We start from the raw sequence: 210000 nt of genomic DNA, 5'->3' as shown, positions 1-210000 counted from the left end.
ATACCAGTAAAATCGTGTGATTTTTATACTTTAAAAATAACAACTTTATTAGTATAAACAAAACCATAGAAAAAAAAATTTAAAAACAAGCCCATATCCTTAATAAACATTTACAAGGCGTCACAAACACATCTATGCAGAGCCTGGTGGATCAACGCGTTTCACATAGGCAAAATGCTTAATCGGGAGCCACTTGCCCCTATTTTAGGGGGATATGATATATGGTACAACATAAACAACAATACAATACAACAACTGTATACAATATGATGTACCATATCCTCCTGAAATAGGGGCAAGAAGATCCTGATGAAGCTCATTACCTATGTGAAACGCGTTGATACACCAGTACTGTGGTCTTTATTATACTAATAAAGTTGTATTTTGTTTCAAATTTGTACATGCTTTGATTCGGGTGGCACAAACAACCCCCCCATTCCAATCTCCTTATGGAAGATTTGGAGGTTTCTCTTAGTTTCTAATGTATATATTTGGAGGATAGAGTCCATTCTACAGTCCTTCCACCCATTTATACACACAGGCAGTTCCTGAATCATGTTTAGAATTGTATAAAGCCTGAAGAAGGGTTCTAACTTTTTAGAAATTATTAAACACTTTATGCATTAAAAAGCACAGTACAATCTTATTACATTATATAGTGATTAAATTGTAGCAATATCCCACGCCTATATAAAAATTATTTAACATCAAAATCTGGGCAAAGCTTCACATTTCTCACAAACATGTAAAAATATGCATTTTTTTGGGCTAGAAAACGGCTAAGAAACACCCAAACCTTATATATATATATATAAGGTTTGGGTGTTTCTTAGCCATTTTCTATATATATTTTAATGCAAAAGCCCCGGAGAATAAAATAGTGGATGTTGCAATTTTTTTTATGTCATAAAATTTTTCACGCCAGTTTATTAACTGAAAATGTTCAGCAAAAATATAGAGATTAATAATTTTTACAAACATACAATACCAATTTTTTTTTTAAATAAAATATAAAAAATTGCTACACTGAGCACATAGCTACATAATATCCTTTAAAATTGCAAAAGCCCGTAGAAAGGTGGAAACTGTGGTACATTTTTCATAGGGGGCGCTAAAAAAACCTGTTAGCAGCTTAGAATTAAATCTTATGTTGTAATAATTTTTTATTATTATAGAGGATTTGTATAGTGCAGTTTGTGCACCGCTTTGGAAAGTACAGGCAGATGGTATATTTACAGTTCAATACAGAAGGAACCAGAGAGCCCGACTCATTAGAGATTACAATTTGAAAGATTCATTATACAGTATGTATTTAGATTTTTTTTTTTTTTGTATTTTGTCTTTTTTTTTTTAAGAAAACCTCCTGAGGAATCCCTTCCTCTTGTGAGATCATTATCAGTGATGTGTGTATCAGAATCCTCTCTCTACTCCTATTGGCTGGATCGGTGATCACATTTTACAAGAGTAGAGCATAGTATCTCAGTACTCCGCTATGGCAATGAGTAAGGCTAAATGTCGAAACGCGTCGGAACCTGTATTATTTTGTACTGCACCTGGATTGGTCTGCTGACTCCTTCGTCTTCTATCTGCTTGAGTCACTTCTGACACATTTTCCTGACACCAAGAGAAAAATGGTGACAGGGGAGGGACCTCCAGCTGATTGACAGTCTCAGCTCTGTTCCTGTGTGCTGTGTGAAGCGGTATGTGTCTCTTCCCTCCAATCAGCTATCAGAGTGTAACTTCAACTCCCTGCCCCAATGTTTTCTGAAGGCTCAGATGAGCTGTGTAAATTCTAGACCAGCTTTTCTCAACCTCTGAGGAGCCAATCAGATCCATGCAAATTGGATTCGCTGGATGGTTCCAGAGTAGAAAGAGGATTCTGTCCAACTCGCTTCAACCTCTCGCTCCCTACAAACCTTTGATAGAAAGCTTCAGTGCTACAGACTTTATTGTCTCCTTTAGTCACATAGGAAATGAAACATACTTTACATACACAAGTCCCATCACATTAAGAACATCACTCAACACAAATGGATCCATCACTGAGGAAGAACAAAGAATGGGAGGGCCACACCAAGAGCTTGGAGTGGGAAAATCCCAGCTGTTGAGCATGCTGCAAACTCTGCAACACACTCTCCGCACCCTAATGCGTCCACCTGTTGTGTCTCCACACAAGTGGTAATCAGCTCGGTCGTCCACCAACCCAAAAATTCAGAGCCCCATTACCCCCCATTACTTGGTAAATGCTCAGAAGACCCATATCTGTGTCCTCACTTTGTACACTACTCAAGGACTTCCAGCTCTTTTATAAAGTCACAGGGGAGGTGGCTTCGGGTCGGTTACACACCTTTAGACTTAGTAGCACATAAAAGGCCTCACTCTGTTCATGCTGAAAACAACTTTATTGCTCAAATTCCAGTATGTACACTAACCAGTGCCGGGACAAGGTCATCCAGCGCCCAGGGCAAGGATGCCGAACTGCACCCCCCCTTCCCTTAGGGTTAGGGTCAAGACGCCCCCCCATCCCTGCAATAAACCACTGCCCCCAGCAGGGAAGGACTGGGCCAGGGGGGCAATTGCCCCCTGGGCTGCTCTGATGCCCCGTAAAAAGGCTGCACCAGTTTTGCCAGACATGCCTAATGTTTTCTGGTAAAGAGAAGTAAAAAGTCCCTGCTACTGACCTACTGAGTGGGAGTTTGAGGACAAGGACAGAGCGCAGGCCTCCTTCCCCTCCCCCACTCCAGCATGGGTGGTGTAAACTGTGTCTGAACAGAGGCTGGTTCCATGCCTCACTAGAGACTCTCCTCCAGCCCTAACCGAGCTGTCCCAGCTCCCTCAAACTGCCCCCTGCTGGCCAGGTCGGGAACCCGGATTCAGCCAATGAGTAGAGAGTACCTGGAGCGGAGCTTCAGCCTGGAATGGAGGTCAGGAGGAGGCTGGGAAGAGGGAGAGTGGGGGGGGGGATCGCTGCACCATGGGCCTGAGGTTGCCAGTCTGCCCTTGGCGCCCAGGGTAACCGCCCCTCATACCCATCCCTTGTCCCAGCCCTGACACTAACACTCCAACCCACTCCTTCCACTGATGCATTTTGCACCTAGTGGAGCTTGTTTTTCTATCCTCCTCTTGTCTACAGTTAAGCTCCACTGCAGAGCTTAATACATCAGAGGATGGAGTGGGTTGGAATGTCAGTGTACATACTTGAACCTAAACAGTAAAGTTGTTTTTAATCTGAAGGAGAACAGAGCGTGCTCTTGTATGAGCTATTGAGTCTACCCCTGCCCTATGATGAAGCTGGCGCCATTTTGTATGTGTCTCAACTTTTACTTTTCCTACCTCCTCTACCCTCAATGGACATCATCCACACATCCTGAGTATGCACGGACCAAAACAGCCAGGCCCCACTCTAACTTTAAGGTTCTCATGCTGCATGATTTCCTCCACGGAGCACATGCAACAATGGGTTCCCAACCCCTGCTGGTCAGACATGGTTTGCATAGCCCATGCCAGACACAGAAGAGGACGTCATCACAGCAAGGCACTTTGAACATCTTGGCTCGTCCAGGATGTAGTGAATGTGAGAGCAAATGGGCTTTTGCAAACGAGGTCACCAGGAATAACCACACCTCTGGGGTTGATTTACTTAAGGCTAATAGACTGTGCACTTTGCAAAATACACTTTCACTCTACAAGTGCAGTTGCTTCAAAGCTTAGTAAATGAGGTAAAGCTTCACTTTGCAAAGAATACCCAATCATGTGCAAGGAAACTAAAAAAAAAAAAAAACCCATAGTTTTTGCTTCGAAATGATTGGACGATAGAAGTCAGCAGAGCTTCTGCTCATTTACTAAGGTCTGAAGACACCGCACTATTTGCCTTTAGTTAATCAACCCCTATAACTCATAAATAGAGCGGCTTTTGAGGATTTTGGTGCCTTCAACAAGTAGTATGTATAATCAGATAGCAGATGAGTGCAACTTGTAATGTTGACTCTATTTGTACTTTATGCCCCGATAAAGGAACTGTCACGCACCGGCAAGACTGGTAGTGGATCCTCTGGACCAGAGAGGCGATGACGCGGGTTGTACTAGAGGACCGGTTCTCAGCAGTTACTGGTCTTCACCAGAGCTCGCCGCAAGGCGGGATGGATTTGCTGCGGCGGTAACTACCAGGTCGTGTCCCCTAGTAACAACTCAACCTCTCTGGCAGCTGATATGGCGTGGTACACAGGGAGTAGGCAAGAGCGTAGTCGGGCGTAGCAGAGGTCAGGGCAGGCGGCAAAGGTTCAAAGGCGAGTAGTCGGTAGCAACGGGTTCGGGAACAGGCAAAGCAAACAAACACAGAAGGGAACGCTTTCTCAGAGGCACAAGGCACAAAGATCCGGCAGGAAGCTGTGGGAGGAGAAGGTATTTATGGGTAGTGCACAGGTGAAGCCTAATTAAGTCAGCACTGCCTCTCACAAACCTTAACCCTTAATAACCACTTTGGGCCAGGCACCAATCACTGGTGCACTGGCCCTTTGAATCTAAGAGTCCCGTCGCGCGTGCGCCCTAGAGAGCGGGGACGCACATGCCGAGACGCTGGAGCGCTGCCTGGGGGCATAGGCTGTGAGCGCTCCGAGGCCAGCAGGGGGCCTGGAGCGCTCAGCGTAACAGGAACATTCCTGGACTTCCGAAACGCATCAGGTTCTGCTTAAACTATCAGAATAAAAATGTAAACATCCCCTGTAATAGAAATAGGCAGGACAGGTCCTCTTTAATGTGAGATCTGGGGTCAAAAGACCTCACATCTCACATCTAGACTAAAAAGCAAGAAAAAAACATTTTTTTCCTCATGAAAAAAAATGGGCCCTTCTATGGCTGTTGGGAGGAAGTGACGTATGACCTCGCTCCAGTCCTCCAAGGCCATAGAGTGGAGTGGGGTCCAGCTGCCCTCACTTGACTTCCTGTCTAGGACTCCATCAGACTTCCTGCCTAGGAGGGGAAATGACCGGATCATGTTCTCTGCTACCGACAGGTCCGGTAAGCAGGGAAAATGACCGGGAAGTGGAGGGGGGGGGGGCACCTCTATGGTGCCCCAAAAGTGATGCCGTGGGGAATCCGTCACTGGGACCACTTTTATGAGAACGAGGACCGCCTGTCCAGTAAAAAAATAATGGGGTTATGGCAGCTATCTGCTATCTGCTGCCATTACCCCGGTATTTGACGTCAAAGTAGCGACGTAAAACTGCGGAGGATGGTCCGGAAGTGGTTAAGGAACGAATCATTCTGACTGTAGCAGGAAAAATAAACTATTCACAGAATAGAATCAAACTTAGGATGACTCCACAAGTGTTACAGAAAGTATATTATTGCTATCCTAACAATACGGTGTACAGATTACTACCTCGTAAAAATAAAAGATGTAAAAGGTTATAAAGTGCAACAGAGAAATGTGCGATCCAGCAATGTGCACAGGAACAGCTCCTAATTGGCTGAGAGACATTGGCTCCTGCTGCTCCCACTCACAGTCAGTGGTACGCAGAGAGGCGGCTCGGGAGCAAGCACATACAAGTGCCCCATAGCAAATGGCTTGCTCTGGAGGCACTCAGCAGGAGGGAGGAGCCAGGAGCGCTGGCGGGGGACCCTAGAAGAAGAGGATCAGGGCTGCTCTGTGCAATACAGTTTCATCAGCAGGTCAGTATGACGTGTTTGTTATTTAAAAACAATAAAAAGTAATCCTTTATAATCACTAGGGGGTCATAGACATTAGCCGGGCTGCTGATAAGGCAATACAGCCAGCCCTCCTGCACTGGGCCCGGGACCCCTCTGTTCAAAATGGGGACCCAGGCACCTGCTGAGTAAGAGGGCCGGCTGTACTGTCTTATTGCAGACCAAATCTCTTCTGCTACCCCCTGCAGTGCTGCCAGATTCTCCTCCTCTGTCTCCCCATCGGTTGCACTAGCCAGGGCCGCTGTTAGAAATCATGGGGCCCCCTACAGCCTATCTGATGGGGCCCCTTAACCCCGCCCCCACCACTGACCACGCCCCCTGTCCCTACCCACTGCCTCGTATGCATTCAGTGACCCAGGCACACCCACATTACATAATGGGACACAGCAGGGGCGGACTGAGGACTCATGGGGCCCCTGGGCAATAGGAAATCATGGGACCCCCAAGTTTAAAGAGATGGCTGCCACACTTTATGATGCAACATTAATGCATTAGGCCTAAGTGGAAGGACATGAAGCTCATGAACATGCAGACAGGCAGAAGACTTAAAGCTGGCGACCCAATAAAGAAACAAGGAGCCTCTCATGGTCAGTGCCACCTTACTAGCATCATGGGCCCTTGGGCACAGTATTGCACTGGGACCCTTAGCAGGGCGACCGGCGGTGTGCACAGTGCTTTGCGGCACACAGTGGGTGTGGATAAATTATGCCACATATTGGGCGTGGCATTTTAGTGTGATTTATTATTTTTTTTTTTTACTTTTTATTATTTTTTTTCATTTTAATTTATTGATTTTTGGTGGGAGCTTTGGTGAGATAAACAGACCCCTGAAGTCTCACATTTGATACAGAGAAAGGGACTAAGAACACATGCTAAGGAGGGTATGCTGGTGGGTATTGTGTGCAGGAGATTAGTGTGGAATGTAGGACTGTGTTCAGAAGAGAAGTGCAGAAGATATGATGGCAAATCGTATGTGCAGGGGAGAAGTGCAGATAGCATGAAGACAGGTGTAGGGGGGGATGTCTTTTAGTTGGGGAGATATTTCTTTTAGAGGCAGTGTCTGAAGGGTGACCAGGGAGAGATATTTGAAAGGAAGCATTGGGATTGTTTTGGCTCTCACCAATAATTGTGCTGGAAACGTGAAGGGTGCACACTCTTTACATTTAGGACGCATATATCTGGCCTCTCGGTGTTAAGCTTACCCGCCAAGAGGTCACTTATATGTGTACGGCCAGCGGAAAGTGGTAAAACTGAGAAGTGGGGACGGGTACCTGTCAAAAACAGGTACCCGTTAACCCCTCCCCCCTGAAAGGTGCCAAATGTGGGGGAGGAAGCAGATAAGTGGAGCTTCCACTTTTGGGTGGAACTCCACTTTAAGGACTGTTATTTTTTATTATGACCCTTTCAAAAGGACTTTCTGATCAGGTCTGCCTCTTAGTTTTTCAGGCAGACCTGATTGGATGCTCCATGTACCTCTATGGAGCAGTGAGTGGATGTCAGCGGTGACATGTCCACTGACACCCGCTGCCATCCACATCCGATCCTGTCCATGAAATCCTATTTTTCATCCATAGAGGATCAGATTGGATGGGGACAGACGGTCTGTTTTCATTAGATCTCCCATAGAGGAGAACGGGGATCTGACAGCTCCGTCTCTGCACAGTGAGCAGGGATGGACCTGTCATCCACCTGCTTGGCGGGATCAGCAGATTGATCCCCACTGAGCAAAACGGAGTCCGCGAAACGCCTGTGTGGCAGAAGCTGTGGAGTGTCGTTTTTTGTTTTTTTTTGAAGGGGGTTTGGTGCCTCAGGCCAAAGGTAATTGGGACTTTATGGGCTAATAACAAGACTTTTTAAATAAGGAATATATAACAATTTATTAAATAAAGACAAAATAGAAATATTACACACAATGGTGGTGTATTGGGTTATAGACCCATTAGTGAGGGTGAGTAAGTTTAGAAATTGGTGACAGAGTGATATGGTGACTTTGGAATTCAGGATATTCCTTCTCTCCATACTCCAAGCTGGCTAACAAGCATGGAACAGCAGAGAGCAATATTCCAAAGTCACCATATCACTCTGTCACCAATTTCTAAACTTACTCACCCTCACTAATGGGTCTATAACCCAATACACCACCATTGTGTGTAATATTTCTATTTTGTCTTTATTTAATAAATTGTTATATATTCCTTATTTAAAAAGTCTTGTTATTAGCCCGTAAAGTCCCAATTACCTTTGGCCTGAGGCACCAAACCCCCTTCAAAAATATTCATATATATGGGATGTTGGCAAATCCAACTATCTAGGTTTTTGACAATCGTATCTTTTATTGTACAGAGTTTGGTTGACACAGGGTTAAATAAGAAGGTCATAAATGAAATGCCCATTAACTGGACAGAGCGATTGGAGTTTGTTTGTATAGATAGGGCTGTGTGTCAGTTTGGGAAATGTCGGTCAGCTCTGCTGGGGGGGGGGGGCTGCTGTCTTAGACACACACAGTCTTCTCCTTGTCACTTAGGACCCTTCACTGCAGAAACTTTGCAGCTTACCTCCAGACAGGGGCGTAACTACAGGGGTTGCAGGGGTTGCAATCGCTACCGGGCCCCATGCTCCAGGGGGCCCGGTAGCAAACCAGTGGGTGAACTTCTAGGATCTCAAAGGTCACACTTGCGACCGGGCCCTGGCATTTCACCAATGTGGGGAGGCCCCAAGATTGCAGGAAGGGGGCCCACTGCAGAACTTGTGAAAGGATCCTGATGCGGGACCATAATAAAAGGCCATGCAATGAGATTAAAGAGCCCCAGGATTAGTGGGAAGAGCCCCGGGCTTGAAGGGAAGGGCCCCGGCCAGGGGTCTGGGGGGCCCTTCATGGTTTCTTGCATCGGGGCCCTGAAGGTTCTAGTTACGCCTCTGCCTCCAGACTTCCCCCAGAACAACTCAGCTCACCTCTCCCCCTTCCTGCAGTGTGCTCTGCCTCCAGATTTTCTCATTGCACAGCACTGATCGGAGGAGGGCGGGGATCTGAAGCTCAGAGATCACACAGCAAGTGCAGGACACTACGGGGGAAGGGGGAGACAGAAACCAGGATCGGAACTTCTAACTACATACATCATCTGCCAGTCTATGTAGTTAGAACTTGAAGTGATGAATGGTGCTGTCCCCACAGTGGCAAGTAAGCTTGTGGGGCCCCCTACTGACCTCGGGAAGTGCCTGATCATAGGCACACAGTGGGGAGCCTAGGGACTGTACCTTCCTTCCACAGCGGTCAGTGTCTGTGTGGGCTGCTGTGTGCTGGAAGCTGTGCACTGCCACCCGCCCTTGGATTAGGCATGCTGTGCCCTCACATCAGTCTCCCCTCAGGCCGCAGGACTTACTGAGGGAGCCGTGTGCAACAGAATCCCTCCGCGAGGGAAGGCAGAAGCAGAGACTACCACAGCCGGAACTATGACAGGCGCATTACAATATGCAGCGTGGGCTTGTATCCCTGCCCCCCGAAAAAGGGAAAAAAGTCCCTTCTCTGCTGTCTCCTCCTGGGCCCCTTTGTTGATCTAATGGGGCCCAAGAAATATTAATTATCCCCTGATAAGCAAGGAATTGGAATGTGATTTAGGTTTAGCAAAATCCTTTGCATTTATTTAGACAGAATTTTTTGCCCGGGCCCCCTTTTAAGCTGATGGAACCCAGGCCCGGTACAACAGGACCGGTTGTACTGCCCTATCAGCGGCCCTGGCACTAGCACATGCTCCCCCTTTCCATCTGCTGTCTGGGGCCCACCTGTGTGCCCCTGGAGCACTGCCGGCTTCCCCTCTCTCCCATCGGCAGCTGCTTCCAGGTTCTAATGCCAACATTTGGAAGCTGATTGCCTATGGTGCAGAGCTGGACCAGATTCTGGAAGCATCAGTTTTAGTAAATCTCCCTCAATGTGTCACTTAAAGTAAGTAGAGGGGATAAACCTCCATTGCTTGCAGGGAATGTTAAGCTTTTTACCCGTAAAAGTGTTAAAACAATATGCAAAGGAGATTGGTGCAGATGTCCTCAAACTATGGCCTGCCAGCTGTTGCGGAACTACACACAGTGCCATCTTAAGAGCATTAAAGGGCCCCGGGCAACGCAAATTATCGATAAGGTGATATGTATTGGTACAGCAGTGCTAGGCCAATGACAGTTTCCAAATTCGGCGGTCGAGTCAGACTCGACTGTCTTGTGTGTGCCTGTTCCCGTGGAGGCCGACAGGCATTCCTGCAGTTGTGGGCTCCCCCTCCATGGGCCAAGTGGCCTGACAGCAGCGCAGGGCTGACAGGCGCTTGCCACCTGCTAATGCGGGATGCACGCCGGAATCTGGAATAATTCTTGGCTGGGGGTGGGTCGCTGGGCAGGTGGGGCCCCCTGGGCAAGTGGGGCCCCTGGGCAACTGCCCAGCCTGCCCATTCGGTAAGATGGCCCTGACTACACATCCCATGAGGCAATGTAATACTCACAGACATGGCTAGGCATGATGGGAATTGTAGTTCCTGAACAACTGGAGGGTCATAGTTTGAAGACCCCCTGGGCCAGGAGGTTGAGAGAAATAATATGAAGCAGGCATGGAACCTCAATGTAGACAAGTGAAAATCAATTCCTTGTGAAAGCCTCGTGGTACGATATTAAAAAGGAACTGAAGTCCCCTTATTGGTGTGCTAAGGGGTGCTGCAGCACCTCCTCAACTGTGCTATCTTAGGGTGCATGTGCATATGCAAAATAGGTCTGTTCCAGGTTCTAAGGGCTGGGGAAGAGCCCATCAATGCAACGTAATTTGTGTCTAGCCAAAAGTAAAAAAAAAAGCACCTAAAATATGTATAGACTCAATTATCGGAGAAGAAGAAGGCTGAAGCCAGGTGCAAGCAGATACTTTTTTGGGCTGAAGGTCCAGTTTTGAAAAATTTTTGCTTTTTTTTTCCTAATTCCTCCAAGCACATGGAAGCTCCGAGAGGATTTAGATAGACTCATCTTCCTTTAGAAATTCAGAAAAGTTTTTTTAAGAATAAATTCCACAAGGTGTAAAACTTCCAGAAGCTACTACTATCTCCCATGAGAAGAGAATGGAGGTCACATGGCTGAAGGATGGACAAGACTTGAGTTGGCTACCATGGCACAGATCACAGAGGAGGCGGAGGGCTTACCAGGAGGTTTGGTTTTCTGTTTATGTGGCTGTTTCTTATTCTGGAAGTTTATTTTCAGGGACAGTGACTGTTTTCCCATCTGTAAAACAAAACCGTGTGATAAATATCTCATCTTCATCCAAACATTCTCCATAACTGATCATTACCTCAATCCCGGGCCAATTCTGACACTTCCCATATACCGTACCTATAAAAATCTACCTACTTTGGTTTACTAGAAAATTACTTAGAACCCCCAAACATTATATATTTTTTGTAAGCAGAAACCCTAGAGAATAAAATGGCGGTCATTGCAATATTTTTTGTCATGCGGTATGTGAGGTCTTTCAAATGTAGTTTTTTTGGGGGGAAAAATACAATTTAATGACTAAATATAAAAAAAAAAACAAAAAACAGTAAAGTTATCCCATTTTTTTTGTATAATGTGAAAGATGTTAAGCCGAGTAAATGGATACCGAACATGTTACGCTTTAAAATTGCGTGCGCTTGTGGAATGGCAACAAACTACTACTTTAACGACTTGCCGCCCGCCCACCATCAAATGACAGCGGAGCAGTATGGCTCTCGTTCTGGGACGACGTAATATGACGGCGCCCAAGAACGGCTGCTCTTGTGGGCCCGCGGGGGCATGCAGCGCGGCGATCGCGGCCATGCCGTGTTCCTAGGAGACGGCGCGACCATGATCTTGGTAAAGAACCAATGACGTGGCTCTTTACCCATGTGATCGGCTGTGTCCAATCACAGCTGGTCACATGTAAATGAGGAAGTGCCGTTTATCAGCTCTCCCCGCCTCACACTGTCAGAGTGTGTGGTGAGAAAAGCCGATCAGCGGCTCCTCAAAGGGAAGTCCAGGAAAGGTAATCAGGGCACTGATCATCAGTGCCTTGATTACAGTAAAGTACGACATAGCGCCTAAACAATGCCCAAACAGTGCTCAATCAATGCCCAAACAATGTCCATCAGTAACCTCAATCAGTGCCCACAGTGACCTCAATCAGTGCCCCTTGGTGATGCCAGTCAGTCAGTGCCCATCAGTGCCTATCCCTGTCGTCCGTCAGTGCCCTTGAGTGTCATCTGTCAGTGCCCATCAGTGCCGTCTGTCAGTGCCCATCAGTGCCGTCTGTCAGTCCCCATCAGTGCCACCCATCAGTGCTGCCTATCAGTGCCCATCAGTGCCACCTATCAGTGCTCATCAGTGCCTCGTATCAGTGCAGCATATTAGTGCCTCCTCAACAGTGCTACCTCATCAGTGCCCATAAGTGCCACCTCATCAGTGCAGCCTATCAGTGCCGCCTCATCATCGCACATCAGTGAAAGAGAAAAATTACGTATTTACAAAATTTAGAGACAGAAATGAAGAAAAAAATATTTTTTTAGTAAAAAATAAAAAACCCAGTGGTAATTAAATACCACCAAAAGAAAGCTCTATGTGTGTGAAAAAATGATAACATTTTCATTTGGGTACTGCGCTGCATGACCACGCAATTGTCATTCAAAGTGTCACAATCCTGAAAGCTGAAAATTGGTCAGGGCAGGAAGGGGGGTGAAAGGGCCCGGTATTAAAGTGGTTAAATTATCCATAGGACAAACAAGACAAGTTCCCCACTGGGTGGGACTATATCGACCTACAAATGGAAGTCAAAAAATATTGTAAAGGGGTATTAAAAATACACTTTTATTAAATAAATCGTTAAAATGTCAAAAGAGTTGCCATGTGGTGACGGAATAACACAGAAAAGTAACATCTGCAAAATCACATCACGGCAAAATCGTGATTCAGATATATGATACATACATAACCCATGTATACAATACAATGGCTCACAGGTGGTAAAATGCAGTACAAGGCGAAAAAACAAAACCCAGCGCGTTTCGGAATGATATTCCTTCTTCAGGGATAGCAAACGTCTTGTAGTGACACCATGAAAGCCATTGGAAAATATATCTAACAACCAGAATTTAAAATCAAGGACCGGATAGTTGGCAGCAACGAGTATCCCACCATTGCATCCCATACTCATTGCAGGACACTGTTCTGTGAGTGTGGTGTGGCGTGAAGTGTGGCAGCAGGCATATACCATCAATACTCTATTTCCTCTGGATACCATCTGAATCTCTGGCAGATTTTCAAATTCCGTCTTTGCCCATTCCCACATACTGTTCCTGTTCTGGGGGCCTTCGGATCTTGTTGGAGGAACTGCTATTTGGGGGGAACCCTGGGATAACTATTCCCTGTTTATCTACCTTTCGCTGCTGCCAACTATCCGGTCCTTGATTTTAAATTCTGGTTCTTAGATATATTTTCCATTGGCTTTCATGATGTCACTACAAGACGTTTGCTATACCTGAAGAAGGAATATCATGCCGAAACGCATTGGGTTTCCTTTTTTCGCCTTGTACTGTATTTATCCACCTGTGATCCATTGTATTGTATACATGGGTTATGTACAGTCAGGCCCATAAATATTGGGACATCGACACAATTCTAATCTTTTTGGCTCTATACACCACCACAATGGATTTGAAATGAAACAAACAAGATGTGCTTTAACTGCCAACTGTCAGCTTTAATTTTAGGGTGTTTACATCCAAATCAGGAGAAAGGTGTAGGAATTACAATAGTTTGTATATGTGCCTCCCACTTTTTAAGGGACCAAAAGTAATGGGACAATTGGCTGCTCAGCTGTTACATGGCCAGGTGTGTGTTATTCCCTCATTATCCCATTTACAAGGAGCAGATAAAAGGTCCAGAGTTCATTTCAAGTGTGCTATTTGCATTTGGAATCTGTTGCTGTCAACTCTCAATATGAGATCCAAAGAGCTGTCACTATCAGTGAAGCAAGCAATCATTAGGCTGAAAAAAACAAAACAAACCCACCAGAGAGATAGCAAAAACATTAGGTGTGGCCAAATCAACTGTTTGGAACATCCTTAAAAAGAAAGAACGCACCGGTGAGCTCAGCAACACCAAAAGATCCGGAAGACCAAGGAAAACAACTGTGGTGGATGACAGAAGAATTCTTTCCCTGGTGAAGAAAACACCCTTCACCCTTCAACAGTTGGCCAGATCAAGAACACTCTCCAGGAGGTAGGTGTATGTGTGTCACCTTCACAACAGTTTGCCAGATCAAGATCACTCTCCAGGAGGTAGGTGTATGTGTGTCAGATCAAGAACACTCTCCAGGAGGTAGGTGTATGTGTGTCAGATCAAGAACACTCTCCAGGAGGTAGGTGTATGTGTGTCACCTTCACAACAGTTTGCCAGATCAAGAACCCTCTCCAGGAGGTAGGTGTATGTGTGTCAGATCAAGAACAATCTCCAGGAGGTAGGTGTATGTGTGTCAAAGTCAACAATCAAGAGAAGACTTCACCAGAGTGAATACAGAGGGTTCACCACAAGATGTAAACCATTGGTGAGCCTCAAAAACAGGAAGGCCAGATTAGAGTTTGCCAAACAAGATCTAAAAAAGCCTTCACAGTTCTGGAACAACATCCTATGGACAGATAAGACCAAGATCAACTTGTACCAGGAGGGCGTGGCTTCCGGCGCTGAAGATGGCCGCTTAATTCTTCAGCTCCGCTCGGCCACCCGGGACATCCTCCGACTACAGCCTCCACAGCGGGCGCCAAACGCCGCAACTTTTCCCTATCGACTCCGGGAACGATGAGGAACAAGAAGGGATCGTCTCAGTCGCGCAAGCTGGACGGATTTCTTATATCCAGCTCGGCTGGACTCCGGCAAGATGGCGCCGGCCGGCCCCTGCAGCAAGCACCCAGCCGAGGAGGGAGTCAGGGCGGCGGAGCACAGCCATACAGGCAAGTGGCCAACCCGGACAGTGGCAACTCATCCGGAGCATCCTCTCCCCCTTCTCCCTCCTCAAGGAGTCCGGCCAAGCAGCGTCCCCGCTGGGGCTCTCCCCCCCCCGATCCCGCTCAGCCATGCGGGATAGATCAATCTGCACCTTCCTCTGGGGAGCCTGGGGGATCGAGCACAATGTCTGCGGATCCTTTTGCCGCCTTCCCAGTGGGTGATCACCCGATTTCTGGCACTCTGCTTAAAGGAATGCTACATTCCCTCTGGTCATCTCTTCATACGGATTTAATGCAAGGCCTTAACCGAACAAGACATGATGTGCAGCAGCTGGAGGTGAGGATGGATGCTGCTGAGGCCTCCATGTCTAAATGCTCTTTGTCTCTCAATACCCTCATTTCAGCTCATAATGACCACACGGAGGATATAGATTGGATAAAAGACAAGCTTGCAGACCTGGAGGACAGGTCTCGGAGGAACAATTTAAAGTTAAGGGGGATCCCCGAATCTGTGCAGCCCCAACATCTGCGTAAAATGGCTACTGATCTCTTTTCTGCACTGGTTCCTACTCTAACCGCGGCAGAATTGGAGATAGATAGAATCCACAGGATTCCTAAGCCTCACTTCATTGCACAAGACCTGCCTCGGGATGTGCTCCTCCGTGTGCATTTTTTTCAGACAAAGGACAAAATCCTTCTGGCCTCTAGACAACTTCAGGCTCTTCCTGGGGATTTCCCGCAGGCCCAGATACTGCCAGACTTATCCAGGCACACGCTCCAGAAGCGAAGGAACCTCGCCACCATAACAAGATCAACTTGTACCAGAGTGATTGGAAGAGAAGAGTATGGAGAAGGAAAGGAACTGCTCATGATCCAAAGCATACCACCTCATCAGTGAAGCATGGTGGTGGTAGTGTCATGGCATGGGCATGTATGGCTGCCAGTGGAACTGGTTCTCTTGTATTTATTGATGATGTGACTGCTGACAAAAGCAGCAGGATGAATTCTGAAGTGTTTCGGGCAATATTATCTGTTCATATTCAGCCAAATGCTTCAGAACTCATTGGATGGCGCTTCACAGTGCAGATGGACAATGACCCGAAACATACTGTGAAAGCAACCAAAAAGTTTTTTTAAAGGAAAGAAATGGAATGTTATGCAATGGCCAAGTCAATCACCTGACCTGAATCCGATTGAGCATGCATTTCACTTGCTGAAGACAAAACTGAAGGGAAAATGCCCCAAGAACAAGCAGGAACTGAAGACAGTTGCAGTAGAGGCCTGGCAGAGCATCACCAGGGATGAAACCCAGCGTCTGATGATGTCTATGCGTTCCAGACTTCAGGCTATAACTGACTGCAAAGGATTTGCAACTAGGGATGATCGAACTTTTGAAAAGTTTGGTTCGGCCAGAACACCCGAACTTCCCGAAAGTTCGGGTCCGGATTTCAGAACCCTATTGAAATCAATGGGACCCGAACTTCCGTAATCAAAAAACACCATTTTGAAGCCCTAAAACCCAATAAATGCCCCTAAAAAGTGCCTAGGGTTCTGGGTCATGCCCCAGGGACTATGAATCAGGCAAAAAAAGTTCTTAAAAATTGTCGTTTTTGATCGAGAGCCAATTATTGAAAAAAAATGAGATTTCTTTGGATTTAGTGTCTGGGGGGTCTAAAAAGTGTACCTGTGAAGTTTCAGCTCTGTAGCATGTCCAGAACCAGAAAAAAAAGATAATTTTTCTTAGAATTTTTAGTAGCGCAGGGATGGGGTTCCGCTCCTTTCACACCTGGGCGTTTTTGTTTCAGGCGTTTATTGGGCATTTTTTGGGCATCTTTGGAGGCAGGCATGACATCTGAACTTCTGTATAGGGGCATATATACACACACACACATATATATATATATATACACATATACACATACACACATATAGGTGTGAAAGGAGCGGAACTCCATCCCTGCGCTACTGAAATTATGTCAGTAGCGCAGGGATGGGGTTCCGCTCCTTTCACACCTATATGTGTGTATGTGTATATATATATATGTATGTATATATACCCCTATACAGAAGTTCAGATGTCATGCCTGCCTCCAAAGATGTCCACAAAAAAAGCCCAATAAACGCCTGAAACAAAAACGCCCAGGTGTGAAAGGAGCGGAACCCCATCCCTGCTCTACTAAAAATTCTAAGAAAAATTATCTTTTTTCTCTGGCGGTCACCCTGACATGGATGAATTCGGTCACCCTAGCATAGCAGTCATAGTCAGTTCACCCTAAACTACACTACGGACACCCTGACACTTAACCCTTTCCCTACAGAAACTAGATTATTGAATCTGACTATAGTGGGATATAGCACCCTAACTACACTAGATATCCCTTTCCTCACACTAATAATTGCTAAATGACACTGGAGCAGCAGGAGTAACAGAAATGCTTCCACTCTCTTCCACAGCCTCTCTATTACAGTGCTAGAGATTTGGCGGAGCTATGTTATATACTGGGGGGCGTTTTCACTACTGATTGGCCTCTGGACCCCCTAGTCACTCCAATCACATTCCTAGCAGACTCCTGCCCCCTCAATTGGCTTTTACTGAGGTTTCTGGTCCAATCACAGGCTTTTAAAGCCCAGTTTCTGTCCCATTGCATTTTGGGCGGTTCTGGTTGCCGAATTCCGAACTTTTACCGCAAAAACTTCGGAATTCGGCCGAATTTCGAACAGCTAATGTTCGGGTCAAACCGATGGTCGACCCGAACCGTTCGATCATCCCTTTTTGCAACCAAGTATTAAAAAGTGAAAGTTTGATTCATGATTGTTAATCTGTCCCATTAATTTTGGTCCCTTAAAAAATGGGAGGCACATATACAAACTGTTGTAATTCCTACTCCGTTCACCTGATTTGGATGTAAATACCCTCAAATTAAAGCTGAAAGTCTGCAGTTAAAGCACATCTTGTTTGTTTTATTTCAAATCCATTGTGGTGGTGTATAGAGCCAAAAAGATTAGAATTGTGTCGATGTCCCAATATTTATGGACCTGACTGTATGTATCATATGTGTGTATCATGATTTTGCTGTGCTAACAATCCGATGTTACTTTTCTGTGTTATTCCGTCACCACATTGCAACTCTTTTGACATTTTACCGATTTATTTAATAAAAAGTGTATTTTTTAATACCCCTTTTACAATATTTTTTGACTTCCATCTGTAGGTCGATATAGTCCCACCCAGTGGGGAACTTGTCTTGTTTGTTCTTGTATATTAGGGATTATATCTACTTTATAATCCAAACCTATATCCCCCCTATTTTCCTCTTTTTTGTAAATTATCCATAGGTAACACTTTGAAAGCCTTCACAGGTTACAAGTTTAAAGTTACAGAGGGGGTCCAGTGCGAGAATTATTGCTCTCGCTCTGACGATTGCGGCGATACCTCACGTACCTGTACGTCATTTCGTGCAATAGCCTCTAGGTGGCGCCTGCCGCCGGAAACCTGATCGCGCCCTGATTGGAGAGAGACGGAGCCAATCAGCAGGTCCAGCAGACCCGCGATCGTTCCCGAGGGAGGCAGAACTGTGGTCTTCCTATGTAAACAAGGGGGGACAAGATGGAACACTGATCCCTGTCTTCATCCAGTCAGAGCACCTCCCCCACAGTTAGAAAGCACTTCCTAGGGACACATTTAATCCTTTGATTGCCCCCGACGTTAACCCCTTCCCTGCCAGTGTCATTAGTACAGTGATAGTGAATATTATTTGGCACTGATCACTGTATTGGTGTCACTGGTCCCCAAAAAGTGTCACTTAGTGTCCGATTTGTCCGCCGCAATGTCGCAGTTACGCTATAAGTCGCTAATCACCACTATTACTAGTAAGAAAAAATAAATAAATAAAAAGTCCATAAAATATCCCATAGTTTGTAGACGCTATAACTTTTGCGCAAACCAATCAATATACGCTTATTGTTTTTTTTTTTTTTTTGTTTTACCAAAAATATATAGCAGAATACATATTGGCTTAAATTGATGAAGAAATTTGATTTTTTCCATTTTTTTATTGGATGTTTTATAGCAGTAAGTACAATAATTTATATATATATATATATATTTATTTTTTTTTTTTTTCAGAATTGTCTTTTTTTTTTTTTCTTGTTTATAGCGCAAATAAAATAAATCGCAGAGGTGATCAAATACCACCAAAAGAAAGCTCTATTTGTGGGGGAAAAAAGACAGCATCGCACGTCTGCGCAATTGTCAGTTAAAATAATGCAGTGCTGTATCGCAAAAAAAAAATGGCTTAGTTATTAGGGGGGTAAAACCTTCTGGAGCATTTTTTTAATTATTTTTATAATTTATTTTATTAATTAAAAAAAAAAAAATATTTTGATCACTTTTATTGCTGTCAAAAGGAATGTAAACATCCCTTTTGACGGCAATAGCAATGACAGGTACTCTTTATAGAGGGATGGTGGGGGGGGGGGGGTCTATTAGACCCCCCATTTCTCCTTTGAGCTCCAATGCAGCCAATCAGAGACAGAGCCAAAACTGGAAGTGACGACATAGTCAACCCTCGCCGGTTCTGACGTCACACAGTGGGAGGAACCGCTTCAGTTCCTGTCACTGTGAGACGGGACACGAATGCTGCCGGTCACATCGCTCCCGGGCTTCCTGACTGCTCCGGAGAGCCCGGTAGTGGCGGCGGTGGAAAGATGGGGGGGTGGGACCCCCTTCCACTACCTGTAAAAAACTTCCTGCGGCTGCCCAGGAAATACTTTTACATGAATAAGAATTGCCAGCTCTAAAAAATGACCCCAGAATCATGATTGTAGCCTCAACCATGACCCCCCGATAACCACATCCCTACCAGGACGTATATATACAGTGGCTGGTAGGAAGGTGGATAATAAAACACAAATTTATTTTGTAAGCCCTCCAAATCCAATCCATTATGCGGGACCAGATGATGTCCCTTTCTATTTACTACCATGAACATGAAACTTGTACATAGAGCTCTGGTGACCTCACTCTCTGACCTCCAGGCAGAATGTTGAGGAACATCTTATATGAACTTTGTGCCATCTGCCTGTAGGTGGAGTGCAGTGTGGTGCGGCTGTAATAACACACACAGTCCAAGTGCGATGAAAGAACTTGTATGTGAATGTAGCACGGTCCCCGCAGGGCCTGCTAAATTTTGCCTGATAATTTTATGTGCCTGTAAAGTCCCAACAAGGGGAACCCCATTTTTTGCATATTACTATTAGGGATGTGGCACACTTAAAGCGCTAGGCTTAAGCATCTTTCTTGCTGAATAATGACTTGACGGGCTCCCCTGATTACCAGCACACGGTTATCTTGAGATATCATTCATGAATCCCTTCCTTGCTCCTGGTGGGGCTCATCACACAAATAATGGCGGCGGTTCCCCATCCGGGGAGGACATCTATGACGGAATATAGCTCAACAGGTGTCTGCCACTTACAAGGCAGGTCTAATTATCCTTATCTAAACAAAGTATTCCGCAGGACCGATACAAACATACAGGAGTGTTTGTATTTACACTCCGTGTGAATATCGGCTCCCCCATTTATGAGCTCAGTGACCGTCTCTTAGTCCTCCTCGTTACAGTACCAAAAGAGTTCAGAATATACAATGTACAGACAAAGCAATTATTAAGCTCCAGATGAAGCTTTCATCAAGAAGGCGAAACATGTTGAGCAAACTGTCATGAGTAATGTATACTATGTGTTTACTGTAAACTTCAGCCGACCCTGCTGCCTGGCACCTTGAGCATCGAGGTGTCCGCCGGCAGGCTCTGTCTGCTTTGAAGTATATCACATTGGATGTATGCACAATACAACTTGTTCTGTACACAATTGTTCTCATACTATATGAAGGTCTAGTACCTCATGTAATATTATATCTCATACTGTCGACCGTTTTTGGTCTTATGTTCAATGTAGATTTTTTCATCTGCTTGTATTACTAGACGTTTTTAAAGTGTTTGTTTAATAAAAAGCAATTTTATGAAAATTTGGACCCTGTAGAGGTTGCACAGGCAGTCCAACTCCTCCAGGATGTCACATCAATACCTCTCATTGCCAGAAGGTTTGCTGTGTCTCCCAGCACAGTCTCAAGAGCATGGAGGAGATTCCAGGAGACAGGCAGTTACTCTAGGAGAGCTGGACAGGGCCGTGGACCGGTATCTGCTTCTTCGTGCAATGAGGAACACGATGAGCACTGCACTACAAAATGACCTCCAGCAGGCCACTGGTGTGAATGTCTCTGACCAAACAATCAAAAACAGACTTAATGAGGGTGGCCTGAGGGCCCGACATCCTCCAGTAGGCCCTGTGCTCACTGTCCAGCACCATGGAGCTCAATTAGCATTTGCCATTGAACACCAGAATTGGCACCCTGTGCTTTTCACAGATGAGAGCAGGGTCACCCTGAGCACATGTGACAGACGTGAAAGGGTCTGGAGAAGCCGTGGAGAACGTTATGCTGCCTGTAACATCATTCAGCATGACCGGTTGTGTGGTGGGTCAGTGATGGCCTATGAAGGCATATCCATGGAGGGACGCACAGACCTCTCAAGGCTAGACAATGGCACCCTGACTGCCATTAGGCATTGGGATGAAATATTTGGACCCATTGTCAGACCCTACGCTGGTGCAGTTGGTCCTGAGTTTCTTCTAGTGCACAACAATGCCCGGCCTCATGTGGTGAGAGTATGAAGCCAGTTCCTGGAGGATGAAGGAATTGATACCATTGAATAGCCCCCCACACTCGCCTGACCTAAATCTAAAAGAACACCTCTGGGACATTATGTTTCGGTCCATCTGATACTGCCAAGTTGCACCTCACTCTGTTAAGGATGTTAAGGATACCCTGGTCCAGATCTGGGAGGAAATACCCCAGGACACAATCCGCCTTCTCATTAGGAGCATGCCCCCGATGTTGTCAGGCATGCATACAAGCACGTGGGGGCCATACAAACTACTGAGGACCATTCTGAGTTGCTGCAATGAAATGTCAGCAAAATGGAATAGCCTGCTGTATCATTTTTTTTCACTTTGATTTTCGGGGATGTCGGAATTCAGCCCTCTGTAGGGTGATAGCTTTAATTTCCATCAAACGATGTGGCATCCTTTCCTTCCTAACACATTACCCAGTCCATACCAGTATAGATCCTAACACATTACCCAGTCCATACCAGTATAGATCCTAACACATTACCCAGTCCATACCAGTATAGAGCCTAACAAATTACCCAGTCCGTACCAGTATAGATCCCAACACATTACCCAGTCCATACCAGTATAGAGCCTAACAAATTACCCAGTCCATACCAGTATAGAGCCTAACAAATTACCCAGTCCATACCAGTATAGATCCTAACACATTACCCAGTCCACACCAGTATAGATCCCAACACATTACCCAGTCTACACCAGTATAGATCCCAACACATTACCCAATCCATACCAGTATAGATCCTACCACACTACCCAGTCCATACCAGTATACAGTATCTCACAAAAGTAAGTACACCCCTCACATTTTTGTAAATATTTTATTCTATCTTTTCATGTGACAACACTGAAGAAATGAGACTTTGCTACAATGTAAAGTAGTGAGTGTACAGCTTGTATAACAGTGTAAATTTGCTGTCCCCTCAAAATAACTCAACACACAGCCATTAATGTCTAAAACCGCTGGCAACAAAAGTGAGTACACCCCTAAGTGACAATGTCCAAATTTAGGCCCAAAGAGACAATATTTTGTGGGGCCACCATTATTTTCTGTTTCAATGTTTTTATTAAAGTATTTCACAATAACAAAGAAAATACAACGATATAGCAAAGAGTACATGTCTTCCACAAGTGTCCAACATATATCAAAGGACTGAAAATCCACCAGTTTATGTAAAGAAGTCTTCTTCGTCTCTTCCTTTTTTCCTTTAGCTGTATTTCCTCCCTATTTTCTGCTGTTAAGATAATTAAAATCTTCTCAAGCTATATGGATCATTCCAACTTTGTGGGCTATCTCTCAAACTGTGTAGAATCTTATTTTCCTAAAAAATAAGGCCCATCAAAATCACGTTACATAACAAGAAAACAAACTGATATCAACTCGTGTTGTGACACCAGCCCTAAGGACGATCATCACTTCCATGTTTTGTCAGGACAATCAGGAAGACCCAAAAAAGATGATGTGACAGTATTCACCGTCACTGGAGGTGAGGAGCAGATACTTAATGGTTTGAATTGGTTCAGATGGGACAACAATATTTGTCAGCAATATCTTCATGTGGATGCCGGTGCAGATGATAAAAAAGGGTCCATAAACGTTGCTGTATCCACCACCAATGAATGAAATGCACACTCACCAGAGCCATGTGCTGTCTATATTATAGGACAGCATTAGGGTATGGTTCAACAGGCCTCATATTCTTTGGACATCAAGATATTCAGCAACTTCCAGCCTCAGGAACGAACTCCAAAAAGTTTATCAACTCAACACGTCACATGAGATTTGAATAGAAAAAGAGGCTCATGGTGCAGTATGAAAGAGTGTTTAAAATTTAATAAGTAAAATTTAAGTAACACTAACATGAAAAACAGTGTACCTAAAAAATAAAAATGTCATTCAAACAGTAAAAGGACTCACTTCAAAAGACACCCCACTACAAGATGGAGTGATGGCTGGACCTTAGGCATTTGAGATAATAGCTCTACGGCCGTTTTGCGTCCCACGCGTCATCAGGAGCCGTTTCGTGGGACACGTTCAGGTAATACACTGGCTGCAGGGCAGGCCAGCACCTCCAAGGCGTAAAGGGCCAGCTCAGGCCATGTGCCCAATTTGGAGACCCAGACGTGTGTAGTACCTATGGAATGGTAAGGAACTGTATATGGTATATGGTAAGGAACGGTGATGGCGGCGGTAGGGGGCTTTTTTCCCCCTTCTGGGTTGAGTGTGGCCTGGTTGTGGGCCGGACTCTCCCAAAGCTGTCTAAGTTCTGAGGCCTTCTGGTAGGGACGGGGCTTCACTGGTCTTGCCAGGGACTGGGATTCTGAAAAGCCTGTGGTGTATGTGCCCCTTGAGTGGCAGTCCAGGGGTGCCATAATTCACGGTGGATGGCAACACTATGAGTATGGCACCAAGGACACTGCACTTCCTACAAACGTTTTTCACACCTGCCTCTAGGGCCGGGCCTTTTGGTCAGGAGTCAGGGCCAGAGGAATTTTTTATTCCTGGCCGAAGGGCCTGCCATAGTATTGCAACGTGGCACTAACCTTGCACTTCTCCACTATCCCTTTCCCCACTATTATGTGTTGTGTGTCTCACGTTTTGTGTTTTTTACTGTGGCGGTACACTTTATTTTGCACAGCGTGATTAGTAGGGTGTAGGTCCTTGGGCCTGTCCCTGAAAGTCTTGGGAGGGGGTGGATATTGCCTCCTGGCTTGGTTTGCCCTCTCTCATGGGGCCTCTCTTCGGGAGAGCCCCACCTAGTAGTTGGGGTGGTCTGTTTCAGCAGACCTCCTAAAGAACGGGGCTGCCTGGTTTCAGCCAGGTTAGCCAGTGTAAGTACCCCAGTCCCTGTCAGGAGCCTTGCGCCCCGGGGGATCAGGGTCAGGGACCAAGTGTACACCCTGTGCACTTTTTGTGTTTCACTTTTTTGGTGTGAACTTTTTTATGCACCCACCTGGTGATAGTCTGTAGATGATCCTGGTGGGATACAGGTTAGGTTCCTCCTTTCTCAATCCTCAGGATATGGGGTTAAAGGAAAGGCTCCAGATAGTGAATTATCGTTTTAAAAGTTTATTCATCAAATATTCATAAAAATCGGAGCGAAGAAAGACTCAAACTCCAAGTTTGCAGGCAAAGAAACCGCTTACAAACACCTCCTAGCAGAGTGGGGAGCGGAGTGTTCCGGCTTGCGTTCCACTTGGTGCGTAGCGTGCTGTCGTGCGTTCCACAATCTTGACGCGTTTCATTACTTCCTGTGATGTTTTCAAAAGGTAGCTTTTGAAAACGTCACAACTTGGAGTTTGAGTCTTTCTTCACTCCGATTTTTATGAATATTTGATGAATAAACTTTTAAAACGATAATACACAATCTGGAGCCTTTCTTTTAACCCCATATCCTGAGGATCGAGATCGGGTAAGGAGGAACCTAACCTGTATCCCACCAGGATCATCTACAAAGGGGATCCCCAATCCGGCCTGAACGGCCTCCAAGCGCTGTAGGTCCTAGTGCTATACAGCACATAGGACCCAACAATTCTGGTAAGTCATTTATTTCTACCACAAGCCACAGGAAAAGAGGAATCCACGTCACGAAAGTCACAAACTTTTATTTATTGAGCACAAAGCACTTTGCACCTGATCACCTCTTGAAAAGACTTTATTTATTGAATTTTACATTTATTTTATTCACATATATTGATCACCACTGGAAAAGACTTATTTATCTATTTATCAATTTCTTGGAACTTTTTATTAATTTTCATATGTTCAATTGATTTGTATTTTCACTTATACTGTAAAGATAAGTTTTCAACATTGTTCACAAGTGTGTCTTGCCTGCAGTCAAACTTATTTTGTTCAGATGGTGTCAAGCGTGTGTGGCGGCAACCAGGTGAGGAGTACAAAGACAAATGTGTTTTGCCTACAGTCAAGTATGGTGGTGGGAGTGTCATGGTCTGGGGCTGCATGAGTGCTGCCGGCACTGGGGAGCTACAGTTCATTGAGGGAACCATGAATGCCAATATGTACTGTGACATACTGAAGCAGAGCATGATCCCCTCCCTTCAGAGACTGGGCCGCAGGGCAGTATTCCAACATGATAACGACCCCAAACACACCTCCAAGATGAGCACTGCCTTGCTAAAGAAGCTGAGGGTAAAGGTGATGGACAGGCCAAGCATGTCTCCAGACCTAAACCCTATTGAGCATCTGTGACGATACTCAGCATCACTGGGAGTGAAAGACAGATACTTAATGGTTTGGATTGCTTAAAGTGGGACAGTAATATTTGTCAGCAATATCTCTCAAGAAGTTTGAAGATTTAATCCCACTTTAGACTGTGACACCTAAATAATCATAGAAATACGTAGATGTGTATTCCATGTACTTCAATGTAGTAGATGGACAGACTGTCATTGGCAGTCTTGTCCTATTGTCTATCTATCGAGCTGGGATGTGGATTGTGTTAAGTCTGGCTGACTGGCTGTCCCATTGTTAAATGTTAATGACCCCACATTGTTCTGTCCAGATGGCTAGATAATTAGGTCAGGTTATTCTGTTTCTGTATACAAGTTCATCTGAATATGATCATGTAATCAGGCAGAGGGGAGGGATTGTGTACACTGTATGGGAGTGACTGAGTGTAAAACTCCGTTTTTATTGGATTGTGAATTTCATGTCCTGTTTCCCGCAAGGTCCACCTGGGCGGTATCCTTGTGGGGGAAAATGGTATAAAAGAGCAGCTGTACCATTAAACCTAGAGTTCTACTTCACCCTCAATCTAGAGTCCTGTCTCTTATTGGGGGAATCTGCTACAAGGCATTGCTATGCTCTTCATACTCCCTTGAATAATCACTAATCTGTTGTAAGAGCTTGTTCCTATTACAACTTCACTCTTTTGGGAAAGAGAGGTTCCCCCACCTGGAGCCTTGTCGTAGGTCCAGAGTGGGTAGAAGACAGTGAGACCCCAACCAAGCTGCAGAGGTTCGTGGGGTCTGAGGTGGTTATGGTGTCTGGTGGAGTGCTTGGAGCCCTCTGGAAGCACTAGGAGCATCCGTTAACGGAGGTACCCAACCGTGGTGCCAGGTGATCCGTTACAGCATCTGTGAGGCATCCTCAAATGGAAGGTGGAGGAGTGCAAGGTCTCTAACATCCACCAGCTCTGTGATGTCATCGTGGGGGAGTGGAAGAGGATGTCAGTGGCAACATTAGAAGCTCTGGTGAACTACATGCCCAAGAGGGTTAAGACGGTGCTGGAAAATAATGGTGGTAACACAAAATATTGACTCTTTGGCCCAATTTGGACATTTCCACTTAGGGGTGTACTCACTTTTGTTGCCAGCGGTTTAGACATTAATGGCTGTGTGTTGAGTTATTTTGAGGGGACAGCAAATTTACACTGTTATACAAGCTGTACACTTACTACTTTACATTGTAGCAAAGTGTCATTTCTTCAGTGTTGTCACATGAAAAGATAGATTAAAATATTTACAAAAATTTGAGGGGTGTACTTACTTTGTGAGATACTCTAGATATTAGATATTGTAGCCACAATATACAAGACTAGCTGAGAATAGCTATAAGATAGCATAAGATCTGGATCTTTTATTGAACAAACTCACACAGAATATATATCCCACCAGGTCAGGTGCCTGATTACATTTGTATGTAGATGAAATTGTATACATAAATATAATTAACATATCTAAGGAACAACCAACACAAACAGTGTTCTACTTTCCAACTTTCAACTAATAGCTGAATGCGATTTCATTAACTTGAGCTAATTAACTAGCAGACTTGCCAGCATTGAGCTCATGAAGTACAATAAACATTATAAGTGTAAATACATCCCGACAGTAGACAATATACGAGTTAATTAGCACAATAAACTAATGTGTGGAAGACAGGTGGTTGAGCTGATGATATTAGCATGCTATGAGTCTGACTGTGTGGAGCAGTCCTTTATTGGTAATAGGCAGCTAGGTCTTTAACATGGATCCCGGGCCTAGAGTCCCAGAGTCTGTGTGTCTTGAGGAAACATGGACTTGAAACCAAAGTATACTTTACTCTAAGGGTACCCCCAGCATACACCTCACAAAGACTAGTGTTCCCTTAAAAGTCAGCGCCCATAGTCAGTAGGCAAGAGGCTAGCCTGCAGCCCCCTCCAAAAGCCTCTGTCCTGAGTAAGTTTGTCCCAGGGGGCCCAGGCATCTGCTGAGCAGGAGGGCCAGCTGTACTGTCTAATTGCAGACCCTCATTCTCTTCTGTCTCCTATTGCAGCACTGCCAGCTTTTCCCTCCCTCCAGCTGCAGTGCAAGGGGATTGGTTCTAGCAAAGGCGCCCCTTCAGCTCCTCTGTATTCCCCTTTCCCCCCACGGTGTTGCCAGCTTCCCTCTTCTCCCGCTAGTAGCTGCTGCGGGCACACAGGGGGATGTCATTTCCTGACCTCCTCCTTTCCTAAATGAACACAGTGAGAGATCAGTACTAATCACTCCTGTGTCCATTCATCACTGAAGCATAGTAAACTGTGTATACCATGTTTCATTTTGTGAATGCCCAGGAACCCTCAGAGCGCTTCCTATTCATCCATCTGTGCAGCTGAGACTGTAGAGAAAGGGACTGATACATCTATGTCTTCAGTCACTTTCAGCGGGGGGGGGGGGGGGCCCTGTCAGGTAGGTTGTATGGGGCCCCGTGATTTCTAACAGCAGCCCTGTACAGCCTCCTTTACTCTGATACCCCTAACTAAAATCTAAAGTAACCATTTGCCTTCAGAAGTCACCTAAATAGTAAATAGAGTCCACCTGTGTGTAATTTAATCTCAGTATAAATACAGCTTTGAACATCTATCCTGATCTCAGTGCATAAAATATATGATAATCATTTCTATTCAACAGTGCAATAAACCCACATACACTCATCGGTCACTTTATTAGGTACACCTGTTCAATTGCTTGGTAACACAAATTGCTAATCAGCCAATCACATGGCAGCAACTCAATGCATTTAGACATCTAGACGTGGTGAAGACGACTTGCTGAAGTTGAAACCGAGCATCAGAATGGGGAATAAAGGGGATTTAAGTGACTTTGAACGTGGCATGGTTGTTGGTGGCAGACGGGCTGGTCTGAGTATTTATGGGATAATCACATTTTGTTGCTTTGCAGCATGAAAGGAAGACAGACCCAGTTTTTGTTTTACCCAGTTTGTGCTTACTCACTTATAACATCTAACTTATAACATCCAAGTGAAAAATATAACACCAACATGTCAGAAAAAATTTAAAAAATTCAAAAACGGAATCACTGAGTTGGAAAAAGGATCCCCCCTCCTAAAAAGTACTTGTAAACTCAATCAGGTGTAGCTAATCACCTTCTCAGTAGCACCCAAAGCCATTTGACTCTCCCCTGTGATCAGCTGGGGTCATTTTGCCTAGCTCAGCATGAAAAGAGCTTTCCTGGAGCATTTCAGTCCCTGGAAGTGCAACTGAAGCAAACAGTCAACTATGGATGGCAAGGCGCTGTCACTAGAATCTCCGGTATAAAGATGTGGACAGGAACAAGTCAGCAGATGGATACAAAGACTTTATCAATGCCTAGAAGCAGAGTGACATCTATAGAAGTGGGAGGTATTTGGTAGAACACAGACCCTCCCTGGATCAGGACGTCCCTCCAAACTGGGGGAAAGGTTCAGGAGGAAACTGGTCAGAGAGGCGACCAAGAAGCCTACAGAAAATCTGACAAAGTGTGATCATTTTGTGCATGTGACACCAATATCACAAATTCTCACAAATGTGGCTTGTATGGGGGGAGGGGTGCAAGAAAAAAGCCCCTCTTCAAGAAAGGCTACATACAGTCACCATTGAGTTTTGCCAAAATGCACCTTGAAGATTCTGAGACCTCATGGTAAAAGGTGTTCTGGTCAGATGAGACTCAAATTGAATGAACTGGCTTCAACACCAAACCATATGTCTGGGGGAATGTCCACCAATGAGCACACAGTGGTTGGAGGAGAAGGCAGGGAATGTCCACCAATGAGCGCGCAGTGGTTGGAGGAGAAGGTGGGGAATGTCTGCCAATGAGCACACAGTGGTTCAAGAAGAAGGTGGGGAATGTCCGCCAATGAGTACACAGTGGTTGGAAGAGAAAGTGGGGAATGTGCACCAATGAGCACACAGTGGTTAGAGGAGAAGGCGAGGAATGTCCACCAATAAGTACACAGGGGTTGGATGAGAAGGCGGGGAATGTCCACCAATGAGCGCACAGTGGTTGGAGGAGAAGGTGGAGAATGTCTGCCAATGAGCACACAGTGGTTGGAAGAGAAGGTGGGGAATGTCCACCAATGAGTATACAGTGGTGGGAGGAGAAGGCAGGGAATGTCCACCAATGAGCACACAGTGGTTGGAGGAGAAGGTGGAGAATGTCTGCCAATGAGCACACAGTGGTTGGAAGAGAAGTTGGGGAATGTCCACCAATGAGTATACAGTGGTGGGAGGAGAAGGCAGGGAATTTCCACCAATGAGCACACGGTGGTTGGAGGAGAAGGTGGAGAATGTCTGCCAATGAGCACACAGTGGTTGAAGTAGAAGGTGGGGACTGTCCGCCAATGAGCACACAGTGGTTGAAGTAGAAGGTGGGGACTGTCCGCCAATGAGTACACAGTGGTTGGAGGAGAAGGCGGGGAATGTCCACCAATGAGCACACAGTGGTTGGAGGAGAAGGCGGGGAATGTCCTTGCATGGCCTAGCCAGAGCCCAGACTTAAACCCCATTGAAAATCTGTGGAATGATTGAAGACTGCAATCCACAAATGGTCACAATCAAATGTAACTGAACCTGAGCAGTTCTGCAAAGAAGAGAGGGCAAATATTGTAAAGTCTTCATGTGCAAAGTTAGTGGAGACAAATCCCAACAGACTAAAGGCTGGGTTTAAAGCAAAAGGTGGTTCAACAAAATACTCACACAAGAGGGGGGAATCCTTTTTCCAACTCAGTGATTTTGTGTTTATGTTATTTTTTTTCTGACATGTTGGTGATATGTCTTTCACTTTGATGTTATAAGTTGCACTTATCTCCTGACTTGTGCCTGTCCACAACTTATCCCGAAGATCCCGGTGACAGTGCCTTGCCACCCATAGTTCCAGTAAAACTCTTTTCATGCTGAGCTAATCAAAATGACCCCAGGAGATCACAGAGGAGAGGCAAATGGTTTTGTGTGCCTTTGAGAAGGTGATTAGCTACACCTGATTGAGTTTATGAGTCATTTTTAGGAGGGGGTGGGGGGTGATCCTTTTTCCAACTCAGTGATTCTTTTGAGTTTTTTATTTATTCTTTCCTGATGTGGTGTTATATCTTTCACTTGGATGCTATAAGTTGCAATGAGAAAACACAGCTGGATAAAACAAAAAACTGTGTCTGTCTTCATTTCAGGCTGCAAAGCAACAAGTTGTTATTATTTTAAAGTGGGATGATAATTTTCTATACCCCCTGCAGATCTAATGACAGGTCTCCTTTTACGCACCTTGTTGACAGAAAAAATAGGGGAAGTGTTTTTATTTTGCAAGTTCTTTGTCGTAAAGTGTCACTTCTTGTTTTTTTAGCAGATCACGTATATGACATATGAAGGGAGTGGAGCTGAGATTCCGCCAGATGACAACAAAGAAATTGTAAAAGAACAAAAACAAACAGTGTTTCTTATGCTGGACGCACAGCATCTAATTTTAACCACAAAGTTGACATTCTGTTGACCTGCAGTATTGTTTATATGCTGTACTTTGTTATTTCAGTATTTTATGTGGCAAGGTACCTGAAGAAGGAGTCTTGTTCTCTGAAAACATGTTATTTTTAAATATTTATAGTTATCCTCTACAACAGGGGTGTCAAACTCAATTTCATCACGGACCTCAATCTTGTTGGGGGTGGTAATATCCTGGTATGGGGGGTGGTAATATCCTGTTAAGGGGGTGGTAATATTCTGTTATGGGGGTGGTAATATCCTGTTATGGGAGGTGGTAATATCCTGTTATGGGGGGTGGTAATATCCTGTTATGGGGGGGGTGGTAATATCCTGTTATGGGGGTGTTTCTCTGCAGCAGGGACTGGAGCACTTGTCAGGATAGAAGGAAAAATGGATGGGGCACAACATTGTCAAATTCTTGAGGAAAATCCGCTGCCCTCTGCTGGCAGGAAGTTGTCAATGGGACGAAGGATTACCTTTAACATGATAATGACCCAAAGCACACAGCAACAATGAGCACACAGTGGTTGGAGAAGAAGGCGGGGGAATGTCCACCAATGAGCACACAGCGGTTAGAGGAGAAGGCGAGGAATGTCCACCAATGAGCACACAGTGGTTGGAGGAGAAGGCGGGGAATGTCCACCAATGAGCACACAGTGGTTAGAGGAGAAGGCGGGAAATGTGCACCAATGAGCGCACAGTGGTTGGAGGAGAAGGGGGTAATGTGCACCAATGAGTGCACAGTGGTTTGAGGAGAAGGCGGGGAATGTCCATCAAAGAGCACACAGTGGTTGGAGGAGAAGGCAGGGAATGTCCACCAATGAACACACAGTGGTTGGAGGAAAAGGCGGGGAACGTGCACCAATGAGCACACAGTGGTTAGAGGAGAAGGTGGAAAATGTCCACCAATGAGCACACAGTGGTTGGAGGAGAAGGTGGAGAATGTCCACCAATGAGCACACAGTGGTTTGAGGAGAAGGTGGAGAATGTCCACCAATGAGCACACAGTGGTTGGAGGAGAAGGTGGAAAATGTCCACCAATGAGCACACAGTGGTTTGAGGAGAAGGTGGAGAATGTCCACGAATGAGCACACAGTGGTTGGATGAGAAGGTGGAGAATGTCCACCAATGAGCACACAGTGGTTGGAGGAGAAGGTGGAGAATGTCCACCAATGAGCACACAGTGGTTGGAGAAGGTGGAGAATGTCCACCAATGAGCACACAGTGGTTGGAGGAGAAGGTGGAGAATGTCCACCAATGAGCACACAGTGGTTGGAGGAGAAGGTGGAGAATGTCCACCATTGAACAATTACCAGATTCAGAGTCATGCTGCCTCACACACAGCTCCTGATACAAAACAGGATCTCCTGTGCTCTCTGAGACTCTGCGTCATTAACAGACTCAGAGTCATGCTGCCTCACACACACCACCTGATACAAAACAGAATTGTGTAGGCTCTCTGAGACTCTGAGTCATTCACAGACTCCGAACCATGCTGCGGCCTGCCTCACACACACACAGCTCATGTTACAAAATATAATCTTTTGTGCTGAGAATCTGAGTCATTTATAGACTCAGCCATGCTGGCTCACACACAGCTCATGATACAAAACAGGATCTTGTGTGCTCTCTGACACTCTGAATCATTAACAGACTTCAAGCCATGCTGCGGCCTGCCTCACACACAGCTAATATTACAAAATAGAATCTTGTGTGCTGAGAATCTGAGTCATTTACAAACTCAGCCATGCTGCCTCTCACACAGCTCATGATACAAAACAGAATTTTATGTGCTCTCTGAGACTCTGAGTCATTACCAGACTCAGAGTCATGCTTGCTCACACACAGCACCATAATACAAAACTGAATCTTGTGTGCGCTCTGAGTCATTAACAGACTCAGAATCATGTTGGCTCACACACAGCTCATGATATAAAACAAAATCTTGTGTGTTAAACATGCTGGCTCACACCCAGCTCATGATACAAAACAGAATCGTGTGTGCTCTCTGAGACTCTGAGTCATTCACAGACTCAGAGTCATGCTGCGGCCTGCCTCACACATGGTTCATGTTACCAAACAGAATCTTGTGTCCTCAGACTCTAAGTTATTCACAGGTTCAGTCATGCTGGCCAACACATAGCTCATGATACAAAACAAAATCGTGTGTGCTCTCAGACTCTGAGTCATTCTCAGAGAGGGTCATGCTGGCTAACACACAGCTCATGTTACAAAACAGAATCTTGTGTGCTGAGACTCTGAGTCATTCATAGACTCAGAGTCATGTTGGCGCACACACAGCTCATGATACAAAACAGAATCTTGAGTGCTCTGTGATTTATTCAGAGACGTGGAGTCTTGCTGGCTCACACAGGTAATCATATTACAGCTCATTTTACAAATCATGAGCTGAGGTTGCTGTTTTTTTAAATCATGCTGAAAGGGGAGGATTTTTCACTTTTATGATGTGAATCACTAAAACTCTGCAGTGAGTTGATTCACTGATTCAAATCAGTGACTCAGTAGCCAAGCCTAGTCTAGTGGCACTGAGACTGGTGTGGGGACAATCAGAGACACCGTTGCTGGCTTACACTTGAGTGGTAACACTGTGACTGGTGTGGAGGCAATAGGGACCACTGTTGTTGGCATGCACTGGTCTGGTGGCACTGGGACAGGTGTGATTAGAGACATTGTAATGGGTGTGGCAGTAATCAGGGATACTGTAACAGATGTGCCTGCAATCAGGGACATTGAGTGGTGCCGCAATAATTAGGAACACTGTGAATGGATAGCATTGATTAGGGTTTTTTTTACACTATGATTGCTTATTACAGTGGTGAAAACTGTATTGGCATCCATTTATGATGCTATATTTTGATTGCCGTGATTGGCAACAACTATCACATGGTACAGGGCTGATGTGATTGACCATGTACCATGTGATCACTGTGACCGATCAGGCGATCACAATAGTAAGGAATTGCTTCATGAATAACAGCCATGTTTATTACTGGACATGTGATCGCAGTGATTGGCAACAGCAACCGCATGGCACCAGCATCAATTGCAATGTATGTAACTCATTCATATGTGGGGAATATTTTTCACATTTACAAAAGGGATACCAATACCACATATGGGACTACTTGAACCAAGCATTGCACTTACGTCCTGAAATGCACATGCACATTTTTATATGTAGGCAAGACGATTGACCCATTCAAACCATGTTTCAAATGAAACAAGAGGGATGTCAGAACGGCTTTAGACAAAGTTGCTTAGGGTGACCAGATTGACTTGAGCAAACCAACGGCAGTTCAATTTGTTACACACAAACGTCAAATGCCCATGCTCAGGGGCATGGAATATGAACATATCACTTAACCACCATAAGGTGGTGATGGGGATTGCCTCCTCCTATGCTGAGACGCTGTCTGGATTTATACACTTGTCACCATACAACCAGGTGGTCTGAATACTATTTTTTTTATTAAATTCTTTATTTATGTAGCAAGGTTTCCAGGCCTGTGGCCTGATGTGGGTCTGCCATTAGTACCGGAATCCTCTCCAGCCCATGTGAGCTGAGTCCCCAGGTGTGACAACTGAAGCAGCGACAACTCCGGCATCTTTGTTTGTGGTTTTTATTGGAATTAGGGGATGGGAGAAGGGAATGAGTGGGATACTCCTTGCGGCTCAAACTAATTACAATTGGGACTTTTACTCCTGAAATGCCCGTTTGCACTTCTGTGATGCCAGCCGGCGCCAGCCAATGCTCACTGACACTGAGAACACTCTGTAGAACAAAAGAAGTGCTGAATCCTCGACTTATACTTCAGAAGATCCAGGACTGAGAACTGTAGAACTCCTGACACTGTTGTACTATGAAAGTCATTGAATACTTTCCCCCACCTGGCACAGTTTGAGGTAGTATACAAGCTGGGATGTGTCCCCTGATCGAGCTTCCCACACTGCCCCATGAGAATTCTCTCACAGAAGCCAATGGGGATACTTCTCCCCTCAGCAGACACATCTGGAAGCCCTGACACCTTAGGTAAATAAATCACAGCCCTGCTGTTAGGCAGACAAGGCCCACTATACATTTACCTAGCACCTACCTGTAGGGTGATACACCCACCCCACACCAAAATGAGTCAAGTCCCTCTGACTCTGAGGCAGCCACCTCCTACCAAAAACTCTGACAAAAATCAGGAGTATCCCACAAACCTGGAAAGGGGGAAAAGGGAAAAACGAATTTACAGAATAAATTAGCTTAAACAAAATATATCTTTACAACCTGCTGTACATGTATATACAAATTTTAAGGTGCATGAAAACTGATGCACCCCCCACCAAATAAACTTACTTGGTGGGGAACAATGAAGAAACAGGCATTATAACATCCTGACTGTCTGACTCTAAGGTGGTCCCACCTGTGTAGAGAAAAGGAAGCAAAAGTTAGTCACTCTCATCACATCACATAGAAATCACATCACATTTCTAACTTACTGAACAGTTGAATGGAAAGACCCTCCTCCAAATTTCAAGGATGACCTTTCCACTCCCTCCCTGACTGCCTCTGCCAACCAGTGTCTTGACAAGCCGGGGTCCTCCTTTAGCTTGAAAGAACTTGTCCCCTAACACTAGCTGTCTAGACAGAGTCCTCTTTGTTGAAGTGAAACACAGCGCCCTCTGCTGTCCCTTTGAACACTTCAATGAGGAACAGGGCAGGTCACAGTCTCATGACCCACAGTCCTGTTGAGTCAGGGAAACATCACAGGGGTCCAGCAGGGCACCCCACACCAAAGTTCTTGACCGCTCACGAACTTTGCAGCAATTTTCTTCTTCTGTACAGACTGTGGGTGAAGTCTCACACAGCCACTTGTAATCCACAACAGATCCTGGCCCGATGGTCCAAAGGATCTAGCACAAAAAAATGTAGCTTTCAAAGACCCGGACCCTGATGGTCCCAAAAGGTCTAGCAATACAGCACTTGACTTTTCCAGAGACCCTGGCCCGATGGCCCAAGGGGTATGTTTCCCTTTAACAGAAGCAACTTGAATTCAGCACTATATTATTTCATGAACAAAAGATTTCCTTGGTCAGTTGTGGTAGCCAGCCGGCCACACAAATTGTCTTGTTAAGTCTCTCCCTGCTCCTCTTGCCACTGGTGAATACTGACAAATTTGTTTTCTTTCAGATATAGTACTCTGGAATGGATGAGGTACTTGAACAAATTCCCCATTTTCATTTTTGACCTGGATGGGCCAAGCTTGTCTGGAGCCATCTGGGCAGCAGACCTCCACCCTGTCTATGTAGATGGAGCGCCCATAATACCACTGAACTTTTTGCATTTCTCTTGCAATCCTTCCTCTGGAGAATCTCGGTACGGCTTGGGGACAAAAAGATAGTCCCAGATAAGTTCATCGCACCACCAGTCCCTGAACTTCTCCACTAATAGCATGACCTCCCTTGGAGCATAGGGGTAGTCATAGCCATACTCCAAGGCAACCTTTTTCTGCATCCACCGCTGCATTCTTGACAGTCTGGGGAGGGTTCTCCGGTTACCTCTCCCTGGTGGAGAAAAAGGGGTTTGTATCCTTTGGATCATTTCCTCATTGGCAGTGTTCTGATCCCTGGCCCTAGCAATATTTACCGGTGGGATGAGGTCTGGGACCCTTGTGACATAGGCCTCACAGAACCCCAATTGCTGAGCTAGTTTCCCTCTTTCAATAGCCTCCTTGGCTTCCTGGTCTAGGGGTGTAACAACTTTGGGACCTGGGGAGCTATTTCCAGTCTCTGATCCCCATTCCCATTCAGTCTCCTCAATGGATCCCCAGTCATCCATACCTTCTTCCACAGAGCCATGCTTCAGATAGAAGGATGGGGAGTCCACTCAAATGGGGCAATTTTCAGAAAAATAAAAAATATTCATCTTGAATGATGTAGGAGGAGGACGAGGCCCATATGGAGTAGGAGGTTGAGTTGGCGGGGGATATGGCTGTGGATATGGCGGTGTAAGTGGAAGTGGCGATGGCAGTGGAAGAAGAGGACTAGGTAGCCAACACTGGTTTTGGTTTTTAATAAAAAAAAAAATTAAATTCGGGTACACCCCAAAAGATCAAATCCAGCAATGGCTGGGTAAGGCCAGTATACATGTCTATTCTGCACAAGGTACAGACAAGTCCTGCGGGATCCATGCCTGGTTCATGTTAATGAACGTGAGCTTGTCCACATTGTCTCTGGACAGCCGGCTGCGCTTGTCTGTGATAACGCCCCGAGCCGTGCTAAATACCCGTTCAGATAATACACTGGCTGCAGGGCAGGCCAGCACCTCCAATGCGTAAAGGGCAAGCTCAGGCCATGTGCCCAACTTGGAGACCCAGAAGTTGAAGGGGGCAGACCAGTCATTCAGTACGTCTAGGCGTGTGCACACATACTGCTCCACCATGTTACTGAAATGCTGCCTCCTGCTAAGACATTTCATATCAGCTGCTGGTGCTGCTGCTTGTTGTGGCGAGCTGACAAAGCTTTTCCACATTTCGGCCATGCTAACCCTACCTTCTGAGGTGCTGGCGGTGCCCTGGCAGCATTGACGACCTCTTCCTCCTCCTCCCTTGCCTTGGCCTTGTGCTTCCACTGTGACCCCCGCTGTCAGGTGGGAATGCCACCAGCAGCGCGTCTACCAGCGTGCGCTTGTACTCGCGCATCTTCCAATCATGCTCCAGTGAGGGTATTAAGGACAGTACGTGTCCTGGTAACGGGGATCCAGCAGGGTTGCCACCCAGTAATCCGCACAAGTTACTATGTGGGAAACTCGGCGGTCGTTGCGGAGACACTGCAGCATGTAATCGCTCATGTGTGCCAGGCTGCCCAGAGGTAACGAAAAGCTGTCCTCTGTGGGAGGTGTATCCTCTGTGTCCTCTGTACCCCCCCAGTCACGCACCAGTGATAGCCATGAGCTGGCCTGGGTTCCACCCTGCTGTGAACATGGTTCCATATTCTCCTCCATCTCCTCCTCCTCATCCTCGTCATCCTCCAAAACTGTGCTTCTGCTGGACAATTGTGTCCCTGGCGTTTGTGGGTGCAGGAACCCACCCTCAGAGCCACTTAGGAATGACTGCCCTGAAAGCCTTGGAGATGTTACCTCTTCATCCTCCTCATCCTCATCCTGTGCCACATCCTCTTCCATCATCGCGCAAAGTGTTTTTTCAAGAAGGCATAGAAGTGGGACAGTTAAGCTGAGAACAGCGTCATCGGCACTGGCCATGTTGGTGGAGTACTCGAAACAGCGTAACAGGGCACACAGGTCTCGCATGGTGGCCCAGTTATTGGTGGTGAAGTGGTGCTGTTCCGCAGAGCGACTCACGCGTGCGTGCTGCAGCCGAAACTCCCCTATGGCCTGCTGGTGCTCGCACAGTCTGGCCAGCATGTGCAAGGTGGAGTTCCACCTTGTGGGCACGTCACATATGAGGAAGTGAGCGGGAATCCGAAGTTACGCTGCAGCGCTGACAGGCGAGCAGCAGCAGGGTGAGAACGCCGAAAGTGCGCACAGACGGCCCGCACTTTCTGCAGCAGCTCTGCCATATCGGGGTAATTTCTAAGCAACCTCTGCACCACCTAATTCAGCACATGCGCCAGGCAAGTGATGTGTGTCAAATGGCTAGACCCAGAGCTGCTACAAGATTTCACCCGTTATTGCACACCACCAGGCCGGGCTTGAGGCTCACTGGCAGCAACCACTCATCGGTCTGCAGTTCAATGCCCCTCCACAACTCCTGCGCGGTGTGTGGTTTTTCACCCAAACAGGCAAGCTTTAAAACTTCCTGCTGTCGTTTACCCCTGGCTGTGCTGAAGTTGGTGGTGAAGGTGTTATGCTGACCGGAAGAGGAGGCGGTAGAGGATGAGGAATCGGAGTAGGAGGAGTTAAGAACAGGAGGCAAAGTGAAGCGCCCTGCAATCCTCGGTGGTGGAAGGACATGCGCCAAACTGCTCTCCGCCTCAGGCCCAGCCGCCACTGCATTTACCCAGTGTGCTGTTGGGGAAATATAACATCCCTGACAGTGCTTACTGACTAACTACGTATACGTGGACTTTGCCACAAATGGCGTTGCGCAGGGCACACCTGATTTTTTCACCCACTTGGTTGTGCAGGGAAGGGATGGCTTGCCTGGAAAAGTAGTGGCGGCTGGGCATGACGTACTGTGGGACAGCCACCGCCAAAAGGCTTTTAAAACTCTGCGTCTCCACCAGCCATAATGACAGCATTTCAAAGGCCAGGAACTTTGAAATGCTGGCATTCAGGGGCAGGGATCACGGGTGGGTAGGGGGGGTACTTTCTCTTCCGCTCCAGTGTTTGGGAGATAGAAAGCTGAACGCTAAAAAAAAAAAAAAAAAAGAAAGCTGAACGCTTCCACGGGACATTGTGGAGATGGTTTTTGGTGACCCAGGTGGTGGTGTTGCTGGTGGATCCTCTGTTTGCGGGGTGGCAGGTGCCACTGTCACTACAGAGGTGGATGAAGAGGCCGAGACTGCAGCAGAAGAGGAAGCAGGAGGAGCCAGAGACCTTTCTTGGTTTTTGAGGTGTGCACTCCACTGCAGCTCGTGCTTTGCACTTAGATGCCTGGTGATGCAGGTTGTGCTCAGGTTGAGAAGGTTTATGCCTCGCTTCAGGCTCTGATTGCACAGCGTCCAAACCACTTGTGTCTTGTCATCAGCACATTGTCTGAAGAACTGCCACGCTAGGGAACTCCTGTGAGCTGACTTTGGTGTGCTTGGTTCCTTGCTGCGTTGGGCAGTAGCATGCGTAGTGTCTAGGGCACGGCCGCTCCGCTCCGCTTTTGCACCCTGCTCCCTCTTCTGCTGTGCTGGTGGCTCTGTGCGACCACCGCCTCTTCCTCCAAACTGCTCAGGTCACCTGCATGACGTTCATTCCATGTGGGGTCGAGGACCTCATCGTCCTCCACATCGTCTTCACCCCTGCCCTCCTTGTCGGTCTCCACAATTTGGAATTCTGCAGCAGTTGGCACCTGTGTTTCGTCATCATCGAGACGTGCTGCGATGGTCCTCCCATGTACTTGTCTGGAGACATAAGTGGTTTGGCATCGGTGCACTCAATCTCTTCCACTTCTGAGGCAGGGCTAGGGGGATGGCCCTGGGAAACCATGCTAACAGAGTCATCAAAAAAGAAGAAGAAATTGCTGCATGACTTGGGGCTCAGACTGTTTGGCTGATTTGCAAGGGAGTGAGGGGAAAGATTGATGGACATCGGCTGCAGGTGCCAACTCTGACCTTTCAGCAGAAGACTGGGTGGGAGACAATGTGAAGGAAGTGGAGGCACTGTCAGCAACCCAATCTACTATTGCCTGTACTTGTTCTGGCCTCAACATTTGTAGAGGCACATTAGGTCCTGCCAAATACTGCTGCAGGTTCTGTTGCCTACTCGCAGCTGAGAAAGGTGTTTCACCTGTGCGTGTAGCTGGCACAGATTGACCACGTCCTCTCCTTGCAACAGGAGCTCCACCAGCGACACCACGACCGGGGCCACATCCCTTATTTGACCTTCTCCTCATATTTATAGAATTTTGGATCTTCCCCGAAATGGGTTTTTATTGCAATGCGCAATACAACAGTATGCAATGGGTGTATGTCACTGTAACATATGCGGACAGGGCTGCAATCAACTTTTTTTGCCCCTAAATGTTTTTTTTACTGCAAAGTACAATACAACAGTATGCAATGGGTGTATCTCACTGTAACATATGCGGACAGGGCCGCAATCAACTTTTTTTGCCCCTAAATGGGTTTTTTTTATTGCAATGCACAATACAACAGTATGCAATGGGTGTATGTCACTGTAACATATGCAGACGGGGCCGCAATCAACTGTTTTTGCCCCTAAATGTTTTTTTTTTTTTTGCAATGCGCAAGACAACAGTATGCAATGGGTGTATCTCACTGTAACATATGCAGACATGGCCGCAAACAACTTTTTTTGCCCCTAAATGTTTTTTTTTTTTATTCCAATGCACAATACAACAGTATGCAATGGGTGTATCTCACTGTAACATATGCGGACAGGGCCACAAACAACTTTTTTTGCCCCTAAATTGTTTTTTTTTTTACTGCAAAGCGCAATACAACAGTATGCAATGGGTGTATCTCACTGTAACATATGCGGACAGGGCCGCAATCAACTTTTTTTGCCCCTAAATGTTTTTTTTTTTTGCAATGCGCAAGACAACAGTATGCAATGGGTGTATCTCACTGTAACATATGCAGACATGGCCGCAAACAACTTTTTTTGCCCCTAAATTGTTTTTTTTTTTTTTACTGCAAAGCGCAATACAACAGTATGCAATGGGTGTATCTCACTGTAACATATGCAGACATGGCCACAAACAACTTTTTTTGCCCCTAAATGTTTTTTTTTTTTATTGCAATGCACAATACAACAGTATGCAATGGGTGTATCTCACTGTAGCATATGCGGACAGGGCCACAAACAACTTTTTTTGCCCCTAAATGGGTTTTTTTTATTGCAAAGCGCAATACAATAGTATGAAATGGGTGTATCTCACTGTAACATATGCGGACAGGGCCGCAATCAACTTTTTTTGCCCCTAAATGGGTTTTTTTTATTGCAATGTGCAATACAACAGTATGCAATGGGTGTATGTCACTGTAACATATGCGGACAGCGCCGCAAACAACTTTTTTTTGCCCCTAAATGGGTTTTTTTTTACTGCAAAGCGCAATACAACAGTATGCAATGGGTGTATCTCACTGTAACATATGCGGACAGGGCCGCAATCAACTTTTTTTGCCCCTAAATGGGTTTTTTTATTGCAATACGCAATAGAACAGTATGCAATGGGTGTATGTCACTGTAACATATGCGGACAGGGCCGCAATCAACTTTTTTTGCCCCTAAATGGTTTTTTTTTATTGCAATGCGCAATACAACAGTATGCAATGGGTGTATCTCACTGTAACATATGCGGACAGGGCCGCAATCAACTTTTTTTGCCCCTAAATGGGTTTTTTATTGCAATGCGCAATAGAACAGTATGCAATGGGTGTATCTCACTGTAACATATGTGGACAGCGCCGCAAACAACTTTTTTTTGCCCCTAAATGGGTTTTTTTTTTACTGCAAAGCACAATACAACAGTATGCAATGGGTGTATGTCACTGTAATGTATGAATGAAAAGCTGATAAATAATTGTCCCCTTAATTGGTGCTTGTTGAATAGCAGATTTGAAATGCAGTGTCTGTCTAAATGCTGTAAGTCACAGTAAAATATGAAGGAAAAAAGTTTTTTTCTTTTTAAATGCAGATTTAGCAGACACATATGCACTCAGCTTGCATGAAATGGCTGCTACACACCGCACGCCTAACAGGTTGGATACTGTTGTTGTTCTATTCCCCTATTAAATAAAAAAAAAAAAACCCATTTAAATGAAAAACTGAAAAATATTTTTTTTTCCCTAAATACTGAAAAATAATTATTTTCCCCTTACATTGGTGTTTTTTGAAGAGCAGGTTAGAAAAGCCTTGTCTGTCTAAACACCGTATGTCAAAGTTAAATATGAAGAAATTTTTTTTCTTTTTTAAATGCAGATTAAGCAGACACATATGCACTGAGCTTGCATGAAATGTGCAGCACCGCACGCCGCCCACCTAACAGACTGATAAAAGTTTTTTTTTTCTCCTTTCTCCTCCTCACTTGGCTCAGGTCAGGGCATAAAGATCGTGCACTGCACCCCAACACAATACAATCAATGTAGATCACTGTCTATGCTTTCCCTCAAAACAATCTCCAGCCTGACCCTACAGTAATCTCCTATCTCTCCCTCCGGACAAAAAGATTGTGCACTGCACCCCACACAATACAATCAATGTAGATCGCTGTATGATTAAAGCAGATTGTTCCTATGCTTTCCCCAAAAGCAATCTCCAGCCTGACCCTACAATAATCTCCTATCTCTCCCTCAGCAGCAGTCAGGAACCTCTCCCTAGTATAGTTACAGCAGAGTGACAGGCGGCGCTGTGTGACTTCAGCTTATTGTTGCCATATGGAGTTTAGGCGTAATCTACCTTACCGTGTTGTGAGGATGAGGGGTTTATGTATAAAACTCCATCAGTAATTGTAAATATATATATATTATATATATTAATGAAAGTAAATGTACCCATTTTTGATTGCAAACTCATACTTGGGAATTTATTGTAGATAGATTTGCGTGAGCCAGACGGACGGGTTTTAGTAATCAATGAATCCAGGGTAACACATTCCTTTGAAAGGCCAGCTGGCTATTTACATATAAATACCTACGGATAGTATCAACCCGTGTTTACATCCTGGAAGTGAGACTTTCTGGAGCCAGGACACATCTTGCATATCTTAAGTAGCCATTTCAGAGCTACTCCACAGTGAGGAGTAAACGCACCCCCCCCCCCCCCCCACACACAGAAAAGGAGTGGTTAGAAAGAGGCGTAACTATGGGAGGGGGAAATGGTCCTATCCTGAAGGAGATACGCCCACAGGAAGTGACAAAGCAAGATAGCTGAACCAATGAGAATGGCCCTATACAAGGCTATGGGATATGGGTCTATATTAGGTTCGGTGAGACAGGGTGACTTCCTGTTTGGCATGGGAGAGCTAGAGCCATCACTAGAGGTAATTATGGATTAAGGAGTAAGGGTACATTGTATATTTTATTTGTGTCGGTCATAGTGTGTGTATATGAGTCTATACTCTATGCATTGTATTCAATCTCAATGAACCCAGGAATATTTTACATTTTGTAGTATGTACAATAGTTATTATTGATGTAAATTATGTAGAATTGGCAAACCTTATACAAATAAATAATTGTTGTGTTAAAGTTTTCACACAGTCATAGAACTCTCATTATTAACCCAAATATTGTCTGAGATAAATTAACTCTCATAGATTTTTGGTAACATAATTGGCGACCATGAAGCATTGATCAGTCTGAAAATTTTTGATACAGCAAATACCAAGATTTGTATAAGGTTATAGAGCTGGGTTTAAACTGAGGCAGTTTCCCAGTCTGAAGGCCACAGCAATTAATCTAGGAAAAACAATGAAAAAATTGTTTTAGTGGTTATTAGAAAAGGATACACCACAGAGTTTTTTTTAAAAAAAAAAATTCCCATAATTGTGTTTATATATATCAGATGAACTTTTTGCATACCGGTCACTGCAATTGGGAGGATATATCTTTAACGGGAAAATTTTGTTTGAAAACCACCATAGGGTGTCGTTTTTTATTGTTGAGTTTTGAAAAATCTCACAATTTCCAGTTTTTGTTTTTAAAGACACAAAGGTAGCTTGTTGCAGGCTTCCTCTGGTGTTCTTTTGTTGAAAAAAGGTTCAACAAATCGGTTGTTTTTAAAAGTTTTTTCTGCAATTTTTAATATTTTGGTTTTAGTTTTTAAAGACACAAAGGTAGCTTGATTCTGGCTTCCTCTGGTGTGCTTTTGTTGAGGAAAAAGTTCAACAAATTGGTGTTCTTGGTTTTAATAGTTTTTATTCAATTTTTTTAAAATATTTTGGTGTTTTGTTATTTGTCTTTTAACTATTTTGGTTTTTGTTTTCAAGACACAAAGGACTAGCTTGATCCAGGCGTTCTCTTGTGTTCTTTGTTGACAAGTTTCAACAAGTCTTAGTCGGTTTTAATTTTTTTTATTATTTTATTTTTGTTTTTAATCTTTGTATCATTTTTTTTATTGTTTGTGTTTTTAATAACAAACAAACTTGATAAGCTGGTCTTTTCTTGTGTTTGGGTAAGTTGATGAAAAAGTTCAACAAGTTTTGGTAGGCTTTGTTCATCATGGTGGTCAGATTACAAACTATCTGGCAGAATCATGGTACAGTAAGTCTGATCGGGTTTAAACCACGTTAAACTACCAAACTGGGGAAAGGTGGTTATTGAAGCTAATATCAGGATAAAAAGTTTTTTTAAAAAGTCTAAAATAGGTTGCATTCAGCATAATCTTTAGATGTAAGTCTGTTTACCTTTTGCAAACTGAATTGGGAGGTAACCCATTGGTATAAACACCACATTGTTTACCATTCTATTGTCTACCTAGAGGCTTGTTTCTGGGTGTAGCTGGCTACGTGCTCTATTGTATGTGACCTATTGTGTTCCGGGTGGAGACCCAAACAAGGAAGGTGATAGATTATTGTGATAATTATCTGTATGTCTCCAAGAATATAGAGTCACATTTTAAGTTTTCAAACTTGTTTCGTTTCTTTGTTTGGGGTTTCTATCTATTTATTGGTATTTTTCTCTTTTCTTTCTAATATTTTTTTTTTCCTCCTTCTCTCTTTCTTTTCTTCTTTTTTCTCCTACTTGCCTTTACTCTAAGTGACTGTATAGTACAGGGGAAAGGTGACTTTATTTTTAGCCTACCAATTGTGCATACTTTCTAGGGGTGATGGTGGCCATGCCCAGTTTAGAAAGTTTTGTAGCAACTTATACTCTTAAACATAAGAGTAATGATTTTGTCGGTGATGCTAAAATTAAAGAATCTCCTTGGGCCTATGTCCAGGAGTTGTGAAGAACAAGTAAACACCACCAAAAAGAATAAAAAGCCCAAAAGTCTAGCCATAGCAGGCATGTATGCTGCTTGCATGGCTATGAATGCTAAAATATCTCAATCATTAGACAGAAACTTGTGCTATGCTGAGCAACTCAGGGGTGTATAGAGATGTGGATATATATATATATATATATATATATATATATATATATATATATATATATATATATATATATATATATATATATATATATATATATATATATATATATATATATATGCACCTAAAAACACACACATCTAACAAAGGTAATGTATTCTAGGCTAGGTACTAGGAGTTCATGGTATTATTCTTTTTTTTATGTTTCTCTTTATTTCAGAACATGTAAGTTTTTTTTCTATGTCTTATTTCCGAATGTATGGTTCTTTTCTCTACTCCCTACCCATAACGTATTGCATTCAATCTCAATGAATGGGTGTGTCTGTGTGATGTAATGGATATGTAGGAACTGTCTATGAGTAAACTAACATTTTTTTTTTCCAGGGGTCTGAACAGACCATGGGTCAATGACCATCAATAAGAATTGTGATCACAATAACGCGCATGCTTTCGCTTTTAATTTCTTTTGTAATGAGCTCAGTACTGGTACCAAAGAGTTTCTAAAATTTTCAAAAAAAAAAAAAAAAAAAAAAAAAACTGTGCACAGATAGGCGATCTCAATCATTAGAACATGCAGAAACTGTAGGAATTTTTTTTTTGTTGGTATTTCTCTTTTGTCTTTTCCGGGGGGATTGGAGTGAAATTTCAGTCACTCTGATACTCAGAAACTACATAACACATTATTTTGTACCTTATGGCATCTTATATTTTGTGTTTTGTAGAGTATATGTGGGGGTGTCTATACATGTTTTTTTTTTTATGTACTGTCATTAAGAACCTCTCATAGAGGTTGAGTAAGGTGTTATTAATCATCTCTTAGTCTTGTATTTTAGGAACAATACACAAACCAACATCGGTGGACAAGGCAGATATGTCCCAGACATGACAATATTGTTTAGGAATAAAAATAACAGAGGACCGTATAGCATGTTTTTTTTTATGCGTGCTTTAAGGAGAAGCCTCTGAATTGGAGTAATTACCTTCAGGCCTAACTACATTCAAAATTACATATATATATATATATATATATATATATTTTTTTTTTTTTTTTGGTGTCTTTTTCATAACCCAGAGTTTCTCTCTGTATGTTTTTTTTTTTTTTGGTTTTCAAAGCCTGAATTACACAGGGGTTGTTTTGTTTTTTTCAAAGTCTGACTTACAACAGTCATGTTAAAAGAATGCTAATTGATATGGTAATTCCCTACAATACAGGGAGTGTCTTTTTCAATAACTGCAAAGGTTACAAGCATTTTGATTTTTTTTTGTTTTAAACAAACATACCACTTCATTTCTCTGTAAAAAGAGAACGGTGTAGGGCAAAGGTAATGTTGAGCCAGCACCAAATCTGTACGTTTTTAATTTTAATTTTTTTTTATCTTTATTTTTTTTTAATATTTTTTTTATTTTTATTTTTAATTTTTATATATTTGTTTATTATTGATTTTATTTTTAATTTTTTTTATTCTAATTTTTTTGGTAACTATTTCTCTTTCTTTCCTTTATCACCTTAATTTGTAGGGTGATTCCATATTTTTGGTTTTTGCTAAAAAAAAAAATAAAAAAAAAAAAAAAAAGATTGGAGTATGGGGAACATTATAGTGAGAACAGTAAAATATTGGTATAGCATATTAAAGCTTCCATAGAGCATTGTGTTTATGGGCCAGTTCACAACAGTTTTGTATCCCTTCCACCATGGAATAATTGTGTTGTATACATTTATTGAAGCTCCCTCTTGTCATTTAGCTATTACCAACTATGGCAATAGGAACAATAACACCAGTTTTTGGGCAACAGTCACTCAACAATTGTTTTTTTTGGACATGGTACACAAAGTCCGCTCTACAGCTCAAATAGGTGGCAGTCATCACATGTAGTCAGTTTTTTTCTTTCTCTCCAAATTAAAATCATTTGTCAATTTTTTTTTGGGTGCCATGATGAAGTTCAAAGAGCATCGCTTGCATATCATATAGATATACTGGGACTTATGAGACTCATAGTGATTGGCAAATAGCTGACCTGGTATAGTACAATTGTACTTAAAAGTAATGTAATTTAGTGTAGTGATTCCCGAAGCCACGAGTAACTGGTGACATCACACTTATCTGCATTCTGACATTACGTCATTTTGTCTGCTTGGTAGACACTGCCTACTCTGTTCGGAGCATGCTAAAGGAATGACCTCTGTCTCACAGCCTGCCAAAAGGCATGACTCCTACTGTAGCTACATAAGCTAGCAAAGGACGAAACTACGGGCACAATTGTGTGGCACCAGCGAAGAGCCCATCGGGGTTTGGATAACTGAACACAGTTTCAGAAAACAGAGTCAGTGGTGAGTTGCCGGTAGCAACAGAACCCCCCTGGAGACTTGAAGGGTCACACACCACACAGTGGTAACCAGCAGAAGGCAGGGCAGAGTTATCTGCAGGCATATGACAATGGATGAATAAAGGGGGTGATGAAAATCTAGAAGCACCTGGCTGAAGGGGGTAACCATTCAAATTGATAAACATTTCAATGAAAAAGGGTCTCACTATTAGGTCACAGTAAATCTATAGCAAGGCTAAACAAAGGTTCTTACTATTCATAATTACCAGATAAGCAGTCAGTTGAATGCATATGTCTGAAAAGTACACGTGTTTCTCTCCCTACCTGTGTCCACAATAATAAAGTATAATCACAGAAAGCCAGGAAAGCTGGTCCATAGCCTTATACGGAATACGCTTTCTCCATTTGGAATCTCCATGGAAGGCCGTCCCAGAAGCAAGAGCAACAGGACCAGATTTGCATTATGGACTTTCATACTATTATTATTGGACTATTGAGAACTCTTATCCTCATTTTGTTTTTTTGTGTGATTTGGACTCTTAGTATTTTTTTTTTTATTTTTTTTTTCCTTCCATCATTATGGAGGTATTACATCCAGAACAAGTAATGAACTGATGACACTGAGATCCAGGAATGTGGGTCTGTAGAGACGGAGAGTTTATAGAGTTTTTTTTCCAACTAGTTTTATTTCAGATAGAGTGACAAACGCTCAAAAGGAGATTACACCTAAACTATTATGTTATGTGGCATATGTGAAACCAGAGCGCTAAAACCTCCAACACAGGGGATGGGTATGATGAGTCAATTAAAAAAGCAAGGAGAAGGGGGAGGGAGGGGGGGAGGGGGAGGGAAAGGGACAAAAGCAAAACACTAAATAAAGCTGATGGAATAAATTTACTGTATTGTATGGGATCGACGTGTAGTCAGAAAGGAGTAGTCCATAAACACTGAGCCGCTCTTCCACAGACCAAGAGGAGATTCTGTTAGAGCAAAAAAACAAAAAGGAGAAGCGCTCTAAGTGTAGACAGTTTAATAATACATAAGAAGCAATGTGTGTAGTAACTCACAAGACATAAGTGAAAGTCAGGCTGTGTAACATCATCAGATCTTTAAAGCATCCTCTGGGGGGAGGGAGGTGGTGATGTCCAATCCAAAGCGCCGTCCGTGGCTGAGTAGATGTTTAATGGGAGGAAAAAAAGCCGGCAGCCTCCCGCCTCAGTGTACGATGAGCGGTCAGATGGAAGTGACCGACGGCTGCAAGGTTCCGTGGATGGATGGACGCTCTCCCGTCACCAGGGGTGGTGAGTTCAAACAGCAAAGGAACGGCAGGCACGACGCGTTTCTGAGCATGCGCGGGGTCGATGTACCCGGCACGCTCTTTCCTCAGGTGCTGGAGAGCTGTGGACTCTACAAGGTTTATATCTAGCTCAGTTAATTAGTGATTCACCGCAGCTGGAACAAAAGGGGAATGCCTCGGGATAAAAAGGATTTGGAACCAGAGCTGAAAGCAACCAGTTCATGGAAGGACAACAACTTTAAAATCAATTATACTTGAATGTACAGCATTAAAAACATAAACAATTAAAAGCATATGTTAAAGGTGGATTGTACTCGATACTTTTTGTGTATTGTGCTGCTTGATGCATGTTCCATCATGTCATAATAATTTATTATGTTACATGATGTCTTCTTGGACTATTAGTCATAAATACATTAATATCACAATTTTTTTGTCCCCCTTTTCCCCTTCCACATACCTAGTGTCCATAGGTTTAGAGTGTATTTCACCTCTAAAACATTCATAATTTCATTAAAGTCATGATTTTTCATGTACATATATATTTGTAATTTTATCTTTTTATCTTTTTTTTTATCTTTTTAATCATGTTTAGGAGTCATGATCAGTTCATGCTCATTTGTCTAACTTTGAATATTATCACTGATTATCTCCTATCATCCATTTTTGGTATATATCTGATTCTTATGAGAAATTATTGTTTCAGCCCCATACATGTGAATTTGTGGCCAGCCAATCGAGTACAATCCACCTTTAACATATGCTTTTAATTGTTTATGTTTTTAATGCTGTACATTCAAGTATAATTGATTTTAAAGTTGTTGTCCTTCCATGAACTGGTTGCTTTCAGCTCTGGTTCCAAATCCTTTTTATCCCGAGGCATTCCCCTTTTGTTCCAGCTGCGGTGAATCACTAATTAACTGAGCTAGATATAAACCTTGTAGAGTCCACAGCTCTCCAGCACCTGAGGAAAGAGCGCGCCGGGTACATCGACCCCGCGCATGCTCAGAAACGCGTCGTGCCTGCCGTTCCTTTGCTGTTTGAACTCACCACCCCTGGTGACGGGAGAGCGTCCATCCCTCCACGGAACCTTGCAGCCGTCGGTCACTTCCATCTGACCGCTCATCGTACACTGAGGCGGGAGGCTGCCGGCTTTTTTTCCTCCCATTAAACATCTACTCAGCCACGGACGGCGCTTTGGATTGGACATCGCCACCTCCCTCCCCCCAGAGGATGCTTTAAAGATCTGATGATGTTACACAGCCTGACTTTCACTTATGTCTTGTGAGTTACTACACACATTGCTTCTTATGTATTATTAAACTGTCTACACTTAGAGCGCTTCTCCTTTTTGTTTTTTTTATTATGTTATGTGGGGCCTTTGCTTTCTGCAGGCCCGAAGCGGGCATCTGTTGCCATATGGAGTTTAGGCGTAATCTACCTTACCGTGTTGTGAGGATGAGGGGTTTATGTATAAAACTCCATCAGTAATTGTAAATATATATATTAATTAAAGTAAATGTACCCATTTTTGATTGCAAACTCATACTTGGGAATTTATTGTAGATAGATTTGCGTGAGCCAGACGGACGGGTTTTAGTAATCAATGAATCCAGGGTAACACATTCCTTTGAAAGGCCAGCTGGCTATTTACATATAAATACCTACGGATAGTATCAACCCGTGTTTACATCCTGGAAGTGAGACTTTCTGGAGCCAGGACACATCCTGCATATCTTAAGTAGCCATTTCAGAGCTACTCCACAGTGAGGAGTAAACGCACCCCCCCCCACACAGAAAAGGAGTGGTTAGAAAGAGGCGTAACTATGGGAGGGGGTAATGGTCCTATCCTGAAGGAGATACGCCCACAGGAAGTGACAAAGCAAGATAGCTGATACCAATGAGAATGGCCCTATACAAGGCTATGGGTTATGGGTCTATATTAGGTTCGGTGAGACAGGGTGACTTCCTGTTTGGCATGGGAGAGCTAGAGCCATCACTAGAGGTAATTATGGATTAAGGAGTAAGGGTACATTGTATATTTTATTTGTGTCGGTCATAGTGTGTGTATATGAGTCTATACTCTATGCATTGTATTCAATCTCAATGAACCCAGGAATATTTTACATTTTGTAGTATGTACAATAGTTATTATTGATGTAAATTATGTAGAATTGGCAAACCTTATACAAATAAATAATTGTTGTGTTAAAGTTTTCACACAGTCATAGAACTCTCATTATTAACCCAAATATTGTCTGAGATAAATTAACTCTCATAGATTTTTGGTAACATAATATAGAGTCTGGGTCACATGCTGCACTGGCCAATCACAGCCATGCCATTAGTTGGCATGGCTGTGATGGCTTCTAGGGCACACTAGTTAAACGCTTGCTGATTGGCTGCCTTGCACCTGTTGAAAGCGTTCCCTTAAAACCGCGCCAAAACATCAAATAACGTTACCGAACAACGGACAGTACCCGAACATACAGTGAAATGTTCTGGTTCGGGTCCGGGTACTGAATACCCAAAAGTCCGGTACGAACCCTAACTATACAGTCCGGGTTCGCTCAACCCTACTTATAGGGGCAGGTTCCGTGATGGCCCTGACCGACGGTGCTTCTGGCCAGGTTCCTACTGTTTGGGTGGACACGGATCCTCTCCCCAGGGAGCTCTGCGACCAAACCCCCTTCCCGCAGACTGTAAGCCCACCAACGGCAGGTAGGGCCTCTATCTGCATCATCAGCCTGAAGATGTCTCTTCCTGCTCTGCGGAGGAACTTTGATTCGCTCCCCGTCGTCTCCTGAGTGAGGTCTGTCTCCCACATAACTGCAAGCTTCTTTGGACGGCCCTCGCTCTTCTCTGAACTGAGCAGCAAATCACTGCATTGCCCACATTGAACCCACGCCTGCACCCTCAGTGTATTAGTGGCACATTGGGGACATACCACTCCCAGGAACTCCCAACCTCCTCCGGTGCACAATGTGAGTCAGCCGTCCGACACCATCCGGATACCTGTATCCCAAACCAGCGGGGGATCGAGCGGGTAGATCTGCTCTCGGCTCTCTGCAGGGTTTTCGGCCTTGGTGGTAGCCATAGCGGGAACTCTCTTCGCTCCTCTGGTGAACGACATGCCTCCTTCTCCTACACTTGTCTCCCGCATGGCAGCGCCCGGAGGAGGGGATATTAATAGAGTCCCCTGGGTTGCTCCTGATTGGCCAGAAGTTCCCGCTACCTCCACCCATTCACCATTTTGGGCGGTGGCTCCTCCCTTTGGCAGTTCTGCTTGTGGCACGCTTTCCTTTGTGGTACTGTAACTCTTCTCCTGCCATGCTGCTGCGCTGCAAACACTTGGGAAGTAGCTGCAAAGCGGTGTATGTCACTTTACAGACATACATCCGCCCACCTTAATTGCACTAGGGCCTCAGCTGCGCTTTTCCTGCCTAAAGCCAGCTGCCCTCTCTTGCTCGGCAAGAGCAGCATCCTGCCACCGACTGCATGGTCGATACTCCTCTTCCTTGCCACACACGTGCAATTAACATCTTCCATACTGGCTCTGGGACTAGCTCCACGGCCCTCCCCGGCTTGGCCGACTACAATCCCCACAGTATGTGTGCACCAGCTATAAAGAATAAATGTCCAGCTGTCAGATGCACGGTCAACATTCTTCCACATATCTTGCACCACCACCCGGCCCCTGGCACCTCTCTTCCCGTGCCCCTGGCCTCCATTTTCACCATCCACACTAGGACCTCCGGCGTCCACTTCTCTGTCCTTCCCTGGACCCTTGATGCCATTTTCACTGTTCACACTAGGACTCCTTGCTATCAGGCAGTTGCTGCATTCACGCATCCTGACATACTTGTCTCCTGCTTTCCACTTCCTGACAGCAGAATACATGTCATAATCCATATAAAGAGTCTTGGTCACTTTACAGTCTTTCTTGGAGCATTTGTGTGGCCACAAACATCCCTCTCTGTAGGCCTCTAGCCTCAATCCACTCTCCCTGCCTCCCGCAGTTGCAGTCTCACACCTGGCCTGATGCTGATGTAGCAGTTCCGGACACAAAAATTTATTTTTTTGGACTTTTTCTTGTGCCATTGCCAAGGGAAACTGGCCCAGTAGCTAATGGAATCCCGGATGAGCCCCCAAATGTAGCGAGGTTTCCAGGCCTATGGCCTGATGTGGGTCTGCCATTAGTACCGCAATCCTCTCCAGCCCATGTGAGCTGAGTCCCCAGGTGTGACAACTGAAGCAGCGACAACTCCGGCATCTTTATTTGTGTTTTTTATTTGAATTAGGGGATGGGAGAAGGGAATGAGTGGGATACTCCTTGCGGCTCAAACTAATTACAATTGGGACTTTTACTCCTGAAATGCCTGTTGCCGCTTCTGTGACGCCAGCCAGCGCCAGCTAACGCTCACTGACACTGAGAACACTTTGTAGAACAGAAGAAATGCTGAATCCTCAACTTATAGTCTAGAAGATCCAAGACTGAGAACTGTAGAACTCTTGACACTGTTGTACTATGAAAGTCACTGCATACTTTCCCCCGCCTGGCACAGCTTGAGGTAGTATATTGTAGAACTCTATATAGCTGTCACTTTAACTGGCAGGCTCTGTGCAATTCAGGGCCCAGACTGCAGGTGCCCCCTTTAACCATGAACTCTTCAGGGTCCACTGACTATGTACCCCCTCTGTAGCTTCAGGGTCCTCAACCTAGGTACCCCCTCTGTAGCTTCAGGGTCCTCGACCTAGGTACCCCCTTTACAGCTGACAGTGGATCCCAGAACCTCTTCCGGAGTGGTCCCCTCTGACTCTTGGCAGACCCCCAGGGGCAATCCTCAGTACTCACGACCTGTGTAGGCTTTCCTAGGACTGGACCCCTCTCTCTCTCTCCGCAGGCTCTAGGCACACCGGATCCCCTCAGCTCAACTCAGCACGCTCTGGACACTAAGGCGACACCCTGAGACATCCACCTTCCTCAGACAGGAGGAGAGACAGCCGCACTCTCCTTCCTGGGACTCTGCTCCCGCCAAAGACCCCGTGCCACGCACTTCCTCCCAAACTTATACCCACTCCCAGAATCCTTTGCAGCATGATCTGCCTTCTGGGGTAGTTACAAGCTGGGATGTGTCCCCTGATTGGGCTTCCCACACTGCCCTATGAGAAGCCTCTCACAGGAGCCAATGGGGATACTTCTCCCCTCAGCAGGCACACCTGGAAGCCCTGACACCCTAGCTAAATAAATCACAGCCCTGCTGTTAAGCAGACAAGGCCAACTATACATTTACCTAGCACCTACCTGTAGGGTGCTACACCCACCCCACACCAAAATGAGTCAGGTCCCTCTGACTCTGAGGCAGCCGCCTCCTATGTAGGGTGCTACATTTATAAATTCCAGCTCTTTCATACAAAATACAAAAGAAAGAGGTCGCAGCATCCATTATAAATCAGTGACTGACATCCATCATAAAAGGATAAAACAAAGTAGTATGCCTTATAAGATATCAGTGATTCATTCCTTCGAAATCACCAGTGAGTTAGAAATAGGGACTAGAAATAGGGAATGTAGGCCTTAGAAACATACTCAGAAATGACAGGGATGAAGGAGTAAGTCTCAGAATAGTTTTGCATGCAAGATGTTGAGCATAATTTTATGTATAATGAGAAGAAGGGAAGGAGAGTATTAAAGTTGAATACCATAGAAGGTAGAGAGAAGTTTAGCTCAGAAAAAAAAAAGAATCAGGGAATCTGGAAGGCAAGAAAAACATTATAAAGAAGGGGAAGAAACTCCACTATTTTTATTTCCATCTCATATTTTTTTTATTTCATTTTCATTATTTTTTTATCATTTTTTTCTTTTTTTCTTTGTTGCTTTTTTCCTTCAGTTTTTTTTTCATTGTTTACTTTTTTTACTTTCGGTTTTTTTTTTTTTTTCATATTTTTTTCCTTTTTTTTTTTTTTTTTTCGCTTTTCTTCAGTCTTTTTTTCTATGCAAATTGTTTTATAAATAGACCCCAAAGGGTATGAACCTTTATTTCAATGGGACTAGCAGCTCATACATGACCAATAATATAATAAGTAGTCTAAGTAGTCATATGATATTCAAAGTTCTTACAAAATATAACTTAATAAAGACCTATGTAGATATAAGCAAAATAGAACTATATCCATTTTTTTTTTTTTTTTTACTTTCTTTTCTTTTGATTCTTTTTGAACTTTTCCATTTTTTTAATTCCATTCTTATTTTTTTTTAACTTCATTTTCATTATTTTTTTTATCATTTTGTTTTTTTTTTTTCTTCAGTTTTTTCAGTTTACTTTTTTTACTTTCAGTTTTACCATTTTTTTTCTTTTTTTTTTCTTCCTCTTTTTTTATTTTTTTTTTATTTTCCTTTTTTCTTTTTTTTTCTTCTGTCTTTTTTTCTATGCAAATTGTTTTATAAAAAGTGTATGGACCTTTATTTCAATGGAACAGCTTATACATTACCAGTAATATAATAAGTAGTCTAAGTAGTCATATGATATTCAAAGTTCTTACAAAATATAACCTAATATAGACCTATGTAGATATAAACAAAATAGAACTCTTTCCAATTTAGTTTTTTTTTTTTTTTTTTAAGGTGAAAAAGGGTTGGAATCATTGTCAGGATTTTATTGATGTTTGCATTCTGCTGAGATTTCTTTATTTCTTATGGTGTCTCCAAGACAAGAAATGCTGGAAAATCCCCCTGCAGGCACGCAGCAACAATAAAACCATTCTCCACCCTATTTTGAACAATATATATACAGTATATATTTGAATCATCAATTTGCTCCCCAAATTGTAACAATTTTTTTTTTTTTAATGTATCATATTATTAGGGGCATAATGTGATTGGTGGATTGTGTTCTCCTTAAGGCTCTGTTCACACCTAGCCGTTCTGGATCTAGGCATCTCCACAATTTTGTGTGTGGGATTTGGTTGCGATTTGTCGGGCGACAATCATGGCCAAGTCACGCCGTGATTGGGGTGCTATTGAAAGTAATGGGATCGCCAGATTTGGGAATCGCTGGCAGAACCACGGTGATTCAGCCCATGATTCAGAAAGCCTAGGTGTGAATGGAGTATAAAACATCATATCATATGTGAATGTGTAGATGGTGAAAACAAAAACTTTGCTCCCAAGCATGATGGGAAAGGGGGGTTGAGTAACTGTTCCAGGTTGAATTAACCTACCTAAATACCTACCTAGGAGACACAAGCTGCTCCTCTCATCCCATGCTGCCAGGTCACAATAGTCAGGTCAGGCACTGGAACTCTAAAATAACTATTGAGTGGATATCAATCTACCTGCTGGCTGAAACCTATAAGGGGTCTACTGGTGTGAATGCAGGTGCAGTCTACTTTGTCCATTGCAATTTTGAAAGTAAGTCAAGAGGAACATGGATCCTCTATGGTTTCCTGGGTCACTGGGGAAGATTGGGCACGAGCTGGCTGGGGACCCACCTAAAAGGCACTATCAGCTCTGCTGTGAAACCTGCTCTCTACACACTGCTGGACCTGTGGGTGTTCCCAGTTGGGTTGCCTTCCCACCAGGTTTATTGTGAACTGTCTTTGTATTATTCTAATAAAAGTTCTTTTGTTGCATTTGGACTGTGTGTTGTATTGCTGCCACACCACACTGAACCCCACCTACACTTGGCGACAGTCCTCAGGATGTGTCCCTTGCAGCGGGTGCGGAAGGAGGACTGGGCTCCAGCATTGCTCCACTAGGATCGGCCTGAGACCTAATTCCAAAGTAACATCTCCTTAGAAGAGTGAGAGGAGAGACTGAAGAGTGTCACGCACCTGAACCAGGTCCTGGCCCGGTTGGTGGAAGAGCTGGCTATTAACGCCTTAGAGGATGATGCCCACCTTAGAGGATGATGGCGCTGCCAGAGGACAAGTGAGCTACTCTAAAACAGATGGTGTCACACTTGGAGGGCCTGTTTAGGGGGTTTTTCTTAAAGCGGAGTTTCAGCCACAGAATCGTTTTTTGTTTATAAATACTTCCCAAATAGTGATCCACCGCCCTTCATACATCCGCTAATCCGGTATTAGACAGTTTAATAATTGATTGGCAATCATAAAATCTTACTTTATAAAAAGTTTGCTGAGCGCCGCCATCTTTGTCCTGGTAACCCCAAGCCGCAGTATGCAAATGTATGCCCTGCTTCCTGGTCCTAGCTCATTGTGCAAGCTGTAAGGGGAGCCCGGCCGCCTACATCACTGCCCATTGTCTCCTGGGAGTGATGAGTAAGAGGCTCCCAGGATGCATTGCAGGACAGGAAGTGATTGCGCGGGCCTCGGCCACAGAGGGAGGAAGTGGAAGGAAAGGTGAGTATATTTTCTTCTGAAACAAGGTAAGTAAAAAAAAAAAAAAAATTTGGGAATATCCAATTCATTTTCAGGTGACAATAAGGAAGCGGATGTCACTAAATCAAATGTAACGATTTTACGGCCGGAACTCCGCTTTAAGGAAACAGCAGGAGGACGAGAACCTCACCCATTATGCGGTAGCCATGCAGAACCTTTGTAGGCACCTGGAGAAGAGGATGAGCATCAGCGCTGAAATCATTGACTAAGACCATATACTAAGGAATCAGTTCATAGCTGGCCTGAAGGCTGGAGTAGTCTGGAGAGCCTTGAAAGAGAACGTTAAGGCGTAGAATGTAAATAGAGAAAGTGCGCTGGATATAAAATAGTGAAGCTGCGACCTTAGATCCAAAATAAGGAACAATGTGATGAAGTGATAAAGCAGGTGCACTAAACTAATATAACTCTTGGTCAAACAAATGACAAAATAAAGAGCAAAGCAGAAGAGGTACTGGTTTCTTCACCGTTTCATATCAGAAGCCAACTGATAAGAACAACTTCATTTCTATTGACGGCTGTCATCACCCGTCGTGGTTACGGTCAATACCTAAAGGAAAATATAGGAGGATCAGAAGGAATTGTTCTGAGGTTGTTGACTATAAAGCACAAGTACATACTTTGCAAAAACAGTTTTCAGAAAAAAGATATGATCCCAACTCTCGGGAGATAGAACAACACAAACAAGAGGAACTCGTCAACCCCATTAACAATGAGGAACAGAAAAAAGTGAAGAGAAGTTTTGACTTCGCTTTTGTTACTCAATTCTCCAGCCATTACAGGTGGATGAATTATGTGTTCCGGAAACATTGGGGTATATTACAGGAAGACAGGGTTTTGGGACCATCTCTTCCTAGTAGGCCTCAAATGATCTATAGGAAGGCTAGAAACCTTAAGGAATTTATAGCTCGTACTCCTATTGATCAACCATCTATTCCGATTTTATTTCCCAATTTAAAGGGCTATTTTCCTTGTAGGAATTGCAATTTATGCCAGAGTTCTAAAACCTTAAAGTCCAATTGTTTCAAATCTACTGTGAAGGGGGTTGAATATCCGATTAAAGATTTTATTGCCTGCCATACTAAAAGTGTTATCTACCTACTGACATGCAGCTGCAAACAACAATATGTAGGCAGAACCATAAGGACGGCCAACATTAGAATAGGCGAACATCTAGCCAATATTCTCAAAGGTTTCCCAGGGCATAGCCTGTCCCAACACTTCTCAGCACATCATCACAAAAACCATACCAATTTGGAAGTAATTGTGATTGAAAAATATACCCCTCACTGGCGTGGTAGCAATATGAAGAGGTCCATATCCAGGAGGGAGACTTATTGGATTTACGAACTCAGGTGCTCCCGCCCCTTAGGACATAATGTAGAATGGGACATTAACTCATTTATCAACAATGGTTGAATTACCTGATGATAGACAGGTCCCATTTACAGTTACTATATCTCTCTCTTCCATATACTATCCATTACCTGATATTTAATAACTTTTTATCCTGCACCTCCTCTCAATTTTGGGAATCTGAGAGGAATAAGGATTCATGTTCTCTCTTTTTTCAGATAGATTTAAAAAAAAAAAATCACTTTTTTATCAAAATATTCACCCCATATTGGTGATGGGGTTTCTCACTTTGTTTATTACTAGTGAGTTTTAACCTCAATTGGCAGTACCCGTCACCCCATGGGTAACCTTATATTTCCCAAGCGGGGTGTTATGGGATAGTTTCCCTAGGTACACCTTATATTTTAATTTGTTTTTACAAATATATATTTTGTGTTATAGTCATTTTATACATCATGCAATTTGTGTTTTATATTTCATTTGTTTTTGGAACATCTGAGACATCTATTTGAAAAGAACTTCCGGTGCATTTAGTACTAATGGCAGGAAGTATATTCCGGGGTTTTGTATAATGACATCATTTTGGCTCTATACACAAAAAGTACAAGAAAATCATTCACCCCATGTTTGGTATTTACCAAATTTAGTTGATTGCTGATTTTTTATAGATTTTAAACCGATTTGGAGTAGCGGTACATCCGTTGCTGACACCGGAAGTTCTGTCACGATCTCAGACTTAAGGGCAGAAGTGACGATGCGAGACATCTCCTGTCTCGGTTGACGTCCGCATTAGGAGGAAACGCGTCAGAGAGGAGTGCCGCATCGTCACCAGTAATCGCCGCGGTCTGCGCTGCAGGCAACCGTGGTCTTTCTACCTCTTGGATGTTTATTTATGCCTCTGATGGGACCATGTTTGTAAGTCTATTTTTTTATACATATTAAAGTGGTCTGAGGATATTACACTATAGTTGATCCTTCTTTTACATGGTATACCGTGAGGATCTGTGTCCATAACAAAACATACTAGAGGTGACCGATCCAACCATGTGCCAGGAGGAGAGGAGGATATCTGTTTCCAGCTGAGCCATTTCACCAGCTTTTCTAAGATACAGATCTGGTAAGAGGCTTATTCACCTTTTCCTGTTGAGGAGAGGAGTTGCTGATATTCCCCTTCCCCTCACCTTAGCATGAGAATTTCCACCTGTGGATCAGGTCATCTTCACGCCCTTTTTTTCCACACACTCTGGTAAGGGAGCCAGCACATTATCGGTGGTGGGATCAACTTCACATTCAGTTGCTGTGGACCTTTTTTTCACTTGGAGTCACACTGAGTGTGTTTTATCTTACCACGGACTTTAATTTGGATTATGCACCTTTGCACAGTTGAAGGAATTTGTTTATTTGCACATATTCATGTTATTGGCTGCTTATTGACCAGGTTTCCTTCTGTTGGTACACACTGGTTCAATTGGTAGTCATACATTGTGTTTTGCACATACGTTCATTTGTTTGCACCAATTTATGTTATTGGCTGTACTTTTACCAGTGTTCCTTTGGTGCTTATACTGGTCCAATTGGTCAGTGATATTTTGTGTTTTGCACACATTGATTTTGTTATTTATGGCAAAGTTAAGACGTAACCCGCCACCCCCTTCTATAATTCGGTGGTAGATGTGGTTGCACAGGAACAGGAAGAGACGGATGCAACAGTGGCAGTGACCAAGAAATTTGGACCTGCACACTTCAACGAGGAGGCCATGGCACCTTCACCCCTTTCATCTATGGAAACCAGCTGCCAAAGCTAGTTCAGGATCCGAGTGCCGTGAAACAGGAGGTAGAATCCTCTAAGAAGGACTCACCCCAACCCCATCGAGGCAGAACCCACTGCGAGCAACCCCAAAGACCGAAAATGCTGGAGGTGCAGCCACTATGGACATAGAACTGTAGGCCGTCTGGATTCAGAAACCCTTCCAGGTTGTCTTTAAAGTACTGACTCCCAGGGTAGACAGACAACCCCAGGACCAAGAAAACAAAATTCAAGAAAGTAAGAGGATATGGTCACTCCGAGCCTAGTGGTAGCTGCCTTAGTTACCATGCAAGAAGTTCCATGCCTGATTGACATCAGGTCAGAGGTCACGCTCATGAAGTAAGTTTTCTATGTGCAGAAGTTTGGAGCACCAGAACAGTTAGAGTCTTGCTGGCTGTCCCTTAGATTGGAAAATAATCTATCCATCCTGGTCAGGGGCATCACCTGGGTGAGGATTAAAATTGAAGACAGGTGGTGGAGAGGGTAGAGGTAGTGGTGACCCGAGACCCAGCAGCGCCTGTTGTGATGGCCAATAAGGTCTTGAAAGACCTGGACTTACCTCGCTTGTTGCCTAAATATGAACATTTGGGCTGGTGGGCACTTGGCTTTGGCTTGTGAACTGTGTGGCTCTGAGTGCTCCAGGCTTATGAGGCCTAGCGCAGGACAACTAAGAAGCAACCTGAGAAAGCAAGAGTTGTCCTTACCCCCCCCCCCCCAAGCAAAAGTTATTCTTGGCACCTGTGCAAGAGGTGGTTTGGTAACTCCCAGTTGGGGCCCACCAGAAATGACAGGGGGCCACGGTTACGGTAGACTCCCACAAGGATCCCATGACATCAGGAGAGTGGTTGGTGGGCAGTACCCTATCCAAGGTCCATCGGGGGAAGAGTCTTGGTGCAACTCGTCAACCTGGAAACTACGGCAATATTGCTGCCCAGACACCCCATCTTGGCTGATCTCCATGCAGTGCTTTGTCACTATATCTCTGAGGCCCAACCCAGGGTGGAAACGATCTGTGTCCCTCTACAGGCAGCTACAGTATGGCCTCCTAGAATTAAAACTAATACAGGTCTCTGCTAAAGGAGCTGGATTCCGACGTTAAAGACTTTTCTCTATACCAAAAAAGACTGTTTCACCAGCTGCTGAAAAAACACCTGCTGGTGTTTGCCACCAATCCAAAGGACTATGGGTTCAACAAAGCCATCAACCACCCCATACACATGGAGGATGCACTGCCCATCCGGGAGCAGTAGCTTCACATTCCTCCAGCATTGTACCAAGAGGTTAAGGAGTTTCTCTGCAACATGCTTCACAGTGGAGTGATTAGGGGAAAGCAGCAGTCCATCAGCCACTCCTGTCAACCTGATGCGAAAAAACTATTTCAGTCTAGGTCAAGGTCGAGGAATCCTTAATGGTCTTTGGACAGGCCAAGTTCTTCTCCACCTTGGATCTGTGGGTACTGGCAAGTCCTAGTGCAGGACCAGGACCGAGAGGAGACCACCTTCATCAGGCCTTTGGGACTATTTGAATTTAATTTCATACCCTTCCGCCTCAGTAACACCCCCAGCACCTTCCAAAACCGAATCAGTTTTGAGACTGTGTTAGTTTACCTCAATGATATCATCTTCTTTTCCAAGACACTTGAAGAAAAGGTTAAACATCTGACCGGGTGTTGGTAAAGAATACCAAGCACATCCAAGGAAGCAAGCTGGAGCCCAAGTGACAGTGCAAGTGGGGCAGCCTTTCCCACCTACCCCTGTCTATTATTTGATCTCAGAGGTGCCTGACTTGGAAAAAAAATGACATGGAAATACGCTGAGACCTTGTGTGCTGGGTGGGAACTGCTTCAGGAAACCTGCCGATGACCTGGAGGCATTTAACGCTGCGGAACTTCTCCCGTGTGTGAGGCCCCAACTGACTGGTTCTTGCTGCCTCTCGTGCTCAAATGCCTGGCCTACTGAGCCTGTGATGTTGGAATTGGGAGTCCAAAAGTCCCATCCTCCCTGTTCAGTACCACGGACTGTACTGACTTATCAGAAGATTCAACCATAGGCTGAGGTGAAGAGAAACAATAAGACACGTCTGGTCCCCTGCCACGTGAGGGTCTCAAGTCACTGTCTGCAGTTAAAAGCTGAGAGCCAGCACCCTTTGTGGTCTAACTGCAGACAGCTCCCTGCAAGATATTGTGACTATGTTGTTTGAAATGGCTTATTGTTCTGCCTTAACCATACTCCGATAGTGCTTTTATCCCCATTATTATTGTGGTTTCCATGTTGTTGTGATGCCGAGGACAGCATCTTTTAAAGAGGGGGGAGTGTAGGCAGGTGCAGTCTACTTTCCCCACTGCAGGTGGCACTCTTCCGCAGTGGCATTGCCCCATGTGACTCTGGTGGCCATCTTGAGTCAGGCAGAGCTTACATAGAACCCTGTTTCCCAGGCTTGGTGAACATTTTGCTAGTGGATAGATTACAGATAGGTACCCCCCTGGTAGGGACAGAACTAGCGGCAGGGAAATTGTAGGGCTTCTAACTTCGATGGACATCTTCCTGCTTGGGCATTAGATGGCCAGGCCACATTCTGCCCCTCCTAACAGGTGCTGTCAGATTGGCTAAAACCTGCTCTGTACATGCTGCTGGATCTGTGAGTGATGCTGGTTGGGTTGTCTTCTCACTGGGTTTATTGTTAACTTTCTTTGCAATATTCCAATAGTTCTTTCATTGCACTTGGACTGTGTTATTGCCTGAACCCCACCTATAGGTACCACCACTGAGCAGATCTAAGTCAGCTGTAAAGGTGGCCAGCAGCAGAACCCCTAGGGACCTCTTGCAAAAATCGGACAATGGCATTTAGGGGTTGATTTACTAAAACTGGAGAGTTCAAAATCTGGTGCAGATGTGCATGGTAGCCAATCAGCTTCTAACTTCAGCTTGTTCAATTAAGCTTTGACAAAAAAAAAAAAAAATGAAAGTGGATTGGTTTCCATGCAGAGCTTCTCCAGATTTTGCACTCCAGTTGTAGTAAATTTCCACATATTTTATTACCGATATTGTGAAATTAGTAATCCCTTTGTTTATCATCATTAAAGTGTATGTATACTGTAGATGCCTTTTTGTCATTTTGCCTAGAGTAAGTGACGGTTTAAACCCCTGCCAACTTATTTTCTTCTTACTTTCTGTATTACTTTACTGAAATACAACAGAAAGTTAGAACAAAGTTAGTGATGGGAATTCATCTCTTAGACAGTTGTCCCTGTTACAAGTGCCCCCACTGGAAGAATTCCCCTCTCCTCTTGTTCTGGGGACAACTCTAACATTTTGGATTTACCCTCACTTTCTTTTTAGTTGACAATGGTCACCACTGCCAGTACAAAGAAAGAGGTGAAGCTTCCCAATTGAAACACAGATATGAAGAAAAACCTGACAGAGGGCTTAACCCTTGGCCCTCTATCCAAAACTAAAACAAAAAATGTTTCCTAGAGATACACTTTCATATCTGTGCTGGTTGTGTCTGGGTCTTCTTGTTGCACCTCTGGTCTTTCTCTCTGTTTCCATGCTGCTGTATTCCCCCCATTACATTAGACTTTGTTAGGTCATAATACCTGATATCACAGCTCGGGCGGTCCTCTTCAGTCTCCCTTCTTTCACCAGACAGAAGTACGGTTTATTTATTTCCACATCCAAGTTCAGCACCGACTCCACCATCTTCCGGCCATTACCGATGTCAGTTATTGTATGATTTCCATGTTCGGACAGATCCGTGCACTGCTCATCATACCACCTGACCCAGGGATTCTTGAACACACCAATATCGATACACTTCAGACGCTTCTTCCCATCAACGCGAATGACTGTAAATGTTGACTCAGCTGCATTTAAATCTAAAAATAAAAGAAACGTAACGTTACAATAGAACTCCATATTTAAGAATTAAACATGCTTGGTGCAGTATCCAACGTGTCTCCAGCACTGTCCCTTTCAGAAAAGTCCTCCTCACTGCCAGCCCTCCTTTATTTTGTCATACCATGCAGTAAAATAAAGCCCCAGGGGGAGGGTACTCCAGGGGGGAATTTTTTTCTTGCAATGAAGAAGTTACTCAGACTAAAATTAGATGACATTTATTAATTGCATGGAGTCAATATTTGTAGAACCAGCTTTGGTTACAATTTAAGCTCATTTGGGGTCCATTTTCTTTAGGGTTTCAGCTTTGCATAGGTAACACCCTCCTAAATAGGTGTTAGGAAAAGCATAGTTTTTGCTCTGCCTGCGTGTGTCCATGTGTGATTCACTTGGTCTGAGGAAATGTCCCCACTGTATCCAATAGGTGAGCATGTTGGACAGTGGAGGAAACCCAGCCAATGACACACAGGCTTTTGTGGCTGTCCCAGTGGTGCATCCTGGGATAGGTCATAAAAGCCAAGGGCACATGTGACAGGGCGTCTTTGGGTGGGAAGCCAGGTCCCAGGAGGAGGGTGACGGCTGTCTCGCCTCCTGTGAGTCTGGAAAGTGGTTACAGGCAGTCAGCCTAGTGGACCAGAAATGTGGTGCTGAGCCAGGAGGTCCTGAGGATACTGACTGTGGAGCAAGTGGCAGAGCAACCTGAGGAAAAACAGTGTCCGCGAGTACCAGGGAGCTTGCCAGGGGTCTGCCGAGGAATGGGACCACTCCGGTGAGAGTAAGTGGACAAGGGCTAGCACACACAGCAAGTGAGAAAGGGGGTGCCAAGTTGAGACCCTGAAGAGTAATTTTAAACAGGAGCCTATTCATCTTCCCTTCTGTGGCAAGATGAAGCAGCGGCATTGCCGCATACACTGCAGCTAGTTGTCCTCAGAATTGTGCATAGTTCATAGTTGGAGAATTGTGCATAGTTCATAGTTGGAGAATCTCACTCATCCCTTCTCCTATCCCAATTCTAAATAAAACACAAAAAATCAAATCCCCTGGACTGTTCATTGTCTGAGCCAAGAGTTAAAGTGATACGTTTTAAGGGACTGTTGCTATGGGTAACCCAGGGGAGTCCAGTCTCAGCAGCTTCCTAGGGGGCAGTGCTACACTCATTTAGAACCTGATTTATTATTATTATTTTTTTTTTTATTTTTTTATCCAGTTCTCCATATCCAAATTGGTAAACCTTCTTTTGGGTTGGATGGAGACGTTAGCAGAATTGCAACTTTCAAGACTTGCCTCAGATTCTCAGATGGACTCAGGTCTTTGACTGGCTCTTCATTGGCTGTGAGTTTAGGGTCCTTGTCCCACTTGAACTTGATTCGCTGCCCCAATCTCAGGAATCTTACAGATTGAAACAGGTTTTCCTCTACAATTGCCATGTATTGGCTGCTTCCAGCTTACCCTCCATTGACAGTTTCTCTCGTCTCAGCTGTGGAACCCCACAGCTACTTCAGAGTTACAAATAATCTCTTGGTTGCATATCAGATTAATGTCCTGTTTATCCAGTTATGTATTTTGTGTAGCCATCCTTCATTATTCACAGTTGTGCTGTTTTCTTTCCAGATTTTTGATTATGGATTCATTGTACTATCTACCCTGATTAGTCCTTCACTATCCTGGGTATTTGCAATGTGGTTTATTTATCCATGTCTAAAACTCTGGGGCCTTTCAGCAGGTGTATTCATGATGTGTTCACTTGTTCCTCTTGAAAAAAAGTCACATGATTAAACATGCCGAGAAAGTGACATCAGACACACAGGCAGGAACCAGAGTTTGGGGATCCGCCATCTTTGTTTTTACTATTACATGCAGTTTTGTCTTCTGGATTCATCTAAATTGCATCTTTTATTAAATAAATAGTGGCTTGAATCATACTACACTGTGAGTTGTGTTTTTCCTTACTGTTTTGAGGAATCTGACTGAGCTTGGAGCACAAAAAGTGAGCAAGATGTGGCTCTATATACTGAGCCTGTTTTGACACTATAGGGGCAGTACTGTATCTTGGCCTAGGCCAACAAGGCCCAGGGCCTAGGGCAGCACTTTAGTAAACCAACCCCTATGAGAACCATGGGTCACATATTCTCGTGAAAATCCATCTGCATTGGTTTCCAAAATGGTGGTGGTTGTAGAGTAGATTTTCAAAAGCACATACAGCACTCTTTTTGGATTTTTTTTTTTTTATAAGTCATGTAAGCATAATTTTAACGAAGTGGCCCGTTCGCAGTATTTTACTCAGGTTAATAGAATATTCTACATTCTAAATGCGGTATTTTTGGTTTTTGCATGAATCGTTGTGAGTGCCTCAAGGACAGTGAAATATCTAGAGAATATCTGGAAGAAGGAGGGAGACATCTGGAAGCGAGAAAGATTTGCATCAAGCCTGATTTCCTCCATGGATATATAAAGCTCAAGCCTCGTACACACGCAACGATTATCGGCCAACCGATCGACCGTCTTTTGTCCAGTGTTGTTGTGTTGGTTGAAATGTGCTCTAGACTGCACACAAATTTTCTCGGCCAACAAAAACCAACTTCAGAAGTGATGTCATGTGATGGTTAACTTTCCGTGTGCTTTTTCTTCTCTGAGCATGCCCAGTCTTGCTCATCTGATTTTTGTCTGCCGAAATCTGTACTGACTGACGGAAAATCGGCCGTTCTGTTGACAGCCAACAAAAATTTTATAGCATGCACACCACATTTTGTTCGGCCGAAAAGTCGGAGTCAGTTGTCGGAAGCATCATACTAACAAGCCGAAAATCGGCCGATCGGACGTTGGCCGAAAATTCATGGCCAACAATCGTTGCGTGTGTACGAGGCATCAGACTAATCAAATAAACAAATCTGTCACCTATTGATCTATAGATATGAAAGACAGACCATTACCTGCTGTCCCACTGAATAAGTTAATTTCTGTTTCTATCTGTATGCTGCACAGGACTAAGAGCTGTGGTCGAGTTGCGTCTCACCTGATAATTAATGCAATCTGCTGTGCATCCAGGCTTCTCCCAACCTGGCAAGCTGTTTGAGGAGAGCTCAAATGGAGAAATTACCCTGAGTGAATTATGAGTTTTAAGTTACTCTGAGAGTGTTCCGAGATATCCAGAGAGTGTTACAAGTTATTCTGAGAGTATTCCAAGTTACCCCAAGAGTGTTTTGGAGTTACCCGAGAAAATTCCAAGTTAATCTGAGAGTGTTCCGAAATTACCCCAAAAGTGTTCCGAGTTGTCATTAGAGTGTTCCAAGCTCCCTCAAGAGTGTTCCAATTTTGAGTTCCAAGTTACTCTGAGAGTTTTCCAAGGTCACTTAAGAGTATTCCAAGATATTTTGAGAGTATTCTGAGTTACGCCAAGAGAATTCCAGGTTACTAAGTATTCAATGTTATCTGAGAGGGTTCCAAGTTACCCAGTTTTCTGCGTAACTCCATTGTGTACTTCAAGTGTCTCCAGCATTCCAGTCTCCTTGCATCTTCTGTAACATCTGTATCTTCCAAGCCCGACTTCATATGGGTTCAGTGACCCCCAGAGTTCTGTGACCCCCCCCCCCCCCACGGTATAAGTGAGCCCTCGCATTTTTGCTACCACATGTGTTCCAACTTCCTAACATCTGAGAGGCTTGTACACTCCCAGAGAGCTCCCTGCATTCCAGCACTGTGTGTTGTGTATACTCCCTGTGAGCTTCTAGCATTCCTGAACCTATGTGCCTTTAAATTTCTAGTGAGCTTTCTGTGTTCCTGGCATCCCACTGCTGCATGAGACTCTGATTCCTACCTTCGCAGAGCTCCCAGAGATCCTTGCACCCCTGCCTTTCTGCTATGTTTAGCATCCTAGTTTTCTAAGTACTGCTATTCCATAGTGCACTCCTGTGTGTTAAGTACCTCAGTACCCCAAGATTCCTACTTACTTTGTGATAACTGTTTTTTTGTAGCATGCATGGGTGCATTTGAGGGCCATAACCTGGGAGCTGTTCCACCCATTACATTAGGGTGCTCTGGTGAATACCTAGTGCTCATTAGACTCTGCGCCTTAAACTCACCACTATCATACGTGCAGGCTGCTTGGTGGGCCCACAATCCCCAGCCATATGTGACTGTATAGAGTTGATGAAATGGGAAGCTAGAAAAGCTGTGTATTTTAGGCCATAGACTGCACAGAGCAGAACTTACTTCCTATGGTTAATTCAACCTTCTTGTCCCCATGGCCTTTTCCATTGGCTGCTCTGCAGAAATAAGTTCCTTCGTCATTGAAGGTGACCTCTCGTAGTATCAGGTCCACCGTTCCCTTGGAGAAATCTTCAGACAATTCTGTGCGTCCTGTGTAGTCTAAATTTTGATCTTTGAGATTATCCTGGCCATTTGTGAACTTGTGTACGATCCATCTTCTTACATCCTGATCATTCTTCTCCCAGACCACTGACAGACCTTCTGACCCACGTATGAAGGGAAACGAGCACCGGAGGATGACGGTGTCATAGAGGGAAGCAACCACTTTATTATCTGTGGAGGAGAGCAGAAATATTCACTAAAAAACCTTCATACAATCAGCCTCATTCAGAATTTCTTTCACATGATCTCTGTTACATTGTGTAATGGTTAGTATTTTTTCATTTATATTAATAAGAAATGTATCCATATATATGATCATTTTCAATTTTGTATCCAACCTTAGCTGAACCAACAAACCAATTATAAAGCATGTATAAAACACAACCAGACAAAAAGATGGAAGGATTTGCATTCTGCCTGGCCAAACCTTGAAATCAGTGGAGGTTGTTCTGTGGCCAGGAAGGATATTAACCGGTGGCCAGAAGTATATTGTCTTGTGGCCAGGAAGAATATTGTCCATTGGCCAGGAAGAAAAAACAGTATGTCTTTTGGCCAGGAAGGATTTTTTTTTTCTGGTGGCCAGGAAGGATACAGTATTGAGGCCAGGATAAATATTGCCTTATGGCCATGAGGGATATTGTCTTGTGGCCAAGAAGGATATTGTTCTGTGGTGAGGAAGGAAATTATCCAGTGGCCAGGAAGGATATTATGCAGAGGCCAGGAAGGATATTGTCTGGTGGCCAGGAAGGATATTATGCAGAGGCCAGAAAGGATGCTGCAGTCTTTAGCCAGAAGGATATTGTCCAGTGTCCAAGAAGAATATTATCCAGTGGCCAGGAATGACATTGTCTGGTGGCCATGAAGGACATTGTCTGGTGGCCAGGAAGGATGGTGTTGGGTGGGCAGAAAGAGAGTATGGTGGCCAGGAAGGGTGTATGGTGGCCAGGAAGGGTGTATGGTGGCCAGGAAGGACATTGTCCTGTGGCTAGGAAGGACATTACCCGTTGCTCAGGAAGGAGATTGTGTTGTGGCCAGGAAGAATAATATTCAGTGGCCAGGAAGGATGTTGTCTTGTTGCCAGGAAGGATATTTCCAGTGTCCAAGAAGAATATTATCCAGTGGCCATGAAGGACATTGTCTGGTGGCCAGGAAGGATGGTGTTGGGTGGGCAGAAAGAGAGTATGGTGGCCAGGAAGGGTGTATGGTGGCCAGGAAGGACATTGTCCTGTGGCCACAAAGGACATTACCCGTTGCTCAGGAAGGAGATTATGTTGTGGCTAGGAAGAATAATATTCAGTGGCCAAGAAGGATGTTGTCTTGCTGCCAGGAAAGATATTGTCCAGTGTCCAAGAAGAATATTATCCAGTGGCCATGAAGGACATTGTCTGGTGGCCATGAAGGACATTGTCTGGTGGCCAGGAAGGATGGTGTTGGGTGGGCAGAAAGAGAGTATGGTGGCCAGGAAGGGTGTATGGTGGCCAGGAAGGGTGTATGGTGTCAATGAAGGACATTGTCTGGTGGCCATGAAGGACATTGTCTGGTGGCCAGGAAGGATGGTGTTGGGTGGGCAGAAAGAGAGTATGGTGGCCAGGAAGGGTGTATGGTGGCCAGGAAGGGTGTATGGTGGCCAGGAAGGACATTGTCCTGTGGCCACAAAGGACATTACCCGTTGCTCAGGAAGGAGATTATGTTGTGGCTAGGAAGAATAATATTCAGTGGCCAAGAAGGATGTTGTCTTGCTGCCAGGAAAGATATTGTCCAGTGTCCAAGAAGAATATTATCCAGTGGCCATGAAGGACATTGTCTGGTGGCCATGAAGGACATTGTCTGGTGGCCAGGAAGGATGGTGTTGGGTGGGCAGAAAGAGAGTATGGTGGCCAGGAAGGGTGTATGGTGGCCAGGAAGGGTGTATGGTGTCAATGAAGGACATTGTCTGGTGGCCATGAAGGACATTGTCTGGTGGCCAGGAAGGATGGTGTTGGGTGGGCAGAAAGAGAGTATGGTGGCCAGGAAGGGTGTATGGTGGCCAGGAAGGGTGTATGGTGGCCAGGAAGGACATTGTCCTGTGGCCACAAAGGACATTACCCGTTGCTCAGGAAGGAGATTATGTTGTGGCTAGGAAGAATAATATTCAGTGGCCAAGAAGGATGTTGTCTTGCTGCCAGGAAAGATATTGTCCAGTGTCCAAGAAGAATATTATCCAGTGGCCATGAAGGACATTGTCTGGTGGCCATGAAGGACATTGTCTGGTGGCCAGGAAGGATGGTGTTGGGTGGGCAGAAAGAGAGTATGGTGGCCAGGAAGGGTGTATGGTGGCCAGGAAGGACATTGTCCTGTGGCCACAAAGGACATTACCCGTTGCTCAGGAAGGAGATTATGTTGTGGCTAGGAAGAATAATATTCAGTGGCCAAGAAGGATGTTGTCTTGCTGCCAGGAAAGATATTGTCCAGTGTCCAAGAAGAATATTATCCAGTGGCCATGAAGGTCATTGTCTGGTGGCCATGAAGGACATTGTCTGGTGGCCAGGAAGGATGGTGTTGGGTGGGCAGAAAGAGAGTATGGTGGCCAGGAAGGGTGTATGGTGGCCAGGAAGGGTGTATGGTGGCCAGGAAGGGTGTATGGTGTCAATGAAGGACATTGTCTGGTGGCCATGAAGGACATTGTCTGGTGGCCAGGAAGGATGGTGTTGGGTGGGCAGAAAGAGAGTATGGTGGCCAGGAAGGGTGTATGGTGGCCAGGAAGGGTGTATGGTGGCCAGGAAGGACATTGTCCTGTGGCCACAAAGGACATTACCCGTTGCTCAGGAAGGAGATTATGTTGTGGCTAGGAAGAATAATATTCAGTGGCCAAGAAGGATGTTGTCTTGCTGCCAGGAAAGATATTGTCCAGTGTCCAAGAAGAATATTATCCAGTGGCCATGAAGGACATTGTCTGGTGGCCAGGAAGGATGGTGTTGGGTGGGCAGAAAGAGAGTATGGTGGCCAGGAAGGGTGTATGGTGGAAAGGAAGGGTGTATGGTGGCCAGGAAGGGTGTATGGTGTCAATGAAGGACATTGTCTGGTGGCCATGAAGGACATTGTCTGGTGGCCAGGAAGGATGGTGTTGGGTGGGCAGAAAGAGAGTATGGTGGCCAGGAAGGGTGTATGGTGGCCAGGAAGGGTGTATGGTGTCAATGAAGGACATTGTCTGGTGGCCATGAAGGACATTGTCTGGTGGCCAGGAAGGATGGTGACGGGTGGGCAGAAAGAGAGTATGGTGGCCAGGAAGGACATTGTCTGGTGGCCAGGTAGGACATTGTTTGGAGGTCAGAAAGGACATTGTCTGGTGGCCAGGAAGGATGGTGTTGGGTGGGCGGAAAGAGAGTATGATGGCCAGGAAGGGTGTATGGTGGCCAGGAAGGGTGTATGGTAGCCAGGAAGGACATTGCCTGGTGGCCAGGAAAGACATTGTCTGGTGGCCAGGAAAGACATTGTTTGGTGGTCAGAAAGGACATTGTCTGGTGGCCAGAAAGGTTATTAATCTATGGCCAGGAAAGATATTGTCTGGTGGTCGGGAAGGATACTGTCCTGTTGCCAGGAATTTCCCTCAAGATGTGTAATTTCTTAGAAGTGACATTACAGTGACATCACATCCTCCTCCATAATGTAGGATAGGAGTGGTTTCTGTCTATATTGTAGGTTGGAATCACAAGTGGAAACTAACAGTAATATCTTCCTGATTCCCCAGAGATAAAATAAGTCAGCCAGTAACTTCCTTTACCAGCATCTACCTATGGTAAGTTCCATTTAGGGTGGACTGACATTCTTACAAAACATGTCATTAGGTTTTTTATTATAATTATATTCATTATCATTTTAGAAAAAGTCCCTCGTTGACTCACATTCGGGAAATACATGATAATGTCTCCAGTGCAGTGATAAATACAACAATAAAACAGAAAAGAACACTAAATTTGCTCATATCCTAGTCAAGCTATAGGTTACATTTTGTACATTTAGGTGTTTATATGTGTTATACTTACAACTGTGCAATGGTTTTACACAGGACATCCCTTATCCTCCTCTTCTGGGGTCCCTTACCGACACTCCTGGCTTCTCCTCCTCAGTGAGTGCCCCTATAGAAAGCAGTTGTCTATGGGCATTCGTGTGGGCTCACTCTGGAGCCACCCTGTCCACGTCTATTGACAAACACAGGGCAGCTCGCCCCCGACTCACTAATACGTAGACATGATGGCTCCAGGGGTTTTTCACCTTTATCTGGTGAAATGTCCTAGGGTGACAACACCCACTCACCTTACTGTATTGGGACAACAGAAACAGGGCAAGACTACAGAACACCCCCTCTTCTCAATAACATAGAGGAAGGAGTCCCGTAGAGATACCAGGAAACAATATAGCTAACAGGAGTGCAGCACATAAAGAGAGCACAGGAATTTATCAGCTCACCGGATTTCTGGCAGGACCAATGTGTATTTTTTGGCCCTATTGAGCATAATAAAACATTTTTGATGGTATTTTTTACAGACCAAAAGGGAGCAAATGAGAGAAGACCATTGCTAGGATTTGCATTCTCTTTATTAATGCTTTTCATGCCATAAAGGTGTATCAGTGCTGGGCATGCGGGCAGGGCCAGTGCTACTGCTAAGTGAACTAGGGAGCCCCTTATGGCGCAGCAATGGCCACTGGTTTCCCTACTCTATAAATGTGAAGAAAAAGGGGATAAAGAGAAGTGCCTCCAAGTGTAGACTGTAATATAGTTTAATAAGCATATAATTGTAGCAACTCACATGATGTAATACACAGGAAGGCTCATCAATGATAAAACCCCATGGAATGGTCGCCACTGCACCACAGGGGATGCTATAGGAGTCTGGATATATGGCACTGCCAGGGACGTGGAGCCGGTCGAGACCATCTGTCATCAGGGTCGAGGGCTGGAACGATCCATGGACTGGACCGTCAGCGTGGTGACGTCACTGAGGAGGAGATGTAACGTGTTTCCAGTGCCTGGAACGGCAATCGTGCGCCTTTCTCAAGCTGGAGAGGACTATTGGAGCCTTATAAGTGGATCCTGGAGGCGGGCTCTGAATATCGTGGCACTACAGTGCCCAGCATGCTCAGTTCAAATACATTCAAAATTCATATATTTATAAAAGATGATTTACAAATAAATATATGAATTTTTGTTTTTATGAACATGTATTGGAACATGCTCGGAAATGCGTTGCATCTCCTCCCCAGTGACGTTGCCATGCTGATGTCGCCATGCTGATGTCACCATGCTGACACCACGCTGATGGTGCAGTCCCTTATGATAGATGCTCTCAGCTGGCTCCATGTCCCTGACAGTGCTGTACATCCAGACTCCTACAGCGCCCCCTGCCATGCAGAGTGTGTTGCTACAATTATGAGCTTATTAACCACTTTAAGACCGGAAGATTTTCCCCCTTAATGACCAGGCCATATTTTGTGATTCAGCACTACATTATTTTAATGGACAATTGCACGGTCATGCGACGCTGTACCCAAATAAAATTGATGTCCTTTTTTTCCCACAAATAGAGCTTTCTTTTGGTGGTATTTGATCACCTGTGCGATTTTTATTTTTTGCGCTATAAACAAAAAACGAGCGACAATTTTGAAAAGAAAACAATATTTTTCACATTCTGCTATATAACATTCCCAAAAAAAAAATTGAAATCAAAAATTTTTAACATTTTAGGCCAATTTGTTTTCTGCTACATATTTTTGGTAAAAAAAAAAAAAAAAAAAAAATCGCAATAAGAAAGATTTATGTAATTTTTATTGTTTTTTTTACTAGTAATGGCGGTGATCAGCGATTTTTTAGAGGGACTGCGACATTGCGGTGGACAGATCGGACCCCTAACTGACATTTTTGACACTTTTGGGGGGACCAGTGACATTACTACAGTAATCAGTGCTAAAAATTTGCACTGTCACTGTACTAATGACACTGGCAGGGAAGGGGTTAACAGTATAGGTGATCAATGGGTTAAATGTGACCTTAGGGGAGTGATTCTACCTGTATGGGGGTTGGGCTTTTGAGATGACCATAGAGACCTGTGATCCTATATAGAAGGATCACATGAGCTCTGTGATCATCCCAGGGAGAAGGACGGTTGGCGGTGTTTACAACAGCTGACCTTTCCTTCTCTCTCCGCGGGGAATGATCGAGAGTGTCAGGTGGCAATTACAGCCACCTGACACACGCATCGGCTTCCCCGCTGTCGCTGGTGGCGTGAGCTCGCCCCCTAGCTGCAGGCGCGCAACCGACGTAGAGCTAAGTTGGTTTCGCGCAGGAGGGCCACCTTGCCGCAGTAAATCTGCGGTGGGCGGTCGTCTAGTGGTTAACTGCTTGCCGACCGCCGCAAGTAGATTTACTGCGGCGGTCAGCCCCTGCCAGGCAGAGTGATGTTAATTAACGTCACTAGCCTGGGAGGGTCTGGGGAGCGAGCGCGCGCCCGCGGAGGCGCGCTCCCGCGCGGTCACGCACCCCCCCGCGCGTGTGACCAGCGGACCCGATGTCCGCCGGCCACTCGGCGATCGTCGGGGGAAGAGGGAGAATGTCAGGCAGCTTGTGTAAACAAGCTGCCTGTCATTATCATCGCTGTAAAGACACTGATTACACGGATCTAGTATGTAGATCCGTTGATCAGTGTCCTTACAGCTAGAGCCACAGCCAATCACAGTAAGAATCACACCCCTAGGGACACACACAGCCCCTCCCTCCCAAATAAAGTTAACCCCTTCACTGCCAGTGTATTTTTACAGTAACAGTGCATATGTTTAGCACTGATTACTGTAGTAATGTCACTGGTAACCCCAAAAGTGTCAAAAATGTCAGTCAAGGGTCCAATCTGTCCGCCGCAATGTCGCAGTACCGCAAAAAAAAAAAATCGCAGATCGCCGCCATTACGCGTTAAAAAAAAAAACAACAAAAATTACAAAAATCTTTCCCTTTGTTAGTAAACGCGATAACTTTTGCGCAAACCAATCAAAATACGCTTTTTGCGATTTTTTTTACCAAACATAGGTAGGATAAAACAAATTGGCCAAAAATGTTAAAAAATTTTGATTTTTACATTTTTTTTGGGGGGAATTTCATATAAAAAAATGTGAAAAATATTGCTATTTTTGCAAAATTGTCGCTCTTTTTTTGTTTATAGCGCGTGATCAAAAAATCGCACAGGTGATCAAATACCACCAAAAGAAAGCTCTGTTTGTGGGAAAAAAGGACGTCAAATTTGTTTAGGTACAGCGTCGCACGACCGCGCAATTGTCCGTTAAAGTCACGCAGTGCCGAATCGCAAAATACCCCCTGGTCTTTTAGCAGGAAAATCCTCCGGGGCTTAAGTGGTTAACCACTTGCCGTCTGCTCACATTGCTGCTACTGCAGCAATGTGGCTCGTTATCGTCTAGTACTACGTCACTAGACTCCTCCCCCTGTAGGCGTGCTCCTGCTGTTTTCATTCACAGCGGGAGTCGGGCCAGGGGAGGAGCGGCGGCGATCACCGCTGCTCTTCCCTGATCGTCGGGGAATCTAGTTTGGAGATCCACCCACCTGTGTAAACAAAGCGGGCGGATCTCCTAAGTGACAGGCAGGGACAGATAGCATGGTTCAGCATAGCTGAACATGCGATCTGTCCCTGACTCACTCAGTCACCTCCCCCCACACACGTCAGTAAGCACCAGGCATACATTAACCCCTCCCTCTCCAATAAAATTAACCCCTTCCCTGTCAGTGTAATTTTTACAGTAACAGTGCATATTTATAGCACTGATTACTGTAGTAATATCACTGGTACCCCCAAAAGTGTCAAAAATGTCAGTCAAGGGTCTGATCTGTCCACCGCAATGTCGCAGTCCCGCAGAAAAAAAAAAAAAAAAAAAAAAAAAAAAAAAAAATCGCAGATCGCCGCCATTACGCGTTAAAAAAAAAAAACACCAAAAATGACAAAAATCTTTCCCTTAGTTAGTAAACGCAATAACTTTTGCGCAAACCAATCAAAATACGCTTATTGTGAATTTTTTTACCAAACATAGGTTGCAGAAAACAAATTGGCCAAAAATGTTAAAAAATTTTGATTTTTACATTTTTTGTGGGGGGGGGGGAAATTTCATATAAAAAAAATGTTAAAAATATTGTTATTTTTTCAAAATAAACGCTCTTTTTTTGTTTATAGCGCAAAAAGTAAAAATTGCACAGGTGATCAAATACCACCAAAAGAAAGCTCTGTTTGTGGGAAAAAAAGGACGTAAATTTTGTTGGGGTAAAGCGTCGCACGACCGCGCAATTGTCAGTTAAAGTCGTACAGCGCCGAAACGCAAAAAGTGGCCCAGGTGTAAGACAGCAAAATCCTCCGGTGGTAAAGTGGCTAAACTATATTACAGTGTACACTCAGAGGTGTTTCTCTTTGTCCCCTTTTGTCTTCACATTTATAGGGTCAGCTTCAGAGCTTCTGCTCTTGACTCAAATTTGAAGTTTCAAATTTTAAAGTTTTATTTTTATTTTTTTTGAGGGGAGGGATGGGGTGCACTCAGCCGGTCTTGCCTAGGGAGCAAAATAGTCTAGCACTGGCCCTGCATGTGGGGGATAAGAAATAACAGCCAAAGGCTTGAAAATATCAGCTTAGGAACACCATCCTAATATCATCATAAGTATTAGCAGACATACTTGCTTGGTCATCCTGTACTTGGGATATCCAGTAGTAGTAAACCAGCACTCTAGGCACATTGGTTGACTATGTTATTCCAGCTTTTCTGCTTCTCCGCTCTGTCTGGAGCTCTTGCTGCACCTTGTTTTCACACATCCTCTACGTTGTTTGCCGTCATTCTCCTTATATATAGTGTTGGTTGCCATGGTCTTCAGGTGGTGTGAGGTTCTTATAACCTCCAATTTGTGTTCCAGTTGTTGGTGGCAATCAAACAGATGTTGTTCCATTACACAATCCAAAAAGGCCAGACTGTTGTTGTAACGGATCTTAGTACCCCAGGTGGGCCCATCTGCCGGACCTGTGTCTCCTGTCCTCCAAACGCACCCACAGCCTGCGGAGAAGCCATACCCAGCCCTTAACTCCTCAATCACGAGACAATCCACACAGGTGTTGAGGGTTAACCATGCAGAGCTTAAACTGTTTATTAAATTCCAAGACATACAGTTTTACACACAGTTATGAGACGCTCCCCTTAGCCTTGCCAAAGGGGGGGGGGGACAAGGAACAAGCCAATGGGAACTGAACATTTGTACATTGAAACAGGCAGTCTATTAATACACACCCCCTGCTTAGAGAAGGCTCCAGTCCAGACCATTGTCTGTGTCATGAATCCACACAATTAGACACAGAAACAGGAGGGGGGGGGGGGGCGGTGGGACTGGGAAGGGCACTTTACTCTAATTGTGCCCCTGGCTAAGGCTATGTAAAAGACATTTCAAGCAAAGAACATAGTAAAGAAATGTGTGCTTACACACCAATAATTACAACTGGTACCTTTAGTATATCTGCGTATAAGAATAATCCTTAGCTGCTAATCGAAAACACAAAATAGAACTTTTATTTTAAGCACCTGTGAGAAACCCCGTGTACTTAATACAAAGCAGTTCATTTTCTCTAGTGTACAAGAGATTGTAATTCTTCAAGGAAATAGTTTCTTCCTAATTGCTTCCTTAATTCTGCAAGATTTTCAAATGTCCCTAGGTCTCCAGTATCTTCTGGCCCATAGTCTGTCGGTAGGAGGCTTGCGCACAGTCCCCTCCAAAACACACAGTGACAGTGGGTTCTGTCACAGTTGTCTTGAAAACCTTGGTGCTTTTGTCCACTGACCTCATGTGTTCAGTAAAGGTTTGTGGGTCACTTTTTTTAACCTTGACCTAATCTACATCCTCGGAAAAATGATCACTTCTTCTATCTCAGGCTTGGTTACGACGGAAGACACCAGTGAACACAGACCACGGTTGGATTTCTATCTATAGAAACAATTATTGTGCTTCCTGTAGGTATTGGACAGACAATTCCAGCACACAACATACTTAGCCTAGGCAAAGTCTTGTTCAGCTGCCCAGGGATTTATTCCATTACATCAAGTTACAACCAAAACTATTTTTGTAATGGGTATGCTTGAGAATAGGTATGAGATCAACTCTATACTATTATAGTTAATGTTTCTCTACTTTTACCCCATGATCCTTGATAAACTTCTTCAGTTGTGAATGGTGTTGCATTGCCATGTTGGTTTTGTTAGAATAGTGGGCTATCAGGTCTCTGGCCAGAAATTTTCCTAAACCTCTTTAATAACCATTACCAGACTCATGGCTAGATAATTCACATGGCAACCCAGGCAGGAGGGCTTATTTGCAATGTTCATGCTCCTGTAGTAAACCAAGAGGAGACCACAACTGGGTAAAGTCGTATACCTGCCTGTCACTTTATAGTGGAGGATGTGCTTGGAGGCAGTTGGTGTCTGGTGGGGCCATAATGGACATAGCTATCTGTGCCTACTACAATCCTTATCAATGTCAAATGAAGGGTCGGGGTGGGGACAATGTTGCTACCTATCCTGCCTTAATCCATTTCTAATCTGGCAAACTAACAAAGTCTTTTTTTTTTTTTAAAGAGCTTTGTTTTTATATGTAGGGCCCTCCTAGTTTAGAGTAGGCTGCTAGGAAAATTTAGCTAGCTCCACTGTAATCAGAGGAGCAGCAATGGATAGCTAAGGGCTGCTCAGTGTTTCACAGGCTGCTGCTGTTCCTTCCTCCTATCTTCTAGAGCAGTGGTCCTCAACCCTGGTCCTCAGGGCCCACTAACAGGCCAGGTTTGCAAGATAACTGAAATACATCCCAGGTGATATCATTTGATGCTCAGTGATTGCAGTACTCTAGTCTGCATCTCCCCAAGGTAATACTTAAAATCTGGCCTGTTAGTGGGCCCTGAGGACCGGAGTTGAGGACCACTGTTCTAGAGGATTCTAGAACATGGAGGAAGAACAGAATCTACCAGTCTGAATATGTATTGAACTCCAGAAAATCCCTGGGAGGTGTGTCCAGAAGGTGGTGAGAGAGCCCATAAATGGTCTGAGGCCTGAGCAGCAAAAGGCAGTGTTTCTAGGTCCAGTTCTGCAGGAGGAGACCACTGAACAGGGCCTCTGCCCTTTGCCTCTGGGGCAGAAGTCTAGAAGGAAGCCAGCCAGGAGACACTGAGGTCACAGTTAGGCTTAGCTGTGGGGCCTATTTGTAAGTCCAGGAACAAGGACAATGTTGAGTCAGGAGAAACTCATGGAAGAGAGAACCAGGAGAAAGTTGTAGGAGAGAGCCCAAGCTGGTGGTGTGAGTCTACATCTCCCTCACTAGAAAGAGCCTGGTGGATGTCAGCAGAAGGCAACCGATGAGTGAGTACATGACACAGTGCTGAAGAGTTGTGACAGTGGGGTTGATTTACTAAAGCTGGAGAGTGCGACATCTGAAGCAGTTCTGCATAGAAACCAATCATCTTCTACTTTTTTTTTTTTTCAAAGCCTTATTGAACTGAAGTTAGAAGCTGACTGCCATGCACAGTTGCAACAGAGTTTGCACTCTCCAGTTTGAGTCAATCAACCCCAGCGTGTAGTTATGAAACTCCGGAAGGAGTACAGGTCACAGTCAGCATAGAGGTGGGACATTTCTTTGGTGCAAGTGCAGCCAGAAATGGATCAGTCCTCAAGTTGTACAGTTTTACAGTTTCAGGGTATCCCATGTTCCCTATCCAGGTTCATCCTTCCTAAAAAACAAAAAACAATAAGGAAATACCTAGACTGTTCTTTGAAGCCAGAGAAAGAGTGAAGAAGATGTTGTGTGGGTCGGGCTGTGTGTGCTCTAACTGGAGGAAATAGGACTCAATTCAAAAGCGGCTCTTTAGAGGGTGAGCTACATAACAGCATTGATGTAAAAAAGTCATATCAAGAAGAAAATGCAGCCAGGGTTGGCGCTACCAGTAAGGAGACCTAGGCAGCCACTTAGGACGCAACTTAGCAGGTGGCGCCGGCGGAGCCTGACCCGAGGTAAGTGACTTACTGTAAGTCATTGAAGGGGTTTTAACCAGTGACAGCTGGCCCGTCCATTAGGGACGCAGTGGCGTCGCCCCACTATCCATGCGCCCGGCCCCCTAATCTACATGCAGGGCGCCAGGTGCATGGATTCCAATGAGGGTTTTTTTTTTTAAGCACGTGATTAGAGCCAGGGGCTTTAATAGGCTTCAAAAAAGGGTGGGCTTGGGGCACAGAACACTGCTCCCACCCATTTGTGTGACAATAGTGAATGAATGTTTGCATTGCCACACTGATTATCCTCCCGGCCATTCAGAAAGCGGGTGATGAGACCTGTTTCCCAATTGGCCAAAGGAGAAGGCATCCTATTGGCGGAGGAAGAGGGAGGAGACATGGAGGAGACTGAGGGGTAAGCCACCGTCGCCGCCTGTCAGTCCGGAGGAACAAGGTAAGTGAACTGGCACCCGGGGGGGGGGGGGGGGGAGATATTGTGTGGACTGGACTCTGGAGTGACGGGGGGGCCAGGTCCATCTGACGTCCACCCCCCGACCGATGGAGCACCAGCTGCCACTGTTTTTACCCCTTCAGAAACTTGTGATGGGGGGTGGAAGAGCATATGGGGGGGGCAACAATTTTTATTTTGCCTAGGGCGGCAAAACTTCTTGCAATGGCCATGGTTGCAGCTTATGTTCATGCTCCTTTTTTCTGTCTGCCTACAAGAGTAGACCAACCTCTGGGTCTAAGTAGGGGCCAGAAAAAATGAAGCCCTATATTTTGGAACAGCTAGTGCCTTTACTGTCAGATCGGATGACATTGGGGCTATTTGGGTTACCCCTCAGTCCTCAAAATTGTGTTCTCCTCAGGATGTGTTAGACCTAGGACCCTACAATGGGTTGCTTCACTAGTTTTGAATGCTTAAAATTTTGCATGGACTGGCAATAAGACCATCACCCTAAGGTTATCACCATGCAAGACATGATAGCACTGCTATAGTGTACCACTTCTGACCAGTGACCTTCGTATTGTTTCCCAGCCATATGTCTAAGTCCTGGTTCCCATATATGCGATGACGGACTGCTGTGCAAATCACATGCGATGTCCGTGCGATGTGAATTTAGCCATACAGATTGAATGGCTGAATTTGCATGGGATTTGGACACAACTCGCACAGGACCCTGCGATATGCAAACTGATCTGGGGGTGTCGTTATCTTTGTATTGACACCCCCAGTGATTTGCATATGGCAGTGTGAACTGCCTGTAATTTGAATGTGATGCGGGAACCCACAGTGGATTCGCAAGGTTCTCACATGGCATATGTGTGAACCGCCACTAAAGATGGTAAAAGGGCTTCAGTTCACAGCTTCTAACGTATCTACTGAAGAGTAGGGATGATCAAACTTTTGAAAAGTTCGGTTCGATCCAGAACACCCGAATTTCCCAAAAGTTTGGTTCGGATTCCAGAACCCCATTGAAATCAATGGGACCCGAACTTCTGGAATCAAAAAACACAATTTTGAAGCCCTAAAACCCAATAAATGCCCCTAAAAAGTGCCTAGGGTTCTTAAAAATTGTAGTTTTTGATATATATATATATATATATATATATATATATATATATATATATACCCCTAACCCAGAATCTGCATAGTGGGGTCACCCTGAAAGGCAGAGTCAGTTCACCCTAAACTACACTACGGTCACCCTGACATGGCAGAGCCAGTTCACCCTAAACTACACTACGGTCACCCTGACATGGCAGAGTTCATTCACCCTAAACTACACTACGGTCACCCTGACACTTAAAGCTATCCCTACAAAAACTATATTATTGAATCTAACTATAGTGGTATATAGTACCCTAACTGCACTGCACTGCATATCCCTTTCCTCACACTAATAATTGCAAAATGACACTGGAGCAACAGGAGTAACAGAACTGCTTCCACTTTATTCCACAGCCTCTCTATTACAGTGCTAGACTTTTGGCGGGGCTATGTTATATACTGGGGGGCATATGGGGGGCGTATTCACTCCTGATTGGCCTTTGGACTCTGTAGTCACTCCAATCACATTTTACTGATGTTTCTGGGCCAATCATGGGCTTTTAAAGCCCAGTTCCTGTCCCATTGCATTTTGGGCGGTTCTGGTGGCCGAATTCCGAACTTTTACCGCAAAAAGTTCGGAATTCGGCTGAATTTCAAACACCCAGTGTTCGGGTCGAACCGATGGTTGACCAGAACCGTTCGATCATCCCTACTGAAGAGCTTACTTTCAAAAATGCGTATGTATTGTAGTTTACCTCTTACACCCATCTGGCCTGTCCTCTTCAAGGCCTATTCACATTGGACCTTTTTCAAGCTACTGTTAGGGGCGTCAGGCATTTTATTTACTGCCTCTAAACTCACCTCCATGTTATTCTATGTGTTCATGCACAGATGGGCTTTTAGCAGCCTTTTGTGGCAGAAAAAAACACTACCAGGGCGTCCCGGAGCAGTGGCAGATTGGCTGAAAAAACCCTTGCCACTCTTAAACGCATGTAAATGTGCCTAAACGCTAGGCGGGTTTAGCGCTTGAGCGTTAATTTATTTCAGTGACCACATAAATTATTTATTCTGGGCAATGAAATCAATAACGCCCAAATGCTTGACGTGGGCAAACGCGGTACACGCTTTTACAAGCGTTAGGTGTTTTTTTGGTCAAAACGCTGCTGGCTTCTAGGCAGTGGCGGCCCGTCCATTGGGGTGCAGGGGCACTGCCCCCCCCATCCATGCATCCGGCCCCCTAATCTACATGCAGGGCGCTGGACGCATGGATTCCAATGTTTTTTTTTTTTTGAAGCATGTGATTAGAGCCAGAGGCTCTAATAGGCTTCAAAAAAGGTGGGCTCAGGGTGCAGAGAATTGTGCCCCGAGCCCACCCAGTTGTATGACAATAGCGAATGAATAGTCGCTATGGCCACACTGATTCTCCTCCCAGCCAATCAGGAAGCGGGTTGTGAGAGCCCCTTTCCCGATTAGCTGAAAAGAGAAGCGATTTTACTGGCCACTACCCAGGAAGAGGGAGGGGAAGCACGGCCGGAGGAGAATCACAGCCACTCAGTAAGGAGGAGGTAAGAATGCTGGCTGTTCCGGCTGGCCATCTGTTACATGGGAGGGGGGGTGGATTTGCCTGCCGGCTGACTGGCTGGCCGGTCCGGGGGGTGGGGGGGCTGTATTTGCCTGCCGGCTGTGCGTTTTAACCCCTCCCCCCAAATTATAATGCACCAGCCGCCACTGCTTTTAGGGGAGTTAAAATTAAACGTCAGTGTGCATGAGGCCTCCATATTATCCAAGTATAACTCTACCTTTCGATCCCACACTGCAAACTCCCCTCCATGTTATTCTATGTGCACACATAAGCTTTTAGTAGTGTTTTGTGGCCAAAAAATAAAAAAATAAAAACAATTCTATTTCCTGTGTATCTTAGGGAGTGCACACAGAGAGGGTTCACCCACTGACAAAAGGTATTACCGCTCCAGGTATCAGCACTCCAAAAACACATACCATACAGCATAAAGGCATAGGAGACACTGTTTTAGCCAACAGCTAACGCGTTTCACACCCTCCACTGGTGCTTAATCATAGCTGACATAAACCACAAATGAATGGGCAAATATATATATATATATATATATATATATACACACACTTTAAAAAGGCTGCAAACCAATTAGCTTATTAGCCAAATCCACTTCCAAATCTCCGCCCATAATCACGTGTGGTTAATGAACTCAAATGGATGATGTATTGGCAAAAGAAAGACCAAACCAAAACGTCCAAACTGGGTCATGATCCTATCTCCTCGCCAAAACACCAGTCATACAAGTATAAAAAAAAATATAAAAATACAGTAAAATTCATAAATAAACAAATAAACAAATAAATGCTGTAGGATCCAAGAGATACATATTAATACATGCTGTAGAATCACCCACAGTGAGGTGGATATAAGACTCAGTCAATGCTCTATAATCTTTATCTTGTGACTACTCTCTTCATATATATATAGATAGATATATATATATATATATATATATATATATACTATATTACCAAAAGTATTGGGACGCACATGAACTTTAATGGCATCCCAGTCTTAGTCCGTAGGGTTCAATATTGAGTTGGCCCACCCTTTGCAGCCTATAACAGCTTCAACTCTTCTGGGAAGGCTGTCCACAAGGTTTAGGAGTGTCTATGGGAATGTTTGACCATTCTTCCAGAAGAGCATTTGTGAGGTCAGGCACTGATGTTTGATTAGAAGGCCTCTAATTTATCCCAAAGGAGTTCCATGGGGTTGAGGCAGTGGTGTATTTAGGTTTTGTGCTGCCCTAGGCCTGACTAAACGTGTGCACCCACTAATTAAAATATGATCCACCCCCTCCTGTAAATCAGGGCACCATATCAGTGCAGCCCCATAAGTGAAGCTTATCAGTGCCGCCTCGTGCTCATCAGTGCAGCCTCATCAGTGCAGTTTATCAGTACCCACCATTGGCAACTCAAAAGTGGCCACTAGAGCAGCATATTAGTGCCCAACAGTGCAGCCTATTAGCGCCCATCAGTATAGCATATCAGTGCCCATCAGTGCAGCCCCATCAGTTCTTTTAAGATATTTGGACTTGTGTTTGCTGCCACAGATTGTAATCATAGGATCATTTCACTTATTTGCATAATAAATAGGAAGTCCAGAGTCATTATAAAAATTTGTGAAATAATCAGTGGCAGCAAACATAAGTCCAAATATCTTATAAGATTGGAGAAATCTTACTAATTCAGTGACATATTGGGATAGCACATATGGAGATGATCAGGTCCAAAATATTTTTACCATCATATACAATTAAAAGTAATTGTATATGATGCAATTCAATGTTCTTGCATAAGGACAAGGATGTTTAAAGAATTGAAATGATATTATTGACATGATGGCTGCCATACCTGGGGGTGGAGGAGGGTAGGCGGAGAATTAGGCTGCAGTGCCACACTTATTAGCATTGGCAGTCATTGGGCCAGTTGTATTAAGTGTGGTTGGCGGCCTGCGGTCTGTCTGCATGTCCTCACCGGTCGGTATTCTCATACTGGCAGGTAGCAGTGTGACCGCTTTATGGAGATGCCAGACTGATGTGCCTCCTGGACCCTGCCCCTCCGGCCCAATTCGCCACATAGTACTGGCACTATACTAAAAGTGTAGTGCAAGCCGGCCAGGACCCTTTTTGTTTGGGAGCCAGAAGAAGGCTGTTATTTTTTTGTGTGGGGTGCAGCTCAGTGGTGTATTTAGTCTTTGTGCTGCCCTAGGCCTGACTAAACTTGTGCGCCCCCTAATTTACATATGACCCACCCCTTCCTGTAAAGGCCATGCCCCTTACTTTTTATGACCCCCCCGCTGTCATCTGTGAACCACAGACCAAAAGTCTATCAGTGCCCATCAGCGAAGCCTCATCAGTTCCCATACGTTCAGCCTCATCAGTGCCCATCTGTGCAGCCTTTTCAGTGCCGCCTCATTACTGCTCATCAGTACAGCCTCATCACTGACCACCTGGACTCTTCCCTCTGGCCCAATTAACCCCATAAGACTGGCACTATACTAAAAGTGTAGCGCAAGCCGGCAGGGACCCTTTTCGTGCAGGACCCAGGAGGAGGCTGTTTTTTTTTCGTGCAGGGTGCAGCTTTTTTGCTGCCCCCCTGCAAAGTGCCGCCCTAGGCCTGGGCCTTGTTGGCCTAGGCCAAGATGCAGCTCTGGTGCAGCTATTTTGCTGCCCCCTCTGCAAAGTGCTGCCATAGGCCTGGGCCTTGTTGGCCTAGGCCAAGATACTGTACTGGGTTGAGGTCAGGACTCTGTGCAGGCCAGTCAAGTTCCTCCACCCCAAATACACTCATCCATGTCTTTATGGACCTTGCTTTGCTTTGTGCACTGGTGCGCAGTCATTTTGGAACAAAACTGTTCCCACAAAGTTAAGAGCATGAAATTAGGGATGCACCGAAATTTCGGCCACCGAAATTTTCGGCCGAAAATGGGCCTATCCCATTTCGGCCGAAAATGGGTTAAAATGCCGAAATTAATGGCCGCAGCGCAGGTTTGAAAAGTCCCTGATTCTCCCGTCCGTAGGATAGGAGAATCAGTCTGTTCAATTAGGTGCCGTGGCTGCAGCAGAGCGCAGCGTCTGTGACACCTCGTCTATCACACAGCAGCGAGCAGTACTCACCCCTCCCAGACACGGACAGGAGAGGAGATGGGCACACACACAGCTCATCCTCCTCCCCCTCCCACCCCAGTTTTTCTGTCTGCCCGGGGCCGCCCACTCTCCTATCTCGGCGTATGTGCAGGACAGAGAGGGAGATGTGGGCGGGAAATATGCAGAACAGCAAGCAGCTACGTACACATTCCAAGCCTCATGAATGAAATCTGAGCCATCCTTTTTTTTTTTTTCTCTAGCAAAGCGTCCAATGACAACCAGTGAAACTAAGTTGTTAAAACTCTTGGGCTATCTTGACCAGTATCTGCCAAAAGCTCCCTGCCTTTGAACTGAAAAGAAGCAGTGAAGAAATGGCAGTAACAAACACCAAATTATTCCAAACACAGTTCAATTACTTTGCTGTTTGTAATTAAGTTTATTCTAATGTTTGAAATAATGTCAGTTTTTAAGACATGTACTTTATTTGAAGGTTAATTACCCTGAAGCAGCAAATTTACTTTTTTACTTTGTATGTATACATAATGTTTCATTTAAGTTTATGCAATTCTGTGTTCTATAGGAACATAAAAATAAATCTTGCATAAAAAAAAAAAAAAATTAACCCCTTTTGTACTGCATTAGTGTAACCAGTATCAGTGCAGCCAGTGTTAATTAACACTGATACTGGTTGCACTAATGCAGCACAAAGGGGTTAATTAACTGCCACTGGTCGGTCACTAATGCATCAGTGACCATAAGTGGCAATACATTAACCCCCTCATGCTGCATAATACAAATACCTTTGGTAATTAAATTAACCTCTTGCCAACCCATCACAGTACATATACTGTGACAGGGTGGCAGCGACAGGTGTACGTCGCTGCCTGTTTTTGGTGTATGCCCTGTTCTATCTAATTTAAAATTATTTGGGGGAAAAAGTCATTTTCGGTTTCGGTTTTCGGCCAAGGGCATCCTGCATTTTCGGTTTCGGTTTCGGCCCAGAATTTTCATTTCGGTGCATCCCTACATGAAATTGTCCAAAATATCTTGGTATGCTGACGCCTTAAGTGTTCCCTTCACTGGAACTAGGGGGCCAAGTCCAACCCCTGAAAAACAACCCTACACCATAATCCCCTCTCCACCAAATGATTTGGACCAGTGCACAAAGCAAGATCCATAAAGACATGGATGAGCGAGCTTGGGGTGGAGGAACTTGACTGGCCTGCACAGAGTCCTGACCTCAACCCAGTGCTGTATCTTGGCCTGACCTCAACCTGATAGAACACCTTTGGGATGAATTATAGCGAAGACTGCGTACCAGGCCTTCTCTCCAACATCAGTACCTGACCTCACAAATATGAATGGTCAAACCTTCCCAGAAGAGTTGACGCTGTTATAGCTGCACAGGGGGCCAACTCAATATTGAACCCTACAGACTAAGACTGGGAAGCCATTAAAGTTCATGTGCGTGTAAAGGCAGGTGTCCCAATACTTTTGGTAATTTAGTGTGATTTATATACACCAGTGTAACCGAGAATGAAACATTTTTGAGCAAAATTCTTTTTATGTATGGCCAGCTGTGAAACAAGTATTTTATGAACTGTAAAATCTCCTGTAATGTACTGAAATGAAAAATCATTTATTTATTTATTTTCATTTTTGATTTATTCATAAAGGTTCACCATTACTAGAAACAGCCAAAACGTTACATAGTTACAGTCAGGATGAAATAAGACACAAGTCCATCTGGCTCAATCAATAAAAAACAGTAATGAAAACCCAACCATACAATCCCATATACACAATCCTATACCCACAGTTGATCCAGAAAAAGACGACCCCCCAGCAAAGCATAATCCAACAGCGCGGGAAAAAATTCCTTCCTGATCCTTTGAGAGGCAATCGGATATTCCCTGGATCAACTTTACCTATAAATATTATTACCCACTTATATTATGTACACCCAGGAAAGAATCCAGGACTTTTTTTTTAAATAATCTACTGAGCTGGCCAGAACCACCTCTGGAGGGAGTCTATTCCACATTTTCACAGCTCTTACTGTGAAGAAACCTTTCCGTATTTGGAGATGAAATCTGTTTTCCTCTAGATGTAAAGAGTGCCCCTTGTCCTCTGTGATGACCTTAAAGTGAACAACTCAACACCAAGTTCACTATATGGACCCCTCATGTATTTATACATGGAGATCATATCCCCCCCTTATGTATTTATACATGGAGATCATATCCCCCCCTTATGTATTTATACATGGAGATCATATCCCCCCCTTATGTATTTATACATGGTGATCATATCCCCCCCTTATGTATTTATACATGGTGATCATATCCCCCCTTATGTATTTATACATGGTGATCATATCCCCCCTTATGTATTTATACATGGTGATCATATCCCCCCTTATGTATTTATACATGGAGATCATATCCCCCCTTATGTATTTATACATGGAGATCATATCCCCCCTTATGTATTTATACATGGTGATCATACCCCCCTTATGTATTTATACATGGTGATCATATCCCCCCTTATGTATTTATACATGGTGATCATATCCCCCCTTATGTATTTATACATGGAGATCATATCCCCCCTTATGTATTTATACATGGTGATCATATCCCCCCTTATGTATTTATACATGGTGATCATATCCCCCCTTATGTATTTATACATGGAGATCATATCCCCCTTATGTATTTATACATGGTGATCATATCCCCCCCCTTATGTATTTATACATGGTGATCATATCCCCCCTTATGTATTTATACATGGAGATCATATCCCCCCCCCTTATGTATTTATACATGGAGATCATATCCCCCCTTATGTATTTATACATGGTGATCATATCCCCCCCTTATGTATTTATACATGGAGATCATATCCCCCCTTATGTATTTATACATGGAGATCATATCCCCCCTTATGTATTTATACATGGTGATCATATCCCCCCTTATGTATTTATACATGGAGATCATATCCCCCCCCCTATTGTATTTATACATGGTGATCATACCCCCCCCCCCTTATGTATTTATACATGGTGATCATTTCCCCCCCCCCCATTGTATTTATACATGGAGATCATATCCCCCCCTTATGTATTTGTTCATGGAGATCATTTCCCCCCCTTATGTATTTATATATACATGGAGATCATATCCCCCCCTTATGTATTTATACATGATTATCATATCCCCCTTATGTATTTATACATCGAGATTATATCCCCTCTTTTGTATTTATACATGAGATCATATCCCCCTTATGTATTTATACCTGGTGATCATATCCCCCCTCATGTATTTATATATGGTGATCATATCCCCCCTCATGTATTTATATATGGTGATCATATCCCCCCCTTATGTATTTATACATGGTGATCATATCCCCACTTATGTGTTTATACATGGTGATCATATCCCCCCCTTATGTATTTATACCTGGTGATTATATCCCCTCTTATGTATTTATACATGGAGATCATATGCCACTTATGTATTTATATATGGTGATCATATCCCCCCCCCCTTATGTATTTATACATGAAGATCATATCCCCCCTTATGTATTTATATATGGTGATCATATCCCCCCCTTATGTATTTATACATGGAGATCATATCCCCCCCTTATGTATTTATACCTGGTGATCATATCCCCCCCTTATATATTTTTACATGTTAATCTCCTTTTCTCAAGAGAGAATAAATTCAGTTCCTCTAATCTTTCCTCATAGCTGAGCTCCTCCATGCCTCTTATCAGTTTGGTTGCCCTTCTCTGCACTTTCTCCAGTTCCCGATATCCTTTTTGAGAACCGGTGCCCAAATCTGAACTGCATATTCCAGATTAGGTCTTACTAATGATTTGTACAGGGGCAAAATGATATCTCTCTCTCTGGAGTCCATGCCTGTTAATGCAAGAAAGGTCTTTACTTGCTTTGGAAACCGCAGCTTGGCATTGCATGCTACTTCTCCGCTATGGATTCCCCCAGATCCTTCTCCACCATTGATTCCCCCAGATCCTTCTCCACCATTGATTCCCCCAGATCCTTCTCCACCATTGATTCCCCCAGATCCTTCACCATTGGTTCCCCCAGATCCTTCTCCGCTATGGATTCCCCCAGATCCTTCTCCGCTATGGATTCCCCCAGATCCTTCTCCGCTATGGATTCCCCCAGATCCTTCTCCGCTATGGATTCCCCCAGATCCTTCTCCGCTATGGATTCCCCCAGATCCTTCTCCGCTATGGATTCCCCCAGATCCTTCTCCGCTATGGATTCCCCCAGATCCTTCTCCGCTATGGATTCCCCCAGATCCTTCTCCTCTATGGATTCCCCCAGATCCTTCTCCACTATGGATTCCCCCAGATCCTTCTCCACTATGGATTCCCCCAGATCCTTCACCACTATGGATTCCCCCAGATCCTTCTCCGCTATGGATTCCCCCAGATCCTTCTCCACTATGGATTCCCCCAGTTCTACTCCCTCTAGTATGTATGATTCATGCATATTCTTAGCCCCCAAGTGCATAACTTTACATTTATCAACATTAAACCTCATTTAGAATATAAATAAATCCGCGCTAAGGATGTCAGAGGATAAATTAAATACGTGCACAAGTAAGCTGCAGCCTCACTTAAAATATAGCCAAAAAAGGCTATATAAATATGTATGTAAATATGAAGTGGTGGCGCTGCTTATAAAGTGCAAACAGGTATATATAAATATATAAAATGAAACAAATATAATGTAGAAACACAGATGTGATTGAGGAATAAAAATATAAATATAAATGGTGGATATGTAAATAATACCACAATATAGTGAAATTCCAACATAAAATGGTATTGGGAATGAGTTAATATGAAATATATGAAAAAATATAAAAATATAATAATAAAATGAAGTAAAATATAAATAACCACCAGAGTGCGTAGTATAAAGAGCAAAGTACTAAAATATATATATCTCTTAGTATATACCTAAAATAATAATATCAGCATGTTGCAATAAAAATACATAGGCAATGGTATAATATAAAAAGTGTGCAAAAAGTGCAACAATTAAATTGGGTGTGCGGGAAACTTTTCCAGAAAAAATGAATAAAGTGCGGGAAACTATTTTTACAAAGTGCAACAAGAAGTGATGTGATCTAAATTCATGTGATAAATAGTCCGTATAATAATAAAGGTGCAAACAATATTATGGGCAAGCTCAATGTGCAAAGAAATATGAACTCCAAGGTAGAAATAAGAAATGGTATTAGATCAGATCAGCTATTAAGATAAGTCCATATATAGATGGTTGTGCCCCGAGGAGTGGTGAATGGATAAGTATCCAGCGGTGACCCCCAAGGTGGGTGACTGGCGAGTGGCGAGGAAACCTCTAGTAGAAAAACCTACTCACCAGATGTACCCACCCCACACAGGGGTATAGGGCAGGTACTGTAGTAATATCCTGTTGGTCCTGGCTCTGGGTAGTGGTTCCCTTCCTGGGGGAGATGTAGTATAGGGTCCGCAGGGGTATCCTAAAGTGAGATCCTATCCGATAGTAGGATATCCAACGATCCGTGGGGTGAACTGATATGGCCACTCAAAGGTATGTGGATGGAGGGATCATATAAATGGAAAAGAACTCGATAGTGTAATACCGTTTTTAAAGTTTATTCCTTCCAGCAGTAACATAAAAATGGGTACTCACATAGATCAAATCAGTAAACAGCGAGGTAGTGGCGTCCCGGAACGCAATGCGTTCCAACTGGAGACCGGAACCGGAAGTGACGTGACGGCGCTGTACGCGTTTCGTCATGTGACGTCTTCTGCAGCCTGCACCCAGCCTTCGTCACATGACGAAACGCGTACAGCGCCGTCACGTCACTTCCGGTTCCGGTCTCCAGTTGGAACGCATTGCGTTCCGGGACGCCACTACCTCGCTGTTTACTGATTTGATCTATGTGAGTACCCATTTTTATGTTACTGCTGGAAGGAATAAACTTTAAAAACGGTATTACACTATCGAGTTCTTTTCCATTTATATGATCCCTCCATCCACATACCTTTGAGTGGCCATATCAGTTCACCCCACGGATCGTTGGATATCCTACTATCGGATAGGATCTCACTTTAGGATACCCCTGCGGACCCTATACTACATCTCCCCCAGGAAGGGAACCACTACCCAGAGCCAGGACCAACAGGATATTACTACAGTACCTGCCCTATACCCCTGTGTGGGGTGGGTACATCTGGTGAGTAGGTTTTTCTACTAGAGGTTTCCTCGCCACTCGCCAGTCACCCACCTTGGGGGTCACCGCTGGATACTTATCCATTCACCACTCCTCGGGGCACAACCATCTATATATGGACTTATCTTAATAGCCGATCTGATCTAATACCATTTCTTATTTCTACCTTGGAGTTCATATTTCTTTGCACATTGAGCTTGCCCATAATATTGTTTGCACCTTTATTATTATACGGACTATTTATCACATGAATTTAGATCACATCACTTCTTGTTGCACTTTGTAAAAATAGTTTCCCGCACTTTATTCATTTTTTCTGGAAAAGTTTCCCGCACACCCAATTTAATTGTTGCACTTTTTGCACACTTTTTATATTATACCATTGCCTATGTATTTTTATTGCAACATGCTGATATTATTATTTTAGGTATATACTAAGAGATATATATATTTTAGTACTTTGCTCTTTATACTACGCACTCTGGTGGTTATTTATATTTTACTTCATTTTATTATTATATTTTTATATTTTTTCATATATTTCATATTAACTCATTCCCAATACCATTTTATGTTGGAATTTCACTATATTGTGGTATTATTTACATATCCACCATTTATATTTATATTTTTAAACCTCATTTGCCACATAGTTGCCCAATGAAACAGTGCATTGAGGTCAGATTGTAAGTTGGAGACATTCTGTACAGTAAAGAAGTTAATAAGTTAAAAAGGATACAAAACAAAAAGTCACAAGTAGGGTTGAGCGGACACCTAGATGTCCGTGTTCGACGGGTTCGGCCGAACTTTAAAAAAAAGTCCGGGTCCGTGTCCCGGACTTTTACCGAACTTTTCCCGGACACCGAACCCCATTGAAGTCAATGGGGACCCGAACTTTAAGGCACTAAAATGGCTCTAAAACACCAAAGGAAAGGGCTAGAGTGCTGCAAATGGCAGCAAAACGTAATTAAGAGCATGGCAAGTGCTCTGCAAACAAATGTGGATAGGGAAATAACTTAAAACAACAAAAAAAAACAGAAAAATAAAACAATGTTCTTCTTCATCTCTGAAGGACGAGGCCCATATGGAGTAGGAGGGAGGTTGAGGTGGTGGTGGATGTGGCGGTGACATAGGCGTGCGCACAGGGTGTGCTGGGTGTGCCTGGGCACACCCTATTTACCTAGGGCACATAGCATTGCCAGTGAGGAGATGGGAAAGATCTCCCTGGGACCTGCTCTGCTCTATTTCTCCTTGCCTACAGGTACATGGCCCCGATACATTACTCTCCCTGCTGGCAAACACATGCATGTGTATTTCAACTTTGGGGTGCACACCTTAATGCAATAGGCTGCGCACACCTATGGGCGGTGTAGGTGGAAGCGGCGGTGGAGGAGGACCAGGGCCGGATTAACAGCATCATGGGCTTGGTGCTGAGGATTTTGAAGGGCCTTAAGGGCCGTGCCTTGCCATGCACCCAGAGGAGGAAGGGTGCAGCCATGCATGCCTAATTCAACATGGGATGCTGTCTCTGAAGCCCATAAACACATCCATGCATCGCCAACTGTCCCTCCTTGTCCGGCCTTCACGCTGTGTGGGGAGGTTCTGAGGGTGCTGCCTGGGGAAGCGAGCATAGAAGCCAGACTTCTGTGTTTACAAGTGACAGAAGAGCGGTAACAGTGAATATGGCCAACCCGGGGCCTATATAAAAGGTAGGGGCCTGGAGCTGCAGCTCCAATAGCCCCTACATTAATCTGGCCCTGAGGAGGAGGACGAGGTAGCCAACACTGCTTCTTTTCACAAATTTTAAATGAGGGTACACCCCAAAAGAGTGAGAAAGAGCAAAAATGGAACAATGGGTGGGTAAGGTCGGTATCCATTGCTATTCTGCATAAGGTACGGAAAAGTCCCGTGGGATCCATGCCTGGTTCATTTTAATGAACGTGAGCTTGTCCACATTGTCTCTGGACAGGCGGCTGCGCTTGTCTGTTATAACGCCCCCAGCCGTGCTAAATACCCGTTCAGATAATACACTGGCTGCAGGGCACGCCAGCACCTCCAAGGCGTAAAGGGCAAGCTCAGGCCATGTGCCCAATTTGGAGACCCAGAAGTTGAAGGGGGCAGACCCGTCATTCACTACATGTAGGCGTGTGCACACATACTGCTCCACCATGTTGGTAAAATGCTGCCTCCTGCTAAGACGTTCCATCTGAGCTGCTGGTGCTGCTGTTTGTTGTGGCGTGCTGACAAAGCTTTTCCACATTTCGGCCATGCTAACCCTGCCTTCTGAGGTGCTGGCGGTGCCCTGGTTGCGTTGGCGACCTCCTCCTCCTCCTCCTCTGCCTTGTGCTTCCACTGTGGCCCCGCTGTCAGATGGGAATGCCAGCAGCATGGCGTCTACCAGCGTGCGCTTGTACTCGCGCATCTTGCGATCGCGCTCCAGTGAGTGAATTAAGGACGGTACGTTGTCCTTGTAACGGGGATCCAGCAGCGTGGCCACCCAGTAATCAGCACAAGTTAGAATGTGGGCAACTCGGCGGTCGTTGTGGAGACACTGCAGCATGTAATCGCTCATGTGTGCCAGGCTGCCCAGAGGCAACGAAAGGCTGTCCTCTGTGGGAGGTGTATCGTCCGTGTCCTCTGTATCCCCCCAGCCACGCACCAGTGATGGCCATGAGCTGGCCTGGGTGCCACCCTGCTGTGAACATGGTTCCATCTCCTCCTCCAGCTCCTCCTCCTCCTCATCCTCCTCATCCTCCAGAACTGTGCCCCTGCTGGACAATTGCGTCCCTGGCGTTTGCGTGTGCAGGAACCCACCCTCGGAGCCCCTTGCGAATGACTGCCCTGAAAGCCTTGGAAATGTTACCTCTTCATCCTCCTCCTCCTCCTCATCCTGTGCCACATCCTCTTCCATCATCGCCCGAATTGTTTTTTCAAGGAGGCATAGAAGTGGGATAGTTAAGCTGAGAACGGCGTCATTGCCACTGGCCATGTTGGTGGAGTACTCAAAACAGCGCAACAAGGCACACAGGTCTCGCATGGAGGCCCAGTTAAATTAAATAGCGGAATAGAAAATATGATCCAAAAAAAGTGTATGTATATCACACGTACACAACCACACTGGGCCCCAATTACTATTGTTTGTACCCCTAAAAGGCTAGATGAGGAGTAGGGGGGGTATGGAACAGGCAGCACCCTCAAACCTTCAGAAGTATGAGATGAACCCCAACAACTTGGAAAGGTGGATCTCTCTCACACGTACCAACACAGACTATCCCCCAATTTAACTGATCCCCAAAGGTTTTTGATTAAATAGCGGAATAGAAAATATGATCCAAAAAAAGTGTATGTATATCACACGTACACAACCACACTAGGCCCCAATTACTATTGTTTGTACCCCTAAAAGGCTAGATGAGGAGTAGGGGGAGTATGGAACAGGCAGCACCCTCAAATCTTCAGAAGTATGAGATTGTGTTCACTGTACCCCACAAAGATTGAGTTCACTGCACCCCACAATGATTGTGTTCACTGCACCCCACAAAGATTGTGTTCACTGCACCTCACAAAGATTGTGTTCACTGTACCCCCCAAAGATTGTGTTCACTGCACCCCACAAAGATTCTGTTCACTGTACCCCACAAAGATTGTGTTCACTGCACCCTAAAAGGATGTTGTTCACTGCACCCCACAAAGATTGTGTTCACTGCACCCTAAAAGGATGTTGTTCACTGCACCCCAAAAAGATTGTGTTCACTGTACCCCCCCAAAGATTGTGTTCACTGCACCCCACAAAGATTGTGTTCACTGCACCCCAAAAAGATTGTGTTCACTGTACCCCCCAAAGATTGTGTTCACTGCACCCCAAAAAGATTGTGTTCACTGTACCCCCCAAAGATTGTGTTCACTGCACCCCACAAAGATTCTGTTCACTGTACCCCACAAAGATTGTGTTCACTGCACCCCAAAAAGATTGTGTTCACTGTACCCCCCCAAAGATTGTGTTCACTGCACCCCACAAAGATTCTGTTCACTGCACCCCACAAAGGATTTTGTTCACTGCACCCCAAAAAGATTGTGTTCACTGCACCCCAAAAAGGATTTTGATCACTGCACCCCAAAAAGGATGTTGTTCACTGCACCCCAAAAATGATTTTGTTCACTCCACCCCAAAAAGATTGTGTTCACTGCACCCCACAAAGATTGTGTTCACTGCACCCCAAAAAGATTGTGTTCACTGTACCCCCCAAAGATTGTGTTCACTGCACCCCACAAAGATTCTGTTCACTGTACCCCACAAAGATTGTGTTCACTGCACCCCAAAAAGATTGTGTTCACTGCACCCCAAAAAGGATGTTGTTCACTGCACCCCAAAAAGGATGTTGTTCACTGCACCCCAAAAAGATTGTGTTCACTGCACCCCACAAAGATTGTGTTCACTGCACCCCAAAAAGATTGTGTTCACTGCACCCCAAAAATGATTTTGTTCACTGCACCCCAAAAAGGATTTTGTTCACTGCACCCCAAAAAGGATGTTGTTCACTCCACCCCAAAAAGATTGTGTTCACTGCACCCCAAAAAGATTGTGTTCACTGCACCCCACAAAGGATTTTGTTCACTGCACCCCAAAAAGATTGTGTTCACTGCACCCCAAAAAGGATGTTGTTCACTGCACCCCAAAAAGGATTGTGTTCACTGCACCCCAAAAAGATTGTGTTCACTGCACCCCACAAAGGATTTTGTTCACTGCACCCCACAAAGATTGTGTTCACTGCACACCAAAAAGGATTGTGTTCACTGCACCCCAAAAAGATTTTGTTCACTGCACCCCAAAAAGATTGTGTTCACTGCACCCCAAAAAGATTGTGTTCACTGCAGCCCAAAAAGATTGTGTTCACTGCAGCCCAAAAAGATTGTGTTCACTGCAGCTCACACACAGAAAAATGGATGTGGATCACTGACACCTGCCTATCTCCAATCCCACACCACACAGCAATATCGATTGTAGTTTGTAGAACACAGTTTCCCTAAAATTCAGCAGACTCTGTCCCTAACAGGATTGAGAAGAGATCGTAGATCAGGATTGAGTGCAGATTCACCCCACCCCCCACACAGCAATATCGATTGTAGTTTGTAGAAGACACTGACCCTATAATTCAGCAGACTCTATCCCTAAAATGCCTACAACTCGCCCTGCCTAAACACTCCGACCTGTCCCTCAATTCTATCCGGACACAAATGGTTTTTTCCTGCCTATCTTTCCCTAATCAGCAGCCAGCACGTTGATGTGTGCTCTGTCCCTGATCTAAGCAGCAGAATGAAGACGCTGCGGCTGCCTGGAACTTATAAAGACTTGGTCACATGCTTCAGACGGCCAATCACAGCTACTAAGACATTTGCAGGCATGGCTGGGATGGCTTAAGGCACACCAGTTAAACGATTGTTGATTGGCTGTTGAAAGCCCGCCATGAAAAGAGCGCCAAAGCATGCAAAACCCGGAAATAAAACGACCGAACACGGATTTTTACCCGAACATACAGTAAAGTGTCCGTGTCCGTGTTCGGGTAAAAAAAATCCAATTATTCGGTACGAACACGAATAATACAGTCCGTGTTCGCTCAACACTAGTCACAAGCTGTCACAGTGCAAGTTAAATATCATACAGTAAGAATTCAGGCTTATATCCTATGTATCAATTGCTGTATTTATATTACTATGCCACCATGGACAGAATGTTACGTATTTTATTAGATTGAAGTCAATGTTTTTGAAGAACAAAAATTAAAATGTTGACGTTTTAACTTTAATGTACATTGTATGCATGTTAGAGCTCCTGTAAAAGTCCTGTATATTTTTGGTTTTCTATTTTCTACCAAACATTTGGAAATTCAAAATGGAAGGATTGGGAAGACAAGGATTTCGGGCACACCATGTCTATAAAATCAATTTTTTATTTTAAATTCAATTAAAATCAAAGAAATCATACATACATACATACATACATACATACATACATACATACATACATACATGTGTTGGATAAGAAAAGGGACCTATAAAGGGTCCATATGATAATGCATAGACGGTTCAAAATAGATGAAATCACAAATCTCATACAGAGTAATACATAGAATATGTTGACAGTTCAATCAATCAGAACATTATACTTCACATCAGGAGATTCCTGCTGACGGAAACCCAAAAGCACAAGGTGCCGGCCAACCGGGTCAACTGATGTCGTGTTCAGATGCTCACTATAATAAGTTTAGTATTTTGCTCAACATGTTTTGCTTTGCTTCAGAAAGCTTCCTCTGGAGCTATTACTAGACTTTCCTGTATATTATATGATGAGACAAGGTCTCAGCATTCTTGGTACGTGACGAGGAGGATTGTTGTGAGTTTACAGGAGACTCGTTTAATAGTGGATAGTTTTTTTGCAAACCGATAGGCGTGATCTGATTTTAATCAGTATCAGTAGCCATAGAGCTGAGTACCTGCTGTGTTTGTAATCACAGCCAATAAGACCCAGCAGTTTGTATTCCCACGTTGAGCTCCTGTTCACAAACAAGTGTTTCCTCCCCAGATGGGGAACCGCCACCATGTTGGGTCTTATTGGCTGTGATTACAAACACAGCAGGTACTCCGCTCTATGGCTACTGAAACTGATTAAAATCAGATCACCCCTATCGGTTTGCAAAATAACTATCCACTATTAACCACTTAACGACCAGCCACGTAGACCTACGTTGGCTGACTTTGCGGGGTTATACCTCTAGCTAGAGGCATCATCCCGGCACCGTTGTTTAGAGCCGACGGTTGGCTTTCCGTCGGTAACGACCGATGCGGCTACCAGGGATCCCTGGAAGAAGCTGTGTGGGCACGCAGCGTAACGCGTAGGACGCCAAACCGGAAGTGACGTAGCGGCAATAAGAGTGTTATGCATTTGGAAAGACAGAGTATAATGTGAGTCTGTTATTTAAGTCTTTTTTTTAATAAATTACCAAACGGTATTTCACTATTGTGGCCCATTTATTTTGGAGATACAACGGCTCCATATATGCCCCTTGGAATATCGATTTATAGAGGAGAATTTGGGGTATTAATAACCGGACCTTCACGCCATAGAGAAGGAGGAAATACCACACATGAGCAAAATATCACAAGGCTTTTTGTAAAGGCAATTGAGGTGAGCGCTTAGGACACCTAGTGGCCACTGCATGGAAGAGCACCTGCATGAGATTTTGGGAAAGAAGAATCATTTGAACATACACAGCTTTATTTATTTATCTATTTATTTATTGAACTTAATTTAAGGGCACTTTACCACCTTTTGAATGATATATTTATTGATGGTTTAAAAGCACATAAATTTATCACTGGCACTTTATTTAGAATAACTTTATATTTATTTTTTTGGATTGTATGAAGCACTAAATTTTACATCACTTATAAGAAATATTTATATATTGGAGAGATATTAATTTATTTATACACTGGAGAAATTTATATATTAGACAGGAAAAAAATTTTGTTTAAGCACATAGGAATTTATATTATTAATATCTGAATAGCACTGAAAGCAAATGTATTTATATGAATAATATGCACTAAGCACTAGGCACTAAGCACCTTTAAAGCGCGGTACTCCCCCCCTGCTATAGATATCTGTATTGTGTAGGTTACCAATAACAGTACCTGCAGCATTAAAGGAGATAAGGATTTATATAGAGTGACAGCGCGAGAATTTCACCAACCCATTATACAAAAAAAAATTGGCTAACTTTACTGTTTAGTATTTTTTAAATGCAGTGAAATGTGATTTTTCAAATTTTTTCCAAAAAAAAATGGCGTTTTAAAGACCGCTGCGCAAATACCGCGTGACAAAAAAATTTTGCAATGACCGACATTTTATTCTCCAGAGTCTTTGCTAAAAAAATATGTATAATGTTTGGGGGTTCTAAGTAGTTTTCTAGGAAAAAATACTGATTTTAACTTGTAAACAAAAAGTGTCCGAAATAGGGCTGGGGGTAAAGTGGTTAACCTCCCTGGCGGTATGATTCTGTCAGGAATTCTGTACCAAAAGCGGTACAATTCTTTTCATGGAAATTTGGCATTATGTATTATAGGCCTATAATTCTTAGTAATTACTGACTTTAACCTGACCAAAACAAGACTCTAGTAGACATCCCAGATGTGATAAATTTGAAACACAAACGCATGAATTATAATCGAATCAATAATATTATTTTATTATTTAATATATAATATATATAATAAAATTATATTATTGATTAGATTATAATTCATGCATTATATATTATATATAGATATATATATATATATATAAAATATATAACACATGAATTATAATTGAATCAATAATATAATTTTATATATATACACACACACACACACATATATATTATATATATATATATACACATATATATATATATATACATATATATATATATATACATATATATATATATATATACATATATATATATATATATATATACATATACATATACATATATACATATACATATACATATATACATATACATATATACACATATATATATATATATATATATATATATATATATATATATATATATATATATATATATATATATATATATATATATATATATATATATATATATATATATATGTGTGTGTGTGTTTTGTGCAACGTTTTTTTTTTTGAATTTCCCTCCCTAGTTCCGCTCCCATGCAGCATTGCTGCTGCAGGGAAAGGAACTAGGAAGTGATCACACCGACGGAGGAGCGGCGGGACTCTCAGCTGGCGGTCACAGCAATGAGAGGTCATAGCTGGATCGCCAGGAGAAGGTAAGAGAACACCGATGCGCTCTCTGCAATCCACCCCGAGCGTGACTCGGGGTTACCGCTCCTGATATAAAAAAATCAACCCCAAGTCACGCTCGGGATTACCGCCAAGGAGGTTAAACGAGTCTCCTGTAAACTCACAACAATCCTCCTCGTCACGTACCAAGAATGCTGAGACCTTGTCTCATCATATAATATACAGGAAAGTCTAGTAATAGCTCCAGACGAAGCTTTCTGAAGCAAAGCAAAACATGTTGAGCAAAATACTAAACTTATTATAGTGAGCATCTGAACACGACATCAGTTGACCCGGTTGGCCGTCACCTTGTGCTTTCGGGTTTCCGTCAGCAGGAATCTCCTGATGTGAAGTATAATGTTCTGATTGATTGAACTGTCAACATATTCTATGTATTACTCTGTATGAGATTTGTGATTTCATCTATTTTGAACCGTCTATGCATTATCATATGGACCCTTTATAGGTCCCTTTTCTTATCCAACACATGTATGTATGTATGTATGTATGTATGTATGTATGTATGATTTCTTTGATTTTAATTGAATTTAAAATAAAAAATTGATTTTATAGACATGGTGTGCCCGAAATCCTTGTCTTCCCAATCCTTCCATTTTGAATTTCCAAATGTTTGGTAGAAAATAGAAAACCAAAAATATACAGGACTTTTACAGGAGCTCTAACATGCATACAATGTACATTAAAGTTAAAACGTCAACATTTTAATTTTTGTTCTTCAAAAACATTGATCCTTCGATCTAATAAAATACGTAACATTCTGTCCATGGTGGCATAGTAATATAAATACAGCAATTGATACATAGGATATAAGCCTAAATTCTTACTGTATGATATTTAACTTGCACTGTGACAGCTTGTGACTTTTTGTTTTGTATCCTTTTTAACTTATTAACTTCTTTACTGTACAGAATGTCTCCAACTTACAATCTGACCTCAATGCACTGTTTCATTGGGCAACTATGTGGCAAATGAGGTTTAATGTTGATAAATGTAAAGTTATGCACTTGGGGGCTAAGAATATGCATGAATCATACATACTAGGGGGAGTAGAACTGGGGGAATCCATAATGGTGAAGGATCTGGGGGAATCCATAGCGGAGAAGGATCTGGGGGAATCCATAGTGGAGAAGGATCTGGGGGAATCCATAGTGGAGAAGGATCTGGGGGAATCCATAGTGGAGAAGGATCTATGGGAATGTATGTATGTATGTATGTATGTATGTATGTATGTATGTATGTATGATTTCTTTGATTTTAATTGAATTTAAAATAAAAAATTGATTTTATAGACATAGTGTGCCCGAAGTCCTTGTCTTCCCAATCCTTCCATTTTGAATAACTAATTAAGGATAGGGGCACCACCCAGAACAGAAAATATGTGCCCAGATAGCTGCTGTCTGAAGGCATATTCTTCAATAAACATTTGGAAATGCAATTTAACAAGTTAAAAGTTCTACTTACCAGAGGACTTCACAGACAGGACATTTATGAACATTACCAATGAAATCTGCAACATATAAATGTTACCATAGTCAGTACGTTGATACTAAATATTTAATAAAGATTATCTAAAAAAAACAAAAAAAAAAAAAAAGTATCTTCTTGTTCTATTTTTACACAGTACAGGGTGTCATGGGGATAAACCAGAATAAGGACTTGAGTGTTACATAGTTACATAGTTACATAGGTACATAGTTAGTCAGGTTGAAAAAAGACACAAGTCCACCTGGCTAAACCAATAAAAAACAAAAAACAGTATTGAAAACCCAACAATACAATCCCATATACACAATCCTTTACCCGCCCCAACCATACAATCCCATATACACAATCCTTTACCCGCCCCAACCATACAATCCCATATACACAATCCTTTACCCGCCCCAACTATACAATCCCATATACACAATCCTATACCCACCCTAACCATACAATCCCATATACACAATCCTATACCCGCCCCAACCATACAATCCCATATACACAATCCTATACCCGCCCCAACCATACAATCCCATATACACAATCCTATACCCACCCCAACTATACAATCCCATATACACAATCCTATACCCGCCCCAACCATACAATCCCATATACACAATCCTATACCCGCCCCAACTATACAATCCCATATACACAATCCTATACCCACCCCAACTATACAATCCCATATACACAATCCTATACCCGCCCCAACCATACAATCCCATATACACAATCCTATACCCGCCCCAACCATACAATCCCATATACACAATCCTGTACCCACCCCAACCATACAATCCCATATACACAATCCTGTACCTGCCCCAAACATACAATCCCATATACACAATCCTATACCTGCCCCAACCATACAATCCCATATACACAATCCTATACCCGCCCCAACCATACAATCCCATATACACAATCCTATACCCGCCCCAACCATACAATCCCATATACAAAATCCTATACCCGCCCCAACCATACAATCCCCTATACACAATCCTATACCCGCCCCAACCATACAATCCCCTATACACAATCCTATACCCGCCCCAACCATACAATCCCATATACACAATCCTATACCTGCCCCAACCATACAATCCCATATACACAATCCTATACCCACCCCAACCATACAATCCCATATACACAATCCTATACCCGCCCCAACCATACAATCCCCTATACACAATCCTATACCCGCCCCAACCATACAATCCCATATACACAATCCTATACCCGCCCCAACCATACAATCCCATATACACAATCCTATACCCGCCCCAACCATACAATCCCATATACACAATCCTATACCTGCCCCAACCATACAATCCCATATACACAATCCTATACCCGCCCCAACCATACAATCCCCTATACACAATCCTATACCCGCCCCAACCATACAATCCCATATACACAATCCTATACCCACCCCAACCATACAATCCCCTATACACAATCCTATACCCGCCCCAACCATACAATCCCATACACACAATCCTATACCCGCAGGTGATCCAGAGGAAGGCAAAAAACCCCAGCAAAACATGATACAATTTACTACAGCAGGGGAAAAATTCCTTCCTGAGAGGCAATCGGATATTCCCTGAATATCCCTTGCACAATGATAATTGTTGGATCAGGAACTCATTTGCAGAGAAAGACAGAACAAGTCCATGCAGACCCGGGGCAGATAACATTTTCTGTGTGTGTGTGTGTGTGTGTATGGCCACCAGGGCCATTCATTTCAGGCAGCTTTCTTCAGCCACTAAAGCCCCGTACACATGATAAGAAAATCTGTAGGGAAATTTCGTCCGATGGCCGATCTGTCGATTTTCGGATTGTTAGTATGGTGCTTTCAACAGCCGACTCCGACTTTTCGGCTGACAAAATCCTGATGTGCAGGCTATAAAATTTTTGTCGTCCGTAATACAACGTCCAATTTTCGTCTCATTAGTACAGATTTAGACGGAAAAAAATCTTAAGAGCAAGACTAAGCATGCTCAGAGATGAAAGAACACATACAAAGCAAGCCAACACATGACATCACTTCTGAAGTAGAATTCTGTCATACGGGAAAATTCGTATGAAAATAACCTCTTCACTTTCCACATCAGACTAGCATGCCACAAAAAACGGACGACAGATCGTTCGATATTCTGATCGTGTGTACAGGGCTTAACCACTTGCCGACCGCCGCACGACTATCTACGTCGGCGGTCAGCCCCTCACAGGCAAACTAACGTAGGTCTATGTCGCTTGCTTGTGAGGGTCTAGGGAGCGAGCGCTCGCCGCCGGAGGCGCGCTCCCGCTCCCGCGTGGTCACGGACCCCCCCGCACGTGTGACCAAGGGACCCGATGTCCGCCGGTCACTCGGCGATCGGCGGGGGAGAGGGAGAATGTCAGGCAGCTTGTGTAAACAAGCCACCTGTCATTCTCCTCGCTGTAAAGACACTGATCACATGGATCTACTATGTAGATCCGTTGATCAGTGTCCTTACAGCTCAAGCCACGGCCAATCACAGTAGAAAGCACGCCCCTAGGGACACACACAGCCCCTCCCTCCCAAATAAAGTTAACCCCTTCACTACCAGTGTATTTTTACAGTAACAGTGCATATATATAGCACTGATTACTGTAGAAATGTCACTGGGACCCCCAAAAGTGTCACAAATGTCAGTCAGGGGTCCGATCTGTCCGCCCCAATGTCGCAGTACCGCAAAAAAAAAAAAAATTGCAGATCGCCACCATTACGCGTTAAAAAAAAAACAACAAAAATGACAAAAATCTAAACGCGATAACTTTTGCGCAAACCAATCAAAATACGCTTTTTGCGATTTTTTTTACCAAACATAGGTAGCATAAAACAAATTGGCCAAAAATGTTAGAAAATTTCGATTTTTACATTTTTTTGGGGGGGAATTTCATATAAAAAAATGTGAAAAATATTGTTATTTTTGCAAAATTGACTATTTTTTGTTTATAGCGCATGATCAAAAAAATCGCACAGGTGATCAAATACCACCAAAAGAAAGCTCTGTTTGTGGGAAAAAAAGGACGCCAAATTCGTTTAGGTACAGCGTCGCACGACCGCGCAATTGTCTGTTAAAGTCACGCAGTGCCGAATCGCAAAATACCCCCTGGTCAGGAAGGGGGTAAAATCTTCCGGGGCTTAAGTGGTTAAGAATGAGGAATGAGCTGAGAATATCTGTGAATTTAAATTTACTCATTTGCATTTTTTTTTTTTTTATGCAAGAAGGGGAAAAAAAAAAGGCATAAAAATAGCCATCTGAAAAATTTTAAACAGAGAGTATCCAAAAATGTAACACATTGTCTATGTATAAAAAAAAAAAAAATGCAAAAATAGCAACCTAAAAACAGTGCACAAAACAGTTACTATTTTTTCTACTTTTTATTTATTCGGTTTTTTTTTGTTTTTTTTTGCTTTTTTATACATAGACAACCTCCAAAAAGCAAAAAAACAAATAAATAAAAATTTGAAAAAATTGAAAAATTGTAACTGTTTTGTGCACTGTTTTTAGGTTGCTATTTTTGTGGGGGGTTTTTTGTTTTTTTTTTTGTTGCTGTCATTGTCACCCCTCTGAAAAGGTCTGCATCTGACAGGTGGCTGGGAGGAGTTATGTTGCCTCCTTACTGCGTGTGTTAACCTGTAAAAGCCTTCTGGGACTGCAGCGCAACCGCTTCCATTACCTGCAGGTGCAGGGTGAATGCAGCATGACTCCATTCACTTAAATGAATCATGTTTGGTGGCAGTACTGTCTGCTGAACATGACCTGTGTTAAATATTTAGCGGCAACATGGAGCATCGAAAGATTAACTACTTCAATACCGGGCACTTTTACCCCCTTCCTGCCCAGGCCAACTTTTAGCTTTCAGCGCTGTCACATTTTGAATGACAATTGCGTGGTCATGCTACACTGTACCCATATGCAATTTTTATCATTTTTTTCACATAAATAGAGCTTTCTTTTGGTGGTATTTAATTACCACTGGCTTTTTAATTTCTTACAAAAAAAGAAATAAGACAGAAAAAAAAAAAAAAAGTTTCTTATTTTCTGTGAGTAAATTTTGAAAATAAGTAATTTTTCTTCTTCACTGATGTGCACTGATAAGGCGGCACTGATGGGCACTGATAGGCTGCACTGATGGGCACTGATGAGGTGGCACTTATGGACACTGATAAGGTAGCACTGATGAGGAGGTACTAATATGCCGCACGGATGGGCACTGATAGGTGGCACTGATAGGCGGCACTGATGGGCACTGAAAGGCAGCACTAATTGACACTGAGAGGTGGCACTGATGGGCACTGACAGGCAGCACTGATGGGCACTGACATTCGGCACTGATAGGCGGCACTGATGGGCAGCACAGATGAGCAGCCACTGATTGTGGGCACTATGGGCATTGATTGTGGGCACTGATTGTGGGCACTGTTTTTGAGCTTTTTTGTAATCAGAGCACTGATGATCAGTGCCCTGATTACCTTTTCTAGGTTCCCCTTTGAGGAGGAGCCGCTGATTGCCTCTCCTCGCCACACACTCTGACAGTGTGAGGCGAGGAGAGCCGATAAATGGCACTTTCTCATTTACATGTGACCAGCTGTGATTGGACACAGCCGATCACATGGGTAAAGAGCCAAGTCATTGGCTCTTTACCAATATCGGGACACAATTGTCGCTCTGCGTGCCCCCGTGTGCGCACGAGAGAGGCTGTTCTGGTGCGCCGTCATATGATGGTGTCCCAGAACAATAGCCGCACCGCTTCGCTCCGCTGTCATTTGACGGAGGGTGGGTGGGAAGTGGTTAAAAAAAAACGATTAGATGGGCACCTTAATGACCACAGCATACAGGGAATCGTGGAGGTGGGAGGTGTGGGACTTTAAATGGAGCACAAGGTGGGACATACCATGCGCCTCCATCCCTATTCAATAGAAAATAAAAAAAAAAAGAGTTGGGACTTTGAAAGAGACATGAGAGGGCTGGTAGGAATATAAATTACACATTTATTGATACATACAAATATGAAAACATGACATGTTACAAAATATTGGATGACCAGGGTAGTAAAGGAGCTGGTAAATGGTCCCCAAATCCAAATTGATAAAAAAACAATATAGCAAAATTCCATGGAGTAGTAGAGTAATAGAGACACTTAATGTATTCACTGCATCAACAAACTCAACGCGTTTCAGGGATGGAGTTCATCACTTCATCAGAATTAGATGTATGAAAGATATCTACACATATATATATATATATATATATATATATATATATATATATATATATATATATATATATATGGAAATTGCAAACGGGAAAGGGAAGGGAAGGGGAGACAAAGCACCCAAATTCCCAAAACTTACATTACAGCTCAAGTTGTGTGTGGCATTGGAGGTGGGACACGACCCTAGGTATCCCTCCCGGGAGCTGAGGGCGCACAAAGTGGACGGGCAAGACAGAGCACGCCACACACAGGGCGAGTGGGCTTGAAATGATAAGGTGGAAAATGTTGCGTGTAGCAGCGCAAAAGTATATCTATCAAAAATATATAGAAAATATAATAAATATAAGTGTATGCTTGGTTAAAATCCGTAGTGCTACTTGTATAATGAAATGATATGTAGAGACAGGGAATCCAAATATAAGTGTGAAAAAAGAATGAAGTGAATAAAAATATGAAGGTGACACAAGGCCAGGCACCAGAGAAAGTATATCGAAGGTATCATGATCGATCAGACACAAAAGGATATACCGAGTAGTGAAAACAAGGGGAAAACCTGAGAAAGAGATGAAAGAAAATGGGAAAAAAGAACCGAAGCCAGAATCCTCAAGGTGGTAAGAAAAAAAAAGAAAAAGATAGAGAGCAACAGAGAAGATGTCACGAAAGAAAAGATACCAAAGACAAACCCCAGACTCCAATCGTGTGCCTCAAACCCACCAAGGAACCGCCAAGCAATGTGATCCCAGCATCACGCTAGTGTGTGGAAAGGATCTCCGCGGGGACAGTGGACGCAAGTGGCAGAACCGCCCCATGGGATGCCTGAAACACACTGATGGTGGAACAAAGCCATCGGCGTGGTGGCGCCACTTTTCCAATTTTTTTTTTCCGTTTCTAGATAATGGTAGTTCGCTGGTGTCCAAAAGCCTTACAAAATGGCTTTGTAACCCTATCCAGACTGATACATATCACATACCTTGTTTCTCATCTGTTCTTGAATATATTTAGATGGTGGTATGATGTGTTGCTTTTTGAGATAATTTAACATGCTTTCTCAGGAAGCTTCTATTTAGGTGATTTCTTGATTCAACAAGTCTGGCAGTAATCAGGCCTGGGTGTGGCAAGTGAAATTTAACTCAGCTTTCCAAAAAATGTGGTTGCAGTCCATTTATGATTTAGCAAGGTTAGGGGGGGGGGGGGGGATTACTTTTTCACATAGGGCCAGGCAGGTTTAGACAGCATTTTCCCTTAATAAATTAAATCATTGTTTAAAAACTGCATTTTATATTTACTTGGGTCATCTTTGTGTAATATTAAAATTTGTTTGATAGTCTAAATTATTTAAGTGTGAGAAAAATGCAATAAAAAAAAAATCAGGAAGGGGAGGAAATACTTTTTCACAGCACTGTATACCTAAATGCTGGAACCTCATATGCCATATGCCCAGAAAAAGGTTTCTAGTGTTCCTGAGCCCTGGTGTATCCTGCACCTTGTTCCCTGTTCCTGTGTCCGGTACCTTGCTCCCTCTTCCTGTGTCCGGTACCTTGCTCCCTGTTCCTGTGTCCGGTACCTTGTTCCCCGTTCCTGTGTCCGGTACCTTGTTCCCTGTTCCTGTGTCCGGTACCTTGTTCCCCGTTCCTGTGTCCGGTACCTTGCTCCCTCTTCCTGTGTCCGGTACCTTGCTCCCTGTTTCTGTGTCCGCTACCTTGCTCCCTGTTTCTGTGTCCGCTACCTTGCTCCCTGTTTCTGTGTCCGGTACCTTGCTCCCTGTTCCTGTGTCCGGTAACCTGTTCCCTGTTCCTGTGTCTGGTACCTTGTTCCCTCTTCCTGTGTCCGCTACTTTGCTCCCTGTTTCTGTGTCCACTACCTTGCTCCCTCTTCCTGTGTCCGGTACCTTGCTCCCTGTTCCTGTGTCTGGTACCTTGCTCCCCGTTCCTGTGTCTGGTACCTTGCTCCCCGTTCCTGTGTCTGGTACCTTGCTCCCCGTTCCTGTGTCTGGTACCTTGCTCCCTCTTCCTGTGTCCGGTACCTTGCTCCCTCTTCCTGTGTCTGGTACTTTGCTCCCTGTTCCTGTGTCCGGTACCTTGTTCCCTGTTCCTGTGTCCGGTACCTTGTTCCCTGTTCCTGTGTCCTGTACCTTGTTCCCTGTTCCTGTGTCCGGTACCTTGTTCCCTGTTCCTGTGTCCGGTACCTTGTTCCTGTGTCCGGTACCTTGTTCCCCGTTCCTGTGTCCGGTACCTTGTTCCCCGTTCCTGTGTCCGGTACCTTGTTCCCTGTTCCTGTGTCTGATACCTTGCTCCCCGTTCCTGTGTCTGGTACCTTGCTCCCTATTACTGTGTCCGGTACTTTGCTCCCTGTTCCTGTGTCCGGTACTTTGCTCCCTGTTCCTGTGTCTGGTACCTTGCTCCCCATTCCTGTGTCTGGTACTTTTCTCCCTGTTCCTGTGTCCGGTACTTTGCTCCCTGTTCCTGTGTCCGGTACCTTTCTCGTGGGACCCTAGCTCCAGTTTCCTGCCGCTCCGCTGTGATTTTTTTGGTTACAACCTTACCTGTTCAGGTTTACCAGCAACACCTGCCTGCTATCCAACTCAATCTCTGGCCTTACCCCAACCCTGTATCTATTTGATGGTATAGTAAATTGCCCTCATTTTGTCTTTGATGTCAACCACCTGTAGGAGGGTGAGTTGGACGTTTTCTCCGTTGGGGTAGCTGCTGCAATAGTCCAACTCCCCATGGGACATTCCGTAATTCCTTTGGCTCTCTTGTCCTTAGACAAGCCTGCACCATCATTGGGAGATAAAGAAGGTCCACCCACTATGGTCAGGCTGTAGTTGCCCTTCCCTTTCCTCAGCTGTCCATGGTGCCCTACGAGCTGCGTTGAGGTAGGTCAGTTCTAGTTTTCCCCTTTCCCTCCTCCATAGGATCAGACATACATGTTCCCCTTGTGTAAATGTACGTCTGTAAAATGGAAGATCATTGGGTGAACAGATTGTCCATGATGGCCAAACCCCATCCAATGTGTATAGGGAATGTTAGACTTTGCTCCTCAGGGGATGAAAACTCCTCCAGTAAATAAACTCCAATCCTCCCAAAATCTGTCCAACCTTTCCTAGAGTACCTCTACGTCTTCACATTCCCTCCTTGTTTATGTGGTTTCATCACATTCAGTATTCGGAAAGGAAATGGACGATAAGCATCAGTTGAAAAACAAAAATCCAATAAACCTTTAGAATCTCACCTGTATTATCAACATCATAGTAGATTGTGGTGAGCCTTCTCCTCCTGGATGAAATATAAAGAATCAGTTATATACGGAAGAACGTCTATAATTCTACGTTAGAGATGAGTCAAGACTTACTGAGAAACACAGATTGTATCACATTTCCTTTAATTTAACCAGTTAAGGACCAGAGGAAATGTTCATCTTTCAGCTGGGGACCCAACCAATAATTTGGCCATAACTTTGTCAGAGGTGACATTTTTATATATGTATATTTTTTGTAAGAGTTATTGACATTGGTTGGGTCTATTTAGAGATATGAAGGATTCAATCAGGGAAACAATAAAAAAAAAAAAATGTTTTTTGGTAGATTGTAATTATGGTAGCTGCAGTGACTCTTCTACACAGGCAACCTACACCGAGTCCCATCTGAGGGCGTGCAACCAGCTGGAAGGACTGTAGAACATCCATGGCACATTCTAGATCACAGGTGTTAAACACAAGGCCCGCGGGCGGAATGCAGCCCCCCAGGCCATTTCATGTGGCCCTCGCACATCTCCTGCAGCTGCTGCACCCCCCTTGTCTCTGCCTGCACCTTGTCTCTGTAGTCAGCAGCAGAGAGGACAGAACTCATTTTACAGATCCTGCACTCCTCTGTGCAGCTGCAGAAATGCTCATCTTTGCCCATCCCCCTCCCAGCAGTCCGCAGCAGAGAGGAGGGCAGAAGTTCTCCTACAGATCCTGCGCCTCTCTGTGCAGCCACAACACCACCTTGCTTCTCCCTTTCCTGGTCTCAGCATTCAGCAGACTCTGGAAGCTGACTTCAGCCCTCCTCTGGTTCTCCTCCAGACCCTGCACTTCTTCCCCGATCCACCCACATCTTTTTCCTGGCAGCAGCACAAGGTAAGGGGGTGCATTGTGATGTAAGGAAGGGTGGGTGACTCTTGACATCTCATGTAAGGGTGCGTGGGATGCTATGGACATCTAATTCTACAGATATAACCGGCCCTTTAAAGGCAACCATGATGCTGATGCGGCCCGCGATTAAATTGAGTTTGACACCTCGGTTCTAGATGATTAACTGGTTAAAATTATGTTATGCTTTTATCATTTTTGTTCCCTTTTTGTACAAAGCATGCAGCCAGTGAAGGATGTAAAGTCTGATCTACTATCTTGCATGCTTATTCAAGGTCACTGACTTACTAGCACACGAGTCCAGGATCAGGATTACAGTCCCATATTAACATATTTTGCCTTTATTTTAAATAAATAAAGCTCCCCAGACTATCCTGCTTGTCCTGTCCCGAGGTTGCAATGAGGTGCACTGTGCATGGCTGGCAGTGGGAAGCAGTTTGAGGCCATAAGAATAAAGTGAAGTTCGGGAAGGTGAACAGAAGAAGAGGACATGAGTAAACGGTGTGAACAATAAGTGGGCTTCTTCATGTGATTACTCAAGAGCAGGGGTCTTCAAACTATGGCCCTCCAGTTGTTCAGGAACTACAATTCCCACCATGCCTAGTCATGACTGTGAATGTCAGAGTTTTACAATGCCTCATGGGATGTGTAGTTCCACAACAGCTAGAGGGCTGTAGTTAGAGGATCCCTGATCAAGAGGGTACAATATTTACCAGCTGTACTAATGGAGATATAACTGTCTGGGGATCAATTCACCCCCTGGGCTCCCATCCATAACTGATCAATTCATCCCCTGGGCTCCCACCCATAACTGATCAATTCACCCCCTGGGCTCCCACCTGTAACTGATCAATTCATCCCCTGGGCTCCCACCCATAACTGATCAATTCATTCCCTGGGCTCCCACCCATAACTGATCAATTCACCCCCTGGGCTCCCACCTGTAACTGATCAATTCACCCCCTGGGCTCCCACCCGTAACTGATCAATTCACCCCCTGGGCTCCCACCTGTAACTGATCAATTCATTCCCTGGGCTCCCACCCATAACTGATCAATTTACCCCCTGGGCTCCCACCCATAACTGATCAATTCACCCCTGGGCTCCCACCCGTAACTGATCAATTCACCCCCTGGGCTCCCACCCATAACCGATCGATTTACCCCTGGGCTATCACCAGAAACTGATCAATTTACCCCCTGGGCTCCCACCCCTAACTGATCAATTCACCCCCTGGGCTCCCACCCAAAACTGATCAATTCACCCCCTGGGCTCTCATCTGTAACTGATCAATTCACCCTTGTGGCTCCCACCCGTAACTGATCAATTTACCCCCTGGGCTCTAACCCGTAACTGATCAATTCACCCTCTGGGCTCTCACCCGTAACTGATCAATTCACCCCCTGGGCTCCCACCTGTAACTGATCAATTCACCCCCTGGGCTCCCACCCATAACTGATCGATTCACCCCTGGGCTATCACCAGAAACTGATCAATTTACCCCCTGGGCTCCCACCCCTAACTGATCAATTCACCCCTGGTCTCCCACTCAAAACTGATTAATTCACCCCCTGGGCTCCCACCCAAAACTGATCAATTTACCCCCTGCGCTCGAACCCGTAACTGATCAAATCACCCTCTGGGCTCTCACCCGTAACTGATCAATTCACCCCCTGGTCTCCCACCCGTAACTGATCAATTCACCCCCTGGGCTATCACCAGAAACTGATCAATTCACCCCCTGGGCTATCACCAGAAACTGATCAATTTACCCCCTTGCCTCCCACCCATAACTGATCAATTCACCCCCTGGGCTCCCACCCGTAACCGATCAATTCACCCCCTGGGCTCCAACCCGTAACTGATCAATTCACCCCCTGGGCTCCAACCCGTAACTGATCAATTCACCCCCTGGGCTCCCACCCGTAACTGATCAATTCACCCCCTGGGCTCCCACCCGTAACTGATCAATTCACCCCCTTGGCTCCCACCCATAACTGATCAATTTACTAAAGGATGAATTTTACCTTGCAAGAGAATTTTCCCTTACCTTAGGCAGTACAGGGGTACGGACTTCCGTCATTCAATCTCATATGAGAAAAAATATATTTTATCCCGTGCATGTGATTGGGTGTTCTTTACAAAGTAAAATAACTTTGTTTCACCCCATTTACTAAGATAAATACAAATACATTTTGAAAGTAGACACGATCTACTCCTTTAGTCCATCCAAAGTATTGTAGGAGGAATGTTCTTTTATTATGGGCAGCAGTAAAATACTGCATTATGACCACTAGATGGAGCTGAGGAGCATAGAAAATTGATACTTATTTATAACAAGAGATACAATCTTACAATTCTAGAGAAATATAGAGGAAATTAGCAAATAAGGCCTCATGCACACGGGACGGTATAAAAATCGTCAGTAGCTTGGTAGTGAGTTTTATAGTGTTTGTTTTTTTTTTGTTTTTTTGGCGTTAGCAATTTTTGGCGTTTTTAGCTAAAAATCACCTCTCTGCTATTTTAGTAACTGAATTTCCCATAAAGCAATGCTTGCCAGAATTGCATTGCATGGATGTTCACACCCATGCGATAAGATTTAGGTGCGGGGAAAAAAGGGTCCTACAACATTTTGTAGCAAATGTGGACCCTTTTTTCTCCGCATCAAAATTGCATCGCATGAGTGTGAACATCCATGCAATGCAATTCTGGCAAGCTCACTGCATTATGCAATCTGTTTCGGGGTGTCGTTCATGGAACATTAAGCCCCCATTCACATCGGAAAGATTTGACATGTCAAATCGCATGCCCAATCAGAGCCTATTGCTGGCAACGTCACTGTCTGAATTGGTGCGACCCTGACTTTGCGGCGCCGCAACGATTCCTGAATGTAGTTTCTGCATTATTTTTGGCGACTTCAGGGCTATTTCAATAGACATCTGTGCTTGAACCCGTACAAATGTCTGTCAAGTCGCACTGACATGCAAGTTTGAAATCGTGCGCATTCAGCTGAATGGATTGAAACCCGCCCTCAGTGTGAACCGGTGCCATTGCTGGCAATAGGCTCCGATTTGACATGCAATTCGACATAACAAATTGCATGCCAAATCAGCACAGTGTCAACAGGGCTTCATGTTCCATGAATGATACCCCAAAACAGATTGCAAAATGCAGTGCGCTTGCCAGAATCGCATAGCATGGGTGTTCACACCCATGCTATGCGATTAGGTGTGGAGAAAAAAAAAGGGGTCCTACAACATTTTGGTGCAAATGTGTTGCAATTTGAGCCATACAAAATATATGGCTGAAATCGCATCGCACAGACGTGACATGTGATGTGCACAGGAATGCGGTGCGTTTTTGGTACAAATCACATGCAGTGTTCAGCATGCACCCAGTGTGACCCCAGGCTAGGTTTCATGCCCAATCGGGGGAAACGCGTCAGAGGGGAGGCGCCGCGTCATCACGATTAGATCTACACGGCGGTCCGCACTGCAGGCGGCCACCTTGACCTGCTTCATCTTGAAGGGAACCCATGCATACTGTCTACGAGATTTTAAGTGCTTTTCCACATATTGAATACATTTTTGTTGGATAATGCACCATGGCGGTCCCCTCTGTTGTGTCCCCTTATTATTAAGGTAAAAGACACCAGAGATCCCATCAGCCATCCACCTACAGTGATTCCACACAGGACCCCTTCATAGGATCAGTTTTAGGCTTGCACCTTGGCGTTGTCCGGTAAGAGTCCAGACACTACCTGTGTGTTCAATTGTCACCTGGGTGATTTGGAATCCTTCAGTAGCTGCATGGTTCTCGGAGCAGGGATATCCCTATATGCCCTTAGGGCTCTTTCACACGGGCGATCCGATCAGATCCGCCTGTCAGTTTTTTAGGCGGATCTGATCGGATCCTCCATGCAGCTCTATGGGGCAGCGGGTGTCAGCGGAGGTCACCTCCACTGACACCCGCTGCCATCCGTATCCGATCCTGTGCTGAAATCTGGACGGATGGAAACCCTATTTTTCCATCCGTTCAGGGATCGGAGCGGAGCGGATCGGATGAGAGTGGACAGGCGGTCCGCTCTCCTCCGATCCCCCATAGAGGGCAGCGGGGGCTGAGACACCTCCCTCTCCGCTCTGCGGAGGCGGACCGTGTGAAAGACGCCTTATACTTCTATCATCTGGTAAGGAGCCAAGCCGGCGGTGGGACGCTGTACCCTTTATATCACGTGACTTACACCTCTTTTCAGTTAAAGTGTGTTCACAGCACGAATCTTTGGATTTTCTCATCAATTGGGACTGTTTATCACATTGTTTTGGACATTATTGTTTGAGACACACTGGGGTTTCACTTTGTCCCATTTTTGATTTACACTTGTTGGACTCAATTTGACAATATTTGTTATTATCTATTTCATGTATATGTTTATATGCTGTGTTATGTTTTTGGGTTAGCGCACCTGATTTTCACTTATCCATTATGTTCCATCAACGACACCTCCAAACACAACCCAGGCGTAAAAAAAGCAATGGAATCAAAAAGATCAAAAAATGCAGTTAGCAGCGTTTTTTTGGCATTTTTTGATGTTAGAGCCTTTTTAATGTTAACCGGTTGCCGACCGCCGCACGACTATTTACTGCAGCGGTCAGCCCCAGCCAGGCAGAGTGACGTAGATCTACGCCACTTGCCTGTCACTTCCTTGTGAGCCTATAGCGGACGAGCGCGCGCCCACGGAGGCGCGCGCCCGCCGCGGCTCGTTCACAGGGAAGTCAGTGCGTGTGACCGGCAGACCCGATGTCCGCCGGTCACTCGCCGATCGTCGGTAGAGAGGGAGAAAGTCAGGCGGCTGATGTAAACAAAGCCGTCTGTCATTCTCCCCTGTGTAGAAACAGTGATCAAACGGTTCTACTATGTAGGACCGTTGAACACTGTTCCTACACCTCAAGCCACGGCCAATCACAGTAAAAAGCTCGCCCCTAGGGACACACTTAACCCCTCCCTCCCCAATAAAGTTAACCCCTTCCCTGCCAGTGTAATTTTGCAGTAACAGTGCATATGTATAGCACTGATTACTGCAGTAATGTCACTGGTAACCCCAAAAGTGTCAAAAATGTCAGTCAAGGGTCCGATCTGTCCGCCGCAATGTCGCAGTCCCACAAAAAAAAACTAATTGCAGATCGCCGCCATTACGCGTTAAAAAAAAAAAAAACACCAAAAATGACAGAAATCTTTCCCTTTGTTAGTAAACGCGATAACTTTTGCGCAAACCAATCAAAATACGCTTTTTGCGATTTTTTTTTACCAAACATATGTAGCATAAAACAAATTGGCCGAAAATGTTAAAAAATTTTGATTGTTACATTTTTTTGGGGAATTTCATATAAAAAAATTTGAAAAATATTGTTATTTTTGCAAAATTGACGCTCTTTTTTTTGTTTATAGCCCATGATCAAAAAAAAAAAAAAAAAAAAAAAAAAAAAATCGCACAGGTGATCAAATACCCCCAAAAGAAAGCTCTGTTTGTGGGAAAAAAAGGACGTCAAATTAATTTGGGTACAGCATCGCACGACCGCACAATGGTCCGTTAACCACTTTACCACCGGAGGATTTTGCTGTCTTCCGTCCAGGCCACTTTTTGCGATTCGGCGCTGTGCGACTTTAACTGACAATTGCGCGGTCGTGCGACGCCATACCCAAACGAAATTGACGTCCTTTTTTTCCCACAAACAGAGCTTTCTTTTGGTGGTATTTGATCACCTGTGCGATTTTTACTTTTTGCGCTATAAACAAAAAAAGAGCGTTTATTTTGAAAAAAATAACAATATTTTTCACATTTTTTTATATGAAATTCCCCCCCAAAAAATGTAAAAATCAAATTTTTTTTTAATTTTTGGCCAATTTGTTTTCTGCTACATATGTTTAGTAAAAAAAAAAAAAATCGCAATAAGCGTATTTTGATTGGTTTGCGCAAAAGTTATTGCGTTTACTAACTAAGGGAAAGATTTCTGTCATTTTTGGTGTTTTTTTTTTAACGCGTAATGGCGGTGATCTGCGATTTTTTTTGCGGGACTGCGACATTGCGGCGGACACATCGGACCCTTGACTGACATTTTTGACACTTTTGGGGTTACCAGTGACATTACTGCAGTAATCAGTGCTATATATATGCACTGTTACTGTAAAAATGACACTGGCAGGGAAGGGGTTAATTTTATTGGAGAGGGAGGGGTTAATGTATGCCTGGTGCTTACTGACATGTGTGGGGGGGGAGGTGACTGTGTGACAGAAGGACAGATCGGATGTCCAGCTATGCTGAACACTCCGATCTGTCAGTCCCTGTCACTATGGAGATCCGCCCGCTGTGTTTACACAAGCGGGCGGATCTCCAGACTCGATCCCCGACGATCGGGGCAGAGCAGCGGCAATCGCCGCTGCTCCTCCCCTGGCCCGACTCCCGCTGTGAATGAACACAGCGGGAGCGAACCTCCAGCAGCGCGCGAGCGCCGCCCACAAGGGGCGGAGTCCAGCGACGTAGGTCTACGTCGCTGGACGGGATCGCGGCACTTTGCCGCAGTAGCCTCCATGTGAGCGGAGGTAAAGTGGTTAAAGTAACGCAGTGCCGAATCGCAAAATACCCCCTGGTCTTTTAGCAGCCAAATCCTCCGGGGCTTAAGTGGTTAAGCACCCTTATGATAGCACCGGTGTTCTGTCAAACAGTGCATCCAACAATATGCGCAATAGGAACATGGATATCTGTGTTCATCTACTGAGTCCATCCCCCACACAGTTAGCAAGCACCCCTTAGGGACACATTTAACCATTTGATCACCCCTGGTGTTAACCCCCTTCCCTGCTAGTGTCATTAGTACAGTGACAGTGCATATTTGTAGCGGAGAGAGAAGGACGGTCAGCTGTTGTAAACACAGCCAACCGTCCTTCTCCCTGGGATGATCACAGAGCTCGTGTGACCCTTCTATATAGGATCACATGTCTCTATGGTCATCTCAAAAGCCCAACCCCCATACAGTTAGAATCACTCCACTAGGGTCACATTTAACCCCTTGATAACCTATACTGTTAACCCCTTCCCTGCCAGTGTCAAATCCCCTTCCCTGTCCAGCCACATCCCTGTAATCTAGAGAAATGGGTAAATGAGTTAGGGGTGTTCTCCTTCTGTCAATGTCTGATCTGTAACTCTTGTCATTATGTTTTAACCTGTCCGTTTTTTGTACTTCAATAAAATTGTTTATATTTTTTATATATGGAGTTCTCAATGCGTCTGTAATTTTACAGAGCATACTACAGCCCTAGAAAATCCCACTTCTTAGTAGGGTTGCTGTAATGGATCTTTGTACCCCAGGTGGGCACATCCGCCGTATCTGTGTCTCCTGTCCTCCAAACACACCCACAGCCTGCGGAGAAGCCATACCCAGCCCTTAACCCCTCAATCACGAGACAATCCACACAGGTGTTGAGGGTTAACCATGCAGAGCTTAAACTGTTTATTACATTCCAAGACATACAGTTACACACAGCTAAGGGGCACTCCCCTTAGCCCTGCAAGGGGGGGGGGGATGAGACAAGGACCAACCAACAACCAATGAGAACTGAACATTTGTACATTTGAAACTGCAAGTCTTAATACACACCCCCTGCGGAGAGATGTCTCCAGCCCAGCTCAGGCTATTGTCTGTATCATGAATCCACACACTTAGACACAGAAACAGGAGGGGGGGGGGGGGATGGGTTGTAACATTACATTACATTAACTCAATGCCATGAGTCAGTTGTTCAGAGGATGAATAAAGGGAAAATAAAATGCAATGTCCCAAACTCATAAGAAAATGACACAAAGGGGTTTACAATCCAGGGACAGGGTGATCCGTCACCCATAGTGATGGCTAGTACCGTCACATCTCTTCCCCCCAAAGGTAGACTAATCCAGGTACTAGACCTCCAACTGGTCTGTGCCTGAGTTAGTCGGGTAACAAATCCCAAAGAGTCAATGTCTGTTTGCCTGGATAATTCGCCGGCGTTGCCGTTTTGCTTCCCAGGGCAGTAGTGGATGGTAAAGTCAAAAGGCTGCAGCGCCAAACTCCAGTATCTTCTGGCCCATAGTCTGTCGGTAGGAGGCTTGCGCACAGTCCCCTCCAAAACACACAGTGACTGTGGGTTCTGTCACAGTTGCAGTCCGATGTTCTCCCAGACTTTGGTTTGGCTTGACCCAGACCGCCCCTAACTAATTTACCCATTTCTCTAGGGGAAGATTTATGTCATTTTTATTTATTTATTTATTTCGTTTTACTAGTAATGGCGGCGATCTTCGTTTTTTTGCAGGACTGCGACATTGCGGCGGACAGATCGGACCCCTAACTGACATTTTTGACACTTTTGGGGTGACCAGTGACATTACTACAGTAATCAGTGCTAAAAATATTCACTGTAACTGTAATAACAACATTGGTGGGGAAGGGGTTAACCTAGGGGTGATCAGAGGGTTAAATGTTAGCTTAGGAGGGGTTTTTTCTAACTGTGGGGGTCTTTCAAAATGACCATAGAGACCTGTGTTCCTATATAGAAGCTATATTGGCTGTGTTTACAACAGCTGACCGTCCTCTCTCAGTGGGGAGAGATCACGGGTGGCCGGTGGCTATTGGAGCCACCATCCCCATGCATTGGAGTCCCTGCTGCCGAGTGGGGGCGGGAGTGTGCCACCGCCGGCGTGCGCTCACTCCCTAGCAGCAGGCGCGCAGCCGATGTCGGTTCGCGCAGGAAAAAACTGCGGCGGGCGGTCCTTAACAGGTTAAAAACTATTATATTACAAAAACACACACTGGACATTATATAAAACACTAATAAAGTGGATTCTAGGATTTTACTTGCACTAAACTAGGTTCACACGGGATTCCTGGCAGGCAGAGAGGGAAGAGAAGAGAAGACCACAAATTACAGATAAGACCTACCCCAAAAATAAGCCCCACTGTGTCTTTAGGTGCCAAAATTAATATAAGACCCGGTCTTATTTTCAGGGAAACAGTACATGAAGGGGGTGAATAAGGTTCAGGGGTTCAGGTTTTTCAATTTGAAACCAAAATCAAGAACACGGGGACATGACCTCAAACTAACTGGAGGAAAGTTCAAAATGAATCTTAAGCCTCGTACACACGCAACGAACTTCGGTCGACCGGTCGTCCGTCTTTTGTCTAGAGTGGTGTCTGTTGGTTGGAATGTGCTCTAGACTGCACACAAATTTTTCCGCACGCCAGAATTCTACTTCATAAGTGACGTCATGTTTTGGATTGCTTTGTTTGTGTTCTTTCATCTCTGAGCATGCCCAGTCTTGCTCATAAGATTTTTCCCCATCAAAATCTGTACTGACTGCACAAAAATCGGACATATTTTGACGGAGGAAAACATTTTTATAGCCTTCACACCAGGATTTTTTCGGCCGAAAAGTCGGAGTCGGTTGTCGAGACCACCATACTAACAAGGCAAAAATCGGCAGATCGGTCGTCGGACGAAAATTCCCGGCCGAATTTCCACTCGTGTGTACGGGGCTTTAGAAAGTATTATTTTACTGAAAGGGTAGCTGATGATTGGAAGAGACTTCCAGCAGAGGTAGTGAGACAGTCAACAGTAAATGGCTTCAAACTATAAAAAAGTTAATAATTTAACCCCCCAAAAAAATGGATAGACTCAATGGACTACTCAGTCTTTTTTTTGCTGCCGTCATTTTTCTATGTTTCTACAACAGAATATACACCCCATGTCAATCGGGTCTGACTGAATTCCTGACCACCAGGATCTTCCAGTGGGCAGTGTAGAGAGTATTCTGGTTGTATGGACTATGCTCTACGGACTTGATGGCATCTCCTGTTTTTTTTTGTTTTTTTTTCCCCCCCCAAGATGCTCTTCTTTCCACCCCTTCCCCGTTCTTTTTTCTTTTGCTTTATTTGGGTTTATTCTTCCCCTCCCTGTGCCTATTCTCACCTTTATAACCATCCCGTTACACTTCTTTCTCTATTGCGTAAAACATAAGGAATAATTTCCAATTTTCCCCTAAAACCCCAAGGATGAGTCCTGTAACAACACTCTGGGTATGAAAGGGGTTACAGTCGTTTAGGACATTTCATTCCGGAACACAAAGGCAGTTACTGGACACGCTGAAGAAACCCCCCCTCCCCCCAAGTACGAGACGAGGCTCTGTATTGAGGGTCAAGCAGGAATCAGACACTTTATTGAAAAGGAATACACGCTTTATATACACATTAGAAGTAATGCAGTCACTACATGAACAATGACCCAAATCCAGCCCCCAACATCACACAATGGTTACATAACGAGCCCCCAATACACATTACTCTGAATGTCAATACATCCCTTAGCAGACAACAGGTGAGTTCATTAGCACACTTAATAATAGGTGAATGGAAAGCTACCTCAGACAAGAATATCACAATTTACTTTTTCAGACAAAAGCAACATCGTTAGACAGTCGGTCTCCACATTAAACTTCCTGGAATGCCCATATTAGGAGTTGTACTTTCTGGTCAGAGACCTCACAATGTACAGGGAATAAAATCAAGAGAGACATCATTCCTGAATATCACTGTCCCATTTGGAGCAATCCAAACCATATCCCCACTGCCCCCCAGTTTCCTGGTCACCCCGCGCCCAAAGTGACTCCCGTCACAAGTCCCATTTAGACCACTTAGGTTAGGCTTCCCTTCAACCTATTCTGACTATACTGTGATGCAGGACCTGGACCCCGGACAGAGATGGAAAACATTAGAACCCAGAACAACCACAATATGTGATTCAGAGGTGTGGATTGATCATCCTTCACTCTACCCTACTGTTAGCTCTCTCTGACCGCCCAAATTTATCACCTCAGATTGAAGGTCATCAATGAATCACATCTGACTAGGTATGAAATGTTAACTTTCTGGTTCTATCTTACTATACCTGTAAGGCTCCGTTCACATGTAGGCGATTTTGGGGCGTTTTTCTGCTCTAGGATCAGCCCCCAAACGCCCAACAAGACAAATCCTATTCATTTCAATGGCCCCTGTTCACATCTGAGCGTTTTGACGCCTGAAGCAAAACGCCCAACGCTCAAAAAAGTACATGAGCTTCTTTTTGGGCAGATTACTGGCGTTTTCCATTGGTTTCTATTCAATCTAAAAACGCCTGCACAAAAATCGCTGTAAAATCGCGGTAAAAAACGCGCAAAAACGCTACGCTCAGGTGTGAATGTAGCCTAAAACCTGACCTGTACACTCAATTGGTCACATCTTGTTTATTTTATTTGAATGTCCTTGATTATTTCTGTTTATTAGTGTCTCTCATGTCTGTTATATTCTGTAAACCATAAATAAAAACTATTATAGAAAATGAAAAAACTGCATTATGACCATTAGATAGAGCTGAGGAGCTTAGAACATGCATATGCCTTTGTAACAACCGATACAATGTGATAATTCTAGCGAACACTAGAGGAAATTAGCAAATAAATGTAACTACTGCAGATTCACTGGATGCTTTACAGTATCTCACAATAGTAAATACACCCCTCACATTTTTGTAAATATTTTATTCTAACTTTTCATGTGACAGCACTGAAGAAATGACACTTTGCTACAATGTAAAGTAGTGAGTGTACAGCTTGTATAACAGTGTAAATTTGCTGTCCCCGCAAAATAACTCAACACACAACCATTAATGTCTAAACTTATGGCAACAAAAGTGAGTACTTAGCCACTCAGATCACTTCTGCCTGAAATGGAATCGCTGGCTGCAAAGAATGATACCGGGATGATGCCTGTAGATGCACCCACCATCACCATCCCAGTATAACCACTCAAACCCAAAGATGTACGGTAAGTCCATTTGGGGGAAGTGGTTAAGTCTATAACCACAAAAACACCCCAACAGCGCCATTTCTGTAGTGTTATCACATGAAAAGATATAATTAAATATTTACAAAAATGTGAGGGGTGTACTCACTTTTGTGAGATACTGTATATATATATATAAACCCCTGTGTGTGTATTTAGTTTGCAATCTCACCTCCGTCCTGACATTTTTGCAGGAAGCATTGAGGCTATGCTCTAACCTGCTTTTGGCAGGATAGTTTTTGGGTCCTTTTATGCGAGCATTTGGTTTGTTTCAGTTCAGTCACGTTTTTTCAAAGATAACACGGATCAGTGTACATCAGTTTCTCCTCAGGTTCTTATTAGTTTTGCATCTGTTTTTTTACATCCACTACCAGAGCAAAAACAGATGCCCTGACCAATTGTGCAGGCTTGGGATAAAGCATGGGCAGGATAGAGCATAGCCTCAATGCTTCCTGAAAAAATGTCAGGACGGAGGTGAGATTGCAAACTAAATACACACACACACACACACACACACACAGGGGTCTATATATACATATACATACACATTATATATATATACATACATACATACATACATACATATACACACACACACACACACACACATACAGTATCTCACAAAAGTGAGTGCACCCCTCACATTTTTGTAAATATTTTATTATATCTTTTCATGTGATAACACTGAAGAAATGACGCTGTTTTTGAGGTTATAGACTTTAACCACTTCCCCCAAATGGACTTACCCGTATGTCCTTGGGTTTGAGTGGTTATCCTGGGATGGTGGGTGCACCTACAGGCATCATCCCGGTATCATTCTTTGTAGCCGGTGATTCAGTTTCAGGCAGAAGTGATCTGAGTAGCTAAGTACTCACTTTCGTTGCCAGCGGTTTAGACATTAATGCCTGTGTGTTGAGTTATTTTGAGTGACTAATTACTAGGTGGCGGGAGGGGGGGGTGGAACCCCCCCTCCCGCCACCGCCGCCGCCTCTCCCGAGCTCTCCAGTCCCATTGTGGAGGCCAGGAGCGATGCGGCTGGCGCTAATGGCTGCCTGGTACAGAAAAAGTGGAACTAACACCATTCCCCTCTATCTGTAACCATGGAAACTGGGAGCGACGAGTATTCGTTACTTTCGGTTGCACCCTTTGTTTACCTGGTCACCAGTGGCCACAGCAGACCGATCTCAGTCTGATCAACCAGGGGGGGGGGGGCAGAGGAGAGATTTCTCTCCATAAAGAGGACGTGTCACAGCCCATGCTGATGTTGTTCATCCCTTGTGATAGCAATAAAGTTATTACAAAAAAAAAAGCAAATAACTCTCCAGCAAACCATGCAAATAAAAAACAGAAATATGTAATTCATGCATATGGCAATACATGCTTAAGCCGGCCAACTGTGTCAAAGTAATCCTTCCTTTGGCCGGTCCTACTCTGCTCTGCCACTGCAAGTGCTACGGTGGACACCATGCCAACCTGGGGCAAAAAGACACAAAATGGGGGAGAGCAATTAGGTTCAGGCCTGGTCACTGACCCGGGTTACAACTGAGAAAAGAGATAACTGTGCTCAAATCCCAATAGCTTGTACATGTATTTAAACTATCAGGTGCTAAAAGGGTGTGACCACATTTTACCACTACAAGTTCTAGATGGACCCTCTGCACACTGCTATACACCCTTTCCAACCAACGATGCAAAAAAAGAGGGGTATTTAGTTCACATATATTGCAGTACATGCTTAAATCGGCCAACTGTGTCAAAGTAATCGCTCTCATGGCCAGTCCTACTCTGCGAAAAGAGAAAAAGAGATACAGGCGCCTGTAAGTGTAGACTGCATTTAGCATTTATTTGATTAAAAAGAATGCTATACACCCTCTCCAGCAAACTATGCAATGAAAAACAGGGATATTTAGTGTAGCACCCTCCTAGGTAGCTGCTGATGAGGACATGGCTCGTTTTGGCGGGGGGTGAGTGTAGCATCCTCCTAGGTAGGTGCTAGTGAGAAAGTATTTGAGCTCTATCTGCTTAATTCTATTTGTGGGCTGTGCTCTCCTTATTTTCCAGTGGTGGTAAAATCACAACACAAAGTATAAAAAAAAAAAACAATGTAACATAAAAACGAAAAATTGTATCATATTTACCATAATTTTCCTTTCCTGGTTCCTATCAGTGGCAGCATACAGGTGATAGGGCTCCGCCTCGACTCCTCCCTCAGGACCAGTGAATAGCATAAAAGAAGACCTGGCCCCCTATCCCATCATTCTCAGTAATATAGAATACCCGGGTGGGAGCGTATGCTGCCATGGATAGGCACCAGGAAAGGAAAATTACGGTAAATATGATACAATTTTTTTCGTTTTCCTGGTGCCTCCATGGCAGCATACCAATGAGAAATAAATAGCTCAGACGGGTGGGTTAATGCTGAACTTAAAGTATTTTAATTGGTTACAGACAACGCCGCTTGAATTGCTCTATTCCCAAACTCCACAGTTGTGAGAGCACCAGGATCGATATGGTAGTGTCTCAGGAACGTGTGGCGAGAAGACCAGGTGGCGGCCCTGCATACTGTTTCCAAGGAAACGTTCGCCCTTGCTGCCCAAGAAGCCGAGACTGCTCGAGTTGAGTGAGCGTTCACCCACACCGGAGGGACCATGTTCCTCGCCTTGTAAACTTTTTGAATCAATTTTACGACCCAAGAGGCTAACGTTCTGCTGGTTGCCTCTTTTCCTCGGTTTTTGCCGAAAGGAACCACCAAGAGTCTCGGAGATCTCCTGAAGGCTCTAGTAAATTCCAGGAAGGCCCTTAAGACTCTAGAGAGGTCCAAGTCGTGACATGATGGGATAGGGGGCCAGGTCTTCTTTTATGCTATTCACTGGTCCTGAGGGAGGAGTCGAGGCGGAGCTCTATCACCTGTATGCTGCCATGGAGGCACCAGGAAATGAATTTTATTTGTCTGCTGTGCTCTCCTTATTTCCCAGAGATGGTAAAATCACAACACAGAGTATAAAAAAAACAAAACAATGTAACATCAAATTAATTCTATTTGTGTGCTGTGCTCTCCTTATTTCCCAGAGATGGTAAAATCACAACACAAAGTATAAAAAAAAAAAAAAACAATGTAACATAAAATGAATTCTGTTTGTCAGCTGTGCTCTCCTTATTTCCCAGAGATGGCAAAATCACAACACAGAGTATAAAAAAGAAACAAAAAAAACAAAAAAAAAACAATGTAACATAAACTTAATTCTATTTGTCCGCTGTGCTCTCCTTATTTCCCCAGAGATAGTAAAATCAAAACATAAAGTATAAAAAAACAAAACAATGTAACATAAAATGAATTCTATTTGTCAGCTGTGCTCTCCTTATTTCCCAGAGATGGTAAAATCACAAAACAAAGTATAAAAAAAACAATGTAACCTAAAATGAATTCTATTTGTGTGCTGTGCTCTCCCTTATTTCCCAGGGATGGCAAAATCACAAAACAAAGTATAAAAAAAAAAAAACAATGTAACATAAAATGAATTCTGTTTGTCAGCTGTGCTCTCATTTCCTACTAGAGATGGTAAAATCACAACACAAAGTATAAAAAAAAAAAAAAAAAAAACAATGTAACAAACTTAATTCTATTTGTCCGCTGTGCTCTCCTTATTTCCCAGAGATAGTAAAATCAAAACATAAAGTATAAAAAAACAAAACAAAGTAACCTAAAATGAATTATATTTGTGTGCTGTGCTCTCCCTTATTTCCCAGGGATGACAAAATCACAAAACAAAGTATAAAAAAAAAAAAACAATGTAACATAAAATGAATTCTGTTTGTCAGCTGTGCTCTCATTTCCTAGAGATGGTAAAATCACAAAACAAAGTATAAAAAAAACAATGTAACCTAAAATGAATTCTATTTGTGTGTTGTGCTCTCCCTTATTTCCCAGGGATGGCAAAATCACAAAACAAATTATAAAAAAAACAAAACAATGTAACATAAAATGAATTCTATTTGTCAGCTGTGCTCTCCTTATATCCCAGAGATGATAAAATCAAAACACAAAGTATAAAAAAAAAAAAAAAAAAAAACAATGTAACATCAAATTAATTCTATTTGTGTGCTGTGTTCTCCTTATTTCCCAGAGATGGTAAAATCACAACACAAAGTATAAAAAAAAAAAAAAAAAAAAAAAAACCAATGTAACATAAAATGAATTCTGTTTGTCAGCTGTGCTCTCCTTATTTCCCAGAGATGGTAAAATCCCAAAACAAAGTATAAAAAAACAATGTAACATAAAATGAATTCTGTTTGTCAGCTGTGCTCTCCTTATTTCCCAGAGATGGTAAAATCCCAAAACAAAGTATAAAAAAAACAAAACAATGTAACATAAAATGAATTCTGTTTGTCAGCTGTGCTCTCATTTCCTACTAGAGATGGTAAAATCACAACACAAAGTATAAAAAAAAAACAAAAAAAAAACAATGTAACAAACTTAATTCTATTTGTCCGCTGTGCTCTCCTTATTTCCCAGAGATAGTAAAATCAAAACATAAAGTATAAAAAAACAAAACAAAGTAACCTAAAATGAATTATATTTGTGTGTTGTGCTCTCCCTTATTTCCCAGGGATGACAAAATCACAAAACAAAGTATAAAAAAAAAAAAAACAATGTAACATAAAATGAATTCTGTTTGTCAGCTGTGCTCTCATTTCCTAGAGATGGTAAAATCCCAAAACAAAGTATAAAAAAACAATGTAACATAAAATGAATTCTATGTGTGTGCTGTGCTCTCCTTATTTCCCAGGGATGGCAAAATCACAAAACAAAGTATAAAAAAAACAAAACAATGTAACATAAAATGAATTCTATTTGTCAGCTATGCTCTCCTTATTTCCCAGGGATGGCAAAATCACAAAACAAAGTATAAAAAAAAAACAAAACAATGTAACATAAAATGAATTCTATTTGTCAGCTGTGCTCTCCTTATATCCCAGAGATGATAAAATCAAAACACAAAGTATTAAAAAAAAACAAAAAAAACAATGTAACATCAAATTAATTCTATTTGTGTGCTGTGTTCTCCTTATTTCCCAGAGATGGCAAAATCACAACACAAAGTATAAAAAAAAAAAAACAATGTAACATAAAATGAATTCTGTTTGTCAGCTGTGCTCTCATTTCCTAGAGATGGTAAAATCCCAAAACAAAGTATAAAAAAACAATGTAACATAAAATGAATTCTATTTGTGTGTTGTGCTCTCCTTATTTCCCAGGGATGGCAAAATCACAAAACAAAGTATAAAAAAAACAAAACAATGTAACATAAAATGAATTCTATTTGTCAGCTATGCTCTCCTTATTTCCCAGGGATGGCAAAATCACAAAACAAAGTATAAAAAAAAACAAAACAATGTAACATAAAATGAATTCTATTTGTCAGCTGTGCTCTCCTTATATCCCAGAGATGATAAAATCAAAACACAAAGTATTAAAAAAAAACAAAAAAAACAATGTAACATCAAATTAATTCTATTTGTGTGCTGTGTTCTCCTTATTTCCCAGAGATGGCAAAATCACAACACAAAGTATAAAAAAAAAAAAACAATGTAACATAAAATGAATTCTGTTTGTCAGCTGTGCTCTCATTTCCTAGAGATGGTAAAATCCCAAAACAAAGTATAAAAAAACAATGTAACATAAAATGAATTCTATTTGTGTGTTGTGCTCTCCTTATTTCCCAGGGATGGCAAAATCACAAAACAAAGTATAAAAAAAACAAAACAATGTAACATAAAATGAATTCTATTTGTCAGCTATGCTCTCCTTATTTCCCAGGGATGGCAAAATCACAAAACAAAGTATAAAAAAAAACAAAACAATGTAACATAAAATGAATTCTATTTGTCAGCTGTGCTCTCCTTATATCCCAGAGATGATAAAATCAAAACACAAAGTATTAAAAAAAAACAAAAAAAACAATGTAACATCAAATTAATTCTATTTGTGTGCTGTGTTCTCCTTATTTCCCAGAGATGGCAAAATCAAAACACAAAGTATAAAAAAAAACAAAACAATGTAACATAAAATGAATTCTATTTGTCAGCTATGCTCTCCTTATTTCCCAGGGATGGCAAAATCACAAAACAAAGTATAAAAAAAAACAAAACAATGTAACATAAAATGAATTCTGTTTGTCAGCTGTGCTCTCATTTCCTAGAGATGGTAAAATCCCAAAACAAAGTATAAAAAAACAATGTAACATAAAATGAATTCTATTTGTCAGCTGTGCTCTCCTTATTTCCCAGAGATGGTAAAATCAAAACACAAAGTATAAAAAAAAAACAAAAAAAAAACAATGTAACAAAATGAATTCTATGTGTGTGCTGTGCTCTCCTTATTTCCCAGTAATGGTAAAATCACAACACAGAGTATAAAAAAAAAACCTAAACCTAAGATGAATTCTAGGTGTGTGCTGAGTTCTGAGCTCTCTTATTTCTGTTCTACTCACTGTGTGTGCTGAGCTCTCTGCATTTCCCAGTAAAGAGACTTTCCGAGAAATCTCAATGTACTTAATGTTACAGAGCAGTTTCGCTTTCCTGAAAATGACTTCTTCTGTTCTGAGAAATCACATGACCTCTATTTATTCACATCTCCAGCCTCTCATTGGTCTGAGATAATCACACGCTGCTGACACTCCATCCAAGGCCTAAGGTTACTTCCACAGCTGAGCGTCTGTCGGTGTCTTTGGACATTTTCCACATATTTTTTTTGCATATTTTCAGTTTTGAGCATGTTTTGTTTCAGGTAATGGGAAGTAAAACACTGGGAGGAGGAAGTTGGGGGTATGAAGACTATTGGGAGGGGGGGGGGGCCAAGCACAGAGGATCCTGACCCAGAAAATCTCCTGTATGGACCTCTACGTTTAACCCTTTTTTGCTGCCAGGAATATAAGTGCTACAATCAACCTTTTAACCACTTCTGGACCGGAAGGTTTTAACCCCTTTATGACCAGGCAACTTTTTGCGATTCGGCACTGCGTTACTTTAACGGACAATTAGGTGGACGTGCGACGCTGCACCCAAATTAAATCCATGTCCTTTTTTTTCCCCACTTTCTTTTGGTGGTATTTGATCACCTGTGTGGTTTTATTTTTTTATTTTTGCGCTATAAACAAAAAAGTGACAATTTAAAAAAAAAAAAAAGAAAAAACTATATTTTTTACTTTTTACTAAAAAACACAGCCAATAAAAAAAAAAAAAAAATTAAAAAAAAAAATCAAAATTTTTTCATCAATTTGGACCAATATGTATTCTTTTTTTTTTTCTCTTCTTGGGTATATAAGGAGAGATGAAGTAAATGGATGAAGATGTAAATATCGGATTTGTCCAGCAAAGTTTGTCAGCTTACGATGGGCCGTTGTTTTGGGATAGTCGGAGTAAGCAAGTATAGAAAGATCGGCTTTCAGTTCAGATTCTGAAATATAAAAGTGGAGTAGACCAATCGGACTGCAGGGCCGCCGTTTCTGAAGATGTCCATGTGATTGTACATTCAGTCCCATTTACCCCCCCCCCCCCCCAGGGCACATCTGTTGATCCTGCCAGAAGACTGGCGTCCTTGTACCTTCCTGTGTACTGAACTGAAATCTCAATGTTATCAACTGAACTCTGCTAGTTCTCTCTCATTGGAAGCATTATATTATATTGCATTATATATATATGTTATATTGTATTATCTATAGGTTATATTGTATTATCTATGTTATATTGTAATATATATATATATATATATATATATATATATATATATATATATATATATATATATATATATTCAAAAAGGTTGGGGAGCAGCACAACAGCAGGGGTTTGTTGAGGTCGTGTGCAAAGCAATCAAGCCAACCCACAGGCTGTATATATAAGAGAAAAAGTCCACAGGGATTGCTGCACAATTCTCTCTTTATTGGAAAGATATCCAAAGTACATACCAGTACAATATCATAGTATTTCAATCGTAACATTTCGGACTCAAAGATTAATGTCCTTCCTCATACAGAAATACTTCTAAAGCCCCGTACACACGTACCGATCGTCGTCATACAAACGTCGGCGGACGAAAGATCTGCCGATTGTACGTTTGTTAGTATGGTGCCTCCGACAGCTGTCAGCGCACATTCTGCGGACAAGAGTCTTTCTTGCAAACATGAAAATTTTTGTATGCCGACACCAGAACGGACGATTGTTCGCCAGTCAGTACAGAATTCGGCCGACAGACCGCAGATTTGCAAGACTGGGCATGCTCAGAAAAGAAAAAACACAGGGAAAGTTAACCATTACATGACATCACTTCTGCAGTCGGCGGACAAAATTCTTGGGCAGTCTTTGCACTTTTCAACAGACACCGACATCCCGGGGAGAAAAGACGAACGTTTGTATGCCGACGATCGGTACGTGTGTACGGGGCTTAAATCTCTATACAAGTACAAAAGCTTATATATGTTCAAGCATCAATTAAGAATCCACGAGTCGTCAATCATTGATTAATTCACACAGTAGTTTCCAATGTATCATTAGGAGGACTGAGACAAAGTTACAAAACACAGATCCCTCCCTATATGCAATTAGTCATATCCAGTGTTATCCTAATGGTAAAGGAATAAAAAATATTTGTCAATAAAAAAGACTCAACAAGAAACATATATTTTGATCGATGAAATAACACAATCAACTATATGTTGCGGTGTTGAATATAGCTGTCACTGTTGAAGGTGTAGGACTCATAATTAGACCAAAAGGTCCCTTCAAAAAGATACCATTTACAAAAATAAATACAAGTCGAGTTCAGAGTTTAACCCCTTCGGTTGTAAGGTATCCAAAAAATGGATCCACTGGACTTCACGTTTCCTAAGCTGTAATTCACGATTTCCTCCCCTTCTGTTTCTAGGTATATTGTCAATGACCATAAATCTCAATTGGGACACTGAGTGTCCTTTTTCCAGAAAGTGTCTCGCTAATGGTAACTGAACTAATTTATCTTTTATTGAGTATTTATGTCGGGCAATGCGATCTTTAACTTTTTGAATGGTTTCACCAATATAGTATAAGCCACAAGGGCATTTAATGATGTATATAATATATGAAGACTGACATGTAAAATGATCCTTGATTTTTATATCATATCCCTTGTGTGGATGTGTAAAGTGTTTTCCTTTTATCATTGAATTGCACTGAATGCAGCTCAGGCATGGATAAGAGCCTGTATTTTTTGGTCCTAAAAATGTTATCAAGGACTGGGATTAACATACTGGTCAGTCTTCACTAAACTGTCACGCAAGGTTCTGCCTTTTCTATATGAATAGTAAAAAGAATAGTAACTAAAGCCCCGTACACACGTACCGATCGTCGGCATACAAACGTTCGTCTTTTCTCCCGGGGATGTCGGTGTCTGCTGAAAAGTGCAAAGACTGCCCAAGAATTTTGTCCGCCGACTACAGCCGACTGCAGAAGTGATGTCATGTAATGGTTAACTTTCCCTGTGTTTTTTCTTTTCTGAGCATGCCCAGTCTTGCAAATCTGAGGTCTGTCGGCCGAATTCTGTACTGATTGGCGAACAATCCTCCGTTCTGGTGTCGGCATACAAAAATTTTAAAGCGGTTGTAAACTCAATAAAAAAAAAAATAAAAAAAAAAAAACCTGCAAGACAAAGGCATAATGAGCTAGTATGCAACGCATACTATCCCATTATGTGTAACTTACCTGAAAACGAAGCCCCGACACGGACCCCCGGACACCGCTGCGGGCGCTGCCATGGTCCCTCGTCGTCTCTTCCAGGAAGCTCCCGGCAACTTAAAGAGGTTGTACACCGAGAATTTTTTTTTTTCTCTTCTTTAAATCCTGAAAGAGAAACCCATAATGAGCTAGTATGCACGCGCGGGAGCCGACGGTCACGGCACGGGGCTCTGAAGGAACGGCACGATCTGCCGTTCCTTCAGAGCGCATGCGCCAGTGACGTCACTGGCTGCATTAAAGGTAAATATCTCCTAAACGGTGCATGTTTAGGAGATATTTACAGTACCTATAGGTAAGCCTTAATATAGGCTTACCTATAGGTAAAACTTCCTGAGGAGGGTTTACTTCCTCTTTAATTAAAGGTCCCCCGGACCTTCAGAGCGCATGCGCCGCTCGCACGAGCGGCTGCATGCACTGTAAATATCTCCTAAACCGTGCCGGTTTAGGAGATATTATTTGTACCTACAGGTAAGCCTTATTATAGGCTTACCTGTAGGTAAAAGTGTCAAAAAGCGGGATACTACCGCTTTAATGTTTGCAAGAAAGACTCTTGTCTGCAGAATGTGCGCTGACATCTGTCGGAGGCACCATACTAACAAGCGTACAATCGGCAGAACCTTCGTCCGCCGACGTTTGTATGCCGACGATCGGTACGTGTGTACGGGCCTTTACCCACAGACTTGTGCAATCAGATTGAAAGAAATGGGTGAGAAACTGACAGGGGATATCCCTCTGAAATAATTAACAAAGAACAGAAACAGGTAGTGACATTCACAAATTCACAAAATTCTCAAAGGAGGATCCCCTTTGTGTCACAATTTCACCCATTCTCTATCGATATACAAAAAATCGTTAAGAGACACTGGGCAATATTGGGTGAAAATTATCCCAATATTCCAGAATTTCACGCACACCCACTACCATCATATAGAAAAGGCAGAACTTTACAGACAATTATCGAATAGGGAAACCTACAAATTGTTAGACATTAGTCCTGTCTTTCGTGTACAAACTAGAATAAAAAGAATCTTAGCATCAGCTGTCCAAGCAGGTATTATTGACAATGATACACAAAACTATTTGATCAATGAATATCCAGTTACTCCGGTGATATACGTATTACCGAAAATTCACAAGGATCTTTTGAATCCACCTGGACGTCCCATTGTTTCTGGGATGGAGTCTGTCACAACACCCCTGGCAAAATATTTGTACAGATGCTTAACGCCATTAATTACGAAGACTAGATCATATATTCGTGATACTAGTGATTTTTTGTTTAAGATACGTGGGGTTAATGTTGTGCCAGACTCCCTCCTAGTAACATGGGACGCAGGTATTTTATACACTATCATTCCACATGAATTGGGAATAGAGGCATGTCACCGTTTGTTAAAACATTCTGGTTTATACAATGATGATCAGGTTTTGTTTTTGCTGGATCTGTTGAAGGTGGTATTGGAAGAAAATTTCTTTTTGTTTAACCACTTGCCGACCGCCGCAAGTAAATTTACTGCGGCGGTCAGCCCCGGCCAGGCAGAGTGACGTTAATTAACGTCACTAGCCTGGGAGGGGTTTGGGGAGCGAGCGCGCTCCCGCTCCCGCGTGGTCACGGACCCCCCCGCGCGTGTGACCGGCGGACCCGATGTCCGCCGGTCACTCAGCGATCGTCGGGGGAGAGGGAGAATGTCAGGCAGCTTGTGTAAACAAGCCACCTGTCATTCTCCTCAGTGTAAAAACACTGATCAGACGGATCTACTATGTAGATCCGTTTGATCAGTGTCCTTACAGCTCAAGCCACAGCCAATCACAGTAGAAAGCACGCCCCTAGGGACACACATAGCCCCGCCCTTTAAAAAAAAGTTAACCCCTTCACTGCCAGTGCATTTTTACAGTAACAGTGCATATGTATAGCACTGATTACTGTAGAAATGTCACTGGTAACCCCAAAAGTGTCAAAAATGTCAGTCAAGGGTCCGATCTGTCCGCCGCAATGTCGCAGTACCGCAAGAAAAATCGCAGATCGCCGCCATTATGCGTTAAAAAAAAACAACAAAAATGACAAAAATCTTTCCCTTTGTTAGTAAACGCGATAACTTTTGCGCAAACTAATCAAAATACGCTTTTTGCGATTTTTTTTTTTACCAAACATAGGTAGGATAAAACAAATTGGCCGAAAATGTTAAAAAATTTTGATTTTTACTTTTTTTTTTGGGGAATTTCATATAAAAAAATGTGAAAAATATTGTTATTTTTGCAAAATTGGCGCTCTTTTTTTGTTTATAGCGCGAGATCAAAAAATCGCACAGGTGATCAAATACCACCAAAAGAAAGCTCTGTTTGTGGGAAAAAAAGGACGTCAAATTCGTTTAGGTACAGCGTCGCACGACTGCGCAATTGTCCGTTACAGTCACGCAGTGCCGAATCGCAAAATACCCCCTGGTCTTTTAGCAGGAAAATCCTCCGGGGCTTAAGTGGTTAAAGAACTGCATTATATGCAACTTAGATGGGCAGCGATGGGTTCTAATGTCGCACCCCCATATGCCAACACATTCATGGATATGGTAGAGACTTCCTTTATTTATATCAATATACAGTTTATGAAGCACTGCAAGTGCTGGTTCAGATTTGTGGATGATGTGTTTGCAGTGTGGGGTGGCGACATTGGTTCCCTCTCGCTGTTCAATGACTACATTAATCATTTGATACCTGGGTTAGAGTTTAGCATGACCTATAGTTCTGAAAGGATCCCATTTTTAGATACAATGTTAACCCTGGAAGACACATGTATTATTAGTGACTTATATACTAAGCCAACTGATAAAAATCAACTTTTGCATTATAGTAGTTTTCATCCAACTGGGGGTTTTCAAATCTATCCCTAGAAGTCAATTTACACGAGTTAAAAGAATAGTAACTAACCCACAGACTTGTGCAATCAGATTGAAAGAGATGGGTGAGAAACTGACAGAAAGGGGATATCCCTCTGAAATAATTAACAAAGAACAGAAACAGGTAGTGACATTCAAAAATTCACAAAATTCTCAAAGGAGGATCCCCTTTGTGTCACAATTTCACCCATTCTCTATCGATATACAAAAAATCGTTAAGAGACACTGGTCGATATTGGGTGAAAATTATCCCAATATTCCGGAATTTCACGCACCCCCATTACCATCATATAGAAAAGGCAGAACTTTGCGTGACAGTTTAGTGAAGACTGACCAGTATGTTAATCCTAGTCCTATGATAACATTTTTAGGACCAAAAAATACAGGCTCTTATCCATGCCTGAGCTGCATTCAGTGCAATTCAATGATAAAAGGAAAAAACTTTACACATCCACACAAGGGATATGATATAAAAATCAAGGATCATTTTACTTGTCAGTCTTCATATATTATATACATCATTAAATGCCCTTGTGGCTTATACTATATTGGTGAAACCATTCAAAAAGTTAAAGATCGCATTGCCCGACATAAATACTCAATAAAAGATAAATTAGTTCAGTTACCATTAGCGAGACACTTTCTGGAAAAAGGACACTCAGTGTCCCAATTGAGATTTATGGTCATTGACAATATACCTAGAAACAGAAGGGGAGGAAATCGTGAATTACAGCTTAGGAAACGTGAAGTCCAGTGGATCCATTTTTTGGATACCTTACAACCGAAGGGGTTAAACTCTGAACTCGACTTGTATTTATTTTTGTAAATGGTATCTTTTTGAAGGGACCTTTTGGTCTGATACATGTGTCTTACACCTTCAACAGTGACAGCTATATTCAACACCGCAACATATAGTTGATTGTGTTATTTCATCGATCGAAATATATGTTTCTTGTTGAGTCTTTTTTATTGACAAATATTTTTTATTCCTTTACCATTAGGATAACACTGGATATGACTAATTGCATATAGGGAGGGATCTGTGTTTTGTAACTTTGTCTCAGTCCTCCTAATGATACATTGGAAACTACTGTGTGAATTAATCAATGATTGACGACTCATGGATTCTTAATTGATGCTTGAACATATATAAGCTTTTGTACTTGTATAGAGATTTAGAAGTATTTCTGTATGAGGAAGGACGTTAACCTTTGAGTCCGAAACGTTACGATTGAAATACTATGATATTGTACTGGTATGTACTTTGGATATCTTTCGCATATCTTATCTTATAGCTATGGGAAGAACAACTTGTTGTCAACGCCAATTGGGAGACACCTGGGTGTATACCACAAAAATGATACTAAAGTAGTTAAGTTTGCGGTCTTAGAGCGCATATTAGAGGACCCCAGGGGGGGAAAGTTTGATAAAATTATATTACAGCGCGAAGCACGCTGGATTTATATGCTTCGAGCCACTTTAACCACTTAAGCCCCGGAGGATTTTCCTGCTTAACAACCAGGGGGTATTTTGCGATTCGGCACTGCGTGACTTTAACGGAGAATTGCGCGGTCGTGCGACGCTGTACCTAAACGAATTTGACGTCCTTTTTTTCCCACAAACAGAGCTTTCTTTTGGTGGTATTTGATCACCTGTGCGATTTTTTGATCACGCGCTATAAACAAAAAAAGAGTGACAATTTTGCAAAAATAGCAATATTTTTCACATTTTTTTATATGAACTTCCCCCCCAAAAAAAAAATGTAAAAATCAAAATTTTTTAACTTTTTCGGCCAATTTGTTTTATGCTATATATGTTTGGTAAAAAAAATTGCAAAAAGCATATTTTGATTGGTTTGCGCAAAAGTTATCGCGTTTACTAACAAAGGGAAAGATTTTTGTCATTTTTGGTGTTTTTTTTTTTAACGCGTAATGGCGGCGATCTGCGATTTTTTTTTGCGGTACTGCGACATTGGGGCGGACAGATCGGACCCTTGACTGAAACTTTTGACACTTTTGGGGTTACCAGTGACATTTCTACAGTAATCAGTGCTATACATATGCACTGTTACTGTAAAAATACACTGGTAGTGAAAGGGTTAACTTTATTTGGGAGGGAGGGGCTGTGTGTGTCCCTAGGGGCGTGATTCTAACTGTGATTGGCTGTGGCTACTAGTGTAGGAACAGTGATCAATGGATCTACATAGTAGATCCATGTGATCACTGATTTTACACCGAGGAGAATGACAGCTGGCTTGTTTACACAAGCCGACTGACATTCTCCCTCTCCCCCGCCGATCGCTAAGTGACCGGCGGACATCGGGTCCGCTGGTCACACGCACGGGGGGGTCCGTGACCGCGCGGGAGCGCGCCTCCGGGGGCGCGCGCTCGCTCCCCAGACCCTCCCAGGCTAGTGACGTTAATTAACGTCACTGCCTGGCAGGGGCTAACCGCCGCAGTAAATCTACTTGCGGCGGTCGGCAAGCGGTTAAGTCCAGGCTTAAACGAAGCATTAAGCTTCAAACCCTTCCTTTGAAAAAATGAAAAAATATATCTTAAAAAAAACTCTCCCTTTTTCTCTAAAAAAAACTCTGGAATCTATACTGTGGCCCCCTTATATGCATGTAAAATTAAGATCCTCCATCCCTCCAAAGACAACCCCAAAAGATAAATTTAAATATTCGAGTGGTCTACCATTGAGGCAATCCCTGTAAGGAGTCTCTTTATTAAGAAAATAGGTCCTGTAATCCAAAACCCAATCCCTCTATCCCAATCCCCTGCATCTCCTCCTTTGTCCTTCGTTTGGGCTTGCGTTTTCCTTCCCCTTTTTCCCTTTTTTCCCCTTCGAGCCTGGGTTATACTAAAAACAAGTCCGAAATACCTGCCTAGGTTTGCTCAAAATATTTGGGCACTGAAAAATATATATTCTTCATATGAAATATGAAATAATATTAACTGAGTACTATGAATACCAAGGCAAAATATAGAGTCATAGATTCTTTCATATAATGTATATGCTTGGTTTTGTTTTTTATTTTTATTTTTGGCCTAAGTGCAGGAACTTCCTCCTTCCCAGCAGGGACTGTGTGTCTCCGTGGTGGCAGCATAGCATCTATTGGCCGATACAGGAGAAATCATTTGCGGGAGTGGCAGGGTGGCGATGACCCACCCCTGATGGGTTGTTGGTGAGCAAACGTCACTTCCGCTTGATCCCTCCTCTTCCGGCGGATATGCGTTCCAATGAACGCTACCGCCGGAAGTAAATACATGACGTACATCCGGTGCGCTGTAAGTAATGAACGGGGGTAAACACATGACGCACATCCGGTGCGCCGCAATTAACATGATAACACCTGAGCCGATTAGCGGCCGGTGTGTTCAGGGGTATATAGGCTACACAATGATCGTAGATTGCTGCAGGACGGTCAGCACGTTGGCGGAGACACATGGTGCAGTAAGTAGATTAAGACAAAAACCCTATACCTTTCTGATAATTCCTTTTGAATTACATACATTCACCTTATCCTTTCCTTAGTGGCAAGCTGTTGGATGAGGACTTACTCTTCTCCCTTCTCTATTGGCTGGGTTAAGTGCATATCCTTGCTTGAGTACTGCTGCGGTATACCATCATGGGTAGAGCATAAAAGCCTCCCAGATAGACATATAGAAACATGTAAGTATATAAAACTCTATGAAAAAAGAAAAAATATAGCCATATAATTTTCTCAAACAATAACCCACTATCCATCTGGCTTTGGTTGTAGATTTTATATATATATATAAAAAATCCAGTGGAATTTCATCATTGAAATATCAGAAGGACATATACATTTTCTACTACACTTGGGTAATAGGACAATGCTCTGAGATGTGAATTCGAACCTTGTCAACAATATAAGGTAAATGTTGAAACAAAATCTGAATGCAAAGATTTTATCCATATATTTAAATAAAATATATATATATATATGTATATCTTTTTCAGTCAGACAATACTTGCTTGCTCATTGTGTCATCCGCCACACTGCCATCCCCCCCTATCCAGGTCTTTCTGGAACCATAGGTAATTATGGGACAATATTATCTAATTTGACCGGTTGCCGACTTCCCACAGTATATTTACTGCGGCAGTCAGCCCCGGCCAGGCAGAGTGACGTAGATCTACGTCACTCGCCTGTCATCCGCTTTAGAGCCAATAGCTGGCGAGCGTGCGCCCGCTGAGGCGCGCGCCCGCTGAGGCGCGCGCCCGCTGAGGCGCGCGCCCGCTGAGGCTCGTTCACGGAGGAGTGCGGGCGTGTGACCGGCGGACCCGATGTCCGCCGGTCACACTACGATCGTCAGTAGAACGGGAGAAAGGCAGAGCGGCTTATGTAAACAAGCCGCCTGTCATTCTCCCCTGTGTAAAAATGCAGATCAGACGGTTCTACTATGTAGAACCGTTGATCTTTGTTTTTACACTAGGAGACCTGTCCCTGCACAGTTAGAAACACGCCCCTAGGACACACTTAACCCCTCCATGTCCAATACAGTTAACCCCTTCCCTGCCAGTGTCATTTTTGCAGTAACAGTGCATATGTATAGCACTGATTACTGTAGTAATGTCACTGGTACCCCCAAAAGTGTCAAAAATGTCAGTCAAGGGTCCGATCTGTCCGCCGCAATGTCGCAGTACCGCAAAAAAAAATTGCAGATCGCCGCCATTACTCGTTATAAAAAAAACACCAAAAATTACAAAAATCTTTCCCTTTGTTAGTAAATGCGATAACTTTTGCGCAATCCAATCAAAATACGCTTTTTGCGATTTTTTTTTTTTTTTTTTTTTTTAACCAAACATATGTAGCATAAAACAATTTGGCCGAAAATGTTAAAAAATTTTTATTTTTACATTTTTTTGGGGGGGAATTTCATATAAAAAAAAAAAGTGAAAAATATTGTTATTTTTGCAAAAATTACGCTCTTTTTTTGTTTATAGCGCATGATCAAAAAAAAAAAAAAAATCGCACAGGTGATCAAATACCACCAAAAGAAAGCTCTGTTTGTGGGAAAAAAAAAGGACGTGAAATTCGTTTAGGTACAGCATCGCACGACCGCGCAATTGTCCATTAAAGTCACGCAGTTAAAAAAAAAAAAAAAAAAAAATCGCAAAAAAAACCCTGGTCAGGAAGGGGGTAAAATCTTCCGGGGCTTAAGTGGTTAAGAAATGAAACTTAAAAACATACTGTGGAGGTTATATGCCCCTTATTATCTCACAATATAGGTGGGTTGAGCTCCCTCCCCCCTCGTCTATTCCCCCTTTTTATGGCTTCTATTGGTTGCTGATTGCCGCGGACCGTACAGTTTTTTGCATTGAAGGAGGTTGGTTGGTGCACTTAATGTTTGTTAGCCACTATGTTAAAAACTCTAAAAGACATACGATAAATGTATATTGTTGATTAATTATATATTTTGTCTATCTTTGCCAAAGAAAGTATATAAACGTCTGAGATCCAGAAGAAGCTAAGGCGAAACGCGTCGACCTCTTCAGACCAAAACTACAGTACTTACCTTTTGCAACAAACCTCGCATAATGTCTGTATATCCAATTCAGATCCATAGAGAGTTTGGATTTTAATATATTCAATACGTATATATGTTTTGTCTTTTATCCTTTTGACTAAATGTTTTAATATGTGTTTAATAAAATATACATGTTTTTTAAACAAATAATTTTGCCTGCCTGGTATGTGCCTTTAAAGTCCGCTATAATTTTTTGCTGAGCAATTAAGATTTGCACCAGCGGTTTCTTTTTCTTCTTTGTTATATTGTAATATATATGTTATATTGTATTATCTATGTTATATTTTATTATCTATGTTATATTGTATTATATATATATATGTATTACAATATAACATGTGTGTGTGTGTGTATATATATATATAACATAGATAATACAATAAAACACACACATATATGTTATATTGTACTATATATATGTTATATTGTATTATCTATGTTATACTGTATTATATATATATATGTTATATTGTATTATATATATATATGTTATATTGTATTATATATATGTTATATTGTATTATCTATGTTATATTGTATTATATATATGTTATATTGTATTATCTATGTTATACTGTATTATATATATGTTATATTGTATTATCTATGTTATATTGTATTATATATATGTTATATTGTATTATCTATGTTATATTGTATTATATATATGTTATATTGTATTATCTATGTTATACTGTATTATATATATATATATATGTTATATTGTATTATATATATGTTATATTGTATTATCTATGTTATATTGTATTATCTATGTTATATTGTATTATATCTATGTTATATTGTATTATATATATGTTATATTGTATTATATATATGTTATATTGTATTATATATATGTTACTAGACATTAAGCCCGTTAAATAACGGGCGCTAGAACATATGTGGTCAGAGTCCCCTTTAATAGTGTGGTCAGAGTCCCCTTTAATAGTGTGGTCAGAGTCCCCTTTAATAATGTGGTCAGAGGTCCCCTTTAATGTGCCCCGACAAGAGCTGTTTTTCTATCAGACAATATTCCTGCAATTTCTCACATAAGAATACACTGCACTGAAATCCATCTGTCCCGATAGATATGCAGAGAGCAGAGACTTTGCCCCGCCCTACTTCAGTCAGTAAGGGCAGGACTTCCCACACTGTACTGGACACAGGGACTGGACGCAGAGACACTTGCATTTTATTATTATAGATATTGTATTATATATATATATATATATATATATATATATATATATTATGTTGTATTATCTATATACATATACACAGTGCCTTGCGAAAGTATTCGGCCCACTTGAACTTTGCGACCTTTTGCCACATTTCAGGCTTCAAACATAAAGATATAAAACTGTAATTTTTTGAGAAGAATCAACAACAAGTGGGACACAATCATTAAGTGGAACGAAATTTATTGGATATTTCAAACTTTGTTAACAAATAAAAAACTGAAAAATTGGGCGTGCAAAATTATTCAGCCCCTTTACTTTCAGTGCAGCAAACTCTCTCCAGAAGTTCAGTGAGGATCTCTGAATGATCCAATGTTGACCTAAATGACTAATGATGATAAATAGAATCCACCTGTGTGTAATCAAGTCTCCGTATAAATGCACCTGCACTGTGATAGTCTCAGAGGTCCGTTTAAAGCGCAGAGAGCATCATGAAGAACAAGGAACACACCAGGCAGGTCCGAGATACTGTTGTGGAGAAATTTAAAGCCGGATTTGGATACAAAAAGATTTCCTAAGCTTTAAACATCCCAAGGAGCACTGTGCAAGCGATAATATTGAAATGGAAGGAGTATCAGACCACTGCAAATCTACGAAGACCTGGCCGTCCCTCTAAACTTTCAGCTCATACAAGGAGAAGACTGATCAGAGATGCAGCCAAGAGGCCCATGATCACTCTGGATGAACCGCAGAGATCTACAGCTGAGGTGGGAGACTCTGTCCATAGGACAACAATCAGTCGTATACTGCACAAATCTGCCCTTTATGGAAGAGTGGCAAGAAGAAAGCCATTTCTTAAAGATATCCATAAAAAGTGTCGTTTAAAGTTTCCCACAAGCCACCTGGGAGACACCAAACATGTGGAAGAAGGTGCTCTGCTCAGATGAAACCAAAATCAAACTTTTTGGCAACAATGCAAAATTTTATGTTTGGCGTAAAAGCAACACAGCTCATCACCCTGAACACACTATCCCCACTGTCAAACATGGTGGTGGCAGCATCATGGTTTGGGCCTGCTTTTCTTCAGCAGGGACAGGGAAGATGGTTAAAATTGATGGGAAGATGGATGGAGCCAAATACAGGACCATTCTGGAAGAAAACCTGATGGAGTCTGCAAAAGAACTGAGACTGGGACGGAGATCCAAAACATAAAGCAAAATCTACAATGGAATGGTTCACAAATAAACATATCCAGGTGTTAGAATGGCCAAGTCAAAGTCCAGACCTGAATCCAATCAAGAATCTGTGGAAAGAACTGAAAACTGCTTTTCATAAATGCTCTCCATCCAACCTCACTGAGCTCGAGCTGTTTTGCAAGGAGGAATGGGCAAAAATTTCAGTCTCTCGATGTGCAAAACTGATAGAGACATACCCCAAGCGACTTACAGCTGTAATCGCAGCAATTTATGTTATATTGTAATATATATATATGTTATATTGTATTTTATATATGTTATATTGTATTATCTATATGTATGTTATATTGTATTATATACAGTATCTCACAAAAGTAAGTACACCCCTCAAATTTCTGTAAATATTTTATTCTAACTTTTAATGTGACAACACTGAAGAAATGACACTTTGCTACAATGTAAAGTAGTGAGTGTACAGCTTGTATAACAGTGTAAATTTGCTGTCCCCTCAAAATAACTCCACACACAGCCATTAATGTCTAAACCACTGGCAACAAAAGTGAGTACACCCCTAAGTGAAAATATCCAAATTGGGTTTAACCACTTAAGCCCCGGAGGATTTGGCTGCTAAAGGACCAGGGTTTTTTTTGCGATTTTTTACTGCGTGACTTTAACGGACAATTGCGCGGTCGTGCGACGCTGTACCTAAACGAATTTGACGTCCTTTTTTTCCCACAAACAGAGCTTTCTTTTGGTGGTATTTGATCACCTGTGCGATTTTTTGATCACGCGCTATAAACAAAAAAAGAGCGTAAATTTTGCAAAAATAACAATATTTTTCACATTTTTTTATATGAAATTCCCCAAAAAAAAAAGTAAAAATCAAAATTTTTTAACATTTTTCGGCCAATTTGTTTTATGCTACCTATGTTTGGTAAAAAAAATCGCAAAAAGCGTATTTTGATTGGTTTGCGCAAAAGTTATCGCGTTTACTAACAAAGAGAAAGATTTTTGTCATTTTTGGTGTTTTTTTTTTTAACGCATAATGGCGGCGATCTGCGATTTTTTTTTCGGTACTGCGACATTGCGGCGGACAGATCGGACCCTTGACTGACATTTTTGACACTTTTGGGGTTACCAGTGACATTACTGCAGTAATCAGTGCTATACATATGCACTGTTACTGCAAAAATGACACTGGCAGGGAAGGGGTTAACTTTATTGGACAGGGAGGGGTTAAGTGTGTCCTAGGGGCGTGCTTTCTACTGTGTAGGGACATGGCTATTGGTGTAAAAGCAAAGATCAACCGTTCTACATAGTAGAACGGTCAGATCTTCACTTTTACACAGGGAGAACTGACAGGCAGCTTGTTTACACAAGCTGCTCTGTCTTTCTCCCTTCACAGGAGCGATCGTAGTGTGGCCGGCGGACATCGAGTCCGCCGGTCACACGCACTGACTTGCCTGTGAACGAGCCGCGGCGGGCGCGCGCCCGCCCGCGATAGGCTCGCAAGTCAGTGACAGGCGAGTGACGTACCGATACGTCACTCTGCCTGGCCGGGGCTGACCGCCGCAGTATATAGTCGTGCGGCGGTCGGCAACCGGTTAAAGTGTCAATATTTTGTGTGGCCGCCATTATTTTCCAGCACTGCCTTAACCCTCTTGGGCATGGAGTTCACCAGAGCTTCACAGGTTGCCACTGGAGTCCTCTTCCACTCCTCCATGATGACATCACGGAGCTGGTGGATGTTAGAGACCTTGTGCTTCTCTACCTTCTGTTTGAGGATGCCTCACAGATGCCTATAATAAAATATTTACAAAAATGTGAGGGGTGTACTTACTTTTTTGAGATACTGTATATTGATTGGTTTGCGCAAAAGTTATAGCGTCTACAAACTATGGGATATTTTTATTTATTTACTTTATTTTTTACTAGTAATGACAGTGATCAGTGATTTTTAGTGGGACTGCGACATTGCTGTGGACAAATCGGACATCTAACTTTGCAATGCTTTGTCAGAGCGCATGCCCCCATGGCGTCAATAAGCAGGACAGATCCTCTTTATTGTGAGATCTGGGGTCAAAAAGGCCTCACACCTCACATCTACTCTAAAAAAAAAAAAAAAAAAAAAAGGACTCTTTAAATCGGTTGCTAGGAAGTGACGTATGACGTCGCTCCGGTCCTCCAAGGCCATAGAGTGGAGTGGGGGCATCTTGCCCTCACTCGACTTCCTGCCTGAGGGGACACTGGACCCGATCATTTTCCCCACTACTGGCGGGTCAGGTAAGCTGGGAAAACGACCGAGAAGCGGAGGGAGACTGGGAAGCGGCAGCAAATCTGCCGCTGGGACCACCTTTATGTTAAAGTGTACTAAAAAAGAAAAATAAGGGGCTATGAGACAGCCCCCTAGAACGGCTGCAATAAGGGATGCTCAAACCAACTTCATTAAATTTTCAAAAACATCTTTATTGAAGAGCAAATGACACATTGTCTAAAAATACCCCCTATGGGGGAGCAGTATACAGTGAATATCAGGGTTCAATGGTTGATAAACAACGACAGATAGGACAATTGACATAAAACAATGACTCACACTCACAAGGCCGGCCACACATTCATCCCAGAAGATCTGACCAACAAAAACCCATGCAAGCTGCATACATTCCAAACCGGAATCTATGAATGCTGCTATCTTATGGGTCTGCTGGTCGGCATGCCACAATTCAAGGACATAACTCAAAAAATGGAACCTATAACTTCACCAAGGGTTCATCAAATACAGAGACATCATAGTGTATGTGCCCATTAAGTCAGCAAATTACTTCTGAACCAGATAATTGGGTGTGGATACAGTTCTAAAGACCGAAATTCAAAAATAGAAGTACCGACATAATATTCAGATTGAAGCCAAGTCATATCACTCCTTTACTGATATAAGTGATGGTTATTTATACTCTTTAACTTCCATAATAGTCCTCAAATGGGGGAGTGAAGCTGGAGGAATGTCTGTATGCCGATACTGACGGGCTAGATGCAGTGTCAGTCCGTTTGAACTGGACAATAATGGATGTCCTGGAATAGGTGAGATTAGGGTCCACTTCAATTTGGAAGTAACAGTGTCAGACCGACATGATCACCCTGCCACAGTAAAGTCACTCCTTGCATAGAAACAGGTGCGGGAGCTGGGGAGAGATGCAGTATAGCTTGGTAGCTGCGCAGGCTCACACCATTTTAAGGCTGTATCTGGTATGGGTACATTGCTGTTGGCCCTCAAACGGCCTTGCATGGGTTAATATCAGCTTGGTATTATGCCCAGACCAGCCGGTGTTCACTGCCTTTACTCTATCCCCTATTTCCAAAATAACTTTAGCTCACCGTGCTTGGGCTACTTCTGAAGGGGAAGCTGCTGTGGTCCCTCAGTGGGTATGATGAGCATGGAGGCCCGACAGTCGCGTTCTGCTCCGGCGTGCCACGAGGAGGCAGCATGTACCATGAGTCGCGGTATTGTTACGCCATAAGCGGGAGCTGGAACGCTTCAGTGGCTCTTCCGGGTGGTGTGCGGCCGGCGTGTGACGTCAACGCGTTTCGCGTGCGTGACGCACGCTTCGTCAGGACGTCATTGGTTAGTGCGGAAGATCAATATAAAGGAGATAGCCTGATTGGCAAGTGCAAACAGGTGACAGCATGACAGACATTCCTCTAATACTGCTTCCTATGTAATTAAAAACCGGATGGTGTAGCACCATCTTGTGGTAAAAAACTGGTAATGCTAATTATTTCATGTTCACTGGCAGATATGGCGTGGCTCTGGGACTTATTCCAAAATTTCAGAAACAGCAAGGTGTCACATCAACAACTAAATCAACAAGCATCTGAAAGTATAATAGAATCTTATAGACCAGTTTCATCACTAGATGCATCCATTACTGCCATGATTTGAATTCATCTAAAGAATTACAAGACAGCTACTCCCAAAATTAACACAAATGGACATAGCATGAGATAGTTATGCAATTAGCCCATTATTTAAATTGGGTAGACATTATAGGGGACTCATAGATCGGATACAATTCAGGCTAAGCCACTAACAGGCATATTGCTACATGTTTAAAGAAATGATTAAGCCATTTCATATAGATTGGTTTGTGGGGAAATATTTTTTATATATATATATATATATATATATATATATATACGATCCTCAATCCCTGGAGGAGGTAATTGGTGATTCTATAACGGGCCTTATTAAGGTACTTACAAAGGAATTCCCGGCCTTCTTTCCCCCTAATTAGAGGAGCTAAGCTGGTTCCAATAATATAAGGTAAGGCGGATTAGTGAAGAGAGTCAAAACATACAGTCTAATAAGAGACAACAAAGTATGAAGGACAGAGTACATAGTCCAACGTGGTCTAACGAGCATCCATAAAAGATGCTACGCGATATAAAACAATTACATGAAACAGGAATCAACCTCCTTATTGTATCTGTACCATATTATTGCTACATTTTTCTATAATTGATGGTAAATTCTGCCCTATGTATCTTTCTTTTCACAGAGTACTAATTTTCTAACCCAACCAAAACTATGTCGCCACCATCAATCCCTTAGTCTTATGGCTCCAGAAAGACACGGAGGCTCATATCTGTATTCAAGCCTAGAGGGACCCAGTGGCGTAGCGTGGGGGGTGCAGGGGGGGCCAGCCGCACCGGGCGCAACATCTGGGGGGGGCGCATCCGCTCCGCACATGAAGTTCAGTTGTCAGTCACTCACAGTCTTTCTGTCATAGCCTAGGCTGGCTGCCGCTGCCCTGCTAACGATCGCTAGTATTGTCCTCGCCCCCTCTTACTATGTATTGGTTCAGTGCAGCGTGTGTCCCCGCCCTCCTACGGTGCCGATTGGCTGGCATGACTGTTATCATCTGAAGCATGTCGCTTCTGTTATACCAATGTAGAATATCTTTGTCCTAGCCCCCTGTCACTAGGTATTGGTTTGGGTCGATATGTGTCCCTGCCCCCTTTCATGCCGATTGGCTGGCAGGATCGGCATTATCACCTCTCTAGTAGTATTCTGATGAACTGAAGTTTTCTCCGCCCTTTCCTATACGATTGGCTGCTGGAGATTGTCCCCGCCCCCCGTATCTCAGTAAGACGATGCAGATTAGTTTTTTATGTGTCAGGAAGTTACCTCAGATGACGGCTGATTGGCCGAAATGCATCAGGTGACCTTCCTGCAGTTTCCAGGACACGCTCTTTGATTGTATACCATGGTTTTCCTCTGTACATCTGCTGATTTTACAAGTTTTACATGTAAGTGACTGCAATAAATGTAAGTGAGTTTTAAATACTGCACCATGAGCCTCTTTCCTCTCTTTTGGTATTGAAACCCCCTTGGTGGAACTGCTCATCTGAATGTTAGACCATCCTCCACATGAGATCCCTTTGCCATTGAGAATCTTGCTGGATCCCTGTAATCTGCATTGATTCTTAATGAGAGTATCTGGTAAGCAGCCCATTTATCTACAGGTGATTTCTTGCTATACACAAGGAATTTGGTGGTGGTCTCTCATTAGAAACTGGTCTGCTGTTTACAACATACTACGCTATATCCAACCCCTTTTTTTCCCCCCATTTTTTTGAGTTTACTTGTGAAGCTGTTGAGACTTGATTGCTTTGGAGTTTGGCCATCGGAAGTGAAGAGAGGGTTGTTATAACAGCGTACTGTTTCACTTAAATCTGGTAAGCAGCCTGTGTGACCATCAGTGTTTGATGATTTCAATGAGATTCTGGTGACGGTCTTTCAATTATCATCTTTCTGGTGAGCGGCCCTCTTTTTCCATTTATTGAGGGGCTTCTCTAGCTCTTGGTGGCGGGTCTTTGCTCCTGTATCAACAGTTGGGATATACTGCACCATGAGATGTTTTTTCTGTTTATTTGCATATTTCCTGACATTCACAATCACACCGATTTGATTGAGCCAAGCTGAATCATCAAGCCAAGTCGGATTATTGAGATTTCGCATCTTCTTTACCTATTGACAGGTTTATTGTATTCCTTCATCTGGTAAGCAGATTGGATTGTCCCTATTTCTTCACTAAGGACTATTATCTGAGCGCCGCAAACCCATTACATAATTTATTTGATCTGAGTCGTCTTTACCAGAAATTGCGGGCAGCCACCCATTTTTGGACTTTATCATTGAAACCTGAGCGCGGATTTCCTTTCCTTTCCTTTATCGCACTCGCAGCTCTCTGCCCCTGGCCAGGCTGGCTCACTCACTCTCACTGGCTGTGCGCAGCTCGGCTCCCGAATCAGATCCGAGCCGCCGGGTCGCCCACTGTGGAGGAGGAGGGGGGGGGGGGGTTTGAGAGACAGTCCCTGCATGCCTGGCTTATCTGGGGGGGAGGGACTAAGGTGCAGCGGCCGCCCAGCGCAGCGCTGAGCGCGGGACGGGAGAGGAGAGAACCATCAGGCCAGGCAGCAGCAGAAGAAGCCCGCAGCGGCGGCAGGTGAGAGGAGAGAGACGACGTCAGACGGTGCTGCAGGAGGAAAACCTAGCCTGCTGTGATCGGGTCCGGGACAGTGAAAAAAAAGGTTGGAGTCACTGTCAGGACTGGACTGGAGTAGTACTGGGCTGGCTGTGCCTGTGCTAGTAGTAGTGACTGACTGAGACTGACTGAGTGTGAGAAGAACACTGAAAAGAATAGTAATGCAACTATATGTGGTGGACATAAAAGGCACAGAAGAGTGTATTTAGATGGAACTCATAGAGGATCCTCAGAGGGGATCTATGTTATGGGGAACCTGGCCTGCTGTAAGGGGGGAGATCTAAATGGGGGGTGGGACCTCACCTCACCCTTGCCTGCTGTAAGGGGGGATCTATATGGGGGACATGATCCCCCCCTTACAGCAGGCCAGGGTGAAGTTAGGTCACTCTGGGGTCCTCCATATAGATCCCCCCTACAGCAGGCCAGGGTCCGGACCTCACCTCACCCTGGCCTGCTGTAAGGGGGGAGATCTATATGGGGGACCTGCCCTGGCCTGCTCTAAAGGGGATCTATAGGGACCCTGCTCTAAAGGGGATCTATGCCATAGATCCCCCCTTTAGAGCAGGATCCCCATAGATCCCCTTTAGAGGAGGCCAGGGTCCCCATAGATCCCCCTTTAGAGCAGGATCCCCATAGATCCCCCTTTAGAGCAGGATCCCCATAGAACCTCCTTTAGAGAAGGGTCCCCATAGATCACCTTTTAGAGCAGGGTCCCCATAGATACCCCACTTTAGAGAAATGTCCCCATAGATTATATGGGGACCATTCTCTAAAGGGGGATCTATGGGGACCCTGCTCTAAAAGGTGATCTATGGGGACCCTTCTCTAAAGGAGGTTCTATGGGGGACCCTGCTCTAAAGGGGGGTCTATGGGGACCCTGGCCTGCTCTATAGGGGGATCTATGGGGGGACCCTGCTCTAAAGTAGGATCTTTGGGGACCCTGCTGTAAAGGGGGATCTATGGGGACCCTGCTCTAAATGGGATCTATGGTATACATTGATAATTGTTTATTTAATTAAAAAGGTTTTAATACCGCTTAAATGTTTGTTTACATTTATTTATAAAAGTGTGTGTGTGTGTGTATATATTCATATAGGGCTTAGGGGGTAAGGGTTTCTTTAATTTATCTAGTGGAAGAGACTCGAGTGCTAAAATCCACAGGTTAGGGGGCGCAAATTACTTGCCTTGCCCCGGGTGCTGACAACCCACGCTACGCCACTGGAGGGACCAAAGTCTGGAGTCGAAATATCCAGGCTTTCTCCTCTTTTAACAGGACCTTATCGAAGTCTCCTCTTCTAGAGGATATCTTGAGAGCCCAGAAGCCTATCACCTTCAAGCCTGAAGGGTCACTATTGTGCTTTTCAGCAAAGTGTATGCCTATAGGAGTCTCTTCTTTGAGACGCACACTTTTAAGATGTTCCCCTATTCTTATGCGTAGTTGCCTTTTGGTCTTCCCTACGTACATTTTTTGGCATGGGCACTTGATGATGTACAGTACTCGTGAGGTGGAACAGTTTATGAAGGACTCAATGCTGTAAATGGCCTTTGCTGTGGAGTCAGTATAGACTTGTGATTTAACCACGTGGCTACAGATCTGACAGTGACCACATGGATACATTCCTTTTAGGGGTTGTAATTCAGTAAGCCAGTTGGTTTTGGGGGTACGTATAAACTCAGAGCGCACCAGGTGGTCATTGAGATTCGTGGCTCTCTTACCTGTTAATAGCGGTCGTGGACCCACTATATTTTTCAGTTGTTGATTTTTCTGTAGTATATGCCAGTGTGATTGGAGTATATGTCTCACCTTGTCCCAGTGGCAGCCATATTTGGTGATTAAGCGCGGTATATTGGGATTTTCCAACTTCGACTTTTTTAGAGTCAACAGACTATCTCTATCCCTGACCGCTGCCTTTCTCCTTGCCCTCCTGATCACTCGGTGAGAATATCCTCGCTCGCGAAACCTCGCATATAGTTCTCTGGGTTCCCGGATATAATCCTCACCGGATGAGCAGTTGCGCTTAATGCGAATAAATTGTCCCACTGGGATCCCCATTTTTAGGCTAATTGGATGATGACTATCAGCCCTAAGGAGGGTGTTGGCAGCGGTTGGTTTCCGAAATGTAGTGGTGACTAATTTTCCTTCCTTGAATTCAACATTCAGATCCAAAAAGGAAATTATTTTCCTATCTACAGTGTAGGTCAATCGAATGTCACGTGGGTTAGCATTGAGTTCCGACATAAACTGCTCCAACTCAAGTGGTGTGCCATCCCAAACCATAAACACATCGTCTATGTACCTCAGCCAGGTGAGGGCATGGCTGAGGTACATAGACGAGGTGTACACCACTTCCTCCTCCCACATACCTAAGTGCAGGCAGGCATAAGAGGGAGCCCATGGGGCACCCATGGCCGTACCTCTAATTTGTTGATAAAAGTGGTTGGAGAACTGGAAGACATTATTCAGTAAAGAAAATTCAAGTAGTTCCAAAAGGAATTCATTTTGTGGGCCCTTTAGGGGAAATTTTTGTTCCAGGAAGTGGTATACTGAAAGCAGTCCCCAGGGGTGGGGGATAGAGGTGTAAAGGGACTCCACATCTATACCAACAAGCAGTACTTCAGTGGTGAACTCAAGATCTTTGATCTTGTTCAGGATGTCCCCTGTATCTCTCACATACGAGGGAAGGTCGAGAACAAGATCCTTGATCAGTGAGTCAAGATATTTACCAATCCTATCCAGCGGGCCCCCACAGGCAGACACAATGGGTCTGCCCAGGGGGTCCACTGGATTCTTGTGTATTTTTGGTATGATATAGAATGTGGGTACATTGTATTCTACCACTTGCAAATATTTTTTCTCCTTGGTGCTTATCAGTCCAGCTTCATGGGCAAACCCTAGTTTTTCATTAATATTGATGACTAGCTCTGGTAGCGGATTGGATTGGAGTTTTTTATAGGTAACTTTATGTTAAAGTGGACCGTCCGCAGTTTAAGAAAATATCGGGGTTATGGCTGCTATCATAACATGGGCATTTAACGTCAAAGGACCAACGTAAAACTGCGGCAGGCGGTCCGGAATTGGCTAATGATCAGGCCATTTTTTTGCGATCCGGCACTGCGTTACTTTAACGGACAATTGCGCGGTCGTGCAACACTGTTTCTAAATAAAAATTACGTCCTTTTTTCCCACAAATAGAACTTTCTTTTGGTGGTATTTGATCACCTGTGCGATTTTTATTTATTGTGCTATAAGCAAAAAAAAAAGCGACATTTTATAAAAAAAAAAATATATATATATATATATATATTTATATCTATATATATATCTATATATATATATCTATATACATAGATATATATATAGATAATTTTTTTCTCTTTCTGCTATATACATTACCAAAAAAAAAAAAAAATAATTAAAGATCTAATTTTTTTTATCATTTTAGGCCAATTTGTTTTCTTCTACATATTTTTGGTAAAAAAAAAAAAAAAAAAAATAGCAAAAAGCGTATTTTGATTGGTTTGCGCAAAAGTTATCGCATTTACAAACTAGGGGAAAGATTTGTGATTAGGGTTGAGCGGACACCTGGATGTCCGTGTTCGACGGGTTCGGCCTAACTTTAAAAAAAAGTCCGGGTCCGTGTCCCGGACTTTTACCGAACGTTTCCCGGACACCGAACCCCATTGAAGTCAATGGGGACCCGAACTTTAAGGCACTAAAATGGCTCTAAAACACCAATGGAAAGGGCTAGAGTGCTGCAAATGGCAGCAAAACGTAGTTAAGAGCATGGCAAGTGCTCTGCAAACAAATGTGGATAGGGAAATAACTTAAAACAACAAAAAAAAAACAGAAAAATAAAACAATGTTCTTCATCTCTGAAGGACGAGGCCCATATGGAGTAGGAGGGAGGTTGAGGTGGTGGTGGATGTGGCGGTGTCATAGGCGTGCGCACAGGGTGTGCCGGGTGTACCTGGGCACACCCTAATCACCTAGGGCACATAGCATTATCGCTCTGTTTGCCAGTGAGGAGATGGGAAAGATCTCCCTCGGACCTGCTCTGCTCTATTTCTCTTTGCCAGCAGGGAGAGTAATGTATCGGGGCCATGTACATGTAGGCAAACACATGCATGTGTATTTCAACTTTGGGGTGCACACCCTAATGCAATAGGCTGCACACACCTATTTGCGGTGTAGGTGGAAGCGGCGGTAGAGGAGGGCCGGATTAAGAGCATCATGGTCTTGGTGCTGAGGATTTTGAAGGGCCTTAAGGGCCGTGCCTTGGCATGCACCCAGAGGAGGAAGGGTGCAGCCATGCATGCCTAATTCAACATGGGATGCTGTCTCTGAAGCCCATAAACACATCCATGCATCGGCAACTGTCCCTACTTGTCAGGCCTTCGCTCTGTGTGGGGAGGTTCTGAGGGTGCTGCCTGGGGAAGCGAGCATAGAAGCCAGACTTCTGTATTTACAAGTGACAGAAGAGCGGTCACAGTGAATATGGCCAACCCGGGGCCTATATAAAAGGTAGGGGCCTGGAGCTGCAGCTCCAATAGCCCCTACGTTAATCTGGCCCTGAGGAGGAGGACGAGGTAGCCAACACTGCTTCTTTTCACAAATTTTAAATGAGGGTACACCCCAAAAGAGTGAGAAAGAGCAAAAATGGAACAATGGGTGGGTAAGGTCGGTATCCATTGCTATTCTTCACAAGGTACGGAAAAGTCCCGTGGGATCCATGCCTGGTTCATTTTAATGAACGTGAGCTTGTCCACATTGTCTCTGGACAGGCGGCTGTGCTTGTCTGTTATAACGCCCCCAGCCGTGCTAAATACCCGTTCAGATAATACACTGGTTGCAGGGCACGCCAGCACCTCCAAGGCGTAAAGGGCAAGCTCAGGCCATGTGCCCAAGTTGGAGACCCAGAAGTTGAAGGGGGCAGACCCCTCATTCACTACATGTAGGCGTGTGCACACATACTGCTCCACCATGTTGGTAAAATGCTGCCTCCTGCTAAGACGTTCCATCTGAGCTGCTGGTGCTGCTGTTTGTTGTGGCGTGCTGACAAAGCTTTTCCACATTTCGGCCATGCTAACCCTGCCTTCTGAGGTGCTGGCGGTGCCCTGGTTGCGTTGGCGACCTCCTCCTCCTCCTCCTCCTCTGCCTTGTGCTTCCACTGTGGCCCCGCTGTCAGATGGGAATGCCAGCAGCATCGCATCTACCAGCGTGCGCTTGTACTCGCGCATCTTGCGATCGCGCTCCAGTGAGTGAATTAAGGACGGTACGTTGTCCTTGTAACGGGGATCCAGCAGCGTGGCCACCCAGTAATCAGCACAAGTTAGAATGTGGGCAACTCGGCGGTCGTTGTGGAGACACTGCAGCATGTAATCGCTCATGTGTGCCAGGCTGCCCAGAGGCGACGAAAGGCTGTCCTCTGTGGGAGGTGTATCGTCCGTGTCCTCTGTATCCCCCCAGCCACGCACCAGTGATGGCCATGAGCTGGCCTGGGTGCCACCCTGCTGTGAACATGGTTCCATCTCCTCCTCCAGCTCCTCCTCCAGCTCCTCCTCCTCCTCATACTCCAGAACTGTGCCCCTGCTGGACAATTGTGTCCCTGGCATTTGTGTGTGCAGGAACCCACCCTCGGAGCCCCTTGCGAATGACTGCCCTGAAAGCCTTTGAAATGTTACCTCTTCATCCTCCTCCTCCTCCTCCTCATCCTGTGCCACATCCTCTTCCATCATCGCCCGAATAGAAGTGGGATAGTTAAGCTGAGAACGGCGTCATTGCCACTGGCCATGTTGGTTGAGTACTCAAAACAGCGTAACAAGGCACACAGATCTCGCATGGAGGCCCAGTTATTGGTGGTGAAGTGGTGCTGTTCCGCAGAGCGACTCACGCGTGCGTGCTGCAGCTGAAAGTCCACTATGGCCTGCTGCTGCTCGCACAGTCTTTGCAGCATGTGCAAGGTGGAGTTCCACCTTGTGGGCACGTCACATATGAGGCGGTGAGCGGGAAGGCCGAAGTTACGCTGCAGCGCTGCCAGGCGAGCAGCAGCAGGGTGAGAACGCCGAAAGTGCGCACAGACGGCCCGCCCTTTCTGCAGCAGCTCTGACATATCGGGGTAGTTTTTAAGGAACCTCTGCACCACCAAATTCAGCACATGCGCCAGGCAAGGGATGTGCGTCAAACCGGCTAGGCCCAGAGCTGCTATGAGATTTCGCCCATTATCGCACACCACCAGGCCGGGCTTGAGGCTCGCTGGCAGCAACCACTCATTTGTCTGCTGTTCCATGCTCCTCCACAACTCCTGCGCGGTGTGTGGTTTGTCCCCCAAACAGGCAAGTTGTAAAACTGCCTGCTGTCGTTTAGCCCTGGCCGTGCTGAAGTTGGTGGTGAAGGTATTACGCTGTCCGGATGAGGAGGCGGTAGAGGATGAGGTAGCGGAGTAGGATGAGTTAGGAACAGGAGGCAAACTGAAGCGCCCTGCAATCCTCGGTGGTGGAAGGACATGCGCCAAATTGCTATCCGCCTCAGGCCCATCCGCCACTGCATTTACCCAGTGTGCCGTTAGGGAGATATAACGCCCCTGACCGTGCTTACTGATCCACGTATCGGTAGTTAGGTGGACCTTGGCACAGATGGCGTTGCGCAGTGCACACCTGATTTTTTCCCCCACTTGGTTGTGCAGGGAAGGGATGGCTTGCCTGGAAAAGTAGTGGCGGCTGGGCACGACGTACTGTGGGACAGCCACCGACATAAGCTTTTTAAAACTGGGCGTCTCCACCAGACGGAATGACAGCATTTCAAAGGCCAATAATTGTGAAATGCTGGCATTCAGGGCCAGGGATCGCGGGTGGGTAGGGGGGTACTTCCTCTTCCTCTCAAGTGTTTGGGAGATGGAAAGCTGAACACTTCCACGGGACATTGTGGAGATGGTTGTTGGTGACCCAGGTGGTGGTGTTGCTGACAGATCGTCTGTTTGCGGGGTGGCAGGTGCCGGTATGACTACAGAGGTGGCTGGAGCGGCCGAGACTGCAGCAGAAGAGGAAGCAGGATGAGCCAGAGACGTTTCTTGGTTTTGAAGGTGTGTACTCCTCTGCAGCTCGTGCTTTGCACTTAGATGCCTGATCATGCAGGTTGTGCTCAGGTTGAGAAGGTTTATGCCTCGCTTCAGGCTCTGATTGCACAGGGTGCAAACCACTCGTGTCCTGTCATCAGCACATTTTCTAAAGAACTTCCACGCTAGAGAACTCTTTTGAGCTGACTTTGGTGCGCTCGTTCCCTTGCTGCGTTGGGCAGTAGCGGGCGTAGTGTCTAGGGCATGGCCGCTCCGCTTCTGCACCCTGCTCCCTCTTCTGCTGTGCTGGTGGCTCTGTGCGACCACCGCCTCTTCCTCCAATATACTCAGGTCACCTGCATGACCTTCATTCCATGTGGGGTCAAGGACCTCATCGTCCTCCACATCATCTTCCACCCAGTCTTCACCCCTGCCCTCCCTGTCTGTCTCCACAATGCTGAACGCCGCAGCAGTTGGCACCTGCATTTCGTCATCATCGGAGACGTGCTGTGATGGTCCTTCCATGTACTCATCTTGAGAAATAAGTGGTTGGGCATCGCTGCACTCAATCTCTTCCACTTCTGGGGCAGGGCTAGGTGGATGGCCCTGGGAAACCCTGCTGACAGAGTCCTCAAAAAGAAGAAGAGACTGCTGTATGGCTTGGGGCTCAGACTGCTTGCCTGATTTGCAAGGGGGTGAGGTGAAAGACGGTTGGACATTGGCTGCAGGTGCCAACTCTGACCTTTCTGCAGTAGACTGGGTGGGAGACAATGTGAAGGAACTGGAGGCACTGTCAGCAGCAAACCAATCTACTATCGCCTCTCTGTGTTCTGGCCTCATCACTTCTAGAGGCGTATGATGCCCTACCAAATACTGCTGCAGGTTCTGTCGCCTACTCACACTTGAGGAAGGTGTTTCACTTGTGCGTGTAGCTGGCACAGATCGACCACGTCCTCTCCTTGCAACAGGAGCTCTAGCAGCAGCACCACGACCACGGCCACGGCCCCTATTTGACGTTCTCCTCATATTTCTGAAATTTAAGATCTTGCCCTAGAAAGGTCTTTATTGAATAGCAGAACAAAAGAACAACAGTATCGCACGGGTGTATCTCACAGTCAAATATGCAAACTATGCCGCAATTTAATGTTTTTTACACCAAAAGGGTGTGTATTGAATAGCGTAATAGGATAAAAAACTGTGTATCTCACACGTACAAACACAGACTAGGCCCGATTAAATTTTTTCCTACCCTAAAGGGAGGATGAGGAAGAGGAGTATGGAACAGGCAGCACCCTCAAATCTTCAGAAGTATGAGATGAACCTCAAAAACTTGGAAAGGTGGATCTCACACGTACCGACACAGACTATTCCGCAATTTAATTGATCCCCAAAGGTTTTTATTGAATAGCGGAATAGGAAATATGATCAAAAAAAGTGTATGTATCTCACACGTACAGAAGCACACTAGGCCCCAATTACTATTGTTTGTACCCCTAAAAGGATGGATGAGGAGGAGGAGGATGAAACAGGCAGCACCCTCAAATCTTCAGAAGTATGAGATTGTGTTCACTGTACCCCACAAAGATTGTGTTCACTGCACCCCAAAAGGATTGTCTTCACTGCACCCCACAAAGATTGTGTTCACTGTAATCCACAAAGATTGTGTTCACTGTACCCCCCAAAGATTTTGTTCACTGCACCCCACAAAGATTGTGTTCACTGTACCCCACAAAGATTTTGTTCACTGCACCCCACAAGGATTGTCTTCACTGCACCCCACAAGGATTGTCTTCACTGCACCCCACAAAGATTGTGTTCACTGTACCCCACAAAGATTGTGTTCACTGCACCCCAAAAGGATTGTCTTCACTGTACCCCACAAAGATTGTGTTCACTGTACCCCACAAGGATTGTCTTCACTGCACCCCACAAAGATTGTGTTCACTGTACCCCACAAAGATTGTGTTCACTGTACCCCACAAAGATTGTGTTCACTGCACCCCAAAAGGATTGTCTTCACTGCACCCCACAAGGATTGTCTTCACTGCACCCCACAAAGATTGTGTTCACTGTACCCCACAAAGATTGTGTTCACTGCACCCCAAAAGGATTGTCTTCACTGCACCCCACAAAGATTGTGTTCACTGTACCCCACAAAGATTGTGCTCACTGTACCCCCCAAAGATTTTGTTCACTGCACCCCACAAGGATTGTCTTCACTGCACCCCACAAGGATTGTCTTCACTGCACCCCACAAAGATTGTGTTCACTGTACCCCACAAAGATTGTGTTCACTGCACCCCAAAAGGATTGTCTTCACTGCACCCCACAAAGATTGTGTTCACTGTACCCCACAAGGATTGTCTTCACTGCACCCCACAAAGATTGTGTTCACTGTACCCCACAAAGATTGTGTTCACTGCACCCCAAAAGGATTGTCTTCACTGCACCCCACAAAGATTGTGTTCACTGTACCCCACAAGGATTGTCTTCACTGCACCCCACAAGGATTGTCTTCACTGCACCCCACAAAGATTGTGTTCACTGTACCCCACAAAGATTGTGTTCACTGCACCCCAAAAGGATTGTCTTCACTGCACCCCACAAAGATTGTGTTCACTGTACCCCACAAAGATTGTGTTCACTGTACCCCCCAAAGATTTTGTTCACTGCACCCCACAAAGATTGTGTTCACTGTACCCCACAAAGATTTTGTTCACTGCACCCCACAAGGATTGTCTTCACTGCACCCCACAAGGATTGTCTTCACTGCACCCCACAAAGATTGTGTTCACTGTACCCCACAAAGATTGTGTTCACTGCACCCCAAAAGGATTGTCTTCACTGCACCCCACAAAGATTGTGTTCACTGTACCCCACAAAGATTGTGCTCACTGTACCCCCCAAAGATTTTGTTCACTGCACCCCACAAGGATTGTCTTCACTGCACCCCACAAAGATTGTGTTCACTGTACCCCACAAAGATTGTGTTCACTGCACCCCAAAAGGATTGTCTTCACTGCACCCCACAAAGATTGTGTTCACTGTACCCCACAAGGATTGTCTTCACTGCACCCCACAAAGATTGTGTTCACTGTACCCCACAAAGATTGTGTTCACTGTACCCCAAAAGGATTGTCTTCACTGCACCCCACAAAGATTGTGTTCACTGTACCCCACAAAGATTGTGTTCACTGCACCCCACAAAGATTGTGTTCACTGCACCCCAAAAGGATTGTCTTCACTGCACCCCACAAAGATTGTGTTCACTGCACCCCACAAAGATTGTGTTCACTGTACCCCACAAAGATTGTGTTCACTGCACCCCAAAAGGATTGTCTTCACTGCACCCCACAAAGATTGTGTTCACTGTACCCCACAAAGATTGTGTTCACTGTACCCCCCCAAAGATTTTGTTCACTGCACCCCACAAGGATTGTCTTCACTGCACCCCACAAAGATTGTGTTCACTGTACCCCACAAAGATTGTGTTCACTGTACCCCACAAAGATTTTGTTCACTGCACCCCACAAAGATTGTGTTCACTGCACCCCAAAAGGATTGTCTTCACTGCACCCCACAAAGATTGTGTTCACTGTACCCCACAAGGATTGTATTCACTGCACCCCACAAGGATTGTCTTCACTGCACCCCACAAAGATTGTGTTCACTGTACCCCTCAAAGATTTTGTTCACTGCACCCCAAAAGGATTGTGTTCACTGCACCCCAAAAAGATTGTGTTCACTGCAGCCCACACACAGAAAAATGGATGTGGATCACTGACACCTGCCTATCTCCTATCCCACACCACACAGCAATATCGATTGTAGTTTGTAGAACACTCTGACCCTATAATTCAGCAGCAGCCTCTCCCTAACAGGATTGAGAAGAGATCGTAGATCAGGATTAAGTGCAGACCCCACCCCACACAGCAATATCGATTGTAGTTTGTAGAAGACACTGACCCTATAATTCAGCAGACTCTATCCCTAAAATGCCTACAACTCGCCCTGCCTAAACACTCCGACCTGACCCTAAATTCTATCCGGACACCAATTTGTTTTCCCTGCCTGTCTTTCCCTAATCAGCAGCCAGCACGTTGATGTGTGCTCTGTCCCTGATCTAAGCAGCAGAATGAAGACGCTGCGGCTGCCTGGAACTTATAAAGACTTGGTCACATGCTTCAGACGGCCAATCACAGCTACTGAGACATTTGCAGGCATGGCTGGGATAGCTTAAGGCACACCAGTTAAACTATTGTTGATTGGCTGTTGAAAGCCCGACATTAAAAGAGCGCCAAAACATGCAAAACCCGGAAATAAAACGACCGAACACGGATTTTTACCCGAACATACAGTAAAGTGTCCGTGTTCGTGTTCGGGTAACAAAAATCCAATTATTCGGTACGAACACGAATAATACAGTCCGTGTTCGCTCAACAATATTTGTGATAAGAAAATAGGAAAAGAACAAACGCATTTGGAGCGATTGTCTAAAATCTTATTATTTAGTACATAGCATTCAAGAGCTGATTATGACAGTTTGTGTGAAAATATCACAAAATAAGCACAAAAAGCATTCTTGCAAGATAACAGAACAAACGATTTTCATGTAATTAGTATGGTATTTACACAAAAAAAAAAATCAAATAATCATGACTGTGCATGCTCGGAAATGAAAGGATACAATACAATACATCATTTCTGAAGCTGTATTTTTGTCTAACAAGAATTTTTGTAACTTTAGAAATCTATTTACAGAGAAGAAAACAAGCACAGGCATACCCCGTTTTACATACACTCACTTTACGTACACTCACGAGTACAGACACAGCTTTTAACCACTTGCTGACTGCCTAACGCCGACTTACGCCGATTTACGTCGGTGGTCAGCCCCTCACAGGCAAAGCGGCATAGGTCTACGTCGCTAGCCTGTGAGGCTCCAGGGAGCGAACAGACCCCCCACCCCGCGCGTGTGCCCGGCGGACCCGATGTCCGCCGGGCACTCGCAATTGTCCGTTACAGAGGGAGAAAGGCAGGCGGCTAATGTAAACAAAGCCACCTGTCATTCTCCCCTGTGTAAGAATGGAGATCATACGGTCCTGCTATGTAGGACCGTTGATCTCTGTTCTTACACATCAAGCCACATTCAATCAGTTAGGAGCACGCCCCTAGGGACACACTTAACCCCTCCCTCTCAAATAAAGTTAACCCGTTCCCTGCCAGTGTCATTTTTACAGTAACAGTGCATATGTATAGCACTGATTACTGCAGTAATGTCACTGGTACCCCCAAAAGTGTCAAAAATGTCAGTCAAGGGTCCGATCTGTCCGCCACAATGTTGCAGTCCCGCAAAAAGAAAATCGCAGATCGCCGCCATTACTAGTTAAAAAAAAAAATGACAAAAATCTTTCCCTTAGTTAGTAAACGCAATAACTTTTGCGCAAACCAATCAAAATACGCTTTTTGCGATTTTTTTTTTACCAAACATATGTAGCATAAAACAAATTGGCCTAAAATATAAAAAAATTTAGATTTTTACATTTTTTTGGGGGAATTTCATATAAAAAAATGTGAAAAATATTGTTATTTTTGCAAAATTGACAATCTTTTTTGGTTTATAGCGCATGATCAAAAAATCACACAAGTGATCAAATACCACCAAAAGAAAGCTCTGTTTGTGGGGAAAAAAAGGACGTCAAATTTGTTTAGGTACAGCGTTGCACGACCGCGCAATCGTCCATTAAATTCACGCAGTGCCGAATCGCAAAATAAGCCCTGGTCAGGAAGGGGGTAAAATCTTCCTGGGCTTAAGTGGTTAAAGCCCGTAGTGTGTGAACACACTCAGACTATCACCCGGTGCATAAAAAAGTGCACACACGTAAACGTGAAGAACACAAAAAGTGCACAGGGTGTGCGAAATGATCCTTCCTACGAAAAGGGTGGACCCTGACCTTGATCCCCCGGGGTGCAAGACTCCTGACAGGGATTGAGGTACTTCCATGGTCTACCCTGCCGAAACCAGGTAAACCCCGTTCTCTGGGAGGACTGCCGAAACAGCCCACCCCAAGTACTAGGTGGGGCTCCCCCGAAGGGAGACCCCATGAGAGAGGGCGAACTAAGCCAGAAGGCCATATCCGCAACCTCCCAAGACTTTCAAGGCAGGCCCGAGGACCCACACCCTACTCATCATGCGGAAGAAAAAGGTGAAAGTGAAGTGACACAACAACAAAGAAAACAACACACAAACAAAAAGGTGGGGAAAGGGAAGTGGGAAGTGCATAGTGCCATAGTGAAATACAATGGCAGGCCTTCCGGCCAGGAATAAAAATTCCTCTGGTCCGAGCCAAAAGGCCTGTCCCAAGAGGCAGGTGTGAAAAAAAGTGTGTATGGTGCAGTGACCAAGGTGCCGAAAAACTCAAGGCGAGCTCCCCCTCACCAGTGAGAATTAAGGCACCCCTGGGCTGCCACCCCAGGGGCACGTACACCATGGGCTTCTTTTGGTCCCAGCCCCTCTAGATACATGACCACCTGGTCCTAGAATCCAGTCATGGTCACGCTTGTTGGTGGGACTTTATGGGGTTTGATACTCACTGTAAAAACGGCAAGCATATATAAAATAATTCATATTTTATTCAAAGAAAAATATAAAACCAATTCATCATACAACATATACAATCAATATATTATGGTCGAGAAATGCAACTGTTACAAGGTGTCCTATGAACTGCCAAATCTACACGTTTTGCAGACTGGTATATCCAGTCACTGCTTCATCAGGAACATAGTAGGCGGTCAGTTCACCTTTATAAGCATACTTCATAACCATCATCAATTACGTACCAATCCAACCAGGCGCATCCCTGAGACATATAAGCCCATGAACCCTAACCGTCACCCATAGGGGGCAACAGGCGCCCACCCTGGGGACATTTATACCGGTACAGACTGGACCGTCCTTAGGTAGGCAGCAATGATCCACTGCGGCAGGCACTTGGGAAGGGATGATGATCGTTCCCCAACTCCAACATCTGCTGCTGTAATGCCGTCTGGTTCAGGGGTGTGCTGAAAGGAGCCGCTGATGTCAGACGTCGGACCTTTACAGATTCATCCATCCACACAAGAGAGGTGGATGCAGAAATCCTCTCCACCGAGATGTATTCTGACAGTAGGGACTACTTTCTATCAGAATACACTGATCAACACTGCAGCTGAATGGCTGCAAGCTGCTGTTGGAACAAGGTTTTCCAGCAGGCTCCCATTCTACAGAAGCTAATCTGACGAGCAGCTTCTGTCTAACAGGAAAGGCCACATATAGATCAAAATTCAGCTGGTCCCTGCTGGACTGAACAAATTTTGATCCATGTGTACCCAGCTTTACCTTATTCCTTGCTCCAGTAGGCTCTCTCCAGTGCTGTGACTCAGTGCCATCTTAAGAGCATTGAAGGCCCCCGGGCAATGCAGTGCACTGGGGCCCTGCCTACACAATCACCCATGAGAATAAAAATGCAAATTATCGATAAGACTATATATATTGGTACAGCAGTGCCAGGCTAATGACAGCTTCCCAGTTGGGCAGCTGGGTCCGGTGAACACATACACAGATGGGAGTCAGACTCGACTGTCCTGTGAGCGCCTGTTCCTGTGGAGGCGGACATGCATTCCTGCAGTTGTGGGCTCCCCCTCCACAGCCCAAGTGGCCTGACAGCAGCGCAGGGCCGACAGGCACTTTCCACCTGCTAAGTTCAGCGGTGGGATGCACACGGGAATCGGGACTAATGCTTGGCTGGGGCTAGGTCACTGGGCAGGTTGGGCCCCCGGGCAACTGCCCAGCGTGCCCATTCGCTAAGATGGCCCTGCTGTGACTGGTCCTCGGGAGCTCCTGGGTAAATTGTGACTGGCTGTGGTCACACTCCAGCCTCATCATACCGTACAGGGGTAATGTTCCTGTATGATATGTGCTGAGACTTTGCGTGGAGGAGGAGAGCACTGTAGCTGGCTGGAGCAAGTATACATGACGCTATTTCCCCCAGCACTGCAAGGGTGGGCTGTTTCACTTTGCTGCAGTTGGGCTGCACCACATCACTTGTTTATGGTCAAATATTTGAATAAATTAGGAAGATACTGGGACTTTTCAGGCTCTACATAGATCCACACACACGCTATATCTTATTAAAGGCATGATTTTCATTAAGATATATAGTGTGTGTGTGGAATACATCTACAGTATTTGGAGCCTGAAAAGTCCCAGTATACCCTTAACCTATTCCAAACATTTTACTTTCTCTTTAGTAAACCTGCACTGCAAGGATCAGTACTGGCGCACAGCACACTGAGCACAGCACTGCAAGGGTCAGTACAGGCGCACAGCACACTGAGCACAGCACTGCAAGGGTCAGTACAGGCGCACAGCACACTGAGCACAGCACTTCAAGGGTCAGTACAGGCGCACAGTACACTGAGCACAGCACTGCAAGGGTCAGTACAGGCGCACAGCACACTGAGCACAGCACTGCAAGGGTCAGTACAGGCCCCCAGCACTGCAAGGGTCAGTACAGGCGCCCAGCACTGCAAGGGTCAGTACAGGCACACAGCACACTGAGCACAGCACTGCAAGGGTCAGTACAGGCACATAGCACACTGAGCACAGCACTGCAAGGGTCAGTACAGGCGCATGACTCACTTTTCACTTGTGTATCCCGACTCTCTCCTCCACCAGGCTCATCTCTCCTTTGTGGACCGCAGCTCTGTCCCTCCTGACTGATGTCAAGAGGGAATCCTCAGTCCGGCCCACCCCCTGCAGCTGTCGGAAGAAGAGAGGACAGGCAGAGCAGGGAGCCGGCATGATCGGTGCACAGAGCAGAGCTTGACATTCCAGACATTTCAGGGGGGGGCACTGGCCCCCCCTTGCCCCCCTGTGAGGACCCCCATGGTACACAGGCCTTGATACAGTCCCAGTGATTGGTAGAGACTGGCTGTCTCAGTGCATTATGGGAAACTGTATAAAAGCCAGGAGCACATGTGCTGCAGGGTCTTTGGCTGGTGAGCAGAGTCCCGGAGGGAGGGTGGTGGCTGTCCCCTCCTCTGTAGTGGTGGCACGTGGTCACAGGTGGTCGGCTGGGGGTTTAGAGGAAAGGAACTGAACCCAGGGGTCCAGGAAAACGGACTGGAGGGGTAGAGACACTGGAGACCCTCGAAAAAACTGTTTAATGAGTACAGGGGATCGTGTCTAGGGCCTGACCTGAGGGGGGCCAGCCCTGTGTAGGATATTTAGAGGACAGGTGTCAGTCTGTGGAGTGAAAGGGGATACTAGGCAGGTATTCCGAAGATAATCTACCCAATTAAGTCGTTTGTACACAGACTTAACCTAAATTCATCTAGTGGCAAGGTTGTATCTTCAGACAGGAGTCCTCCGCATTGTGAATAGTTCAATTTGGAGTATCCCACTTTTCCCTTCTCCCATCCCTATTTAAAATAAAACACCAAAAACAACTACATACCCCTGGATTGATCAGTGACTGAGCCAAGAAGTAAAGTGTTAATCTGTGAATGCCAGTGTTGCTAACAGTAACCCAGGGGGACCCAAGAGTGTATTATCCAGCAGTCCTCAAGGGGGCAGTGCTACAATTGCAACAGTGTGTCTCTTTATCAAGTCCCAATCAATAAAGTCTTTTAACTAGTTATATTACTTGGATCCCTGTTTAGCTCTTTGCATAGCTTTGCCCATGCCTTCTCTGCTGTGTTTCATTATCGGTTCTCAAACTTGACAGTTGTTCCTAACTGGTTAGGCATCTCTCTTTCTCTGGGATCAAAGGGGTGTTGACAGATGCCTGGGTTTATGACAATATCGGGTCACTCCCTTACAGACAGTTTTATACCACTATTCATATCTTCCAATATGTACCGATTGCATTCTTGAAACTGATAAATTATTGTTCAGCATTGAATTTTGCGTCCAAGGATACTAAACACAGGGTAGCTCAGATAAACTTGTCACCCAGGAGGCATCTGACAGCTATCTTCCCTTCTATATGTGCTAGTGTGGTCATGTATGACCTTACACACTTGCCGTCTGCTCACATTGCTGCTACTGCAGCAATGTGGCTCGTTATCATCCAGCGACGTAGACCTAGTCGGGCCAGGCTGCCTCTGCTCTTCCTCGATCGTCTGGGAATCGAGTGTGGAGATCTGCCCGCTTGTGTAAACAAAGCGGGCGGATCTCCTAAGTGACAGGCAGTGACAGATTGCAGGGTTCAGCATAGCTGAACATGCGATCTGTCCCTGTGTCACACAGTCACCTCCCTCCACACATGTCAGTAAGCACCAGGCATACATTAACCCCTCTCCAATAAAATTAACCCCTTCCCTGCCAGTGTCATTTTTACAATAACAGTGCATATTTATAGCACTGATTACTGTAGTAATGTCACTGGTACCCCCAAAAGTGTCAAAAATGTCAGTCAAGGGTCCGATCTGTCCGCCGCAATGTCGCAGTCCCGCAAAAAAAGAAAATCGCAGATCACCACCATTACTCGTTAAAAAAAAACACCAAAAATGACAAATCTTTTCCCTTAGTTAGTAAACGCAATAACTTTTGCGCAAACCAATCAAAATACACTTATTGCGATTTTTTTACCAAAAATATGTAGCAGAAAATAAATTGGCCAAAAATTTAAAAAAATTTAATTTTTACATTTTTTTTTGGGGGGGGGGGGGGGGGGGATTTCATATAAAAAAACGTGAAAAATATTGTTTTTTTTTTTTCAAAATTTATGCTTTTTTTGTTTATAAGTAAAAATTGCACAGGTGATCAAATACCACCAAAAGAAAGCTCTATTTGTGGGAAAAAAAGGACGCAAATTTTGTATGGGTACGGCGTTGCACGACCGCGCAATTGTCAGTTAAAGTCGCACAGCGCCGAAACGCAAAAAGTGGCCTGGACGTAAGACAGCAAAATCCTCCGGTGGGAAAGTGGTTAATTCTTTCAGTATGACATTCCTCATTCAAATATATACTTATTACCAGGGCTTTTTTTCAGCTGGAACTTGGTGGAACTCAGTTCCACCGCTTTTGGCTCAGGCTTTCTGCTCCCTGCTCATCACGATCCCTTGTAAACACAGAAGTCTGGCTTCCTGTGTTTTCCAAGTGCAGTATGGGGACAAAGGAGAGGACGGTGCCTGGGGTGCAGTGCAAATGCTGACACCCCCACTGGATGATCTCCCTGCTAGTGAGGGAAGCGAAGCCATCTACAGTGTGAGGGGAGGTACTGGAGAAAAAGAGGAGTAAAAGTGAGATGTGGATGTGGGATGCAGAGCTAAGCATCTGTGGAAGGCTGAACTCTGCACTCTATGTGTAGCGCACCCTTGAACTCTGTATGCAGCACACCCCTGAACTCTGCACTGTATACCTAGCACACTCCCAAACTCTGCATGTAGCACACCCCTAAACTCTGCACTCTGTGTGCAGAGCACCCCTGAACTCTGTATGCAGCACACCCCTGAACTCTGCACTGTATACCTAGCAAACTCCCAAAATCTGCATGTAGCACACCCCTGAACTCTGCACTCTGTGTGTAACCACACCGAGCTCTGCACTCTGTACATAATGCACGCCTGGTATTTGATGCCCCTGTAAGACCCTCCCACTGTTGGTGAAATTTTGACCAGTTTTGGGAGGGGGGTTTTTAAGGGGGTTCGTGGTTGAGTTCCTGCACCTTTTCTCTGAGGAAAAAAGCCCTGCTTATTACTATTATTATTATTTTTTTTTTTATTTAAAGGACATGCAACAAAACGAGGAGAAAGTACATGGCTCTATACATGGAACCAACAATTTTTTTTAAAACATGTAAAAATTTGGTTTCCAGAAATGTCCATTGCGGGAAAGAAAACATCTTTAATCATTGCTGAACAAGGTACTGACATGCATTAAAAGTTAACAGTAAGGTCTCTGAGAAGACAAGGTGTGTCTCAAATTTGGAAATTATTCCCGGAAAGTCTCAGAGCATAGTACATATAAAAAGTAGGGTATTGAGATGTAGTAGTGAGAGCTTGGTTCCGTGCATCTCCAGAAATGGTTTCATTTTTATGTAAATAGAAGGAAAAGAGGACATAAATGGAAGGTAAAGTAGTAGAGAGAAGAGGAGGGAGGAAGGGGGGGGGGAGGGAAAGGGAGGGTAGGGGGGTCACCAATTGAGGAACTGTTAGGAAAGTAGTTTGAGCCTGTGACCTATTAAAAAGGCAGGTATCAAACCATTACATCAGGGCTGGCCCTACCATGGGTCCCACTGGGTCCATTGGACCCAGGCAGCACTTTGAGAGGGGCAGCAAATTGATGCCCAAGATTTTTTTTTCCAGCAGTTTTGTGTGTCATCAGTTTGCAGTGCGTTATGGGCAGCATTTCCCCATCTTATACTGCCGCCCGTAGTGCAAACTGATGAGTATGAGAAGGCAGAGGGTCTCCTCCGGGGAATATTCCTTATGTGATCGTGGTGTGCGCAATGACGTCAGACATTCAGACAAACAAAATAATACTGGAGTTTGTGGTTTGGAATTGGAATTGAACATAATGGTATGTCAAATAATTGTGCATGTAGACAAGGTGCTGTTCCATATAAATCTGACTTCCTGATACATTTAATTTTAGTTTTAATTATCATGATATAAAATAAAATTATATGGGGCTTTTGGTGGGTGTGATTTTATTTGGGGGGAGCAGCATTTAATTTTTGGACCCAGGCAGCACAAGGTCTTGGGCCAGCCCTGCATTACGTGGAACGAAAGTAGTTCAGGTATTCATCCGAGAAGCGAAAAAGATTCCAGTACAACCACCTGGTCTTATGTTCCTCAGTGTTATCCCGAAGGGCTGAGGTAAGGTCCTCTAGTTGCTCAATTTTGTTCACCCTGGCGAGTCATTGTGTAACTATTGGGGCAGACTGTTGTTTCCACATAGCTGGAATGCAAGCACGTGCTGCATTTAACAAGTTTTTAAGTAGAGATTTATGGTATCGTTTCTTCGGCATTGGTGTGAGAATAAGCAGTATTGCCGTTGGGTTGTTTTGTAAGAAAATATCTGTGAATTTATGGATAGGTTGGAGCACAGGTTGCCAGAAAGTGCTGAGTGCAGGGCAGTCCCAGAAAATATGCAGGAGGGTGCCTTCAGACGAGTGGCATTTCCAGCATCTAGCGTTTTGTTGGGGGAAACAATTTAGCCAAGACTGACGGCGTTCTGTACCATCTAGTCATTATCTTGTAGGTGGTTTCCTGATATCTGCTACTTAGGGAAGATTTGTGTGCAAAATAAAGTATGCGTTTCCTTTGATGGTCAGAAAAAGTTACTCCCAGCTCCTCTTCCTTCTTCGCAAGGAAGGGGGTGGGGGGGGGGGGGGGGTCAGACCGAGCGTTAAGTTCCAATAGGTATTTATATGAGGTGGAAAGAGATCCTCAAATTGAAATCCCTCCCAAACATAATTCTTCAAAGGCATGTCATTTTCTAGGGAAGAGCGTGTGCTTAGGGAGGTATTGTAGGAAGTGAGACAGTTGGAGGGTCTCCATTGGTTTAGAAAAGGGGAATGCATGCTGGGGAACAGAGTATGTGTTGTAAACCATCCATCAGCACTTAGAAGTTGAAAAGCGCGTGTTAAGCCTCTTGAAGATAAATAACTGAAGTTGGGGTCTGTAAGTCCAGGCAGAAATCCTGGGTGTCCAATTATTGGTGTCATCATAGGAGAAGGAAAGCTCTCCAAGGAGGCAATTCTGAATTACCTGTCCACTTTGGCCAGAATAGGACCTATTAGTGGGTGACCTGTAACAGGAGATACATCATGTTTACCTGCCCAGGGCAACTCTGTGAGAGGCGCTTTAGTTGCTTTCTGCTCTAATTGGACCTTTAATTTGAGATCCTGGTGTCTGCACCAGTCTATGACTCTATCATTTAGACTGCTGTATAGTACAGTGCAGGGTCTGGAAAGCCTATACCACCTTTTAATTTTTGGTCGAAGTAGCAGATTCTTGCTAAGACGGGGTTGTCTACTGTCCCAAACAAACTGGATGAACGCAGACTGTATAGAGTGAAAGAAAACGCAGCAAGTATAACAGTCTGGGCTTGGCCTTCATTTTCAGAACATCGCAATGACCAAACCAAGACAAAGCAAGAGAATCCCATTTCATTAACCTCCCTGGCGGTATGATTCTTTTGGATTTTAGGTGCTGAAAGCGGTACCATTATTTTGCATGTAATTCTTGTGAATGAGCAGCCCAAACCAACTGTATACATTTATTATATATATATATTATATATATATATATATACATATATTATGTATGTGTATATATATATATATATATACAGTATATATATATATATAATATGTATACAGTTGGTTTGGGCTGCTCATTCACAAGAATTATGTATATATATATATATATATATATATTTTTATATATATATATATATATATTGTGACAGGAAGTCAGGTAAATCTGGGAATGTAGTCACTGAGAGGAGACACATTCCCACCTGCTTTGAAAGTTCACTGATACTATAGGGTGTTGGCTGCAGAGAGAGCCAGCAGGAAGTTGAAAACCATTCAGCTGTTCAGAATGAGGAGATCAAGGACTCTATAATTTGTCCAGAGAAAATCTATTGAGTGCTGCCTCCTGTTGCTGTGTGAGCTGGGAAGAGGAGGACAGACATACGTGTACCTCCCGACGCCGTGTGGGCATGGGAGAAGGACTGCTGCCGCCTGTCGCCGTGTGGGCTGGGAGAGGGGGACAGTCGGATGTGTGCCTCCCGACAAGCTGGTGAGCATGGGAGAAGACCCCCTAAAGCGATGTGAAGCTAAGGAGGGTAACCAAGAGTGAAGACGTCTCAAAGGTGAGAAGACGAAGTGTTTCTGTGTGAAAGAAAACAAAGGGACATGTTAAATGGACAATGTTTGTGCTGTGTGAAAAGCAAACAAATGGACATTTGAGTGTCTGCTGTAGGATCAGCAGTGTCGGCCCAACAGTAGGTTGGGAAGACTTCTTAGGTAGGTTCCAGCGTGAGAAGGTAGCCGCCCACAGAGGCAAGGATTTATTTTGTCTTTTATTTTATTTTGGCTGTTTTGACGCTTGCAATTGTGTGAAGTAAATTGCATGAATAAATCAGTCTTGTTTTCAACCTCTGCTCGGCTATCTCTCTGTGAAAACGCACCCCCAAAGGGGTCACCCATACGCCTACCACCGAGCTAATCCCTTACATATGGTGGAGGTATGCAGTGGGCATAAGCAGAGATCCCTGCAAGGAAGTGCAAATGTTTGATGAACTTTATCTGGTGCATGAGATTGCACAATCTATGTGTGCAGGAGAGAAGATCCTGACAGAAAAAAAAAAGTGTTTTAAAGAGACAGCGGTCTCAAAATTATTTGATGAACTTTGTTGTGTCTGGTGCAAGTGACTGCACAAACTGTGTGTGCAGGAAAAGAGATCTTGCAAGAGAGAGAGAAAAACTACATGTGTTAAAGAGACAGTGGTCTGAAAAATTTTTGCTGGACTGTGAAAAATTTGTTTGTGGAGTTATTGAAGATGGGGCGTTCAAAACGCCTGAAGAATGCAAAGATAGATGAAATGAGAGACCGGATTCTATGGATGGAGGGGATGTTGCCGTCTGAACCAGCCCCATCCATGCCTAAAGAGAGTCTACTAAAGAGGAAGGTTGTTGTCCCTAGCAACACTGATGAAACTGCTATGGAGACGCAGTGTGCTCAGATGAAAAGTAAACTCAAAATGGAGGAGATGTTGAAACATCTGATTATATCAAATGCAGCTCAACAGCAGGCAAATGCGGATTTTCAGCAGAGCTTTGCAGCTCAACAAAAGGCTCATCAAGAGAGCATGGCAGGCTGGAAACAGAGACGCCAGCAGCCAATGGAGGCCATCGGTTTGGAGGAAACCGAGTATGTGTGCAGGGCTGAGTTGGATGCCTTGCAACGGAAAATGGAAGAAAAGGAACAAGCCTTGGAATTGCTTAAAATGGAGCATAGAAACTTGCAGGAAATGAATGAACTACTCAAGTCTCATGTGTCACAGTGGGAAGAATCCACTGCTCTTCTTTTGGTCGAGTTGCAAAAACGCAGAGAGACTATAATGGAGAAAGATACCATCCTCATGGAAAAGGAAAGTGAAATTCAGACTTTGCAGAAGCAAAGTATGGCTGATATGTTGGAGTTGCGTAATCAGCTGGAAAAAAGTCTTCAGTCTTTGGGAGCTACAAAAATAGACCTGCAGGAGTCGCAGGAACAGAATGTTGCTCTGGAAGCGACATTGTCTCTCAGCGACAAAGAGAAAAGGGAAAGAGAGGCTAAATTACTGAGTACTGTGTATGAGCTCACTACTTTAAGCAATGTGGTAGATGAATGGCGTGCGGACTGTGAAAGTTGGAAAGGGGAAGCCCAACGTGTCCAGCAGCAGTTAAAGGAGAAAGAAGCCTGTGTGGCAGAATTACATTCTTATTCCCAGATGCTAGCCAATGAGGTGAAGGCTCTTATGCAGGGAAAAGAAGATTGTGAACATAAGAGGGAAAAAGTAGAGGCACAGCTTCTGGAATCGCAAGTCAAGGTGTCAGAAGGTGACCGATTGTGTGCTAAGCTGTCAGAGAAGGCAAACCGACTGCAGGTTGAGTTGGACAATGTTACAAATCAGCTTTCTCAAGCAGACAGAAAATCTAGAGAAATTGCGGAAGATTTTTCTATCTTGGAATCGCAGCTGCAAGACACGCAGAAACTCTTACAGGAAGAGAGGTGTCAAAGGCTGAGTTTTAGCACAAAGCTCAAACAAATGGAAGATGAGAAAAATGGCTTCCTGGAACAATTAAAAGAGGAGGCGGAAGCAAAGAAAAACCTATCAGAGCAAGTCGCAACATTGCAAGCTCAGATAGCGGATATGAAAAAACGCATGGAAGAAAGCGTTGGTTCATTACAGTGTGTTGAAGATGTGAAAAAGAAGTTTGATCAGATGCTTGGTGAAGAGAAGACTGTGTCCGCAAAATATGCAGAAGAACGCGCACGTGCAGAAACGGAGGTGCGTGATAACGAGAGCAAAGCCCTGTTCTTGGCTCGCTCTTTGGAGGAAGCTCTAGAGTGTAAGGCTGAACTAGAAAGTGTTAACAAACAGCTGCGTACAGAAATGGAAGAATTGGTCAGCTCCAAGGATGATGTTGTGAAAAGCGTTCAGGAGCTAGAAAAGTCTAAGCGAGCCTTAGAACAGCAAGTAGAAGAGATGAAGATTCCGTTGCAGGAACTGGAAGAGGAATTCCAGGCAACAGAGGATCTGTCCCAAAGAGGGGATAGTGTGCCTGATGCAGTTTTTAAAAGGATCAGTGTTTTGGGGTCTGTCCTGAGTGAGCCTCAGAAATGTGATGACACGTGGCTTGAATCACCCCTTTGGAATAAACCGTTCCTTCAAAAACTTCAAGCATTGGAAAATGTATCATTAGAGCTTCAGCAAACAAAAGAGTTGTGTAAGAAATGTGATGATTTCTCAGTTCAGGCTGAAAACCTAGTGGAGAAAACTAAAGCGGAGAAAACTAAAGCAAGTGATATAAATCTGGGAGAAAAAAGCAAACGCCACCTAGTGGAGAAAACTAAGGCTGTTGGTGAAAACGTGAAGCAAATGAATAAGTGCCTTTCAGGGAGTGTTTCCAAAATGGAACTGGTGAAAGACGGGTGGCAGAAGTTTGATCGTGATCTTGAGATGCATTCCATGTGGAATTCAGATAGAGAAAAGGAACTAGGTGACTTTGAGCGGTCAAATAGTTCAGCAGAAAGTGCATTGAAGAAACCTGTAAAAGAATGTGTTGCAGTTCCATGCTTCTTCACTGATGCAGAGAGGAGGTCTATAATGGATACCACCCAGATCGCTGGGTTCAACTGTGTTGTTGCCTTTGACCCCTATGTTGGTGGAAGGAAAGTTGATGATGTTCTGGTTGGCTACTTCTGTGAAGAGTTTGGCAAGAAATATAAACTGAATATCAAATCAAATAGTAGGCCTTTACTGCGACTCGCTCAGGAGGGCGAAAAGTTTAAGAAGTTGATGAGTGCAAATGCTTCAGATCTGCCTATGAATATGAAATGTTTGGTGAATGATATTGATGTCTCTGGGAAAAGGAACAGGGGTCACTTTGAAGAAATGTGTGACAGCCTGTTGTCTCAATTGGAAAATCCTCTGCACAGCATCTTAGAGCAAGCAAAGCTCAAGAAGGAAGATCATTCCCTTTTACAACAAAAAGTCAATGATTGTGTACAGCTGTATGGAGAGGCAACTCAAGTCACAGAGGGATGTCAAGAGTCCCTACTTGGAACAAAGCTTAGTGAAGCAAAGGTTCTCAAAGTTTTGTGGAAAACATTTATGGATTGCAGAGAGAGGCGTCTTAAGAATGTTGAAGACATTAAGACTAGCCCAATTGAGTTGCCTATGGATCACGGTCCTCCGTGGTGGATTGGACAGACGGTTATGAGGGACAAGCTGTCTGACATTTATGAGAAAGCTGTCAATGAAGATGACAGAAACGAGAAGGAGCAAAATGATGCCAAAAATGCAGTTGAAGAATGTGTATATGAGATTAAAGACAAACTGTGTGGCATTTATGAGAAAACTGTCAATGAAGATGACAGAAACAGTTTCATCCGGAAGCTTGAGGATAATAGGAGGCTTATCAGTGAGTCAGCAGTGCCTGACACATGCGTGCCTGGAAATATGTGTCCCAACCCTAGGGTTGAAACAAGAGGGGGGGGTATGTGACAGGAAGTCAGGTAAATCTGGGAATGTAGTCACTGAGAGGAGACACATTCCCACCTGCTTTGAAAGTTCACTGATACTATAGGGTGTTGGCTGCAGAGAGAGCCAGCAGGAAGTTGAAAACCATTCAGCTGTTCAGAATGAGGAGATCAAGGACTCTATAATTTGTCCAGAGAAAATCTATTGAGTGCTGCCTCCTGTCGCTGTGTGAGCTGGGAAGAGGAGGACAGACATACGTGTACCTCCCGACGCCGTGTGGGCATGGGAGAAGGACTGCTGCCGCCTGTCGCCGTGTGGGCTGGGAGAGGGGGACAGTCGGATGTGTGCCTCCCGACAAGCTGGTGAGCATGGGAGAAGACCCCCTAAAGCGATGTGAAGCTAAGGAGGGTAACCACGAGTGAAGACGTCTCAAAGGTGAGAAGACGAAGTGTTTCTGTGTGAAAGAAAACAAAGGGACATGTTAAATGGACAATGTTTGTGCTGTGTGAAAAGCAAACAAATGGACATTTGAGTGTCTGCTGTAGGATCAGCAGTGTCGGCCCAACAGTAGGTTGGGAAGACTTCTTAGGTAGGTTCCAGCGTGAGAAGGTAGCCGCCCACAGAGGCAAGGATTTATTTTGTCTTTTATTTTATTTTGGCTGTTTTGACGCTTGCAATTGTGTGAAGTAAATTGCATGAATAAATCAGTCTTGTTTTCAACCTCTGCTCGGCTATCTCTCTGTGAAAACGCACCCCCAAAGGGGTCACCCATACGCCTACCACCGAGCTAATCCCTTACAATATATATATATATATATATATATACTGTATATATATATATATATATATATATATGTGTGTGTGTGTGTGTGTGTGTGTGTGTGTGTGTGTGTGTATATATATATATATATATATATATATATATATATACTTTGTATATATATATATACTGTATATATATATATATATATACATATATTTACATAAAAAGTACAGTAAAACTGCAGGAAAGGGCACTGGGGGGCAATGTAATGTGATTTTTTCTTATTTTGAATGGTATCAGTGTGTTTGGTGTGTTTTACATTCGAATTTGCCGCCGGTTCCACCCCCCGGCGGACGTCACGTCGCCAGAGACGGAAGCCGGGGCTCGCAGACGATCGGGAGGAAGCTCCGCCGCCGCATACCGCTTGCAGTCTTCGCTGGATCCCGGAGAAAAGGTAAGTAAAACCTCTTCCAGCATCCAGCGATCTTCCTAGCGCTACCCCGAGTGTGACTCTGGGTTACCGCTTTTGGCTCTAAAATCTTACCCCGAGTCACACTCGGGAATACCGCTAGGAAGGTTAAACACCCGGACAGGTCCTTAAAGCGGAGTTCCGGGCACAAAATCAACCTTTTTTTTTTGTGCCCGTCCGCTTGGTCTCCTTCACCTGAAAAGGAATTGGATCGTTAGGTATATTTTTTTTTTTTACTCACCTTGTAATTGTAGATAGAATATACTCACCTATTCTTCACTTCCTCCCTCTGCGCCGCGGCTCCGCCGTCACTTCCTGTCTTGCGATGATTCCTGGGAGCTGAACGTCATCGCTCCCAGGAATAAATGCGACGGCACCGCCCCCGCTCGTCACTTCCGGGGCGACGCCGCATTCCCTGCTAAACAGCTTCTGGGCATGCCCAGAAGCTGTGGAGGAATGCGGCGCCGCACCGGAAGTGACGAGAGGGGCCGGTGCAGGCGCATTCTGGGAGAAGAGGACGCGGAAGAAGAAGCAGAAGAGGATCACGTCGGCTTCAGCTGCCCACAACAGAGATGGCAACGCTGTGGAAGAAATTTTATAAGTGAGTATTTCTTCTTGCAGGTAAGTGCGAACCGGGACAGATCAGAGGCTAGCCATTGTGGAATGTACTAGCCCTGACTGGGGGTATGTTTATTAAAAAAATGTTTCTGTGCCCGGAACTCCGCTTTAAGAAAAGGGTGTAAGTTCAGGGAAAAAATCTTGTTCAATTTTGCTAGGATTTTAGTCCCCAAATACTGAATGTATCGTGTTGCCCACTTAAAAGGAAAGTATTGGTGAAGGTTGTTAATAACAGCGGTAGAGAGGGATACGTTCAGGGACTCCGACTTCTGAAGGTTGATCCAGAAATTAGAAAACAAGCCATAGTGTGTCAGTTCAGATAATAGAGAAGGTAGAGAAGTGAGAGGTTTAGTAATATTGAACAAAAGATCATTGGCATAGGCTGCCACTTTGTTGTGGTAGTCTTTTGTAGGTATTCCCTGGATAGAGTCATTACCTCTTACATGTTGAAGGGAAAGCTCTAACTAGTGATGGGCTGAACACAGAACATCTATAATAATAATAAATAATAATAACATCTCAAACAGGGGAATGTTCTAGCGAACATGCAAACTCCATTAAAGTCTATGGGACACGAACACAACAAATCAAAAGTCCTCATTTTAAAGGCTTAAATGCAAGTTATTGGCCCAAAACGTGTATGGGGACCCTGGTACTGCCCTGGGGGACATAAACCAATGCAAACCTTTTTTTTTTTTAAAACAATCATTTTTACAGGAGCAGTGATTTTAATAATGCTTAAAGTGAAACAACAAAAATGAAAAATTCCTTTAAATATCGTGCCAGCGGGGTCCCCTTAATGTGCCTGTAAATTGGTGCATCTGTACGATATATGGAGACTGCTGCAGCAATACTGACATTTCTAAAGGAAAAAATGTCATTTAAACTTGCTAGCGGCTGTAATGTATTGTCGGCTCCCGAGCAATACAGATTAAAAAAATGAAACAAAAAAAGCATGGGGTCCCCCCCCAGTCCATACCATGCCAAAATTTAAAAAAAAAAAACGGTGTGGGGCTCCCCATAAAATATATACTAGACCCTTATCCCAGCACACAGCCTGGCTGGCCAGGATGGGGGTGGGGCGAGCAAGCGCCCCCCCTCCTGAACCATACCAGGTCACATGCCCTCGACATGGGGGGGTGCTTTGAGGCAGGGGGGCTCTGCCCCCCCACCCCAAAGCACCTTGCTCCCATGTTGATGGGGACAGGGGTCTCTTCCTGACAACCTTGGGCTGTGGTTGTGGGGGTCTGCGGGGGGGAGGCTTATCAAAAACCTGGAAGCCCCCTTTAACAGGGGGGCCCCCAGATCCCAGCCCCCCCCCATGTGAATGGATATCGGGTACATCGTACCCCTACCCATTCACCAAAAAAGTGTACAAAAAATAAAGACAAAAGCCAGTTTTGGACAAGTCCTTTATTAAAAAAAAAAAATAAAAAAAATAAATAAATAAAGTATCCCTCTCCTCAGTCGTAAGCGTGGGGAGGTTTTTCTTCTTGGATATAAGTAATCAAGTCAGCAGGCATTGGTAAACTTGAGGAAGGCGTTGGGGTTTGGTGAATATTAGAGTGCAGAGTAACAGTCCTTAAAAGCTTTTGCTAATTCTGGAGTAGACTGGATCTTTGATCCTGAGGACGAAGTTAAGGTAGATACAAAGGTCGAAGACCATCTGGTCCTTAAAGCGGAAGTACAGCCTAATACCTTATATTCTCCCCTGCAATCATTAATGTGGGCGGAGTTTAGCCTTATGTGTCATAATGAAAAAAATCCCAGTTTTTCTCCCTTTATTTTGCAGTATTCGGTGCGGTCACATGACTACAATTCCTCTTCCTTCTGAGTCCAAGAGCAGCAAGTGGGTGTGGTTACTGAAAACTATTGACATCACTTCCAGAGAGGGGCACTGTTCCTGTGAAGCCAGTGCATGTATACAGAATGGGAGGAGCTGATCATAGGTTCCCGCCCACTGTTCTCTCTTCAGTAAAGATGCATTGTACATCCTAATTCATGAGAAAAATAAGAAATAATTCAAACAGGACATGGAGAGTTGGGGGGCACATATGCAGTATTGCTGTGTTGGGGGGAGGGGCACATATGCAGTATAGCTGTGCTGGGGGGAGGGGCACATATACAGTATAGCTGTGCTGGGGGGGGGCACATATGCAGTACAGCTGTGGTGGGGGGAGGGGCACATATACAGTATAGCTGTGCTGGGGGAGGGGCACATATACAGTATATCTGTGCTGGGGAGGGGCACATATACAGTATAGCTGTGCTGGGGGAGGGGCACATATACAGTATAGCTGTGCTGGGGGGAGGGGTACATATACAGTATAGCTGTACTGGGGGGAGGGGCACATATACAGTATAGCTGAGCTAGGGGGGAGGGGCACATATACAGTATAGCTGAGCTAGGGGGGAGGGGCACATATATAGTATAGCTGAGCTAGGGGGGAGGGGCACATATACAGTATAGCTAGGGTTGCCACCTCATCCCTTTAAAACAGAACACATATTTATTATACACTTTCTGTGGCTGATTAAGGTGGTAATTAAACTCACTTGGAGCCTTCTCTGCATTAAATTAGCCTTAGAACCTGTGTAATTCATATGTGTTCTGTTTTAAAGGGATGAGGTGGCAACCCTAAGTATAGCTGTGCTAGGGGGAGGGGGCACATATACAGTATAGCTGTGCTAGGGGGAGGGGCACCTATACAGTATAGCTGTGCTAGGGGGAGGGGCACCTATACAGTATAGCTGTGCTAGGGGGAGGGGGCACATATACAGTATAGCTGTGCTAGGGGGAGGGACACCTATACAGTATAGCTGTGCAAGGGGGAGGGGCACCTATACAGTATAGCTGTGCTGGGGGGAGGGGCACATATACAGTATAGCTGTGCTAGGGGGAGGGGCACCTATACAGTATAGCTGTGCTGGGGGGAGGGGGCACATATACAGTATAGCTGTGCTAGGGGGAGGGGCACCTATACAGTATAGCTATGCTGGGGGGAGGGGCACATATACAGTATAGCTGTGCTAGGGGGAGGGGCACCTATACAGTATAGCTGTGCTGGGGGGAGGGGGCACATATACAGTATAGCTGTGCTAGGGGGAGGGGCACATATACAGTATAGCTGTGCTGGGGGGAGGGGCACATATACAGTACAGCTGTGCTGGGGGGAGGGGCACCTATACAGTATAGCTGTGCTGGGGTGGGGGTACATATACAGTATAGCTGTGCTGGGGGGGAGGGGCACATATACAGTATAGCTGTGCTGGGGGGAGGGGTACATATACAGTATAGCTGTGCTGGGGGGAGGGGCACATATACAGTATAGCTGTGCTGGTGTGGGGGCACATATACAGTATAGCTGTGCTAGGGGGAAGGGCACATATACAATATAGCTGTGCTGGGGGGAGGGGCACATATACAGTATACCGTAGCTGTGCTGGGGGGAGGGGCACACATACAGTATAGCTGTGCTAGGGGGAGGGGCACATATACAGTATAGCTGTGCTGGGGGGGAGGGGCACATATACAGTATAGCTGTGCTGGGGGGAGGGGCATATATACAGTATAGCCATACCTCCCAACCGTCCCGTAATCCGTGGGACTGTCCCGCAATTTGAAGTGAGTCCCAGGGTCCTGCGGAGCTGGGCTGAAGTCCCGGAAAATCTGGCCAGCCATCTCTGCTCCCCCCTCCTCCTCCCAGCTCCGCCCCCGTCTTCGGCTCCCGATCCTGCTTCAATGCACCCAGTGAGCATTCCTGCATGCCTGCATTGAGTACGCTCTCTGCCTCTTCCCCCCTCCCTTCAATTCCCTTTTTTTAGTCATTGGCTGCTAGGACCGCTGGCGTCCTAGCAACTGATGACGTGCGATGCAGGCACACACAAAGAAGAAATTACCTTCGTCCAAGCACTTCAGGACCTCCTTGCTCCGCCCCCTGACTTCATCCCTTTCAGAGGCTCAACACTCGGCCACCTCTCCTCTCCCCAGCCACCCTTTCTTAAGTTTAGGAGCTGTAAGTAAATTCCATTGATCCACCTGTGCTGGGACAGCTGCCACCTCCTAGGATTGTCAGGCTCTCCATTGCCTCTCCCCACACCCAGGGCCGGCCTTTGGGGTGTGCGAGCTGTGCACCCACACAGGGCGCCATGGGTAACAGGGGCGCCGTGCGGCCATCACAGCTCGCACATGATCAGGCCGCACAGCGGGAGGTAAGCGGCGACCGCAGCCTGGAGAGGGTTAACACAGGCCGCGGCCACCGCTTACCTCCCGCTGTGCGGCTGTGCCTGTATCTTCTATAGCTGCAGGGCTGAGCTGTGTATGTCTCACCCCTTCTCCTCCTCCTCCCACCCCTTCTCCTCGTGGTGAGCCTCCATACTAAGGTAAGTAAGCTCTCTTCTGCATCAAATGTAAGGGGGGGGGGGCTCTGTGTGGGGGGTTTCTTATGTAAGGGGGGGCTCTGTGTGGGGGGTCTCTGATGTAAGGGGAGCTTTGTGTGGGGGGTCTCTTATGTAAGGGGGGCTTTGTGGGGGGTCTCTGATGTAAGGGGACTCTGTGTGGGGTGGTTTCTGATGTAAGGGGGGCTCTGTGGGGGTCTCTGTGGGGGTCTCTGATGTAAGGGGGGGCTTTGTATGGGGGTCTCTGATGTAAGGGGGGCTTTGTGTGGGGGGGTCTCTGATGTAAGGGGGGCTCTGTGTGGGGGGTCTCTGATGTAAGGGGGGGCTTTGTGGGGGGTCTCTGATGTAAGGGGGCTCGGTGTGGGGGGTTTCTGATGTAAGGGGGGCTCTGTGGGGGTCTCTGATGTAAGGGGGGCTTTGTATGGGGGTCTCTGATGTAAGGGGGGGCTCCATGGAGGGGTCTCTGATGTAAGGGGGGCCTCTCTAAGGGTTACCTCGCACAGGGCGGCTGAAAACCTAAGGCCGGCCCTGCCCACACCTCTCCTCTTTCTCACCCTGCCACTGCTTCTGCCAGCCCTCCTGTCCACACATGCATGCAATGGGCTTCTCTCTTGGACTCCTCCTTTTAGCTGAAGAGCAGTACTGATCTCTTTGTGTCCAGAGCTCCTATTCTGCCACTGTCTTTCCTAACCTCACTACCTCCAAGTTGCTGAGAATGTCCTCTCCCCTGCACTCCTCCAGCTGCAGTCTCAGCGGTCCCCAGAGCAGTGAGGGCTTCCCAAATTCTAACACACATCTATCTGTCCGCACACCAGTGGCGACTGGTGCGTTGGGGGTGCAGGGGCGCTGCCCCCCCCCCATCCATGCGTCCGGCCCTCTAATCTACATGCGGGGGGCGCCGGACACATGGAGTTCCATGGATTTTTTTTTTTTTTCTGAGTCACCTGATTAGAGCCAGAGGCTCTAATAGGCTTCAGAAAAGCGATTATGTGCCTTATGAACTTTTTTCCATCTATTATTATCACATATTATCACTGTTTTTATTTGTGTGATTTCTGGCGCAGCACATTTTTGTATTATAGGCTTCAGAAAAGGGTGGACCCAGGGCGCAGGGCAGTGCACTCCGAGCCCACCCATTGTGTGACAATAGTGAATGAAAATGTGCTATTGTCACACGGATCCTCCTCCTGGCCAATCAGGAAGCGGGTCGATTGGCCGAAAGGCGAACACATGCCATTGGCCGAGGAGGAGGCAGGAGACTCGAGGAGACGCAGGGAACTGAGGAGAAGCCGCCGCTGCAGTTAAGTCTCTCTGCAATGAAGGGGGCACGGCACGCTGGTCACTCTGCATTGAAGGGGGGGCACGGCACGATGGTCACTCTGCATTGAAAGGGGGCACGGCACGCTGGTCACTCTGCATTGAAAGGGGGCACGGCACGCTGGTCACTCTGCATTGAAAGGAGGGCACGGCACGCTGGTCACTCTGCATTGAAAGGGGGCACGCTGTGGTCACTCTGCATTGAAAGGGGGCATGCTGTGGTCACTCTGCATTGAAAGGGGGCACGCTGTGGTCACTCTGCATTGAAAGGGGGCACACTGTGGTCACTCTGCATTGAAAGGGGGCACACTGTGGTCACTCTGCATTGAAAGGGGACACGATGGTCACTCTGCATTGAAAGGGGGGCACTGCACGCTGGTCACTCTGCATTGAAAGGGGGCACGCTGTGGTCACTCTGCATTGAAAGGGGGCATGCTGTGGTCACTCTGCATTGAAAGGGGGCACGCTGTGGTCACTCTGCATTGAAAGGGGGCACACTGTGGTCACTCTGCATTGAAAGGGGGCACACTGTGGTCACTCTGCATTGAAAGGGGACACGATGGTCACTCTGCATTGAAAGGGGGCACGATGGTCACTCTGCATTGAAAGAGGGCACACTATACCTTGATTACTGAATGCTCCTTTCATACTTTTGTGACCTCAAAGTCACACAATTTTTTACAGTGTCTTTTGCCGCAAAGCAATGCCTATTACATTTTTCTGTTTGCACCCTCCACCCCCCCAAAAAAAAAAATTTTAGCACCAGCCACCACTGCCGCACACCCTGCAAAAGCTTGTTGACTGTATAGTTGTCTCCTGCTATTTTGTGGGTATGACAAAAGGCAAACAAATATGCCCAGGCTAACAGTTCTGCTACGTCATCTCCTAGTAAGCCAGATTCCACATCCAATATGGAAAAACAAACAACTTCCCTCACTCCAGGTGTGCTTTGGTGGCAAGAGCATTTGTATTTGGAGGTGTGGGGGGGGGGGTAAAGTAAGAGGATTTATGCTAGAAGGATGGGTTGGGGGGGAGGATTTATGATGGGAGGGGGATTTGTGTCAGGAGGCAGAATTTTTGTGGTGGTGGTGGTGGTGATGGGGGGAGGAGGGGGGGGGGTAAGAGAATTTGCGCTACAAGGAGGAATTGGTGAGTATTCGAATATTGGGGAGTGTTTATACTGTGCAGATTATTTTGAAGGAGGTGGGGGGTGGTGAAGAAGAGGTTTTGTACTAAAAAGGGGGTAATTGGTGAGGAGGAGGGGTAGGTGTACTGGAAGGGAAAGAGGATTTGTGCTGGGAATAGGAACATGGAGGTGGGGGGGGGGGGGAATTTGTGCAGGGAGGGAGATTTGGGTGAGGGGAATTGTGCTGGGGTGGATTTAGAGAGGAAGGAAATTTGTACTAGAAGGGGAATTTGGAGGCAGGCCCGGACTGGCCATAGGGCAGACCGGGCATATTCCCGGTGGGCCGCGGTGCTGTGGGCCGCGGGTGCCGTGGCTCTCACTCAGCCATCACATCACGATTGCAAGAAGTAGAAGTTCACTCGCTGCGGCCGGAAGTTCCCTCACTGCGGCCGAAAGTTCCCTCACTGCGGCCGGTGTAGCATGAAGATTTGCCAGCTACACCGGCTCCACGGCCAATCAGCCTTCTGCTCAGGGGGGGGTGTGAGTCACACCCCCCTGAGCAGAAGGCTGATTGGCCGCGGAGCCGGAAGTCAACACAGTGTCAAATGTTCCTTCCCGCCAGTGTCCTGCCCGTCGCGGCCAGCCCAGCCCGCATCGGCATCTCTCAAGCAGCTGCAGATGGAAGCGCCTTCACTCCGGACACCGGGCTGCTCGTGGGGGATGGCGGCGGTGAGAAGGTAAGTGCCACTGGAACCTGACCTTTCAGCCCAGGGACCCTGCTTACTGCTCACTAACCCAGCGCCACCCAGCCCAGCTGAGACAGTGGGTCGCTTCAGGTATTGCAATACCCATCCAGGTGTCCGGTCGGCCATTGTCCAGTAAGTTACCTTGCCAGCTTAGTTACCGCCAGTCATCCCGATTGGTGATCCTGTGTCTTACATCGCCAAGTGCCTGAACTTTATTTACCGTGGTGTGTGTCATCAGTGCTGTGCAGCCCAGTGTGTGCTGAAAAGGAGGGGGGATGGGGCGGCTGCATATAGAGGATTTGATGTTTCCCTATTCCTCCTCCTGCTGCCGCTGGATAGATGCCTGATTCTCCTCCTTCCTTCTGCAGGCATTCTTCAGCTGCAGGAGAAATATGGAAATATCAATTTCTCTATATGCAGCTGTCCCATCCCCCTCCTGTACAACTTATTTTACTGCCCCGCCCCCCTGCTCTTCAAGTCCCCACAGTGCTTTTCATCTCCCCCTATGCTTTCTGGCTCCCCCAGTGCTCTCCACCCCCCTGTGCTCCCTGGCTCCCCCCTAAGTGATTCCAGTTCCCCCCTCAGTGCTCTCCAGTCCCCCCCCCATGCTCTCCATCCCCCTGGTTTTTCCTGACCGCCCCCCAGTGCTATCCACACCCTGCACCTTCCAACCCCCCTGCAATGCTTTCCAAACCCCCCCCTTAATTCTCTCCAGTTCCCCCCCCACCCACCGTGCCCTTCAGCTCCTCCAGTGCTATCTGCTTTCCCTGTGCTCTCCGGCCCCCCTATCTTCTATCATGTCCTCAGTCTCTGAGCATCTCCTGTATCATGTCTGCAGTCTCTGACCATCTCTTGTATCAAGTCTGCAGTTTCTGACCATCTCTTGTATCATCTCTGACCATCTCTTGTATCCCGTCTGCAGTCTCTGACCATCTACTGTATCACGTCTATAGTCTCTGACCATCTACTGTATCACGTCTATAGTCTCTGACCATCTCTTGTATCATGTCCTCAGTCTCTGACCATCTCTTGTATCATGTCCTCAGTCTCTGACCATCTCTTGTATCATGTCCTCAGTCTCTGACCATCTCCTGTATCATGTCCTCAGTCTCTGACCATCTCCTGTATCATGTCCTCAGTCTCTGACCATCTCCTGTATCATGTCCTCAGTCTCTGACCATCTCCTGAATCATGTCCTCAGTCTCTGACCATCTCCTTTATCATGTCCTCAGTCTCTGACCATCTCCTGTATCATGTCCTCAGTCTCTGACCATCTCCTGTATCATGTCCTCAGTCTCTGACCATTTCTTGTATCATGTCCTCAGTCTCTGACCATCTCCTGTATCATGTCCTCAGTCTCTGACCATCTCCTGTATCATGTCCTCAGTCTCTGACCATCTCCTGTATCATGTCCTCAGTCTCTGACCATCTCTTGTATCACTTTGCAGTCTCTGACCATCTCATGTCCTCAGTCTCTGACCATCTCCTGTACTCTGTCCAGCCGGAACACTCTGCAGCCACACCGCGCAGCCACACCGCACAGCCCACCCAAGGTAAGTGGAGGACTGGAGAGAGGAGTGACTTCTACCTAGGGATTTCTTTTGCAGATAGGCTGGGCTGCCACTGGCAGCAACAATTTTATTCAAAGAAATCAGGATTTCTTCTGCAAATAGGCTGGCCTGGCACTGGCAGCCAGGCATAGTACTAGTCTAGTACTATGCCTGCCAGTGCCAGGTCAGCCTATTTGCAGAAGAAATCCTGATTTGAATAAAATTGTTTCTGCCAGTGCCAGCCTACCAAGGGCTGATCTGAGGTGTGAAGGTGCAGGAATTAGGGTGATCTGAGGTGTGATAGTGCAGGAATTGGGGTGATCTGAGGTGTGATAGTGCAGGAATTGGGGTGATCTGAGGTGTGATAGTGCAGGAATTGGGGCTGATCTGAGGTGTGATAGTGCAGGAATTGGGGTGATCTGAGGTGTGATAGTGCAGGAATTTGGGTGATCTGAGGTGTGATAGTGCAGGAATTGGGGTGATCTGAGGTGTGATGGTGCAGGAATTTGGGTGATCTGAAGTGTGAAGGTGCAGGAATTGGGGTGATCTGAGGTGTGATGGTGCAGGAATTGGGGCTGATCTGAAGTGTGAAGGTGCAGGAATTGGGGTGATCTGAGATGTGAAGGTGCAGGAATTGGGGCTGATCTGAAGTGTGAAGGTGCAGGAATTGGGGTGATCTGAGGTGTGATGGTGCAGGAATTGGGGCTGATCTGAAGTGTGAAGGTGCAGGAATTGGGGTGATCTGAGGTGTGATAGTGCAGGAATTGGGGTGATCTGATGTGTGAAGGTGCAGGAATTGGGGTGATCTGAGGTGTGAAGGTGCAGGAATTGGGGCTGATCTGAGGTGTGAAGGTGCAGGAATTGGGGTGATCTGATGTGTGAAGGTGCAGGAATTGGGGTGATCTGAGGTGTGATGGTGCAGGAATTGGGGGTGATCTGAAGTGTGAAGGTGCAGGAATTGGGGTGATCTGAGGTGTGATGGTGCAGGAATTGGGGCTGATCTGAAGTGTGAAGGTGCAGGAATTGGGGTGATCTGAGTTGTGATAGTGCAGGAATTGGGGCTGATCTGATGTGAAGGTGCATGAATTGGGGTGATCTGAGGTGTGATAGTGCAGGAATTGGGGTGATCTGATGTGTGAAGGTGCAGGAATTGGGGTGATCTGAGGTGTGAAGGTGCAGGAATTGGGGTGATCTGAGGTGTGATAGTGCAGGAATTGGGGTGATCTGATGTGTGAAGGTGCAGGAATTGGGGTGATCTGAGGTGTGAAGGTGCATGAATTGGGGTGATCTGAGGTATGATAGTGCAGGAATTGGGGTGATCTGATGTGTGAAGGTGCAGGAATTGGGGTGATCTGAGGTGTGAAGGTGCAGGAATTGGGGTGATCTGATGTGTGAAGGTGCAGGAATTGGGGTGATCTGAGGTGTGAAGGTGCAGGAATTGGGGCTGATCTGAGGTGTGAAGGTGCAGGAATTGGGGTGATCTGATGTGTGAAGGTGCAGGAATTGGGGTGATCTGAGGTGTGATGGTGCAGGAATTGGGGGTGATCTGAAGTGTGAAGGTGCAGGAATTGGGGTGATCTGAGGTGTGATGGTGCAGGAATTGGGGCTGATCTGAAGTGTGAAGGTGCAGGAATTGGGGTGATCTGAGTTGTGATAGTGCAGGAATTGGGGCTGATCTGATGTGAAGGTGCATGAATTGGGGTGATCTGAGGTGTGATAGTGCAGGAATTGGGGTGATCTGATGTGTGAAGGTGCAGGAATTGGGGTGATCTGAGGTGTGATAGTGCAGGAATTGGGGTGATCTGATGTGTGAAGGTGCAGGAATTGGGGTGATCTGAGGTGTGAAGGTGCATGAATTGGGGTGATCTGAGGTATGATAGTGCAGGAATTGGGGTGATCTGATGTGTGAAGGTGCAGGAATTGGGGTGATCTGAGGTGTGAAGGTGCAGGAATTGGGGTGATCTGATGTGTGAAGGTGCAGGAATTGGGGTGATCTGAGGTGTGAAGGTGCAGGAATTGGGGTGATCTGATTTGTGAAGGTGCAGGAATTGGGGTGATCTGATGTGTGATAGTGCAGGAATTGGGGTGATCTGAGGTGGGATGGTGAAGGAATTGGGGTGATCTGATTTGTGAAGGTGCAAAGCTCACTTGATTTCTTACTATTATTCAAGTGATTACAGCAGTTACTTTATATGAAGCTGACAGTTGTTTTTATGTATCTGGCACTCTCAATTTCTTTGAAAACATTTTTCGGCACACTGTGCCCAAAAAGGTTGTCTACCCCTTGATTAGAGTAACCCAAATCTTGTGCTGCTTCATACTATTTTGAGGACTCAACCATCAAAACAGGATTTAAAGTAAGACAAAAAACAGCATCACATGGCAGCTCTGATCTAAATTGGACCCAGTCTGTCAGATTAAACTAAAAATGGTACTGTAATCGAATCCACACGTCCTGGAACATTAAATCCTGTCATCAACCATCCTGACAAACGTCACGCCCCCGTCACGCCCCCCCCCCCCCTCGTGGGCTGCTCAGTCCAAAATGCCCGGGCCTATTTTTTGTCCCAGTCCGGGCCTGTTTGGAGGGGTAGAAGAGGATTTGGGTTGGGAAATTGTGCTGGGAGGGGAGATTGGGATGGAGAAGATCCATGCTGGAAGAGGATTTATGCTGGGGAAGATTAGTGTGCAGATTAGTACTGGATTCTTTTCGGGAGAAGAGAGTGCATATTTTAGCTGAAAGGGTAAAGCACGTAGACAGTAATGGTTGAGGGGGGAACTTTGCAGTCTACTGATCCCTACACTAAATGACACATACCTCTGTTTGTATCCTACTGCACGTTACACGCTCCTGTACCCTATGCATTCTGTGCAATACAAACTCTTGACCCCTGCATTCCGTGGATAACACTCCTGGATCCTGCTCTGTGTTGTCATGTATAGGGATGATCGAACTTTTCAAAAGTTCGGTTCGGCCAGAACATAAGCGCTTTCCAAAAGTTCGGCCCGGATTTCAGAACCCCATTGAAATCAATGGGACCCGAACTTCTGTAATCAAAAAACACCATTTTGAAGCCCTAAAACCCAATAAATGCCCCTAAAAAGTGCCTAGGGTTCTGGGTCATGCCCCAGGGACTATGAATCACACAAAAAAAAGTTCTTAAAAATTTTCATTTTTGATAGAGAGCCAATTATTGAAAAAAAAAAAAAGAGATTTGGATTTAGTGTCTGGGGGGTCTAAAAAGTGTACCTGTGAAGTTACATTTACACATATATAGGTGTGTTAGGAACGGAGCCATATTAGTGCAAATTATTTCATTAGCGCAAGTATAGTGTTCTGCTACTTTCACACCTATATATGTGTAGGTGTGTATATATACCCCTATACAGAAGTTCAGATGTCATGCCTGCCTCCAAAGAACCCAAAAAAATGCCCAAAAAACACCTGCAAGAAAAAACCTGGGCATTTTTTTGGCATTTTTTTGGGTTCTTTGGAGGCAGGCAAAACATCTGAACTTCTGTATAGGGGTATATATACACACACTTATATGTATATATACCCATACACATATATAGGTGTGAAAGTAGCAGAACACTATACTTTTGCTAATGAAATAATTTGCACTAATATGGCTCCGCTCCTAACACACCTATATATGTGTAAGTGTAAAATACATATCAGTGTGTGTGTATATATATATATATACCCCTATACAGAAGTTCAGATGTTTTGCCTGCCTCCAAAGAACCCAAAAAAATGCCCAACAAAATGCCAGCACCAAAAAAAAAAAAAAAAAAAAAGCCCAGGTTTGTTCTTGCAGGCGTTTTTTGGGGTTCTTTGGAGGCAGGCAAAACATCTGAACTTCTGTATAGGGGTATATATACACACACACTTATATGTATTTTACACATATATAGGTGTGTTAGGAGCGGAGCCATATTAGTGCAAATTATTTAATTAGCAAAAGTATAGTATTCTGCTCCTTTCACACCTATATATGTGCAGGTGTACAGTATATATACAGACATGTGTGTCTGTATATATACCCCTATAGACATGTTCAGATGTCATGCCTGACTCCAAACATGTCCTCAAAAAAGCACTAGCAATGCCTGCAGCAAAAAGAATGCTGACAAGAGCGGAGCCATATCCCTGCTCTAAAAGTGACACAAGAGAAACAATCTTTTCTCTATAGCGGTCACCCTGATATGGAAGGGTTTTGTCACCCTTCCATAGCAGTCACAGTCAGTTAACCCTACACTACACTACACTACGGTCCCCTTACACTTAACACTTTCCCTACAGAAACTGAATAAACGGTCACCCTGCCATAGCAGTCAGAGTCAGTTCACCCTAAACTACATTACGGTCACCCTGACACTTAACACTTTCCCTACAGAAACTAGATTATTGAATCTAACTATAGTGGAAAATAGCACCCTAACTACACTAGATATCCCTTTCCTCACACTAAAAATTGCTAAATGACACTTTGTAGCAGAAGTAACAGAACTGCTTCCACTCTCTTCCATGTCCCTGTATAACAATGCTAGGAATTTGGCGGGGGCTATCTTATATACTGGGGGGCGTATTCACTAATGATTGGACTATGGACCCCCTAGTCACTCCAATCACATTCCTAGCATTCTCCTGCCCCCTCAATTGGCTTTTGTTGATGGTTCTGGTCCAATCATGGGCTTTTAAATATATGTAAATCAAGTTGCGCTAATGTGATCTATGGAGGTATAAAGTCCACAAAGTCCCAATATTGATGACAGATGGAAAATATCTTGGGTAAGATCCTGAACCCGACTCCCTTAAGAGTCGTGTTGTGTTGAGCTCAGGGCAGGTCACGTGATTTCTGGGAAAAGGAGGAAGCAGCAGCAGCAGAGAAACAGCCTAGAGAATCTGGGGGCGGTGTGAGAGCTGTGAGCTGACTAGAAGAAAAGAAACTGCGAGAGGAAAGGCTTGTAGAGTGGAAACAGAAGTAGACATAAAGGTGTAAGGACTCAAGCACCAAGTATCTGTACCATACCACCAGGTACAAGAAAAAACTCTGTCCAACCACAAAGATTGGGCAAATCTATGGTTGAAAGCGAGGATCTATCCTAGAATTCATGTTTGGACCCTGACTATTGACTTCCATACAAGCTTGACTAACATCTGGTAAGAGGCGACCCCTACTGGTGCTTATCTGGTATCGCATCCTGTGTCACTTGGATTGATTTCTACACACTTGCTTTAATTTGTTTTGGTAAGAGGCTGATCTAGCTGGTGATGGTCCAAACACATATCTTCAACACTTTATCTTTCACTTGGGCTTATAAGTTAATTTTGTCTGGTAAGAGGCAACTCCAACTGGATTATTTTTTGCACTTTATCCTGCATCTGTTTTGGTAGGGGTATTCACCCCTTAATTTTTAAATTTTTTTTGTTTTACTCTGCTATCTTGGTGGCAGCTTTTTACACGTTTCCCAATCTCCACTTTAAGTCACACTTAAGGTGATACTATATTAGTTGTTGGGTTTTACGCTATTGCGTTTGTTTGTATTTTTTACATGATCTAATGACCTCCGAGTTCACTGCTCACACGGGCCTGGATCATCTATCAAAGAGACAAGATTAAGCATATCCGCTTCATTCTTACCTCAATCTGGTAAGCGTACACTCTTAAGGGAGTCGGGTTCAGGATCTTACCCAAGATATTTTCCATCTGTCATCAATATTGGGACTTTGTGGACTTTATACCTCCATAGATCACATTAGCACAACTTGATTTACATATATTCTTTAGGGTGTGGTCACACTTGAAGTTGCTGCTTGTTTGTTTTATTCCTTTAGCGCGGTTAATTCCCCAATTTACTACATGGGCTTTTAAAGCCCATTTCCTGAACCATTGCATTTTGGTCGGTTCTGGTTGCCGAATTCCTTACTTTTTGGGCAAAAAGTTCTAAATTCGGCCGAACCTCGAATAGCCAATGTTCGGGTCGAACCGATGGTCGACCCGAACCGTTCGATCATCCCTAGTCATGTACTCCTTAACCCAAACCTAACTAAACCTAACACTGACTGCAACACTCCCCAATCCCTTTGTTCTGCATTACACACTCCTGCACTATATACATAATACTGTACATTATATACTTATCACCAAAGTCTTCATTGTCTCAACAGTTGCTGGTTACTATGCAGTCCCTGACTATTTTAATGACGTTCTTCTTTAAGGTAGGCTCAGAAAAAGCAATCAAAGGATATTGTTAAGTACAATGAAGCATGGGTTATGTTTAACCACGCCCCTTAAGCCCCTCCCACATTTACACCTTTGGGCACACCCACACTTTGCCACGGAGCACGTAGTAGGTCACTCCTTCCCTCAAGTGTCCCTCATTCTGAAGGTGATGTTGGGAGGTATGAATCATGGCCCTGCTGTTAAGCAGCCAAGACCCATATACTTTACTTAGCGCCTACCTGTAGGGTGCTACTGCGACGAGCCAGAACCACAGGGGCGACACGTGAGGTGCACGGTGGGCCGATGAGAGACAGCAATAATACAGTTCATCGGTTTACTCACGGTTAGCAGAAAGCCTCCCTGGGCTGGTCGCACAGTGAAGAGGAAGACAGCACGAAATCCTCCGGGGCACGCTCTGTGATAGGGAAACGCCAGCCAAGATGGTGGTGGAGGTGCCCGTGATGACAGGGGTGTTTAGAGTGCTTGTGGTGGCTGGGTCCCTTGATGATATTTGTCGTGACGCCAGTACCGTTAATGGTGGTACAACCAGTTGTGATAGCAATAGTGAAGAATGAGGTAGACAGTGGTAGGATACAACTCACAACTTTTACTGTGACTGGTTTTGATTGCAGCATAAACATCCAGATAGAATACAGTCTCTTGGTAAATAGAGGAATTCTGCTGATCCACTGTTAATAGGCTTTAGTAATGCTGGACTCAGGCTGTGACTCAGTATAGTGCTTACTTGTAAGTGATTTGGCTTCTGGTACCTTTTGAATCCAGTGAAATTTGGTGAGATTGCCAGTGGCTAAGAAATCCTTCACCTTTATTCTCAAAGGTCAGTTGCTGCCGTTTGGTGGCTTTTACCCTTTGATTTGAGCAGTTCCAATTTGTCCCTTCCCTGGACTGACCTTCTGTCACCTTCACATTCTCCTTTCTCTCTCCACACACTGACTTCCTGAACTGAACACTGACCACAGATAAACCTGAGCTGGGATAGATATCCCAAAGTGGTGCTATCCCCATCTTGTGGTGGGAAGTATGAAGCACACTTGACCAGCCTATGAACAGGGATTAACAAATGTAGCAATGCACTTGCAATACAGCAATGACAAAGTAGTAATACATTTGCAGTTCCCACATGTCCTGAGTGGGACGCTGCATACCCCCATGGTAAAACGTGTGTCGACCTCGACACACTTTTGACTCGATGTTGTGTCTTCCTGTAAGATATAAGAGAAAGGGAAAAGCATGCATGCATAGGAAATAACAACATAACCCCATTCTTGTACTTCTTGTATCTGCAAGTAAAATGGGTTAGGCAAACATATCTCAGGCAACAACGAAATGTGTCAAAAAGGGGTGTAGTTTTTCCTCTGAAGACTGGTGATATATGGCAAAACCAGAATAGTCCACGATGAGATGCAAAAAGGAAAAACAAAACAAAAATAACATCTCAGGAGGCTCACAGGGTATGAGTCCGTTCCCTGGGCACAGGAAAAATGTCAACAGAAGAATATCACGGAGGCTCGGGTACGCGAAAGTCTATCTCCGGGTGCAAGCTTGAACGTTGCAAAACAGTAGGTAAGTAGTCCTTTTAAAAAGTCCTTTAAAGGAAATAAACATGATATCACAAGTAAATCTTCTTCTCACTTTGGAACTTCAGAAGATGTAAGGATGCATTTAACGATGAGATGGCAGGGCTGGTAGTTGTCTTCTTGGCTGCTGGTGCAGGAAATCCTTAAAACTTACAGGTGGTTGTCCTCTTGTAGTCCTGTCGGATCTTCGTAGCGGCTGAGTTTCTACAGGTCTTGTTTCAAGGGAACTTGGTGTCTCTTGAGCTGTAGTAGACACTTCTTGAGATAGCTCCTCTGGTTGAAGTGCGGTTGTATTGGTCTTGGCAGGCACTAAGATATTGAGCCATGGTGTAAGGAACCATTGTAAAGGATCAGAGTCTAATAATGCTTTTCCAAAAGACTGTAGTGGATTCTCTGAATCAGATGATTTTGTAGGCTCTGGTTCTATGGATTGTGTTTCCTCTTGGACAGTTTCTTCTTGAAGAGTTTCTTCTTGAGTACTTTCCTTGAGACATAACTTAAGGCGATTGCGATGTACTACACGTGATTTGTTTTCTTTGGTGATCTCATAAGTATGAGTCTCTGGATTGAGAATAGCTGTAATGGTGTATGGTTCTCTCTCCCATTTGCTATCTAACTTGCTGGTGCGATGGTCGTTTTTTAACCATACATGGTCACCAATTTTGAGAGGTTCTGCTTTGGCAGATTGGTTATAATCTTTTTGTTGCTTTTCCTGAGCATGTTCCATGCGATGTTGAACAATTTCTTGTGCATCAATTAGACGTCTTTGGTGCTCACTCACCCAATCAGTCTTTGGTAGAGGATTGATTGCATCAGGCACTTGTACGCCCAAAGTATGGTCAGCAGGTAGTTTACCTTGTCGGCCAAACATGAGATAGTAAGGTGTATATCCAGTAGAACAGTGAATGGTGTTATTGTAGGTGTACATCAATTGAGGCAATAGAGTTGGCCAATCACTTCTTGTAGCAAATTAAAGTTTGGTTCATTTTCTCGCAGAGTCCATTCCATTGGGGGTGGTAGGCTGTGGTCCTGATTTTCTGACAATTGTGAAGTGTACACAGTTCTTTGAAGAGTTGCGACTCAAAGGCAGATCCCTGATCTGTAAGGATTCTTTCTGGGCATCCATATGGCAATAGGAAATGTTTCCAGAAGGCATCTGCAGTTGTTTTAGCGGTCAAGTCCTTGACAGGTACGGCTACAACAAATTTGGTATAATGATCAATGATGGTCATGGCGTATGTGTAACCTGAGCGACTTGGTTCCAGCTTCACATGGTCAATTGCAACTATTTCTAGCGGTGTTCGGCTTACAATGGGATGTAAGGGTGCTTTTTGGTCATGTTTTTCATTTCTTTCAACAGCACAGGTGGAACATTCTCGACACCACTTTTCAATGTCTCCTCTCATCCCAATCCAATAGAATCTTCTACGGATGGTAGCTTCTGTCTTCTGCACACCAAAGTGTCCCGATTGGTCATGGTACATTTCAAGAATGATTCTTGCATCTCGGCGTGGTATTAGGATTTGGTATAGACGATCCCAGGTAATTGGGTCTAAAGTTCTTCTTAATAGTAGGCCCTTCTGTAGGAAGAGATGTTTTCTGTGTCTCCAAAGTTTTGACAATTCTGGATCAGCATTTCTTCTGCGAATTCTTTCAGGTGTTCTTCCGCTGGTGAAGAAATCTTGCAGTTCTCCCAACACTCTGCTTTCATTTTGCAGCTTGCTCCACCTTTCTTTGTCCACTTGGGATCTTGGATCCGCTTGTTGTTGAAGGTTAAGGACTTTTCTTCCTTTGATGGTGATAATGTCTTGTTGGGCAAAATTTTTGTAAAAAGCTGGCATTTCTACCTCTTCCCAAACATCTTCTTGTGTAGTAGGGTCTTCTTGGGTAGGCAGACGAGATAATGCATCCGCATTTTCATTTGCTTTTCCTGTTCTGTATTTTATGGTGAAATCGTAGTTAGCTAGGCGTGAGGCCCATCTTTGTTCCAATGCTCCCAGCTTAGCGGTATTAAGATGTGCTAGTGGGTTGTTATCTGTGAAGGCCACAAATGGTGTTGCGGCAAGGTAATCTTTAAATTTTTCTGTAACAGCCCACACGAGTGCGAGGAATTCCAATTTGAAGGAACTATAGTTTTGGTCATTTCTTTCAGTACCTCTAAGAGATCTACTAGCGTAGGAAATGACTCTTTCTTTTCCTTCTTGTACTTGCGACAGGACAGCTCCCAGACCTTTCTTACTAGCATCTGTGTAAAGATGAAATGGCTGCTGGTAATCTGGATAGCCTAGGATTGGTGGTTCTGTTAACTTCTTCTTCAGGAGCTGGAAGGCAATTTCTCTTTCTGTGTTCTATTCAACTGGTATTGGAGACTTTTGGTACCTCTTAGGATGTCCTCTCAGAAGTTCTAGTATTGGCCCCGCAACTTGGGCAAAATGAGGAATAAAGCGTCTGTAGTATCCTGCGAAACTGAGGAAACTCCTCACTTCTTTCACTGTAGTAGGAGTAGGCCAATTTTGGACTGCGGCTATCTTCTCTGGATCCGGTTTAACACCTTCAGAGCTTACAATATGCCCTAAGTATTTGACTTCTGACTTCAGTAGATAGCACTTAGATGGTTTGACTTTGAGTCCATGTTTAATGAGGACTTGAAAAACTTCGGCCAAATGTTTCAAGTGATCTTCATAAGATTTGGAGTAGATGATGACATCGTCCAAGTACAACAGGACGGTTTCAAAATTTTTGTGTCCTAAGCAACGCTCCATTAATCTTTGAAAAGTTCCGGGCGCATTGCAAATTTCAAAAGGCATGCAGTTGAACTCAAATAGGCCCATAGGGGTGGTAAATGCAGTCTTCTCACGATCTTCAGGTGCCATTGGTACTTGCCAGTATCCACTGGTTAAATCAAGGGTAGAGAAGTAGGCTGAAGATCCTAAAGCTGTCAAAGATTCCTCTATGCGTGGTAAAGGGTAAGCATCCTTGTGGGTGATTTGGTTAATTTTTCTGTAATCCACACAGAATCTGATGTTACCATCCTTTTTACGGACTAGAGGTGCAGCCCATGGACTATGGCTGTCTCTAATGACATTGGAGTCCTTCATCTCTTGGATCATTTGCTTTACGGATTGGTACATAGTTGGTGGTATAGGCCGATATCTTTCCTTGATCGGTGGGTGTGAACCTGTAGGGATGGAGTGCTTGATGATATCCACTTCTCCATAGTCTGTGGAATGCTTACTGAAGGCACGGTGCAGCTCCTTCACAATTTTTAGTACTCCCTCAATTTGGTTTGCTGGTGTGGAAGCATCTCCCACATGAAGTTCTTTCCACCAGGATGTGTTTACATTTTGGTCATGTGGGTTCTGTCTCTTGGTAATTTCTTCTGTGGTAGTTGTAGCCACACTGATGACATCTTGAAAAGTGACTTGGATTAGCTGTGCAATAGGACGGTGTTTTGTTAGTGTTACACTGCTATCACTCAAGTTTAGGAGTCGTATAGGCACTTTACCTTCAGAGACGGTTACTAGGCTTCTTGCAGCTCTAACTAGAGGATAGTCTTCCAAAACAACTGGCTCTACCAGGGCTTGGTAGTCTTGAACTTGAATTCCGACTACAGCTCGGCACCACAAGAGAGTTTCGGTGTTGGGTTTGAGGATCACAGGTTGCTTATCCCGGATGCGGGCACAGCAAATTTCTCCTTTTTCGTTGGTGAATCTCTGTTGTGCATTTAGTACACGGATGGTTTGTTGGATCACCTTCTTAGAATCAGGAGAGGCAGTAGGCACTAACTGGTGCAAGGCTTCTAGCATCTCAACATAACAGTTCCTGAGGACATTCATTCCTAGGACTATTGGAGGGTTAGGGTTATTGTCTCTGACTCGTACCACAATAAGGCCTTGTCGAGGTAGTGTAGTTCCTCCTACTTGAATGGTAGGTTCCCAATAACCATGGACTGGTATGGGTTTGCCGTTACTGGCTATGAGACTCAGCCAGGATTCTGGAGGCTGGGTAAGCTGATTTTGATCCCAGTATTTTTCAAAGGCTGCTTGTTGGATAGTGGTGACTTGGGATCCGGTGTCAACTAGAGCAACAAAAGGAACTCCATTTATTTGAAGTGTCACTTCTGGACGGGATCCAACGTATCTTGGCATCCAGTGGGGATCTTCTGGACCTACAGTGGGTACGGAAAGTATTCAGACCCCCTTAAATTTTTCACTCTTTGTTATATTGCAGCCATTTGCTAAAATCATTTAATTTCATTCTTCTTCCTCATGAATGTACACACAGCTCCCCATATTGACGGAAAAACACAGAATTGTTGACATTGTTGCAGATTTATTAAAAAAGAAAAACTGAAATATCACATGGTCCTAAGTATTCAGACCCTTTGCTGTGACACTCATATATTTAACTCAGGTGCTTTCCATTTCTTCTGATCATCCTTGAGATGGTTCTACACCTTCATTTGAGTCCAGCTGTGTTTGATTATACTGATTGGACTTGATTAGGAAAGCCACACACCTGTCTATATAAGACCTTCCAGATCACAATGCCTGTCAGAGCAAATGAGAATCATGAGGTCAAAGGAACTGCCTGAAGAGCTCAGAGACAGAATTGTGGCAAGGCACAGATCTGGCCAAGGTTACAAAAAGATTTCTGCTGCACTTAAGGTTCCTAAGAGCACAGTGGCCTCCATAATCCTCAAATGGAAGACGTTTGGGACGACCAGAACCCTTCCTAGAGCTGGCCTTCCGGCAAAACTAAGCTATCGGGGGAGAAGAGCCTTGGTGAGAGAGGTAAAGAAGAACCCAAAGATCACTGTGGCTGAGCTCCAGAGATGCAGTCAGGAGATGGGAGAAAGTTGTAGAAAGTCAACCATCACTGCAGCCCTCTACCAGTCAGGGCTTTATGGCAGAGTAGCCCGACGGAAGCCTCTCCTCAGTGTAAGACACATGAAAGCCCGCATGGAGTTTGCTAAAAAAAAACCTGAAGGACTCCAAGATGGTGAGAAAAAAGATTCTCTGGTCTGATGAGACCAAAATAGAACTTTTTGGCCTTAATTCTAAGCGGTATGTGTGGAGAAAACCAGGCACTGCTCATCACCTGTCCAATACAGTCCCAACAGTGAAGCATGGTGGTGGCAGCATCATGCTGTGGGGGTGTTTTTCAGCTGCAGGGACAGGACGACTGGTTGCAATCAAGGCCAAGTACAGGGATATCCTGGACAAAAACCTTCTCCAGAGTGCTCTGGACCTTAGACTGGGCCGAAGGTTTACCTTCCAACAAGACAATGACCCTAAGCACACAGCTAAAATAACGAAGGAGTGGCTTCACAACAACTCCGTGACTGTTCTTGAATGGCCCAGTCAGAGCCCTGACTTAAACCCAATTGAGCATCTCTGGAGAGACCTAAAAATGGCTGTCCACCAACGTTTACCATCCAACCTGACAGAACTGGAGAGGATCTGCAAGGAGGAATGGCAGAGGATCCCCAAATCCAGGTGTGAAAGACTTGTTGCATCTTTCCCAAAAAGACTCCTGGCTGTATTAGATCAAAAGGGGGCTTCTACTAAATACTGATCAAAGGGTCTGAATACTTAGGACCATGTGATATTTCAGTTTTTCTTTTTTAATAAATCTGCAACAATGTCAACAATTCTGTGTTTTTCTGTCAGTATGGGGTGCTATGTGTACATCCATGAGGAAGAAGAATGAACTTAAATGATTTTAGCAAATGGCTGCAATATAACAAAGAGTGAAAAATTTAAGGGGGTCTGAATACTTTCCGTACCCACTGTATTGGTTTAACTCCCGAGGGGTGGTCCTTGCCCTCGGGGGTTTCCCATTTAACTGCCAGCAGGTTGCTTCTGTATGGCCTGGTTTGTGACAGTACGTGCAGATTGGCCGCTTAGGGGTACTAGTGCGGTCAGGGGGGCATCCGCCAGAATTTCTGGAATAAGTCTCTCTATAATTAGAAGGGAAGAGTCTTCTGGACACAGGTTTCTCATCCTCTAGCATTAATGGTTTCTCCCATTGTTCCAACTTTTGGTTGACTTTCTCCAGACTTTTAGTCAGGAAATGGACTTGTTCAGTCAAGGCGGCAACTGCTTCAGGAACTGGAGCTTGGGCTGCCTGACTGACTATAGGTAAAGACTTTACAGGGGTAACCAGCTGTGATACAGGCACTTCAACAGATCTAACAGGTTCTGTTGGTGGGCTTTTTCCCAGTATGCTGATAGCTAATTCTTTAAAATCTAAGAAGGTAGCTCCTGGATGTTGGGCGGCTAACATTCTTAGCTGGCTCTTTAGATTGTCTGTATGGACGCCTTCAATAAATTGTTCTTTTAGGGTTTTGTCCTGATTATCTGCCTCATGGGGGTCTACTTGGACAACAGCTCTAAGGGCTTCCTGCAAAGATAATGCAAAGTCTCTGAGTGACTCACCAGATTGCTGTTTCTTGCTGAAGAACCTCATCTTGACTTCTGACACAGTCCTGGGTTCAAAGGTGGTGTAGAGACGTTCAAAAATCTGCTCCATGGTCTTTCTCTCTGAGCTCGGCCAAGATTTCACTTCTCTGAGCGCAGCTCCTTCCAATTGCGCAAGAAGAATCTCCATCTGTTGCTCTGAGGATACAGGGTACAATCTGAACACAGCAAGAATTTTTTCTTTAAAGTCCCTTAAAGTATGAATTTCTCCAGAATATCGTGGGAACCAGGGGGCCCCAAAATAATAAGGCATGGTTAAAGGCATTAAGCTTGGTGCTGCAGCAGTTGGTATTGCGCTAGGACCGACTGCAGCTGCTGCAGGGGGTCCGCTGAGGTCAGGCTGCACGTCATCTTCATGCACAGACATGGTGACAGCAGGTGAATTCTAGTTAGGTAAGTCAAATGCGTTTTTAGACACTTTTTGTGCGGCGTTGCTATGGGCGACCGATGTCTTGCGGGTGTATGGCCCTTTAAGAATTTAATGTCGGCTGAATACAATGCTGCAGCAATGTTGATTTTGGGTCTCTGGCAGAGTTCCTGCTATTAGTGCTCCTTATAGTTAGTAGAGGCAGCTGACAGGTTGCGATTACTGCTCGGACGGCAAGCAATGCGATTATTTTCTCTTTTGCTCGCATGCAAAGTCTCGTGACTTCTGGGGCGTGCGCTTGTCACACTCTCCTTCCAGGATTGACACAGCAAAGGTAAGGCGGGCTGGCCGGACAATTTTGCATAAATGGGTGGCACCAAACTTTCCCGCTCTTCAGGGGGTGTCACTAACTTATCCACAGTGATGGCGCAGAAATTTTTGAACAAGAAGGTCTCCGGCAGCCATTTTAAGTGAATAGAAACAGTCAATTCATATACAGCAAGCAGTTTTGTTGACACACAAATGTCTGATTTCCTCTCTTTGAATGCTGCGATTTTTATGCTGATAACTGGGAAAACACTTCCATGCGACTTTGAAACAGTTTAAACAGTTCTGTGGCCCCACACAGTGTGCAATAAGTAAACAGTATCTCAATAAAGCAAAGGGGCTTATTCTGATGCAACAGTCTTTTAGATAAGGCGCAGGGGTTAATATCCTGTTCGTGACGCCAAATTTTTATGCGACGAGCCAGAACCGCAGGGGCGACACGTGAGGTGCACGGTGGGCAGATGAGAGACAGCAATAATACAGTTCATCGGTTTACTCACGGTTAGCAGAAAGCCTCCCTGGGCCGGTCGCACAGTGAAGAGGAAGACAGCACGAAATCCTCCGGGGCACGCTCTGTGATAGGGAAACACCAGCCAAGATGGTGGTTGAGGTGCCCGTGATGACAGGGGTGTTTAGAGTGCTTGTGGTGGCTGGGTCCCTTGATGGTATTTGTCGTGACGCCAGTACCGTTAATGGTGGTACAACCAGTTGTAATAGCAATATTGAAGAATGAGGTAGACAGTGGTAGGATACAACTCACAACTTTTACTGTGACTGGTTTTGATTGCAGCATAAACATTCAGATAGAATACAGTCTCTGGGTAAATAGAGGAATTCTGCTGATCCACTGTTAATAGGCTTTATTAATGCTGGACTCAGGCTGTGATTCAGTATAATGCTTACTTGTAAGTGATTTGGCTTCTGGTACCTTTTGAATCCAGTGCAAATTTGGTGAGATTGCCAGTGGCTAAGAAATCCTTCACCTTTATTCTCAAAGGTCAGTTGCTGCCGTTTGGTGGCTTTTACCCTTTGATTTGAGCAGTTCCAATTTGTCCCTTCTCTGGACTGACCTTCTGTCACCTTCACATTCTCCTTTCTCTCTCCACACACTGACTTCCTGAACTGAACACTGACCACAGATAAACCTGAGCTGGGATAGATATCCCAAAGTGGTGCTATCCCCATCTTGTGGTGGGAAGTATGAAGCACACTTGACCAGCCTATGAACAGGGATTAACAAATGTAGCAATGCACTTGCAATACAGCAATGACAAAGTAGTAATACATTTGCAGTTCCCACTTGTCCTGAGTGGGACGCTGCACTACATCAGTCTATGTTATGAATAATGTTGTTATTGCTGTCTGTGACCCCATTAGGGAGATCCCCCTTCTCTTTTTGTCCTGTTTCACTTTCAATGATAATACTAAAGTAAACGAAAATTCCAAATGTTGGGTTGTCCCTAGAAAAGTAATAGAGGGGAAATCTTCCAATGGGGATACTAGCTCTGGTGACCTGGAGGTCTTCAAAAAATACCCTAAATTTACAGAGTTTTCCTCTAACTTTCTATTTGGACAGAAAGTGAAGATGCATCTCCACAATGGGACACAGATGACAAAAAAAAAAAAAATCTGAACAGGGATTGTAACCCTCCCTTACTTTATCCAAAGTTAAGAAAAAAGTTAAAAAAAAGTTGTGTCAATAGTTCTATGTTAAGTAGTAGAAGCTGTCATCATCAATCCAGGCTTTCCCCTAAACCATCTGCTCTTTACACAGCTCTGGTTGTACTTTTCTTTTCACCGGATCACAGGTTCCACTTTCTCCCTTCCAAAAGCACCCACAATTCCTGTTCTGCTGGGGATTATTTCATCAGAGGTTTGCTGATTGATGTGGAGCTGCCAAAAGCCTCACAAGTCTGCATGAACATATCCCTGGGCAGGGTATGGGAGGGGAGGGGGCGCTGAGTTGCCAGTAAGAAGACTCACAGAATAGGTAGGCTTTCACTCCACGTATGCTGCAACCTCTGTTGTTGCTACTGGCAGTCCATGGGGCTAAGGATGCAACCTCACCCATTGGCTACCTCCTCTATACAGCAGCTCTCACATCCCTTTACAGAAGGGAGAAGAACGCCTTCTCCCAGGCTATAGTTCTTGTGACAGCCCCGATAGAGCAGGTCACACTGGGGAAGAGCTTCTCTACAGGGGGCAGAGCAAGAAGAGGACACTACACTGCCGCCCAGATCATTGCTCCCGCCCAGCACTGCAGCCCCGAGCATTGCTCCCGCCCAGCACTGCAGCCCCGAGCATTGCTCCCGCCCAGCACTGCAGCCCCGAACATTGCTCCCGCCCTGCACTGCTGCCCCGAACATTGCTCCCGCCCAGCACTGCAGCCCCGATCATTGCTGCCGCCCAGCACTGCAGCCCCAATTATCGCTCCCGCCCAGCACTGCAGCCCCGATCATTGCTCCCTCCCAGCACTGCAGCCCCGATCATTGCTCCCTCCCAGCACTGCAGCCCCGATCATTGCTCCCGCCCAGCACTGCAGCCCCGATCATTGCTCCCGCCCAGCACTGCAGCCCCGATCATTGCTCCCGCCCAGCACTGCCGCCCTGATCATTGCTCCCGCCCAGCACTGCAGCTCCGATCATTGCTCCCGCCCAGCACTGCAGCCCCGAGCGTTGCTCCCGCCCAGCACTGCAGCCCCGAGCGTTGCTCCCGCCCAGCACTGCAGCCCCGATCATTGCTCCCACCCAGCAGTGAAGACATCAGAGCTCAGCACATGGCAGAATGAAGAGTGACAGGATGGATGGATTATACGTCTTCTGCACCTGTGAGTCCCGATCTATTCTGCCTTCCAAACTGCAGACATGGGAGTAAGTCACACATGTGCAAGTCACAGAAGTCTCAAGTCTTAACCTTCAAGTCTCCAGCAAGTCCCAAGTTACTGTGGCGAAAATCAAGCAAGTCAAGTAGAGTCCCTGCTAGAAGTCAAGCAAGTCAAGTACAGTCATTTATTTTGGTCAAGTCACAAATCAAGTCAAAATACTGATCTACCCCAATTTTCACCTTTCAAATCAGTTAAAAGTCAGTGGTCTCCAAGGAAATCCTTATCCAGCGCCTCACCACGTCAGGGAGAAGGTAATCCTTTTGTCCCCAACCAATAAACTATTCACAGTATGGTTTTCCAAGAAAAGGCCCCAGGTTCAAAGTGGTGACATGAAAGCATAAGAGGGACTCATAGCGTAACAAGTAAACACATTTATTGTTAAAATCATCTATTTACATTGCACTCACATTAAACATGTAACCATAGAGCGTTGCATAAATGGTAACCTTACTATCCTGCAGCCAAACACTACTTTGCTTCCCCGCCGCTCGGTACCTAGCCGGCACCGTTCCGTGGTGCGACGTCGGACGTTGGTTATCAGGGTGACCGCGTGCTTATGCCCTGTACTTTGCTAAATGTGAAAGAGAAAGTAAAATGGATTAATATGGTAGGAATATACTGAGATGTTTCAGCAGTGGCAGCTGGTGCTCAAAATTGATTTTTTTGGGGGGGGGGGCGCAAACAGAAAAATCTAATAGTAATTGCTTTGCGGCAAAAAACGCAAAACGCAAGAGGTCACAATAGTGTGAAAGGGGCCTTCAGTAATCAAAGTATAGTGTGCCCCCATTCAATGCAGAGTTATCACAGCGTGCCCCCATTCAATGCAGAGTTATCACAGCGTGCCCCCATTCAATGCAGAGTTACCACAGTGTGCCCCCATTCAATGCAGTTACCACAGCGTGCCCCCATTCGATGCAGATTTACCACAGTGTGCCTCCATTCAATGCAGCTACCACAGCGTGCCCCCATTCAATGCAATTACCACATCGTGCCCCCATTCATGCAGAGTTTCAACAGTGTGCCCCCATTCAATGCAGAGTTTCCTCAGCGTGCCCCCATTCAATGCAGAGTTACCACAGCATGCCCCCTTTCAATTCAGAGTTAGCACAGCGTGCCCCCATTCAATGCAGAGTTAGCACAGCGTGCCCCCATTCAATGCAGAGTTAGCACAGTGTGCCCCCATTCAATGCAGTTACCACAGCGTGCCCCCATTCAATGCAGAGTTACCACAGTGTGCCTCCATTCAATGCAGCTACCACAGCGTGCCCCCATTCATGCAGAGTTTCAACAGTGTGCCCCCATTCAATGCAGAGTTTCCTCAGCGTGCCCCCATTCAATACAGAGTTACCACAGCATGCCCCCTTTCAATACAGAGTTAGCACAGCGTGCCCCCATTCAATGCAGAGTTACCACAGCGTGCCCCCATTCAATTCAGAGTTAGCACAAAGTGCAGAGAGATCAGTGCACTTACCTGATGCAGCAGCGGCTTCTCCTCAGTCCCCCACGTCTCCCGAGTCCTCCTCCTCCTCCTTGGCCAATCGCAAGAGTTTGCCTTTCGGCCAATCAGGAAACGGGTCTCGGACTCGCTTCCTGATTAGCCAGGAGGAGGATCCATGTGACAATAGCAAATCTTCATTCGCTATTGTCACACAATGGGTGGGCCCCGGGTGCACTGCTCTGCACCCCGGGTCCACTCTTTTCTGAAGCCTGAGCCTTTGGCTCTAATCACGTGCTTCAGAAGAAAAAAAAAGCCAGTTGAACACAATGCGTCCGGCACCCCGCATGCAGATTAGGGGGCCGGACGCATGGATGGGGGGGCGGCGCCACTGCGCCCCCAACGCACCGGCCGCGACTGTGTTTCATAATTCTTCAAAGTGTAAAGTAACTCCATTTCATTCTGTGACTGACACTTGTACAGTGGGGATCGAATGTTTGGGCACCCCAGGTAAAAATTTGTATTAATGTGCATAAAGAAGCCAAGGAAAGATGGAAAAATCTCCAAAAGGCATCAAATTACAGATTAGACATTCTTATAATATGTCAACAAAAGTTAGATTTTATTTCCATCATTGACACTTTCAAAATTACAGAAAACAAAAAAATGGCATCTGAAAAAGTTTGGGCACCCTGCAGAATTTATAGCATGCACTGCCCCCTTTGCAAGGCTGAGACCTTCCAGTGTCATGGATTGTTCTCAATGATCGTCTGGGAAAACCAGGTGATGTCAATCTCAAAGGTTTTAAATGCCCAGACTCTTCTGACCTTGCCCCAACAATCAGCACCATGGGATCTTCTAAGCAGTTGCCTAGAAAACTGAAACTGAAAATAGTTGACGCTCACAAAGCTGGAGAAGGCTATAAGAAGATAGCAAAGCCTTTTCAGATGTCAATATCCCCTGTTTGGAATGTAATTAAGAAATGGCAGTCATCAGGAACAGTGGAAGTTAAAGCAAGATCTGGAAGACCAAGAAAAATATCAGACAGAACAGCTCGCAGGATTGTGAGAAAAACAATTCAAAACCCACCTTTGACTGCACGATCCCTCCAGAAAGATCTGGCAGACACTGGAGTTGTGGTACACTATTCCATTATAAAGAGATACTTGTACAAATATGGTCTTCATGGAAGAGTCATCAGAAGAAAACCTCTTCTA

At 44.4% G+C, this 210000-nt stretch overlaps 1 protein-coding gene across 1 annotated transcript; it reads right to left on the bottom strand.

Annotated features, from left to right (window-relative positions):
* Positions 1-10876: 10876 nt before the first annotated feature.
* Positions 10877-111913, bottom strand: LOC309547910 (uncharacterized protein; the record flags this gene model as incomplete). The annotated part of the gene is made up of 5 exons (XM_082247910.1): positions 10877-10950; positions 64675-64953; positions 69182-69511; positions 102881-102951; positions 111396-111913. 5 exons carry the CDS (start codon positions 111911-111913, stop codon positions 10907-10909), a joined length of 1242 nt encoding a protein of 413 aa, XP_082104036.1. The 3' UTR covers positions 10877-10906.
* Positions 111914-210000: the final 98087 nt, after the last annotated feature.

This window comes from Pelophylax lessonae, assembly GCF_965119305.1.
Source record: "Pelophylax lessonae genome assembly, chromosome: 2".
Lineage (NCBI taxonomy): Eukaryota > Metazoa > Chordata > Amphibia > Anura > Ranidae > Pelophylax > Pelophylax lessonae.
The sequence above is the reverse complement of the archived record's forward strand: the minus strand, read 5'-3'. Positions and strand labels throughout refer to the sequence as shown.